Source organism: Mastigoproctus giganteus, chromosome 4, assembly GCF_048544385.1.
Source record: "Mastigoproctus giganteus isolate SK-2022 chromosome 4, ASM4854438v1, whole genome shotgun sequence".
NCBI lineage: Eukaryota > Metazoa > Arthropoda > Arachnida > Uropygi > Thelyphonidae > Mastigoproctus > Mastigoproctus giganteus.
Genome location: NC_143578.1, coordinates 243,458,539 through 243,706,020, shown reverse-complemented (window position 1 = coordinate 243,706,020; position 247,482 = coordinate 243,458,539). Strand labels below are relative to the sequence as shown.

Here is a 247,482-nt window from a genome sequence, read left to right as displayed (position 1 = left end):
ATCTGTTGACTACCCAACCACAATTACAACATCCCTGCAGGAAATGGAAATTCTCTAAAGCCAATTGGGCGAAATTTCAATCAGCAATCACTCTTGACAAAAAAACTATTCAACTACAGCCCATTGATGAAGTTACTGATTATATTACATCCCGCCTTTTAGTTGCAACTAAGTACTCAACTCCGTTATCAAATCCCCCGTCCCGACGGCATTTCAACTACTGGTGGAACGAAGAGTGCACAAGGGCAAAGAAGGAAAAAAATAAAGCATTTAATTTATTCCGTCGATCTCCAACCACAGCTAATCTAATTAGCTACAAGAAACTAAGGGCAAAAGCGCGTTACATTCAAAAGAAAGCAGGCCAAGAAAGATTCTTGGACTAGGTTCGCATCAACTATCAATAGGAACACTGACTCCAGACTAATATGGAAAAAAATTAGGCAGCTTTCTGGGAAGTTTCCAACTGTTCCTTCCCCAATTCTCTCCTGCAATGGGCAAGAACTCTCTGCTCCTATAGATATAGCCAATGCCTTGGGCAAAACGTTTGCTGAAATATCGGCTGCATCAAACTACACTCCAAAATTCCAGAAAATTAAGACTGCCAAAGAACAGAGACCTATCAACTTTCGAACCTCACTGTCACTTCCATATAATCAGCCTCTGCAATATTGTGAACTTTTACAGGCCATCAGAACAACGCGAAACAGTGCCTCTGGGCCAGATGGCATATATTATGTCATGCTGCAGCATCTCGATGAGAAAAACTTACAAATGATTCTAATCTTTTTTAACCGGATCTTCCTGGAAAATATTTATCCAACCTCTTGGCACCACGCTACAGTTTTGGCGTTTTTGAAACCTGGAAAAGATCCCGCCAGTTCTAATAGTTACAGACCAATATCTCTGTCAAGTTGCCTTGGTAAAATTCTTGAAAAAATGATCCATAGTCGACTCACTTGGATCATTGAAACTCAACATCTACTGAGTAATTGTCAACATGGCTTTCGTAAAAACAGGTCATCCCTAGATCTGATGATCAAGGCGGAATCTGAAATTCGCAATGCCTTTGTGAAAAACGAACACCTTGTCATGGTCTCCATTGATATAGAGAAGGCATTTGATACTACCTGGCGGTATGGCATTCTCAGTGACCTATATAATCTTGGTCTACGAGGCAACCTACCCATATTTATTAGGAACTTCCTCAAGAGCCGATCTTTCCAGGTGAGATATCAAAATTCCCTTTCTGCTACATTCTCGCAAGAAGAAGGAGTACCACAAGGATCAGTTTTGAGTGCAACCTTGTTTGCCCTTAAAATTGATTCCATTACAAAAGTACTCCCAAATACTGTAGAGGCTTACCTTTACGCTGACGATCTCGCTATTTCTTGCCATTCTCAGAACATGAGATCTGTCGAAAGGCAATTGCAGATGTCCCTCAATAAAGTTCAAAAGTGGGCTGAGCTCAATGGATATCGTCTTTCCCCAGAGAAAACAGTTGCGATCCACTTTTGCTGTCAACGCAAATTGCATGCAGATCCTGAACTTCGGATTTCAAATTCCACCATTCCGATTGCCAGCAATATGACATTCTTGGGACTAATCCTGGACAGTAAGCTCAACTTCTTAGATCATGTTAAATTAATACGTACTGCCTGTCTCAAAAAGATCAACATGCTAAGAGCTTTATCTGCCCTCTCTTGGGGAGCAGATCGTACAACATTGCTGCTCTTATATAGAGCACTGATTAGATCCCGTTTAGACTATGGTGCTCCAGTTTATGATTCTGCCCGAAGGAGTGTGCTACGCTGGCTGGATCCTATTCAACATAATGCATTGCGGATTGCAACTGGTGCATACAGGACATCTCCAACTTAGAGTCTATACATTGAAGCTAATGAGCCCCCTTTGCATCTTCGTAGAAAAATGTTACTACTTAAATATGCAGCCAAAATACAGACTTGCCCTTTGCATCCTATTCAGCCATACCTTTTTAATCAACCACTAGTTAATCTCTATAGAAATAAACAAAGTAAAATCCAACCGGCTGGCCTACGGCTCCTTGAAATATCGCAGAACTGGAATGTTCCTCTCCACAATATGCAATAGATAAAGAATTACTCTCATCCACCATGGACCACCTTTCCTCAACTGACCTCTGATACCTATTTTCTTCAATGGGGAAAGAATTGCCTGCCGGCAGTGACTGTGCAACAACTCCATGCTAGCCATATTCAAACTTATGCCGACTTCTTACCGATATATACGGATGGTTCCAAATCTCTGTCAACTGTTGGAGCAGCAGCAGTGTTTCCCTCTGCTATCATATCAGCTTCTCTTCCACCTGAGTATAGCAACTTTTCAGCAGAACTGTATGCAATACAGTTAGCTCTAGAAAATTTGAATTTACATCCATCTGCAAAATATATAGTTTATACTGACTCTCTCAGCTCAATCAAAGCAATGCAGAATACATCTCAAAAGAATCACCATATTGTAATGAAAATCAGGAGTTTGTTATTGCAGATTTATGATCGTCAACAACTAGTGAAGTTTTGCTGGATTCCAGCACATTCAGGCATAAAAGGGAATGAAGTGGCTGATACATCCGCCAAAAGTCCAAGTTCAGACCTAACTTCTGTCCCTATTCCAGCGCCCGATTATAATATCTTAATTCAAGCAGCATGCCATGCACAGTGGACAGAATTATGGCATAACCAAACGAATAACAAGCTTTTCCAGCTGAAACAAAACCCAAAGTTCTGGCATTCCAGCAATCAGACAGTGCGGCGGGAAGAAGTGGTACTCACACGAATGAGAATAGGACACACCCATCTGACTCACCTCCATCTACTAATGGGCGATGATCCTCCTCAGTGTCCATACTGCTTAGAACATCTAACAGTCAAACACATTCTGATTGACTGTCCGCAGTATCAACAACATCGAGCTGCAATACTTCAAAATCTGGCTAATCGTTCAGAAAGATTGACATTACATCATATCATTGGAGAGGACGCAAATGTTAACAAACTTTTCTGCTTTTTAAAACAAATTGGAGTGTATCATCTTTTATAAATAGGCTACAGAACTGAAACTAATTTAAACTGGATTATTTTTTTTAATATTCCTACGAATAGGCGCACTATAGCCATAGCAGCTAATGCGCCAATAAACACCCATACCACACACACACACACACACACACACACACACACACACACACACACACACACACACACACACACACACACACACACACAGTTCATGCATCCACAGATTATATATTTAAATATAAGTTATTTAAAATATTTTGGTAATTTAATTTTTTAAGAAGATTTGTTTTTAGGAAGATCTTCATAACACCTCACTCCCAAAAGAGAAGTGCTGTCCATATTTGCAAGAGTATTTAACATTGGAATTTTTCTTTTCCTGGCAACAATTCACTCTCTCTCTTATGTGAGAAAATCTTTTGGAACAATGGTATGAAATCATCAAAGATGAAAGACCATCCTGGAAAGGGTGCACCTGGTGCAAAAGACAAAGATTTTGAATATTTCAAACGACTTAAAGATAAATTTATAAAACATTCTACGGGTTTAAAATCGATTTTAAAACCTTCAATTCTAGAAATGCTGAAGGAGGATAGGAAGGAAGCTTTTTATAATATCACTCTTATTGCAAAAGCAGGTTATCTGCACACCACAGTTGGGGAACAATTAAGACTGTTGTTATATGAGAAATTATAATCTCTGTCATGAAAATGGATCAAAAAACAATCTGCTGAGTAACAATTCAATGAGTAACAATACACTTCAATGTCATATTGATAAAATGGCTAAATATATCCATAAACAGTATACTGAGTTATGCAAAGCCATTAGAAAGAGACTCAGAGAGGACGAAAGAAGATTTAACACAAGAAAAGTAGAACAAGCATTAAGGGAAAACAAAGGATTTAAATGAGCAGTAATATAGAAAGACAAATGATACTGAAACTGAAGAATAGCAATGGTGTGCTTATAAACAGAGAAGGCATAATTAAAATAGCAGAAGACTACTATAGAGAATTATACAAGGAGCAGGGGAATGATGCCAGTAGTGGGGAAGATGGATTGCAAAGTAGCAACACATACGACATACCCGATATTCTTCCTGATGAGGTAGAACATGCATTAAAGAAAATGAAGAATCAGAAAGCCCCGGGGGAAGATGAAGTTACTGTAGAGTTGTTAAAATTGGGAGGAAGAGACATAACACAAAAACTGACAAGGCTCTTCACAAAGTGAATTAGAAAAGGTATGATGCCTAAACAGTGGAATAATGCAATCATAGTTTTGCTGCATAAGAAAGGAGATAAATCAGAAATTGGAAATTACAGACCAACTAGCTTGTTATCCCACATCTGCAAGTTGTTCACAAGGGTCATTACTAACAGATTAGAAAGAATACTTGATGAGAATCAACTAAAAGAGCAAGCTGGCTTTAGGACAGGATTCTCAACTGTGGATCACCGTCATGTAATATTATTATTATTAGCCCTATTGTGCAAGGAAGCCTGAGGCTTACGCTGCACCAGCCAAAAAAAAAAAGTTCCCGAGTTACCCTGAGAAAGAGAGAGAGAGAGAGAGAGAGAAAGGAAGGAAGGAAGGAAGGAAGGAATCACCAAGAAAGAGAAGAATGAGATGATATCCAGCTCAGGACCCTGAGTTTGCCAAGCCCATACTCACTAGATGTGAGCATCACAGCTAATGGAGAAAGCAAATGAATATAAAACACCATTATGTCTGGCATTTGTGGATTATGAAAAGGCATTTGACTCTATACAGCATAAGGCAATGTTTCGGGCACTGGAAAGACAAGGCATAGATACCCCATATATTATTTTGAAGAAAATATATGAGAGTGCTACCTCCTTTATTAGACTAGAGAAAGACAGTAGGAAATTTAAAATTGAGAAAGGAGTTCGACAAGGAGACACATCTCCGAAGCTATGCCCTTGAGGAAGCTTTCAGAAGATTAGACTGGTCACAGAAAGGAGTCAATGTGAACGAATAGTACCTAAACCATTTGCGATTTGCAGATGACATTGTGGTCATAAGCCACGATCCCAAAGAATTAGAGGAAAATCTTAATCAGTTATGCACAGTTAGTAAGGATTTTGGACTAAAGATGAATATGGCTAAAACAAAAGTAATGATAAACAAGTATGCCACAGAAAGGGAAATAATGATTGAAGGAGCAGTAATTGAAAAGGTGGAGTCATATACTTATCTGGGACAAGTTATTAGCTGTAATAATGATAAATGGCTGGAAGTCAAGAGAAGAATAAATTTTGGATGGATAGCATTCAGGAAATATAGTCACATACTGAAGAGCAATATCCCAGTTTGTCTGAAACGTAAAATAATGAACCAATGTATACTCCCACCATGACTTATGGAAGTGAAACTTGGGCACTCACCGAAAGAATGGAAGAGAAGCTGAGAACTACACAGCGAAGAATGTAACAAATTATATTGGGAATCAGACTGTTAGATAAGAAGAGAAACACATGGATTAGGCAGCAAACTCAAGTAAAGGACATTCTTATCAAAACTAAACAACTAAAATGGTCTTGGGCAGGACATATAGCTCGGAGACATGATGACAGATGGACTAAGAAAATAACAGAATGGTACCCAAGAGGAGCTAGAAGAAAACCTGGAAGACAAAGGCGGAGATGGATAGATGAAATTCATGAGTTTGTGGGTAGTAAACGGATGGCCAGTGCTCAAAACAGAAGGAACTGGAAAGTTGCTGGAGAGGCTGTCATTCTGCAATGGACTGAAAATGGCTGATGACGATCCACAAAACTATGGTATGATTTTCAGGAAATTAAATTTGCTGTACAATTGGATGAGAGAACATTTAGAACTTTAAACATCCTTATGGATTATGTAAATTATTACAGCTCAAGAAGAAAAAAAAGGCAATAACAGAAGAATTTCTCCTTGCTGAACAATTAAAGATGTATACAACAGAAGCTATTTTTTTTTGTGCTTTGAAAACTACTTACAGGAGAGCAAAATTCTTACTAATACTGGAGCAGCTGCTTCTGATGGAGCACAGGCAATAGCGGGCAAATATAGAGGGTTTTTAGCATCTTTGAAGTAAAATATGCCTGATGTTAGAAGTATACATTTTGTTCTACACAGGCAGAATTTGGTTGCAAAAAAAAAAAAAAAAACGTAAGTGAAAAACTCCACAATGTTCTGCAAGTACATACCTGTCAATTATGAACAAAGATACAATTTCAGATAATGATTTGCTGTTGTATACATTTCACTTGAAGAAACTGAAAGAAAACTAGCATTAAATTTCAAGATCTTCATGATATTCTATCAGAATTGATTCTACAACCATTTGAACGTGACGTGTGTCAATTTGAATTTATTTTACAAGAAGAAGAGTTAATTGAAATGATGGAAAGATTTGGAGGCCAAATCTGTATTCCAGACTAAAGGGTGTGCTCGCTCCATGTTGGAATAATAAAGCTATGCAAAATAAATATCCTAAATTACAAACTATGGCAGAACCACTTTGTTAAATTTCCCCAGTTCTTATCTAGAAGCTGGATTCAGCCATATTAATAATTTACTGTGAAAAACACGAAAGAGGCTGAACATGGGGACCTAATGATCAAATTAAGTAATTTTAGCCTGGACACCACATGGTTTATTGCAAACAATCAGCCACAACTGTCCCATTAATAATTAAAGCTAATGATTAAAACTGAATTTTACAAAACTAAAATAGCAGTAATAAACCAAATAATTTTTAGTGTTTTTTTGTTACTTAACTAAAGTAATCACAACCTTATTGTTACTTACCTATGAATATCCATTATAATTTATATTTCTTAAATTATTAACAGATTTTTCTTATAATAATCCATTAAAATGTGTGTAGTTTTTGGATGGCGGGGTTGGAGGAACATTTATGAGTTGGTCTCAGCATCCTACGGGTGAGAATTATGTTAAAAGAGAGGGGAGGTTAGTGGTAGCTAGCTAGCTATGGAAAGCATTGCTTGAAGTATTGGCATAGCCTGTTTCCACTTTTGTGGGTCAGTAGCAAACAGTCGTAACTATGGTTATGTTTGTTGCAGAGTGAATCATATTTGTGCTTGAACAAATATGGTACTCATTTAAAATTCTGTTCAATTTTCCCTCTACAGCAATTTTGAAATTTGAGATAAATTCCTATAATAGCAGAATTGACAACAGAAATTAGTAAGCAGCTGAGTTATCTTTATTATCCCTTTTCACTATTCTTAAGCATTCCCTGCTCCAGGGATGAGGAAGAAACTGAGAGGTGCTGAATCAGTTTTGTGCAACACTTGCATACCACCAACTTTTAGAAATCTGACTCCAGAAATGCCATTAATCCATATTTCAGTGAAAATGTATAAGAGAATTCTGGAACTTTTCTTCCAAATTAATAACTACTTAACATGGCCTATAACAAAAAGGTGTCATTATGAAACACGGTAAATAGTTCATTATAATTTCCACTGGCTTGATTGGATGTTTGGGATTTGGATCTAAACTGGAGAAATATTCTGCCTACCAATGGAGGCATTGTTCCTTTTGTGGTCTGTGTGGGAGGAGGGGGGGGGGTCTCATCTCATTATGTATTTGAAGACTGCTCATTTTGATTCATGGTAGTTTGAAGAGATTTCCCCTTCCTAAGCCATGTTGGTTTAGGAAGACCTGATGTTTTTTTGCAGTGCTATGGAAAGCCATGTTGCTAACTGCAAGGTTAGTGACATGGGGTTCCACCTCCCCATCCACTGCCAAACCATATACAAGCTTCAGAAGAATTTTTTTATAGCAAAGTAGTTGTGTTCTGAAATAGGCCACACACGCATTGGGTGGGAAGGAAATTCCCAAAACACTATGCTCCAATTATGACAACCTGTCTTCAATAGGAATGCCAGACCTACTTGAAGCTCTTCTGGGCTGGCAGGAAAAAGTTTGCCTCTACATCCAAATCATAGGCCATTCTAATTTATAGAACAGTTTTATAGTCATCTGATCAGTGATGAAAGTAAGCTGATGCCCAGTGGTGCTGGTAAAAATATTTCAAATTATGTTTTTGGTAAAATGTCTGGCTTGACACAACTTTTTTGAATATATATATATTTTTATATTCAAAAATATCTATCACTATCATTATGGTACCTAAATTTTGCTTTTATTGATATTGCCATTAAAAAAAAAAGTCACTACAATTGCAATATTAATGGGAGGCTAAACTGGAAAAAAATTTGATAACATGCTAATAAAAATAAAAACCTATTTTTTATATGTAATCTCACTCAGCAGGTCTCACCACAGCATTAAAAAATGGACCAAAACATACAATCAGAAGAAGAATTATAAGAGAACTTAATATACATGTGCTCCACTTCAGCTTTGTAACTCAACCCTGGATGAATTACAAAGCTGAGTTACACCATTGATTACAAGTAGTCTACAAGCAATAATTAAGCATTTGACGTTTGATGTAATATGCATATATTTTTTGTTATCTTAGTCTTATTGTATAATAAGGTAATTATTATTATTGCTACTGAATCTGTCAGAAAAAATTTGAACTGAGGAGCAAATTGAGCAAGAACCCAGAAGTAGGGTATGATAATTTTTCATTTCTGGGTTTTTAGCCACATTAATATTATCTGAATTTTTTGGCCAAAAAAAAAAAAAAAAAAAAAAATCCTACCCATCTGTTTATTCAAACTACACAATACCAGATGGTAGTTTCTTCCAACAATCGATTGCTCTTTTTTCTTAAAGCAAATTTTCACATATCTGTCCTGCAAAACATTTCTCATCCGATGACAAAGTGTAAAAATGCCATCAGCATTTAATTTACTCAATCTACTTAAAGCCTTAAACATTTTAATCAGATCTCCTCACAGGTGCCCAGTTTACCAGGTGCTACAATTTGCAGAATTGAATTTTTATGGTAAGAATATCCTTTTATGTTGACTAATCTGGTTGCTCTTCTTTGCACCCATTCCAACAGATCCACATATTCTTAAAATGAGACTTCCAGACTTGTATTCAAGATGTGGCCTAACACAATGAGATAATCATATCGACAGAATCCCATGAGCTGTCCTAGAAGTCTGTCTGCAATGCTCAGACAACTTTGTCAAGCTGTACAATTCGAAGATGTGCAAAGACATTGAGCTTCCTTTTGTGGGATGCAATCAAGGTTACCAAAAAAGCTGGGGACATTATTATGGATAAATGGACAAATCTGGAGACTGGCCACTGCCTTATTGATTGAGAATGAGAAGTTGAAAGCTGTTAATGAGGAAATTGAAAAGTGTGCTGAACTGGTACAAAACGTTTTAATGTCTGTTCAGACTGCTGCAGTTAAACTAGTCTTCAAGCAGGATGTTGAATTGGAGTATCCTGACAGAAGACAGTCTTATGCAGAAGTGGCTAGAAGTAGGAAAACTCAATCAATCAAGTGGGCCAATCTGGTTCATCCCCTTCCTTCTAGAATTTACATAAATAAAGAACTCTTTGCTGTTTTTCTTTGTCAAAGATTTCTCGTAATCTGCCTTTGCCTGCCTAATCTCCTTTGTGACTTGGTTACAGACCAGCTTATATCTAACTTAGGCTTCCATGTCATCCATTAATTTATATGTATCCCATGCATTTTTCTTCTCTGCCACATGTCTTATTAGTTCATGTGACATCCATTTAGGCCTAAACCTTGAATAATATTTCTTAGTTGGTATGAAAAGTCTAGTAGCTTCCAAGATTAATTCTTTGAATACTTCTTTTGGCTAAGCCCCAGGTTAGCAAAAAAAAAAAAATAAATAAATAAATAATAATAATAAATAGTAATGATATAGTATCAAGCTGCAATTTACACTTGTGCTTCACTGACTCATGTCAGTTTTGGCTAAGCCACTGGCTAGCTAACAAGAAAGTGAACACATTAGAGTTACACACAAAAATCAGAGTGATAGAAGATACTGAAAGAGAATTACCTTGGAGAAAGCTGGCCGAAAAATACCACTGCTCTAAGACTCATCCAGGTCAATTTTTTAAAAAATAAGGAGGTGATAAAGAAAAAATAGCAACAAATCTTGAGAGGGACTCTCATCAAACCTTTAAGGAGATCAATGATTTTACTTGTTTGTGGTTTGATGGTGCTCGTGCAAGAAATTTGCCAATAAGTGGACCAATATTAAAAGAGAACAGAGTTTTGCAGACAAAAAAACTGCATCACCTTGAAAAGAGTAACATTTGTAGTGAAATGTATAAGATATTGTTTGATTACAGTCATTTTGTTTGTCGCAAAGCAAAGGTATTGCATTAGATAACGCTTCTGTTGCATCAGACAGTAATTGTAAGGTATTGCATCAGCTGTTTCTATAAATACAGCATTGGAAGGGTATACACGCTCATTAGCATCCTGTTTTGCATAAATGTAAGCATGGCTCCATATGTTCACTTGACACCAAGAAAAAAAAAGTGTAGCTGTTGCTCTGTCCCAGGAAGAGCTTTCTACTCATGCTATCGCTCATAAAATAGGCTGCCACCAGTCAACGTTATCCTGGGAGCTGAAATTAAAGAGCAAAACTGGTGATCTGAAGAGAAGACCTGGATCAGGCCATAAGAGAGTGACTATACCTTCCCAAGATCGATATTTGAAATGGCTGTGCCTTCATAATCGCCATGCTAGTGCTCCTGATCTGAAACTGGAATATTGAGATGGCCTCTGGTGTTGGAACAAGTACATGAACTATCTAAAGACTGCTTTCGGAATTTGGTTTGCATGCCTATCGGCCCAAGAAGACGTTGACCCAACAAATGAGGAAGAAGTGACTTGCTTAGGCTAAACCGCATGTTTCATGGACAAAAGAGCAATGGGACACCATCCTTTCTGACAAATCGAAATTCAACCTGCATGGCTCAAATGGGAAGCGATATGTCAGAAGACAAAAATCAGAGGCATACCACTGACTGTACAGGTGAGATGGTCTGAGGATACATAACAAGCAAAGGGTGGGGTGAATTAAGTTTATTAACAGAATGGTGAATGCAAAAACCTACACTGCTATCTTGGAGGAGTGCTTGAGACCCATCATTAGGGATTACACAGACATCCAAAACTGCATTTTTCAACAGGACTCAGCACCTTGCCACATAGCAAAATTTGTAAGTTTTATGCTATTTAGATTTAATGATGAGCTTGTCTTTTTGTTTCACAAGGCTTAAAACATACACCAATGTTTTCCCTTGTTTTTCTCCCTTAAGGTGCAGTCATACCTCAGAAATGCTGGCATTACAGTGTTGGACTGGCCCGGCAACAGTCAGATTTGAACCCTATTGAAAATTGCTGGTACACAATGTCGTCTAAAATTGCTCAGAAGCCAGCAAGTAAGATTCAGCTGCAAGAGAGCATTGTAAGGGTGTGGTACCACAAAATTGGGTAACCATATATCCAGAAGTTATTATTATTACTAGCCATATAGTGCAAGGAAGCCTGAGGCTTATGCTGCACCAGCCAAAAAAAATTTCCAAGTTACCCTGAGAGAGAGAGGCAGTCAGAAGTAGAAGGGAATCGCCAAGAAAGAGAAGAATGATGATATCCAGCTGAGGACCCTGGGTGTGCCAAACCCATACTCACCAGATGTGAGCCCCTGGGGTTGCTGATTAACTCTATGCCGGATCGTTGCAAGGCTGTAATTGCAGCTCGAGGAGGAACAACAAAATATTCAGGACTTATTTTGCTGATTTCCAGTACATAATACTATTACGTTAACTTGTCATTTCAGTTTGCACACGGAAATGCAATAAAATTTCCGTGTGCATTTGCATGATTTCTCATATTTCCATTAATTACGTATTTTAGTATTAGTATTAGTAACGGCCGCATGGTGCAAGAAAGCCTATGGCTTATGCTGCACCAGCCAAAAAAAAAAAAAAACCCGAACAAAACAATGATAAAAACAAAAAATAAATAAATAAATAAAATAAATAACTAAATAATAATAATTAATAAATAAAATATATATATATATATATATAAATAAAATAAAATATAAATAAAAAGGAAATTAAACCTATCATCCTATGCGCTTCCCTTACCCGAAAGTACAATCCAGATGACCTTTGAATTTCCCCAAACTGTCGGCCTCTACCACCCATGAAGGCAACTTATTCCAGTAATTTATAACTCGCTGGCTAAAATAAAACTTCCTGCAGTCCAATCTAAACATTTCCCCCCGTAACTTGAATTTATGTCCCCTAGTTCTAGCATCATTTATAATCTTGAAAATTTTGTCCTCATTCATTTTACTGATGCCTCTCAGAGCCTTAAACACCTCAATCAAATCTCCTCTAAGGTGTCTAGTTTCCAAACTCTGCAACCCACATATTCGATGTCTTTCTTCATGAGGACGCCCTTTTGCCGATCTCACCAGGCGAGTTACCCTTCTTTGCACCCTTTCAAGAAGCTCGATGTCTTTCTTTAGGTGCGGTCTCAACAGCTTGACAGTGATCATTAACTACTCTACCAATTTTAACGTCATCTGCAAATTTAGACATCACGCCCTCTATCCCTTCATCAATGTCGTTTATGAAAATTAAAAACAACAGTGGTCCTAATACTGATCCTTGAGGAATAGCCATTTATCACAACCCTCTGCCTCCTGCCCTGAAGCCATCCTTCTATCCAGCTAAGGATTTTCCCAGTGATTCCAACCTGTTCCAGCTTATAAAGCAACCGCTCATGTGGGACTGAGTCAAAAGCTTTGCTGAAATCTAAATAAACAATGTCGAAATTATTCCCTAAATCCAGCTCGTGAGTGACCCTTTCGAAATAGCGAACCAGATTTGTTAAACGTGATTTTCCCTTTACAAAACCATGCTGAGTATCCTTGAGAATTGCAATTCGATCCAAATGATCCTGAATTCCACCCTTGATCATTGCCACCATGATTTTCCCTATTACTGAAGTCAGACTGACAGGTCGATAATTTCCAACTTCACTTTTAGAGCCACCCTTATGTATGGGAGATACATTTGCACTTTTCCAATCCAAGGGAATCTCCCCAAATTCTAGTGATGCTCGCATAATTAGCCTCAATGGTTCAATGCACTCGCTTGCCGCCTCTCTTAAGATTATAGGGTATATTCCATCAACTCCAGGAGCCTTACTGGTCTGTAGGCTCGAAAGTTTTTTCATTAAATAATCTTGCGAAATTTCAATATCATTAATTACATATTTTTTAACTTCGCTCCCACAATTTCCCATTGCCACAAAAGGCTTTTCATTTGTAAATATCGATGCAAAATAAGAATTTTACCCTTTGAGAAGATATTTATGGCAATTGGGTATATCAGGTGGAGTCTTTTTATTGGATTTCATTCACAGAGATGTATATCCCATCTAACAAATGCATTTCGAACCTTTCTGCAACCCACAGTGCAGCACAAATCACATTATTTGCAAAATTCACAAGTGATGCAGTTTTTTTGTCCGCCACTGTACATTATAGAAAACAGATTTCGATATTAGTGGTGAAAATGGACTCTGCAGAAAATTTATAACTCAAAGCAAATTAATCTTTATAAAGTTAAATATATCAAATCAAAGAGGCAACTGGATAGTTATCTGTGTGAGGAGGGAAGCATGTAATTTGTATTTTGCTATCTACTTTTTTTCTTCTTTTTTTTTTTTTTGCCAGTGCAGCAAAAGCATGGGGCTTCCTTCCACTATGTGGCAATTGTTATTACTGTTAATTTATCCATGCTGGCAGAATTCTTGTATATCATTGGTATAACCTCATGAGCTATCCTAGAAGCCTGTCTTGTATTGCTCAGTGAACTTTATATCTGACTGCACAATTACTCCCATGTCTTTTTCATTTTATGCTATCCTGAGTGTAGTACCAAACAGTTAGCACATTAATCTGGAATTAATGATACCCATATGCAATACCTTGGATTTGTCAATGTTAATTTGAATTGCCATTTCTCAGCCCTTCCAGATCTTATTTTTGTAACATACTCTAATTACCACTCTGCCAACCTTTTATCATCTTCCAACTTAGACATGAAGTCTCATATGCATTTCATTTATACATTATTATTAATAAATGTTGAAAACAACAATGGGTCCAGCATTGAACCTTGGGAAAACTGTACCAATAACATTAGTATAACAGCAATGCCTACTTTTACTTATTTAGCTTAAACAATTTTGTTGTAATTTTATATTACAATAAAATACTGCTCATTGATAATCACTATCTCCTCTAACATTGCAGTAAATTGGCTCTAATGCCACGCTGCTCCAATTTGTAAAACGGTCTTTTGTGTGGATCAGTAACAAAAGGCTTTTCTTAATTCAACTATATGATGTAAAAAAAATTTTTTTGCATCCAGTTCCTTTTTTTTTTTTTTTTAACTGTGGCACACATCATGATGAGAACTAGTAAATGTGATACTGCCACAAACCTGATAACTGCAGGTTTGTGGCATGTAGTCTGTATGAAGTATTTGTTTCACATGGGCAAGGGACATGATCTCATAGACTTAAAAAAAAAAGGGGGGGGGGATGATTGTGGAAGTATGGGAACTGCAAATCTTGTGGGCTTTTTTTTTGCAGGGTGCTGTAGTTAAGGCATTCCAAGAGTGGATGGATAGTGGCCAGAGCAGCAGTCACCAGGCCAATGGCAGGATTGCACCTCACTTATGGTCATAGTGAATGGAGGCCATCCAATCTTGTGCTTATGACCACCCAATGCCATCTAAAGTTTGCATCCAAACTTCATTGGACCATTGATGATTAGAAAAAAAAAGTTGCTTTTTTTGTTACATTCCCTGCTATGCTGTGTGGATGGTATATTGTGGGTTCAAGTTTTGACATGCTATCTCCAATCATCTGGCTTATGTATATCAATTACATTTCTCACCCCATGCTCAGTACTAAATGCTATAGATTCTTAGACCTTCAGAGTTTTCATAAGAAAAAAAAATTAATAGTATGGCACCATGGACTAGACATCCTCAGTAGCTTATTAAAGGACCTCAACAACATCCATAAAACACAAATAATTGCCATTTATAAACCATCTAAAAACCTGTCTAGAAAATCCACACAGGCATGGTGAAATTTTGAATTTCAAATTATCTTGTGCTTTTTCAATGAGTGTTAGTAATCACAGGTTACATCCTAAAATGTGTGATACGAATTTGCTATTTCAAGAATTAAACTTCAAAGAAACAAGATATCCCAAAGACTCGATAGAGGAAACTATTAAAAATACCACGATATCTAATACATTTAAAAAATTTGTAAATTTCATATTATTCACATCACAAGTAACAGGTCTACCAATCATACAGCCATATACCATTCATTCCAGGAATCAACAACAGGCAGAGAACACAATGCCACATCCAGTCAGGCACCAGCTTGCTAAACCAGATAATTTTCCAATCAACAGTAATATCTCCAGAATACAAATTTTTCATATCCTATTGTATGTGAATTTTTCCTCATATCTGTGGAGAATTGTAGAGAAAATTGGGAACCAGAATGAAGATGCAAATCAATGACATGCAGAGCTAGGAAATCAGTCATATACTGATTGTAGAGGCCCTTATAATTTGGGATTTCAAAGGGGCTTGTAGATTCCGAATGGTCAGGCACGAGGGTGCATAAGTACACGTGCCTTGACTGGGGTTCTAGCCCAGGACTACAAAATACAGTGCTGTCTCTTGTATTCTCTGTCTTGTGAACTCATCTGATCATGTGATCGTCCTGGAGTATAAACAGAAAATTTATTTATTTTTATTTTTTAAGATATGGCAGTAGTAAGGGCCTCAAAATCTCATAGCACCTTGGCCCTGAAATGATATAATTTTGCTGCTGAAGAAAGTCTTAATCTTTGCAATTTTGATGAAATCCATGACATGAAGATGGTTTCAATAATAAATATTTTGCCATTATTTAGATTTGTTGGATTTCCATCTGCTTTTGGATTTCCACAGGGTTAAGGGTCTGAATTAATAATTCTGGTGCTTCCTTCACCCTCAGCATCCATTTTTGAAGGGGAAATTTATATATATATATATATATTTTTTTTTTTTTTTTTTTTTTAAATTATTTTTAGCATTTGGTTTTGCTAGAAGGGTTGGAGCAGAAGTAGATACTGATATGGGTGTGATGGTAGCTGACAGCAATTTTTATGCAGTTTTCAGAATTTAAATAATATGATAGCAAATTTCAGCTGTGTTTCAATAGAACATTCCCCCCGGGAACAGTGGGTTTGCTGCTATTTATTGGTTTTTGGTAGTTTTTCTTCTCTTCATAAAAAATATTCAGCTCTGTTTTGTCCAGAGCTGAATATATTGCCAAGGATTGCACTCCTTGGCAATTAACACAAATTTGGTTTTGGAGCTGAACATGCCTTACTCTCAAGATCTTAACCCCTTGCCGGGCAATATACAAATGCCCATATTTCTAGAACTTGAAACACTATAAAGCAGGAGTCGGCAACCTGCGGGCCGCATGCAGGGCTTCGAGCATGTAACTGTGGCTCTTTAACTTTTAGCCCACATTAAGCAAAATTTGAAATGTCATTAGAGGACTTTAAAATCAAGGACATGTGGAGTGCAAAACTAAAATGCCTTAAAACTGAAATTGAGGATTTGGAGAGGCAAAAGGCTGTCCTTGCAATTCTACATAAATTGATGCCGATAGATGAGTTGAAAAAGCAAAACTAAATTGTGTTCAATGCATAGTGTAGCTTTGAATCATAAATTTTCATAATATCCTATTTTTCTTCTAACTCTTGTATCCCTTTCATACCCAGTAAACTCCTTGCCTCCTTTGGGTTTCTGTTCAGAACGATGTTACACAAATTCTGAACAATCTAGGCACCAAGAAAGCTCCAGTCCTGATTACATCTTTTAAGGGCACAAAAGGTGATATAGTTGTACACGTTGGCACTAATAATAGTAAGAGTAGGAGACCGGCAGAATTACTTAACAAGTACAGGTCACTGTTGAAAAAAAGCCGTGAAATAGGGTTGAATTTGAAAGTATCTGCAATTCTGCCCAGACACGATAGGAGGGAGTATATGATGAGAGCCTTGTCGATCAATTCGGCCATGGAAAGATTGTGCAAGGCTCAAGGGGTAGAATTTTTTTCAGCCTGGACTGTACTTGTTAACAGGAGAGATTGCTTCTACAAGGATGGGATACACTTAAATAGAAAGGGTGCAAGAATATTTGCCGATGCTATTGAGGCAGTGTTAGGTGGGTCGGAAAACTGCTAGCTTGGGGGGAGACAAAGACCAATAGATTGACAGTAGCCACTGGCAGAGGTGAAAGAGATTCTTGCACTGCTTCTATTAGAATGAGCAGAAGCCTGAAAAACAAGATGCATGGTATTTCAGAGACTGCTGGGAGCCATTGTGGTACAAGAAAACACATGGGTTGTGTTAGGGTAGCTAAGAATAGAAACAGGTGCAGGTATACTTGCGTGTACACCAATGCTAGGAGTTTAGTAAATAAATTTGATGAATTTGAGGTATTGCTCAAAACATCGAAGGCAGATATTGTTGGGATATCAGAGACGTGGTGTCACACAGATATAAGGGATGCAGAACTGCAATTTGGGGAGTACAACGTCAACAGAAAGGATAGACAGGATAGGAAGGGGGGAGGGGTTATGCTATTAGTTAAGAAACACATAAAAACCAAGGAAGTGAAGCCAGTCGACATCGCTGGACAGTGCAGTGTTGAGTCAGTTTGGTGTGACATAAACATTGGGAGATCAAAATTGAGAGTAGGAGTGTGCTATAGGCCTAATGACTCTGATGAGTATAATAAGGAACTGTACAGGGAAATAGTGGGCCAGTAAATCAGAGAGTCTTATAATGGGAGATTTTAATTTCCCAGATATTGACTGGAATTTGGGGGCTCACACACTAGCAGGGCTTTTGTGGATTTATTGGATGATTGTTTTCTACATCAGCATGTTCGGGAGGCAACTAGAGGGAGTAATACTCTTGATTTGATTATCAGCAGTGATTCTTCATGCATTAAGAATCTGCAGATAAACGCACCAGCGAGGTGATCTGATAGAGGTGTATAAAGCCTTGAATGGTTTAAGCATGCTCAATGCTGATGGGATTCTTCCTCTAGCTCAGAAAAATCACCTGAGAGGGCATAAATTCAAATTGAGGAAAGACAGATGTAGGATAGACGTGCGGAAATTTGCCTTTAGCCAGCGGGTGGTTGGTTGGTGGAACAGACTTCCATCCCTTGTGGTGGAGGTTGATAGCCTAAATAAGTTTAAGGCTCAGCTGGACAGGTATTTGGAACGAACAGAGGGGTGAAGTGGAAGTGGGTTTTTTTTTTTTTTTTTTTTTTTTGGCTGATGCTGCATAAGCTTGCTTTCTTGCATCAAATGCCTCTACTAATGCTAATGATTCATCTGCTCATCTCAGATGCCCAAATTATTCGTTGTATGATTCCTTTCCCCTTAAAGGTGGTACTTGTGCATATGTCCGTTCTGATTTTCCCTGTCAGAAACTTGGCAATTTGGAATCTCTCTTTGATTTTCTCTGGCTTAAAATCTCTCTACCTCATTGTGTTAAATTCATTTGTTGTCTCTACCGTTATCCGAACTCCACTAATCACTTGGAGCTTTTCGACTTCCTCTCTTTGCAACTTGACTTTCTCCAGGCCAACTTTCCTAATAGTGAAGTAATTTTCCTTGGTGATTTTAATGTTCACAACTCCAGCTGGCTTCCGTTTTCTAGTTACACCGACCCAGCTGGTCGAGATACTGAGGTTTTTGCAATTACTAATGACCTTACACAGATTGTTCATTTACCTATAAGAATACCGGACAATCCTAATCATACAGCCAACGTGCTTGATCTTTTCTCACAAACGACCCTTCTAAGTACACGGTCAAAGTGAGAGGTCCTTTAGGCACTTCAGATCACAACTTGGTGATTGTCTCTTCTCCAATGGAGCCTTTATATCATGGCTATTCCCAACCTCACATTGTTTGTCATTACAAGAATGCAAAATGGGATGACCTGCAAGATGGCTTGCAGGTCATCTGATGTCCTGCAAGCCAAACTTCTGATGTCAACGTTAGCTCAGATCGTGTCAGTGAAATTATTCTTGCAGGAATGGAATCCTTTATCCCACACTCCACTTTAAAATCTCGTCCTTTATCTAAACCTTGGTTTTCCAATAAACGTGCTAAGGCTGTTCAAGAGAAGAATGTTGCATATCATAATTGTCTTGTTTCTAATTCTTCAGTTTCATTTTCTGCCTACAACAAAGCTCGCAACAATTGTAAAGCAGTTATTGATCAGTCCAAACTAGAGTTTGAACAGGCTAAGAGTAGAAAACTTGCATCTTGCCCTAATGGTAGCCGAACATTCTGGTCTCTTGCCAAAGCTATTGGCCGCAACTTTTGCCCATCTCTGCTCCCACCTCTGTCCAAACCAAGATGTCTAAACCAAGATCATTAACATATGAGTTAGAAGAAAAATGGGATGCTAGCAGGTCAGCTTTATCTTTGGTAAAACGCCTCCCACCATTCCCAACACACTCCATTCAATGCCTCCTGTGGTCTTCCGTCAAAAGGATGTCAGAAGGATTTTGACGAATCTTGATGCTAAGAAAGCTCCAGGTCCCGGTGGTATTTCTCCACTTGTTCTCAAAACCTGTGCTCCTGACCTTACTCCTATTCTTTGCCACCTTTTTTCACTTTCTTATTCCAAAAGTGTTTTTCCTTCTGCTTGGAAATTTGCTCATATTTAGCCAGTTCCTAAAAAGGGTGACAAATCCCTCCCATCCAATTATCGTCCCATTGCAATTAGTTCTCTTTCTTAAGTAATGGAGAAATCAATTAACTGCCAACTCTTAAACTACCTAGAAACCTTCCATCTGATCAACGATCGCCATCATGGATTCCGTCAGTGTCGATCCACTGGTGATATTCTGGCTTATGTTACCCATTTATGGACTAATTCAATGGAAAGGTTCGGTGAAACACAAGTAGTTGCTCTTGACATCTCAAAGGCTTTCGATCGTGTTTGGCATAAAAGTCTTCTAAACAAGCTTTCATCTTATGGTTTGCCAACTGTTTTTAGTAATTGGTTAACCAGTTTTCTCTGTGATCGCTCACTGAGGGTGATAGTAGATGTCTGTCTGTCTTCTAACTTCTCCACTAATGCCGGTGTTCCCCAAGGTTCAGTTCTTTCCCCCACTCTTTTCCTCTTGTATATCAATGACCTTCTTCCATTGACTGGAAATCCTATCCATAGTTTTGCCGATGATAGCACATTGCATTCCACTTTCCATTCTGAGAAACCTTGTCCCGTTCAATCAGCTTCAACTTTTCAAAAATCTGCTACCAATTCCTTAAATGCCGATATTCAGGTAATTCTCCTGTGGGGCAAAGACAACTTAGTTGATTTCAACCCTTCTAAAATTCAGTCTTGTCTTGTATCTCGCAAAAAGGATTCTTCTGCTGCTATGCTTATCTTTGGTGACACTCCAATTTCTAGGCAAAATGATATATCTCTTTTGGGGATTACCCTGACTTCTAATCTCTCTTGGCACAAGCACATTACAAATATTGCTTCTTCTGCATCTAAAAAACTTGGTTTTCTCTTTCGCTTTCGGCGTGACTTTTCTTCCAAAGAACTGCTCAATCTGTATAAATCGTAAATCCGCCCTTCCATGGAATATTGTTCCCACAACTGGGGTAGTTCCCCCACAACCTCTCTCAGGCTTCTTGACTCCATTCAGAAGAGGGCAGTTAGGTTAATTAATGATTCTTCTCTAACAGAGTCTCTGCACTCGCTGTTTCATAGACGTACTGTTTCTGCTGCATGCCTCTTCTACAGATACTTTGAGGGGCACTGTTCTTTTGAATTAGCTTCTATAATTCCTGCTCTCTCTCTTTCAAAACAGTCCAAACACGTGCCGCCACCAGCCAACATCCATTTACTGTCCAACTCCAAACTCCCAGGACCAACTTGTCATCTTCCTCGTTTATTCATTCAACTGCCGTTTTCTGGAACAACCTTCCTTCATTCGTATTTCCTGAAAATTACAATCTACAGAAGTTCAAGTCCAATATCAACAAATATCTTCTTTCGTCTTCTCAACCTCCAACCCAAGCACTGTACTAAGTACTATAGGTTCTAATACTTCTCGTGTTTGGGGTTTTCATAAAAAAATAAAATAAAATAAAATAAACAACAGATCTTGATCCCTACTTGTAAATTATGGCATGCATTTTTTTTTTTTTTTTTTTTTGTTTATATAACTGAAAGAAAGAGAAAAAATAAAAATAAATTGAAAGAAATTAAGAGTATAAATTTTTCCTACCCTTTAGTCAAATACAAACACAGACAGTCTCAAATTAAGACTTGAAAGGTAAGATGCATATAACAAATACAGCCTAAGTTTTTAATCCTTGTTGACATTTCTATTCATGTGGCAATTATTACAAGACCTCTTGTTGCTTACAGCACAATTTTCATATCCCCTAGTGGTCATCCAATACTTAGTAACAATAAGACTATCAATAGTAGCAGAAACAATAGTTAACAGCTACTCCACTCCACTCAATTTAAGGGATTGAAAAATCCCTTAAATCACATCTCTAAACCAATCTTTTCATCAACTTGGTTGTGAGAATAGTGGTTACAAAGAAAGGATGTTAGGTAGTCGATATTTGGCTTAGAGCAGTGGTGTCCAACCTATTGCCAGCTTGGAAAGTGAACTAAAAGAGCATTTTAAATTTTCTTAATTATTTCAAGAACCGTATACACTGATGCTAAAATAAGTGGAAATAAATAAATTTAAAATACTGTGGTGCTTATTGCAGCAAATATGTGAGAGTGCTGAAGTTACGAAGCCACATGATGGTGTCGTGAATTGTTTATCTATTTTTTGTATAAAATAGCCACATGCCCTACCAGAAGCATCTGTATATATGAGGTGCTATCAAAATGTTCCCGGACTCCAAGTATGGTGCATCTTCTGCTTGACTTAGGTGGCTCTGCAGTACACTTCATTGAAAACGTAACACACTAATTTTTCTCGAATCACTCAGTGCAGCCTGCAAAACAAATCTAACTCTGAATATGGCTCCTGTATGGGAAATACAGGAGCCATATTCAGAGGCTTTTTTATGATTGTTTTTGACCTTATGATTGTTTCCCAATGTTCAGCTAATTTTTGAATGCCATTTAACTGTCTGCTGAAGTTAAGCTGTCTGCACTCACTTCTAAAGGTAGAATCTTTGTCTATACAATGGTTTCTTGAGTTTGGGGAAGGGATCATAATTACAAGGATTCATATTAGGAATATAATGGGAGTGAGGTAGTGCTTCCCACTTGTAATTGGTGAAAACAATCTGTACAGACAGCTTGATATGAGGCCTTGTGATGGTATGAAGTACAAGCACATCAACTTCCAATGTATGTGTTAGCTTCTGGCAAATTTCTGATAAAGAAATGCTACATGGTTGTTGTTATTTGTTTTTTAGGAGCATTATCAACTAAGGCCATATTGTTCCGGGGATATGCAGTGGTCATTCGTCATTCCCTGACCTTTTCGCATCCTCCGTATTTGGTGGTCATGGGCTCGAACCCCGGACTAATCAAGAAACATGTGCTACGTACTGCTGCTCCTGCCCACCTGGCTACGGAGACGCCATGCTGCATGGTAGTAGCCTTTAGTTACTGAACTTGCACATGGTAGGCAACGATAATCGTAGGCTATGACCACCATGTTTCATCATTGATTTTTTTTTTGTTGCCAGTGATATTTAGATAGGAATCATGAAGGATGATTCTACTGAGCCAACTGTAATTCACTTTTGGTTAAAAGTCGCATGTCCATGTCTCATCAATGCTAACACCGTGGTTAAGAGCTCTTCACCTTCTTGTCAGGAACTTTGTGTAGAAATTTATGCTTTTCTCATTATTCATCTCACAGCAAATATGGGACCTTGGGCAGCAATCTCATTTTTAAAACACATTAAAATTTGGTAAACAGTTGATTCTAGTGTTCTAGACTAGTTGGTTATTTCTTCACAGGGCATATTCAAATTTTGCATTCCTGATGTCTGAATGACATCATGTCTCCTATATCCCTACTATGTCTCCATTTCTGAATGAGATCATTAATTAATTAAATAATCTTTATTGTACGTAAAGGTACGATATAATGTACCCATCATGGCATGCTGCTAGGGGGTTTCACATGGATAAATATAAGATATACAGTATTAAGAAAATAATAACAGATAATTATTAATAACAATGATTATATCAAAATTGAATCAATAAAGTCCAATCCAGGAACAGATACTATGTGAACCACTTCTCCATAAATCTGGATTACAGGAATTCGTGGTTCACAGTATAGAGTGACACAGATAAGTTTTTCCCAGTTCCGAGATAGATTTTAAAGTTCAAATTCATCTCCCTACTGAGTGGGGAGCAGATCACATACTTTTGTTAAGATCCTTCTCCTGTACTGCTTGTCGCAGGCCAACCAGTACAGATCAACATCCAGCAATTGTATAACCGTTTGTGTAGGAAGAAATCTTTCAGTCATGTAGTCTCACATGAGTCGAGCACAACTGAGCTCTCAGCACAGGAAGAACTCTCCAGCAGATGATGTTCCAGATGTTGGGGGGTGGGGGGGTGGAGATCCTTTCCATTAGCATTTTCACAGTGAAGGTTAGGCGTCTCTGTTCCATCTTCACTGGCAATCGTTCCAGGCCATCACTGTAGTTTACTGCTGTGAAGGTAACTGTGATTTCCATGTGGCCCATTTAGCATTAGCATTTGATGCAAGAAAGCAAGCTTATGCAGCATCAGCCAAAAAAAAAAAAAAAAACCACTTCCACTTCACCCCTCTGTTCATTCAAAAAATCTGTCCAGCTGAGCCTTAAACTTATTTAGGCTATCAACCTCCACAACAAGGGATGGAAGTCTGTTCCACCAACCAACCACCCGCTGGCTAAAGGCAAATTTCCGCACGTCTATCCTACATCTGTCTTTCCTCAATTTGAATTTATGCCCTCTCAGGTGATTTTTCTGAGCTAGAGGAAGAATCCCATCAGCATTGAGCATGCTTAAACCATTCAAGGCTTTATACACCTCTATCAGATCACCTCGCTGGTGCCTAGTCTCCAGACACTGTAATTTGCAAAACTTAAGCCTTTCTTCGTAAGAGCACCCCTTTGTTCCATTCACTAATCTTGTTGCCCTTCTCTGTACTCGTTCCAGCAGCTCTACATCCTTCTTGAAATGAGGCCTCCAGATCTGTATACAGTACTCTAGGTGTGGCCTGACCATTGCCTTATACAATGGAATAATCACCTCCTTATCCCTGCTGGAAAAATTCCTGTATATCATTGACAATACTCCATGAGCTACTCTTGCAGCCCGTCTGCACTGCTCAGAGAACTTCATATCTGCCTGCACAACCCCCCCCAAGTCCCTTTCATTCTCTACCACTGTCAGTGTAGTACCACAGAGTTGATACGTTGCTCTGGGGTTGCTGTTTCCCATGTGTAGTACTTTACATTTGTCAATGTTAAACTTCATTTGCCACCTCTCAGCCTATCTGCTCAACCTTTCCAGATCCTGTTGCAGCAGCATAGTGTCAGTAGTGTCCTTGACAACCCTGTCAACCTTTGTATCGTCTGCAAACTTGGACATTAAGCTTGATATACCATCATCAATATCATTTATAAATACAGAAAACAATAATGGATCCAACACTGAGCCCTGAGGGACTCCACTAATAACATTAGTCCACGATGAGCAGTGTCCATTGATTACCACTCTCTGTCTTCTCCCCCTCAACCACCCCTTTATCAATAGCAGCAATTTGCCTCCAATGTCACACTGCTCCAATTTGTGTAGCAGTCTTCCATGTGCAACAGTATCAAAAGCCTTTCTAAGATCCAAGTATATAATATCAAAGTTATTCCCTGCATCCAGTTCTTTTGTGACTGCATCATAGTATCCAATCAAGTTGGTCAGGCAAGACTTCCCCTTAAGCCGCCTCCGTAGCCAGGTGGGAAGGAGCAGCAGTGCGTAGCACACTCTTCTTGATTAGACCGGGGTTCGAGCCCGTCACCACCAAATACGGAGGATGCGGAAAGGTCAGGGAATGACCACTGCATATTCCTGGAGCAATATGGCCTTAGTTGTTAATGCTCCTAAAAAACCAAATAACAAACAACTTCCCCTTAACAAAACCATGCTGTGTCTGAGCTATAACTGAAGTCTTGTCTAAATGATCCTGCAGTGCTTCTTTAACCAGTGCCTCCATTAATTTTCCTGGAACAGAAGTTAAGTTCACAGGTCTATAATTACTTGTGTCAGCCTGTGATCCTCCTTTGTGAATTGGGGTCACATTTGCACATTTCCAGTCTATGGGTACCTCCACTGAGTCCAAGGAAGCTCTCATAATTATGGCTAAGGGTTTGCTTACTTCCTTTGCTGCCTCCTTTAATATAACTGGATAGATCCCATCCACCCCGGGTGCCTTTCTTGTGTTTATCTTCAACAGTTTCTCCTCCACTTTACTCCCAGTTATTTCAAGATTCTGTAGCTTACTGCTAGAGTTGAATACACCTCTGGCATTCCCCTCGCTGAATAACTCCTCATGTGTGAATGTCGATGCAAAATATTCATTTAGTTTGTTAGCTACCTGAGCAGGATCATCAACAGTTGACCCATCAATATCAAGTGGACCAATCTGATTCATCCCCTTCCTTCTAGAGTTTACATAAGTAAAGAACTCTTTGCTGTTTTTCTTTGCATCCCTTGCCAAGGATTTCTCGTAATCTGCCTTCGCCTGCCTAACCTCCTTTGTAACTTGGTTGCATATCAACTTGTATCTATCATAGGCTTCTGTGTCATGTGTTAATTTGTAAGTATCCCATGCATTTTTCTTCTCTGCCATATGCCTCATTAGTTCATCTGACATCCATTTTGGCCTAAACCTTGAACAATATTTCTTAGTTGGTATGTAAAGCCTAGTAGCTTCCAAGATAAGTTCTTTGAATGCTTCCCATTTTGAATTTGCTGTTGGTAACATCATCAGTTGGTCCCACCGTATAGAATTTAAATACTGTCTCAGTCCATCGTAGTCGCCTTTACGGAAGCAATAACCCTTCCCTTTACCCCTAATGGTAGTTACCTCTTTGAGTAAATCCCACTTCAGCACACTGTGATCACTGCCACCTAGTGGTTCATTTATCTGCAGATTCTTAATGCATGAAGAATCACTGCTGATAATCAAATCAAGAGTATTACTCCCTCTAGTTGCCTCCCGAACATGCTGATGTAGAAAACAATCATCCAATAAATCCACAAAAGCCCTGCTGGTGCGTGAGTAACCAGCCCCCAAATTCCAGTCAATATCTGGGAAATTAAAATCTCCCATTATAAGACTCTCTGATTTACTGGCCCACTCTATTTCCCTGTACAGTTCCTTATTATACTCATCAGAGTCATTAGGCCTATAGCACACTCCTACTCTCAATTTTGATCTCCCAATGCTTATGTCACACCAAACTGACTCAACACTGCACTGTCCAGCGATGTCGACTGGCTTCACTTCCTTGGTTTTTATGTGTTTCTTAACTAATAGCATAACCCCTCCCCCCTTCCTATCCTGTCTATCCTTTCTGTAGACGTTGTACTCCCCAAATTGCAGTTCTGCATCCCTTATATCTGTGTGACACCACGTCTCTGATATCCCAACAATATCTGCCTTTGATGTTTTGAGCAATACCTCAAATTCATCAAATTTATTTACTAAACTCCTAGCATTGGTGCACACACAAGTATACCTGCACCTGTTTCTATTCTTAGCTACCCTAACACAACCCATGTGTTTACTTGTACCGCAATGGCTCCCAGCAGTCTCTGAAATACCATGCATCTTGTTTTTCAGACTTCTGCTCATTCTAATAGAAGCAGTGCAAGAATCTCTTTCACCTCTGCCAGTGGCTACTGTCAATCTATTGGTCTTTGTCTCCCCCCAAGCTAGCAGTTTTCCGACCCACCTAACACTGCCTCGATAGCATCAGCAAATATTCTTGCACCCTTTCTATTTAAGTGTATCCCATCCCTGTAGAAGCAATCTCTCCTATTAACAAATTATCTCCTATTATTTAAGTAACGAAAACTCGGCTGTATATAGTGGCTTTAGCATAGTTTTGGTTGCAGAACCCCAAATTTCTGCTTCGTAGAATATGTGTTGGAAGGTGACGGTCTGGACGCACCTCTTGGTAGTGCCTGGGCTTGTGATGTACAGAAGGTGCTGTTTCGCCATCCAGCGATTGAAGCTCATTTACCCCAGGGACTCACATCTGGTGAGTATGGGCTTGGCACACGCAGCGTCCTGAGCTGGATATCACCATTCTTCTATTTCTTGGTGATTTCCTTCTACTTTTGATTCTCTCTCTCAGGGTAACTCGGGAATTTTTTTTTTTTTTGGCTGGTGCAGCTCAAGCTTCAGGCTTCCTTGCACCATGTAGCTAATAAAAATAATAAAAAAATAATGATGGCCCAGATGTTCAAGTTGGTGGTTGAAGCGTAACTTTGCGTCAGAGATCACACCAATGTCATGGTTTGCTACACTTTTGATGATTTCCCCTTCGTATGTAGGCTGAATGACTGTCGGATCGGGCTTCAATGAAGAGACCATGCAAGCAGACTTGGCTGGATTAATCATCAGACGAAAGAATTTAAGGTAGTTTCCTAATCGTGTAAGGCTGCATATTCTGTATATTGCACATTATACAAAGGCTTTATTGTAGTTAACATCTTTAAATCAACCGCATACGATATCATATTGGTACTATTGTTTATAGAGGGGCATTGATGGCAGTAAACAGGCCTGATAAAACACCCCTTGCAGTAACCCTGTATTGTTTATTTGATAGATCCGGCCACCCACAGTTAGCATAATGATCCCGTTGGTTAGTAGCAACGTCAGGAATTGAGCAGTTTGCCTTCAATATTAGGATTGGATATGTTTTAGGAGTGCCGAAATGCTGACACTGTCAAATGCCACTTCCAAATCCAGGTAAGTTATCATTACTTCAGATCTTTCTTTGAAAGCAGTGATGATAGAGTTGGTTGTCATTTGGAGTTTGCTGATCATTGATCTGTTAGGCAGTGTATAATGTATCTGAGGTAGAATGTGACTAGTCAGTGTTGTGAGCATTGTCTTCTCTAGAAATTTGAGAAGGCATGAGGACTCAGCAATTGGTCTTAAGTGCTTGACTGTGGTGGTGGTGGTATTGATTTTTGGTAGCGGCCTTATATTATAGACGTTCCACACTGAGGGAAAGAATTCTCCACGCAGTATGACATTGAATATTGAGAGTAGTGTATTGATAATGAACAGGCTCAAACACCTAATCATGAAGTGAAGAATTTTGTCCATCCCCATAGTGTTCGTTGCCGGCATGTTGATTGCAGTAATAAGTTGATGCTTTGTGATTGCTATCTTAAAGAGCATGTCCCTTTGCACTCCGTCATCAGGGATACGAAGCACTATATCAGGATCAAGGCCATATCTGTCAAACCTCGTGATAAAGTTCATCACACCTCAGGATCAATCTGGTCTGGAAACTCATTACAGTACTGAGAATGGGGCGACATTCCTTTTGCAAGTTTAATTGCCCTTAAGGAGATACAAGTGTACCCTAGCTCTAGAGTATGTTACTTTATCTAGGCCCGAATTTTTCCAACTCTTATGGATCATATCTCCTATATCCCTACTGTGTCTGCATTTGATGACTTAACCAGTACTTCAAATTTGTTTACTATACTCCCTAGCATTACAGTTCACACGTGAATATATGAACCTGTTTTTACTCTCAGTAACCCTAACACAGCCTACATTTTTGCTTGTTCTATTATAAAACCCTGTGAGTATTCTCAGCATGATTTTATAATAGAATTTGAATATGGGAAGTACAATGTGTACAGGAAGGGAGGGAAAAATCTAAGGCAGTGTCAGATTAGTGTGATATAAGTACTGGGAAAACAAATGAGAGCAGGAAGGTGGTATAGTCTGTGGTGATGGATATGACAAACCAATGACTGATTGGTAAGACAAACTGTACAGACAACTAAAGTGGGCCAATAAATCAGAATGTCTTACAATGGGGAATTTTAACACCTTTCTTTACAGGCTGCTGCCTGCACATTCCAACAGAAGCAGAGCAAGAACCATACTCTGCTTGCTGTAAATCTATCAGCCTGCATATCTCCCCACCCCCAAAGTTAGCAATTTTCCAACCCACATGGCACTGTTCAATATCAGCAAATATTCTTCTTGTACCCCCCCTCTTGTGCCTGAGGCACCTCCGTAGCCAGGAGCAGCAGTGCATAGCACACGCTTCTTGATTAGACCAGGGTTCGAGCCCGTGACCACCAAATACAGAGGATACGGAAAGGTCAGGGAATGACCACCGCATATCCCCGGAGCATTATGGCCTTAGTTGCTAATGCTCCTAAAAACCAAATAACAACATTGTGCCTGAGCACAATAGGAGGGAGTATTTTAAATTTTAAAATACTCCCTCCAGTAAATTTTAAATTTAATCTTAACTCAAATTTTTTTCTCAACATTATCCTGCACCTGCATCTTCTACTCTTAATATCATTAGCACCAACATGTAAAATAACATCACCTTTTGTGCCTTTAAATGAGAGCTGCTCTACAACTTTTTCCACAGGCAAACATACCAGGGTCTTCTTCCACTTATCCTTCTTACAAAGCACATTTTCCTGACAATAGAGCCACCGACAACAGAATCTGGGACCAGCACACTCTGCCATGGAGGATCTTGTTGCTTTTGTGTGAGTGTAGTCTTCAGAATTATGCTAGGTGACTGAATGCTTGACAAGCCCTCTTTTTAATTTCTTCAAGGGCATCAACCTGTTCTACAGGTTGATGCCCTAAGCCAGGGGTCGGCAACCTTTTTTGAATGAAGAGCCATTTTTGATCTTATTTTCAAAAAAAAGAGAATCCAAAGATCCGCACCTCAGCTCAAGCTGGGGGGGCGGGAAGCTTTTTAAGAAATGGAACAGTGGGAAGGTGTTTTATTAAAAATATATATTTTTTGAAATATTATTTAACTAAAAAATGAATAGCAAATGCTTAGAATACTATAATTTCACTATTGTCAAATATTATTTATTAATACTGAAAAAATGTAACATCCAATTAGGTACAAATTATTGACTTTTACTTCTGAACTTATTGAGCGAGTCTCTCAACATCAAGCGCATATGCCATAATTTTCATCTTTAGGCATGCTGAGACTCATATTGTACAGACGGTTTCTTGATTTATTTTTAATATAGTTCATGTTCGAAAATATTTGCTCACAGAAATACATCGAACGAAAAACTGAGAAATCTAAACGCAAATATTTTCAAATTTGTGTGTGTCTGGTAAGTTACTTCACATGTCGAACACAAATTGGTCTTGCCTTTTCAACTCATCTATCGCCGTCCATTTGTGCAGAATTGCAAGGGTAGCCTTTTGCATTTCCAAATCCTCAATTTCAGTTTTAAGGCATTTTAGTCTTGCAGTCCACATGTACTTGATTTTTAAGTCCTTTAACTCCATTTTAAATGGTGCTTCATGTGGGCTAAAAGTTAAAGAGCCACAGTTATACAAAGAGCCGCAGGTTGCCGAACCCTGCCCTAAGCCCTCAGAACACTAACTTGGTGCCTACAGTTCACTTTCTATGAATACAGTAAACAAAAACGTCACCTTTGACTGCATCATGTCCCATTAGAGATAACTTTGCAAAAAGACCACCATTAACATTGCTGTGATTCACAAGATGACCGCTGTCAATGGTTCTTGCCTGAGCCAAAGCAATCCTACTACTTTGAACTTTTTTTGCTCTACTACTCTTGTTTGAAGCATGATTCTAGTGTAAAATTAATTTAAAAATTAAAATTACCAGTAACTAAGAATATAACAACATAACTATTACCAGATTTTATGTACTGTGTGCATTGCTATTATAATTCTAAATAACTGCTTGATTTCTTAGAAAAAAAAAGCCAGCCTATATGATTAGAACCTTCAAGCTATTTATTTACTATGATTAAAATGCTAAAATTACTACACTACACTATTTATGAGATATATTATTCATACCAAAATCCTGATAACAAACTTGTCTGTTATGGAATATTTTAAGTTTTAATTTCATCATTGATCCCTCCACTGTTGTCGGTGTAATAACAATTACAAGATTTGACAGTGCAGGACAGCTGGTGTTACTCTTTTTTTACTCCAAATATAGATGATAACCAACTATTTTCCACAAAATATATGATTTTGTAATAACTGAGAGGAAAGTGGAGGAGAAATTGCTGAGGATAAACATAAAGAAGGCACCCGGGGTGGATGGGATCTATCCAGTTATATTAAGGGAGGCAGCAAAGGAAGTAAGCAAACCCTTATCCATAATTATGAGAGCTTCCTTGGACTCAGGGGAGGTACCCATGGACTGGAGATGTGCAAATGTGACCCCAATTCACAAAGGAGGATCAAAGGCTGACACAAGTAATTAGACCTGTGAGTTTAACTTTGTTCCAGGAAAATTAATGGAGACACTCGTTAAAGAAGCACTGCAGGATCATCTAGATAAGACTTCAGTTATAGCTCGGACATAGCATGGTTTTGTTAAGGGAAAGTCTTGCCTGACCAATTTGATTGGATACTATGATGCAGTCACAAAAGAATGGATGCAGGGAATAACTTTGATATTATATATTTGAATCTTAGAAAGGCTTCTGATACTGTTGCACAAATTGGAGCAGTGTGGCATTGGAGGCAAATTGCTGCTATGGATAAAGGGATGGTTGAGGGGGAGAAGACAGAGAGTGGTAATCAATGGACACTGCTCATTGTGGACTAATGTTATTAGTGGAGTCCCCCAGGGTTCAGTGTTTGGGTCCATTATTGTTTTCTGTATTTATAAATGATATTGATGATGGGATATCAAGTTTAATGTCCAAGTTTGCAGACGATACAAATGTTGGCAGGGTTGTTAAGGACATTACTGATGCTATGCTGCTGCAACAGGATCTGGAAAGGTTGAGCAGATGGGCTTCGAGGTGGCAAATGAAGTTTAACATTGACAAATGTAAAGTACTACATATGGGAAACAGTAATCCCAGAGCAACGTATCAACTCTGTGGTACTACACTGACAGTGGTAGAGAATGAAAAGGACCTGGGGGTAACTGTGCAGGCAGATATGAAGTTCTCTGAGCAGTGCAGATGGGCTGCAAGAGTAGCTCATGGTGTCTTGCCAATGATATTTAGGTATTTTTTCTAGCAGGGATAGGTAGGTGATTATCTCCTTGTATATCTCCTTTGGTCCTTGAGGTTGTCACAGACATTCTCTCAGATATGCCAGACAAGCTGTACTTGCTACCTGGTAGTCTAAAACGCTGATGGAACTGATATTCGGGTGACACTCAAGTCAAGTGGACCCAATTTCGGTGAAGTCCGGACGGTCTGTGACAGCCAAATCCTCTGCTTGCACCTTCACGATGGTGGGACTGTTAGTAATCCTGGGTATAACCTCCATGCACAAGTACATGGTGGGTGACCACCCAGGTGTGAACCAACGTAAGCAGGGGTCGAGGTGTGGCGCCCACACCACATGGAGGAACGCCGCCCCTCTATGTTACCAGGCAGTACTAGGTGGAAGATGACTCTCATCAACCGGGGAAATACCACCACTTTGCTTATTGGAGGCTTGAAGTGGTGGAACCCATGTTTAGTCTCTAGAGCTAAGTTCTGGTCAGCCCTTCCCTATCTCTTCCATCATGAAGTATGATTGATGACTTTTGAGGTTATGATGAACGTCGTGGCGAGATCCAATATTCCTTACATTTCGAGGGTACAGCTCTAAAACGGTTTTCGCAGGCCGGCCGCTAGTTAGTACACCGGACCGGACCTATTGGTAACTCTCTAGGAGGCTTCCGGATCAGCTAGTGTATAATCTTGCTACCTCTACTCTGCCAGATAGTGACTGGAGGGAGTCCGAGTAGTGCGTATGCGGGGAGCATTGTCGAGGCCACGTTATGTCAAGGATCTGGGTATATTCTTGCCACATGTACGCCATATTCAAAAATTTCATTACTTCATACAGCATGTCCCACCCACTTTTTCTTACCATTGAATACACCATGAATTGTCAAACTAATAGAGCAAGCTTATCTGCGAAAAGATCTAAACCTTCCAAGGACTTCCTAATTCATTTCACAAATATACGTGGTCTCAATTCTAATCTCAACGATGTCCATTTCCACTTGCAGTCTGCCAAACCTCATGTACTTTTTCTGACAGAATCTCAGTTATCGGTTGATTCAACTACTGTTCATCTCAGATGCCCAAATTATTCACTGTATGATTCCTTTCGCCTCAAAGGTGGTACTTGTGCATATGTCCGTTCTGATATTCCCTGTCAGAGACTTGGCAATTTGGAACCTCCTCTCTTTGATCTTCTCTGGCTTAAAATCTCTCTACCTCATTGTGTCAAATTCATCTGTTGTCTCTACCGTTCTCCCAACTCGACTAATCACTTGGAGCTCTTTGACTTCCTCTCGTTGAAACTTGACTTTCTCCAGTCCAACTCTCCTAACAGTGAGGTAATTTTCCTTGGTGATTTTAATGTTCACAACCCCAGCTGGTTTTCGTTTTCTAGTCACGCCGACCCAGCAGGTCGAGATGCTGAGGCTTTTGCAATTACTAATGACCTAGCACAGATTGTTCATTTACCTACAAGAATACCGGACAATCCTAATCATACAGCCAATACGCTTGATCTTTTTCTCACCAACAACCCTTCTAAGTACACGGTCGAAGTGAGAGGTCCTTTAGGCACTTCAGATCACAACTTGGTGATTGTCTCTTCTCCAATGGAACCTTTTTCTCATGGCTATTCCCAACCTCGTGTTGTTTGGCATTACAAGAATGCAAAATGGGATGACCTGAGAGACTTCTTTTCCTTGGTCGGTTTACTGTTTCAAAAGTTCTGATGTCAGCGTTTGCTCAGATCGTGTCAGTGAAATTATTCTTGCAGGAATGGAATCCTTTATCCCACACTCCACTTTAAAATCTCGTCCTTTATCTAAACCTTGGTTTTCCAATAAATGTGCTAAGGCTGTCCAAGAGAAGAATGTTGCATATCGTAATTGGCTTGTTTCTAATTCTTCAGTTTCATTTTCTGCCTACACCAAAGCTCGAAACAATTGTAAAGCAGTTATTAATCAGTCCAAACTAGAGTTTGAACAGGCTAAGTGTAGAAAACTTGCTTCTTGCCCTAATGGTAGCCGAGCATTCTGGTCTCTTGGCAAAGCTATTGGCCGCAACTTTTGCCCATCTCTGCTCCCACCTCTGTCCAAACCAGATGGTTCTGTTGTCACTTCAGCCAAGGATAAAGCTGACCTGCTAGCATCCCATTTTTCTTCCAGCTCATGTATTAATGATCTTGGTAAAACACCTCCCACCATTCCCAACACACTCCATTCAATGCCTCCTGTGGTCTTCCGTCAAAAGGATATCAGAAGGATTTTGATGAATCTCGATGCCAAGAAAGCTCCAGGTCCTGATGGTATTTCTCCACTTGTTCTCAAAACCTGTGCTCCTGAACTTACTCCTATTCTTTGCCGCCTTTTTTCACTTTCTTATTCTAAAGGTGTTTTTCCTTCTGCCTGGAAATTTGCTCATATCCAGCCAGTTCCTAAAAAGGGTGACAAATCCCTCCCATCCAATTATCGTCCCATTGCAATTACTTCTACTCTTTCTAAAGTAATGGAGAAATCAATTAACCGCCAACTCTTAAACTACCTAGAAACCTTCCGTCTGATCAACGATCGCCAGTATGGATTCCGTCAGTGTCGATCCACTGGTGATATTCTGGCTTACGTTACCCATTTATGGACTAATTCAATGGAAAGGTTCGGTGAAACACAAGTAGTTGCTCTTGACATCTCAAAGGCTTTTGATCGTGTTTGGCATAAAGGTCTTCTAAACAAGCTTCCATCTTATGGTTTTCCAACTGTTTTTAGTTATTGGTTATCCAGTTTTCTCTCTGATCGCTCACTGAGGGTGATGGTTGATGGCTCTCTGTCTTCTAACTTCTCCACTAATGCCGGTGTCCCCCAAGGTTCAGTTCTTTCCCCCACTCTTTTCCTCTTGTATATCAATGACCTTCTTCCATTGACTAGAAATCCTATCCATAGTTTTGCCGATGATAGCACATTGCATTCAACTTTCCATTTTGAGAAACCCTGTCCTGCTCAATCAGCTTCAACTACTCGAAAATCTGCTACCAATTCCTTAAATGCCGATCTTCAGGTAATTCTCCAGTGGGGCAAAGACAACTTAGTTGATTTCAACCCTTCTAAAACTCAGTCTTGTCTTATATCTCGCAAAAAGGATTCTTCTGCTCCTATGCTTATCTTTAGTGACACTCCAATTTCTAGGCAAAAGGATATATCTCTTTTGGGGATTACCCTGACTTCTAATCTCTCTTAGCACAAGCACATTACAAATATTGCTTCCTCTGCATCTAAAAAACTTGGTTTTCTCTTTCGCTCTCGGCGTTACTTTTCTTCCAAACAGCTGCTCACTCTGTATAAATCGCAAATCCGCCCTGCCATGGAATATTGTTCCCACATCTGGGGTCGTGCCCCCAAAACTTCTCTCAGGCTTCTTGATTCCATTCAGAAGAGGGCAGTTAGGTTAATTAATGATTCGTCTCTAACAGAGTCTCTCCACTCGCTGTCTCATAGACGCACTGTTTCTGCTGCATGCCTCTTCTACAGATACTTCCATGGGCACTGTTCTTCTGAATTAACTTCTATAATTCCCGCTCTCTCTTTCAAAACAGTCCGAACACGTGCCGCCACCAGCCAACATCCATTTACTGTCCAACTTCAAACCCACAGAACCAACTTTTCATCTTCCTCATTTATTCATTCAACTGCTGTTTTCTGGAACAACCTTCCTTCATACGTATTTCCTGAAAATTACAATCTACAGAAGTTCAAGTCCAATGTCAACAAATATCTTCTTTCGTCTTCTCAACCTCCAACCCAAGCACGGTACTAAGTACTATAGGTTCTAATACCTCTCGTGTTTTGGTTTCTCATAAAAAAAAAAAAAAAAATAAGGCAATGGTCAGGCCACACCTTGAGTACTGTATACAGGTCTGGAGGCCTCATTTCAAGAAGGATGTAGAGCTGCTGGAATAAGTACAGAGAATGGCAACAAGATTAGCGAATGGAACAAAGGGTTGCTCTTATGAAGAAAGGCTTAAGTTTTGCAAATTAGTGTCTGGAGACTAGGCACCAGCGAGGTGATCTGATAGAGGTGTATAAAGCCTTGAATGGTTTGAGCATGCTCAATGCTGATGGGATACTGCCTCTTGCTCAGAATAATCAGATTAATGAGAGGGCATAAATTCAAATTGAGGAAAGACAGATGTAGGATAGATGTGTGGGAATTTGCCTTTAGCCAGTGGGTAGTTGGTTGGTGGAACAGACTTCCATCCCTTGTTGTGGAAGTGGATAGCCTAAATAAATTTAAGGCTGAGCTGGACAGGTATTTCGAACGAACGGAGGGGTGAAATGGGAGTGGCTTTTTTTTTTTTTTGGCTGATGCTGCATAAGCTTGCTTTGTTGCATCATATGCTTCTACAAATGCTAATATATGTAAAAAATAAATTATGCAACATTTCTTCGCCAGCTATTCCCTTGGGAGCACCTTGGTAGCCTTCCTGTCAAGGTAACTGTGGTTTAGTTCAATATTGAGGTATTTAGCATTTATTGCTAAAACTTTCATGTCAAAAGTCTGCAGTTAATTCCACACCTTGGTGGCCACAAGCCTGACCACTGTTTTTAAAATAAAACAGCAATGGGGCTTGTGTGTTCAGACACAAGATTTTATCACTTAGAAAGACTGTGATGGAATGTTTTGTTGCAGTTAAAACCAGAAATTTTTCTCCCCCTGATCACAGACAGTGTGATCTTTGTTCATGGATAAACCATATATTGTTGCATTTTCAAAATTCATCTATTCTTCCTCCTCTTCACTTTCTGAACAATACCTATGTGCAATTTCCCAACCAGGTTATGAAATGAATGATTAAGAAATCAGTGTTTCCACACTTAAGAGTGGATGAAATTCTGAATTTGGGTTTGAAATCATTTTCTATATTTTAGATAATACCCGAGTTTATATAATAAAAGTTCAGACATCTGGGGTTTAGTTTAATCAGTTCGGAAAAGAAGAATCACTGATTACTATCCTATCTGTCTTCTCCTCAGTATTGAAGGTATTAGAAAGAATTCTGCTAAATCCTTTGTCTGCCAGATTTTTGGAAATAAGTTGAACATGGTACATTACGATTTGGAAAAGTAGTCAACAATTACTTGCCTGGGTCTCCAATCGCACTACCATAGTATTTTCTTTAATACAGTGTTGGCCTTTGATGCCATTCATATTAATTCCTCATTTCATGTTCTCCAACAGCATGTCAATTTTTCCAGACTTTTTGGTTGGCTGAACACTTACTATCGGAACACTTCTTGGATTTTTGACATTATCCAGATGAAGCTCTGTATCTGATTTTGACAGGTATTCCTAGGGAAATATTCCATCAGCTTTAGTTCCTTTTTTGAGAATGAATTTAAATGTGCTATCCTATGCAGATACGTTTCTGTCATTGCATCCTAGATGATACCTCAAAAAAATCACTGCAAATGCTATTTATCTGTCATGATATCTTAGCAGCAATCTGAAGAGTATGAGATTCATCGCCAATATTTCTTTGTTTTCCCTTTTCTGTTTATCATATACACATTTCAGTTTACACCTTGGCTTTACTCAGATGATTCTGGTGGTCCCAACCTCTCTGTTATTGTTATTTGGTTTTTTTTTAGGAGCATTAGCAACTAAGGCCATATTGCTCTGTAAATATGCGGTGGTCATTCCTGACCTTTCCGCATCCTCCGTATTTGGTGGTCACGGGCTCGAACCCCGGTCTAATCAAGAAGCGTGTGCTATGCACTGCTGCTTCTGCCCACCCGGCTACGGAGGTGCCTCCAACCTCTCTGTAGCTGGTAAAATTTGTATTTTAATTTTAGTCACAACGGGCAGTATTATTATTATTATTTTTTTTCCCTTCCATATTATTAATTAATTCAATTCAGTTTCTGCTTATTGGGATTCCCATAGCTTTTGGCATGTAGTTCTCCAGTGAATTTTATGCTATTTCACACTACTTTTTGCTAAGCTAGTCTCTTTGGTAGCTTTATAGTTTATCATTTGCTTATAATTCATTCTTGGCATTTGCCTATTCTTTTAGTTTCCTACATTTAACTGATTTCAGGGTCATCACACCCACCCCCTGTCCTCTTTATGTATCTTTACAGTTTTTATTTCTTTGGTACTCTATTTTTTTAAAATATATATTCCAATGAAATTAGTGTCTGCAGCTTAGCATGTGTCATTTCATTATAGTTTCCGCATTTTATCACTCAGCCCTATTCTTTCATAACGATATATATATATAATTCCACACATAACTAGCACTTTCTAATTTGTTCTAATCAAGGATAAGTAGAAAATTCTGAACTAAACTACCATCCCATTATTTTCAGACATTATAAAAATTTTAAAATAAATAAAAAATAAAATTGTAGTGCAGTTTTGGTATAGTATAATGCATGCATGCATTCTACTATACTAAAACTAAACGTGGAAAAATGCTGTGGTTATTATAAGGACACCTAGTTTATCAAGGATAGTTCTAAAATTTCTTAAATATGTCCTGGTGGCACATTGATTACAGATTCACATTAACTTTTGAAAGGACACAATGTGTGTATATTTGAAAATGCTTGGGCAAATGTATACTGTGATTTACTGCAACAAGGCAAATGGAAAATTTTATAGATTCATATAATACACTTCTGAAATATTCCAGAAAGCACCAAAATATAAAATAAGACAATGATTTATAACAATATACAAGCTTTATTAAGAACTGTTTTTTTTCCCTTAAACATTTTCAACAATGATATACATACCCAAAATAAGAAATAAACATATCAGAAGTATGTAAAAGCAACTAGGACTTCTTTCCTTTGTTTCTTTTTAAGTAAATTTTATGACAGCCAACTGGAACTTTTTAACATTACAAATATATACAACAGCCCAGGACTGTAATTTTAAATTTTACAACCTAAAATTAGAGGTTGTTTTGAAAACAAGTCGCTATTAATTAGTCGAGTTTTTATATATATTTTTTTAACACTAATGAATTCAATCTAAAACTTAAGAGTCTGTAAATATTCTGTGTGTGTGTGTGTGTGTGTGGGTGGTGAAAGTTACTTGCATACATAACAATCACAGTATCCTTCAGCAATATGTGGACAAGGAGTTTGGGATTACACCGATTCAGTAAGCCAGTCTAATGAGTAAAGTGAAAATTTTAATAAAAGTTCTGGCTGGATTATGAGCTCTATTTATTACAATTATAATTAAAAATTAAATACCCCACCAATATGTAAACATTTTACATTTAAGGCTTAAAATTAGCAGTGTACTTAGCTATCACACTGCACGAAGAAAACACTTCAGTTGCATCTATTTACAGTGATTTAACTGGTTAGAATGAGGCAACTTCTAGGCATAGAATTTACAATTATTTGCTCTCACGTCCTTATTCTCTCTCTCATTGTCAATGTGTACATTTGTGTAAAAGCATACATATGTGACATATATATGTATATCTTTATATGTGTGTGTGTGTGTGTGTGTATATATATATACACACACATATATACATACATACACATGTATAAAGAACTGTTACAGATAAATATAAAGAAATCTGTTGTACAGTGACAAATCAGATGTACACAATAGTGTCTATACAAAGGGTAGCATTTAACTTTACATTCCAAGATCTGAAAATAAAAAAATTTTCAGACTTTGCTCATTTCAAGAAATGACTCTTGTCTTGGAAAGGGAATGTAAAGCTTGGTAATTTACAGTTTCAAAAAAACCAGTGAGATCATTAAAAAAAAAAAAAAAAAAAAAAAAAAACACTCAAGGAAAATTCATGTTCCAAACAACCACCTGTAGAAAGTGCACTGCTAATTCCTATGAGGTAATCCTATTTTCCAGCATATGAAGTGCAAAAAGCATTAAACAAAACCTCATGCACTCCACAGAATCACCACACTATAAATCTTCAATCACAACTAAAGTGTCTTGGAATTTTACTTCATTTTCTCCATTATTCACCATGGCATCTGATAATACGGGTCTTGGAAGTTGCTTGGAGTTCAAATGGGGACTAGAACCACAGTGTTGTCAGACTGTGTCATCTGAAAATGACAAGATAACATATTACTTTAACTGTAGTGCATAAAACAGACTTCTTGACCACACAAGCTTAGAATAGTTTTAAGGTGCAGATAATTACAGTAAAAGCCCAGCTATCTGGCATCCACTTATTCGGAAAGCTCCTGCAGCCACACATTTTAAAAATCACATATTAAGATAAGGGAGACAGTTACACCACCACCTATCTCCCCAGTGGCAAAGGAACTGAATTAAACAGTTAAACATTATAAAAATGCATTAAATAAAAACAAAAATGTTTAATAAAGTAACAAATTAAATTAAAAAATTTAAGTTGCTACTTATATACCTAACAACTTATACGAAAAAATTAACTAAAAAACTTTTTCATCCAGTTGTTACCATTAAAGTACTGATTACTGAGCAAGTGCATTTATACTGTCATATCTGTAAGCCATCCACCTATTATAGTATCCCAAATATATGCATAATACATTCAAAAATTAGGATGCAAGATGATGCATCAGGTATTTGAAAGTTGGTGAAAAATGTGAAAATCAAAATGTATATTGAAGTTATTTTATCTAGTTAAAAAAAAAAAAAAAAAAAAAAAAAACCTTGTTTATACTCTGGCACAACCACCAGGTCAGTAAATTATCAATACAAACGTTAGTGATATTTAGCAGCCACAGGCTTGAACTCCGGTCCACTCAGCTACAGAAAAGGTAAAGTTTTTTGAAGATTATGCTTATTGAATTTTAAGTCTTTAGTTTGAGAGAAGAGTCCAGAGAAGCCAGTGCTTTGTTTAAATTGCTTTGCAGATTACAGTGAAATACAAAGTGGAAGTTGAGTACAAGGTACATTCAGAAAGTTCCCAGAATTTGCCATTTACTGAGTGAAGCTTACTAACCTAATAACCTTCAAAGTAAGTTGCTTCTGCGGGCGCGCACACACACACACACACACACACTTACTCCACTGATCGTCCCAGGCGCCTCCATAGCCAGGTGGGCAGGAGCAGCAGTGCATAGCACACACTTCTTGATTAGACCGGGATTCAAGCCCATGACCACCAAATACGGAGGATGCGGAAAGGTCAGGGAATGACCACCGCATATCCCCGGAGCAATATGGCCTTAGTTGCTAATGCTCCTAAAAAAAACCAAACAAACAAACCCAAGCTTTGAAACAGTCTTTAAAATTGTGGTTTTTTTTTTTTTTTTTGGCTCATGTGGGGTCACTTCAGCATTTTCTTTGATGTTATCCACTGTAGCAAAATAACCCCCGAAGCTCCATTTTCAGTTTAGGGATCAGCAGAAGTTCCCTAAACTGAAAATGGGAACTGCCTTCACCATGTGACTTGGTGCATTGTCATGACCAATGCACACACTTTGCACACATGACACACAGGAGGGATTATATGTTAAAAGCCTTCTGCATTAACTCAAGGCTTGAAGGACTCTGCAAGGCTTTAGGGAGGAAATTTCCATCAGCATGGCCCACACTTGTAGGTAGTTGTTTTTTTGGTTTTTAGGAGCATTAGCAACTAAGGCCATATTGCTCTGGAATATGCGGTGGTCATTTCCTGACCTTTCCACATCCTCCGTATTTGGTGGTGATGGGCTCGAACCCCGGTCTAATCAAGAAGCGTGTGGTACGCACTGCTGCTCCTTCCCATCTGGCTACGGAGGCGCCACTTGTAGGTAGAAGGAATTTGTTTTGTAGAGACGGGATACACTTAAAGGTGGTGCAAAGGTTTTTGCCAGTATTATTGAGGATACCTTAAAGGTTCAGGAAAACTGCTAGTTGGGGGGGGGGGCGGATGTAGGTAATACTGACATGCGTCTATCTGATAATATTGGTCAAAGTAACTCTTGCACATACCTCAAGAGTTGTTATCTGTTACCCCGACTGGACATATTATCTAGATGTTCTGGGGGCAGAAATGTTTCAAGTGAGTGGGTAGCTAATGGCAGGGAAGGAGCCTAAAAAACTTCAAAGGTTGTGTTAGTGTTGTTAAATCTACAAGAACAGTAAGTCTTAATTGTTTATATAGTAATGTTAGAAGTGTCGTCAATAAAATGAGCAAATTCAAACTGCTGGTTAAAACAAGTAACATGGTCATAATAGGGCTTACGGAGACGTGGTGCCACCCAGAAATTGGGGATGATGAGTTTCAGTATGGCTTGTATAATGTATTTAGGGAGGATAGGGTAGATAGAAGGGGTGGTGGGGTAATGCTACGATAGCTTTGCCAGATTCACACGTTTCACATGCTAGTATAGAATCTGCATGATGTGAGACAGTTGGAAACAAAGGTATAATGCGAGTAGGAGTAATCTACAGACCAGGTGATTGTGAAGATTATGACGAAAGCCTCTACATGCAAATGGAATGGGCAAGTAAGTGTCAATGTCTTATTGTGGGTGATTTCAATTTGCCTCTAATTGATTGGAGTAAATGGAAAGGAAACTCGACAAGAGGAACAAAATTTTTAAAATCAACTAGATGACTGTTATTTGTATCTACATGTCAGGGAAAGTACTAGAGAAAGGAATATCTTAAACATCATCATCACCCATGAATCAGATGACATAACAAGGCTGATAGTAGAGGAACCAGTAGCAGGAAGTGATCACTGAGTTCTACGGTGGATGATGAAAAGAGAGGCAGCAGTAGTAAAAGGCAAAGGAATGGGATATAATTTCAGAAAAGGAAATTACGATGCCTTAGGGTGCTATATGGCCTCTATTAACTGGGTAGATATCGCACAGAGAATGAATACAATTCAACTGTGGTGTGCTTTTAAATCATTAATCACAGATGCCTTGAATGCATATTTACCATTAAAAAAAAAAAAAAAAAAAAAAAAAAAAAAAAAAAAAATACTCCACGAGGAGGGTTCCAAGTTGGATGAATAGTGAAGTTGCCACATTACTTGAGCAGAAAAAGGTGGCATGGAAAGGTTACAGAGCAATAAAAAGTACTGAAGCCTATAACAGCTACAAGATGATCTGTAATAGAGCCACAGAAAAGGATCGACAGGCAAAGGCAGTTTATGAGAATTTAATTGGAAACAGAGCAAAGAAGGGGGATAAGGAATTCTTTTCATATATAAATGCCAAGAAGAGCATGACAAACTAGATCGGACCTTTACGTAAGGGAAAGGGGATAGATCAAGGGTGGAATTCAGGATCATTTAGATAGAATCTGGTTCGCTATTTTGAAAGGGTCACTCACGAGCTGGATTTAGGGAATAATTCTGACATTGTTTATTTAGATTTCAGCAAAGCTTTTGACTCAGTCCCACATGAGCGGTTGCTTTATAAGCTGGAACAGGTTGGAATCTCTGGGAAAATCCTTAGATGGATAGAAGGATGGCTTCAGGGCAGGAGGCAGAGGGTTGTGATAAATGGCTATTCCCCAAGGATCAGTATTAGGACCACTGTTGTTTTTAATTTTCATAAACAACATCGATGAAGGGATAGAGGGCGTGATGTCTAAATTTGCAAATGATGTTAAAATTGGTACAGTAGTTAATGATCACTGTCAAGCCGAGCTTCTTCAGAGAGACCTAGATAGATTTCAGGAATGGTCAGAAAATTGGCAGCTATGCTTTAATCCAACAAAGTGTAAGGAATTACACCTGGGAAACAGTAATCCGAAAATAACTTATTCACTTGGTGGAGTTCAACTAAACCCAGTACTGGAGGAAAGGGACTTGGGTGTTATGATACGGTCGGACATGAAATTCTCTGAGCATTGTAAACAGGTTGCAAGGAAGGCCCATGGTGTCCTATCGATGATCTATCGAACTTTTGCAAGTAGAGAGATAGGGACGTGATAATTCCATTATATAAGGCTTTTGTTAGACCACACTTGGAATACTGTGTTCAAGTATGGAGACTGCACCTAAAGAAAGACATCGAGCTTCTTGAAAGGGTGCAGAGATGGGTAACTCGTCTGGTGAGATCGGCAAAAGGGTGTCCTTATGAAGAAAGACTTGGAATATGCAGGTTGCAGAGTTTGGAAACTAGACACCTTAGAGGAGATTTGATTGAGGTGTTTAAGGCTCTGAGAGGCATCAGTAAAATGAATGAGGATGAAATTTTCAAGATTATAAATAATGTTAGAACTAGGGGACATAAATTCAAGTTACGGGGGAAATGTTTAGATTGGACTGCAGGAAGTTTTATTTTAGCCAGCCAGTTATAAATTACTGGAATAAGTTGCCTACATGGGTGGTAGAGGCTCACAGTTTGGGGAAATTGAAAGGTCATCTGATAATACCTTCGGGTGAGAGAAGCGCATAAGATGATAGGTTTAATTTTCTTTTCTTTTATTAATTATTATTATTTATTTTTTTTATCATTGTTTTATTCATTTTTTTTTGGCTGGTGCAGCATAAGCCATAGGCTTTCTTGCACCATGCGGCCATTACTAATACTAATACATCCCTAAATCTTGCAGCAGGATTGTGTGTACTGTCGAACCTTATAGACAGTCCAACTTCATCAGCAGTCTCAATAACAACCATTCACTTATCATTTCGCACGAATTCCTTCACTTTCGTGACATTTCCGTTGTTTCGCAATGTCAAAGGATATCCAACTGCAGGGTTTATCTTCCAGTATTTCCTGTCCTTTTTAAAAAAAATTAAACCATTCGTCAACTGCTGTTTTGTTCAAAGCATCATCTCCATAAACTTTCTCTAATACTTGCAGCATCCTTAGCACTTTTCCTAAATTTAAAGAAACTGAGTTAGTGAACTGTTCAAACTGCAACTTTCCGCAATCAATGAGCTGCAATACACAAGTGAAGTGGTTGAGCCAGTCCCCACTTGGAATGCATGCATACCAAGGTCAGTGTTGACGAGCCACGAAACTTTCTAGCCATAGCCGCAAACCATTTAAATACTGGCATGCAATTCTGGGAACTTTTTGAATATACTGCGTAATATAATTGATATAAAGTAGAAATCTTTTCTTGCAAAAACTTGTGATTTTCAAAATGTTTTGTGTGGTTGTTTTTTTTTTTCTAAATCAACTAATGCATCCATGTATTGCACCTGTAAATTTGTATATATTCTATGATCTCTTTGCCTATTTTGCCAAATGAAAAATCTGAGTTTCCGTAGGATAAAAACCATGCATATACATGCTGATGGCCAAGGGTTGCATGGTTTTTGCCCTGCATAATTCAGCCATGGTGTAAAAAAAAAAAAAAAAAATCCACAAAACAAACCATCCTGTTGGGATTTGAGTCCAGGCCTTTATCAAATGGAGTGGAAAACCAAAACTATAACTAATTGTTGACATTGCTGAATGCATGTTACTGAACATGCATTCAGAAAAGTTCATTCTCTGTGCTAGTGATGCAAATATGCAACACTTTTGTTTGGAAAAAGACACATGATTCCTAAAAATACTTACTGAAGAATGATATCAGATCAAAATATAAGTTATACTAAAGGTATATAGAAAGGACCCTTGAAAATATATGTAGCAGCAAACATGATAAAGTAAAGATCATTACATAGGCACAAGTTTCAAATGCAAAAGCCTCTAAAAAAAAGTTCGCAGGATAAGTTCACTAACTGGTGAATAGCAAAGTATCCATATGAAGAGATTACAAAGATGTCAGAACTTGGAAACAAGAAAACTGAATAACACTGGAATTTTCACACTGAGATAGGACACAAAAACCAGGTTACATAAATATAAACTATTTAAACTACTGAGAAAAACTAACATCAGGAAGTTGTTTTTCAGTGTACTGTTGATCTATGAAATAAATATCAAGGATGGTTAAGGTTGACAGTCTGGTAAAGTTTAAGGGTCAACTGGATAAGTACCTACCTTCTGAGAGTGGGAAGAGTATGATAAAAACAAAAAAAAGATATGGTTGTATAGAAGGTGGAGTTGGGTTTCCGGTCCAAGATTTTAAAAACAGCATTTTGGAATTCAAAAGTACATCACCAAGGGTGTCAAGACTAATATTCAAGATTTCTAAGAGGTACAAGCTAAAGATTATAATGATTTATGCACCAACATCGAGCCATGATGATGAAGAGGTTGAAGAAATGTACATTGAAATTGAGAGTCTTCTAGATGAGCAGAAAACCCACTACACTATTATTATGGGGGACTTCAATGCTAAGGTTGGAAACAGGCAAAACAGCGCAGAAAGAGGAATTATAGGAAATTTTGGAATTGGTGAAAGAAATAAAAGAGGTGAAAGACTTGTGGAATTTGCAGAATCTCAAGGACTATCAGTAATGAACAGTTTTTTTCAAGAAAAGGGTGAACAGAAAGTGTACATAGAAGAGTCCAAATGGATTAACAACTAATGAAATCGACTTCATCCTCACTAACAGAAGATATATTGTGAATGATGTTACCGTCCTGAATAAGGTAAATGTTGGAAGTGATCACAGAATGGTAAGATGTACACTTGATATAGATGTAGGAAAGGAAAGGAAAAAAACTGACTCGAGTAAATAATACAAAGGTCTTTGAGATAACAGAGGAGGAGAAAAAGCAGTAGGTACTGGAACTTAAGAACAAGTTTGAGCTTTCCAAAGCTCAAAATACAAAAATCCAAAGAAGAAAAAAATAATCAAGAAACACTTGTCATGATGAACCGAAGACGACAAATGAAGAGCAAGAAAAACACTGACAGGGAGAAAATTGAGTATACTGAGTTATGCAAAGCCATTAGAAAGAGACTCGGAGAGGACATAAGAAAATTTAACACAAGAAAAGTGGAACAAGCATTAAGGGAAAACAAAGGATTTAAATCAGCAGCCATGAGCAGTAATATAGAAAGACAAATGATACTGAAACTGAAGAATAGCGATGGTGTACTTATAAACAGCAGAGAAGGCATAATTCAAATAGCAGAAGACTACTATAGAGATTTATACAAGGAGCGAGGGAATGATACCAGCAGTGGGGAAGATGGATTGCAAAGTAGCAACACATACAACATACCCAATATTCTTCCTGATGAGGTAGAACATGCATTGAAGAAAATGAAGAATCGGAAAGCCCCGGGGAAGATGAAGTTACTGTAGAGTTGTTAAAATTGGGAGGACGAGATATAACACAAAAACTGGCAAGGCTCTTCACAAAGTGGATTAGAAAAGGTGTGACGCCTAAGCAGTGGAATAATGCAATCATAGTTTTGCTGCATAAGAAAGGAGATAAATCAGAAATTGGAAATTATAGACCAATTAGCTTGTTATCCCACATCTACAAGTTGTTCACAAGGGTCATTACTAACAGATTAGAAAGAATACTTGATGAGAATCAACCGAAAGAGCAAGCTGGCTTTAGGACAGGATTCTCAACTATGGATCACCTTCACGTAATATCACAGCTAATGGAGAAAGCAAATGAATATAAAACATCATTATGCCTGGCATTTGTGGATTATGAAAAGGCATTTGACTCCATACAGCATAAGGCAATGTTTCGGGCACAGGAAAGACAAGGCATAGATACCCCATATATTATGATTTTGAAGAAAATATATGAGAGTGCTACCTCCTTTATTAGACTAGACAAAAACAGTAGGAAATTTAAAATCGAGAAAGGAGTTCGACAAGGAGACACAATATCTCTGAAGCTGTTTACTGCTGCCCTTGAGGAAACTTTCAGAAGATTAGACTGGTCACAGAAAGGAGTCAATGTGAACGGAGAGTACCTAAACCATTTACGATTTGCAGATGACATTGTGGTTATAAGCCACGATCCCAAAGAATTAGAGGAAAATCTTAATCAGTTATGCACAGTTAATAAGGATTTTGGACTAAAGATGAATATGGCTAAAACAAAAGTAATGATGAACAAGTATGCCACAGAAAGGGAAATAATGATTGAAGGAGCAGTAATTGAAAAGGTGGAGTCATATACTTATCTGGGACAAGTTATTAGCTGTAATAATGATAAATGGCTAGAAGTCAAGAGAAGAATAAATTTTGGATGGATAGCATTCAGGAAATATAGTCACATACTGAAGAGCAATATCCCAGTTTGTCTGAAACGTAAAATAATGAATTAATGTATACTCCCCACCATGACTTATGGAAGTGAAACTTGGGCATTCACCAAAAGAATGGAAGAGAAGCTGAGAACCACACAGCAAAGAATGGAACGAATTATATTGGGAATCAGACTGTTAGATAAGAAGAGAGGCGCCTCCGTAGCCAGGTGGGAAGGAGCAGCAGTGCGTAGCACACGCTTCTTGATTAGACCGGGGTTCGAGCCCGTCACCACCAAATACGGAGGATGCGGAAAGGTCAAGGAATGACCACCGCATATCCCGGAGCAATATGGCCTTAGTTGCTAATGCTCCTAAAAACTAAATAAATAGCTGTTAAAAACAAATAACTAACTAACTAATAAGAAGAGAAACACATGGATTAAGCAGCAAACTCAAGTAAAGGACATTCTTATCAAAACTAAACAACTAAAATGATCTTGGGCAGGACACATAGCTCGAAGACATGATGACAGATGGACTACGAAAATAACGGAATGGTACCCAAGAGGAGCTAGAAGAAAACCTGGAAGACAAAGGCGGAGATGGATAGATGAAATTCATGAGTTTTTGGGTAGTAAATGGATGGCCAGTGGATTGAAAATGGCTGATAATGATGATGATCCTAATTTGCATCCTACAGTGTATACTAATATAGTAACTTCCTATTATAGCACTTTTGAAGAGACTTGCCCCAAAGAATACTATAAGCAGGATCCCCTTCCCCCTCCCTTTTTCATATTTATCAATAATGATCTTTTAACCATTTTTTTTTGTAGTGTTTATGAAGCAATGGTTTATGTGCAAGATGAAAACCTGTGCTTCCTGTTTTTTTTTTTTCTGGCACTTTCAATCAACCTTTCTTTGTAGGCTGTTAAAAACATTTTATTAAATTAGAATAAATATATCTTGAATTAAATTAAACATACAAGGACCAGTATGAAAGCAATGCCTCCTAATTATTTTTCTTTCAAATGTTGTTGTTATTTGGTTTTTAGAGCATTAGCAACTAAGGCCATATTGCTCCGAGGATATGCGGTGGTCATTCCCTGACCTTTCTGCATCCACCGTATTTGGTGGTCCTGGGCTTCGAACCCCGGTTTAATCAAGAAGAAGCATGTGCTACGGACTGCCGCTCCTGCCCACGGAGGCACCTCTTTCAAATGTAGTGCCATAGATCATTTTGCATGTCATTGAGTGGTCACTAGAGGTCTCTAGTTTCACCATACTGAGTGACACTGTGGTCGGTCTCGTGAGTGCATGTTACAGATATATATATATCAAGCAAAGATTAGTGAGTGAATTTGTTACCAAGGAAGTGATGGCTATCAAAATCCATATGCATCTCAAAAATATTTATGGTGTAGATGTGTAGTACAGTTAGATGTTGGGTAAGACACTTTAAGAGTGGGGATGGCGAGATTGTTGACAAGCCCCGAAGTGGCTGTCCAGTAATGTCAGTGATAACAGAGAAGAACCGGATCGAAGCACTGATCAGAGGACCACCACATTACAACACGTGAACTGTGAGATGCAGTAGTTATAGGGAAACCTGTGATAACCATCATAAAGGAACTAGCTACAACAAGGTTTGCACCTGGTGGGCTCTGAAAATGCTGACACAGGAGAACAAAGAAGCCCGGAAAGTCATCTGTATGGAACTTCTCCAGTGCTATGAGAGTGAAGGAGGGGTTTTTCTCTCATGCATAGTCACAGTTGGACAGACAACTTGACAGGTGACGAAACCTGGATCCACCATTATGACCCTGAAACGAAGAGACAGTCAATGGAGTAGCACTATCAAAATTCACCACGCAAGAAGAAGTTCAAAAGTCAGCCTTCTGTCGGTAAAGCCATGGCGACAGTGTTTTGGAACAAAGATGGGGTCTTGCTTGTGGACTTCTTGGAGCATGGCATCACAATCAACTCAGATCGATATGTGGAAATGTTGAAAAAGTTGAAAGTCTGCATCTATAGAGTTCGACTGGACAAAAAACCTTAATGTTCTTCTGCATGACAACACATGACCCCACACCAGTCTGTGCACAATGGGGTGCACTGTTCTTCCTCACCCTTCTCATAGCCCAGATCTTACATCTTCCGACTGTCACCTCTTTGGTCCACTGAAGGATGCACTCCACGGAACCCATTTTGCAGACGATGACTAGCTCAAGCATAATGTTTGCAAAGCCCTCCGGAGCAAGAGTAAGGACTTTTACATTACTGGAATACAGCATCTGACTGAGAGATGGTGGAAAAATAACAGTGTGCTTATTAACGATTGAGGATTAACTGATGTAAAAGGCATAGTTGTAGGAATTAAATTTTCTGAGAAAAAAAATAGTAGGCATTACTGTTGTGCTGCTCCTTGTATCTTTACCGTATAAATGTATATACATAAGTGGGAGTGTTATAACAAGAATTTACCATACAGTTTATGGTTGGTTGATTTGGGATTTATCTGGCACATCAACATCTATGGCCATAGTACACCATACAGTTTATACATATCTTTCCTATAATCCCTTTTAAATCTGTAGTTTCTTTCAAATAATGGATGGCCACTACTGCCTCTCTGTAAATTTTAAACAAAATATCCTTATTTAAGAGTTTACTGCTTCTCTAATTTTTTTTAGAAATTCAACTGTGAAGAGAAAAAAGCATTAATTCCCATGTTAAGTGGGCTGCAATTCTTTTCATTTGTCAATTTAGAATTGAATACACCTTCAGGTATTTGAAAGACTGCAATAATTCTGCAATTATTTTTTCAGTCCAAGCAGTGCTTATTTAAGAAATATCAAGTTTACCATTTCCTTGTCCTTTTGATAATTCTCATGTATCAATTTAAATAGCTCTTTGCAGGCTAAACTTAAAATTTTACAGTTTACCCACTTATCCCCATTATACTATGTTCCTTTCATAACTCTTTTTTTTCCCATCTTCTCCATTATTATTTTCGTGCATTTTCAATTCTTGTTAACTGAAACAGGATAACTAAAATTTCACCGTCAACTAAGTAGGATTGTGCTGTTAGCTTATTTTAGTTAATGGCAAGTATGCTGAAACCAAGTACCACAGAAACAGAAAAATTATATGGGATATAACAAATCTTAAGAACATTCGTCAACAATGATATACACAAAAATAAGTAGGTCAAGTATGTACACAACAAAATCACAACAGAGTTCTCTGATCATTTGCTTTCTGTGTTTAACAAATTTTGTTAGACACAGAAAAAGTTTATGTGTTCAGTGAGAATACTGATACAACAGTAAAGAAGGCTATTACAATCAAGACAAAACATAAAAATATCGGAGTTTTTACAATTACAAGGTTGGTAACAATCTGTTACCAATTTTTCTAGTATGATATACACAGAAAATCTTCCACAAGTGCTGAGAATACACAATACAAAATGGCATTACTGAAAATCTGTCTCTCAATCTCTCATCTAGGTCTTGGTTCCATCAGCAAGGAAGAGGATGAGCTAAGATATAGAGGAGATGAAAAGAAAAGGTGGAATGTAGACAGTGGCAGGATGATTCCAGTCTTTGAAATCAGATATATAGTATATCTAGTTTTACTAGACACATTTTAGCATTAGCAAAGGCACATGATGCAAGAAAGCAAGCTTATATAGCATCAGCCAAAAAAAAAAAAAAAAAAAACCCCTTCCCATTTCAACCAATCATTCACTCTAGAAGTGTCTAGTTCAGCCTTCAATTTATTTAAGCTGTCAACTTCCACGACAGACTGATGTTTGTTCCAGCAATCAACCACCCGCTGGCTAAAGGCAAATTTCCGCACATTTATTCTATAACTGCCTTTCTAAATTTGAATTTATGCCCCCTCAAGTGCAGAATCTGAGCAAGAGGAAAAATCCCATCACATTGAGCTTGCTCAAACAATTCAAGGCCTTATACACCTCAATCAGATCACCTCGCAGGTGCCTAGTCTTCAAACGCTGCAAATGCAGAACTTATGCCTATCTTGATAGCAGCAACCCTTTGTTCCACTCCCTAATCTCTTTGCCCTTCTCTGTACTCATTCTAGTAGCAACATCTTTCCTAAAATGAGCCTCCAGACCTGTATGCAGTACTCAAGGTGTGGCCCGACCATTGCCTTATACAGTAAACCCTCGCTATTCGCGGGGGTTACATTCCTGAGAAATGTCGCGAATACCGAAAACGCGAATACTGAGTTATGGCTCCCACAGTAATAAAGGGGTTCCGTTCCAAAGTATGAAATATATAAGAAAAACTAGTCTAAAATTTTGTCTATGTATATATTATATGTACCTTCATAATATGACTGTACATGACAGTACATAGTGAAATGCAAGCATATGGCATCGAAATGAAAATAAGAAACAATTTAATATTAAATGTAATATTTATTAGAAATTTCAAACAAATCTTTCAAATCAGCGCCTTTGCTAGCAAAAAAAAGAAACATCCCGCCAGTGCTATCACCAGTTTCGCTAAAGTGTTGATAAAGAAGTTTTGCCTTTTCACGAATGATGAGTGAACTTAACGGAATTTTATTTTGAATTCGGTCTTTTATCAACAGATTTAAAGCTTTTCCATTTTTTTAATTTAACATCACGAGTTACAGAGCAAATTTTTGAAGCAATTAGCGCGGTTTCACGGACACTACGGCAGATTTTTTCTTCCAATTTCTTGATTGATCGTACTGTTGACTCATTGATTTTATAATGTTTTGCCACTGAGGAGACACTTTCACCATTAGAAATTTCGTCTAATAACTCAATTTTATTCGCTAGTGTCATCACCTTCTTTGATATTTTCACATTTCTCTTTTTATTCGTAGCCATATTTTTGTAGGGGTTAGAAAGAACTTGACCACAATAAAGTCACTTTCTTCCGTTAACGCACTCGAAAAAGTCTGTTTTACACTGCAAAACGGTAGAGTTATCATTTTTGTAAGCATATCAATTTATAAATTGATAAATTTATTCAATTTATAAACATATAAATTAAAATCAAACGACGAAACCTTCCATGACTAACACATACTGAACAAGGATTAGCGAGAAACATCCACGCTCCAGATTTTTTCACCCTTCTCACCCACCCACTGAGCGCCGTTTTGACCGGGAAAGATAATTTTAGCCACGCCCATGTTTTTTATGGCGGAAAATATTCACGGCATTTTAAAATTCACATTTTTTTAGGTTTCATTTTATATTAAATCGGCGATCGCGAATACGCGAAACCGTGAATACAGATACCGCGAATAGCGGGGGTTTACTGTACAAGGGGATAATCACCTCCTTATCCCTGCTAGAAAAATTCCTGTATATCATTGCAAGACACCATGAGCTACTCTTGCAGACCGTCTGCGCTGTTCAGAAAACTTCATATCTGCCTGCACAATTACCCCAGATCCTTTGCATTTCTAGATCCTGTTGCAGTTGCATATTGTCCTTAACCCTACCAACCTTTGTATCTGGTGCAAACTTGACCATTAAGGATGATATACCTTCATCAATATCATTGATAAATACAGAAAACAACAATGGGCCAAACATGGACCCCTGGAGAACATGAAGAGCAGTGTCCATTGAATACCACTCTCTGTCTTCTCCCATTCAACCATCCTTTTATCCATTGTAGCAACTTGCCCTTAACACCATACTGCTCTAACTTGTATAGTAGTCTTCCATGTGCAACAGTATCAAAAGCTTTCCTGAAATCCAAGTATATGATATCAAAATTATTTTTTGCATCCAGTTCCTTTGTGACCACATCATAGTATCCAATCAAATTGGTTAGACAAGACTTTCCCTTAACAAACCCATGCTGTGTCTGAACTATAACTGCAGTCCTGTCTAGATGATCCTGCAGTGGTTCTTTAACCAGTGTCTCCATTATTTTCCCCAGAATAGAAGTTAAACTAACAGGTCTGTAATTACTCATGTCACTTTTTGATCACCCTTTGTGAACTGGGGATACATTTTCACATCTCCAGTCTGTGGGGACCTCCCCCGAGTCCATGGATGCCCTCATAATATTGGCTAAGGGCCTGCTTATATCCTTTGCTGCCTCCTGTAATATAACTGGATAGATCCCTTCCTTATGTTTAACTTCAGCAATTTCTTTTCCACCCTGCTCTCAGTTATTACAAAATCATTTAACTGCCTGTGAGAGTTTGACAAGCTTCTGGCCTCCACTTCCCTACAGAATTCTTCATGTGTGAATGTAGCTGCAAAATACTCATTCAGTTTGTCAGCTACCTGAGCAGAATCATCCGATATGTTTTCGGAGACTGGAAATCAAAGACAAATCTAGCATAACACATAAAAGAAACTACAAAACAAGCCCAAAAGACCCAAAAATTAATAAGCAGCAATGTTGGCTTTTAGTATTAGTTAGTTAGGTATTGGCACAGGATTACCCCAACCTATTTTATCTCTTCCCTTTTGCCAATGAAGGTGATACTGCATAACAATACAAAACATGGCTATTATTTCCTGCACTAACAATCCCCCCCCCCCGCCCCAGAACAAAAAAAAACTAAGATTCTGACATGTAGATGATATTCTAGTAGGCTAGCATTAACCAAGGAAAACTTAAATGCCTTCCACAATCATTTATATATGTAACAGAATGTATCAAATACACCTCTAAGAAAGGTGAATAACATATTATCATTAGCAAAAAGGCCTTGTGTGTCAGGAATAGGCATACTGAAACAAATCTTGTCACTACCAATCAGGGCCAGATTTTAACGTTTGTAGGCCCTAGGCACTTTTCATTCTGAAAAGTGGGAAAAAAGGAATAAAATATTTCTTATAGTAAATTATACTGTACTGACACACTGACTGTTAATTACATCTTTTGATGTAATGCAAGTATGGGCAGTCGATCAGCGCAGCAGCATATGCACATATGAATGTGTATAAACGTGTATGACTGTTGTCTTATGCTTATCTTGTTAAACTGACATGTTTCGTAGAGAGTTAAAAGTGCATTCTCCTGTTAAAAACAGTTGTATCCCCCCAAATATGTACGTGAGTTATATGTAAAGAGAGTGGTAGTTTTTTTTTTTTTTTTGATTTGGTAGTTGTTGGCGCATCGGCTTCTGTGGCCATATTGCACCTCCCAAGGTTTTTGCAGTACTTTGATCCAAGCCCGAGGCGGGAATCAAACCCGCGACCTTTGGGTTGCCGGGCAGGTACTTTACCCACTCGGCTAGCCCGGTCGGCCAGAGAGTGGTAGTAAATAGTGGAATAAGTTTGTGGTGTGACATTTTAAGAAAATAGTGGGAATTTTAAAAGAAGACTGGTGAGCTGTATTTTAAATTTTTCAGCTTCTAATCCCAGGATAATTTATTGTGTTAACTGTGTTTGACGTGATTTAAAATGTCTGATGGATATATGCGAAACAGGAATCTGGAAAAACGAAAGAAAAAGCTTTGGGTAAAAAAAATGAAAAATTCAATGCAGAAATATATAAATGTTCCAAACCACTCCTGCAATAAGCTTACTCTTTCTCAATCTGAAGATTTCAATGATGGCATTCATAGGCCTACCTCTAGACCTACCGATGAAGGAACAAATAATGGTCAAGTTAATATAGAATTAGAATCAGACCAGGTAGATTCTGTAGACAAGTGATGTAATTGCAAATAAGGATGAATCAGAGCCTGTGACTGACAAGTACTCAAAAAACATCTGTTACTGTTTCACTATCAGATTTCAGTACTGATCCAGCTAAATGGAAAATAAACGCTGACCTCATTAATCATGTTTTCCAAAATGTGCCGTCTCAGAATTTAAAGTGCAAATTGAAATCAAAGTCTAAAAATTTTGGCGAAAAAGATATGCAAGAAAAGAATTCTCAGAATCTACTGGAAAAGTGTATTGTTATCTGTGTATGTTATTTAAAGACTGACTTAGATGCGTAATCAATTTCAAACTGGATTCAACGACTGGAAAAATGAACATGCAAGAATCACAACACATGAAAAATCAAAAGAGCATTTCACTTCTATATCTAATATGTTGCAGTTCCAAAAGTTTGCCTGGATTGACACAAAATTGCAAATCGAGAAGGAATAAGCAATCAAATACTGGACTGAAGTTTTAAGAAGAGTAGGTGCAGTGGTAAAATTTTTGGCAGAAGGAGGTATAGCTTTTCATGGTGATAATGAGCAACATAATAATACTAACAATGGCAACTTCCTCAGCTGTATTAATCTTCTATCTGAGTTTGAACCTTTTATAAAAGAGCATATGGAAATCCAGGAAGTGGAAATGTTTTGTACCTGTCTTTGACTACATATGAAGAATTTGTCAATTTATTAGGGTCAAAAGTGTTGGCACGCATCACATCTGAAATTAAAGAAGCCAAATATTACGGCATCAGCATAGATTCAACGCCTAATACAAGTCACACAGATCAATTGTCGGTCATTATTCGTTATGTATCAAAAGATGGCGAAGTATATGAGCATTTCTTGACGTTTGTTTCCATTGAAAAGCATGATGCAAAATATCTTTCTGACACAGTAGTATCTGTTCTTGATAAACATGGAATAGATGTAGCAAATTACAGATCTCAGTCATATGACAACGCTGCTAATATGAGTGAGATGTATTCTGGAGTCCAAGCCAGATTCAAGGAAGTCAACAACTAGCAGTATAGGTTCCATGTACTTCACACAGTCTTAATTTGGTAGGACCACATCCACAGAAAGCTGTTTGGCTGCCTTTAATTTTTTTCAGCATTATACAGTCGTTCTACACACTTTTTGCAGCCTCACCACAAAGATGGTCTAAATTGAGTACGATGGAGAATACAATCTCAGTCAAAAATCTATTAGACACAAGATGGTCATTACGTTATGATGCTGCGAGATCATTGAAAAAAAAATTATGGTAAAATTCGTGCAGAACTCGTTAATATCTCAGAATGTGAAGAGCAAAAACTGGTGGTGGTTCATGAAGCAAAAGCTTTGATAAATAAACTGAACAGGTTAGAAATAGCATTAATGACTATCATTTGGGAAGCTCTTCTAAAAAACATAGTGCATAAAGCAATTGAAGAACCTGGAATTGAGTTATGTGTAATTGTGGAATTATACGATACTCTTCTGGATTATTTGATTGATCCAGAAAAGCATCATAATTTCATTATTCGAGACAAAGACAAATTTGATGATTTTGAAAAAAATGGCAAAAGAATTTGTTCCAAATTCTGATTACAGACAATATGAAGACCAAAAGGGGAAAAGGAAGGAACCGTTTGGTGAAACACCAGAGGAATTGGTACCAACAAAACTAAATGCAAAAGATACATTTCGAATTTTTAACGTACTGCAGATGTACTAGTCAGACAAATGATAAAATGACGTGCTGCATACAGTACACTAAATGCTACCTTCAGTTTTCAAATAAATAGATAAATCTATGTCAAAAGAAGAAATTCAATCCAAAGCCACAGCATTAGTCAACACCCTACTAGTCCGACTTAGAAATAGACTTCATTGATAAATTCCTATTGTTTTCGGCACTATACAAGGACAAAACATGTGTGTCCCAGTTTCATTCCCTGTAATCACGCGATCGAAGTTAAAAACTTTCACTACAATGGTGGAATGCGTAGGAGCATTGTCATGATGCAAAATCCACAATGAAGCAATTTCAATGTGGCAGAATTAATAAAGACACAAATAAATGATAAACTGATTACTAGTTTTCCAAACATACACATATAAGGTGTGACAATAAAGTTTCGAGAATAATTCATTTGAAAATTTTATTTTGAAAATTATACAGATGTGAGGCCATCGCCTTCAAAGTAGTCCTCTTCAGACTGCACACACGCATTCCAGTGTAAGATCCATTGGTAACATTTCTAGTACTCACTTTATGGTATCTGTTTTAATAACCATGTTACATTACTCTGAATTTCAGAAACTGACTGAAAATGCACTTCTTTGAAGACTCCTTTTAAATCGAGGAAATAAAAAGAAGTCACAAGGAGACAAATCAGGCAATATGGAGGGTGCTGCAACGTTACGATCGAAGTTAAAAACTTTCACTACAATGGTGGAATGCGTAGGAGCATTGTCATGATGCAAAATCCATAATGAAGCAATTTCAGGCCGAACCCGGTTGACTCGCTTGCAAAGCCTTTCCAAAACTTGAAGGTAAAATTGTCGATTGACAGTTTCGTTAGGTGGAACAAACTCTTTGTGGATGATTCCTTTTCGATCAAAAAAGCAAATTAACATGGTTTTCACTTTTGACTTTGACATTCACGCCTTTTTGGGTTTGGCGAGGAAGCTCCCTTCCATTGTTGACTTTGCCTTTTTGTTTCGGAGTCGTAAGCAAATTCCCAGTTTCATTCCCTGTAATCACGCGATCGAAGTTAAAAATTTTCACTACAATGGTGGAATGCGTAGGAGCATTGTCATGATGCAAAATCCACAATGAAGCAATTTCAGGTCGAACCCGGTTGACTCGCTTGCAAAGCCTTTCCAAAACTTGAAGGTAAAATTGTCGATTGACAGTTTCGTTAGGTGGAACAAACTCTTTGTGGATGATTCCTTTTTGATCAAAAAAGCAAATTAACATGGTTTTCACTTTTGACGTTGACACATTCACGCCTTTTTGGGTTTGGCGAGGAAGCTCCCTTCCATTGTTGACTTTGCCTTTTTGTTTCGGAGTCGTAAGCAAATTCCCAATTTCATTCCCTGTAATCACACGAGAAAGCAAATCTGGAACATCTGCAATGCTTTCCAACATCTCGTGAGAATGTCGCAACCAAATTTCTTTCTGCTCATGAGAGAGGTTTTTCAGTACCAGCTTTGCACACACTTTCCTCATCAACAAATTTTCGGTTAAACAAATTAATCTAACACTTTCCCAATTAATGTTTAGTTTTTCAGCAATCATTCTTGTGGTTAACCGCCTATCACTTCGAACAAGATCACACACACACACAATGTTTTCGTCATGTTGAGTCGTGGAAGGACGCCCCGAATGTTCAGTATCTTCAACGGATTCACGTCCTTCTCAAAACTGTTTTGCCCAATTGAAAAAGCGTGGTTTCGACATGGTATCATTTCCATAAACTCTGTTCAACTTTTCATTAATATCCGTTGACAATTCGCCACTTTTCACCAAAAATTTTATCACAACCCTTTGCTCTAAAAATTGCGTTGCATTTTTCACATAACACAAAACTGAAACAAGTCTTTACATGAACCAACTTGTACAATGACTGACGACGTTTACACTTTGCATGCAGGTGGGGGGTTCAGGCTACACAGCGGGAGGACATAACGGTTTACAGTGTGGCCAGTTTGACAGAAACAAAATTATTCTCGAAACTTTGTCACACCTCGTAGGTTCAAGAATTTATCCATCCATAATTGGATCAAATGCTGAAGGAGAGCGCTCATTTTCAAAACTTAAGCAGATCAAGAACTGTGTACGCTCATGAGACAAGATCGCTTATCGTCATTGGCACTTCTATGTAGTGAGAACGATATTACTTGTTATATGTACTTCGAGGACTTTAATAAAGATTTTGCTACAATGAGAAGCCGAAGAAAGAAAAACTTTTGTAATCTTAAGAAATGTTACAAGTAATCTAGATATTGACGATATTGTACATTTTGTTTCTTTTTAATTTCAAGTATAATGTTGAAGTTTTATAGTTGCATTATTTTTAAGTCTGAAAACCTTCCTCCCTATTTTTTTTACTTTTTTCCTTCCTTCACAGGCCCTAAAACTGTTGTAGGCCCTAGGCAAAGTGCCTAATGGGAAATCCGGCCCTGCTACCATTGAAGCATGAGTCAGCCTTCAGACTGTGCACAAGTAGGCCCACATAGATTTGCCACATTGTGGGCTTGCCATCTTTCATCATGCTGCAAAATAACCACCTCCATAATAGGGTGTATGTGGGTTCCACAATTGCGATTAATGTTGGAACTTGCTACAGCTATATGAAGTGCTTCCATTAAGGAGCGATGATGAAAATCATGTGTGCGGCCCAAAATTTCAACATTGGAACATGGGTTACAATTAACATGCTGCTCACCAATAATATTCAGCAATAGCAGAGCAGGTGAAGTTAGCCTGGCAAATAACTCCATGTTCTGAGATGTGAACACAGCCTCTATACACATAATTTGCCAATATAGCATACCCCACAATTCAGTCGTGTGACTTGATAAATGGAATCTGCACACTGTAGCAAGGAAATTTAACTCTGGAAACTATTGGCTGCAATTTCCTGCCAGGGAGTTGCAGCCAATATGGTAGCATCTCAACACCTTATTATTATTATTATTATTATTATTATTATTAATAGCCATATGGTGCAAGGAAGCCTATGCTGCACCAGGAAAAAAAAAAAAATTCCTGAGTCACCCTGAGTGAGTGAGTGAGTGAGAGAGAGAGAGAGAGAGAGAGAGAGAGAGAGAGAGAGAGAGAGAGAGAGAGAGAGAGAGAGAGAGAGAGAGAGAGAGAGAGAGAGAGAGAGAGAGAGTGTCAAAAGTAGAAGGGATTCACCAAGAAAGAGAAGAATGATGATATCCAGCTCGGGACCCTGGGTGTGCCAAGCCCATACTCACCAGATGTGAGCCCCCGGGGTTAAAAAGATGTGCAGATATGCCCGGATAGTGGGGAATATAAGCTGCAGCAAATGGGAAACAGAATTATTACTGTGTAATTGAAACCTATCTAAAACATCTGGGGGTGTTCCCACCTAAAATTAGGCTCTGCGAAGGCATACAGATGATGTGTTTGTGATCATTCCCATGGGTCAGAGGTGCTGCTCCTCCAATATCTAAATTTTTTGTCCTCTTATATCTCTTTTACCATGGAGTTAGAGGTAGATCATGCTCTTCCATTCCTAAATGTCTTAGTTCGGCATGTGGGTTCCCATTTGCCAACTTCATTATATAGAAAACTAATGTGCCAAGGACAGTTCGCCAATTAGAGGTAAGCACATGCCCCAGGACATCTTCTTGGCACAGCACAAGCATTATTTAAGTGAGCATGGTCCAACTGTGATCATGCCAACAGGGACCCCGAAATATCTAAGATTAGGGCAGATTTGTCCGGGTGCGAATACCGTCTATATTTTGGATCGGTTTCAATTACATTTTAATAGTTCTGTTTCCCATTTGGATTGAAATAGTGTTTACATCTACACATCTTGCTAGGGTGTTGTGACATTACCATATTGGTTATGCACAGCTCCCTGGCAGGAAGTTGCAGTCAGTGGTTTCCACAGTTAAATCTGTCATTCCCATGCTGCAATCTGTGGATTCAGTTTATTGAATCACATGCCTGTGGGGTATGTTATATTCACAAGTCAGATTAGAGGCTTTATGATCGCATCTCGGAACGTGAGGGGACTATTTGTCAGGCTAACTTTTCCTGCTCTGCTGTTGCTGGGCGTTACTGGTGTGAGCAGCATGTGAACTGTAACTTATGTTCCAATGTTGAAATTGTTGTGGGCTGCGCAAATGATTCATCGCTCCTGCTACAGCTATATGGAGGGCTTTGAATATTACTTGCAATCATAGAACCTGCATACACCCTATCATGGAAGAGGTTATTTGCAGCATGATAAAAGATGCAGAATACACAATGTGGAAAATAAGTCATGCACTAAAAATATATGCATACGCTAACAAACCAATGCATTTGATGATTTGCATTGGTTTGTTAGTGCATACATATATGTTGAGCCTCTATGGAATATACTGATATATGTCATACCACTTATCTTCTAAGTTGATAAAGAGGCACACCGCTCCGAAAGCTTCTTAATATATATTTTATTCTTATTGCCTTTAGTACTTATCACTTTTATCATTTATCTGTATATATATTTTTATTTTTAATAATCTTCCATATATCGTATTTTATTTTTACTGTACATTTTTAATAAAGTTCCATTTTATACCTTCACGTGTTGTTGGTAGTGTCAAGTTTTGTTTCAGTATTTACTATTATGTAATATTAATTTCACACAACTCATTAAACAACTTCATTAAGTTGGGATAATAAAAGGGATGTCTCTGAGGCCCATAAAATATGTATCTCCAAAAATCTCATATACGAGCTAAATGATTAAAAGTATCCTTGCCAGAAAGTAATACCCCTAACACTGATATTAACTAGCAATGTTCATTAGTGGAATTATTTCACACCAGCAGCATTAAATTTACTGTCAAATCATTGTACTGTAATACAAAAGGAGATTGTGTGTGTGTGTGTGTGTGTGTGTGTGTGTGTGTGTGTGTGTGTGTGTGTGTGTGTGTGTGTGTGTGTGTGTGTGTGTGTGTGTGTGATAGTTACTTCTAAGCCAATACATGCATAACTATTGTAAAGTTGCCTATGGTTTATATAACTAAAAATCGCTAAGAGAGGTTGTACAGTGGATGATTACGTACTTGATAAAAGCAACTGGCTGAGAAAAACTGCGAGCAATTCTTCATTTCTCCACATATCTAAGCTTCTAAATGGGTGCTATAAAGACCTTCTCAGCAAGCATCTTTTGCAACTGGGAAAGCCAGCTTTCTATGACCACACACCTGTGATAGTAAATGACTCTCTGTCTTCTGACTTCTTGCCTGCTGAAGTTCTCCAAGGTTCTGATTTTTTATCCTTTTTTTCTCTTGTATATTAAAAATTTTCGCCCACTTACTGGAAATCTGGTGTACAGCTTTGCTGAAGATGATATAATATATCCCTTTCATTTTCAACAAAATTTGCTCTATAAACAAACAATTTCTTAATCCACCCCCAGTTACTAAATGCTGAACTCCACAAAATCTGTTGTTGTAGGAAAAGAAGAAACTTCAATAAGCTTCATTAACTTCTAAAACCCAATTGTCTTATTTCTCAAAAAAGAATCTGATCACTCAGATTTCCAGACAAGAACATATCTTTCTAACCTCTCCTGGTGTAAATATAAATACTGCTTCCTCTGCATCAAAAAAACCAAGCTTTCTTTTGCTCTTGCATTACTTCTCTTCTAAACAGCTGCAAATCCATGCTAATGTTGAATATTGTTCCCATATCTGTGGTTTTGCCTCAGAACCTCTCTTTAAAACATACTCCATTCCCTATCATTCATACGATCAGATTTACTTCATATATTTTCTACAGATATTTCTATTGGCACTGTTCTTCTGAATTTGCATCAATAATTTCATCTCTTTCCTCCAAATCAGTAAGAACACATGTATCAGAATCAACGTCATTTTTACCATTCAGTTTCAAATTCAATTAACTTTCCATCTGTATTTATCCCTTCAAATCTTGTTATATGGATTTGCAGGGATAAATGTTACTATTATTATGTTATTTCCTGGAAATCAGAATCTAGAGTGATTCAAGTACTATCAACAAGTACCTTCTGTCACCTCAACTGATACTAGCTTACAGTAAGTTCCAATATTTCATGTTTGTGATTACCATTAAAAAAGATAAAAACACCACTACTGAGAACACACTTTTGGTAACAAGCTATATGTGCTAACGTGTATATAAAAGCAAACAGCAACTAAACATATTTTTGTTAAACTATCCAAATTCTACAATCAAAGCATACTTTGAACAAAAGTATACATACCATGATACCACCATTTAGTCTTTTTGGGATTTTTGCTACATGTTTTTACATATAGTGAATTGTCGGGTGGTCTTTTCTAAGGGAAGAAAATAAAATCTTATGTTCAGTAACTTTTCTAAAACAGAATATTTTATAAAATTTATATGTACTAAAAAAAAGTAGAGGAACACTAAAACTGATTTAAAATTTGAATATACCTTTAGCACCAATGGATCCTTTCTCCTCATTACAATTAAACAAAACTCATTCCAGCCACTGAATTTTATTTATAGTAGTTGCTAAGATAGGTTGGGGGGGGGGGGGGGGGGGGTAGAATCTCATTTTCTTTTTTGTATTGGTTCCATTTTACATTATCAAATAAAAGAAACTCAAAAATGAATCTAATGGCAAATGAATGAAGGCACCATCATGTAACTGTTATTTGAACTGCAATAATAATAGCAACCCTTAAGTTTGACCCCCCCACACACACACCAGCAGGAGTTTGACTACTCATTCTATTAGAATATTACTATTTAACTATATTTTGCAGTCACACAAATTCAAATCACTGCAAGTTAAATAAGTCAAATGTGCACACCACTGTACTTCAGCTGATGTAGCATTAACACAATGCTACATCAGGCCTAATTAATGTTCAAATAATTTTTACACCTATCTACCAAAATATTAGGGAAAGCCAATGATAGCAAGTTGATCCCTCACCCCTCTTTATCAACAAAAATATCCTGGTGAAGTTAGACCATTCAGTGTGCACTTAATTTTTTTTTTTTTTTTTTGCTGACAGCTAATACTTAAAAAAGAAGAAAGGAAGGGAAGAAAGGAAGAACAGCAGCATCCCTTATTGATAAATTGTTTTACCATTCAAAATTGCAACTAAAAAACAAACAAAAAAAAAGTTCTACAAGTATAAAACTATATTAAAAAAAAAGAAAAAAGTTCTATCCCAAACCTTAATCTTTTTAATTTGGAACACAAATATGATTTAATGCAGATTAAACTGCATTAGATTAATGGAGCGATTAAACGCCACTTCGGAAAACAAATGACAACTGAAACAAAATTACGACTGCACAACATCACTTCAAAATCAGCCCTCTTCTACAGCTGTGAGACTTGGGTCATAAATAAGAAAGATGCACACAAACTAGAAGCAGCACAAATGATATTTTTAAGACCATTATTAAGCTTTATAAGACTAGACCACCAAAGAAATTTAGATATTCGTGAGAAATTAAATGAAGATAACATAGTAAATGACATAAAACAGTATCAGAAAAAATGGATCAGCCACATAGAAAGAATGAACCCAGACTAGGGCTTGCAAACCGGTTTTATAAACCGGTTAAACCCGGTTTTCATATTGAGTTGTTAAAACCGAAACTGAGCTTCTAAAACCGGATTCAAATATTTTTTTAGTTAGCCCTCAAATATAGTTTTTTGTTAGCATATTTTCTTTTGTTTGTTTGTTTGTCTGGATCGTTCAACTGCTTTATGTTTTAAATATGTTTTTTTATTTTAAGGTAAGAATCTCATGGGCAAGTGGCCCAAATCTAGGAGGGGTACCTTTTATCTTCCCACCTGTACCATGGCACGATGCAGGTGTACTCATTTACGACTGAGTGAGTCGGAGCGATAGCGTAAAAGAAAATGCTCAACATTTCTCCGTTCCATCTATCTTGTTTGCCAGGCAAGTTATGGAACGCGCCTTATTGATGGTTACCCACTAGAAACAGATTCGCTAAATATTGCATCAAATTTCAATCGTAGAAAGTTTTTTGCTTCTTTATTCCTATTAAATTTGCAGACAAATGTTCTCCAAAAAGCAGCTTCACCAAATTTAGCTTTTATGTAATTTTGAAAATACAGTAGATTTAATTGGGGAAAAAAAATTGCAAGTAAATAAATAAAAAATTTCTTTCGTGAAAATTTTGAAACTTGCCTCGTTTAGACTCTTCATTCAGTGCTTGTGGGAGTGATGCATAGTATTGTGCCTTTGTTATCTTCAATATTTTTATTTAAAATTGTCGGTGATATAAATTCCTACTAATTAATATTTATTACTCTTAATATGTCTAAGATGAAATCAAATGTATGGAATTATTTTGCTCGAAAAAGCAAAGATGAAGCACAATGTTCGAAATGTCAGAAGATAACGAAGTCATCTGGAGGATCTACATCATCTTTGATGTTGCATTTGAAGAAATGTATCAGATTGACATTAAACAAGATAACAGTGAACCTCTGGTAAAAATGGTAAGAACATTAGAAAACTTTATCATTAAAAAATCTATGGAAGAAGAGATTTCAAAATTAGCTGCGTTAGATGGATTTTCTTTTAATTCAGTTGCCAAGAGTGAGTTTATACAATCAAGCCTTCACCTTCAGAGAAATAAATACGATAAATTACCACCAGCCTCAATGAATGGAATTAAAAATATGGTTCTGAATTATTATAAAACTAAGAAAGAACTCATTCAGCATTTCAAAAATTCATTGGTTTTGGGTGCACGGTATTCATTGACTCTAGACGAATATACAAAATAAAAAGGTATATGAATATAAATGTGCATTCAAAAGGCAATCATTGGTCATTAGGTCTTATTGAGAGTAATGGTTCACTTGATAACAGAAGAACTAAGCAAATTGTGAATGGACACTTGAAGGAATTTGGTTTGAACTTGGATGAGGATATTGTTGCCTGCACCACCTATGGAGCAGCAATGATGATTAAGTTTGGCAAGCAAATTACGCCTAATCATCGACAATGTATAGCCCATTGTATACATCTGTCTGTTATAGATGCACTTTATGAAAAAGCAATCAATTATGGTGCCACAGTCTCTGAGTCTCCCAAAGACAATGAAGAAAATGAAAATAATGAAGAAGTTAAAGAAAGACAGCAGGGCATGCTTTATCAAACCGACTTTACCAATGAGCTCATTTATTTCTTCAATCCAATGGCCAATATTGCACAAACTATTAACAAAGTCAGAAAAATTTGCAAGCTTTTTTGAAAATCGCCTACCACAAATGACATATTACAAAATTTTGTTAAAGCAAAAATTAATTTGAAAGAATATAAACTTATATTAGATTGCAAGACTAGATGGGATAGCACATTCTATATGATTGAGAGATTTTTGAAATTGAAAAATTGCATTCCAAATGTTCTATGTGCAGTACTGTCAACTGAAGCTGTGTCTGACGATGACTGGAAAACACTTGAATTGCTACGTGAAACTTTGCGACCAGTTGAAATGATTCTGAAGGCTATAACCTCAGAAGATACAGACTTACTTAAAGCAGAGTCTTCAATAGAATTTCTGTTTGCTAAGCTTGATACAGCAGAAAACCCATTTACTTTAAAGTTTCACCAAAGCCTTTTGCAGCGTTACAATGCAAGACGAAATTGCCAAACTGTGGCTTTGCTGAGCTATCTACACAACCTCAAAAAGTTTAGGAAAGAAGATTCAGGTTCAAGAACTTTTGATTTTCCAAGTAAGCAAGTTTTGAAAAAGCATGCTGAAGAGATTTATCAGAGATTATTTGCAAAACATTCCGAAGAAGTCTTAGCATTGAATGAAGAAACTGAAAATAAACGAATTGTTCTTTTAGAAGAAAACAAAGACTCGTCTAGTTCCGATGTTGGAGATACACTCATGCGAGAGTATGACAGTGTAATAAAGAGATTAACTGAAGAGCCTTCAAAATATCCGAGTGAACTGGAAATCAGCAAAGAATTTAAAATTTTGGAGGCAACTAGCAGTAGAAGTGAAAAGCTGGAGAAAGTTTATATAGAGCACTGCTGACCATTAAACCAAAAGTGTCCAATCTGAGAGAGTGTTTTCGATCACTGGTCTCTTTAACACAAAAATAAGGTCAAATCTATCAGGAAAAATGTACTGTGTTTTTTAAAGGATCATTTTCAGAAAAAAGCTGAGCAATAAATAGTAAAGTAATTTCTCCAAGTTGTTTTTTTCACATTATTTTTATTTATTTATTATTATTATAGGACTTATTATTTTTTTGTTTACTATACAAGAAGATAGTTTTTATTCAAAGGATTTGAATACAATTTGTAATTTTGTATAATCTCAAGCTGGTTACTTTTTTTGGAGCATTTTTATTTTTTTACTATAAGAAGTGATAGATTTTGTTTAAAAGATTTGATTACGATTTGTACAATCTACCCAAGATAAAATAAATACCTGTGTTAAAAAAAAAAAAAAAAAGAGTAAAGTGCAGCCATTATCAACCCACTGCAGGATGGAAGCCTCCTCAACAATTCATGCTGAGGGAAATGGACCATAATCTGCCACGCTGGTCCAGTGTGGGTTGGCAGATCGACTGTATTCAGCAGTCAGGGGCTTGAACCCCGGTCTACTCAAAGAGCGTGTGATACTGCACTCCCGCTCCTGCCCACTCGGCTACTTATAAGCTTTTAATTATTTTCCCTAAGTCTGAGAAAAATCGGTTTTAAAACCGGTTTTAAGAGTAAACTTCGGTTAAACTCGGTTTTGAAATTTCTCAGTTTTATGCAAGCCCTAACCCAGACTGAATCCCAAAATTAGCCTTTAACTACAAACCTACAGGCAAGAGAGATGTGGGTTGACCAAGACAACAATGGCGAGACCAAGACGACCTCCAAGAGCTACAACAGAACAGGTCTTAAAAGACCTAAGCTGGACCAAGTTCATGATAATGAAATTCTTTTCTGTTACAGTTGAAAGACCTTCAATATATGTTATGCACATATATTGAAGATGCTGCACATCTAATATATACCTTACAAGTTCCTGGCAGGTAAGCATTAATTCCTTCTACATCATCCATTTCACCCTCTTGATCATTTTGTGTTTGCATTTGAGAACCTATACCTACATCAGGTAAAACATAATACACTAATTTCAATATTGCAATTCCATTTACGTAATAGTCAAATTCAGGTATTTCATTTAGAACTAAAGCAGAAATGACAGAATTCCAGCTATAACCTGAATAATTTGCAATTGTGTTTTCAGTAAGAACATGCCATGCTTTGCTTCAGTAAACTGATTCCATAAGCTTTTCCCTCTTTATGAACTTTTGAACGACTTGCTTTCCATTTTTTTTTGTTAAAATTCTGAATAATTCCTTAGTCTGATAAAACAGTGACTTCTTGTGGATGAGATTATATATGTGCAAGCAGTGAATTTCCAGCTCCAAGAAATCATAAGTTTTATTGACTTAACTATCATATTATTTCATACTCTATAAGTAGCTTTGTCCTAGTCATGCTTGTTATTTTTAATTTAGCGAGAAATTTTGTAAGTTACTACTTAATATATGCAGAACCATTATTTCGTTTGAATCTTGCCACCACTGTTATAGTATAACGTGAATGATAGGGGAATTCAAATTTTTAATTGTGGTAAATAGGTAGGTAGATGTGGTAAATGGGTAGACTTTTTCTCAGCTCGACAAGAGACATTGCTTCTACAGAAATGGAACACACTTAAATAGAAAAGATGCAAGAATATTTACTGATGCTATTGAGGAAGTGTTAGGTGGATCAGAAAACTGCTAGCTTGGGGGGGATAGGGGGATTCACAGACAAAGATTTAACAGTAGCTGCGGGTAGAAGTGAAAGTGATTCTTGTGCTGCTTCTATTGGAATGAGCAGCAGCCTAGAAAGCAAGGTGCTGGGGATTTCAGGGATTGGTCGGAGTCATCATGGAACAAGTAAATACATGGGCTGTGTTAGGGCAACTAAGAGTAAGAACAAGTACATGTTTACTTGCATGTACACCAATGCTAGAAGTCTAGTAAATAAATTTGATGAATGTGAAGTGCTGGTCAAGATATCAAAGGAGGACATTGCTGGGATATCAGAGACATGGATACACAGATATAAGCAGTGCAGAATTGTATGCTGTTAGTTCTAGAACCAAAGTAACAGGTGCAATTTGGCCAAAGTAGCTGGCGCCTCCGTAGCAAGGTGAGCAGGAGCAGCAGTGTGTAGCACATGCTTCTTGATTAGACCGGGGTTCGAGCCCGTGACCACCAAATACGAAGGATGTAGAAAGGTCAGGGAATGACCTCCACATATTCCCGGAGCAATATGGCCTTAGTTGCTAATGCTCCTAAAAACCAAATAACAAGAACAAGAATCCACAGTAGCTCTTGCACCATTAAACCCCACTACAAAAACAACAACAGCAGAATTGGAATATGGGGAGTACAATGTGTACAGAAAGGATAGGAAAGGAGGTAGATTATACTGTTAATTAAGAAACACAAAATCTAAGAAAGTGCATCCAATTGACATAGATGGACAGTGCAATACTGAATCAGTTTGGTGTGACATAAGCACTGGGAAAGCAAAAATGACAGTAGGAGTGTGGTATAGGCTTAGTGACTGATGAGTAGAATGAACACCTGTACAGAGAAATAAGAGTGGAGCAGTAAATCAGATTGTCTTATATTGTGGGATTTTAACTTCCCAGATATAAGCTGAAACTTGTGGGTCGATCACTCACATACTAGCAAGACTTTTGTGAATTTATTGGATGATTGATTGTTTTCTACAGCAGCATGTTCGAGAGGCAACCAGAGGGAGTAATACTCTTGATCTGATTATTCACTTCTGTTCACTTCTGTTCATTCACTTGAACAGAAGTGAATATTGGTGCATTAAGAATTTGCAGATAAAGAAACCACTACGTGACAGTGATCATAGTGTACTGAAGTGGGATTTACTTAAAGATATAACTACCATCAGGGGTTGTTGTTGTTATTTGGTTTTTAGGAACATTAGCAACTAAGGCCATATTGCTCTGGGGACATGCAGTGGTCATTCCCTGACCTTTCCGCATCCTCCATATTTGGTGGTCACGGGCTTGAACCCCAGTCTAATCAAGAAGCGTGTGCTATGCACTGCTGCTCGTGCCCGCCTGCTACGGAGGCGCCCCACCATCAGGGGTAAAGGGAAGGGATTTTGCTTTCACAATGGTAACTACAGTAGTTAGTCTCAGCCTAACGATGTTACCAACAGCAAATTCTAAATGGGATTCAAGGAATTCATCTTGAAAGCTACTAGGCTTTCAACTAAGAAATACTATTCAAAGTTTAGGTCTAAATGGATGTCAGATGAACTAATGAGACTGGTGGAAGAGAAGAAAAATGCATGGGATGCATATAAATTATAGGAGGCACAGAAGCCTATGGTAGATATAAGCTGGTCTGTAATAAAGTCACAAAGGAGGTTAAGCAAGCGAAGGCAGATTACGAGAAATCTTTGGCAATGGATGCAAAGAAAATCAGCAGACTTTTTTTTTACTTTAGCATAGGCACATGATGCAAGAAAGCAAACTTATATAGCATCAGCCAAAAAAAAAAAAAAAAAAAAACCCTTATTTCACACATCCACCCACTCACTCTAAATGTTTGTCAAGTGCTGCCTTGAATCTATTTAAGCTATCAACTTCTACAATGACAGATGGAAGTTTGTTCCACCAATCAACCACCTGCTGGCTAAAGGCTAAAAAAGTTCAAGAAGGAAGTAGATGAATCAGGTTGGTCCATTTAATATCGATGATTTGAGCATTGATGATCCGGCTCAGATAGCTGACAAACTTAAGGAGCATTTTTCATCTACATTCACATGAGGAATTGTGTAGGAAAGTGGAGACCACATGTTTATTAAACTCTGACAGGGAGCTTAATGATTTTGTAATAACTGAGAGCAAAGTGGAGGAGAAATTGTTGAAGTTAAACATAAGAAAGGCACCTGGGGTGGATGGGATCTATCCAGTTATATTAAAGGAGGCGACAAAGAAGTAAGCATACCCTCATTCATAATTATGAGAGCATCCTTGGACTCGGGAGGCCCCATGGACTAGAGATATGGAAATAATAATAATAAGATTCTTTATTAACATAAATTTTATACACTAGTGATTCCTTACACAGAAAGCCAGAGGAATCTTACATTTAGTTGTTTATACAAGTGATTTTGATTTCTAAAAAAAAATAAATAATAATTAATAGATCAAAGCAAAGATAATAGTCAAAATGTAAAAATGAATGAAGTAGTAATTACAGCGAAAAAGGACTACAAGTTGAGCAGAACATGAAATGACATCGGCTAACTAAGATCGATAAAATGCATCCTCAATTCACAAAGGGTGACAAGTAATTACAGACCTGTTAGTTTAACTTCTGTTCCAGGGAAAATAATGGAGTCACTGGTTAAAGAAGCATTGCAGGATCATCTAGACAAGACTGCAGTTATAGTTCAGACATAGCATGGGTTTGTTAAGGGGAAGTCTTGATTGACCAATCTGATTGGATACTATGATATGGTCACAAAGGAACTGGATGCAGAAAATAATTTTGATATCATATACGAGTAACCCCCATATAACACAGTAATTAGGTTCCCATAAAATCTTGCGTAGTGTGAAACCGTGTTATACGGGATAAGAACCAGCATAAAAAGGGGTATTATGTTCCAAAAGCTAACAAAAAATACATTTTTTATAACGATTGAAAAATTAATTTTTTTTAAAAATAGTAATAACTGAACAAAGGTCTTGCAAAATGTGATACACACACCGATGAGTCAAAACTTTATGACCACCTACCTAATATGATGTTGGTCCACCACGTGCAACCAAAACAGCTCATACCCAGCGAGGCATGGATGCTACAAGATTTCTAAATGTGTCTTGTGGTATCTGGTACTAACACGTAACCAGCAGATCCTTCAACTCCTGTAAGGTCCGTGGTTGAGACGCTGCAGATCGGAGTTGCTGTTCCAACACAAACCACAGATGCTCGATGGGATTGATGTCTGGGGAATCTGGAGGCCAGGACAATACCTGGAAGTCTACCTCATGTTCTGCAAACCAGCCTTGAACAATTCGGGCAGTGTGGAATGGCGCATTATCCTGCTGAAAGATGGCACTGCCAGCGGGGTAGAACATTGCCATGAAAGGGTATACCTGGTCAGCAATAATGTTTAGGTAGGTGGTAGACGTCAGAGTGCCCAGCACATGGATGACTGAACTCAGGGTATCTCAGCAGAACATTGCCCAAAGCATGAAAGTGCCACCACCACCAGCTTGTTTTTGTCCCACAGTGCATCCAGGCGGCATCAATTCCCCAGGTAAACAATGCACACGTACTTGGCTGTCCACATGGTGCAAGAGGAAACGTGATTCATCAGACCAGACTACCTTCTTTCAATCGCTCAAAGTCTAGTTTCAATGCTCGCGTGCCCATTGTAGGCACTGTCACCAGTGAACCGTGGTTAGCATGGGCACTCTGAGCAGCCTGCGGCTACGCAACCCCACTTTCAGCAGGGTTCGATGTACTGTGTGTTGTGACACATTACTCCTGTCACCAGCATTTTAATTACCGGCGAGTTGCACCACAGTTGCCCTTCTGTTGCCACGTACCATGCGGGAGAGTCTTCGCTCACCTCGAGCATCGATGAGTCATGGTCGTCCAACACCTCAGTTCGTGGTGTTTTGCGGTTGAGTCATGGAGGGAAAACCCACGAAATGCCAGCTGTTCGTGGGTTCCCCCTCCTCAGACCACTCTTAGTAGGTACTAACCATGGCTGACCGTGAGCACCCCACCAGCCATGCCGTTTCAGATATGCTCTGACCCAGTTATCTGGCCATTACAATTTGGCCTTTGTCAAACTCGCTTAAGTCTGCTGCCTTTCCTATCCAAAGAATAAGAGTAATACTGATTAATGGAGCTCAGTATCAGGTGTTTTTTATACCGTGTCCCGATCCAGGCAGTGTGCTCACCTGCAGTTGCTTTGATTTGCATAATGACTCGCTGGTCATAATGTTTTGGCTCATTGATGTATATGTCAACTAATATATGTTTATTTAATTCTCTTTTCATCACTGAAAAGCACAATCAAACGAAAATGTTTTCTTTGTTGCAGAATATCTTCACCTTCTGCTGAACTATCTTCTGCAGCATCTAGATTTCGTGCGTCTTCTGCTCGCTTTAAAAAATTAGTAATCTGGGTTTGTTTGCCTTTGCTGGATGGATCTTGAAAATTTAGTGGTATGGAGCTAAGCACATTTGAAGATGCAGATCCTTCAGTCAAAGGATCTGCATTCAAAAAATAAGATTCTAATTGTTCGGCTAAGTTTATGTCTTCCCGTGCTTTTTAGTGTAAAATTTGAAACTTCAGAATTTTAATCTGCACTATCACCTCTGAACTGATTTGGTTTACCTCCGATGCCATTTACACCAAATCCGTTTCACCAGCCTCTTTTCTACCAGTAATTCTTGAATGTTTTCAGTAATCATATCATCAAACCTTCCCCCTCCTACCGACTTAGCAATATCTACTGTCCCACTGATTCCATTTTCTGCCAGTTCGACCATATTTTCTGCATATGGTCGAATTATTTCTTTGAGTGATAAAGTTATGATTCCGATAATCCACAATTGAGAAATGTTTCCATGCTTCCATCACTTCAATAGATTCAGAATTAATTTTTTCCAAAATCCATTGTAAATTTTCTGATGTAATGAGTTTTAATGGTAGATACAATGCCTTGATCTAATGACTAAATTAAACAAGGTGTATTAGGGAGGTAAGGAACAGTACTTCAACATTTTCGATGACTTAAATCTTTTGCATGGTCCGGAGGATTATCCAATAGTTATAAAACTTTTACTAGATTTTTCCCCTTTAAACAGATTTCAACAGCTGACGCAAAACAATTTAGAAACCATTCTTTTAATAAATTGGCAGATACCCAAAAAATAAGTTATGCCTAAATTATGCCCAAGTTGCTTAGGCATAATTTTGGGCTGGAATTTAATTCAAAAAGAAATTATTCCAATACCATTTTTAAGTACAAAGTTTAGTAATGCTTCGAAGTCAATTTTTTTTTTGGTAGTCTCAAATGAGCATGAGATTAATAGCAAAGACCCTAACATGGGGATTTCCAAACAAAATAAAATACAGAGATTTCCCAATCATTTTTTTTTTGCATAATAACTAGCGAGTCAACAGCAGGCATTCACAAAAAAAAAGAATGAAAATGTTAAAAAATTGCATTCAACATAATAATAGTAAGGTTTTCTGCACAAATGGTCAAAAGTACTGTGTTATGCAAGGTTTGTCGAAATTCTCTAACAGTCTTAGAGCAAAATTGTGTTGTAGAAGTACCGCGTTATACGGGAGTTCCCTGTACTTGAATTTCAGGAAAGCTTTTGATAATGTTGCACATGGAAGACTGCAGTACAAATTGCAGCAGTATGGCATTAAAGGCAAGTTGCTACAATGGATGAAAGAGTGGTTGAGCGGGAGAAGACAGAGAGTGGTAATCAATGGACACTGCTCTTCATGAACTAATGTTATTAGTGGAGTTAACAATGGACCCAACACCAGCATTTGGTGTTGGTCCATTGTTGCTTTGTATATTTATCAATGATATTGATGACGGTATATCAAGCTTAATATCAAAGTTTGTAGATGATACAAAGGTTGGCAGGGTTGTTAATAACAGTAAAGACAGGATGCTACTGCAACAGGATCTAGAAAAGTTAGGCAGAGGGGCTGACAAGTGGCAACAGAAGTTTAACACTGACAAATGCAAAGTACTCCATATGGGTAGCAGTAACCCCAGAGAAACATACCAACTGTGCGGTACTACACTTAGAGTGGTAGAGAATGAAAACGACCTAGGGGTAATTGTGCAGTCGGATATGAAGTTTTCTTAGCAGTGCAAATAGACAGGTCATGCGGTCTTGTCAACGATATACAAAGAATTTTGCTAGTAGAGATAAGGAGGTGATTATCCCTTTGAATAAAGCAATGGTCAGGCCATGCCTTGAGTACAGGTCCGGAGGTTTCATTTTAAGAAGGATGCAGAGTTGCTGGAACGAGTTCAGAGAAGGGTAACAAAACTGGTGAGAGGAACAAAGGGGTGCTCTTATACGTATTAGTATTAGTAATGGCCACTGGTGCAAGGAAGCCTATGGCTTATGCTGCACCAGCCAAAAAAAAAAAAAAAAAAACCCAAATAAAACAATGATAAAAATAAATAAATAATAATAATTAATAAAAGAAAAGAAAATTAAACCTATCATTCTATGTGCTTCCCTCACCCTATGGTACTATCCAGATGACCTTTGAATTTCCCCAAACTGTCAGCCTCTACCACCCATGTAGGCAACTTACTCCAGTAATTTATAACTCGCTGGCTAAAATAAATGAAACTTCCTGCAGTCCAATCTAAACATTTCCCCTCATAACTTGAATTTATGTCCCCTAGTTCTAGCATCATTTATAATCTTGAAAATTTCGACTCCATTCATTTTACTGATGCCTCTCAGAGCCTTAAACACGTCAATCAAATCTCCTCTAAGGTGTCTAGTTTCCAAACTCTGCAACCCACATATTCGAATTCTTTCTTCATGAGGACACCCTTTTACTGATCTCACCAGGCGAGTTACTCGTCTTTGCACCGTTTCAAGAAGCTCGATGTCTTTCTTTAGGTGCAATCTCCATACTTGAACACAGTATTCCAAGTGTGGTCTAACAAAAGCCTTATATAATAGGATTATCATGGCCCTATCTCTACTTGCAAAAGTTCGATAGATCATCGATAGGACACCATGGGCCCTCCTTGCAACCTGTTTACAACGATCAGAGAATTTCATGCCTCACCGTATCGTAACACCCAAGTCGCTTTCCTCCAGTACTGGGGTTTAGTTGAACTCCACCAAGTGAATAAGTTATTTTGGGATTACTGTTTCCCAGATGAATCTGATCATGGGGGACTTTGTTTAGGGAAGGGTTTGGGGGGGTAAGGTGGGTAATACCTTACACTTTGTTGGATTAAGCATAGCTGCCATTTTTCTGACCATTCCTGAAGTCTATCTAGGTCTCTCTGAAGATGCTCAGCTTGACAGTGATCATTAACCTACTCTATCAATTTTAACATCATCTGCAAATTTAGACATCACGCCTTCTATGCCTTCATCGATGTCGTTTATGAAAATTAAAAACAACAGTGGTCCTAATACTGATCCTTGGGGAACCCCACTTCTTACATCAACCCAATCTGAGGAATAGCCATTTATCACAACCCCCTCTGCCTCCTGCCCTGAAGCCATCCTGCTATCCATCTAAGGATTTTCCCAGTGATTCCAACCTGTTCCAGCTTATAAAGCAACTGCTCATGTGGGACTGAGCCAAAAGTTTTGCTGAAATCTAAATAAACAAAGTTCGAAATTATTCCGTAAATCCAGCTTGTGAGTGACCCTTTCAAAATAGCGAACCAGATTTGTTAAACATGATTTTCCCTTTACAAAACCATGCTGAGTATCCCTGAGAATTTCAGTTCGATCCAAATGATCCTGAATTCCACCCTTGGTCATTGCCTCCATGATTTTCTCTACCACTGAAGTCAGTGGTAGGGAAGGCTTAAGTTCTGCAAATTACAGCATTCGGAGACTAGGCATCTGCGAGGTGATCTGATTGAGATGCATAAGGTCATGAATGGTTTGACCAGGCTCAATGCTGATGGGATTCTTCCTCTTGCTCAGATTACAAACCTGAGGGGACATAAATTCAAATGAGGAAAGACAGTTCTAGAATAGATGTGTGGAAGTTGCTTTTAGCCATAGGGTAGTTGATTGCTGGAACAAACTTCCATCTGTTGTTGTGGAAGTTGATAACCTAAATAAATTCAAGGAAGATATGGATAAACATTTAGAGCAAATGGATGTGTGAAATGGGACTTTTTTTTTTTTTTTGGCTGATGCTGTATATGCTTACTTTCTTGTATCATATGCCTCTGTTAATGCTAATGCTATTGAAACAGTGAAGCTTTGGTGTAGTTTTTGTGGCAGCAATTTAACCAAAACAGAAAATTAATTTCAGAATAACACTGCAAGTTGTGCAATTATCAATAAACAAAATGTCTTTTTTTTTTTTTTATCTGCTATGATGCAATGCAACTTCAGCAGCCATTTATAAAAAAAATTCAGCTCTTTCCAAGCCTCATGATTTGCAACATACTGCAGGGCTGCATTAACGCAAGGCCTCAAAAGATTTTCCAATCACCAGCTACGATCTAGTTTTTCTGTCCCGTTCATATTTCTACCCAAAATGAGAGTTAAACATGGTTTACTATGTTTAGCAACATGGTAACAATTGCCTTTCGAAGTCACTGTTTTGCCAGACAATGCTTGCAAAACAAGTGTCTTGACTACATAAGGGCTGTAACCTTTTAGGATTTCAGATAAATTTTTGTGTCATTCATGAACCTTATCATTAGCATTTAACTTTTTAAAAAGATGTCTTTTTGGGAAACGTGAAACTTGTTAGAATTTATTAGTCATTGACTTAATCTTTCACGTATTTCACTTAAAGGAATGTTTTCTTCTGGGGGGTGGGGGGGCCTTGAATACACATAAGGACAAACTGCACTTTTCCACCCATTTCTCTGTGCTAAGGGAATTGCTTTGAAATTAAACCTTATTTCTTTATTTGTTAGATAATTTGTGTTACGTTTGGAGAAATTCCATATTCAGCATCAATTACAGACTTCTTACCACCCTTTTGTCTGAATGACTAATTTTACAACAGCATCTTTAGGCCACTTTTTGGTTCCATCCTAAACAGTGCTGAACTTGCATGAAGTCTGTGCACAACTAATCTGAAAATGAAATTGAAACCAAAATGGGCTAAACAGACAACAAGCACTGTGGCAAAGCTCACTGCCCCAATTCACATTACAAAATTGCAGAGACAAACTAAAAAAAAAAAAAATAGAAAATTCCATGTCTAATAAACTGTTAATCTGACTTCAAGTATGAGCAAAGCTTCTATTTTGAGACCTGGCAGATATGTAATGTAGCATAAATGCTCATATCAGTATATTAAAATGAAATTAATATAAAGCATCTAATATAAAAAAATAAATAAATAAATACAGAAAGGAAAAAATAAATTTAAAAATTCATTCCATTGCTACACACAAACTGAAACCTACTTAAAATAAAATAAAAAGAGAAAAGAATCATATACCTAAAACCTTCCCATTCTACAGATGCAAAAGATGAGTGAAATCAGAGTGACCTAATGGCAGCTTTGAAGCTCATGCAGAGAAATATCATGACTTATACATTTGGTAGGTCTGTATCAATACACCCAGTGTGTAATTGAAAAAAGTAACATGATTGTAACTGAAATTTTAATATGGACAACTAATACTATAATTACTCATCATTAAATTGTTGAAGGGAGGGAGGGAGGTGGGGAGAGTTCCTGGAGCTTTTTATTTTGTAGTCTTCATACCTGATGTATTACTGTCTCATTCTGGCAATGTTTTTGTGGATAGCAGTTTTGTTTCATTTAGTGGTCATATTTTCAACAGCACGTGTTGCTGAAGGTAAAACAAAATAAAACAAAACTGCTATCCAGAAAAACACTGCCAGAATATTTTATTTCTTATCAAAGTCAGCTTAATCAAAAAAAAAAAAAAAAACACTAGTGTCATTGAGAATAAAAACACCTAAAACAAAATTAGTCTTTTCAGCTCAATCTCAGCTTGAAAGCCAATAACCATAAGACTGCATATTCCAAAGATGTGCTAATAAAAACTCTCCCATAATTCACTGGTGCAGTGCAAGGATAAACCTAATAAACATGTCTTATTATTTTCTTTATAATATATGTTCTTTTAGCATGGTGTGCAGGTAAATCAAGAAATAGAAATTAGTGAGAAAATAAGCACTTCAGTCTGTTTAGAGTATAATGTTTTTAATTTCTGAAAGGGTTAGAGATTATTCTCAGACATTTTGCAGTACTATTTCCTGTAACACTTCAGTAAATGTCTGAAATACTTTTCTTATTACACTACACCATTGTCTTGATATGTGAGAATGTTGTAGTAATAAGGAGAGTATTTCAGGCATTCACCAAATAAATGGTGAATGCCTGAAACTTCTGAGAATTATCATAGACAATTTTAGAATTAGTATTAGCCTAAAAATAAGTAAATAAAATAAATAAAAATAATTAATTAATTAAAAATAAAAACAATGGATAAATAATAAAATAAACTACATACTGGACTCTCTCCTCACATACTTGCCCCTCTCCTCATCCAGCTGACCACTGAATTTCCCCAAGTTCTCAGCCTCTAAAAACAAGTGATTTTACTGAGCAATGCACATTTTGTTTTCAGCAAATTAGGAAAAAGTGAAAGAGAAACCCACAAAAGGTTAAAAACAGCTTTTGCAAAAATTATGTGTGTTGTTTGAAGACTTTTCAGTAAAGAGGACAGTTTATCCATCTAAGATGATGCTTGCTATGGCAGTACTACAACTTCAAAAACTTAGCATTAGTAGGGCATATGATGCAAAAAAGCAAGCTTATATAGCATAAATAAAAAAAAATAATAATAAATAAATACATCCTTCCCATTTCATCTATCCACTCACTCCAAATATTTGCCTTGAACTAATTTAAGTTACTAACCACTACAACAGATGGAAGTTTGTTCCAACTAGCAACCACCTGCTAGCTAAAGGCAAATTTCCACACATCTAATCTACAATTGTCTTTCCTCAATTTGATTTTATGCCTCCTCAGATGAGTAATCTGAGCAAGAAGAAGAAGAATATCATTAGCACTAAGCTTACTCAATCCATTCAAGGCCCTATAATGCTCAATTAGATCATCTTGCAGGTTTCTAGTCTCTGGAAGCTCCAATTTGCAGAACTTAAGCATTTGCTCCACTCACCAATCTCATTACCCTTTTCTGAACTCATTTAAGCAGCTCTACATCTTTCCTAAAATTAGGCCTCTAGATCTGTATATAGTACTTAATGTGTGGCCTGAACATTGCCTTATACAAGGGGACAATCACTTCCTTATCCTTGCTAGCAAAATTCCTGAATATCATTGACAAGACACCATAAGCTACACTTGCAGCCATTTTTCACTGCTCAGAAACCTTCATATCTGACTGCACAATTACACCAGGTCCTTTTCATTATCCACTACCCTGAGTGTAGTACCACCCAGTTGATACATTACTATGGGGTTACTGCTACCCATATACAATACTTTACATTTGTCAATGTTAATCTTCAGTTGCCACCTCTCAGCCCATCTGCTCAACTTTTCCAGATCCTTAAGCGGTAGGGTACTATAGTTACTGTCATTAACTACCCCGCCACCCTTCATATCGTCTGCAAACTTAGACATTAACCCTGATATACCTTCACCAATATCATTGATAAATACAGAAAACAACAATGGGCCCAACACCAAACCCTGGGGGACTCCACTAATAACATTAGTCCATGAAAAGCAGTGTCCATTGATAACCACTCTGTCTTCTCCCACTCAACCATCCATCCACTCAATGTCATACTGCTCCAATTTGTATAGTAGTCTTCCATGTGCCACAGTATCAAAAGCTCTTGGAATTTAGCTTTCCTAAAATCCAAGTATATGATATAAAAATTATTCTTTGCATCCTTTGTGACCACATCATAGTTTGTTTGTTTGTTTGTTATTTGGTTTTTAGGAGCATTAGCAACTAAGGACATATTGCTCCGGGATATGCGGTGGTCATTCCCTTGACCTTTCCGCATCCTCCGTATTTGGTGGTGATGGGCTCGAACCCCGGTCTAATCAAGAAGCGTGTGCTACGCACTGCTGCTCCTTCCCACCTGGCTACAGAGGCGCCTCCACATCATAGTATCCAATCAAATAGTCAGACAAGACTTCCCCTTAACAAACCCATGTTATGTCTGAACTATAACTGTAGCCTTGTCTAGATGATCCAGCATTGCTTCCTTAATCAGTGACTCCATTATTTTCCCTGGAACAAAAGTTAGTCTAACAGGTCTGTAATTAGAAGTGTCACCCGTTGATCCCCCTTTGTGAATTGGGGACACTTGCACCTCTTCAGTCCATGAGGACCTCCCCTGAGTCCAAGGATGCTCTCATAATTATGACTAAGGGTTTGCTTATTTCCTTTGTTGCCTTCTTTAATATAATGAGATAAAGCCCATTTACCTCAGGTGCCTTTCTTAAATTCAACAATTTCTCCTCCACTTTGCTCTCAGTTATTAAAAAATCATTAAGCTCCCTGTCAGAGTTTAATAATCTTCTGTCCTCCACTTCCCTACAGAATTCCTCATTTGTGAACGTAGATGCAAAATACTCATTCAGTTTATCAGCTACCTGAGCATGATCATCAATAGTCAAACCACCTATGTTAATAGGACCAATCTGATTCATCCCTTTCCTTCTAGAGTTAACATAAGTCAAGAACTGCTTGTTGTTTTTCTTTGCATCCTTTGCCAAAGATTTCTCGTAATCTGCCTTCACTGCCTAACCTCCTTTGTGACTTGATTACAGACAGCTTATAGCTGCCACTGGCTTCTGAGTCACCTGATAATTTATATGCATCCCATGCATTTTTCTTCTCTGCCACGAGCCACATTAATTCATCTGATATCCATTTAGGCCTAAATGTTAAACAATATTTCTTAGTTGGTATGAAAAGCCTAATACCCTCTAAGATTAAGTCCCTGAAGGCTTCCTATTTAGAATTCACCATTGGTAACATCATCAGTTGATCCCACCGGATAGAATTTAAAAACTGCCTGAGATCCCTGTAGTCACTTTACGAAAGCAAAAGCCCTTCCCTTTAGCCTTGATAGTAGTTACATCTTTAAGTAATTCCCATATCAGTACACTGTGATCACTATCACCCAGTGGTTCCTTTATCTGCAAATTCTTAATGCATGAATAACCACTGCTGATAATCAGATCAAGAGTATTACTTCCTCTGGTTGCCTCTCGAACATGCTGCTGTAGAAATTAGAGTGGGCCAGTAAATCAGATAAGACATTCTGATTTACTGGCCCACTCTATTTCGTTGCACAATTGCTCATTATACTCATCAGATTTACACACCTACTCTCACACACCTACTCTCATTTTTTCTTTCCCAATGCTTATGTCAAACCAAACAGACAACATTGCATTGTCCACCAACATCAATTTGATGCACTTCCTTAGATTTTATGTGTTTTTAACTAACAGCATAAACCCTCCTCCCTTCCTGTCCCGAGTATCCTTTCTATACACATTGTACTCTTCAAACTCCAATTCTGCACTGCTTATATCTGTGTGACACCATGTCTCTGATATCCCAACAATATCTGCCTTTGATGTCTTGACTAGCACTTCAAGCTCATCAAATTTATTAACTAGATTCCTAGCACTGGTGTACATGCAAGTATACCTGCACCTGTTTCTACTCTTAGTTACCCTAACACAGCCCATGTTTTTATTTGTTCCACTATAACTCCCAACAGTCCTGGAAATCTCCATTGCCTTGCTGCTGCCACCATTAACCTTTTAGTCTCTGTATCCTCCCAAGCGTGCAGTTTTCTGACCCACCTAACGCTGCCTCAAGAGCATCAGCAAATATTCTTGCACTATTTCTATTTATGTGTACCCTATCCCTGTAGAAGCAGTCTCTCCTGTCAACAAGCACAGACCAGGCTGAAAAAAAAATTCTACCCCTTGAGCCTTGCACAATCTCACCAGGGCCGAACTGATTGACAAGGCTCTCATCATATACTCCCTCCTATCGTGTCTGGGCAGAATTGTAGACACTATCACATTCAACCCTAACTTGCCACTATTTTTCAACATTGACCCGTACTTGTTAATTAAGTCCGCAGATCTCCTACTCTTAATGTCATTAGTGCCAACGTGCACAACAATATCACCCTTTGCGCCCTTAAAAGATATCTGCTCTACAACGTCATCAACTTCTGCCCCTGGTAGACATACCTTGGTTCTATTCCACTTATTATTTTTGCACAATATATTTCCCGCCTTCTTGACAATAACTAGCTCCTGTGGGACCTGCACATTCTGCACTGAAGGTTGCCGCTGTGTTGCCTGATAATCAAGTGCAAGCTCTGGCATTGATGTGGGCAGCTGAGAGCTTGATGGGTCCTCCAATTTAAGTCCTTCGAGACCATCTACCCTGTCCTTCAAGCTCTCATAAAGGCCCATAGCAATGCTCAGTTGGTGGCTAACTTCTTCACCCTGCTTACATCAAGCACACTTGTTTCTAATTCTTCAGTTTCATTTTCTGCCTACAACAAAGCTCGCAACAATTGTAAAGCAGTTATTAATCAGTCCGAACTACAGTTTGAACAGGCTAAGAGTAGAAAACTTGCTTCTTTCCCTAACGGTAGCCAAGCATTCTGGTCTCTTGCCAAAGCTATTGGCCGCAACTTTTGCCCATCTCTGCTCCCACCTCTGTCCAAACCAGATGTTTCTGTTGTCACTTCGGCCAAGGATAAAGCTGACTGCTAGCATCCCTTTTTTCTTCAAACTCACGTATTAATAATCTTGGTAAAACACCTCCCAGCATTTCCAACATGCTCCATTCAATGCCTCCTGTGGTCTTCCGTCAAAAGGATGTCAGAAGGATTTTGACGAATCTTGATGCTAAGAAAGCTCCAGGTGCTGATGGTATTTCTCCAATTGTTCTCAAAACCCGTGCTCCTGAGCTTACACCTGTTCTTTGGCACCTTTTTTCACTTTCTTATTCCAAAGGTGTTTTTCGTTCTGCTTGGAAATTTGCTCATATCCAGCCAGTTCCTAAAAAGGGTGACAAATCCCTCCCATCCAATTATCGTCCCATTGCAATTACTTCTACTCTTTCTAAAGTAATGGAGAAATCATTTAACCGCCAACTCTTAAACTACGTAGAAACCTTCCGCCTGATCAACGATCACCAGTATGGATTCCGTCAGTGTCGATCCACTGGTGATATTCTGGCTTATGTTACCCATTTATGGACTAATTCAATGGAAAGGTTCGGTGAAACACAAGTTGTTGCTCTTGACATCTCAAAGGCTTTCGATCGTGTTTGGCATAAAGGTCTTCTAAACAAGCTTCCATGTTATGGTTTGCCAACTATTTTTAGTAATTGGTTATCCAATTTTCTCTCTGATCGCTCACTGAGGGTGATGGTAGATGGCTCTCTGTTTTCTAACTTCTCCATTAATGCCGGTGTCCCCCAAAGGTTCAGTTCTTTCCCCCACTCTTTTCCTCTTGTATATTAATCACCTTCTTCCATTTACTGGAAATCCTATCCATAGTTTTGCTGATGATAGCACATTGCATTCCACTTTCCATTTTGAGAAACCTTGTCCTGCTCAATCAGCTTCAATTTTTCGAAAATTTGCTACCAATTCCTTAAATGCCGATCTTCAGGTAATTCTCCAGTGGGGCAAAGACAACTTAGTTGATTTCAATCCTTCTAAAACTCAGTCTTGTCTTATATCTTGCAAAAAGAATTCTTCTGCTCCTATGCTTATATTTAGAGACACTCCGATTTCTAGGCAAAATGATATATCTCTTTTGGGGATTACCCTTACTTCTAATCTCTCTTGGCACAAGCACATTACAAACATTGCTTCCTCTGCATCTAAAAAACTTGGTTTTCTCTTTCACTCGCGGCGTTAATTTTCTTCCAAACAGCTGCTCACTCTGTATAAATCGCAAATCTGCCCTGCCATGGAATACTGTTCCCATATCTGGGGTGGTGCCCCCAAAACCTCTCTCAGGCTTCTTGATTCAATTCAGAAGAGGGCAGTTAGGTTAATTAATGATTCATCTCTAACAAAGTCTCTCCACTAGCTGTCTCATAGATGTACTGTTTCTGCTGCATGCCTCTTTTACAGATACTTCCATGGGCACTGTTCTTCTGAATTGGCTTCTATAATTCCCGCTCTCTCTTTCGAAACAGTCTGACCATGTGCCGCTACCAGCCAACATCCATTTACTGTCCAACTTCAAACTCACAGAACCAACTTTTTATCTTCCTCATTTATTCATTCATTCAAACTGATGTTTTCTGGAACAACCTTCCTTCGTACGTATTTCCTGAAAATTACAGTCCATTGAAGTTCCAGTCTAATGTAAACAAATATCTCCTTTCGTGTTCTCAACCTCCAACTCAAGCACGGTACTAGGTACAATAGGTTCCAATACCGCTCGTGTTTGGGGTTTCCATGAAAAAAAAAAAAAAACACACACACACACAAATACATCCCCTTGGCAACATCATGTCCCATCTCAGAAAGGTCTGCAAACATTTCACAAGTTGCGCATTTCTTTAGGTTATAATGCATTGGAGAATTTCCCCCTTTGGTTCTCCCCTGAGCCACAGCACTCCCGCTACCTTGTGCATGTTGCTTTGCTGCTCTAGTCTGGGGCATGATTTCTGTTTAAATACAATTTAATTAATTAACAATGAAAATTAATAAGGTTAATAAATTTAATTGATTAATTTACTATACTATTCTTGACTATAGAATACTATACTAAGCTAATGCAATAATACGTATTCTGCTATATAGTTTTACGTTATACCTTAGCTATCAAATTCCCGATATATGTTATCAAGTTATGCTTTACTGTAATGATCACAATACTAAATTAGTTACATCCTTAGCGTAATAGAAAAGATATATGCCCAAAAAAGTGATTAAAACCTTAAAAATACTTATTTATTACAATTAAAACTCTACTATTCTGCATTCCAGTCAAAACACCACTACAATTGCAGTAAGAGTAGAGTTGTAACTTACAAAGTCGCTAATAAATTTTTAAAAAAATATGTTAACGAGCGCTATACAAAGGGTACTAGGAAAGTTTTGCAATACAGCTTTGTTTATTTAATTTTTTCAAAGTAATTTCCTCTACATTCAATACACCTCTCCATCCTCCGAAACCAATCTTTAAACCAGTTCTGCCAAGTTTCACTAGGGAGTAAAGCACACTCGTTGTCCCAAGCCCGTAGAAGGTCCTCATCACTGGAAAACCGCCTCCCTTTTAGCTTCATTTTCACATGTGGGAACAGTGCAAAGTCGCAGGGAGCAAGGTCTGGACTGTAGGGAGGGTGCTCGAGAAGTTTCAGTCCTGTCGTGGTCAAATATTCGGTGCAGGCTTTGGCGGTGAGCTGGAGCATTTTCGTGATGGAGGTACCAGGTGTCCATTCTTGACTTTGGCCGCAGGTTCTTCATAGATCCAATGACTTTAGGCAGGCATTGTTCAGTATACCACTTAGCTGTGACTGTCTTCTGCGTTTGTTGTTTTTGTTTATTATTTGGTTTTTAGGAGCATTAGCAACTAAGGCCGTATTGCTCCGGGAATATGCGGTGGTCATTCCCTGACCTTTCCCCATCCTCCGTAATTGGTGGTGACGGGCTCGAACCCCGGTCTAATCAAGAAGCGTGTGCTACACACTGCTGCTCCTTCCCACCTGGCTACGGAGGTGCCTGTCTTCTGCGTGTCCAAAACGACACGTTCCACAATTCCACTCGATTTGAAAAATACAGCTATCATTTTCTTCTTTACAGATCGGGATTTTCTGACAATTACGGGTGTGTCGTCGTCATCATCAAAGACCCAAACTTTGTTTTGAGCCTTGGTCGGCAGATCGTAATAGTACAGCCAAGTCTCATCACCTGTCACGATGTTGTTCACATACCGAGATTGTCCCTTATCAAACTTTTTTAACATCTCCCGGCACCAAGTCACACTTCGTATCATCTGCTCTTCAGTCAGTTGATGTGGCACCCAGAGAGAACAAAGTTTCTTCACGTGCAAATGATCTTGCAGAATCGAACGAATTGCTGGTGCATTTAGGCCCAAAGTATCCTCTATCTGTTGGTAGGTCACTCGCCTGTTTTCGTCAAGCATTTTCCTCACAGCAGTAACGTTTTCCTCTGTAACTGACGTTCGTGGCCTTCCCGGCCTCTCAGAATCCTCCAGAGTGAAATTTCCCCTTTGGAATTCTCTATACCACCTGAATATCGTTGTACGATGTGCACAATCATCATCTAGTGCAAGAGTCATTTCTTCTAAGCACTGGTCTATGGTTAAACCATGCACGAAATTATACCGCAAAACTGTCCTTATCTCATTTCGTGACCACGATGCCATCGCAAGCACTTTACACTCTCACTACTAATGAATAACTGAGCCCATCGACTTGGCGCGGCGGCTACTATGCACGTATGAACATGTCTCAACATGCAGCAACAAGCAGCTTCCTGTGATTCATTGTTGCGTCATATTGCAAAACTTTCCTAGTACCCTTTGTACTAAGCCTATTTAATCTATTCGTAAAACACAAATTAATCCTTTAACTAATCAAAAAATAAAACAGATATATGCCCAAAAGGTGATTAAACCATTCAAAATACTTATTTATTACAATTTAAACCTTATTATTCTTCTGAGCTACTAGTTACGCTACAATATTCCCGTCAAAAACACTGCTATGATAGTGGTAGGAGTAGCGAGTTGTAACTTACAAAATCACTAACTAAATTTAAAAAATAAGCTAACTAACACCATTAAGCCTATTTAATCTATTTGTAAAACACAAATTAATATGCTAAAAAATATGATAAAATTTCAATGAAAACTTATTGTCTTGCAGCAGCTACAGAAGTCAAGCAATCTGCTCATGTTCATAAGCAGGACTTAATTATTCACATTCGTGACACGATCAAGTGTGGCTGATGTTTAACTATTTGCGCAGTTGCGAGTGAAATTGGTCTTTCTTATGGAACATGTCAATCAATTTTAACACAAGATTTAGGAATGTGACAGATTTCAAGAGTTTGTGCATTACATTCTTCTGATAATCACAGAGGGAAGCAAGTTTTCACATGTCAGGATCTGCAACAATGAGCCACTAACCCACACTGTTTCTTTTATCATTAGTGGTGACAAACCTATCACCACTAATGATAGAAGAAACAGTGGTTCTATCATTAGTGGTGGACGCTCTTGGAACAGAGAAGTTTTTCCTGATTTATTTTCTGATTTATTAGCTTAAATTGTCATATTAACGTATTTCTAGAGTAGCTTTATATTCCTAGTTATGATACTTAGTTTAAAGTTTAACTTAGACAGAGATTTTGTAGGTATTACTTAGTATCGGTAACGGTATCAAATCCACGTGTTACAAATTGAACGAGAGGTCTTTTTTTTTTTTAACCAAATTTAGTCGATTTATTAACCAAATTGTTTATTAAATTAACTTCTATAAGTAGATTATAGACCTAGTCAGGATCCTTAGTTTATTCTAAATTGAGATAGCGAGATTTGGAAGCTAATCAATACTTATGAGTACGTAGAAGTACCGTTCGTGAATTCCCGCCATTTTTACACGATAGCATAACCTTAGTGTAGTATAGTGCATAATATAATATTGTCAATTAATCAGTAAATCTATTAATCTTGATAAACTTTATTGTCAATTAAATTGTACTTTTAACTCTATTATATATATATATATATATATATATATAACGACTTAATCGTAACAAATAATTAATACATAACTATAGTGGTACACGTGATACGGAAGTTATATAAAGGGAACTCGTAGAAAACACTAGATACCGAAAAAATAAATATAGCGTTATAACTGTTTGGATATAACTTAAGGATTTAATTTTGTTTTGAAATTTTATTGAATTAAATCGGAATCATGACTCAGACCAGAGCAGCAAAGCAAAAGGCTCAAGCTAATGGGAGTGCTGTGGTTCAGGGGAGAACTGAGGGGGGCAGTTGCCCTCTGAATCACAGTCTTTTAAAATGCACTGTTTGTTAGATGTTTGCGGAGCAGTCGGGTACGGGACATGATACTGCCAAGGAGGATGTCTTTGTGTGTGCATGATGTAAGGAGTGCAAGGAAATCAGGCGACAACTCAGCGTTGTTGTGGGCCTTTATGAGAGCTTGAAGGACAGGGTGGATGCCCTCGAAGGAAATAAATTGAGGGGCCCATCAAGCTCTCAGCCGCCCACATCAACGCCAGAGCTTGCACTTGGTCATCAGGCAACACAGAGGCAGCCCCCTAGACAGAATGCGCTGGTCACACAGGAACTAGTAGTTGTTGGTGACTCTATTGTCAGGGAAGCGGGGAACATGCTTTGCAAAAAGGATAGGTGGAATAGGACCGGGGTATGTCTGCCAGGGGCAAAGGTTGATGACGTTGTAGAGCGGATATCATCTTTTAAGGGCACAAAAGGTGATATAGTTGTACACGTTGGCACTAATGATATTAAGAGTAGGAGACCGGCGGAATTACTTAGCAAGTACAGGTCACTGTTGAAAAAAAGCCGTGAATTAGGGTTGAATTTGAAAGTGTCTGCAACTCTGCCCAGACACGATAGGAGGGAGTATATGATGAGAGCCTTGTCGATCAATTCGGCCCTGGAGGGATTGTGCAAGGCTCAAGGGGTAGAATTTTTTTCAGCCTGGACTGTACTTGTTAACAGGAGAGATTGCTTCTACAGGGATGGGATACACTTAAATAGAAAGGGTGCAAGAATTTTTGCTGATGCTGTCGAGGCAGTGTTAGGTGGGTCGGAAAACTGCTAGTTGGGGGGGATACAAGGACTAATAGATTAACAGTAGCCACTGGCAGAGGTGGAAGTGATTCTTGCACTGCTTCTATTCAAATGAGCAGAAGTCTGAAAAACAAGATGCAGGATATTTCAGAGACTGCTGGGAGTCATTGCGGTACCAGTAAACACATGGGTTGTGTTAGGGTAGCCAAGAATAGAAACAGGTGCATGTATACCTGCGAGTACACCAATGCTAGGAGTTTGGTAAATAAATTTGATGAATTTGAGGTATTGCTCAAAGCATCAAAGGCAGATATTGTTGGGATATCAGAGACGTGGTGTCACACAAATATAAGGAATGCGGAACTGGAATTTGGGGAATACAATGTGTATAGAAAGGATAGACAGGACAGGAGGAGAGGAGGGGTTATGCTATTAGTTAAGAAACACATAAAGTCCAAGGAAGTGAAGCCAGTCGACATCGATGGACAGGGCAGTGTCGAGTCAGTTTGGTGTGACATAAGCATAGGGAAATCAAAATTGAGAGTAGGAGTGTGCTATAGGCCTAATGACTCTGATGAGTATAATAAGATATTGTACAGGGAAATAGAGTGGGCCAGTAAATCAGAGAGTCTTATAATGGGGGATTTTAATTTCCCAGATATTGACTGGAATTTGTGGATTGGTCACTCGCACACTAGCAAGGCTGTTGTGGATTTATTGGATGATTGTTTTCTACATCAGCATGTTCGTCAGGCAACAAGAGGGAGCAATACTCTTGATCTGATTATCAGTAGTGATTCTTCATGCATTAAGAACCTGCAGATAAATGAACCACTAGGTAGCAGTGATCACAGTGTGTTGAAGTGGGATTTACTCAAGGAGGTAACTACCATCAGAGTTAAAGGGAATGGTTTTTGTTTTCGTAAAGGTGACTATGATGGTCTGAGACAGTATTTAAATTCTATACAGTGGGACCAACTGATGATGTTGCCAACAGCAAACTCAAAATGGGAAGCATTCAAGGAACTAATCTTGGAGGCTACCAGGCTTTACATACCAACTAAGAAATATTGTTCAAGGTTTAGGCCTAAATGGTTGTCAGATGAACTAATGAGACATGTGGCAGAGAAGAAAAATGCATGGGATACATACAAATTAATGGGTGACATGGAAGCCTATGATAGATATAAGTTGGTCTGTAACCAAGTCACAAAGGAGATTAGGAAGGCAAAGGCAGACTACGAAAAATCCTTGGCAAAGGATGCAAAGAAAAACAAGAAAAGAGTTCTTTACATATTTAAACTCAAGAAGGAAAGGGATGAATCAGATTGGTCCACTGGATATTGATGGTTCAACAGTTGAGGATCCTGCTCAGGTGGTTAACAATCAAAACGAGTATTTTGCATCTACATTCACGCATGAGGAGTTATTCAGGAAGGAGAATGATGTAGGTAAAGTAAACATTGGCAGTGAGCTGGAGGATTTTGTAATAACTGAGAGGAAAGTGGAGGAGAGATTGTTGAGGATAAACATAAAAAAGGCACCTGGGGTGGATGGGATCTATTAAGTTATATTAAAGGAGGCAGCAAAGGAAGTAAGCAAACCCTTAGCCATAATTATGAGAGCTTCTTTGGACTCAGGGGAGGTACCCATAGACTGGAGATGTGCAAATGTAACCCCAATTCACAAAGGAGGATCAAAGGCTGACACAAGTAATTATAGACCTGTTAGTTTAACTTCTGTTCCAGGTAAATTAATGGAGGAACTGGTTAAAAAGCACTGCAGGATCATCTAGACAAGAATTCAGTTATAGCTCAGACGCAGCATGGTTTTGTTAAAGGCAGGTCTTGCCTGACCAATTTGATTGGATACTATGATGTAGTCACAAAAGAACTGGATGCAGGGAATAACTTTGATATTATATGTTTGGATCTTAGAAAGGCTTTTGATACTGTTGTATATGGAAGACTGCTGCACAAACTGGAGCAGTGTGGCATTGGAGGCAAATTGCTGCTATGGATAAGGGGATGATTGTGTGGCAGAAGACAGAGAGTGGTAATCAATGGACACTGCTCAACGTGGACTAATGTTATTAGTGGAGTTCCTCAGGGTTCAGTGTTGGGTCCGTTGTTGTTTTCGGTGTTTATGAATGATATTGATGATGGGATATCAAGTTTAATGTCCAAGTTTGCAGATGATACAAAGGTTGGCAGGGTTGTTAAGGACACCACTGACGCTATGCTGCTGCAACAGGATCTGGAAGGGTTGAACAGATGGGCTGAGAGGTGGCAAATGAAGTTTAACATTGACAAATGTAAAGTACTACATATGGGAAACAGTAACCCCAGAGCAACGTATCAACTCTGCGGTACTACACTGACAGTGGTGGAGAATGAAAAGGACCTGGGGGTAATTGTGCAGGCAGATATGAAGTTCTCTGAGCAGTGCAGACAAGCTGCAAGAGTAGCTCATGGTGTCTTGTCAATGATATACAGGAATTTTTCTAGCAGGGATAAGGAGGTGATTATTCCCTTGTATAAGGCAATGGTTAGGCCATATCTTGAGTACTGTATACAGGTCTGGAGGCCTCATTTCAAGAAGGATGTAGAGCTGCTGGAACGGGTACAGAGAAGGGCAACAAGATTAGTGAATGGAACAAAGGGTTGCTCTTACGAAGAAAGGCTTAAGTTTTGCAAATTACAGAGTCTGGAGACTAGGCACCGGCGAGGTGATCTGATAGAGGTGTATAAGGCTTTGAATGGTTTGAGCATGCTCAATGCCAATGGGATTCTTCATCTTGCTCAGAATAATCAGCTCAGAGGGCATAAATTCAAATTGAGGAAGGACGGATGTCGGACAGATGTGCGGAAATTTGCCTTTGGCCAGCGGGTGGTTGGTTTGTGGAACCGACTTCCATCACTTGTTGTTGAAGTTGATAGCCTAAACAAATTTAAGGCTCAACTGGACAGGTATTTCGAGCGAATGGAGGAGTGAAATGGGAGTGGTGTTTTTTTTTTTTTTTTTTTTTGGCTGATGCTGAATAAGCTTGCTTTCTTGCATCATATGCCTCTACTAATGCTAATGCTAATCCATGGCTGCATTGATATGAACCAAAAAACAAAAGACTCAGTCTTCTCACAGACCCAAAAGAACAAGTCACCCTCAATCAAATGTGGTCATCTTTATCATTTTTTTGACCTGCAGATTCATTATGAAATATGGCCCCACATTGATCAATGTAAAAAGTTACATTGATCAAAGTGAACCAGGAATACAGTAAAATCCTGTTACAATATACGAAAATTTTGCTATATATTTTATCAAAAATTTTCCTATAAATGAAATATTTAAGTCCCAGCCTACTTCTCTTATTATTGATGTTTTTTTAACTGTCATTCGAAAAAAAAAAATTTTTTTGATAAAAAATTCAGTATAAGAAATTAATTTCAAAGTTGAACTATGCGTAATGTGTACTGGTTTACAGCAAAAGAAAAATTTCATTTGAAAAGACTCAGCAAAAGAATTATCGCACCTTGATGAATGATTATGCTTTCTTTTTTTTTCTTTTTTTTAACCTTTGGTATCTACGTTTTCAAATTGGGTAAAGTTGAGATAATTAAATGTGAATAAAAAAAAGTTACATTGAAAACAAAACTGACATATTAATATGCAAAAAGTTACAATAAGTTGTATCTGCTCTACCATACTTCTCAATGTATGTTATCACTTATAAATTATATTACTTATGGTATTCTCTGCTAAAAATATTTTTATAATATATATACTCATCTATTTTATTTATTGATTTTAAAGACCAATATTTAAGTAAAAAAAAAGCAGAAATGAATACTTATATATATATATATATTACAGGACTGTGGCAGAATTTATTTATAAAATAATGATTCTTTTGAAATAATTTTCAGCAAATATTCAATAGAACAAACTTTGGGTACAATAAAATGATTTGTTGACCCTTAAGTTTGCTGTAACAGGAAATGACATTATTACAAAATAGTTCTATTGCATGAAGCTTCTGAGAAAACTGCAGGAAAGATCTGTTTCAAGGAATTGGCACTTGAACCTCGACAATGTCCCTGGCACACTTGGCAGGTTCCACTGAAGGATTTCTTGTGAAATACTCCATCACTGTAGATCCTCATCAGCCACACTTGCTAGATTTAGCTCCTTATGATGTCTTTTGTTTCTAAGCTTAAAACCACTCCCACAGTTGAAAGATCACTGATTTGCAACAACTGAGAAAATTATTCAGAATGCAACATAGGAACTAGCAATTCCAAAAGAAGCCTCTCAGAATGTATGCTTCAAAAGCTGAAGAAGCTTTATAATCAGTGTATACAGTTTTATCATTTCACAAATATTAGTTCAAACTCCAAACTTTTTGTTCACCCCTTATACATGCTGAGCTTTCATAATCAATAAATATTTGCTTAATGTATCCTATCCCCTCTAGCAATAAGCTGTACTAGGAACAAAATTTGTATTTGTATATACATATTTAAGATAAATATGTTTATCTTAAATAAACATACTTATCTCATTAAAATAAAATAAAAAATACATATACATGCCTTTTCTTTACAGCTAGAGAGCATAGAAACAATACTTAGGCATACAGATTGGACAGACAAGGCAGGTGACCAGTCTTCTGTTAAAATGGATAGGCAGATATGACCATTACTATATACATGAGGATGAACAGGGATATTAGGCCCAATAAATGTAACCTAAAGAAAAATTCTCTCATAAGCAAAATAACAGGAAGAAATTTATTGAAACAGTTGTTTAAGTGATTGTTAAAAATATCTAATATTAACTCATCTTTAAAGTACTATGCACTAAAAATCATGTGCTGGCACCTAAATAAACAGCATCTGGAAGACTAAGAAATTATTATTATTATTATTTTTTTTTTTCCCCAGTACCATTGAACAATCAGCAGCAATGTGGCATTTAAAATACTAACTAAGGTTTAACTCCATTACCAGTGTTGAGCCACCACAATTTAACAGCCACTGACAGAAGGACCATGAGGGATCTCAGTTTATTGATGCAAAAAGATCACAATGCTCACTGATATAAAATTATCACCTTCCTTGTCATGAAAAATGACCCAAGCACTGGTTCTGTTTATTAAATTACAGCAGATTTAGAAAATTGAGTAAGGGTCAGTTTTCTAAATCTGTTTCATTATGATTATTCATTACTTAAATCCATTACTTGTAAAATATTACAATAGTTTTCCAGCATTTCAGAAATAACAACGAAGCAAAATAAACATGTCGTATCATTGTTAAGAATTTTAAAATCTCTATTGCAATTACCAATAAAAAAATAAAATAAAAAAAATAATGGACTGATAGATATGAATATTAAAATTAAACTTCCTGCTTTAAATGCAAGCGTTATATTATTTATAAACAAATATGACAACAAAGTGATAATATGAAGATGATTCTTAAAATACTTCAATTGTAAAAGAACCAGCTATCAAAATACTTGAAATAAATGCACTTCTTCTACTTAATACTAATTATCTACAAATCAGTTTGTCAGCTTGGTCATCTGTTATTTTTTGTAATGGCATAAAAGCAATATTATAATCACCTAAAAAAGGAAGAGATCCATGAAATGGTAGATTTTAGCCTCTATTAGTAATAGATAGATTCAAAACTTTATGCAGGTGAAGCACTTTCATTTCAAGCAGTTTGATAAAGATAACCAAACTACAAAATGCTGTTTGAACATTATATTAGAACCAATTCTATACAGAAAATCAATTTCCCCCCATTATTTATGTTTTATTTACTACATATGGCAGAATTAAGCTTCCCTTGTTCCGTTATCATAAACATAAACGACTCACTGCTACTTTAATTCCTCCGTAGCCAGGTGGGGAGGAGCAGCAGTGTGTAGCACACGCTTCTTGATTAGACCGGGGTTCGAGCCCGTGACCACCAAATACGGAGGATGCGAAAGGTCAGGGAATGACCGCCCATATCCCCGGAGCAATATGGCCTTAGTTGCTAATGCTCCTAAAAACCAAACAAACAACAACAAACAGCTACTTTAATCGCAACAGCAAGTCACACGATGAATATGTATTTATCAGAAAACATACATCATTGTTTAAAGATTCATGGTCTTTCTACAGAGAAGGATATAAAGTCCTTTATATTACAGAATGCCATGAAAGAATTTACTGAAAGGTGGCAAGTTTGCATAACACTTTGGATGGGGAGAGAAGGGAGGGAGAGAGAGAAAAATCAAATTTAAAAATAAAATATAAGAGCACAATGAAAATGGGCTTATCATAATCTGTTTACAATAAGATCTCATATCATGATTAAGTTATTTGTTTAAAGTAGTCAGCTTATCTCATAAAAAAAAAAAGTTTTAAAATTAGTAATCTTATTCAACTGTAATGTAATTTGAAATCAGATTACTAAAACTAAATTTTCATATTAATGAACATTTTGGATTATTAAAACTAAATTTTTGTATTAACGTACACATAATAAAGTTAAACATTAAAGGAAAAATCAGTATATCAATACATTAAAATTAACAATAAGTTATATCTACTGCACCTTATTTCTGAATGTGTGGTTACTAAAATTTTAAATGCTACTGAATTTGTTATAAAATATGCTTTCAAAACAATATCCAAGTTTTCAGAAGATACTAAGGTTGACAGGGTTGTTAATGACAGTAATGGCAGCGTGTTACTGCAAAAGGATCGAGAAAAGTTGGGCAGAGGGGCTGAGAAGTGGCAAATGAAGTTTAACATTGACAAATGCAAAGTATTGCATATAGGACCCCAGAGAAACGTACCAACTGTGTGGTACTACACTTAGAGTAGTAGAAAATAAAAAAGATATGGGAGTAATTCTGCAGTCAGATATGAAGTTTTCTGAGCAATGCAGACAGGCTGCCAGAGCAGGTTATGGAGTCTTGTCAATGATATACAGAATTTTGCTAGTAGGGAAAAGGAGGTGATTATCCCTTTGTATAAAAGGCAATGGTCAGGCCACACCTTGAGTACCAGGTGAGCCTGCAAGCTTTTCATTAGCTTCGATAAATTAGTGTTTTTTTTTGTTTTTTTTTTTAATTTTGAAATGCAAATATTATAATAAAAATAGTAGATAACAAGATAGAGTGGTGGAAATTTTTGGGTCATTATAGAGAATCTGTTTATCCTTCAAGGTCATTATAACAAAACTAAAATAGCATTAGGAAATTGACCAGAACCTACAACATGATTGTTGAATGTGCTGAGACATTAAAAAGAGGATTTTCAGCATGCTCAAGGGTTGAGCATGCTGAATTCTGATGGGATTTTTCCACTTGCTCAGATTACGAACCTAAGGGGACATAAATTCAAATTGAGGAAAGACATTTGTAGAATAGACATGTGGAAATTTGCCTTTAGCCAGCAGGTGGTGAATTGCTGGAACAAACTTCCATTTGTCGTTGTGGAAGTTGATAGCTTAAATAAATTCAAGAAGGAACTGGACAAACTTTTAGAGGGAATGGTTGTGTGACTTTTTTTTTTTTTTTTTTTTTTTTGGCTGATGCTACATAAGCTCATATGCTTGCTTTGTTGCCTCACATGCCTCTATTACTACTATAAGTTTTATATTTAAATATTGTTTAATACTCTTTATATATTTAAACAATATTGTTTAATATGACAGACCACAGACAGACAGACCAACAAACCAGACTAGACAGAGAGACAGACCAGAGAGAGAGAGAGAGATGTTACTAATGCAGAATTTAGCTCCACCATCCCACAAAGTGTGTAAGTTGCAATCTAAAACCTATCATCATCACCAGCCATTTTCAATCCACTGCAGGATGAAGGCCTCTCCAGCAACTTTCCAGTTCCTTCTGTTTTGTTCAATGGCGATCCATTTACTACCTACAAACTCGTGAATTTCATCTATCCATCTCTGCCATTGTCATCCAGGTTTTCTTCTAGCTATCTAAAACCTATATTGATTTCTAATGCATTGCTGCACAGGCAATGCCTATAAGATTTAAACTAGTATGTCTGCAGCTGATATGCATATGGGGAGAGGGGGGAACAGTCCTCTACAATATTTGTGAAGGAGTGTCAGAATACTTTTAGCCATGCAGTTTAGTCGCGGCTTTTAACATATGAGGTGTGGCTAAATAAATATAATGAAAATTTCCGACCTTACAAGTTATTCCCCTTTAAAATAATTGCCCTGGGCTTGCACACTTCCATATGTTTCTTTAAAAGCACAGAAACATTTCTGGTGGTCATCTTCTGTAAGCTCTTTTAATACTTCAGTCATTTTTTCTGAATGTCATCAATAGACTAAAAATGGGTTCCATTAAGTACACTTTTCAAGTTTAGGGAAGAGGGAAAAAAATATCACAAGGGGTTAGATCTAGCAAGTAGGGTGCACGTGCGCGCACGTGTGTGTGTGTGTGTGTGTGTGTGTGTGTGTGTGTGTGTGTGTGTGTGTGTGTGTGTGTGTCCAGAAACAGGCAAACAGAGAACACACTTTGTACTGGAGCATTGTCTTGATTGATACAAGCATCCAACCATCCTTCCACAATTCAGGTCTCTTCCTCCAAATTTTTCATGCAGCCTTGTCAGAACTTCAAGGCAATAATAAGTTTGATTGACAGTCTAATTGGTGGGACACATTCAGCCATAATAATTCCTTTAATAATATCAAAGAAAACAAGAAGCATGGTTTTCTTTTTGATTTTGACATTCTTGCTTTTTTTGGTCTGGAGGATTGTTTTGTCCTCTATTGCACTGGCTGCCTTTTAGTTTCTAGGCTGTACTGGAAAAGCCAACTTTCATCACAAGTAATTACAGTACCCGTAAAGTACTGTAATTACTTGTGATATAATTACAGTACTGGATCTCCTTCAATTTTTTTCAAAAACCTTTTGAATGGTAAAAACTACCTATCCATTGTGGCTGAAAACGAAAGTGACTTCCAGGTGCTTTCTTGGTTGCCAAATTTGTTCAATATGAATCCCATAGAACATCTCTGGAATTATGGGGATTGACAGATCTGCAATTTTAATTCTCCACCACAGACTATTGCAGATGTACAAACTTGGTATCTTCTCATTCTTTGATCTTCATACAAAAAAGTTTTGGCACTATCTTAGCACACACTTTTCTCATGCCTAAAGTTTCAGTTAAAATTTGTCCGTTTCTTTGTCCATATTTAATTCTGATGCAGCCATTCTAATACTTAAACAATGCTTACTTCTAATCAATCAATCACTCACCCAATCCACATTTTCATTAGTTTCCCTGGTCATTCATAGTCTTCCACATTCTCTCTTCCTTCTAAAAAATCTTTTATGCCATTCAAACATGTGAGCTCTTAACATAGTATCTTCCCCATAAACTTGACATAGCAACTCATTACTTTCAGTTAGTGTTTTCTTTAGTTTTGTTAAAAATTTGAGGTTGATATATTGTTTGATTCTCTTGTCTGTCATTTTTCCGGTACATTGCAAAAACAAAGGGTAACGAAAATCTGTCTCACTGCAAACCAAATGAACGTGCTGGAATGTGACTTGGCAGACAACTAGGGAACGGTTTCACAGGAGGCACTTGGTATGTAGTGACTGCACGGGCAGTCTCGCTATTTTATAGCCACACCTTGTATCAATTAAAACTGAATTTTTATTTTAAAATACATATGAAAGATTTGATTAATTTTCTGTGATTGTCTAGTTGTTGACAACGAGGCAATCATAGAAAATTAGTAAACAAAGTTCATCTGAGCATCATATTTGAGAAGCACTGCCAAGGCTATGTTATGTTAAGGGACAAAGATGTCTCCCATTCCCAATTCTACTTCAATAGATCATGAACAGTTAAATAACGGAACAAACTTTTCCACAAAAATAACTAACCTCCCAAAAGTTTCCTAATTAACTTCACAAATATGTGGTTATGATTCAAAATCTCTGAAATAGTCAAGAAGTCACATCTCCAGGTTCTTATGGCATTGCTAAACAAGTTTGCAAAACCTGTGCTCCAGAATTAACTCCTGCTTTGCATCACCTTTTTACACTTTTATTCCACTAAAGTAAATTATTTCCTTAGAAAGATGAAAAATCCCTTCCTTCCAGGTATTATCTTACAGCATTTACCTCAACCCTTCCCAAAGTAATAGAAAACCCATTAATCACAAACTACCTTGAATCTTTCTATCTCAATGAGCTCATCATCAATACTGTTTCAGTCAGTGGGACATCACTGGTAATATCTTGGAATCAAAGCTTAATCACAATTGCACTTTACATTACTAAGGCATTCAATCAGATCTGTCATAAAGTTCATCAAAGCAAACATATGGTTTTTGCCCCTAATTTTTGCATACTATAAAAGAACCTTTTAAAACAAATCCTAGAATGTCAATTCAGGTGCTATCACTTAGACTGAGATCAAGAGCAACCATTCACAAGATTTTAAAAGCACCAATAAAAAAAAAATTACTATTGCTACATGAAGAGGATTATCTAGCACAGAGTTTCTCAAATTGTGTTCCATGAAAAATCGTAATTAATAATTAAAAATAATAATAAAATAAATAAATTGTGCATATTTGTAGCGTACACCACTTTGGTATTATTATAATATTTAACTTTTTTTTTTTTTTTTCAGTTATTAATATACTGGCATAGACTAATAATCAAATAGACCACGGAACACTTTATTTTGGTAAGCTTTGCATAGAGAAGTATAGGCCTACAAAAAAGTAAATGTGGTGATCTAGTATGCCATTTGTATGCGATTTAGCCTGGAGTACATGGGCTGAAGGAGAGGAGGAAGCGAACTGATATCATAACTAAACTCACTTCCTTGTATAAATTTTTCTTAGATAATTATTAGTATTTCGAAATATTATTATTAAAATATGTAACCATGGAAAAAAGGAACTTTAAAAAGAGAAGCAAAGTACTTTTAGTAGTGCAACTGTGGTCGATGAAAACGAACACAATATTGTCACACTACAAAGTGAGAATGAACAATTGCAGCCTTTTGTTCCCCAAAAATCTGAAGTGAAAAAACAAGAACCAACTAATAAAAGACCAAAATGAAAGTATAATGACAGTGATTTGAATTTGGGCTTTAGATGTGTTGGAAATAAAGATGCTCCTGATGCACAGCGTGTCGTATGTAATGAAATATTAGCAAACAGTTCTTTGGCTCCCACTAAACTTATGTTTCATAAGTGTTCTGTGAATATGTTGTGAGATGAAGTGTTCTGTGACTAAAAAAGTTTGGGAAACGCTGACCTAGCTGTGCCACTAAATGCAGAATTCGATGGACAAATTAATAGTGAGAATTTAATGAATCAATCTTTTTAGGAACGACATATGTTTCCAAGTAAGTGGAAAAATTAACCAACCCAAGTCAGTTTACAAATGGGAAAAAAAAAAAAAAAAAAAAAGCTGTATGGCATGATGGATCATGTCTCAGTCAACCCAACTATATCAGCATTAGTTGACTTCATATGCTCAAATTCATTTGATTTTATTAATAGAAATGCTATATAGGAAAATTAACTTATCTATTTTATTGCTTTTTACAACCTTGATATCTCTCTCTCTCTCTTATAGCTACTTAAAAACTGGTTTCATTGAGGTAGTACTAGCATTGGCAAATAATGCAAGGAAGCATGCTTATATAGCATCAGCCAAAAAAACAAAAAAAAGACCTGCACATTTCAATTTCACCCATCCATACATCCAAAAATTTGTTTAGTTCTTTCTAAATTATTCGAACCATCCACTTCCACCCACAAACAGATAGAAGGATGCTCCAACAATCAACCACCCGCTGGCTGAAGGCAAACCACAATCTATCCAGCAACCATCCTTCCTCAACATGAATTTATGGCCCCTCAGGTGTGTAGTTTGAGCAAGTGGTAGAATACCATTAACATTCAGCTTACCCAACCCATTCAAGCCTTTAAACACCTCAATCAGGTCTCCCTACAGGAGTCCGGTCTCCAGAAGCTGCATTTTGAAGAACTGAAGCCTTTCTAGGTAAGAAAACTCTTTTGTTCGCTTCACCTATCTGGTTGCCCTTCTCTGCACCCATTCCAGCAGATCTACATGCTTCTTAAAGTGAGACCTCCAGACCTATAACAGTATTCAAGGTGCAGCCTAATTATGGTCTTGTACAAAGGGATAATCAGCTCCTCACACTAGCAAAGTTTTGGAATATCATTGGCAAAACCCCATGAGCTGTCCTGGCAGCATGTCTGCACTGCCCAGAGAATGTCATATCTGACTGCACAATTAGCCCCCAGATCTTTTTCTTTTCCAATACCTTGATAAGTTACACTGGGATTACAGCTACCCATATGCAGTACCTTGCATTTGTCAATGTGAAACTTCAATTGCCATTTCTCAGCACATTGCCCCAATTTTCCTAGATCTTGTTGCAGCAGTTTACCCTAATTACTGTCATTAACCACCCTGGCAAACTTTATATATCATCTGCAAACTTAAACATTAAGCCTGACATACCTTCATCAATATCATTCATAAATATTGAAAACAATAACGATTGCAGCACTGAACCCTGGGGGACTCAACTAATAACATTAGTCCACATGAGCAATGCACACTGATAACCACTTTCTGAATTCTTCCACATAACCATACCTTTATATAATGCAGTAAATTGCCATTAATGCCAAAATCCTCCAGTTTGTGTATCAAAAGCCTTCCTGAAATCAAAGTATATGATATTAAAATTATTTTTTGCATTTTGGTCACTGCTTGTTTGTTTGTTTTGTTATTTGGTTTTTATGAGCATTAGCAACTAAGGCCATATTGCTCCGGGAATATGCGCTGATCATTCCCTGACCTATCTGTATTTGGTGGTGACGGGCTTGAACCCCGGTCTAATCAAGAAGCGTGTGCTACGCACTGCTGCTCCTTCCCACCTGGCTACGGAGGCACCTTTGGTCACTGCATCATCAGATTCAACCATCAGATTGGTTAGACAAGACCACCCCTTAACAAATCCATGATGTGACTGCAGTATAATTGCATTATTTTCCCAGGAACACACATTAAGCTAACAGGTCTATAATCACTCATGTCACCCGTTTATGAATTGAGGATACATTCGCACATCTCCAGTCCATAGGGATCGCCCCAGAATCCAAGGATACTCTCATAATTATAGCCAAGTGTTTGCTTACCTACTCTGCTGCCTCCCTTAATATAATTGGATAAATTCCACCACCCCAGGCACTTTTTTATGTTCAGCTTCAACAATTTCTCTTCCACTTGCCTTCTGGTCATCACAAAGTCATTTTGCTCCCCATTACAGTTTGATAAACTTCTCACATCCCCTCTCCTAAAGAATTCCTCATGTGTGTGTGTGTGTGTGTGAATGTAGATGCAAAATATCCATTCCGTCTGTCAGCAACTAGAGCAGTCATCAACAGTTAACCTACTGACTTCAAGTGGCCCAATGATTCATCCCATTCCTTCAAGAGTTGATATAAATAAAAAAGACTGTACTGTTTTTCTTTGCTTGTTATTTGGTATTTTTAGGAGCATTAGCAACTAAGGCCATATTGCTCCAGGGATATGCGGTGGTCATTCCCTGACCATTCCGCATCCTCCGTATTTGGTGGTGACGGGCTCGAACCCCGGTTTAATCAAGAAGCGTGTGCTATGCACTGCTGCTCCTTTCCACCTGGCTACGGAGGCACCTGTTTTTCTTTGCATCCTTTGCCAACAATTTCTCATAATCTGCCTTAACTTGCCTAACCTCCTTTGTGACTTGGTTACAGACTAGTTTATATCTACCATAGGCTTCTGTATAACCTAATAATTTATATGCATCCGACATTTTTCTTCTCTGCCACAAGTCTCATTAGTTCATCTGGCATCTATTTAGGAATAAGCCTTAAGCAGTATTTCTCAGTTTGTATGAAAAGCCTAATAGTTTCTATGATTATTGCTTTGAATGCTTCCCATTTAGAACTTGCTGAGTGTAACACCATTAGCCAATTCTATGCACTGATTTAAAGATGCTGTATATAATTTAAAACCTCTCTGAGCTAAATTCTCTTCACCCTTGATGGTAGCTACACCTTTTAACTAAATCCCATATCAATAACTGATCATTGCCACCCAGTGGTTCTTTTATCTGCAGTCTTAATACATTAATAATCACTGCTGATAATCAAATCAAGAGTATTACTCTCTTCTTGATTCTGTAACATACTGCTGCAAAAATCAATCATCCAATAAATCCACAAGCCTTTCTAGTGTGTGTGTGACCAGCACACAAATTCAAATCAACATCTGGAAAGTTAAAATCCCCCATTATAAGACATTCTGATTTACTGGTCCACTATTTCTCTGTATAAATGTTTGGTATAATCATCATAGTCATTAGGACTTATAACACATCTCTACTCTCTATTTTTTTTTTTTTTTTTTCCAGTACTTTTATCACACCCAACTGAATCGACATTGCACTGGTCACCATGTAAAGTGGATGAATTACTTTATATTTAATGTGCTTCTTAACCAAGAGCATAACACCTACACCTCTCCTGTCCTTCCTGTATACATTGTACTCTCCATATTCAAATTCAACATTGCATACATCTGAGTGACACCATGTCTCCACTATTCCTACAATGTCTGCATTTGATGACTTAATCAGTACTTTAAATTCATCAAATTTATTTACACTGCTCCGAGCATTGTAAATATATTTATGAAAACATGTGCATGCAAATATATATGCACATGTTCTTAATCTTAGTTACCCTAACACATATATTACTTGTTTCACAGTAAGGCCTGAAATCCTCAACGCCTTGCTTTCCAGGCTGTTACACGTTCCAATAGAAGCCTTTGACTGTTGGTGGTTTGTCGGCACCTATTTTATTGTCTCTTTTCGTGCATAGCATTAGCATTAGTACAGGCATTTGATGCAAGAAAGCAAGCTTATGCAGCATCAGCCAAAAAAAAAATAAAAAATAAAAAAAAAAATAAATAAATAAATAAAAAATAACCACTTTCACTTCACCCCTCTGTTCGTTCGAAATACCTGTCCAGCTGAGCCTTAAACTTATTTAGGCTATCAACTTCCACGACAAGGGATGGAAGTCTATTCCACCAACCAACCACCCGCTGGCTAAAGGCAAATTTCCTCACGTCTATCCTACATCTGTCTTTCCTCAATTTGAATTTATGCCCTCTCAGGTGATTATTCTGAGCAAGAGGAAGAATCCCATCAGCATTGAGCATGCTCAAACCATTCAAGGCTTTATACACCTCTATCAGATCACCTCGGCGGTGCCTAGTCTCCAGAAACTGTAATTTCCAAAACTTAAGCCTTTCTTCGTAAGAGCACCCCTTTGTTCCATTCACTAATCTTGTTGCCCTTCTCTGTACTCATTCCAGCATCTCTACATCCTTCTTGAAATGAGGCCTCCAGACCTGTGTACAGTACTCTAGGTGTGGTCTGACCATTGCCTTATACAAGGGAATAATCACCTCCTTATCCCTACTAAAAAAATTCCTATATATCATCGACAACACACCATGAACTACTCTTGCAACCCATCTGCACTGCTCAGAAAACTTCATATCTGCCTGCACAACCACCCCCAGGTCCCTTTCATTCTCTACCACTGTCAGTGTAGTACCACAGAGTTGATACATTGCTCTGGGGTTGCTGTTTCCCATATGTAGTACTTTACATTTGTCAATGTTAAACTTCATTTGCCACCTCTCAGCCCATCTGCTCAACCTTTTCAGATCCTGTTTCAGTAGCATAGTGTCAGTAGTGTCCTTGACAACCCTGCCAACCTTCGTATCGTCTGCAAATTTGGACATTAAGCTTGATATACCATCATCAATATCATTTATAAATACAGAAAACAATAATGGACCCAATACTGAACCCTGAGGGACTCTACTAATAACATTAGTCCACGATGAACAGTGTCCATTGATTATCACTCTCTGTCTTCTCCCCCTCAACCACCCCTTTATCCATAGCAGCAATTTGCCTCCAATGCCACACTGCTCCAATTTTTGCAGCAGTCTTCCATATGCAACAGTATCAAAAGCCTTTCTAAGATCCAAGTATATAATATCAAAGTTATTCCCTGCATCCAGTTCTTTTGTGACTCCATCATAGTATTCAATCAAATTGGTCAGGCAAGACTTCCCCTTAACAAAACCATGCTGTGTCTGAGCTATAACTGAAGTCTTGTCTAGATGATCCTGCAGTGCTTCTTTAACCAGTGCCTCCATTAATGTTCCAGGAACAGAAGTTAAACTAACAGGTATATAATTACTTGTGTCAGCCTTTGATCCTCCTTTGTGAATTGGGGTCACATTTGCCCATCTCCAGTCCATGGGTACTTCCCCTGAGTCCAAGGAAGCTCCCATAATTATGGCTAAGGGTTTGCTTACTTCCTTTGCTGTCTCCTTTAATATAACTGGATAGATCCCATCCACCCCAGGTGCCCTTCTTGTATTTATCTTCAACAATTTCTCTTCCGCTTTACTCTCAGTTATTACAAGATTCTCTAGCTTACTGCCAGAGATGAATCCACCTCTGGCATTCCCCTCGCTGAATAACTCCTCATGTGTGAATGTTGATGCAAAATATTCATTCAGTTTGTTAGCTACCTGAGCAGGATCATCAACAGTTGACCCATCAATATCAAGTGGACCAATCTGATTCATCCCCTTCCTTCTAGAGTTTACATAAGTAAAGAACTCTTTGCTGTTTTTCTTTCCATCCCTTGCCAAAGATTTCTCGTAATCTGCCTTCGCCTGCTTAACCTCCTTTTTAACTTGGTTACAGATCAACTTGTATCTATCATAAGCTTTGTGTCACGTGTTAATCTGTACGTATCCCATGCATTTTTCTTCTCTGCCATATGTCTCATTAGTTCATCTGACATCCACTTAGGCCTAAACCTTGAACAATATTTCTTGGTATGTAAAGCCTAGTAGCTTCCAAGATAAGTTCTTTGAATGCTTCCCATTTTGAATTTGCTGTTGGTAACATCATCAGTTGGTCCCACTGTATAGAATTTAAATACTGTCTCAGTCCATCGTAGTCGCCTTTATGAAAGCATAACCCTTCCCTTTACCCCTAATGGTAGTTACCTCTGTAAATCCCACTTCAGCACACTGTGATCACTGCCACCTAGTGGTTCATTTACCTGCAGATTCTTAATGCATGAAGAATCACTACTGATAATCAAATCCAGAGTATTACTCCCTCTAGTTGCCTCCCGAACATGCTGATGTAGAAAACAATCATCCAATAAATCCACAAAAGCCTTGCTAGTGTGTGATTGACCAGCCCCCAAATTCCAGTCAATATCTGGGAAATTAAAATCCCCCATTATAAGACTCTCTGATTTACTGGCCCACTCTATTTCCCTGTACAATATCTTATTATACTCATCAGAGTCATTAGGCCTATAGCAAACTCCTACTCTCAATTTTGATTTCCCTATGCTTATGTCACACCAAACTGACTCGACACTGCCCTGTCCATCGATGTCGACTGGTTTCACTTCCTTGGATTTTATGTATTTCTTAACTAATAGCATAACCCCTTCTCCCTTCCTACCCTGTCTATCCTTTCTGTAGACATTGTACTCCCCAAATTCCAGTTCTGCATTCCTTATATCTGTGTGACACCACGTCTCTGAAATCCCAACAATATCTGCCTTTGATGTTTTGAGCAATACCTCAAATTCATCAAATTTATTTACTAAACTCCTAGCATTGGTGTACACGCAAGTATACATGCACCTATTTCTATTCTTAGCTACCCTAACACAACCCATGTGTTTACTTGTACCCCAATGATTCCCAGCAGTCTCTGAAATATCCTGCATGTTATTTTCCAGGCTGCGGCTCATTCCAATAGAAGCAGTGCAAGAATCACTTTCATCTCTGCCAGTGGCTACTGTTAATCTATTAGTCCTTGTATCCCCCCAATCTAGCAGTTTTCCGACCCATCTAACACTGCCTCGATAGCATCAGCAAACATTCTTGCACCCTTTCTATTGAAGTGTATCCCATCCCTGTAGAAGCAGTCTCTCCTGTTAACAAGTACAGACCAAGCTGAAAAAAAGTCTACCCCTTGAGCCTTGCACAATCCTTCCGGGGCCAAATTGCACAATCCTTCCAGAGCATAAGGTAATTAGAGATTGCACATGAGTATTCTCAAGGAGGGCACTTGTGTGCAACTCTTGCATTATCTTAGCGACACCCTTGTCCAAATGTATTCGCCTCTACAAAACAGATTCCTACAACTTACAAAGTTATGCTGATAAAAATTCCTATCCGCAAAAGCCTTGCAGTCCCTCAACTTTGGAGTTAATCCACATGGCCCTTTTGTAATCAAATATCCTGTAAATACTGAAGTCAGTTAGTGTGCAAGTAATATTTTTAGTTGCCACATAAATAATAATACTCTATATTCCCCCACTTTGAAATCTGACAACCTGTTAGTGATGCTGTCAACTTTAGATAATGCTCTGAAAATGACAACAATTAAAATAAAAATAAGATAAAATAAAAAAATAAGGAAAGAAATCGTGTTATAAAAGTAAATAAGAGCAAGATGGCAAGATGAAATAAAGTGGATTAAGCAATAAAAGATAATTGTTCCATAATGCTTCACGTCAATATTTTAATATATAATTTCGGAGTAATTTAAAGCTATATAAAAAAAAAAAGAAAGCTAAATCAATTAGTATATGTATTATCAATTAGCATAATGACCTGAAACCATTGAATGGCATAATGATCAGGAGGATATGAAATAAACTAGCATTCTGAAAAATCGAGATAACCAGACTCACTTAATAACTGAGATTGTGGATATGCAATTTAACTTTTTTATATGAATGTGATGAGAAAATCTTGATTGCAGTTCCACCGACATGAGGAAATTAATTAAAAAAAAAAAAAAAAAAATTAAATATTAAGGTATTTAATCTTTTTTAAGGCATTGCATATTAGGTATTTTTGCATGCATACCAAATGCAAAGTCAATTACCATAATATGATAATGGGAAAAAGAACACACTTGTGGGGGTATTAAAACATACTGAGCAGCAGAGTACAGGCAAAAACTAAAGCAAATGGCAGAAGAAATATCTTATATCTCTGCTAAAGCTTTATCATAATTTGTAAAGGGAAAACAGTTTTAAAAAATGGATAAAATTTTTCAAGAGTCCAAAAATAAAGCAAATAGTGTACTCAATTCTACTGATTTTGTGTATACTAAATCAGTTGTTTGTTGGTTTCCTTCCTTTCCTTTTAGCTCTTTATGGAAAACTACATTTCCATATAGCTCAATTACCAAAGCAACAAAATGATTTCAAAATTTAATAAGAATAATATACTTACTTCTGGAGAATCAAATGGATATTTTGGAGTAAATTTGAAGAGCAACTGAAATTTTTCTCCTTCATATAATGTTCCTGCTGCTCCTTCCATATCCACTACCCATCTAAAATCAATTTAAATAAATTAAACTGAAAGTCTTTTACAGATTAAAATTATTATTAATATTAAAATTATTATTCAAATAACACTTAAATTTCTAATGTTTAGAAACATTAAACCAGTTGTCACATAAATAACATGAGGGTCATCATTTTAAATGAGAACTCATAAAATTGCAAATAACTTCATGTAAAACAAGAATGTTAGAGACGAAAAACTACATGACCATTATTTATTCTGTGTATGGTGGAACTGTCTCAAAACATTGTTTAAAGCTTTTGTAGAAAGACTTTTGTAGGTATCTGATGTCATAATATGGAAGCTTGTTAATATGTTCAGGAGAACGTTTTAACTGGCTGCAGGGAGTCTCTTCAAAGATGCTTTGTCATGCCCAGTTATGCTGGAATCATGTGGTGATCACTTTCAATATTTTTTTTTAACAAATTAAATAATGCCATAGAATAAAGAACGTTAAATTTATATCTATAGCACCTTTCACTGAAAGTTATTTGCATTTACAGCAAATTATGCGGCATGGCTACATATAAAAGAGAGGACATATAGCAGCAGTAGTTTCATAAGATATATGCAAAAGAGAAAGCTGTTTTGCTGGTGGAAAGAATACATGCAGCTGCAGATACTCTGGGCTATGTTTATGAAGCAAAATCAGTGCTCTTGAATAAAACTGTATTGCATGGAGCAAAATGCAAAGTTTCCATAGTTTGCAAGAAGCAAATGGACACATGCAGCAGCATATTGTCAGGTGGGTAAAGTCATTTCAGCATAATGGGAAAAGAACCAAGGAATGTAAAATTACTGCAAATTAATGCATATTATTGGAACAGCATCATCCTGTGTTATTTGGAGAAGAATCTATACCCAGAAATATAACAAAAATGCATTGTCATATTTTTGACATCTCTTGGAAAGAGCAATACCAGCAAATCATTCTGCACAAAGCAAGGTGCCATGTGGCTCTGGAGTTAATGCAGTGGTAGCAACAGAAAATCACTAACCCCACACATTTTGCAGATATGTCTTTATAACTTGATTTGTTCCACAAGATGAAATGCCACTCTGAGATCAATGCTTTCAGCTACACAAACTATATGTGAACAGGACACTCCATTCTTCATGGCTGCTGATACCTGGAGGAATCTGCTTGATACTAGATTCCTCCTCGGGATTAAGTTGTATAGAAAGCCAGAGCTTATTTTGAAGGAGTCATCAGCCATTTTCAATCCACTGCAGGATGAAGGCTTCTCCAGCAACTTTGAGGAAATATAAACTGCAAATACCTGCAAGTAAAGCTGGGTTTTTTTGTAATAGCCAGGCTGGAACTACTTTTTGACATTTGCAATGAAAATGATCTCAGAGAACAAAGAATAAATTTACTGTGAGAAAATCTGTAATATTCAATCATCCAAATGGTGTTCATTTTCGAAGTACTCTCTGCATATTGCAACACACTTATCTTATCATTCCTGCCATTTCCTCAGATCAACTTTTGGTAAATTCTTCAATGCCACTTCTGAAACTTTGATCACACCCACTAACTCAATTTACTTTCCCACAGTCTCTCTTTCAGTAGCATGCCAGAAAGAAATCACATCATACAAGAAATGGATGAACTATGTGAGGACCCAAGATACAAAAAAAAAAAAAAAAGTAGCATGTGTACTCTGTATGCACAAAAAATGTTTCATTTTATGTGAAAACATCCTTGGCTTGGACAAGATTAAAGGGTTGTTATTTTTTTTGTTATTTGGTTTTTTAGGAGCATTAGCAACTAAGGCCATATTGCTCCGGTGCGGTGGTCATTCCCTGACCTTTCTGCATGTTCCGTATTTGGTGGTGACGGGCAAGATTAAAGGGTTGGGCTTTCATAGTAGTTACGTCTGCAGTTGGAAATTCTAAGAGAAGTAAAGGATAACTTTCTGGAGTGCATAATTTTACATTTTTTTCATACCATAATCGATTACAGATATCAACAAACAGCTCAATGTATTTTTCAGAAATTTTCGTTTAAATTCTTTATAGGAGTTATGGTCATATTCAATGTTCTTGAAAATGATTTTGTGCTCAACTACTGTTGAAACTTGTGGAGGATCTACAACAGGCAGCTGAGCTGAAATATGATTTTGTTTCTTTTTGGATGATGCAATCAAAGAAGACTGTTGCAGTTTACTCTGCCTAGCTGGTTCAGAAATCAACTAAAAATCTTCAGGTAATTCATTTGAACTCAAATTTTCTAGATCAAAATCTTCAGGAAGTTCTTGAATGTAATTTCATGATGCTGATGGTCCAGCTTCTTGATGAGAAGTCGGCATAGAAGGTTGATGTTTATTAAAATCTTAAGAAGCAGATTTTATTAAATTCTGCATTTTTTTTCGTCCTCTATGTTTTTGAACTCATTCTTTTGTTGACATGGGGAGACTTCTTCAGTGGCTTTGAAGCTTTTATTCTTGCATAATATTACTACCTGCTACTTACTCTATCGAATCAACATTAGTGACTGAGTTGGCATCATTTAGGAAGTGCATTTCCATCTCTTAGTATGAAAGATGTAGCATTTTATTCTCATGCCTGCTACTTACTCTACCGAATCAATGTTAGTGACTGACTCAGCATCGTTAGTGTCATTTAGGAAGTTACGTCATTTGCATTATTTCTGTCTGAAATTATCGTCACCAATTGGTTTGTTGAATTAACGTTATGGATGTTGAATCAATATCAGTGACTAAGTCAGCATTGTTAGCGCCATTTAGGAAGTGACATTGTCATTTCCGTCTGAAAATTTTGTTACCGATTGGTTTTGCTTCAGTCCAAAAATGTAACAGGTGCCACCAAAGATGTTTTCACATCAAAAATTGTTATTACAATGTCATAAAAATGGAATGACAACACAAGCAGTGTAACTTTGGCATTTTTTAATGCAAAACCCACATGTTTGAAACTATCTTCTGGACAAATCTTTCTGAAATGGAAAACCAATTTGGTATTATACAGGTGCATGCATAAGCACCTGTATAACACCAAAGTAGTTTTAGCAGTTCTTATGTCAGAAAGGAGGGAAGTCATAATCAGCAACCCTATTTCCACTGACACTGAAATAAAAAGCTTCTAGTGAAGGACACTCATAATTGATTTCTAGAACAAAGACAAGCCTTCACAACTAAAATCAACAAAACTATCAGCAAGGTGTTCCTCTATATTGGCCTTTTTTTTTTTGTTAGTTGTTGGTACATCGGCTTCTGTGGCCATAATGCGCCTCCCAAAGTTTTTTTTTGCATTTTCTACTCTGATCCAAGCCCGAGGTGGGATTCAAACGTGCGACCTTTGGGTTGCCAGGCAGGCACTTTACCCACCCGGCTAGTGGCCTTTTTGTGAAGAAGCTAGCTTGTTCCATGATAAAACATATCATCAGCATACTCTTTAGAACCAGGCACAGTATACAGCCCATGTCAGCAGAACAGTGTGTACTGAGCAGACTTACTATCCTCTATATTATTGACTTAAAGAACCTACATCATAGACTCCTGAGATGACATTTAACTTGGTAGAATTGACAAGATGGAGGCAGTTAAGCACCAATAACCAGCACTCTTTCAGGAATGATTTGGATAGGTTTCATGAATGGCTGGACAAATGGCAGCTATGATTTTAATACTGCAAAATGTAAGCTTTTACAAATAGGAAATAACAGCAGGAAAATAACTTATGCCTGGAGGAGTTGAATTAAAGAGTAGAGGAAGAAAAGAGATTTGAGAACAGCCCATCTCCAATGCAAAAACTTCACGTCCTTAAGGCACATGGTATCTTACTGATAATTTATCAAACATTTAACTGGAGAGAGAGAGAGAGAGAGAGAGAGAGAGAGAGAGAGAGAGAGAGAGAAGCGCATATAATTCCTCTAAATAAGGCAATTGTGGAGAAACAAGAAAAAAAAAAAAACCCCAGTGCTCTTGAAGTGATCAAAAGATTAACAATATGCTGGTAAGCTTGCCAAAATGGCGCTCAATATATGACAAGACACTGAATATATGGGCTACAGGGCTTGGTAACACTTTAGAGGGGGGGATTCTAATTAAGGTAGGATGCCATAAGTTCAAAGACTGAATTTTTATTTAAACAAATAATATTTATAGATAATAACGGGCTCAATTTTTCAAAATAATGTTGACTATTTACACATTTTCCTCTCCATTATACAAAGGGTACTAGGAAAGTTTTGCAATATGACGCAACAATGAATCACAGGGAGCTGCTTGTTGCTGCATGTTGAGACATGTTCATACGTGCATAGTATCCGCCGCGCCAAGTCGATGGGCTCAGTTATTCATTAGTAGTGAGAGTGTAAAGTGCTTGCGATGGCATCGTGGTCACGAAATGAGATAAGGACAGTTTTGCGGTATAATTTCGTGCGTGGTTTAACCATAGACCAGTGCTTAGAAGAAATGACTCTTGCACTAGATGATGATTGTCCACATCGTACAACGATATTCAGGTGGTATAGAGAATTCCCAAGGGGAATTCCACTCTGGAGGATTCTGAGAGCCCGGGAAGGCCACGAACGTCAGTTACTGAGGAAAACGTTACTGCTGTGAGGAAAATGCTTGACGAAAACAGGCGAGTGACCTACCAACAGATAGAGGATACTTTGGGCCTAAATGCACCAGCAATTCGTTCGATTCTGCAAGATCATTTGCACGTGAAGAAACTTTGTTCTCTCTGGGTGCCGCATCAACTGACTGAAGAGCAGATGACACGACGTGTGACTTGGTGCCGGGAGATGTTAAAAAAGTTTGATAAGGGACAATCTCGGTATGTGAACAACATCGTGACAGGTGACGAGACTTGGCTGTACTATTACGATCTGCCGACCAAGGCTCAAAACAAAGTTTGGGTCTTTGATGATGACGACACACCCGTAATTGTCAGAAAATCCCGATCTGTAAAGAAGAAAATGATAGCTGTATTTTTCAAATCGAGTGGAATTGTGGAACGTGTCATTTTGGACACGCAGAAGACAGTCACAGCTAAGTGGTATACTGAACAATGCCTGCCTAAAGTCATTGGATCTATGAAGAACCTGCGGCCAAAGTCAAGAATGGACACCTGGTACCTCCATCACGATAATGCTGCAGCTCACCGCGCCAAAGCCTGCACCGAATATTTGACCACGACAGGACTGAAACTTCTCGAGCACCCTCCCTACAGTCCAGACCTTGCTCCCTGCGACTTTGCACTGTTCCCTCATGTGAAAATGAAGCTAAAAGGGAGGTGGTTTTCCAGTGATGAGGACCTTCTACGGGCTTGGGACAACTAGTGTGCTTTACTCCCTAGTGAAACTTGGCAGAACTGGTTTAAAGATTGGTTTCGGAGGATGGAGAGGTGTATTGAATGTAGAGGAAATTACTTTGAAAAAATTAAATAAACAAAGCTGTATTGCAAAACTTTCCTAGTACCCTTTGTACATGATTAATTATACATAATTTATTCTTTGAAGACTTTTTTGTAAAGTTACAGGCATACCTCGAATAACGAATAGAATGCGTTCCACGAAATTACTTCGTTAAGCGAAACTTCGTTTTCAGAGGTAAAAATACTATGGCCAGAATAGGGATACGTTCCTACGTAAAGAACATGAAAAGCTTTTTTTTCGAACAAAGAAAGGTTTTATTAAATAAACAGTCAACTTACATACAAAGTGAAATCACATTTTAAAATACGAGTCTAAAGTTGATTGTTTATGCTTTTTTTCTCTTTCATTTAACAATTGCCTATACGGAGTTATTGCATTTAACACTGATCGCTTAACAATAACACTTCTTCTTAAATCAGGATCATTTTCACTAAAAAAATTTAAAACGTTTTCAATGTCATTAAAGCACCTTTTTAAATCTTTGGTTGTTAACACTTTTTCGGCAGGAACTTCTTTAACTTCATCTTCATTATCTTTGTCTTCGTTGCTAACAAGGTTTTCTAAATCTTCCACTGAAAAACCATCATCTTCTGCATTCAATAAATTTCTAACATCCTCTTCATCGACATTTTCGAAACCTATTGATTGAGCCATCTGGATAACTTCATTTCTAATTTCTTGGATGTTATTTTCTTCTTCTAGTACAACTTCTGGCGATATTTTGCGCCAAACTCCATTTAAGCATTTCTTAGTGACTTCTTTCCAAGAACTATCAATGTTTTCAATTGCGTTTTTAATGGTGTAGTTTTTCCAAAAAGTTTTAACTGTCATTTCCTCTTTATCCTCTAGTTCAGTTAAACTGATTAATGTTCGACGCAGATCCAACTGTTTTCTTTTTTTTTTGTCCTCGCCTTTTTCCAATTTTTATATATGAGGTCAGCGTTTGTAGTGTTTTGGCATGAAATTTTTTTACGGCCGGATGCCCTTCCTTACGCCAACCCTAACCCTTTTACTCGGGCTGGGGAAACTGGTTTCTTTTCTATTTAAGTATTCTTAAATAGAAAAGCTTTAAATGATGCTATTACTCCCTGATCCAATGGTTGAATCAGGGAAGTTGGGTTTGCTGGAAGAAACACAACTTTGACAGGAATGCATGTGTCCAACGTGTTAAGATCAGTAGGATGTCCCGGAGCATTGTCTAACAACAAAAGAGCTTTTTCTTCAAAGTTGTTTTTTTTTGACAATACCGTTTTACTTCAGGACAAAAGTGGTTAACAAACCAATCAGTAAATAACTCCTTGGTAACCCACGCTTTTCGATTTGCTTTCCATATTACAGGTAAATTCATTTTTATGTTACCTTTTAATGCCCTCGGATTTTCTGAATGGTAAACTAATAACAGTTTTAATTTATAATCGCCAGAGGCATTTGATCCAAAGAGTAACGTTAAATGGTCTTTGGCTGCTTGAACCCAGCAGCTGATTTTTCTTCAATAGAAATGAAGCTTTTTGTTGGTAGCCGTTTCTAGAACAAACCACTTTCGTCAACATTGAACACCAATGGAAAAATTTCACGTTCAATTATTTCCTTTAGTTTTTCTGGAAACTTTGCAGCTTCTCCTGTTAATTTTACACTATGAATCCTGGCCCGTTTTTTAAATTTCTCGAACCAACCACGAGAAGCCCCAAAGGTTTCCGTAATTTCTTCAGTTTGTTTAGATTTCAGGTGATTAAACTGGAATATTTTTTTTTAATGTTAAATGGGGCTTGAAATTGCCGACTTCGTTATATCGAAGCTTCGTTATCAGAGGTAACGTTAACCGAGGTATGCCTGTATTTATTTATTTTATTTTTCTTTTTATGGCATTTGTCACAGTCCAATTAATTATTTTAAAAATTAGTCTTATTAACAGCATGAACTGGATAAATTAATAACGCATAATGTTTTAATAGTCAAAAAAATACACTTTCATAACTTTGCCTTTAGACTTATCACTGAAGTTCTTTCTTCCTGAGAGGTGTGAAAGACTTCCATTTATAGGACTGATATGCAGGTTATAAAGAAAACACCACATTTCGTCTGGCATCATTACTGTTTTGGAAATGTTGGTTCACAATCACAACCACTTCAACCAGGTCTAAATTTACCATTCCAGGCCATAATTTTAGACAATCACAAGATGGAACTTTGTGTTAATTTCGCTCTCAACAGCAAATCATATGCTACACGTGTCACTCTACAGCTGCTAACAGGATTCATGTGGCATCCCTAGCAGCTACAAGCAAAAGACTGACACAATCCTGCGATGCTCAAAAAAGTAATGTATACTTTTTTAAATATAAAAAATAATGACCTTCAGTTATAATAACAATTTTCAATGCATTCTTTTGTCTATTATATAGTACAACTACATGTAAAATTAATATAACCTGAAATTTATAAATAATACTTTTATAGGCAGCAAATTATCTGTCACAAACTTTTGTGACAGATAATTGGGCAATAAAGATTATGACAGAGAAGTTAACATCTACATTCATTAATATCACAGAGTAATAATTAAAGAAGGGTAATAAAGAAAAGTGAAAAATATTCACAGTTCCAATTTCAAACTTACTGTGTCAAATTTGGACCAATGTTGGCTGGATTAACACTGACACCTGGTGGTGGCTCTTTCTGTATCGCCATCAGTTCCTTTTGTAGCCTCTTCTGAAAAATAATTTGAGTTAAAAATAAAACTGATTTCAAGATTAAAACAAAGAAACTCATTTAAAATTGATATACATGAGAGAAAAGGATGCAGGAGATCTGTATTTGAGGTCTTTAAGGTTTATAACACACACATTATAAAAGCAACTAGCCAGATAGATGTTTGGTGACTATTCCTATCAAATGAAGTCATTAAATGCAGACATCATAGGGATATTGGAAACATGGTGTCACTCAGACACCATATTTCTGATATTCCTATGTCTGAGGATACAGAATTTGAATACAGAGTAAATGTAAAAAAGAGATAGAAAGGATGAGTGAGGATTGTATTCTCTTAGTTAAGAAACACACAGAATTTAAGGCAGCACACCAGGTGACTTGGGTGGCAATTGAATGTTGTCATTTTGGTGCAACAAAAGCATTAGAAAAACAAAAATGAGAGTAAGAGCATGTCGTGTGTCATTATAATTCCAAAATATGTAGAATAACATTTTTCCTAAGTGATGTAATATCCTGACTGTTTAGTCAAAACAATTACAACTGCAACAAAATATATACTGACAAAATATATATGAAAATCACATTAGAAGCAGATACTAATTAACAGGACAGCATTAAAAAAAAAACCCAACCCAATGCAGAAGAAACACTTTACAGGTGTATCCAGCTAATTGAATTGCAGGCCTTTACTTGTCTAAACATGTTTATAAACATATTGCATATACATGGAATGTGCATCTAAGAAAACAGTTCTTGCTATTTGTACAGAAGGTGTATATGAAAAGTAAAAACAATTTGGATTTTTAGAATCAGCACAAAACATACTCCAGCAACAACATGAATTTTACAAATATCAAAATCTCTGTAGACTAGTATTATCAACAGCTACCCATTACGCATTAAGAATTTACAGATAAAAGAGCCACTAGGTGGCAATGAGCAATATATTGATATGAGATTTACTTAAAGCGGTAACTACTGTCATGAGCAAAAGGAAGAGCTTTAGCAACTGAGCTTTGGAGAGCCAAGGCTATGCAGAATGGGGACAAGGAACTTTTCATGTATGTTAATACAAGGAAGTAAAAACCGAATTGGACCCTTGTGCACTGGGTGTGGGAGAGTCTTAGACAACCCAGCTGATATTGCAGATAAATTGAACAGGTACTTTGCATCTGTCTTTACTGAAGAAAGACCCTTCATGACGAGTTTGTTGTTTGTTATTTGGTTTTTAGGAGCATTAGCAACTAAGGCTATATTGCTCCGGGAATATGCGGTGGTCATTCCCTGACCTTTCCGCATCCTCCGTATTTGGTTTCATGACGAGAAGAGGCTGTGCAAGTGAGGCCGAGTCATATTAAATTAGTGATTTTGAAATTACAGATAACTGTTCATTAGAAACACTTCCAGCATAAAGGCAAGTAAGGCTCCTGGAGTTGATAGCATCAATTTTGAGGGAAGCAGGAAGGGAGCGTACTGAACCACTGAAGTTAATGAGGGCATATTTCAACTCGGGAGAGTTTCCTTTGGATTGGAGAAGTGCCAACATATCACCAATACATAAAGGCAGTTCTAAGAGTGAAGTTGGTAACTATAGGCCAGTTAGACTGACTTCAGTGGTACGGAAAATCTTAGAAACAGTAATTAAGAGTGCAATCCAGCGACATTTAGATAGATGTGGTATTCTGAATAGCATTATTTTGTTATGGGGAAAATCGTGTTTAATAATTTATTTAGCTATTTTGACAGTTACTAATGAGCTGGATGTAGAGAACAATTTCAAAATAGTTTATTTGGATTTTAGCAAAATATTTGATTCGGTCCCTCATGAGGTTATTGCATAAGCTGGAACATGTTGGGATTACTAGAAAAATTCTAAGATGGATTGCTGGGCTGCTGCAAGGCAAAGGGGTTGTGATTAATGAGTATTCTTCAGCCTGGTGTAAAGTCAGAAGTGGGCCCCCAGGGATCGGTTCTTGGACCACTTTTGATTCTGATTTTCATAAACAACACTGACGATGGGATAGAAGGATTGATGTCAAAATTTGTAGATAACATAAAAATTGGTAGAGTAGTTAATTATCAGTACCAAGCAGCACTCCTTCAGGATGACTTGAACTGCAAGAATGGTCAGAAAGGTGGCAGTTATGTTTTAATGCAGCAAAATTAAAGGTCTTACACTTGGGGAATAGCAACCCCAAAATACATTATACACTTGATGGGGTTAAAAACAGTAGAGGAAGAAAGCGATCTGGGAATTATAATATGGGCAGATATAAAGTTTTCTGAGCAGTGTAAACAGGCAGCCAGGAAAGCCCAAGGTGTCCTATCAATGATTTATCGAACATTATCCTGTGGAAATATGAAGGCCGTAGTCCCATTGTATAAGGCAAATGTAAAACAACATTTGGAATAGCATGTTCAAGCATGGAAACTTCATCTGAAAAAAGATAACAAACTTCTTGAAAGGACCCAAAAATGGGCAACTCGCATGGTGAGATCGGCAAACAGGCTACGATATGAGGAAAGACTCTGAATATATGGGCTACAGTGCTTGGAAACCAGGCACTTCAGAAGTGACCTGATTGAGGTTTATAAGGCTCTGAGAAGGGTTAGTAAAATGAACAAAGGTGAAATTTTCCCTGTTATAGAGAATGTCACAACTCAGCATAAATTCAAATTACATGGGAGAAGGTTTAGACTAGTTTGTAGGAAGTTTTCTTAAAGCCAGTGAGTTGCTGATCGCTGGAATAGGTTGCCATCAGAGGTAGTTGAGGCTGACAGTTTGAATAAATTCAAAGGCCAACTGGATAGTTATGTGAAGACAGAAGCAAAGAATTTGTATTTCCTTATCTACTCGTGTTCCCCCCCCACGGACAGTGCAGCAAAAGCCTGCAGGATTCTTGCACCGTATGGCTAATACTATTACTAACTGTAAAGACGACTACAATGGTCTTAGGCAGTTTTTAAATGCAATTCAGTGGGCCCATCTGATGTTACTGTCGTAATAGTAGTACTGGCATATGATGTAAATAGGTATGCTAATAAAGCATCAGAAAAAAATAATATATTTCACACATCACCTGTCCCATTCCAATAACCTATCTAGTTCTTTCTTGAATTTATTCACACTACCAACTACGACAAGATATGGAAGTTTGTTCAAACAATCAATGCACTGGCTGAAGGAGATCCCCCACACAACTATACTACAACCATCTTTCTTCAATTTCAATTTATGACCCACCTCCCTTTGTTTGCAGTCTGAGCAAGAGTAAGAATGACATCAGCACTGAAGTTGCTCAATCCACTCAAAGTCTTAAATGCCTCAATTGCAGGTGCATAGTCTCCAGATGCAGCAATTTGCAGAACTGAAACCTTCATTCATAAGACCACACTTTTGTTCCCTACCCCAATCTCATTGCCCTTCTTAGCACCTGTTCCAGAAGACCTACATCCTTCCTAAAATGAGGCCTTCAGACCTGTATGCAGCACTCAAGATGTGGCCTAACCATAACCATTAGTCCATTCTTAACCACTGTCTTTTTTTTCACTTCATCACCTGTTTATCCAGAAGTAACTTGCCCTTAATGCCACGCTGCTCCAATCGGTCCAACAGTCTTTTTTGTGCAATAATATTAAAGGCTTTTGTGAAATCCAAATATATATTATTTCAAAATTATTTTTTGCATCGTTCTTTTGTTATTGCATTACAGTATCCAAACAGATTGGTCCGACAAGGTCACCCTTAACAAATCCATGCAGTGATTGCACTATAAGGCGCCTCCATAGCCAGGTGGGCAGGAGCAGCAGTGCATAGCACACACTTCTTTATTAGCCTGGGGTTCGAGCCTGTGCTCACCAAATACAGAGGATGCAGAAAGATCAGGGAATGACCACCGCATATCCTCTGAGCAATGTGGCCTTAGTTGCTAATGCTCCTAAAAAAAAACACACACCAAATAACAAATAAAATTGCACTATAACTGCATTCATGCCTAGATGATCCTGCATTACTTCTTTAACAAGTGACTCCATTATTTTCCCTAGAACAGACATTAAGCTAACAGATCTGTTCTTAATCATGTCACCTTTTGATCCCCCTTTATGAATTGGGGATTCACAGATCTCCGGTCCACAAGGACCTTCCCTGAATCTAAAGATGGCCTCATAATTATGGTATAATTATAATAATTACCTCATAATTACCTTTTCAATCGTTGAGAGATAGATCTCCAATATTCAAATTTTTATAAATTTTTTGCATTGCCGATAGCATTGAGCTTGAGCGGCTTAATATTGGAGATCTATCTCTCAACGATTGAGCATATACATTTGACGCCTTTTCTACCCCGTATCACATACTATGGGAGGTAATTAGATGATGTTCTAGTTATTACTGATAGCAGTACTATCCAAAACATTTTACATTCATTTAATAATATTCAATTAAATTTACATTGGAAAGGGAGGGTACGAATATAAAGTCATTAAATTTTCTAAATTTCACGCTTACTTGGGACTTGAATAAAATCCAATTTAACCTTTATCGAAAACCTACAAACATCGATATTCTTCTGCATTATAACAACTATCACCCATTCTCCTACAAGAGATCTATTATCTTTAATCAATTTTTAAATTGTCTATAAATATTTAACGATGGAATCTGCTTTGGGCTCAGAAATGCAAATATTAACCAGCGGATTTTTAAACAGGGATTATCCCCTTGCTACAATAAACCAAATTAGGGTACCAGCTAGGGATAGAATAAAAAATACTACATCAATTAACAATCGTAATATTAAAAAATACTTTATTTCTGTCCTTTTTGTTGAACAGTGGCACAAACAACAGATTTTTTTTTTAAAGATATCGAATTTAATATTGTAGCCAGGCCAATACTGAAACTACACACTATACTGAAAAATCGCTCGGTCCTTTCCTCATTCGCAACACAAATAAATGACCTGGTATACAACATTTCTTGTGGGGATTGCAACTCGTCGTACCAAGTTCTATGCATTTTCCTCCGAATTTTCGTTCAAATCAACATGCAGCCTCAGTTCGCGCTTCTCGTTCAGCAGCTTCAGAACTAGCCTTTTATGTCATTAACGAAAAACATACTTTTTTATTTAACGAGGCCAAAATACTTAGTGTCCAACATAATTATACCAGACTATTAATTGCAGAAACTGTCGAAATTAAATTGCATGAGAATTCTGTTAATTTTTGCTGGCCATTTCTAATCTCCAATTCATGTTCTTGGTCCTTGAGGTTGTCACAGACATTCTCTCAGATATGCCAGACAAGCTGTACTTGCTATCTGGGAGTCTAAAACGCTGATGGAACTGATATTTGGGTGACACTCAAGTCAAGTGGACCCAATTTCGGTGAAGTCCGGACGGTCTGTGACAGCCAAATGATCTGCTTGCACCTTCACGATGGTGGGACTGTTAGTAATCCTGGGTATAACCTCCATGCACAAGTACATGGTGGGTGACCACCCAGGTGTGAACCAACGTAAGCAGGGATCGAGGTGTGGCGCCCACACCACAGGGAGGAATGCCGCCCCTCTATGTTACCAGGCAGTACTAGGTGGTAGATGACTGTCATCAACTGATGAAATACCACCACTTTGCTTATTGGAGGCTTGAAGTGGTGGAACCCATGTTTAGTCTCTAGAGCTAAGTTCCGGTCAACCTTTCCCTATCTCTTCCATCATGCAGTATGATTGATGACTTTTGAGGTTATGATGAACGTCGTGGCAAGATCCAATATTCCTTACATTTCGAGGGTACAGCACTAAAACGGTGTTCGCAGGCCGGCCGCTAGTTAGTACACCGGACTGAACCTATTGGTAACTCTCTAGGAAGCTTCCGGATCAGCTAGTGTATAATCTTGCTGCCTCTACTCTGCCAGATAGTGACTGGAGGGAGTTCGAGTAGTGTGCATGCGGGGAGAATTGTCGAGGCCACGTTATGTCAAGGATCTGGGTATATTCTTACCACATGTACGCCATATCCAAAAATTTCATTACTTCATACAGCATGTCCCACCTACTTTTTCTTACTATTGAATACACCATGAATTGTCAAACTAATAGAGCAAGCTTATCTGCGAAAAGATCTAAACCTCCCAAGGACTTCCTAATTCATTTCACAAATATACGTGGTCTCAATTCTAATCTCAACGATGTCCATTTCCACTTGCAGTCTTCCAAACCCCATGTACTTTTTCTGACAGAATCTCAGTTATCGGTTGATTCATCTACTGCTCATCTCAGATGCCCAAATTATTCGCCTCAAAGGTGGTACTTGTGCATATGTCCGTTCTGATATTCCCTGTCAGAGACTTGGCAATTTGGAATCTCCTCTCTTTGATCTTCTCTGGCTTAAAATCTCTCTACCTCATTGGGTCAAATTCATCTGTTGTCTCTAACGTTCTCCCAACTCCACTAATCACTTGGAGCTCTTTGACTTCCTCTCTTTGCAACTTGACTTTCTCCGGTCCAACTTTCCTAACAGTGAAGTAATTTTCCTTGGTGATTTTAATGTTCACAACTCCAGCTGGCTTCCGTTTTCTAGTCACACCGACCCAGCAGGTCGAGATGTTGAGGCTTTTGTAATTACTAATGACCTAGCACAGATTGTTCATTTACCTACAAGAATACCAGACAATCCTAATCATACAGCCAATACGCTTGATCTTTTTCTCACAAACCCTTCTAAGTACACGGTCGAAGTGAGAGGTCCTTTAGGCACTTCAGATCACAACTTGGTGATTGTCTCTTCTCCAATGGAACCTTTATCTCATGGCTATTCCCAACCACGTGTTGTTTGGCATTACAAGAATGCAAAATGGGATGACCTGCGAGACTTCTTTTCTTCTTTTCCTTGGTCGGATTACTGTTTCAAAACTTCTGATGTCAACGTTTGCTCAGATCGTGTCAGTGAAATTATTCTTGCGGGAATGGAATCCTTTATCCCACACTCCACTTTAAAATTTCGTCCTTTATCTAAACCTTGGTTTTCCAATAAATGTGCTAAGGCTGTCCAAGAGAAGAATGTTGCATATCGTAATTGGCTTGTTTCTAATTCTTCAGTTTCATTTTCTGCCTACACCAAAGCTCGCAACAGTTGTAAAGCAGTTATTAACCAGTCCAAACTAGAGTTTGAACAGGCTAAGAGTAGAAAACTTGCTTCTTGCCCTAATGGTAGCCAAGCATTCTGGTCTCTTGCCAAAGCTATTGGCCGCAACTTTTGCCCATCTTTGCTCCCACCTCTGTCCAAACCAGATGGTTCTGTTGCCACTTCAGCCAAGGATAAAGCTGACCTGCTAGCATTCAATTTTTTTTGAGCTCATGTATTAATGATCTTGGTAAAACACCTCCCACCATTCCCAACACGCTCCATTCAATGCCTCCTGTGGTCTTCCGTCAAAAGGATATCAGAAGGATTTTGATGAATCTTGATGCTAAGAAAGCTCCAGGTCCTGATGGTATTTCTCCACTTGTTCTCAAAACCTGTGCTCCTGAACTTACTCCTATTCTTTGCCGCCTTTTTTCACTTTCTTATTCCAAAGGTGTTTTTCCTTCTGCTTGGAAATTTGCTCATATCCAGCCAGTTCCTAAAAAGGGTGACAAATCCCTCCCATCCAATTATCGTCCCATTGCAATTACTTCTACTCTTTCTAAAGTAATGGAGAAATCAATTAACCGCCAACTCTTAAACTACCTAGAAACCTTCCGTCTGATCAACAATCATCAGTACGGATTCCGTCAGTGTCGATCCACTGGAGATATTCTGGCTTATGTTACCCATTTATGGACTAATTCAATGGAAAGGTTCGGTGAAACACAAGTAGTTGCTCTTGACATCTCAAAGGCTTTTGATCGTGTTTGGCATAAAGATCTTCTAAACAAGCTTCCATCTTATGGTTTGCCAACTGTTTTTAGTAATTGGTTATCCAGTTTTCTCTCTGATCGCTCACTGAGGGTGATGGTAGATGGCTCTTTGTCTTCTAACTTCTCCACTAATGCAGTGTCCCCCAGGTTCAGTTCTTTCCCCCACTCTTTTCCTCTTGTATATCAATGACCTTCTTCCATTGACTGAAAATCCTATCCATAGTTTTGCCGATGATAGCACATTGCATTCAACTTTCCATTTTGAGAAACCTTGTCCTGCTCAATCAGCTTCAACTTCTCGAAAATCTGCTACCAATTCCTTAAATGCCGATCTTCAGGTAATTCTCCAGTGGGGCAAAGACAACTTAGTTGATTTCAACCCTTCTAAAACTCAGTCTTGTCTTATATCTAGCAAAAAGGATTCTTCTGCTCCTATACTTATCTTTAGTGACACTCCGATTTCTAGGCAAAATGATATATCTCTTTTGGGGATTACCCTGACTTCTAATCTCTCTTGGCACAAGCACATTACAAATATTGCTTCCTCTGCATCTAAAAAACTTGGTTTTCTCTTTCGCTCTCGGCGTTACTTTTCTTCTAAACAGCTGCTCACTCTGTATAAATCGCAAATTCGCCCTGCCATGGAATATTGTTCCCATATCTGGGGTGGTGCCTCCAAAACCTCTCTCCGGCTTCTTGATTCCATTCAGAAGAGGGCAGTTAGGTTAATTAATGATTCATCTCTAACAGAGTCTCTCCACTCGCTTTCTCATAGACGCACTGTTTCTGCTGCATGCCTCTTCTACAGATACTTCCATGGGCACTGTTCTTCTGAATTGGCTTCTATAATATCTGCTCTCTCTGTCAAAACAGTCCGAACACGTGCCGCCACCAGCCAACATCCATTTACTGTCCAACCCACAGAACCAACTTTTCATCTTCCTCATTTATTCATTCAACTGCCGTTTTCTGGAACAACCTTCCTTCATACGTATTTCCTGAAAATTACAATCTACAGAAGTTCAAGTCCAATGTCAACAAATATCTTCTTTCGGCTTCTTAACCTCAAACCCAAGCACGGTACTAAGTACTATAGGTTCTAATACCTCTCGTGTTTGGGGTTCACATAAAAAAAAAAAAAAAAAAAAAAGTGATTTTACGTGCATGCACGAAGACAAATAATCCCTATTTAAGTGTCATGCTCACACCCATTCGGTAATTTTCATTTCTGTGATCACGACATACGGTCAAAAAGCATTGTCAGCTTCAGGAAGGAAAATCGTTTTTTAAAATTTTTTTGTTAAATTTCTTTTAATTAATTTAATTTTTAATTGTGTTCAATTGTTTTTTTTTTTTAATTGTGTTCAACTGTTTTTTTAATTATTTATTTTTTACTGATGTAAGATTTGCGATTTTTTCGTTTTAATTGCTGAATAGTATCGTACAGAAGTGTTCTACGTATTATATTGAGGTAAATTTCTCTTATTTTACAAAAAAAGGAAATAATTATGAAGAGAGATTGTTCCAGAAATCAGAAGATGAAAGAATAAATGAGGAAATGCTGGTTCTGTGAGTTTTAAGTTGGACAGTAAAAGGATGTTGAGTGGTTGCAGCATGTGTTGGGACAAATTTGGAAGAGAAAGAGCACGAATTAAAGAGAACAAATCAGAAGAACAGTGCCAATGGAAGTATCTATAGAAAAGGCATACAGCAGAAACAGATTGTCTATGACTCAGAGAGTGGGGGACTTTGTTAGAGATGAGTCATTAATTAATGTAATTGCCAACTTTTGAATGGAATCTAGATGCCTGAGAGAAATTTATGAGGCACCGCCCAAGATGTAGGAACAATATTCCATGGTAGGGTGGCTTTCTGATTTGTATAAAATGAATAGCTGTTTGGAAGAAAACTAACATGAGAGTAAAAGAGAAAACCCAGTTTTTTAGATGCAGAGGAAGCAATATTTGTGATGTGCTTATGCCAAGACAGTTTTTAGAGGCAGAGCTAGCCCACCCAATGGCGCAAAGGTCCTAGTGGTGCAACAAAATGTAATCCATACAATAAATCATAATAATATACAAGCTAAATATTATAATATCTAAATATTATAGATGAATGGATAAGGTATCTTAGATAACTCCAATGTGAGGCCTTACTCGCACTGCCTCCGTCAGTGCCAGTAAGATGGCCACCGTGCAACAGAAAGCACAGTGTGTGTGTGCATTGTGGTAAGCTGAATTTAAATGTCATATCAGTGCAACGTCAATACCGACATTGGTATTGATGTGCGCATAGGAGTCATTCTGCGCACACTCATGGCACAGCCAAGGTCATTGTTGAGGTGTCAAATAAAACTTAGTGAGTTACCACACTGTTTGCTGCTATGATCACAGCAATCAATCAAATATTTCGGAAGATAATAATTAAAAGGGACACCACAGACACCTTTTTCGATGACAAAGACAGATATTATAAAGACAGACAAAGGCAAGTTCAAGAATTCAAAAAACCAAAACATTTTCCAGAAAGTAAAAATAAAATGGACACCTGTCAGCTATCCTGCCACCGAGTTTACCCCCCATTTGTAGTCACTCTATCATTCCTGCCAATTTAAAGATTTGAGCATACAAAGTTTGATTTTGACAGATGTTGCAACAAATTAGTTTTTTTTTTCAATGATAAATGTTTACATTGTTAATACTCTTCAATATTATTTCCTGCAACTGCATACTTGTTCCATCATGTCTACCACCAATCAAAACATTTTTGGAAGTCTTCTTTTGTGAATGTTTTCAGGCAGACTGTCACTTCTTATTGGATTTCTTGAATTGACATAATTGTTTTTCATGTCCTGTTTTAATTTTGGAAATAGCTATAATATGCATGGTACTAAATAAGGTGAATATGGTGGGTGCCAAACAATGGGAATGTTTTGTCAGTTATATTCACATTTAATCAATTTCAGCACATATGACAAATGAGAAAAATAAATGATCACCCAAAGCAGCTTTCCACTAAATTGCTGCATAACAACAAATTAAAACTTGCTTTGCATGCTCAAAATAAGTCTCACTCAATCTTTTTTGCTACTATTATATTTTAAAGAATTATTAGATCATTTGCCAAACTTTTCTGATCAAAAACCTTATAAATGTGCTGATATTTCTTATCAAAGACCTAATCTAGAGTCTTTTTAATCTCTTTTGGCTCCAAATTCCTTTATCACACCTCTTAGTATTAAAATAATACAAGAAAGCTAAGGTTATGTAGAATCTGTTGTCAAAAAAAAAAAAAAAAAAAACCCTTTGACTAAAGGCAAATTTATTTTTACATTTTACAAATTTCTTACATTTTCTTTCTACCTCCAGTGTGCAATTATCTTACCATAACTTAAGTATACATCCTCTTTGTCTGCATCATCCCAGGAGGAAATATCCTCCAATCATTAAGTTCTGCCCAATGCACTTAAGGCTTGAACAGTAAGAAATCCCAGATACCCTATTTCTGAACTCTGTAACTTGCAGAAGTCAAAGAATTTTGAGCTCCTGGGAACGGAGCTCAAAATTCCTATAACTTTACAAATACATACTGCCGCATATTCAGTAAAGCCACAGAGCAAACCGGAAAGAAAAGAAAATAATAGGTTGCAGGTAAAAATATGTTTAATGCTTACTATGAACAAAAACACAGATAAAAATATAGGGAAGTAATACATAGCTTTCGGATGGGGGGGGGTTCTTCATCAGTTGTGACCATTAACGCAAATATACAGTATGCCATGTGCAAAATACAAAACGTCATGTGCATGCCATGGCAGTCATGTATAGTGAACTGCGTGCTACAGGTAACAATTGCCTGTTAAAAGGGAAAGCTTGCAGTTGTAGCTGTAATGCCTGAGAACATTGTAAATGCCAACGTTTGTCAGCCAAGAAGATGGTCATCTCAGTAATGGGATGGACACGACATCCTCTGTTCTGGTTAAAAGAACTGCTACAGCACGAGATATGAAGCGATTCCAACCAGACGCAGTGGCGTGGATCGTGTTGTGCTGGGTTGACCAGAAGTGCTCAGTAATGGCTGAGTGCTCCACGTCCGCTAAACAGATAGCTTTTTTTTTGTGTTCAGAGGCACGACTACTGAATCTCCTGCCAGTTCCCCCAACATTCAGTGCAACATTGCAGGAAATACAGTAGACTAATCTACTCTCCAGAAGGGAGGGAACTGATGTATTAACCCTTGAGACAAGAGATCACAACTTCCTGCCTAGGAGTTGTAAGCACTTCATTCCATGAGCTTTTTAAGACTCTAGAAATTTGTTACGATAGGTTCAGGTAGAACGGGATAAAGGTGGTCGAGGTGGAGTCATTACTGCACATAGTCCTGTAGGCAACTACGTGGTTGCGGGCCTGTAGGTCACCTATCTAGGGCACTGGTGGGATAGCTGCACCTTGCCAGATCTGTCTTAACCATAGTAATCTCAGTGCACCTCTCATCTGCAGAACTAGAGTAGGTCCAGGTATGGGTTAGTAGGGCTTGCGCTGTGCTGAGAAGAAGGCTGCATGTGTGTGTGTGTGCTGACCAGTAGTTGGTGAATTGGCCAGCACATATCAGCTTGCAATAGACTGATGTCCCTTTATCCCGTTCTACCCAAACCTATCGCAACAAATTTCTAGAGTCTTAAAGGCTCATGGGATAAAGTGCTTACAACTTTCGGGCAGGAAGTTGCGATCCCTCGTCTCGAGGGTTAAGACATCAGTTTCCTCCCTGCTGCAGAGTGGATTAGTCTACCATATTTCCTGCCATGACTGCTACATTGGGGGAAACTCAGTAGTAGTGTCTCTAAGCACTAGAAAGCTATCCGTTTAGCAGACGTGAGCATTCACAGCCATTGCTGAGCACTTCTGGTCAACCCATCACCACACTGATCCACGCCACATCATGATTATTGATCAGTCCCACCATTACCATCACTGCATCTGGTTGGAATCACTGCACATCTTGTGCTACAGTGGTTCCTTTAACCGGAACAGAGGATGTAGTGTCCATCCCATTACTGAGACGACCATCCTCTTGGCTGACAAACGCCATTTACAATGTTCCCAGGCATTACAGCTACAACTGCAAGCACTCCCTTCTAACAGCTAATTGTTAACTGTAGCGTGCAGTTCACCATACATGACTACCAAGGAATGCACGACGTTCTGTATATTTGCATTAACGGTCACAACTGATGAAGGACTTCCCCCCCCCCCAACCCATCCAAAAGCTATGTATTACTTTCCTGTATTTTTACCTGTGTTTTAGTTCATAGCAAGCATTAAACATATTTTTATCGGCAACCTGTTATTTTCTTTCCATTTTGCTCTGTGGCACAATACTTTATTGAATATGAATCCAGAGCACACAGGCCTTTGTGCTTATACTGCTGCATAGTGCAATTATTCCACTATGCAGCAGCATGTTCGAGAAGCAACCAGAGAAAGTAATACTCTTGATCTGGTTATCAGCAGTGATCATTCGTGTATTAAGAATTTGCAGATAAAGGAATCACTAGGTGGCAGTGATCACAGTGTACTAATGTGGGATTTACTTAAAGATTTAATTACCATCAGGGGTAAAGGAAAGGGTTTTTGCTTCCGTAAAAGGTGAGTACAGTGGTCTCCGACAATTTTTAAATTCTGTACAGTGGGATCAACTGACGATGTTACCAACAGTAAATTCTAAGTGGGAAGCATTCAAGGAATTAATCGTGGAAGCTACTAAAAGTTTCATACCTATTAAGAAATATTGTTCAAGGTTTAGGCTTAAATGGTTATCTAATGAACTAATGAGACTCGTAACAGAAAAGAAAAGAAAAAAAGAAAAAGAAGAATGAGACTCGTAACAGAAAGAAATGCATGGGATGCATATAAATTATCAAGCGACTCAGAAGCCTATGGCGGATATAAGTTAGTCTGTAATCAGGTCACAAAGGAGGTTAGGCAGGCGAAGGCAGATTACGAGAAATCTTTGGCAAAAGATGCTAAGAAAAACAGCAAGGATTTCTTTATTAATATAAACTCTAAAAGGAAGGGGATGAATCTGATTGGTCCACTTGACATCGATGGTTCGAGTGTTGATGATCCTGCTCAGATAGCAAACAAACTGAATGAGTATTTTGCATCTACATTCACACATGAGGAATTATTAAGGTTTGAAAATGGCAGAAGGTTATCAAATTGTAGCAGGATACTTAATGATTTTGTAATAACTGAAAGCAAAGTGGAGGAGAAATTGTTGAAGTTAAACATAAGAAAAGCACCTGGGGTGGATGGGATCTATCCAGTTATATAAAAGGAGGCTGCAAAGCAACTAAGCAAACCCTTAGCCATAATTATGAGAGCATCCTTGGACTCAGGGGAGGTTCCCATGGCCTGGAGATGTGCAAATGTATCCCCAATTTACAAAGGGGGATCGAAGGGTAACATGAGTAATTACAGACCAGTTAGTTTAACTTCTGTTCCAGGTAAAATAATGGAGTCACTGGTTAAAGATGCATTGCAGGATCATCTTGACAAGGCTGCAGCAATAATTCAGACATAGCATGGGTTTGTTAAGGGAAAGTCTTGTTTGACAAATTTGATAAACGATATTATGATGTGGTTACAAAGGAACTGGATGAGAAAAATAATTTTGATATCATATATTTGGATTTCAGGAAAGCTTTTGACACTGTTGCGCATGGAAGACTATTGTACAAATTGGAGCAGAATTTAAGGATAAGTTGCTACAATGGATAAAAGGATGGTTGAGTGGGAGAAGACAGAGGGTGGTAATCAATGGCTGCTGCTCTTCGTGAACTAATGTTATTAGTGGAGTCCCACAGGGTTTGGTGTTAGGTCCACTGTTGTTTTGTATATTTATCAATGATATTGATGAAGGTATATCAGGCTTAATGTCGAAGTTTGCAGATGATACAAAAGGTTGGCACGGTTGTTAATGACAGTAATGGCAGTGTGCTACTGCAACAGGATCTAGATAATTTGGGCAGATGGGCTAAGAAGTGGCAACTGAAGTTTAACCTTTACAAATGCAAAGTACTGCATATGGGTAGAAGTAACCCCAGAGAAACGTACCAACTGTGTGGTACTATGCTTAAGGTGGTAGAAAATGAAAAAGACCTGGGAGTAATTGTGCAGTCAGATATGAAGTTTTCTGAGCAATGCAGACAGGCTGCCGGGGCAGGTCATGGGGTTTTGTCAATGATATATAGGAATTTTGCTAGCAGGGAGAAGGAGGTGATTGTCCCTCTGTATAAGGCAATGGTCAGGCCACGCCTTGAGTACTGTGTACAGGTCTGGAGGCCTCATTTTAGGAAGGATGTAGATTTACTTGAGCGTGTACAGAGAAGGGCAACAAGATTGGTGAGGGGAATGAAGGGATCCTCTTACCAAGAGAGGCTTAAGTTCTGCAAATTGCAGTGGCTGGAGTCGAGGCACCTGTGCGGTGATCTGATTGAGGTATATAAGGCCTTGAATGGGTTGAGCACGCTGAATTCTGATGGGATCCTTCCACTTGTTCAGATTACGAACCTAAGGGGGCATAAATTCATATTAAGAAAAGACAGAGGTAGAATAGATGTGCAGAAATTTGCCAGCGGGTTGTTAATTGTTGGAACAAACTTTCATCTGTCATTGTGGAAGTTGATAGGTTGAATAAATTTAAGGAAGAACTGGACAGGCATTTGGAGGGAATGGTGTGATTTTTTTTTTTTTTTCTGGCTGATGCTGCATAAAGCTCATACACTTGTTTTCTTGCATCACATGCCACCACTACTACGCAGCAATTTTTCCGTTTAAGAATACTACACTAAAGTAGTATTCTTAAACGGAAAAATTTTTGAAAAATTTTGCTGCTTTATTGACCTAATTAGCACATTAAATCATATTCAATAAATAGCTTTATAGTCCTAGTCAAATTTGTTAATTTATTTTTAAATTTAGCTAGATATTTTGTAAATTATGACTTAACACGCCTAGAACCTTTGTATCAGTGATTTGGCATGAATATCATATTTCATGACTTATAACTGTAGTGCTTGGTTAGGTGAATTCTAGTGTTTTAATTGTGGTAAATAAATAAAGGCATCCTCAAAAGTTCGAATCTAGTAGGTTGGCATTAATTAGAATTTTATTATCTATTATAATTAACTTATAACTTTACAAATGTAATAGTATGGTGTAAACTTGATAACGTAATACACATAAGGTAAACTCAATAATGTAAACTTCATAATGTAACAAGTATTATTGCTGCATAGTGCAATTATTGCATTTAAGTACAGTTGAGCTTGGTTATAACTAGCATCAAAGGACTGACAGAATTTTCTCATTATAATCATTACTCACTATATCATTGATAGCGGAGATGGGGAAACCCCTGGGGCTGTTAGACAATAAACACTTTATATCAGTGATGAGTCCTAGCTACCTCCTATTTTTTTAAATTCCAATAACTTAATAAAATGATAGATTCAAAAACGAAAGAAATATTAGAAAGAAAAAAATAAATAAATAAAAATAAATAAGTATATATACCTACGTATTATTTGTATTAATATGCTTGAATAAACTACAATACACTTAACATTAAACAATTTATTTCTCTGTAATTAAAAACAATACTATTTAATAATAAACACGATTTCAATTAGTTTTTATTGATGATTGTTTGAAAGATTTCACTTTGATATTTCTTAAGTTTCCACTTTAAACACTCAATGCATTAAAACTCTCATTACTTGCCTCAGTTTCTTTGAAAAAAAATTAACTGTGTCCATTGAACCTTGAGTTTGTGAGATTGCTGGCACTGACTTTGATTCACTTTCACTTATCATCATAACTCATATCATTTTACTCAACAAGTACAAGTGAATTTTAAAAAAAGTTGCCAGTCAGGGTTGAATGTGAAAGTGTCTGCAATTCTACGCAGATACAATAGAAGGGAGTATATGATGAGAGCCTTGTCAACAAATTCAGCCCTGGGGGGATTGTGCAAGGCTCAAGGGAGAGAATATTTTTTCAGCCTGGTCTGTGCTTGTTGACAGGAGAGAGTGCTTCTACAGGGATGGGATACACTCAAATAAAAAGGGTGCAAGAATATTTGCTGATGCTATCGTCAATACAGTGTTAGGTGGGTCGGAAAACTGCTAGCTTGGGGGATACACAGACTAAAAGATTGTGGCTGCAAGCAGAGGCAAAAGTGATTCTTGCACTGCTTCTATTGGAATGAGCAGTAGTATGGAAAGCAAGGCAATGGAGATTTCCAGGAGTCACAGTGGAACAAATAAATACATGGGCTGTGTTAAGTTAACTAAGAGTAGAAACAGGTGCAGGTATACTTGCATGTACACCAATGCTAGTAGTATAGTTAATAAATTTGCTGAGCTTGAAGTGTTGGTCAATATATCAAAGGCAGATATTTTTGGGATATCAGAGACAGACATGGTGTCATACACATATAAGCAGTGCAGAACTGGAATTTGGGGAGTACAATGTGTACAGAAAGGACAACAGGGTAGGAAGGGAGGAGGGGTTATGTTGTTAGTTAAGAAACACACAAAATCTAAGGAAGTGCATCCAATTGATATTGGTGGACAACTGATGTTGGTGCAATGTTGACAGTCTGTTTGGTGTGATGTAAGCACAGGGAAAGCAAAAATGAGAATAGGAGTGTGTTATAGGCCTAAAATATAAGTACAACAAACAATTGTGCAGAGAAATAGGGCCAGTAAATCAGAATGTCTTATAATGGGGGATTTTAACTTTCCAGATATTTACTGGAACTTGTGGGTTAGTCACGCACACACTAGCAAGATTTTTTTGGATTTATTGAATGTACAGTTTTTAAATTCTGTACAGTTGGATCAAATGATGATGTTAACGGTGAATTCTAAATGACACCTTCAGGAACTTAATCTTGGAGGCTACTAAGCTTTTCATTCCAACTAAGAAATACTGTTCGAGGTTCAAGCCTAAATGGATGTCAGATGAATTAATGAGGCTCATGGCAGAGAAAAAAAATGTATGCGATGCAAATAAATTATGGTGACACAGAGGCCTATGGCAGATATAAGCTTGTCTAAGATAATCAAGTCACAAAGGAGGTTAGGCAAGATAAGGCTGATTATGAGAAACCTTTGGCAAAGGATGCAAAGAAAAACAGCAAAGGGTTCTTTACTTATGTAAACTCAAGAAGGAAACGGATGAATCAGATTGAACCACTTAACATAGAGGGGTTGACTATTGATGATCATGCTCAGGTAGTTGATAAACTGAATGAGTATTTTTCATCTACATTCACACAAGGAGTTATTCAATAAGGGAAATTGCCAGAAGTTTATCAAACTCTAAGAGGGAGCTAAGTGATTTTGTAATAACTGAGGGGAAATTGGAGAAGAAATTGTTGAAGTTAAACATAAGCAAGGCACCTAGTGGATGGGATCTATCCAGTTATATTAAAGGAGGCAGCAAAGGAAGTAAGCAAATCCTTAGCCATAATTATGAGAGCTTCCTTGGACTCAGGGGAGGTCCACATGGACTGGAGGTGTGCAAATGTATCACCAATTCACAAAGGAGGTTCAAAAGGTGACAAATAACTATAGACCTGTTACACAAGTTAGTTTAACTTGTGTTCCGGGGAAAATAATGGAGTCACTGGTTAAAGAAGCATTGCAGAATCGTCTAGACAAGACTGCAGTAAAAGTTAAGACACAGCATGAATTTGTTAAAGGGAGGTCTTGTCTGACCAATATTTGATTGGATACTATGATGTGGTCACAAAGGAATTGAATGTCAAAAATAATTTTGATATCATCTACTTCGATTTCAGGAAAGCTTTTGATACTGATGCACATGGAAGATTGCTTTACAAATTGTAGAGGTATGGGATTAAAAGTAAGTTGCTGCTTGGATAAAGGGATAGTTGAGTGGGAGACAGCAGAGGGTGGTAATAAACTGACACTGCTCTACTTGGACAAATGTTATTAGTGGAGTTCCCCATGGTTTGGTGCTGGGCCCATTGTTGTTTTGTCTATTCATCAATGATATTGATAAAGGTATATCACTATTAATGTCCAAGTTTGCAGATGATACAAAGGTTGGCAGGGTTGTTAACGATAGTATGTTACTCCAATTGGGTCTAGACAAGTTGGGCAAATGGGCTGAGAAGTGGCAACTGAAGTTTAACATTGCATTTGTCAAAGTATTGCATATGGGTAGCAATAACCGAAGAGAAACGTACCAACTGTACACTCAGGGAAGTGGAAAGTGAAAAAGACCTGGGGGTAACTGTGCAGTCAAATATGAAGTTTGCTGAGCAGTGAAGACGGGCTGCCAGAGCAGGTTATGGAGTCTGTCAATGATATACATGAATTTTGCAAACAGGGATAAGGAGGTGTTATCCCCTTGTATAAGGCATGGTCAGGCTATACCTTGAGTACTGCGTCCAGGTCTGGAAGCCTCATTTTAGGAAGGATATAGAGTTGCTAGAACGAGTATAAAGAAGGGCAACAAAATTGGTGAGAGGGAACAAAGGGGTGCTCTTACCAAGAAAAACTTATGTTCTGAAAACTGCAGCACATGGAAAGTAGACACCTGAGAGGTGATCTGATTGAGGTGTATAAGGCCTTAAATGGGTTGAGCAAGCTGAATGCCGACCGTGCTAGCCGGATGGGTCAAGTGCCTGCCTGGAAACCCAAAGGTCACGGGTTTGATTCCAAACTTGGGCTTGGATCAAAGTACTGCAAAAACCTTGGGAGGTGCATTATGGCCACAGAAGCCTATGCGCCAACAACTACCTTGCTCAGATTAAGAACCTGAGGGGCCCTAGATTCAAATTGAAGAAAGACAGTTGCAGAATATATGTGCGGAAATTTGCCTTTAGCCAGCGGGTAGTTGATTGGTGGAACAGACTTCCATCTTTTGTTGTGGAAGTTGATAGCTTAAATAAATTTAAGGCTGAGCTGGACAGGCATTTGGAATGAATGGAGGGGCGAAATGAGGGGGGAGTTTGGCTGATGCTGCATAAGCTTGCTTCCTTGCATCGTAAGCCACTACTAATGCTAATGATCATCATTATCATCTTTGCTGAGAATAGCATCTACAATGTCACTCTCTGTAGGGAAACCACTAGTTAACAAGTTGTCACCGACACGTACAAATTCATCTATGTTATCTGTATTAAAATCTACAACACTGTTACGTAACAACTATTCGGATAATAGTAAGTTGTTTTCTTTGTTTCCACCATCTTCATCTACGATTGAAATTTCATTTGAATTTAATTTTGCTTTCCTGAAGCAATTCAATATGGTAGTCGAAGTAACGTTGTTCCACGCATCACTCAATAAATTTGTAAAATCCAATATCGATATAGACTAAGTTTCTGTTCTCTTTGACTTATCAGATGTAGAACTAGAAATATTTTATAAAATCCTTTCAAACTCTTGATTACACCTATGTCCACTGGTTGTAAAATTGATATCGTATTGAGAGGCAGAAACACCAGCTTAATGTTGAACAAATTTTGAATCTGGGGATGTGAAGGATAGTTATCAACTAACAATAAAATATTTTTCTTCTTTTTGAATAGCTCTTAATTCCAATCATTTATGTATTGCCAAAAAATATCTGAAGTCATCCAAGCTTTTTTGTTTGCAATGTAATCCACAGGAAGTTTTCCTTACATTTTTGAAACACCAAGGTTTTAATGAATTTCCAATAACAAACAGTTTTTTTTTTTTTTTTATCAGCTCCTGTCATATTTGCACATACGAGCACCATCAAGCAAGCCTTTGATTTTTTTCCGAAAACACATTATCTCTCTTTGAATTTAAATGTATTGTCAGGAGCCAAATTATAAAAAAAGTCCTGTTTCGTCATTGAAATCTTTCTTGATTTCTGCCCAAACACGGCCAATCCATTCATTTGCCATTATTGGATCTGCAGATAGAGATTCTCCACTAATTTTTGCATAAACAATGTTATGTCGGTTTTTAAATCGATCCAGCCAACTGTTTTTACATACAAAATCGCCGCATTCAAATAGTTTATAACAAATTTTTCCGCTTGAGACTTCAAGATCAGACCGTCTATTGAAAATAGACTGTCACTCCTTTGTGTAGCAAACCATTGAAACAATGCTTCATCAAAGTTTGTAACCTCGTACTTTCTAAATTTTTTCTTTTCCCGTTACATTCTTTTCTAGTGCCGATATGTAAACATTTTTATTCTTCCACGATGTCGATACACTTGAAGAGGACAAAGAAAACTTTTTACGCATTTCAACGTTTTTTGCACCATGTTCTAACTCACGAATAATTTCGACTTTTTTGCAAATTGAGAGACACTTTCTTTTGTTAGTAGACATGTTTCTGAAGGAAAGGTTCGTTTCTAAATGATTTTACTTTAAAATGTTAAAGTGATCTGCATACAAAGTTCTTAGAAGCCCGAAATAAATTTATGGTTCAGTGAATACAAGACAATTTGCATATAGGATAATGCGACAAGCGGAAACACTATTGCAGCGGTTCTAAAACTTTCTGAGCCCACGCCTCCCTTGACCTGCAAAATTTTCCCGCTGCCTGCCTTGAAGTAAAGCATCTATAATTGCACAATTTCTTATTTTTAATATGTTAATACAATAATTATTAATACTACATACTGTAGTTCTAAATTACAGTATGTAATTTAGAACAACTTCTAAATTACTATTACGATTATTATCAGTAAGTAATCACGCCAAAAACAATAAAAAAACACAATCGCACACCGCTGAAACCATATTTTCAACCATGCAGCTAATGCTATGCTATGCAATGCAATCTACCTATATATGTCATGCATAGTACACGCTAAATTATATATATATATATTACATCATATCAATCATAATTCATCAATCCATTTCAGCAAAATATATTTTTTTTCCAAATAAATGTTTATCTCATGTTTATATCGAAGTTAGAGTGAGATAGGTGGCGGTAAATGCTTTAAAAAATAGGTTATAAAATTTAATGTTATGTTATGAAAGTTTATTTATATGTATATATTTTTTTATTTATATATGTTATGTTATGAAAATTACATTTCTGTTAAACTTTTCATGCCTCCTTTTGCACTAGTCCATGCCTCCCAGTTTGGAAATCGCTGCACTATTGTATACACCCCCCCCCCATCCCTAGAAGGACAAGGTCATAAACTGGCCACTAATCCGATGCAGGTGGTCATAAAGCTAAGTCGCCCTTTTCATTTTCGTCTATTCCAAGAATTAGGTTTTTTCGACTATCCGAGCAATTAAGAATGCAAGAATGTTTGCAGTGACCAAAATTTGTTCAGTATATCCATGTAGTATGCTCGTTATAACAGTGAAAATACGCAAAAATTAAAATCATTATGGCTTTTTTTTTTTCTTGTTACAGCCGTGATCTCATTATTTCCATGCTTGTTATAAGCAAGTACAACTGTATATTACTTTGGTGTAGTATTCTTAATTAAATTGATTTTGAATGAAAATCATACAGAAAACCAAAGAAACAAAACAATGGGCTCAAAGTAGTGGGAGTGCTGTGGCTTGGGGAAGAACTGAAGGTGATTTTCTTATGAATCATGGCCTAACAAAATGTGCAATGTTTGCAATCTTTCTAGATGATGATATGGTACAAACAAGGGGGATATCTTTGTGTGTGTGTGTGTGTGTTCGTTCAGGGAGTGTGAAAAAATTAGGTGCCAACTCAGGGTTCTGATGGGCATTTATGAGAGCTACAAGAGTAGGGTGGATGCTCTCAAAGGAATTAAAATGGGGACCTATCAAGCTCTCAGCTGCCCAACTCAATGCCAGAGATCACACTTGTGCATCAGGGAAAACAGTACCGATCCCCCAAGGCAGAATATGCTAGTCCCACAGGAGGTAATTATTGGTGATGACACTACTGTCAGGAAAGAGGGAAATATAACGTGCAAGGACAAGTGGAATAGCACCAAGGTATGTCTGGCAAAAGTAGATGACATTGCAGAGCAGATACCATCTTTTAATTGCACAAAATGTGATGTTATACACACTGGCACTAATGACAGTAAGAGTAGGAGATCTGCAGAATTACTTAACAAGTATAAGGCAATATTAAGAAAAAGGCACAAGTTAGGGTTAAATTTAAAATTGTCTGCATAGACGTGATGGGAGGGAGTATAAGATGAGTCTTATCAAACAATTCGGACCTGTAGAGAACGTGCAAGGCTCACTGAGAATTTTTCTTGGCATGGTCTGTGCTTGTTAACAGGAGAGACTGATTTTACAGGGATGATATACACTTAAATAGAAAGCGTACAAGAATATTTTCTGATGCCAACGAGACAGTATTAGGTGGGTTGGGAAACTGAAAGCTTGGGGGTATACACAAATTAAAACTAATAGATTAACAATAGCCACAGGCAGAGGTGAAAGTGATTCTTGCAATGCTTCTACTGGAACGAGCAGCAGTCTGGAAAGCAAGATACTGGAGATTAAGGACTGCTGGGAGTCATCATGGAACAAGTAAATACATGGGCTGTGTTAGGATAATGAACAGTAAGAACAGATGCACGTATACTTCCATGGTCACCAATGTTAGGGGAATAATAAATAAATTTGATGTATTTGAAATTCTCACTAAGTCATCAAATGCAGACATTGCAGGGATATCAGATTTCTGATATCACTCAGATATAAAAAGGAAGCAAAATTTTAATATGGAGAGTACAGTGTGTACAGAAAGAACAGACACGATAGGAGGATGGGAGGGATTATGCTCTTAGAAGCACATAAAATTAAGGCAACGCACCAGTTTAAATGGGTGGGAAGTCCAATGTTGAATCAGTTCAGCTGATATAAGCACTGTGAAAGCAAAAATGAGAGTAGGAGTGTGTTATAGGTCTAATAACTCTGATGAGTTCAACAAACAAGTGTATAAAGAAATAGGAGCGGGTCAGTAAATCAGAATGTCTTATAATGGAGGATTTTTAACTTTCCAGCTATTGACTGGAAAGTTTAAATCTTATCTAGCAGTGTTATGGTGACAATGTAAACAGATGGAATTAAGCCTGGAAATTAAACTGAAAATTATACAAGAGGCTGATAGGATGGATTGAAGTAAAACAGACATTGCAAAGGAATGCAACATTCCTTTATCTACAATACTGAAAAATTGTAAAAAAAAATTTGAAGAAGTGTGCTGGTGGAGCAGTGATAAAAAAACAGGAAACGAATTTGTGGTGTAAAACACAAGGAGTTTGAAACAAAACTTCGAGTGGTACTAACAAATGGGTGCATCTAATTTGACAATATCAGGTCTTTTTTTTTTTTTTTTTATGAGAACCCCAAACACGAGAGGTATTATAACCTATAGTACTTAGTACCGTGCTTGGGTTGGAGGTTGAGAACACGAAAGAAGATATTTGTTGATATTGGACTTGAACTTCTGTAGATTGTAATTTTCAGGAAATACGTATGAAGGAAGGTTGTTCCAGAAAACGGCAGTTGAATGAATAAATGAGGAAGATGAAAAGTTGGTTCTGTGGGTTTGAAGTTGGACAGTAAATGGATGTTGGCTGGTGGAGGCACGTGTTCGGACTGTTTTGAAAGAGAGAGAGAGGGAATTATAGAAGCCAATTCAGAAGAACAGTGCCCATGGAAGTATCTGTAGAAGAGGCATGCAGCAGAAACAGTGCGTCTATGAGAAAGCGAGTGGAGAGACTCTGTTAGAGATGAATCATTAATTAACCTAACTGCCCTCTTCTGAATGGTATCAAGAAGCCTGAGAGAGGTTTTGGGGGCACCACCCCAGATGTGGGAACAATATTCCATGGCAGGGCGGATTTGCGATTTATACAGAGTGAGCAGCTGTTTGGGAGAAAAGTAACGCCGAGAGCGAAAGAGAAAACCAAGTTTTTTAGATGCAGAGGAAGCAATATTTGTAATGTGCTTGTGCCAAGAGAGATTAGAAGTCAGGGTAATCCCCAAAAGGGATATATCATTTTGCCTAGAAATCGGAGTGTCACTAAAGATAAGCATAGGAGCAGAAGAATCCTTTTTGCGAGATATAAGACAAGATTGAGTTTTAGAAGGGTTGAAATCAACTAAGTTGTCTTTATCGCACTGGAGAATTACCTGAAGATCGGCATTTAAGGAATTGGCAGCAGATTTTCGAGAACTTGAAGCTGATTGAGCTGGACAAGGTTTCTCAAAATGGAAAGTTAGCATTAGCATTAGTAGAGGCATTTGATGCAAGAGAGCAAGCTTATGCAGCATCAGCCAAAAAAAAAATAAAAAAAAAAACCACTCCCACTTCACCCCTCTGTTCGTTCAAAATACCTGTCCAGCTGAGCCTTAAACTTATTTAGGCTATCAACTTCCACGACAAGGGATGGAAGTCTGTTCCACCAACCAACCACTCGCTGGCTAAAGGCAAATTTCCGCACGTCTATCCTACATCTGTCTTTCCTCAATTTGAATTTATGCCCTCTCAGGTGATTATTCTGAGCGAGAGGAAGAATCCCATCAGCATTGAGCATGCTCAAACCATTCAATGCTTTATACACCTCTATCAGATCACCTCGCTGGTGCCTAGTCTCCAGACACTGTAATTTGCAAATCTTAAGCCTTCCTTCGTAAGAGCACCCCTTTGTTCCATTCACTAATCTTGTTGCGCTTCTCTGTACTCGTTCCAGCAGCTCTACATTCTTCTTGAAATGAGGCCTCCAGGCCTGTATACAGTACTCTAGGTGTGTCCTGACCATTGCCTTATACAAGGGAATAATCACCTTATCCCTGCTAGAAAAATTCCTATATATCATTGACATAACACCATGAGCTACTCTTGCAGCCCGTCTGCACTGCTCAGAGAACTTCATATCTGCCTGCACAACCACCCCCAGGTCCCTTTCATTCTCTACCACTGTCAGTGTAATACCACAGAGTTGATACGTTGCTCTGGGGTTGCTGTTTCCCATGTGTAGTACTTTACATTTGTCAATGTTAAACTTCATTTGCCACCTCTCAGCCCATCTGCTCAACCTTTCCAGATCCTGTTGCAGCAGCATAGTGTCAGTAGTGTCCTTGACAACCCTGCCTACCTTTGTATCGTCTGCAAACTTCGACATTAAGCTTGATATACCATCACCAATATCATTTATGAATACAGAAAACAATAATGGACCCAACACTGAGCCCTGAGGGACTCCACTAATAACATTAGTCCACGTTGAGCAGTGTCCATTGATTACCACTCTCTGTCTTCTCCCCCTCAGCCACCCCTTTACCCACAGCAACAATTTGCCTCCAATGTTACACTGCTCCAATTTGTGCAGCAGTCTTCCATGTGCAACAGTATCAAAAGCCTTTCTAAGATCCAAGTATATAATATCAAAGTTATTCCCTGCATCCAGTTCTTTTGTGACTGCATCATAGTATCCAATCAAATTGGTCAGGCAAGACTTCCCCTTAACAAAACCATGCTGTGTCCGAGCTATAACTGAAGTCTTGTCTAAATGATCCTGCAGTGCTTCTTTAACTAGTGCCTCCATTAATTTTCCTGGAACAGAAGTTAAACTCACAGGTCTATAATTGCTTGTGTCAGCTTTTGAACCTCCTTTGTGAATTGGGGTCACATTTGCACATCTCCAGTCTATGGGTACCTCCCCTGAGTCCAAGGAAGCTCTCATAATTATGGCTAAGGGTTTGCTTACTTCCTTTGCTGCCTCCTTTAATATAACTGGATAGATCCCATCCACCCCGGGTGCCTTTCTTATGTTTATCTTCAACAATTTCTCCTCCACTTTACTCTCAGTTATTACAAGATTCTCTAGTTTACTGCTAGAGTTGAATACACCTCTGGCTTTCCCCTCGCTAAATAACTCTTCATGTGTGAATGTCGATGCAAAATATTCATTTAGTTTTTTAGCTACCTGAGCAGGATCATCAACAGTTGACCCATCAATATCAAGTGGACCAATCTGATTCATCCCTTTCCTTCTAGAGTTTACATAAGTAAAGAACTCTTTGCTGTTTTTCTTTGCATCCCTTGCCAAAGATTTCTCGTAATCTGCCTTCGCCTGCCTAACCTCCTTGGTAACTTGGTTACAGATCAACTTGTATCTATCATAGGCTTCTGTGTCATGTGTTAATTTGTATGTATCCCTTGCATGTTTCTTCTCTGCCATATGCCTCATCAGTTCATCTGACATCCATTTAGGCCTAAACCTTGAACAATATTTCTTAGTTGGTATGTAAAGTCTAGTAGCTTCCAAGATAAGTTCTTTGAATGCTTCCCATTTTGCATTTACTGTTGGTAACATCATCAGTTGGTCCCACTGTATAGAATTTAAATACTGTCTCAGTCCATCGTAGTCGCCTTTACGAAAGCAATAACCCTTCCCTTTACCCCTCATGGTAGTTACCTCTTTGAGTAAATCCCACTTCAGCACACTGTGATCACTGCCACCTAGTGGTTCATTTATCTGCAGATTCTTAATGCATGATGAATCACTGCTGATAATCAAATCAAGAGTATTCCTCCCTCTAGTTGCCTCCTGAACATGCTGATGTAGAAAACAATCATCCAATAAATCCACAAAAGCCTTGCTAGTGTGTGAGTGACCAGCCCACAAATTCCAGTCAATATCTGGGAAATTAAAATCTCCCATTATAAGACTCTCTGATTTACTGGCCCACTATTTCCTTGTACAGTTTCTTATCATACTCATCAGAGTCATTAGGCCTATAACACACTCCTACTCTCAATTTTGATCTCCAATGCTTATGTCACACCAAACTGACTCGACACTGCACTGTCCAGCGATGTCCACTGGCTTCACTTCCTTGGATTTTATGCATTTCTTAACTAATAGCATAACCCCTCCTCCCTTCCTATCCAGTCTATCTTTTCTGTAGACGTTGTACTCCCCAAATTCCAGTTCTGCATTCCTTATATCTGTGTGACACCCTGATATCCCAACAATATCTGCCTTTGATGTTTTGAGCATTACCTCAAATTCATCAAATTTATTTACTAAACTCCTAACATTGGTGTACACGCAAGTACACATGCACCTATTTCTATTCTTAGCTACCCAACACAACCCATGTGTTTACTTGTACCGCAATGACTCCCAGCAGTCTCTGAAATATCCTGAATCTTGTTTTTCAGGCTTCTGCTCATTCCAATAGAAGCAGTGCAAGAATCTCTTTCACCTCTGCCAGTGGCTACTGTTAATCTATTTGTCTTTGTATCCCCCCAACCTAGCAGTTTTCCGACCCACCTAACACTGCCTCGATAGCATCAGCAAATATTCTTGCACCCTTTCTATTTAAGTGTATCCCATCCCTGTAGAAGCAATCCCTCCTGTTAACAAGTACAGTCCAGGCTGAAAAAAATTCTACCCCTTGAGCCTTGCACAATCTTTCCAGGGCCGAATTAATCGACAAGGCTCTCATCATATACTCCCTCCTATCGTGGCTGGGCAGAATTGCAGACACTTTCAAATTCAACCCTATTTCACGGCTTTTTTTCAACAGTGACCTGTACTTGTTAAGCAATTCTGCCAGTCTCCTACTCTTGATATCGTTAGTGCCCACGTGTACAACTATATCACCTTTTGTGCCCTTAAAAGATGATATCTGCTCTACAACGTCATCAACCTTTGCCCCTGGCAGACATACCCTGGTCCTGTTCCACCTATCCTTTTTACAAAGCATGTTCCCCGTTTCCCTGACAATAGAGTCACCAACAACTACTAGTTCCTTTGGGACCAGCGCATTCTGCCTTGGGGGTTGCCGCTGTGTTTCACGATGACCAAGTGCAAACTCTGGCGTTGATGCGGGCAGCTGAGAGCTTGATGGGCCCCTCAATTTAGTTCCTTCGAGGGCATCCACCCTGTCCTTCAAGCTCTCATATAGGCCCATAAGAACGCTGAATTGTTGCCTGATTTCGATACACTCCTTGCATCGTGCACACACACAAAGACATCCCCCATGGCAATATCATGTCCTGTACCTGAATGCTCCACAAACATCATGCAAGCTGTGCATTTTAGAAGGCTGTGACTCAGAAGGCAACTGCCCCCCTCAGTTCTCCTCTGAGCCACAGCACTTCCATTAGCTTGAGCCTTTTGTTTTGCTGCTCTGGTCTGAGTCTGTTTACTTTTAATTTAAATAAAATTTCAATTTCAGATTATAACTGTAACTTATCTCCCAACACAGCTATAACGGGATATATATTTTTAGCGTCAAGTATTAATCAATCAGTCAAGTATTAATTATCTCCAAGTTCCCTTTATATAACTTCCGTATCAGTTATGTATTAATTAATTATGTTACGTTTGTAATCTAAGTCGGTATATGTATTTAGTTAAAAGTGCAATTTAAATGCCAACGAAGTTGAACAAGTTTAATAGATTTTACCGATCGCTGAAAATATTATAACGTATGCTATACTAAAGCTATCTAGGTTCGATATATAATGATCGTATGACAAAGACAAAGGCGGAAGTTACGAACGGTAATCTATGGACACTTAAGTATTAATTAACTTTCAAATCTCGCTGTCCCAATTCAGAATAAACCAACGATCCTTACTAGGTCTATAAGCTACTTACAAAAAATAATTTGATGTAAAAGATATTCAATAAGCGGCTAAATTTGGCTAAAAAAACTTCTCGTTCAGCGGAGTTGTAATTTGTAACACGTGGATTTGATACCCTTACCGATACTTTTATGGAATTACAAGGCCGAGTAAAGAATAAATACACCAAATTAATCAGAAATATCACAAAATAATGCTATACTACTAAATTTAAATCAAAAGTTTTAGAAAAACAATAATTTCAAATCAATAAATAAGAAAAATCCACTTAGCGGCTTTGAACACGTCTGGCCCGTACTAGCCTCGTCAGCAGACACAAGTTGAATGCAATGTGCTATCATCGGCAAAACTATGGATAGGATTTCCAGTCAATGGAAGAAGGTCATTGATATACAAGAGGAAAAGAGTGGGGGAAAGAACTGAACCTTGGGGGACACCGGCATTAGTGGAGAAGTTAGAAGACAGAGAGCCATCTACCATCACCCTCAGTGAGCGATCAGAGAGAAAACTGGATAACCAATTACTAAAAACAGTTGGCAAACCATAAGATGGAAGCTTGTTTAGAAGACCTTTATGCCAAACACGATCAAAAGCCTTTGAGATGTCAAGAGCAACTACTTGTGTTTCACCGAACCTTTCCATTGAATTAGTCCATAAATGGGTAACATAAGCCAGAATATCACCAGTGGATCGACACTGACGGAATCCATACTGGCGATCGTTGATCAGACGGAAGGTTTCTAAGTAGTTTAAGAGTTGGTGGTTAATTGATTTCTCCATTACTTTAGAAAGAGTAGAAGTAATTGCAATGGGACGATAATTGGATGGGAGGGATTTGTCACCCTTTTTAGGAACTGGCTGGATATGAGCAAATTTCCAAGCAGAAGGAAAAACACCTTTGGAATAAGAAAGTGAAAGAAGGCGGCAAAGAATGGGAGTAAGTTCAGGAGCACAGGTTTTGAGAACAAGTGGAGAAATACCATCAGGACCTGGAGCTTTCTTAGCACCAAGATTCATCAAAATCCTTCTGATATCCTTTTGACGGAAGACCACAGGAGGCATTGAATGGAGCGTGTTAGGAATGGTGGGAGGTGTTTTACCAAGATCATTAATACATGAGCTGGAAGAAAAATGGGATGCTAGCAGGTCAGCTTTATCCTTGGCTGAAGTGACAACAGAACCAACTGGTTCTGACAGAGGTGGGAGCAGAGATGGGCAAAAATTGCTGCCAATAGCTTTGGCAAGAGACCAGAATGCTCGGCTACCATTAGGGCAAGAAGAAAGTTTTCTACTCTTAGCCTGTTCAAACTCTAGTTTGGACTGATTAATAACTGCTTTACAATTGTTGCGAGCTTTGGTGTAGGCAGAAAATGAAACTGAAGAATTAGAAACAAGCCAATTACAATATGCAACGTTCTTCTCTTGGACAGCCTTAGCACATTTATTGGAAAACCAAGGTTTAGATAAAGGACGAGATTTTAAAGTGGAGTGTGTAATAAAGGATTCCATTCCTGCAAGAATAATTTCACTGACACGATCTGAGCAAACGTTGACATCAGAAATTTTGAAACAGTAATCAGACCAAGGAAAAGAAGAAAACAAGTCTGGCAGGTCATCCCATTTTGCATTCTTGTAATGCCAAACAATACGAGGTTGGGAATAGCCATGAGATAAAGGTTCCATTGGAGAAGAGGCAATCACCAAGTTGTGATCTGGAGTGCCTAAAGGACCTCTCACTTCAACCTTGTACTTAGAAGGGTTGTTTGTGAGAAAAAGATCAAGCGTATTGGCTGTATGATTAGGATTGTCCGGTATTCTTGTAGGTAAATGAACAATCTGTGCTAGGTCATTAGTAATTGCAAAAGCCTCAGCATCTCGACCTGCTGGGTCGGTGTGACTAGAAAACGGAAGCCAGCTGGAGTTGTGAAAGTTAAAATCACCAAGGAAAATTACCTCACTGTTAGGAAAGTTGGACTGGAGAAAGTCAAGTTGCAAAGAGAGGAAGTCAAAGAGCTCCAAGTGATTAGTGGAGTTGGGAGAACGGTAGAGACAACAGATGAATTTTACACAATGAGGTAGAGAGATTTTAAGCCAGAGAAGATCAAAGAGAGGAGATTCCAAATTGCCAAGTCTCTGACAGGGAATATCAGAACGGACATATGCACAAGTACCACCTTTGAGGCGAAAGGAATCATACAGCAAATAATTTGGACATCTGAGATGAGCAGTAGTTGAATCAACTGATAACTGAGATTCAGTCAGAAAAAGTACATGGGGTTTGGAAGACTGCAAGTGGAAATGGACATCGTTGAGATTAGAATTGAGACCACGTATATTTGTGAAATGAATTAAGAAGTCCTTGGGAGGTTTAGATCTTTTCGCAGATAAGCTTGCTCTATTATTTTGACAATTCATGGTGTATTGAATAGTAAGAAAAAGTGGGTGGGACATGCTGTATGAAGTAATGAAATTTTTGGATGTGGCGTACATGTGGTAAGAATATACCCAGATCCTTGACATAACGTGGCCTCGACAATGCTCCCCCGCATACACACTACTCGGACTCCCTCCAGTCACTAGCTGGCAGAGTAGAGGTTGCAAGATTATACACTAGCTGATCCGGAAGCTTCCTAGAGAGTTACCAATAGGTTCAGTCCAGTGTACTAACTAGCGGCCGGCCTGCGAAAACCGTTTTAGAGCTGTACCCTCGAAATGTAAGGAATATTGGATCTCGCCATGATGTTCATCATAACCTCAAAAATCATCAATCATACTGCATGATGGAAGAGATAGGGAAGGGTTGGCCGGAACTTAGCTCTAGAGACTAAACATGGGTTCCACCACTTCAAGCCTCCAATAAGCAAAGTGGTGGTATTTCACCGGTTGATGAGAGTCATCTACCACCTAGTACTGCCTGGTAACATAGAGGGGCAGCATTCCTCCATGTGGTGTGGGCGCCACACCCCGACCCCTGCTTACGTTGGTTCACACCTGGGTGGTCATCCACTATGTACTTGTGCATGAAGGTTATACCCAGGATTACTAACAGTCCCACCATCGTGAAGGTGCAAGCAGAGGATTTGGCTGTCATAGACCGTCCGGACTTCGCCGAAATTGGGTCCACTTTGACTTGAGTGTCACCCGAATATCAGTTCCATCAGCGTTTTAGACTCCCAGGTAGCAAGAACATTTTGCAAGAAAAGGCAAATTATTTAGCTCAGTAACATGGAATTAGGGATTTAGTATTAGTATTGGCTGCATGGTGCAAGAAAGCCTATGGCTTATGCTGCACGAGCCAAAAAAAAAAAAAAAAAAAAACCCTGAATAAAACAATGATAAAAAAAAATAATAATAATAATAAATAAATAAATAATAATAATTAATAAAAGAAAAGGAAAAGAAACCTATCATCCTATGCGCTTCCCTGACCCGAAGGTACTATCCAGATGACCTTTGAATTTTCCCAAACTGTCAGCCTCTACCACCCATGTAGACAACTTATTCCAGTAATTTATAACTTGTTGGCTAAAATAAAACTTCCTGCAGTCCAATCTAAACGTTTCCCCCCGTAACTTGAATTTATGTCCCCTAGTTCTAGCATCATTTATAATCTTTGAAAATTTCGTCCTCATTCATTTTACTGATGCCTCTCAGAGCCTTAAACACCTCAATCAAATCTCCTCTAAGATGTCTAGTTTCCAAACTCTGCAACCTCCATATTCGAAGTCTTTCTTCATAAGGATACCCTTTAGCCGATCTGACCAGGCGAGTTACCCGTCTTTGCACCCTTTCAAGAAGCTCGATGTCATTCTTTTGGTGCGGTCTCCATACTTGAACAGAGTATTCCAAGTGTGGTCTAACAAAAGCCTTATATAATGGGATTATCACGTCCCTATCTCTACTTGCAAAAGTTCGACAGATCATTGATAGGACAGCATGGGCCTTCCTTGCAACCTGTTTACAATGCTCAGAGAATTTCCTGTCTCACCGTATCGTAACACCCAAGTCCCTTTCCTCCAGTACTGGGTTTAGTTGAACTCCACCAAGTGAATAAGTTATTTTGGGATTACTGTTTCCCAGGTGTAATACCTTACACTTTGTTGGATTAAAGCATAGCTGCCATTTTTCTGACCATTCCTGAAGTCTATCTAGGTCTCTCTGAAGAAGCTCAGCTTGACAGTGATCATTAACTACTGTGCCAATTTTAACATCATCTGCAAATTTATACATCACGCCCTCTATCCCTTCATCGATGTCGTTTATGAAAATTAAAAACAACAGTGGTCCTAATACTGATCCTTGGGGAATAGCCATTTATCACAACCCTCTGCCTCCTGCCCTGAAGCCATCCTGCTATCCATCTAAGGATTTTCCCAGTGATTCCAACCTGTTCCAGCTTATAAAGCAACTGCTCATGTGGGACTGAGTCAAAAGCTTTGCTGAAATCTAAATAAACAATGTTGAAATTATTCCCTAAATCCAGCTCGTGAGTGACCCTTTCAAAATAGCGAACCAGATTTGTTAAACATGATTTTCCCTTTACAAAACCATGCTGAGTATCCTTGAGAATTTCAATTCAATCCAAATGATCTTGAATTACACCCTTGATCATTGCCTCCATAATTTTCCCTACCACTGAAGGCAGACTGACAGGGCGATAATTTCCCACTTCACTCTTAGAATCACCCTTACGTATGGGAGATACATTGGCACTTTGCCAATCCAAGGGAATATCCCCAGACTCTAATGATGCTTGCATAATTAGCCTCAATGGTTCAATGCACTCACTTGCCGCCTCCCTTAAGATTATAGGGTATATTCCATCAACTCCAGGAGCCTTACTGGCCTGTAGGGTCGAAAGTTTTTTCATTAAATAATCTTGCGAAATTTCTATATCATTAATTACATATTTTTCAACTTCGCTCCCACAATTTCCCATTGCCACAAAAAGGTTTTTCATTTGTAAATATCGATGCAAAATAACTGTCGAGTTTATCTGCAGCTGGTGTATTTAATATTATCCCCTTTCCCTTATGTAAAGATCTGATCTGGTATGTCCTGCTCTTCTTGACTTCAAATGCAGCAGTGGCTGGCTCCAAAGATTTAAAGATAGGAATAATTTGACTGGAACTTGCGGGTTAGACACTGACAGATTAGCAAGATCTTTGTGGATTTATTGGATGATTTTTTTTTTTTTTTTTTTTTTTTTTTTTTTTAACAGCAGGCATGTTAGAAAGGCAACAAGAGGGTAATATTCTAGATCTGATTATTAATGCATTAAGAATCTGCAAATAAAAAAACCACTAAGTGGCAGTGACCACATTATACCGATATGGGATTCAGTTAAAAGATGCAACTACCATTAGGGGTAAAGGGAAAGTTTGCGGCGAGTCTGGTTTAATCAACAAAGAAAAGGCTACAGACTGGTTGTGTTCTGTGTGGTTCATTCTTGAAATATATGAGGCAAAGAATATTTTTAATCTTGACGAGACAGGTTTATTTTATAATCTGCTGCCAAACAAAACATTTGCTGTTCGAGTACAGTCTTGTCTGGTGGAAAATTAATTAAACAAAGACTCACTGTTCTGTCATGCTGCAATTAAGATGGCAGTACAAAACTACGCCCACTTGTGATTGGTAAGTTCTTCAAGCCAAGATGTTTTAAAGTTAATCAACTTCCCTGTGATTACGAGGCCAAAATTTTTCAGTCTTGCTTATCAAAATTGAACAGAAGAATGGCTTCAGAAAAAAGGAATATTTTGATGATTTTTGACCGTTGTCAGCACATTCTGCTGAGACACTTAAGTTGACAAATATACAGCTGTTGTTTTTACCCCCAATACCACCAGTTTAATGCAACCACGATCAAGGCATTATTTATAACCTCAAGAGAGCATATAGAGCCCGCCTGATAAGGTACTTGATCCACAACATAGGAGGGAACAATTTGCAGCCAAATTGGAATGCCTCGGATGCTATCCGTAATCTTGTTATTGCTTGAGAAAGTATTACTTCAAGTGTAATAATCAATTGCTTCAGAAAGAGTGGCTTTGGAGAGAACATCATCGAAAAACATGGTCCAGCAGACGACTGTGATAGCAACAGTGAGGAATGGAGGAATTTGAAGGAGCATATGGGTTTTGTTGGCGAATTTGAAGGTGGATGATGAAGTTGCTACCACTGCAATGCCAACACCAGAAGAGCTGCTGGGTACCAAACAAAACGATGTTTTTGTTACCAGTGACAGCAAAAGTGAAGAAGCGTGCACACTGCCATCTAAAAAAGATGCCCAAAATGCATTGAACATAATAGAGAATGTGTTGGCCTGCAGTAACGTTGATAAAGAAACAACTATTGCATTTGATAACGTCTGTGCTGTAGCTGGACAAAAACTGTGCAAACAACATTGGATTCTTTCTTTAAATTAGATTAATTTATTAAAAAGTTAATGGTTTGTATGTCTTGTTTTATATTAAGATCGTAATTCATTTTACTGTGACACTAAAATATTGTATATATCAAAATATATACTGTACAATATTTCCATTAATATTGCTTTTCTTAGTTTATCTACAAATAAAATAAAATGTTTAAAAAAATGTGTTATTCCTATTACTGAATCATTAGACAAGGCTTTTGTTTTTATTATATTTTAATAATTTAAATTAATTTATTTTTGATATTATTATTCTTAGATATATAATAGGTACCAAAAAAAAAAAAAAAAAAAAACGGTAAAATTGATGCTTTTGTGGGACCTCATTATTACAAAATGTGAAAATTTGGGTCCCTTGACCTTTGCATTAACCAGGTTCGACTGTATATCTACAACATGTTGAAAGAACATAACAGGTTTCCTTTTTTTAACAACCCTGCCCACCTTAATCGTCAAAAAAAAAATTGTGATATGAACGTTTCAATACCATCATAAATATCATTAATGAAAACCAGTACAACAACTGTCCTATATCAGGATCCAAAGGGATTCCACTCATAACACTATTTCACACAGAGCACTGCTTGTTAATAATCACACTTTGTCATCTGCTAGTTAACCATCCCTTTATCAAAAGGGTAGAAACGTATGCCCCAATGCATACACTTCGTTAATTTACACATAAAACATTCATGTGGACTGGTGAAAACTTTCTAAAATCTAAATTATATCAAACGTGTTCCAGGCATCTAGTTTGTAACTACCTCCTTACCAGACTGTCACACAGAATTAGCTCTTAAAAAAACTATGTTGTAAATCTATTAGTATTTAGGTGACCTTGCACTTCATTCTAAATCATTCGATACCATAAATTTTTCAAATCACTCATAACTTCCTCCGCACATGGCAGAGATAGTCATATTTCCAATATTCTGGTATTGAGAGTCAAAGTATTCATCCGTTCCCATACTAGTAGGTATCTTTTTTTTTTTTTTTTTTTTTATGTAAACCTCAAACACGAGAGGTATTAGAACCTACAGTACTTAGTACTGTGCTTGGGTTGAAGGTTGAGAAGACAAAAGAAGATATTTGTTGACATTGGACTTTAACTTCTGTAGACTGTAATTTTCAGGAAATACGCATGAAGGAAGGTTGTTCCAGAAAACGGCAGTTTGAATGAATGAATAAATGAGGAAGATAAAAAGTTGGTTCTGTGAGTTTGAAGTTGGACAGTAAATGGATGTTGGCGGCACATGCTTGGACTGTTTTGAAAGCGAGCAGGAATTACAGAAGCCAATTCAGAAGAACAGTGCCCATGAAAGTATCTGTAGAAGAGGCATGCAGCAGAAACAGTACGTCTATGAGACAGTGAGTGGAGAGACTGTCTGGTAAGGAGGTAGTTAGAGATGAATCATTAATTAACATAACTGCCCTCTTCTGAATGGAATCTAGAAGCCTGAGAGAGGTTTTGGGAGCACCACCCCAGATGTGGGAACAATATTCCATGGCAGGGCGGTTTTGCGATTTATACAGAGTGAGCAGCTGTTTGGAAGAAAAGTAACGCCAAGAGCGAAAGAGAAAACCAAAGATGCAGAGGAAGCAATATTTGTAATGTTCTTGTGCCAAGAGAGATTAGAAGTCAGGTAACCCCCCAAAAGAGGTATATCAACTTGCCTAGAAATCGGAGTGTCACCAAAGATAAGCATAGGAGCAGAAGAATCCTTTTTGTGAGATATAACACAAGACTGAGTTTTAGATGGATTGAAATCAACTAAGTTGTCTTTGCCCCACTGGAGAATTACATGAAGATCGGCATTTAAGGAATTGGTAGAAGATTTGAGAAGTTGAAGCTGATTCAGCAGGACAAGGTTTCTCAAAATGAAAAGTGGAATGCAATGTGCAATCATCGGCAAAACTATGGATAGGATTTCCAGTCAATGGAAGAGAGTCATTAATATACAAGAGGAAAAGAGTGGGGGAAAGAACTGAACCTTAGAGGACACCGGCATTAGTGGAGAAGTTAGAAGACAGAGAGCCATCTACCATCACCCTCAGCGAGCGATCAGAGAGAAAACCGGATAACCAATTACTAAAAACAGTTGGCAAACCATAAGATGGAAGTTTGTTTAGAAGACCATTATGCCAAACATGATCGAATGCCTTTGAGATGTGAAGAGCAAATACTTGTGTTTCACCAAACCTTTCCATTGAATTAGTCCATAAATGGGTAACATAAGCCAGAATATCACCAGTGGATCGACACTGACGGAATCAATAGTGGCGATTGTTGATCAGACGGAAGGTTTCTAGGTAGTTTAAGAGTTAGCGGTTAATTGATTTCTCCATTACTTTAGAAAGAGTAGAAGTAATTGCAATGGGACGATAATTGGATGGGAGGGATTTGCCACCCTTTATAGGAACTGGCTGGATATGAGCAAATTTCCAAGCAGAAGGAAAAACACCTTTGAATAAGAAAGTGAAAAAAGGCAGCAAAGAAGAGGAGTAAGTTCAGGAGCACAGGTTTTGAGAACAAGTGGAGAAATACCATCGGGACCTGGAGCTTTCTTGGCATCAAGATTCGCCAAAATCCTTCTGACATCCTTTTGATGGAAGACCACAGGAGGCATTGAATGGAGTGTGTTGGGAATGGTGGGAGGTGTTTTACCAAGATCATTAATATATGAGTTGGAAGAAAAATGGGATGCTAGCAGGTCAGCTTTATCCTTGGCTGAAGTGGCAACAGAACCATCTGGTTTGGACAGAGGTGGGAGCAGAGATGGGCAAAAGTTGCGGCCAATAGCTTTGGCAAGAGACCAGAATGCTCGGCTACCATTAGGGCAAGAAGCAAATTTTCTACTCTTAGCCTGTTCAAACTCTAGTTTGGACTGATTAATAACTGCTTTACAATTGTTGCGAGCTTTGGTGTAGGCAGAAAATGAAACAAGCCAATTACGATATGCAACATTCCTCTCTTGAACAGCCTTAGCACATTTATTGGAAAACCAAGGTTTAGATAAAGGACGAGATTTTACAGTGGAGTGTGGGATAAAAGATTCTATTCCTGCAAGAATAATTTCACTGACACGATCTGAGCAAATGTTGACATCAGAAGTTTTGAAACAGTAATCTGACAAAGGAAAAGAAATCTCGTAGATCATCCCATTTTGCATTCTTGTAATGCCAAACAACATGAGATTGGGAATAGCCATGAGATAAAGGTTCCATTGGAGAAGAAACAATCACCAAGTTTTGATCTGAAGTGCCTAAAGGACCTCTTCACTTCGACCGTGTACTTAGAAGGGTTGTTTGTGAGAAAAAGATCAAGCATATTGGCTGTATGATTAGGATTGTCCGGTATTCTTGTAGGTAAATGAACAATCTGTGCAAGGTCATTAGTAATTGCAAAAGCCTCAGCATCTCAACAAGCTGGGTTGGTGTGACTAGAAAATGGAAGCCAGCTGGAGTTGTGAATATTAAAATCACCAAGGAAAATTACCTCACTGTTAGGAAAGTTGGACTGGAGAAAGTCAAGGAGCTCCTAGTGATTAGTGGAGTTGGGAGAACGGTAGAGATAACAGACGAATTTGACAGAATGAAGTTGAGAGATTTTAAGCCAGAGAAGATCAAAAGAGAGGAGATTCCAAATTGCCAAGTCTCTGACAGTGAATATCAGAACGGACATATGCACAAGTACCACCTTTGAGGCGAAAGGAATCATACAGCAAATAATTTGGGCATCTGAGATGAGCAGTAGTTGAATCAACCAATAACTGAGATTCTGTCAGAAAAAGTACATGGGGTTTGGCAGACTGCAAGTGGAAATGGACATTGTTGTGATTAGAATTGAGACCACGTATATTTGTGAAATGAATTAGGAAGTGCTTGGAGGTTTAGATCTGCTCCTTTGCTACTCTTTCAATACAAGTAGATCTGATCTGTTCTCTTGCAGAACTTTTTGAATAAATATGCAACAAAACCATCATTATATTATAGATGTGGAGTACAACTGGAGAGTTGTGGCCAACAGCTTTGGCAAGAGAGTGAAGGCTTGAATATCATTAGGCCAGAAGAAAATTTCCTACTCTTAGCTTTTCCAAAATGAGTTTGGATTTATAACTTGTTTACAACCATTATGAGCCTTACTGAGAGCAGAAAATTTGTATAAAAGTCAGTTAAAAAATTTTATATTCTTGTCCCAAATATACTCAGCACATTTAAGAAACCATGATTTAGATCAGAGGTGGCTAAGAGAGTTCTTGAGGCTGTTGCCGACATTCTATCAGGTATGACAAGCAAGGGCTGTTGTTGTTGTTTGTTTATTTGGTTTTTAGGAGCATTAGCAACTAAGGCCATATTGCTTTGGGAATATGCGGTGGACATTCTCTGACCTTTCCGCATCCTCCGTATTTGGTGGTGACGGGCTCGAACCCTGGTCTAATCAAGAAACGTATGCTACGCCCCTGACAAGCAAGGGCTTGATCTCCCATAACTGGGAGTTTTTTTTATGCTGATGGAACTCATATACATATAACACTTAAGTCAAGTGGATTGAAATTCAGTGAATTCCGATCATTCTGTGCCAAGGATTGAGAGCACTAAGCCCTTATCTGTTCACTTTGGTGTTAGGTGAGAACACAAGTGTGGAGAGAGAGGCAATAGGAAGAAAAGTAAATGAATGGAAAAAAGCATGGGAAAAGAATAAGCTAAATGTAGCTAAGACACAGGACATGGAACGTTTCACAGAAGGTGAAGTGAAGCAGGATGAAAGAGACAATGAGCAGAGGAACAAAATGAATCAATCTGGGTATGCAGAGAAAAAAAAATCAAGAGAAAATGGTTTAAATACGTAGGATCAGTGACAGACAGACAGACAGAAAGGATCGAGTGAGAGAAAAATGACCTAGCCAGGATAGCAGCTTGGTTGGTGAAATAGAGAGAAGGAACAGAAGTTGTGACAACAAAATGCCTGTGAGACTGAAAGGCAAAGTGTATAAAGGTTAATGGCAACGATGCATGGGAATGAGGGCTGGCCAATGTTAAAACACTGTATATAGAAAATGCACACCACACAAAAGGAGAATGCTAAGATGGACATGTGGGATGACCAGAAAAAGTAAGAGTAGAATCTTGGGAACAACATAAATAAGTTAAGGGAAAATAGATTAAGGTGGTAAGGATACAAACAGGAAAGGCGAAGATGCAAAATGGACTGAATAAAACAAATAAGTGTGGGAAGAGAAAAAGACCAAAAAAATGAGCAAATGTGGGGAAAGAAGATATGAGATGATGCAGAGTGAATAAAGAACAGATAGAAGGTCAGAAATGGAGAATAAAGAAAAATAAAAGCTAACTTCAACGCAATATGGAATAAAAGCTAACAAAAAAAAAAAAAAATTCAACAAGATTCTTCCTTCTTAACATCCTTCAACTATTCATAGAACTAGAATATCATTGGTTCCAAGAATTTCTCATATTTTAGGGTCATAATTCAGAAAATAAAAAAAAAATTCACTGTGTGCAAACATCTATCTTTCTAATTTTTCAGCCAGAAAAATGTCAGTAATGTTTTAAAGAAGGCAATATAATCCTATTGGTCCAAAACAGGGTGGCTAACTTCTGACTAGATAAGAACCAAAAAATCAGATTGTATCTTAGGCATCATCCAAGATACCCATGTTCTAAAATCCTCCCTACAATTTCCTGTTATTTCAGAAGTAGCAGTTTGTTCGAAATTTCGTTCGGTTTTTTTTTTTTTTTATTATTTTTTTATCCGATACACAAACACAATACATTCATAACTATACTTTAATTACAGCCTGCATAGCTTTTAAACCTTTCAAAATACACAAAAACTGTCTTACTTTATTAGTTTAGTACCAAATGCCTATTTTATTTATTTAACTTTTACATACCTGGACGATTTCTACTGGTATTTGAAAACCAGTATTTTGTAACGATTGCCAATTTGTACCAGCTTCTAATCTGGAAGTTTATCAATTCGTGTGTGATTATACGTAAGATCTAAGCCGGCAAAAGGATGACAGATATAAGGAAGCTCAGTGTATATCCTTATACAATATATTTTAAGACAATTTTAGAATAAATAATGGCACAGAAAACTGTTACGTAATAAAATTTGGTAAATTTTAAATGAAATGCGGTCAGAAATGATATTAACATTCCCCTAACAATAACCATAAAAATGAAAGTAGTTGAATTAATTTCTTTCATCGCCGTTTTACGTTTTTCAACTACCAAAGACTTCTTTTGTTTTGACACTCAAAACTTTGCCCTATGCTAAAAATTACCATTAAATTTCATCCTATTTTTAACCTGCAAATTGGATTAAATTGTATAGCATAATCAGAATCCACTCACCTGCATTGACGCCATCTTTATTGTTGTTCTGGAAACATACTGGCCTGTGATTTAAAACCGATGTTCCCATTCTATATAATGATTGACCTTCTTTTATTAAAACTACTTGATCGGAAATAATTGATTTGATTTATTATGATTATCCTATTTCTCAGGCTCACAACAATATACTTTTATGAAACTGCGGTTATTAGTGTCTTTTTCCCAGAAATCGTCTAGCGTGGCAGTTGTCAAAGGAACAATAGGGGGTGTTTACATGTGCAGTATATTCTGAATGATATTGTTTTTTGCCCAAAAAGCAGTTTTATGTAATTGGAACAGTTAATCAGAATGCAAATTTTTATTTCTTTTGTAACTGTATACAAATCGATTAAATCATTTATATTTCTAAGATATTGCTACTGCCTATGTACATCACAGTTGTCATAGCAACCTTTCCAATCGTACTGCGCATCCAACATGCGCAATAACTACGTATTACATGATGACAGAGTTTCTGATGCGCGGTGATGCTCAGAAAAGTTCGTTTTCTACCTTCAAAAAGCAATATCAGATGTTTAACGATTGATTTGGATGCGAAATTTGGTTTTTATATGTAAACTAACGCCAAACTCTTATAACTTTGCTTCTTAATAATGAATATTAGTTTTGTGAGGTTGAATCCCTTAGGTTTAACCATATTAGTCCTTATTGCGATTTATCTAATATACACATATAACTCTTACCCCAAAGTGAGTAAAGTTGTAAGTTTGAAGCGGTTATTGGCTTTAAGCATCGATGTTGCCGAAAAAGGGGGTATTCAAGTCCGTGAAGTCAGGCTGAGTACAGATATACAAGAGGAAACTAAGGGTAAAACAAAAGAAGGTGTAAATGACCCTCTTACGAAAGGAGACATGCTCTCCCATAGGATTATGATTAGCGGATTAAAGAAAGTCCTTCCTGCATTGAAGGTACACAAATATGCGTTTGTTATTCTTTTTTTCGATTACTTTACAATTAAATAATTGGGGGTATTCATGTTTAGCTTTATTTATATTGACTCAATAGAAAATTTTAAAAAATGGAACGTCCAGGGTGCAGTTTATGTCTAGATTAGTAAGATTTGTCTAGGACCCGACCCATGTTTCATTGGTTATATTCTTTTTTTAGAATTATTCTCAAGTAAGTTTGTGCCGTTATATTACATTTCATTTTTAATATTATCCAAAAACTGACTTTAACCAACAAGTTTTCAATCTGAAATTTGTTGCTAGCCAAAGTCATCAGAACTAATAGTTCTGTTTCTTATATAGTGTGGAAATTAATTCTTCGAAATATTGTCACTACTGCCTTTAATTATGTATATTTTTATTACAATTAAATAATAGGCGATATTCGTGTTTAGCCTTGTCTATAGAAAATATAGACTATGTTTATAGACCTTGTTTGTAGACTCTGTATAAAAAAAAAGGGAACTAATTCCTTGAATGCATCTCATTTAGAATTTGCTGTTGGTAACATCATCAGTTGGTCCCACTGTATAGAAATTAAAAACTGTTTGAGACTGCTCTAGTTGCCTTTACAAAAGCAAAAACCCTTCCCTTTAACCTTGATGGGAGTTACATCTTAGTAAATCCTAAATCCCAAATCAGTACACTGTGACCACTGCCACCTAGTGGTTCTATTATCTGCAGATGCATGAATGTTTTGGAGGTTTGTTGCTCATTTGTATGGTTAACAACGAAAAATAAAGTATTAGACCTTAAAAATGCCATCCCTCTGACTTCTAATAAAATTTCATAAGTGAGCTACTGGAATGTGGCCTGTGGCAGTAAATTTTCCAAATGCAAGTGGAAAACTTGTAGTGATTTTCTATGACACAAAGAAATTAACCCTGGGCTCTGGGATTCGTTTCTTTGTACAGTTTTGTAGTTTTATAAAAATTAACACCATGTACATAACTTTTTAAGTATTATTTATTTATTTTTTAGAATCTTGAATGAGTGAAACTGTCAAATCAAATATTTAAAAAAGCATGAAAAATAAGTAGTGTTGGGGAATTTTTTTTTGATGCAGTAATATCCTCTACATCTATTTATGTCACATGATTCAGTTTCATCAACTTATAGATTAGGATTTTGAAGAATTTATTAAAATTTGTTGTTTGTATGCCCAAATCCGACAGGTACAAGTTTTTATGGTGCTTTCCAAAGCTATTTTTTACCACCTTTATAAACTGGATCTGCAATTATGTGAAACACATAAGATATTTGAAAATTTCTAGACAATTTGTACATAACTCAACCTGTTCTCACAAATGACCTTGAAACATGCCCATAGCCCACACATGTATGTGGATTCTTGTTAAAGGGTTAAAAAGTTTTAGTGAAGATGATCACAGAAATAAAAGTGATAATTTTTTAATCATAAAAAATAAAATGTGAACCACAGTTGGTGATTCTCCTCAAATGTAGTTAAAAAAACAATAACTATTATAATTCATTTTAAAAATATAACTACCATTGTTATTATCTAAAATTCTTTTTAAAAGTCTTGTAGGCTTTATATAAAATTTATTAATTTTTTCATAAAAAAATTGTTTAGGAAAATAAATAATTAAATAAGTCTTATTTCTCCACTAATTTAGGTGTTCTTTGGTGTTACACCAACATTAGTCTGGAATTTCTCCTTTTTCTCATTCTTTTCCTTTTTACATTAATCACCTTACTTTTACTGCAAATCCTATCCATAATTTTGCTGATGATAGCACATTGCACAATTTGAGAAACCTGTCCCTGCACAAACAGCTTTAACTTATCAAAAATTGACTGCCAATACATTAATGCTGATCTCCAGGTAATTCTCCAGTGGTGCAAATATAACTTAGTTAATTTCAGTCTTCCTAAAATTCAGTCCTGTCTTATATCTCACTAAAAGGATTCTTCTACTCCTGTGCTTATCTTAGACAATATTCAGATTTCTAGGCAAGGTCACATACCTTTATTAGGGATTACCCTGACATCACTTTCCTTACAAACAGCTGCTCACTCTGTAGATCTCAAATCCATCCAACTATTGAATATTGTCCCACATCTGGGGTGGTGCTCCCAAAACCTCTCTCAGGCTTCTGGACTTCATTCAAAAGAGGGCAGTCAGATTAATTAATGACTTATCTCTTAACAGTCTCTCCACTCTCTGTCTCATAAATCTTCTGTTTCTGTTGCCTGCCTTTTCTATAGATACTTCCATCCAAACCAATCCAAACATGTGCTGCAGCCACTCAGCATCCTTTTACTGTTCAACTTCATACTCACAGAATTAACTTTATTTCTTCTTCATTTATTCCTTCAACTTCCGTTTTCTGGAACAACCTCCCTTCATACATATCTCCTGAAAATTACAATCTACAGAGGCGCCTCCATATCCAGGTGGGCAGGAGCAGCAGTGTGTAGCACACGCTTCTTGATTAGATCGGGGTTCGAGTCCATGACCACCAAATACAGAGGATGCGGAAAAGTCAGGAAATGACCACCGCATATCCCCGGAGCAATATGGCCTTAGTTGCTAATGCTCCTAAAGTTATTTAAAGTTGTTACAAAAGGAACTGGATGTAAAGAACAATTTTGACATCATATACTTAGATTTCAGTAAACCACATGTACAATTTTTTAAATTGCAGCAATGCGGCATTAGGAACAACTTACTACTAAGAATAAAGGGATGGTTAAGTGGTAGGAGTGGTCATAAATGGCCACTGCTCTTCATAGACTACTGTGATGAGTAAAGTACCATAGGAGTCATTGTTTGGTCCCTTACTGTTTTCAGTATTTATTGATGTAGGTATATCAAGTTTGTGTATAAATTTGTAGTGATACAAAGGCGAGCAGTAATCAGTGCATGCCACATCAATAGAATCGAGATAAACACAGCAGATGGGCTGGAAAATGGCAGTTGAGGTTTCACAGTGATGAATCTATATTAATAAGTAGTGATATTTAATTTTTTTAATTGATTATTAATAATTAGACCAGGGTATATTTGTCAGGAGCTAAAGCTGATGACATTGTGGAGCAGTTATCTTTTAAGGGCACAAAAGGTATTTTTTCTGCATTGGTACTAATAGTATTAGGAATAGGAAACCTGAGGATTTACTTAGAGATTGCAGGACTCATGGGGAATAATTTTTCTCAGCATGGCCTAACAGGAGAGACTATTTTTACAGAGATATAATACACTTAAATAGAAGGGATGCAAGAACATTTGCTGATACAATCTAAATAGTGTTAAGTAGGTTGCAAACCATTTGAAGTGGGGGAGATTAGCATTAGTAGAGGCATTTGATGCAAGAAAGCAAGCTTATGCAGCGTCAGCCAAAAAAAAAAAAACCACTTCACCCCTCTGTTCGTTCGAGATACCTGTCCAGCTGAGCCTTAAACTTATTTAGGCTATCAACTTCCACGACACGGGATGGAAGTCTGTTCCACCAATGAACCACCTGCTGGCTAAAGGCAAATTTCCGCACGTCTATCCTACATCTGTCTTTCCTCAATTTGAATTTATGCCCTCTCAGGTGATTATTCTGAGCAAAAGGAAGAATCCCATCAGCATTGAGCATGCTCAAACCGTTCAAGGCTTTATACACCTCTATCAGATCACCTCGCTGGTGCCTAGTCTCCAAACACTAATTTCCAAAACTTAACCCTTTCTTTGTAAGAGCACCCCTTTGTTCCATTCACTAATCTTGTTGCCCTTCTCTGTACTCGTTCCAGCAGCTCTACATCCTTCTTGAAATGAGGCCTCTAGACCTGTATACACAGACTAATAGATTAACTACAGCTGCAGGTAGAAGTGTAGGTGATAATTGCACTGCTTCTATTAGGACATATAGTACAGTCGAAGCTCTATATAACAATCCCCCAAGGGAATGAGAAAAATGGTCATTATATTGATCATTCATAAAAGCTTGAACATATAATGTAATTCTGCTAGTACAATATAGTATCTTATTTATAATATGCACAACAGTATTAAACAAGAAAATTATGATTGCAAATTTTTTATTTAAAATAATCTGCTAAAACATGCTGCTTCAATGGTAGATCATGTTTTAAAAGAGAATTACGGTGTGCAGTAGCAGTTATTTCACTTTTGCAGGGCTGCGTTTGAAAAATCAATGTACAAGTTCTAATCCGTGATGAGCATTTTTCATTGAAACTTCTTGTTCAACCACAGTAGGGTCCTCATCTTCATTACAACAAATTTCAGAAGATTCTATTACATCTTCAATTAGTTCCCCTTCATTTATGCATATCCTAAAACATTCATTGTCCGCATCTACTTCTATATAATCTTTGAATCTTAAGTTTTCCTGTAAATTTAGGTGATGATGCACACGTTCAGATATTTCTTCCCTATTATCGGGCTGTTCTTCGCAATTAACAGAGGAAGAAACATGCAAAACTTCACATATTGCATCATTCAAGGTGGTAAATCCAGTATGTTTGGAGCAGTTGACAATCACTTTTTCATCAACTTCATCTCATGCTAAAACACATAAATACATTGCCTGCTGGATGTCGATTTCGCATTGAATTTGCTTTCAAGACATAGCACAGTTTTGCTTAATAGCATGCTTCAGAAGTTTTTCTGAAAACACTGATTACACCTTGATCAAGTGGCTGAAGAACTGATGTCATATTTGGTGGTAGGTACTTGACAGTAATTGCATGTAGGTTGTTTAATTGACAATGAGGGGTGCAGTTATCCACAAACAGCAAAATTTTTCTATTCTTCTCGCTCATCCTGCAACCTTAGTCTCTGATCCATTCTTCATAGATTTGTGATGTCATACATGCCTTTTGGTTTGCTCAATACATAGTCAGTATTGTCTTCAAAACTTTAAAGCATTTGGGCTTTCCCAATGACTAAAGAGTCCCGTTTCATCAGCATTGAAGATGTCATTGTGGTCATATGTCAACAAAACATTTTTTAAATGATTTTCCTTCCATTCCTTTGTAACGTCAATATCCACAGCTGCACTTTCGCCACACACTTTTTTGAAAGACAGGCCATGACAAGTCTTAAATTTCTGGAACCATCCATCTAAACTTTTAAATTCTTCAATATCCATTCAATGCACAAACAATTCAGCCTTAGCTTTTAAAAGATCACCATCTACAGGAACTTTTTCTGCATGCATCGTCATTAGCCATTCCAAGAGTACCTATTGATGTAGCAGAGTGGTCAGGAGTGCAAGTGCAATAGCACACGCTCTTTGAGTGGACCAGGGTTCAAGCCCGTGACTACTAAATATGATTAAAATTTGTATTGATTGATTGATTGTAAACTCCACTGACCTGGTGGTTGTGCCAGAGTGTAAACAAGAACTTTTTTTTTTTTTCCAAAGGTGTGTTTAGTTTGCCTTTTATGCTCGAATTCTACCTGGTGCAGCAGATGTCTCTAAACTTTCAATCTTTTCCAATCTTTCAGAATAGTGAACAGAGTACTCTTAGGAATGCCGAACTGTTTGGCAATGTTAGTCTTAGAATGCACACCATTATCTACAGCTTGCAAAATCCTAATTTTATCTGCGATTGGCAAAGCTATCCGCTTTTTTGGAGCCATACCAATAAACATACACTCTAACTAATGAAATTAACTTCTAGCCATGCTCATTTCATTACCGTACTGTGAGAAAAGAGCGTGGAAATCTTAACAAATGATTTCTCAATATATTTGAAGTGTTCTGTCATTTTTAAATGCAAATATTGTAATAAAAAAGTAAAAATTCGGATTAAGGGGTAGAAATTTATGGTCATTATATTTTATTTTCAATGTTGCTATACTGAATGTAAAATAACATTAGGTTAACGAGAAATTGGCTGGGATCAACCACACTGGACATTGTAACATGTTGGGACGTTAGAATAAATAAGATCTTTATTGTACAGAAGTATAGGAAGTATTTTTTTTCTGGAAGAAAAAAAATGAGAGTAGGAATGTGATTGACTGTGATGAATATAATGAACTATGCAAGAGAAATAAACTGGGACTTTAAATTTGCTTGTCTTATAATGGAAAATTTTTACTTACCAGATAGTGACTGGAATTTATGGGATGGTCACTCGTGTAATAACAAAACTTTTCTCTATTTTTTGGATGACTTTTATACACTGGCAATATTCTTGATCTGATTATTAGTAGCGACTCTTCATGCATTGGGAAAATGCAGATAAAAGAACCACTAGTTGTTAATGATCATAATATATTGATGTTCTACTTAATTATGTAACTACTGTCAAGAGTAAAGGGAAGTTATTTGCTTTCTTAAAAGTCATGACAGTGTTAGACAAGTGTTAACTCCTTTAACTGGAACTTTATGCTGTTACCAACTGCAAGTTCTAAATATAAAGCATTCAGGGAAAGAATCATAACTACTAAGCTTTTTATACTAAGTAACAGATCTTCATCTTCAAAGTTTAGACCTAAATAAAGGTCAGATAAACTGGTGGGACGAGTGAGTATCAGGGAATTAAAATGCAGGATGATTATAAATTATCATCCAGCATTTTATATCGTCCTGCATAATAATAAATTATTAGTAGGGGACATGGAAACCTACAATAAATATAAACTAGGCTTAATTCAAACCACTAGAGGGGGGGGTTGTTCAAGCTAAAGTAGATTGAGAAGTCTCTAAGAATTTGTTGCTTATGTTAATACTAGAAAGAAATGGTGAACCACATTGGCCCACTAGATATGAATGGCATAAATATTAATGATGCTGTTCAGTTTACTGACAAACTAAATATTTATTATATATATAAATATTGAAATAAATATGTTGACTTTACGTTCACCCCAAAAAAATTTTTAGGGATGGTAACTCCAGAAGTATAACAAGTTATAACTGGGAGCTAAATAATTTTGTCATAACTGAGAAGTGAAAAAGAGAAATTGCTGAAGCTAAAATCTGTTCCAGGGAAAATAATGGAGGCCCTGGTTGAAGAAGCACTGCAGGATCATCTAGACAAGACTTCAGTTATAGTTCAGACAAAGCATGGGTTTGTTAAGGGGAAGTCTTGCCTGACCAATTTGATTGGATACTATGATGTGGTCACAAAGGAACTTGATGCAAAGAATAATTTTGATATCATATACTTGTATCTTATGAAGGCTTTTGATACTGTTGCACATGGAAGACTGCTGCACAAATTGGAGCAGTGTGTGACATTGGAGGCAAATTGCTGCTATGGATAAAGGGAAGTTTGAGTGGGAGAAGGCAGAGTGGTAATCAATGAACACTGCTCTTTGTGGAATAATGTTATTAGTGGAGTCGCCCAGGGTTCAATGTTGTTTTCTGTATTTATTAATGATATTGATGATGGTAAAGCAGCTTAATGTCTGACCAATCTGATTAGATACTATGACACAATAACAAAAGAAATGGATGTAAAACATAATTTTGGCATCATATGCTTAGATTTCAGTACAGCTTTTTACACAGTTTCATGAATGACTGCTGTATAAATTGGAGTAGTCTCATTGGGAACAAAGGGTGTTTGACTGATATACAGAGGGTGGTAATAAAATGGGCACTGTTCTTCTTGGACTGATACTATTAAACCATAATAATTATAATAAAGTCACCCAGGGTTCATTATTTATTATTAGCCATATGGTGCAAGGAAGCCTGGAGGCTTGTTTCACCAGCCAAAAAAATTCCCAAGTTGCCCTGAGAGAGAGAGAGAGGAATCGCCAATAAAGAAGAATGATGATATCCAGCTCAGGATCCCGGGTGTGCCAAGCCCATACTCACCAGATATGAGCCCCTGATGAAGCCATATCAAGTTTATAGTCTAAGAGTGCAGATGGGAGATGATATAAAGGATGCTTAATGACAAGAATTAAGGCATACTACCACAACAAGACCTAAAAAAATTAGGCAGATGGACTGAAAATTAGCAGTTAAGGTTTAGCATTAATTAGCTGTTACCACACATGGTGAATGAAAGAGACCTAGACGTAATTATAGTCTGATATAAAGTTCTCTGAACAGTGGAGGGACTGCAAGGACTTCAGGTTTTCTATCAGTAGTGCTAAAATACAGTAGTGCTAAAAAAAACTGCACACCTCATTTTTTTAGGTTTTTTGTCTTTATACTGGCAGCTAATCTTTTAGAAATAGCTAAAAGAACATAAGTAATAACAATACAAATGTGAAACTATTAATTGCAGAAAAATTGACTTTTATACCTTATGTGTAAATGTACAATGAAATAAACACTTTTCTCTAAAATAACAGCATGGTTCATATAATTGCAAAAATTCTATGAAAGCAGTGGTTCTTTTTCATTACTTTGCTGATACTAAGCAACAGGAAGCTATATAACCAGAAAACAACAAAGTGCACTCTATCCCTTACCTTTGTTGGCCTACCCCTTGCTTTGATGACAACTGCACGTCATTGTTGCATTGACTGGATAAGATTCTGAATGTATTCCTGGTAAATCCCTTGTATAAGGCAATGGTTAGGCCACATCTTGAGTACTGTATACAGGTCTGGAGGCCTCATTTCAAGAAGGATGTAGAGCTGCTGGAACGGGTACAGAGAAGGGCAACAAGATTAGTAAATGGAACAAAGGGTTGCTCTTACGAAGAAAGGCTTAAGTTTTGCAAATTACAGAGTCTGGAGACTAGGCACCGGCGAGGTGAGCTGATAGAGGTGTATAAGGCCTTGAATGGTTTGAGCATGCTCAATGCCAATGGGATTCTTCATCTTTCTCAGAATAATCACCTCAGAGGGCATAAATTCAAATTGAGGAAGGACGGATGTCGGATAGATGTGCGGAAATTTGCCTTTGGCCAGCGGGTGGTTGGTTGGTGGAACCGACTTCCATCACTTGTTGTTGAAGTTGATAGCCTAAACAAATTTAAAGCTCAACTGGACAGGTATTTCGAACGAACGGAGAGGTGAAATGGGAGAGGGTTTTTTTTTTTTTTTTTTGGGCTGATGCTGAATAAGCTTGCTTTCTTGCATCGTATGCCTCTACTAATGCTAATGCTAATGCTAAATTTCATTATATCAAACATGGATTAATGTCTCCTGCAAGTTTCTTTTAAATTACTGAAATGCCCATTAATTTGTTCAATCCAATTAATTTATTAATTGGATTGAGCAAATTAATTAATTTCTATGAATTAATTTATCCTTCAGCCATTTTTTTGCATCTGTGGACAGTAGAGACAGCGAAATAAGTTACAATTATTTAAGCAAAGAGTATGATGTTTCATAAATTTAAAACTTTTTCTAATTTTATGAAGTAGTAATTACAGTTTTGGCTGCTCTATGACATGGAGCAGAACCATCCTGAAAAATGCAATTGGCAACATCCCCATAGTGATCTCAGATTGCAGGAATTTTGTCTCAAGAATGCCCTTGTACACCTCAGTGTTCACTGTACCCTTCAGAAATTCAGGATAACCAACCCCTCTATGAAATACAGCACCATATCATTTGAGATGGGGGCTTAGAGGGGAACAGGTATCCTGTGTGTTATCAGACACTCAGCCTAAAACACTGATGGATCCAATATCTCTCTATTACAGAAGATTTAGGAGAAGTCCGGTTGGCCTGCCTCCCTAAAATCCACTCATGCACACCTTCTCGATGGTAAGCCCTGTTACGTCACTTAGGTGGCAACGAACGTGTAGAGTGGTTCTCTTCAAGACGCCTGGTCAGCGTGAAGAGGAAAAGACCAAACCCTCCAGCAATGAGAGCACAACAATACAAATGGCCCTCAGTCCCCAGCAGCTTTCACACTCCCTCTTACGGTAGCGAGAGGATCAGAGTGGAAGCAGAGGGTGCTAAGAATCTCTGGGTACGACCAGGCTGCCATGCACGGAAATTGAACTTGGCCTGTTATAACGTACGATCACTCATCGGTGAAGACAGGATATTAGAGCTGGAAAAGGAATTAGAAAATGTGAATTGGAATATCATCGGTTTGGCTGAAACAAGAAGAAGAAATGAATCACTTATAAGTTTATCAAGTGGAAATCTGCTGTACACCAATGGAAACAGTGAAAGGAGTGAAGGTGGAGTTGGGTTTCTGGTCCATAAAGATTTTAAAAACAACATTTTGGAATTCAAAAGTACGTCACCAAGGGTGTCAAGACTAATACTCAATATTTCTAAGAGGTACAAGCTAAAGATTATAATGATTTATGCACCAACATCGAGCCATGATGATGAAGAGGTTGAAGAAATGTACACTGAAATTGAGTCTTCTAGATGAGCAGAAAACCCACTACACTATTATTATGGGGGACTTCAATGCTAAGGTTGGAAAAAGGCAAAACAGCGCAGAAAGAGGAACTATAGGAAATTTTGGAATTGGTGAAAGAAATAAAAGAGGTGAAAGACTTGTGGAATTTGCAGAATCTCAAGGAATGTCAGTAATGAACACTTTTTTCAAGAAAAGGGTGAACAGAAAGTGGACATGGAAGAGTCCAAATGGATTAACAACTAATGAAATCGACTTCATCCTCACTAACAGAAGATATATTGTGAATGATGTTACCGTCCTGAATAAGGTAAATGTTGGAAGTGATCACAGAATGGTAAGATGTACACTTGATATAGATGTAGGAAAGGAAAGGAAAAAACTGACTCGAGTAAATAATACAAAGGTCTTTGAAATAACAGAGGAGGAGAAAAAGCAGTATGTACTGGAACTGAAGAACAAGTTTGAGCTTCTGCAGACTGCTCAGGACCAAGATATCGACGAGGAATATTACAACTTTCTGAAAGTGATAAAGCCCAAGAAACTTATAGGGAAACAGAAATCCAAAGAAGAAAAAATTAGTCAAGAAACACTTGTCATGATGAACCAAAGATGACAAATGAAGAGCAAGAAAAACACTGACAGGGAGAAAATTGAGTATACTGAGTTATGCAAAGCCATTAGAAAGAGACTCAGAGAGGACATAAGAAGATTTAACACAAGAAAAGTAGAACAAGCATTAAGGGAAAACAAAGGATTTAAATCAGCAGCCATGAGCAGTAATACAGAAAGACAAATGATACTGAAACTGAAGAATAGCGATGGTGTACTTATAAACAGCAGAGAAGGCATAATTCAAATAGCAGAAGACTACTATAGAGAATTATACAAGGAGTGAGGGAATGATACCAGCAGTGGGGAAGATGGATTGCAAAGTAGCAACACATACGACATACCCGGTATTCTTCCTGATGAGGTAGAACATGCATTGAAGAAAATGAAGAATCGGAAAGCCCCGGGGGAAGATGAAGTTACTGTAGAGTTGTTAAAATTGGGAGGAAGAGACATAACACAAAAACTGGCAAGGCTCTTCACAAAGTGCATTAGAAAAGGTGTGATGCCTAAGCAGTGGAATAATGCAATCATAGTTTTGCTGCATAAGAAAGGAGATAAATCAGAAATTGGAAATTATAGACCAATTAGCTTGTTATCCCATATCTACAAGTTGTTCACAAGGGTCATTACTAACAGATTAGAAAGAATACTTGATGAGAATCAACCGAAAGAGCAAGCTGGCTTTAGGACAGGATTCTCAACTATGGATCACCTTCACGTAATATCACAGCTAATGGAGAAAGCAAATGAATATAAAACACCATTATGCCTGGCATTTGTGGATTATGAAAAGGCATTTGACTCCATACAGCATAAGGCAATGTTTCGGGCACTGGAAAGACAAGGCATAGATACTCCATATATTATGATTTTGAAGAAAATATATGAGAGTGCTACATCCTTTATTAGACTAGACAAAGACAGTAGGAAATTTAAAATCGAGAAAGGAGTCCGACAAGGAGACACAATATCTCCGAAGCTGTTTACTGCTGCCCTTGAGGAAGCTTTCAGAAGATTAGACTGGTCGCAGAAAGGAGTCAATGTGAACGGAGAGTACCTAAACCATTTACGATTTGCAGATGACATTGTGGTCATAAGCCACGATCCCAAAGAATTAGAGGAAAATCTTAATCAGTTATGCACAGTTAGTAAGGATTTTGGACTAAAGATGAATATGGCTAAAACAAAAGTAATGATGAACAAGTATGCCACGGAAAGGGAAATAATGATTGAAGGAGCAGTAATTGAAAAGGTGGAGTCATACTTATCTGGGACAAGTTATTAGCTGTAATAATGATAAATGGCTGGAAGTCAAGAGAAGAATAAATTTTGGATGGATAGCATTCAGGAAATATAGTCACATACTGAAGAGCAATATCCCAGTTTGTCTGAAACGTAAAATAATGAACCAATGTATACTCCCCACCATGACTTATGGAAGTGAAACTTGGGCACTCACCAAAAGAATGGAAGAGAAGCTAAGAACTACACAGCGAAGAATGGAACGAATTATATTGGGAATCAGACTGTTAGATAAGAAGAGAAACACATGGATTAGGCAGCAAACTCAAGTAAAGGACATTCTTATCAAAACTAAAGAACTAAAATGGTCTTGGGCAGGACACATAGCTAGAAGACATGATGACAGATGGACTAAGAAAATAACAGAATGGTACCCAAGAGGAGCTAGAAGAAAACCTGGAAGACAAAGGCGGAGATGGATAGATGAAATTCATGAGTTTTTGAGTAGTAAATGGATGGCCAGTGCTCAAAACAGAAGGAACTGGAAAGTTGCTGGAGAGGCCTTCATCCTGCAGTGGATTGAAAATGGCTGATGATGATGATCATTTGAGATGCAAAATGTTTCACTCTGTAGACAGTACAGTCAGGATGAAAGTCTTCTTTGCCTAACAGTCTGCTCGCCTTCTGAACCATGCAAGTTGAATTTTGATTCATGAGTAAAAATAACGCAGTTCCACTGATCCTCGGACCAACTTGGCATGCCCTTTTGCCCCACTTTAGATGCTGGGCTTTCATTTTTGTATCAAAAGTTGCTTTTTTTCTTGGGTGACATTGTACTAATCCTAACAAGAAAAGGCACCTATATACTGTAGCAGTACTTGCATTTACTCCTGTATCCTCCTCTCATTCTGTTTTGAGATCTGTCAATGAGGATCTTCTGTTTTGGACACACAGATGGACAAGAAATCTGTCCTGCACTGCAGAAGGTAATTTTCAGACGTCCACTTTTCTTTCTGTTTAGACTTCCAGTTTCTGATAATTTTTGTAATAAATAACTGCCACTGTTGACTGATTTCAGACTCCTTTTAGCTATTTCATGTGTAGAATGTCTCTCAGAGCAGAAATAATTTTCCTACATGGGGTTAATTGTGAAAACTTAGCCATTGCAATAGCATAGAATGTGGGCTCATGGCATATGCACTATATTTATATATCCGATAGGGTGAAGCAATCTAAGAAAGGTGATAACCGGGACTGCAAGAACTACCATGGCATCAGCCTCCTTTCCATCATCGGAAAGGTCTTTATGAAGATCATCCAGTCAAGACTGCAAAAACATCGCGAGCAAACCAGTCGAGAAGAACAGGCAGGATTTAGACCCGGGCGAGGATGCTGTGATCAAATCTTTGCCATTCGTCAGCTGATGGAGGAGAGGATCCGGTGTGGACAGCGAACCGTCATTGTTTTCATTGACTTTAAGTCTGCTTTCGACTGTGTCCACCGGCCTGCCTTATGGAAACTACTAGAGGTTGAACATGTACCTCGAAAAGTCATCACACTCCTCCAAACTGCATACAACGGTTTAACCAGCCAGGTGCGCATCCAGAACGATTTATCTGAGGAATTTACCATCCAAACTGGAGTCCGCCAAGGGGATGTAGCCACCCCATTGCTTTTCAACATCGTGGTCGACGCCATTATGAGGCAAGCATTCAGAAACAGACAGGGCATACAATATGATAAGGATCACTATGTGACTGACCTGATGTTTGCTGATGATAGTGCTATCCTTGCCGGTAACGACGCTGAAGCCACGGCATTGCCCGCATTGCCCGGCCATACGGTTTGAAGATCAATGCTGGTAAGACAAAGGCCCTGACAACAGATGGGTCGCAAACCACCATCTATCTCGAAGGCGTCCAGATCGAGCAAGTGCAGGACTTTAAATACCTTGGGTCGCTGGTCCAGGAGAAGAAAGTTGCATCCACCATGGAAATCCACAGCAGAATTGGACAGGCGGCCACTGCGTTCGCCTCGCTCAAATGGTGTCTATGGAAGAGGACCAACATTTCCACAAAGACTAAAATCCGACTCTTCCGGACTTTGATCCTGCCCATTCTTCTTTACGGATCGGAAACATGGATTTGTCTCAAGTTAGATTTGAACAAACTTGAGGTATTCCAAATGCGATGCCTGCGGCAGATCTTGGGCATCTCTCTTCGCGACCGCATCACTAATGATACCATCTGCGCCAGATGCCAACAGCAACCAACCATTGCCGACCAAATCCAGAAGCGAAGGCTCAGATGGTTTGGCCACGTATGTAGAATGGGCACGAACAGAATACCATCCACACTCCTTTGGAGACAACGACCCACCCAATGGAGCATCCAATGGACCGCGCCTAGGAAAACGTGGGCCAAGCAAGTGGAAGATGACTTGAAGAGCCGACGTCTCGACCTTAACCAGGCCAGGACTGAAGCCATGGATCGTAAGGTATGGAAGAACATCACAGAGCAAGTCCGAAACCCTGCGGCACCTACAGCAGCATACTGGTTGCGTGGCCAACCGCCTCCCCCAGCTGCCAGCTAAGGACCAAAGAAGAAGAAGAATCTAAGAGATTGCTTCACCCATATCGGATATATAAATATCTAACATATCTAAGAGAGCTTGCTAGAAATGGATGATGCAATAGAGAAAGCAAGCTTATATGTCATCAGCCAAAAAAAATAAAAAAAATCCCATTTCACTTATCAACCCCTCTAATAGTTTAGTTCTTCCTTGAATTTATTCAAGCAGTCCATTTCCAAAACAACAGATGGAAATTTGTTCCAGCAATCAGCCCCTGCTGACTAAAGACAGCACGTCTATTCTGCAATCTTTCCTGAATTTAAATTTTTCCCCCTCATAGTTTGAGCAAGAGGAAAAATCCCATCAGCATTGAGCTTCCTCAATCCATTCAAAGCCTTAATCAGATCACCTGCAGGAGCTTAACCTACAGATGCTGCAGTTTGTAGAACTGAAGCCCCCTTTGTTCCCCTCACCAATCTCATTGCCCTTCTCTGTACGTGTTCCAGCAGCTCTACATCCTTCCTAAAATGAGGCCTCCAGACTTGTATACAGTATTCAAGATATGGCCTGACCATTTCTTTATACAATGGAATTAGCACCGCCTTATCCCAGCTAGAAAAATTCCTGTATATCATTGACAAAACCTCATCAACTGCCCTGGCAGCCTGTCGGCACTGCTTCATATCTGACTGCATAATTACCCCCAGGTTTTTGTCATTTTCCACACCCAGAATGTTTTATCACCCAGTTGGTACATTACACTAGGATTACTGCTACCCATATGCAGCACTTTGAATTTGTCAGTGTTAAACTTCAATTGCCATTTCTCAGCCCATCTGCCTAATACTTACATGTACACCAATGCCAGAATTATAGTTAATAAATTTGATGAGTTTGAAGTGCTGGTCAAGACATAAAAGGTGGATATTGTTGTGATATCAGAGACGTGGTGTCACACAGATATAAGCAGTGCAGAATTGGAATTCGGGTAGTACAATGTGCATAGAAAGGATAGACTGGAAAGGAGGAGGGGTTATGCTGTTTGTTAAGAAATACAAAATCTAAGGAAGTGCATCCAGTTGACATTGGTGGACAATGCAATGTTGAGTCTGTGTGGTGTGGCATAAGCACAGGGAAAGCGAAAATGAGAGGAGTGTGTTATAGGCCTAATGACTCTGATGAGTATAATGAACAATTGTGCAGAGAAATAGTGGGCCAATAAATCAGAAGGTTTTATAATGGGGGATTTTAACTTTTCAGATATTGACTGGAATTTGTGGGTTTGTCACTCGCACACTAGCAAAACTTTTGTGGATTTATTGGATGACTGTTTTCTACAGCAAATGTTTGAGAGGCAACCAGAGGGAGTAATACTCTTAATCTGATTATAAGCAGTGATTATTCATGCATTTAAGAATTTGCAGAGAAAGGAACCACTGGATGACAGTGATCATAGTTTACCGATGTTGGATTTACTTAAAGATGTAACTACCATCAAGATTAAAGAGAAGGGTTTTTGCTTTTGTAAAGGTGATTACAGTTGTCTCAGACGGTTTTTAAATTCTATGCAGTCGGATCAACTGATGATGTTACCAATGGTGAATTCTAAATGGGAAGCCTTTGGGGACTTAATCTTGGAAGCTAATAGGCTTTTCATGCCAACTGAGAAATATTGTTCAAGATTTATGCCTAAATGGATATCAGATGAACTAATTAGACATGTGGCAGAGAAGAAAAATGCATGGGATACATATAAATTTATAGGTGACATGGAAGCCTATGATAAATATAAGCTGGCCTGTAATCAAGTAGAACTGGAATTTGGAAGGGGATGGATCAGATTGGTTCACTTGATACAGATGGTTCAACTGTTGATGCTCAGATAGCTAACAAAGTAAATGAATATTTTGTATCTACATTCACACATGAGGAGTTATTCAGGGAGGTAAATGCCAGAGGTGTATTAAACTCTGGCAGTAAGATAGATAATCTGGTAATAACTGAGAGTAAAGTGGAGGAGGAATTGTTGAAGATAAACATAAGAAAAGCACCTGGGGTGGATGGAATCTATCCAGTTATATTAAAGAAGGTAGCAAAGGAAGTAAGCAAACCCTAAGCCTTAATTATTAGAGCTTCTTTGGCCTCAGGGGAGGTACACAAGGACTGGAGATGTGTAAATGTGACAGAAATCCACAAAGGAGGATCCAAGGGCAATAGGTAATTACAGACCTCTTAGTTTAACTTCTGTTCCAGGGAAATTAATGGAAGCACTGGTTAAAGAAGCATTGCAGGATCATCTAGATAAGACTTCAGTTATAGCTCGGACACAGCATGGGTTTGTTAAGGGGAAGTCTTGTGTGACCAATTTGATTGGATACTATGATATGGTCACAAAGGAGATGCAAAGAATAATTTTGATATCATATTTATATCATACGAAGACTTTTGATACTGTTGCATATGGAAGACTGCTGCACAAATTGGAGCAGTGTGGCATCGGAGGCAAATTATTCACTGATTACCTTTGTTCCATTCACTAATCTTGTTGCCCTTCTCTGTACTCATTCCAGCAGCTCTACATCCTTCTTGAAATGAGGCCTCCAGACCTGTATACGGTACTCTAGGTGAGGCCTGACCATTGCCTTATACAAGGAAATAATCACCTCCTTATCCCTGCTAGAAAAATTCCTATATATCATTGACAATACACCATGAGCTACTCTTGCGGCCCGTCTGCACTGCTCAGAGAACTTCATATCTGCCTGCACAACCATCCCCAGGTCCCTTTCATTCTCTACCACTGTCAGTGTAGTACCACAGAGTTGATACGTTGCTCTGGGGTTGCTGTTTCCCATATGCAGTACTTTACATTTGTCAATGTTAAACTTCATTTGCCACCTCTCAGCCCATCTGCTCAACCTTTCCAGATCCTGTTGCAGCAGCATAGTGTCAGTAGTGTCCTTGACAACCCTGCCTACCTTTGTATCGTCTGCAAACTTCGACATTAAGCTTGATATACCATCATCACTATCATTTATAAATACAGAAAACAATAATGGACCCAACACTGAGCCCTGAGGGACTCCACTAATAACATTAGTCCACGACGAGCAGTGTCCCTTGATTACCACTCTCTGTTTCTCCCCCTCAGCCACCCCTTTATCCACAGCAGCAATTTGCCTCCAATGCCACACTGCTCCAATTTGTGCAGCAGTCTTCCATGTGCAACAGTATCAAAAGCCTTTCTAAGATCCAAGTATATAATATCAAAGTTATTCCCTGCATCCAGTTCCTTTGTGACTGCATCATAGTATCCAATCAGATTGGTCAGGCAAGACTTCCCCTTAACAAAACCATGCTGTGTCCAAGCTATAACTGAAGTCTTGTCTAAATGGTCCTGCAGTGCTTCTTTAACTAGTGCCTCCATTAATTTTCCAGGAACAAAAGTTAAACTAACAGGTCTATAATTACTTGTGTCAGCCTTTGATCCTCCTTTGTGAATTGGGGTCACATTTGCACATCTCCAGTCTGTGGGTACCTCCCCTGAGTCCAAGGAAGCTCTCATAATTATGGCTAAGGGTTTGCTTACTTCCTTTGCTGCCTCCTTTAATATAACTGGATAGATCCCATCCACCCCGGGTGCCTTTCTTGTGTTTATCTTCAACAATTTCTCCTCCACTTTACTCTCAGTTATTACAAGATTCTCTAGCTTACTGCTAGAGTTGAATACACCTCTGACTTTCCCCTCGCTAAATAACTCCTCATATGTGAATGTCGATGCAAAATATTCATTTAGTTTGTTAGCTATCTGAGCAGGATCATCAACAGTTGACCCATCGATATCAAGTGGACCAATCTGATTCATCCCCTTCCTTCTAGACTTTACATAAGTAAAGAACTCTTTGCTCTTTTTCTTTGCATCCCTTGCCAAAGAGTTCTCGTAATCTGCCTTCGCCTGCCTAACCTCCTTGGTAACTTGATTACAGATCAACTTGTATCTGTCATAGGCTTCTGTGTCATATGTTAATTTGTATGTATCTTATGCATGTTTATTCTCTGCCGTATGCATCATTAGTTCATCTGACATCCATTTAGGCCTAAACCTTGAACAATATTTCTTAGTTGGTATGTAAACCCTAGTAGCTTCCAAAATAAGTTCTTTGAATGCTTCCCATTTTGCATTTGCTGTTGGTAACATCATCAGTTGGTCCCACTGTATAGAATTTAAATACTGTTTCAGTTCATCGTAGTCGCCTTTACGAACGCAATAACCCTTCCCTTTATCCCTAATGGTAGTTACCTCTTTGAGTAAATCCCACTTCAGCACACTGTGATCACTGCTGATAATCAAATCAAGAGTATTCCTCCCTCTAGTTGCCTCCCAAACATGCTGATGTAGAAAACATTCATCCAATAAATCCACAAAAGCCTTGCTAGTGTGTGAGTGACTAGCCCCCAAATTCCAGTCAATATCTGGGAAATTAAAATCTCCCATTATAAGACTCTCTGATTTACTGGCCCACTCTATTTCCCTGTACAGTTTCTTATTATACTCATCAGAGTCATTAGGCCTATAGCACACTCCTACTCTCAATTTTGATCTGCCAATGCTTATGTCACACCAAACTGACTCAACACTGTCCAGCGATGTCCACTGGCTTCACTTCCTTGGATTTTATGTATTTCTTAACTAATAGCATAACCCCTCCTCCCTTCCTATCCAGTCTGTCCTTTCTGTAGACGTTGTACTCCCCAAATTCCAGTTCTGCGTTCCTTATATCTGTGTGACACCACGTCTCTGATATCCCAACAATATCTGCCTTTGATGTTTTGAGCAATACCTCAAATTCATCAAATTTATTTACTAAACTCCTAGCATTGGTGTTCACTCAACTATACATGCACCTATTTCTATTCTTAGCTACCCTAACACAACCCATGTGTTTACTTGTACCGCAATGACTCCCAGCAGTCTCTGAAATAACCTGCATCTTGTTTTTCAGGCTTCTGCTCATTCCAATAGAAGCAGTGCAAGAATTTCTTTCACCTCTGCCAGTGGCTACTGTTAATCTATTCGTCTTTGTCTCCCCCCAAGCTAGCAGTTTTCCGACCCACCTAACACTGCCTCAATAGCATCAGCAAATATTCTTGCACCCTTTCTATTTAAGTGTATCCCCTCCCTGTAGAAGCAATCTCTCCTGTTAACAAGTACAGTCCAGGCTGAAAAAAATTCTACCCCTTGAGCCTTGCACAATCTTTCCAGGGCCGAATTGATCAACAAGGCTCTCATCATATACTCCCTCCTATTGTGTCTGGGCAGAATTGCAGACACTTTCAAATTCAACCCTATTTCACAGCTTTTTTTCAACAGTGACCTGTACTTGTTAAGCAATTCTGCCGGTCTCCTACTCTTGATATCATTAGTGCCAACGTGTACAACTATATCACCTTTTGTGCCCTTAAAAGATGTAATCAGGACTGGAGCTTTCTTGTTGCCTAGATTGTTCAGAATTTGTGTAACATCGTTCTGAACAGAAAACCAAAGGAGGCAAGGAGTATACTGGGTATGAAAGGGATACAAGAGTTAGAAGAAAAATAGGATATTATGAAAATTTATGATTAAAATCTAAAAAATAAATATTTTTGATGCATATGTTTATAGGTACTTGTTTCTTATTTTTATCTCTTTTTGCTTTTGCATTTTTTCCATATATTCACATTTCAAGATTTTTTCATGCATACTGGCCCATGAACATACTTCACATTTCATTTGTTCGTTTGAAATATGTACATGGGCCAGTGTACATGAGACACTTATTCTTGTAATGGAGCAGATATTGCCTATGGCAATGAAATAAATGTTTATAAGTTTCTGCTTTGAGTATTGAAATAATTCTATTTTTATTATATTTAACAATTTTTTTTATAATTATTTTAAAGTTTTCCTATTAGCATTTAACTTAAATTTGGTACCATTTCTATTGTGACTGACATTAACTATTGCTCAGAATGTGAACACACTATTGAAGTATGAACACATAATTGAGTATAAATGCTCAAGTCTGTGAACAAATTTCCAGAGATGTGGAAATTTTTTTCTCAGCCAATGGCAGATGACTGTTGGAACGTACTATCTTGTGTTTTCAAAGTGGGTAGTTTGAATAAATTCAAGGGAGAACTAGACAAATCGTTAGTGGTGATCAACTGGATACGTTGGAAGTGTTTTTATTTTTTGCTTATGCTGTATAATCTTGTTTACTTGCATCATTTGCCACAGCTAATTGCACCACTAAACTCAAATCAAATCAAGCCACAGGTAATAAGGTTTTAATTTCATAAAACATTTTAATTTCAAGAACTTTTAAAAACTGGTTTAGTTGAGATGCAAGAATGACATAAATCCAACTCGTTGAACCCTCATCCTCCTTGATGTAAATACTTGGAAATGCTTCAAAAGTCTGTTCTTTCAAAAATAAGTACTTTTTAAGGCAGTTGGTGTTGGTAGCCTATGCAATGTTGAGTCAGTTTGGCATGATGTAGGCACTGTAAAACAAAAATAAGAGTAGGAGTGTTGTTATAGGCCAATGAGGTTAATGAACAGCTGTTCAGATAAATGAAGTGGGCAAGTAAATCAGATTGTCTTGTAATGGGAGATTTTAACTTTCCAGAGATTAACTGGAACTTGTGGGTTGTTCACTCACTCACACAGCAGCAAGAATTTTCTGTATTTTAATGGATGATTGTTTTCTACATCAACATGCTAGAGAGGCAACGAGAGATAGCAATACTCTTGAAATGATTATCAGTGATACCTCTTCATGAATTAAGAATATTCAGGTAAAAGGACCACCAAGTGGGAGTGATTAGCATAGTTGAGGCATATGATGCAAGAAAGCAAGCTTATACAGCATCAACAAAAACAAAAAAATTTCCCATTTCACTCATCCAATCACTCCAAATGTTTGTCTAGTTCAGCCTTAAATTTATTTAAGCAGTCAACTACCTGTTGGCTAAAGGAAAACTTCCGCACATCTATTCTACAACTGTCTCTCCTCAATTTGAATCTATGCCCCTCAAGTTCTTAGTCCGAGCAAGTGGACGTATCCTGTCAACATTCAGCCTGCTCAAATCATTCAAGGCCTTATAAACCTCAATCAGATCACCTCGCAGGTACCTAGTCTCCAGATGCTGCAATTTGCAGAACTTAAGCCTTTCTTCAAAAGTGCGCCCCTTTGTTCCTCTCACCATTCTTGTTGCCCTTCTCTGTACTTGTTCTAGCAACTCTACATCCTTCCGAAAATTAGGCCTGCAGACCTGTATATAGTACCCAAGGTGTGGCCTGACCATTGCCTTATACAAAGGGATAATCACCTCCTTATCTCTGCTAGCAAAATTTCTATATATCATTGATAAAATTCCATGATCTGCTTTGGAAGCCCATCTGCACTGCTCAGAGAACTTTATATCTGACTGCACAATTACCCCCAGGTCTTTTTCATTCTTCACTTCCCTGAGTGTAGTACCACAGAGTTGGTACGTTTCTCTTCGGTTACTGCTATCCATATGCAGTACTTTGCATTTGTCAATGTTAACCTTCTCAGCCCATCTGCCTAACTTTTCTAGATACTGTTGCAGTAGCATACTGTCATTAACAACCCTGCCAACCTTTGTATCATCTTCAAACTTGGACATTAAGCATGATATGACCTTCATCGATATCTTTGATAAAGACACAAAACAACAATGGGCCCAGCACCGAACCGTGGGGGACTCCACTAATAACATTAGTCCATGTAGAGCAGTGTCCATTTATTACCACTATATGCTGTCTCCCACTAAAACCGTCTCCACTTTTGGAACAGGACCAGGGTATGTCTGCCAGGGGCAAAGGTTGATGACGTTGTAGAGCGAATATCATCTTTTAAGGGCACAAAAGGTGATATAGTTGTACACGTTGGCACTAATAATAGTAAGAGTAGGAGACCGGCAGAATTACTTAACAAGTACAGGTCACTGTTGAACAAAAGCCGAGAATTAGGGCTGAATTTGAAAGTGTCTGCAATTCTGCCCAGACACGATAGGAGGGAGTATATGATGAGAGCCTTGTCGATCAATTCGGCCCTAGAAAGATTGTGCAAGGCTCAAGGGGTAGAATTTTTTTCAGCCTGGACTGTACTTGTTAACAGGAGAGATTGCTTCTACAAGGATGGGATACACTTAAATAGAAAGGGTGCAAGAATATTTGCTGATGCTATTGAGGCAGTGTTAGGTGGGTCGGAAAACTGCTAGCTTGGGGGGGGAGACAAAGACCAATAGATTGACAGTAGCCACTGGCAGAGGTGAAACTGATTCTTGCACTGCTTCTATTAGAATGAGCAGAAGCCTGAAAAACAAGATGCATGGTATTTCAGAGACGGCTGGGAGCCATTGCGGTACAAGTAAACACATGGGTTGTGTTATTTTAGCTAAGAATAGAAACAGGTGCAGGTATACTTGCGTGTACACCAATGCTAGGAGTTTAGTAAATAAATTTGATGAATTTGAGATATTGCTCAAAACATCGAAGGCAGATATTGTTGGGATATCAGAGACGTGGTGTCACACAGATATAAGGGATGCAGAACTGCAATTTGGGGAGTACAATGTCTACAGAAAGGATAGACAGGATAGGAAGGGGGGAGGGGTTATGCTATTAGTTAAGAAACACATAAAAACCAAGGAAGTGAAGCCAGTCGACATCGCTGGACAGTGCAGTGTTGAGTCAGTTTGGTGTGACATAAACATTGGGAGATCAAAATTGAGAGTAGGAGTGTGCTATAGGCCTAATGACTCTGATGAGTATAATTAGGAACTGTACAGGGAAATAGAGTGGGCCAGTAAATCAGAGAGTCTTATAATGGGAGATTTTAATTTCCCAGATATTGACTGGAATTTGGGGGCTGGTTACTCACACACTAGAAGGGCTTTTGTGGATTTATTGGATGATTGTTTTCTACATCAGCATGTTCGGGAGGCAACTAGAGGGAGTAATACTCTTGATTTGATTATCAGCAGTGATTCTTCATGCATTAAGAATCTGCAGATAAATGAACCACTAGGTGGCAGTGATCACAGTGTGCTGAAGTGGGATTTACTCAAAGAGGTAACTACCATTAGGGGTAAAGGGAAGGGTTATTGCTTCCGTAAAGGCGACTACGATGGACTGAGACAGTATTTAAATTCTATACAGTGGGACCAACGGATGATGTTACCAACAGCAAATTCAAAATGGGAAGCATTCAAAGAACTTATCTTGGAAGCTACTAGGCTTTACATACCAACTAAGAAATATTGTTCAAGGTTTAGGCCAAAATGGATGTCAGATGAACTAATGAGGCATATGGCAAAGAAGAAAAATGCATGGGATACTTACAAATTAACACATGACACAGAAGCCTGTGATAGATACAAGTTGATATGCAACCAAGTTACAAAGGAGGTTAGGCAGGCGAAGGCAGATTACGAGAAATCCTTGGCAAGGGATGCAAAGAAAAAGAGCAAAGAGTTCTTTACTTATGTAAACTCTAGAAGGAAGGGGATGAATCAGATTGGTCCACTTGATATTGATGGGTCAACTGTTGATGATCCTGCTCAGGTAGCTAACAAACTAAATGAATATTTTGCATCGACATTCACACATGAGGAGTTATTCAGCGAGGGGAATGCCAGAGGTGTATTCAACTCTAGCAGTAAGCTACAGAATCTTGAAATAACTGGGAGTAAAGTGGAGGAGAAACTGTTGAAGATAAACACAAGAAAGGCACCCGGGGTGGATGGGACCTATCCAGTTATATTAAAGGAGGCAGCAAAGGAAGTAAGCAAACCCTTAGCCATAATTATGAGAGCTGCTTTGGACTCAGGGGAGGTACCCATAGACTGGAAATGTGCAAATGTGAGAACCCAATTCACAAAGGAGGATCAAAGGCTGACACAAGTAATTATAGACCTGTGAGCTTAACGTCTGTTCCAGGAAAATTAATGGAGGCACTGGTTAAAGAAGCACTGCAGGATCATTTAGACAAGACTTCAGTTATAGTTCAGACACAGCATGGTTTTGTTAAGGGGAAGTCTTGCCTGACCAACTTGATTGGATACTATGATGCAGTCACAAAAGAACTGGATGCAGGGAATAACTTTGATATTATATACTTGGATCTTAGAAAGGCTTTTGATACTGTTGCACATGGAAGACTGCTACACAAATTGGAGCAGTGTGACATTGGAGGCAAATTGCTGCTATGGATAAAGGGGTGGTTGATGGGGAGAAGACAGAGAGTGGTATTCAATGGACACTGCTCATCGTGGACTAATGTTATTAGTGGAGTCCCTCAGGGCTCAGTGTTGGGTCCATTATTGTTTTCTGTATTTATAAATGATATTGATGATGGTATATCGGGCTTAATGTCCAAGTTTGCAGACGATACAAAGGTTGGCAGGGTTGTCAAGGACACTACTGACACTATGCTGCTCCAACAGGTTCTGGAAAAGTTGAGCAGATGGGCTGAGAGGTGGCAAATGAAGTTTAACATTGCCAAATGTAAAGTACTACACATGGGAAACAGCAACCCCAGAGCAACGTATCAACTCTGTGTACTACACTGACAGTGGTTGAGAATGAAAGGGACTTGGGGGTGGTTGTGCAGGCAGATATGAAGTTCTCTGAGCAGTGCAGACGGGCTGCAAGAGTAGCTCATGTAGTATTGTCAATGATATACAGGACTTTTTCCAGCAGGGATAAGGAGGTGATTATTCCATTGTATAAGGCAATGGTCAGGCCACACCTAGAGTACTGTATACAGGTCTGGAGGCCTCATTTCAAGAAGGATGTAGAGCTGCTGAACGAGTACAGAGAAGGGCAACAAGATTAGTGAATGGAACAAAGGGGGTGCTCTTACGAAGAAAGGCTTAAGTTTTGCAAATTACAGTGTCTGGAGACTAGGCACCAGCAAGGTGATCTGATAGAAGTGTATAAAGCCTTGAATGGTTTAAGCATGCTCAATGCTGATGGGATTCTTCCTCTAGCTCAGAAAAATCACCTGAGAGGGCATAAATTCAAATTGAGGAAAGACAGATGTAGGATAGACGTGCGGAAATTTGCCTTTAGCCAGCGGGTGGTTGGTTGGTGGAACAGACTTCCATCCCTTGTGGTGGAGGTTGATAGCCTAAATAAGTTTAAGGCTCAGCTGGACAGGTATTTTGAATGAACAGAGGGATGAAGTGGAAGTGGTTTTTTTTTTTTTTTTTTTTTTTGGCTGATGCTGCATAAGCTTGCTTTCTTGCATTGAATGCCTCTACTAATGCTAAAAACATCCCTTTATCTATTGCAGTAACTTGCCCTTAATGCCATGCCACTTCAATTTGTACTGCAGTCTTCCGTGTGCGATAGTATTAAAAGCTTTCCTGAAATCCAAGTATATGATATCAAAATTATTTTTAGCATCCAGTTCCTTTGTGACCACATCGTAGTATCCAGTCACATTGGTCAGACAAGACTTCCCCTTAACAAACCCATGCTGTGTCTGAACTATTGCTGCTGTATTGTCTAAGTGATCCTGTATCACCTCTAACCAGTGATTCCATTATTTTCTCCGAAACAGAAGTTAAACTAATAGGTCTATAATTATTTGTGTCACTTTTGAACCCTCTTTGTGAATTGGGGATACATTTGCACATCTCCAGTCCATGGGGACCTCCCCTGACTCTAAGAATGGTCTCATTATTATGGCTAAGGGTTTGCTTACTTCCCTTGCTGCCTCCTTCATTAAAACTGGATAGATCCCATCTGCCTCCAGTGCCTTTTTTATGTTTAACTTCAACAATTTCTCCTCCACTTTGCTCTCAGTTATCACAAAATCATTTTAGAGTTTGATAAACTTCTGGCATTCCCCTCCTCGAATTACTCCTCATGTGTGAACGTAGATGCAAAATACTCATTCGGTTTATCAGCTACTTGAGCAGGATCATTAGTCAAACCATCTATGTTAGCATTAGCATTAGCAGAGGCATATGATGGAAGAAAGCAAGCTTATGCAGCATCAGCCAAAAAAAAAAAAAAAAACCTCTCCCATTTCACCCCTCCGTTCGTTCGAAATACCTGTCCAGTTGAGCTTTAAATTTGTTTAGGCTATCAACTTCAACAACAAGTAATGGAAGTCGGTTCCACCAACCAACCACCCACCCGCTGGCCAAAGGCAAATTTCCGCACATCTATCCGACATCCGTCCTTCCTCAATTTGAATTTATGCCCTCTGAGGTGATTATTCTGAGAAAGATGAAGAATCCCATTGGCATTGAGCATGCTCAAACCATTCAAAGCCTTATACACCTCTATCAGATCACCTCGCCGGTGCCTAGTCTCCAGACTCTGTAATTTGCAAAACTTAAGCCTTTCTTCGTAAGAGCAACCCTTTGTTCCATTTACTAATCTTGTTGCCCTTCTCTGTACCCGTTCCAGCAGCTCTACATCCTTCTTGAAATGAGGCCTCCAGACCTGTATACAGTACTCAAGATGTGGCCTAACCATTGCCTTATACAAGGGAATAATCACCTCCTTATCCCTGCTAGAAAAATTCCTGTATATCATTGACAAGACACCATGAGCTACTCTTGCAGCTCGTCTGCACTGCTCAGAGAACTTCATATCTGCTTGCACAATTACCCCCAGGTCCTTTTCAATCTCCACCACTGTCAGTGTAGTACCGCAGAGTTGATACGTTGCTCTGGGGTTACTGTTTCCCATATGTAGTACTTTACATTTGTCGATGTTAAACTTCATTTGCCACCTCTCAGCCCATCTGTTCAACTTTTCCAGATCCTGTTGCAGCAGCATAGCGTCAGTATTGTCCTTAACGACCCTGCCAACCTTTGTATCATCTGCAAACTTGGACATTAAACTTGATATCCCATCATCAATATCATTCATAAACACCGAAAACAACAACGGACCCAACACTGAACCTTGAGGAACTCCACTAATAACATTAGTCCACGTTGAGCAGTGTCCATTGATTACCACTCTCTGTCTTCTGCCACTCAACCATCCCCTTATCCATAGCAGCAATTTGCCTCCAATGCCACACTGCTCCAATTTGTGCAGCAGTCTTCCATGTGCAACAGTATCAAAAGCCTTTCTAAGATCCAAATATATAATATCAAAGTTAATCCCTGCATCCAGTTCTTTTGTGACTACCTCATAGTATCCAATCAAATTGGTCAGGCAAGACCTGCCCTTAACAAAACCATGTTGCGTCTGAGCTATAACTGAATTCTTGTCTAGATGATCCTGCAGTGCTTCTTTAACCAGTGCCTCCATTAATTTACCTGGAACAGAAGTTAAACTAACAGGTCTATAATTACTTGTGTCAGCCTTTGATCCTCCTTTGTGAATTGGGGTTACATTTGCACATCTCCAGTCTATGGGTACCTCCCCTGAGTCCAAAGAAGCTCTCATAATTATGGCTAGGGGTTTGCATACTTCCTTTGCTGCCTCCTTTAATATAACTGGATAGATCCCATCCACCCCAGGTGCCTTTTTTATGTTTATCATCAACAATCTCTCCTCCACTTTCCTCTCAGTTATTACAAAATCATCCAGCTCACTGCCAATGTTTACTTTACCTACATCATTCTCCTTCCTGAATAACTCCTCATGCGTGAATGTAGATGCAAAATACTCGTTTAGATTGTTAGCCACCTGAGCAGGATCCTCAACTGTTGAACCATCAATATCCAGTGGACCAATCTGATTCATCCCTTTCCTTCTCGAGTTCAAGTATGTAAAGAACTCCTTTCTGTTTTTCTTTGCATCCTTTGCCAAGGATTTTTCGTAGTCTGCCTTTGCCTGCCTAATCTCCTTTGTGACTTGGTTACAGACCAACTTATATCTATCATAGGCTTCCATGTCACCCATTAATTTGTATGTATCCCATGCATTTTTCTTCTCTGCCACATGTCTCATTAGTCCATCTGACAACCATTTAGGCCTAAACCTTGAACAATATTTCTTAGTTGGTATGTAAAGCCTGGTAGCCACCAAGATTAGTTCCTTGAATGCTTCCCATTTTGAGTTTGCTGTTGGTAACATCATCAATTGGTCCCACTGTATAGAATTTAAATACTGTCTCAGACCATCATAGTCGCCTTTACGAAAACAAAAACCCTTCCCTTTACCTCTGATGGTAGTTACCTCCTTGAGTAAATCCCACTTCAACACACTGTGATCACTGCCACCTAGTGGTTCATTTATCTGCAGGTTCTTAATGCATGAAGAATCACTACTGATAATCAGATCAAGAGTATTGCTCCCTCTTGTTGCCTCACGAACATGCTGATGTAGAAAACAATCATCCAATAAATCCACAAAAGCCTTGCTACTGTGCGAGTGACCAACCCACAAATTCCAGTCAATATCTGGGAAATTAAAATCCCCCATTATAAGACTCTCTGATTTACTGGCCCACTCTATTTCCCTGTACAATATATTATTATACTCATCAGAGTCATTAGGCCTATAGCACACTCCTACTCTCAATTTTGATTTCCCTATGCTTATGTCACACCAAACTGACTCGACACTGCCCTGTCCATCGATGTCAACTGGCTTCACTTCCTTTGACTTTGTGTTTCTTAATTAATAGCATAACTCCTCCTCCCCTCCTGTCCTGTCTATCCTTTCTATATACATTGTATTCCCCAAATTCCAGTTCCGCATTACTTATATCTGTGTGACACCACGTCTCTGATATCCCAACAATATCTGCCTTTGATGTTTTGAGCAATACCTCAAATTCATCAAATTTATTTACCAAACTCCTAGCATTGGTGTACACGCAGGTATACATGCACCTGTTTCTATTCTTAGCTACCCTAACACAACCCATGTGTTTACTTGTAACGCAATGACTACCAGCAGTCCTGAAATATCCTGCATCTTGTTTTTCAGACTTCTGCTCATTTGAATAGAAGCAGTGCAAGAATCACTTCCACCTCTGCCAGTGGCTACTGTTAATCTATTAGTCCTTGTATCCCCCCCAACTAGCAGTTTTCCGACCCACCTAACACTGCCTCGACAGCATCAGCAAAAATTCTTGCACCCTTTCTATTTAAGTGTATCCCATCCCTGTAGAAGCAATCTCTCCTGTTAACAAGTACAGTCCAGGCTGAAAAAAATTCTACCCCTTGAGCCTTGCACAATCCCTCCAGGGCCGAATTGATCGACAAGGCTCTCATCATATACTCCCTCCTATCGTGTCTGGGCAGAATTGCAGACACTTTCAAGTTCAGCCCTAATTCACGGCTTTTTTTCAACAGTGACCTGTACTTGCTAAGTAATTCCGCCGGTCTCCTACTCTTAATATCATTAGTGCCAACGTGTACAACTATATCACCTTTTGTGCCCTTAAAAGATGATATCCGCTCTACAACGTCATCAACCTTTGCCCCTGGCAGACATACCCTGGTCCTATTCCACCTATCCTTTTTACAAAGCATGTTCCCCGTTTCCCTGACAATAGAGTCACCAACAACTACTAGTTCCTGTGGGACCAGCGCATTCTGCCTAGGGGGCTGCCCCTGTGTTGCCTGATGACCAAGTGCAAGCTCTGGCGTTGATGTGGGCAGCTGAGAGCTTGATGGGCCCCTCAATTTATTTCCTTCGAGGGCATCCACCCTGTCCTTCAAGGTCTCATAAAGGCCCATAACAACGCTGAGTTGTCGCCTGATTTCCTTGCACTCCTTACATCGTGCACACACAAAGACATCCCCCTTGGCAGTATCATGTCCCGTACCCGACTGCTCCGCAAACATCAAGCAAACAGTGCATTTTAATAGACTGTGATTCAGAGGGCAACTGCCCCCCTCAGTTCTCCCCTGAACCACAGCACTCCCATTAGCTTGAGCCTTTTGCTTTGCTGCTCTGGTCAGAGTCATGATTCCAATTTAATTCAATAAAATTTAAAACAAAAATTAAATCCTTAAGTTATATCCCAAAACAGTTATGTTATATATATATATAGATATATATATATTTTTTTTTTTTTTTTCGGTATCTAGTGTTCCCTTTATACAACTTCCGTATCACGTGTACCACTATAGTTATGTATTAATTATTTGTTACGATTAAGTCGTTATATATATTTATAGAGTTAAAAATACAATTTAATTGACAATAAAGTTTATCAAGATTAATAGATTTACTGATTAATTGACAATATTATATTATGCAGTATACTACACTAAGCTTATGCTATCGTGTAAAAATGGCAGGAATTCACGAACGGTATTTCTACGGACTCGTAAGTATTGATTAGCTTCGAAATCTCGCTATCTCAATTTAGAATAAACTAAGGATCCTGACTAGGTCTATAATCTACTTATAGAAGATGTGAAGATGTTAAGTCGACTAATCTGATTCATCCCCTTCCTTCTAGAGTTTACATAAGTAAAGAATTCCTTGCTGTTTTTCTTTTTGTGTCCTTTGTCAAAGAGTTCTTGTAATCTGCCTTTGCCTGCCTGATCATAATATATGGATGTGGAAGCATAACCCAGCACTAGTGGTGCTAAACATGAAATGTGGCAAAAATGGTGGAGGGACACATGACAGGTGCCCAGCTTTCCTTTTAATTTCTGGAAAATGTTTTTTTTTTTTTTTTTTTAAGTTCTTAAATAATGCAATATTTCATAATGAATTGCATTACTTGTTTATACTTCAAAGTTTTAATAAAAAAATTTAAAACCTGTTTTTATACCTTATGTCTTTTTAAAAAAAAAGATAAAAAATAAATATATTTTTTGCCTTTTGTTTTAAAAAATATTTTTGACAAAAAAAAAAATATATATATATATATATATATATTCTGTGAAAATTACAAAAAGACATTTCATACATAAAATAGAAACATCAGCCTGTTATTCTTTTCCATTTTTCAGTTTAAAAGACTTAAGTGTGCCAAAATTTCAAACGTGCTCATGCAGATATGTTTATAAAAATTACAAAAACATTTATATATTCCATACTATTAGTTGCTTCCATTTTGAGGTTTCTTTCAAATTTTATTTAAAATCTGGCATTTGAATCTACTTGCTTCCCAAAGTATAGTGATCTGGAGAGAATATTGGTTTCATTTCCTCATCTTTACTATGTGAAAACAATAATTAAATCTTTCAGAAATAACTAGAACTAGAATAAATGTATATTTATTGAACTGGGAAAGAAAAACAAGAATTAGTGTGTAAGCTTCATCATTTATAAAATATTAGTTCAGGCCCCAGACTTTTTGATCACACCTTGTACAACTGGATAATTACTTGTTTGTCCTAAATGGCAAAATTCCTATATATCATTGAGCCATTCTAGCAACCTGTCTGTACTGCTCAGAGAACTTTGTCAGGCCCTAGATCTTTTTCATTCTCCACTACCTTAAGTTTGATACCACTCAAATGGTATGTTCTTCTAGGATTATTGGCACCTCCGTAGCCAGGTGGGAAGAAGCAGCAGTGCGTAGCACACGCTTCTTGATTAGACCGGGGTTCGAGCCCGCCACCACCAAATATGGAGGATGCGGAAAGGTCAGGGAATGACCACCGCATATCCCGGAGCAGTATGGCCTTAGTTGCTAATGCTCCTAAAAACCAAATAACTAACTAATCTAGGATTATTGCTACCCAAATGTAGTTATTACCTTGCAGTTACTACAAGGTGATAACTTGGCAAATGGGCATATTTATATATATATCCATATAAACAATTTGTATATATATATGTCCATAAAAATATCAATAAGTATACTGTATATCTATTTGGGGGCATTCCACTATAATGGGGTTAGGGCTAAAAGTGACTTCATGACATGAGAAGCGCCATGGAACTACTTTCAAATTTATTTAATTTTATCTCGGCCTTGAAGCCCAAGGATAAAGCTTTTAATTTAACAAATGCATCATCTAATGCCTCTTTCAGCTCTTTTATTTTATCACTTTTCTATGACAGATCTTTTTAAATATATCACAAACTATTATCATATGCCAACAGGATAGGATACCACTCCAGATATATCAGCAAAGAAGGTGAAACCCAATAATAAAATGGTTTGAGGCCTAAGAAATCTGTAGTTTCTAGGACTTTTTATGATTTAACTCTTAAGAAATGCTGCATGTGAATGGTGATCTTGTCTTGTCTAACACTTCGAAATGAGTATGGCTTCTGTTCTTATCTTAGGACCAACACTGCAAGGCAGTAAAATGACAATTTTGCTTGAAAGTCATCTCATTTTGTTTGAGAAACCCATGCTTATTATTTTTCTTCATTGCCATATACTTTGAACTTGTAAGTACTAGTTGTGAATAGCTCTAGCTGAATGGAAAAGCCTAAGATTGATTTTTGTCAATGACAAAAAGTCAAGTATTTCTTGACTTGACTTAAGTTTCTTCTATCACTCTCTGTCAGAATTAGAGAAATTAAGTAATTTTTTTACTCTCTTAACTGGGTTAGTCTGTCTTGGGAAGGGATTTGCGTATTTTTCATTCACAAAGCAAACAGATAGACTATACAATATATTTAATTTAAAGGTGCAATATAACATTACCTTGTGACCTTAAGTTGCCTTTGTAAATTCTAGACAACCTAATCTGTGTTTATTGTTTGCCATTTTTCAAATATTCCTAAATCACAAAAGTAAAGTCAAAATGGAACATAACAGAAAATACAGAACAGAATAAGTAACACAACTTTTAATGCACTCCGTATATAATAAAACTTATCATTAGACTGAGGTTCAGTTTTTGAATATGTCAGATTTTTCATGACATTTATTGTGTAGCAGATTTGTCTTGGAATAAAATATGTCAATGAGACTTTAATTGGAGGGACTTGAGGGTTTTATCACTCCTGTCCTTTACAAATCATTAAACTAATCTTATAAATGCAGTGGAAATAAAAACAAAATATAAAAGGGAAAATGCCACATTTAGTCACAATTAGAAACTTAAATACTGAATTTATTTAATCACTATTAATTGAAAGTGGTGATAATGAAAAATTTGGTATGAATGAAAGAATAAATATATAGTTTGAGCTACCACAAAAATGAAATGAAATTAACACTTTCTTTTCTTTTTTACTTTAATTCTATCTCTTTCTCTGCTCTTTTCCTCCTGAAACATATTGATCGATCTATCTCTCTCTCACACACATAATATATTGATATTTATCTCCTCTAGGTTATATCTGAAGAACATGATAGTCAGGATATAAATATCAATAATATCAAGGCCTTAACCCCTCATTTGGATGCAGTGGAATCAGTAGTGACAGACGATGTTGAAGTTCCTATATCAGATGTTACTGTATGGATTGATCCTTTAGATGCAACAAAAGAATATACAGGTAATTCTTGGGAATCACAAAATATAGTGCAGCGGATGTGCACTTAAGCCCAAGGGGTGGCTACAAATACTATGGCAGCCTTTTTTAGCCACCCTTTTGGCATCTAAAAAAGGCCGCCGTACCCTAGTTGTCAGGTGCACGGGTGCATAAGTACACGTGCCTTGAGTGACCGAGGTTCAAGACTGTGACTACTGAATACAGTGCTGTTTCTTATATTCTGTCTGTCTTGTGAACTCCTCTGACCGTTTGGTCGTCCCGAAGTATAAACAGAAAATTTATTTATTTATTTAAATTCCACTATTATTGGGAGACAGATTCTGTCTTTCCGATAAATTCTTACCAAAAATAAATAAATATTTCGAACACTTTTTTCTTATTTTTTCATCACAGAACGCTCATGCATTTCTGTTCTGTAGTATGCTGTTATGGTGCATTTGTAACAATATTTCCATTTTGTGCATATCCACTGTCCATGTGTGTGTGTGTGTGTGTGTGTGTGTGTGTGTGTGTTTGATATGCTAAACAACAAAATTAAAAAAAAAAAAAAAAAAAAAAAAGGTGTAGGATTTGATCAAGATATGGGAATACATTCCAGAATGCTGGAAAGTGTAATAAAAATTTCAACCCGCTTACGTTAAATCTCATTGGCTCGAAGAGTCATTTCCAAAACTATTCAGCAGAGATTTCTTGAATTTTTAATAAAGAAACCAAGGAGAATAACCTTTTCTTTAAAAGGTCCAAGTTACAGCTGGGAGAAAAAGAATGATTTTAGAGTACAAAAGTGTGGGTATTAACAGGTTAAAACCAGTGTAAACTTAAATTAATATCAGTGTTAAGGAGAGCACTTAGCTTTTATTATTTTCTTGTATATTTAACTAAATTTGGATGATTATGATAATATTTTCTCTTTTTTTTTAAGTGAAAATATTTGGTGCAGTATGTTATTTGTAGCTTATAAAATGTTAACTATTCCATTATCCACTTTGTAATCCTACAAAGTTTGCCATATGAAAATTATTGATCAAAGAGTAAAGTTAAAAACAGAATTATTAAGGAAGTTTTCTGATTCAGTTAGGAATACTTTCTTTTATCAGTTCTTTTAGTGGATTTTTAATTAACGAAACTCATTTTTGAAAGCCTGTGCATTCTTTCATTTTTATTTGTGGTACTTTTAGTTTTTTTTTTTTTTTCTTTTTTTTTAATAGATAAACCAAAAACAAAATTTGGTCTAATTCCATTCCTAAAATATGTTAAAATGAGTTCTGTGGGTTATTCAAAAAAAAAAAATTTTTTTTATTTAAATTGCAAATACATAACACCACATTTTGAAAATTGTTTGGGATTCTTCTAAAGCTCTTTACTGTCAGAAATTTAAGGAAGATATTAAGTAAGATGCTATAGGTCAGCTTTATCTTTAGATAAGGATGTGATAAAACTATCATGATGTAACAGAAGTTGCAATCAATAGCTTTGACAAGAGAGCAGAAGGCTTGACCACCATTTGGGGAAGAATCAAGTTTGTAGCTCGTAGCCATTTCAGAGTTGATTGTGGATTTACTAGTAACTTAGAACTGATATTAGCATTAGAAGAGCCATATGATGCAAGAAAGTAAGCTAATACAGCATACTTATAATGCAAGTAAGCTAATACAGCATACTTATAATGCAAGTAAGCTAACACACTTCCAATTTCACCGATCCATTTGCTCCAAAGGTTTGTCCAGTTCTTTGAATTTATTTAAACTATCAACTTCCACAATGACAGATGGAAGTCTGGTCCAGTAATCAACTACCTGCTGACTAAAGGTAAACTTCTGCACGTCTATTCTACAACTGTCTTCAATTTGAGTTTATACCCACTGAGATGTGCTGAGCGATGGCAACTGAAGTTCAACATCTGCAAATGTAAAGTACTGCATGGGTAGCACTAACCCAGAGTTCCGTGTCAACTGGGTTTTACTACATTCATTTTAGTGGAGAATGAAAAGGACCTGGGGTAATTGTGCAGTCAGATATGAAGTTTTCTGAACAGTGCATAAAGGCTGCAAGAGTCGCTCATGGTGTCTTGTTAATGATATACAGGAATTTTGCTAGCAGGGATAAGGGGGTGATTGTTCCCTTGTATAAGGCAATGGTCAGGCTACACCTTGTCTGGTGGCCTCATTTTAGGAAAGATGTAGAGCTGCTGGAACGGGTACAGAGAAGGGCACCGTGATTGATGAGTGGAACAAAGGGTTGGTGTTACCAAGAAAAAGCTTCAGTTCTGCAAATTGCAGCTTTTGAAGATAGGCACCTACATGGTGATCTAATTGTTGTGTATAAGGCCTTGAGTGGATTAAGCAAGCTCAGTGCTAATGAGATTCTTCCTCTTGTTCAGATTACTCACCTGAGGAAGCATAAATTATAATTGAGGAAACAAAATTGTGGAATAGATGTAGTAGTGGCATGTGATGCATGAAAGCAAGTGTATGAGCTTATGCAGCATCAGCCAAAAAAAAAAAAAAAAAAAACCACCATTTCCTCCAAATGCCTGTCCAGTTCCTCCTTAAATTTATTTAACCTGTCAACTTCCACAATGACAGATGGAAGTTTGTTCCAGCAATTAACCACCCGCTGGCTAAAGGCAAGTTTCCGCACATCTATTCTACATCTGTCTTTTCTTAATTTGAATTTATGCCCCTTAGGTTTGTAATCTGAACAAGTGGAAGGATCCCATCAGAATTCAGCATGCTCAACCCAATCAAGGCCTTATACACCTCAGTCAGATCACCGTGCAGGTGCCCAGTCTGCAGCCACTGCAATTTGCAGAACTTAAGCCTCTTGGTAAGAAGGGATCCTCTTGGTAAGAGGATCCCTTCATTCCCCTCACCAATCTTGTTGCCCTTCTGTGTAAACGCCCAAGCAAATCTACATCCTTCTAAAATGAGGCCTCCAGACTTGTACGCAGTACTCAAGGCGTGGCCTGACCATTGCCTTATACAGAGGGACAATTGCCTCCCTTTCCCTGCTAGCAAAATTCCTATATATCATTGACAAAACCCCATGACCTGCCCTAGCAGCCTGTCTGCATTGCTCAGAAAACTTCATATCTGACTGCACAATTACTCCCTGGTCTTTTTCATTTTCCACCACCTTAAGTGTAGTACCACACAGTTGGTATGTTTCTCTGGGGTTACTTCTACCCATATGCAGTACTTTGCATTTGTCAAGGTTAAACTTCAGTTGCCACTACTTAGCCCATCTGCCCAAATTATCTAGATCCTGTTGCAGTAGCACACTGCCATTACTGTCATTAACAACCCTGCCAACCTTTGTATCATCTGCAAACTTTGACACTAAGCCTGATATACCTTCATCAATATCATTGATAAATATACAAAACAACAGTGGACCCAACACCGAACCCTGTGGGACTCCACTAATAACATTAGTCCACGAAGAGCAGCACCCATTGATTACCACCCTCTGTCTTTTACCACTCAACCATCCTTTTATCCATTGTAGCAACTTACCTTTAATACCATTTGCTCCAATTTGTACAATAGTTTTCCATGCGCAACAGTGTCAAAAGCTTTCTTGAAATCGAAATATATGATATCAAAATTATTTTTTGCATCCAGTTCCTTTGTAACCACATCATAATATCCTATCAGATTTGTCAGACAAGACTTTCCCTTAACAAACCCATGCTGTGTCTGAATTATTGCTGCAGTCTTTAGATGATCCTGCAATGCATCTTTAACCAGTGACTCCATTATTTTACCCGTAACAGAAGTTAAACTAACTAGTGGATGTGTTCTCCGTAATTACTCGTGTCACCCTTCGATCCCCCTTTGTGAATTGGGAATACATTTGAACATCTCCAGTCCGTGAGGACCTCCCCTGTGTTCAAGGATGCTCTCATAATTATGGCTAAGGGTTTGCTTAGTTGCTTTGCCGCCTCCTTTAATATAACTGGATAGATCCTATCCACCCCAGGTGCCTTTCTTATGTTTAACTTCAACAATTTCTCCTCCACTTTGCTCTCAGTTATTACAAAATCATTAAGCACCCTGCTACAATTTGATAACCTTCTGCCATTTTCAAACCTTAATAACTCCTCATGTGTGAATGTAGCTGCAAAATACACATTCAGTTTGTTTGCTATCTGAGCAGGATCATCAGCAGTCGAACCATCGATATCAAGTGGACCAATCAGATTCATCCCCTTCCTTTTAGAGTTTATATAAGTAAAGTAATCCTTGCTGTTTTTCTTAGCATCCTTTGCCAAAGATTTCTTGTAATCTGCCTTCGCCTGCCTAACCTCCTTTGTGACCTGATTACAGACTAGCTTATATCTGCCATAGGCTTCTGAGTCACTTGATAATTTATATGCATCCCGTGCATTTTTCTGTGATGTGCGGAAATTTTCCTTTAGCCAGCGGGTGGTTGATATTTGGATCAAACTTCCATCTGTGGAGGTCAACAACTTAAATAAGTTCAAGGTAGAACTAGACAAACATTTGGAGTGAATGGATGGGTGAAATGGGAAGGATATATATATTTTTTTTTGGCTCATGCTATGTAAGCTTGCTTTCTTGCATCATATGTTCTACTAATGCTAACTAACATTAACTGCTACTTTGAAGAATTGTTGGTGAGGAAAACATTGAGAGTTTTGTGTAGTCTGGCATTCTGTTAGGTAAATGAACAAGTTTGTGCAATCATTAGTAATAGAAAAGGCTATGTCAAAAGGTGATGGCATCATTTTAGACATTACCACCAATAGACAAAGTCCAAACCAGCTGTAAGAGCCCTGTACTATTAAGTGTACTTGATAGATGTATCATATCAAGCATACTCTGATGGATGTGTTCTCTGAACAGTTGTAACACCATAACACATCTTTCGGAACAAACATTACATGATTCATCACACCATAGCACCTGCCATTGTTCTAGATGCCATGAATGTTTGAAACAACACCATGTCAAATGCCATTTCACATTTGTGACTGTGATATTGGGCTTATGCACAGTTGCTCTTCCATTGAACCAAAGGCTGTTGTGTAGCACTATTCAGATGGTTGGCATCAGACAGATGTTCTTGTGGCATCTTTATTTTCTCCAGATGATGTGAGGCATGAACCGCCCCCTTATGATTTGGGCCTATATGAGAGCGTTCTTTTGGGCCTATATGAGAGCTTGAAGGACAGGGTGGATGCCCTCGAAGAAACTAAATTGAGGGGCCCATCAAGCTCTCAGCTGCCCACATCAACGCCAGAGCTTGCACTTGGGCATCGCGTGACACAGAGACAACCCCCAAGGCAGAATGCGCTGGTCCCGAAGGAACTAGTAGTTGTTGGTGACTCTATTGTCAGGGAAACGGGGAACATGCTTTGTAAAAAAGATAGGTGGAACAGGACCAGGGTATGTCTGCCAGGGGCAAAGGTTGATGACGTTGTAGAGCGAATATCATCTTTTAAGGGCACAAAAGGTGATATAGTTGTACACGTTGGCACTAATAATATTATGAGTAGGAGACCGGCAGAATTACTTAACAAGTACAGGTCACTGTTGAACAAAAGCCGAGAATTAGGGTTGAATTTGAAAGTGTCTGCAATTCTGCCCAGACACGATAGGAGGGAGTATATGATGAGAGCCTTGTCGATCAATTCGGCCCTGGAAAGATTGTGCAAGGCTCAAGGGGTAGAATTTTTTTCAGCCTGGACTGTACTTGTTAACAGGAGAGATTGCTTCTACAGGGATGGGATACACTTAAATAGAAAGGGTGCAAGAATATTTGCTGATGCTATCGAGGCAGTGTTAGGTGGGTCGGAAAACTGCTAGGTTGGGGGGAGACAAAGACCAATAGATTGACAGTAGCCACTGGCAGAGGTGAAAGAGATTCTTGCACTCTTCTATTAGAATGAGCAGAAGCCTGAAAAACAAGATGCATGGTATTTCAGACACTGCTGGGAGCCATTGTGGTACAAGTAAACACATGGGTTGTGTTAGGGTAGCTAAGAATAGAAACAGGTGCAGGTATACTTGCGTGTACACCAATGCTAGGAGTTTAGTAAATAAATTTGATGAATTTGAGGTATTGCTCAAAACATCGAAGGCAGATATTGTTGGGATATCAGAGACGTGGTGTCACACAGATATAAGTAATGCGGAACTGGAATTTGGGGAATACAATGTATATAGAAAGGATAGACAGGACAGGAGGGGAGGAGGAGTTATGCTATTAATTAAGAAACACAAAGTCAAAGGAAGTGAAGCCAGTCGACATCGCTGGACAGTGCAATGTGGAGTCAGTTTGGTGTGACATAAACATTGGGAGATCAAAATTGAGAGTAGGAGTGTGCTATAGGCCTAATGACTCTGATGAGTATAATAAGGAACTGTACAGGGAAATAGAGTGGGCCAGTAAATCAGAGTGTCTTATAATGGGAGATTTTAATTTCCCAGATATTGACTGGAATTTGGGGGCTGGATACTCACACACTAGCAGGGCTTTTGTGGATTTATTGGATGATTGTTTTCTACATCAGCATGTTCGGGAGGCAAATAGAGGGAGTAATACTCTTGATTTGATTATCAGCAGTGATTCTTCATGCATTAAGAATCTGCAGATAAATGAACCACTAGGTGGCAGTGATCACAGTGTGCTGAAGTGGGATTTACTCAAAGAGGTAATTACCATTAGGGGTAAAGGGAAGGGTTATTGCTTCCGTAAAGGCGACTACGATGGACTGAGACAGTATTTAAATTCTATACAGTGGGACCAACGGATGATGTTACCAACAGCAAATTCAAAATGGGAAGCATTCAAAGAACTTATCTTGGAAGCTACTAGGCTTTACATACCAACTAAGAAATATTGTTCAAGGTTTAGGCCAAAATGGATGTCAGATGAACTAATGAGACACATGGCAGAGAAGAAAAATGCATGGGATACTTACAAATTAACACATGACACAGAAGCCTATGATAGATACAAGTTGATATGCAACCAAGTTACAAAGGAGGTTAGGCAGGCGAAGGCAGATTACGAGAAATCCTTGGCAAGGGATGCAAAGAAAAACAGCAAAGAGTTCTTTACTTATGTAAACTCTAGAAGGAAAGGGATGAATCAGATTGGTCCACTTGATATTGATGGGTCAAGTGTTGATGATCCTGCTCAGGTGGCTAACAAACTAAATGAATATTTTGCATCGACATTCACACATGAGGAGTTATTCAGAGAGGGGAATGCCAGAGGTGTATTCAACTCTAGCAGTAAGTTACAGAATCTTGAAATAACTGGGAGTAAAGTGGAGGAGAAACTGTTGAAGATAAACACAAGAAAGGCACCCGGGGTGGATGGGATCTATCCAGTTATATTAAAGGAGGCAGCAAAGGAAGTAAGCAAACCCTTAGCCATAATTATGAGAGCTTCCTTGGACTCAGGGGAGGTACCCATAGACTGGAAATGTGCAAATGTGACCCCAATTCACAAAGGAGGATCAAAGGCTGACACAAGTAATTATAGACCTGTGAGCTTGACTTCTGTTCCAGGAAAATTAATGGAGGCACTGGTTAAAGACGCACTGCAGGATCATTTAGACAAGACTTCAGTTATAGCTCAGACACAGCATGGTTTTGTTAAGGGGAAGTCTTGCCTGACCAACTTGATTGGATACTATGATGCAGTCACAAAAGAACTGGATGCAGGGAATAACTTTGATATTATATACTTGGATCTTAGAAAGGCTTTTGATACTGTTGCACATGGAAGACTGCTACACAAATTGGAGCAGTGTGACATTGGAGGCAAATTGCTGCTATGGATAAAGGGGTGGTTGAGGGGGAGAAGACAGAGAGTGGTAATCAATGGACACTGCTCATCGTGGACTGATGTTATTAGTGGAGTCCCTCAGGGCTCAGTGTTGGGTCCATTATTGTTTTCTGTATTTATAAATGATATTGAAGATGGTATATCGGGATTAATGTCCAAGTTTGCAGACGATACAAAGGTTGGCAGGGTTGTCAAGGACACTACTGACACTATGCTTCTGCAACAGGATCTGGAAAGGTTGAGCAGATGGGCTGAGAGGTGGCAAATGAAGTTTAACATTGACAAATGTAAAGTACTACACATGGGAAACAGCAACCCCAGAGCAACGTATCAACTCTATGGTACAACACTGACAGTGGTAGAGAATGAAAGGGACTTGGGGGTGGTTGTGCAGGCAGATATGAAGTTCTCTGAGCAGTGCAGACGGGCTGCAAGAGTAGCTCATGGAGTATTGTCAATGATATACAGGAATTTTTCCAGCAGGGATAAGGAGGTGATTATTCCATTGTATAAGGCGATGGTCAGGCCACACCTAGAGTACTGTATACAGGTCTGGAGGCCTCATTTCAAGAAGGATGTAGAGCTGCTGGAACGAGTACAGAGAAGGGCAACAAGATTAGTGAATGGAACAAAGGGGTGCTCTTACGAAGAAAGGCTTAAGTTTTGCAAATTACAGTGTCTGGAGACTAGGCACCAGCGAGGTGATCTGATAGAGGTGTATAAAGCCTTGAATGGTTTAAGCATGCTCAATGCTGATGGGATTCTTCCTCTAGCTCAGAATAATCACCTGAGAGGGCATAAATTCAAATTGAGGAAAGACAGATGTAGGATAGACGTGCGGAAATTTGCCTTTAGCCAGCGGGTGGTTGGTTGGTGGAACAGACTTCCATCCCTTGTGGTGGAAGTTGATAGCCTAAATAAGTTTAAGGCTCAGCTGGACAGGTATTTTGAACGAACAGAGGGGTGAAGTGGAAGTGGTTTTTTTTTTTTTTTTTTGGCTGATGCTGCATAAGCTTGCTTTCTTGCATCAAATGCCTCTACTAATGCTAATGCTAATGATTCATTGAACAAGTGTGAGGCTGTCCATTCTTTTTTTGTGGCATCATTTTGGTGATGCCACAAAAAATAATACCAAAGGTAATACAAAATATCACTTTTGAATAATGTCTATGAAAGTAGTCTAGGACAAGTTGCAGTTTGATTGCACAGAAAGGTTACCAGTGTGCCATCTAACCATCATCCTACATTGAAAAGTTTTGCTCCAAGACCCCATAACAGCTTCTGATATACTATTGCTGTATTGGCAGGTCCACGAGATTTAATATTAACCTTAGTAGTGGCAAATGATGCAAGAAAGCAAGCATATAGAGCATCAGCCAAAAAAAAAAAAAAAAAAAGCTTTCACTTTCCATTTCACCTGCCCATCAGCTCTAATAGTTAAGTTTATCTAGTTCTTTCTTGAATTTATTCAAACTGCCCACTTCTACAATACCAGAAGGAAGTTTGTTCCAACAATCAATTACATGCTGAGTGAAGGCCAACTTCTGTACAATCCTACAATCATCCTTCTTCAAGTTGAATTTATATTAGTATTTCTGAGTTGATACTCATGTGTAAGAGGATTTCTGATTGAGAACACAATATTTGTGGAGGGGGGGGGGGGTCTTTGATTACAAAAGTGCAAATGCTTTGAGTGACCATTGTTTAAGCTATATCAGGTAATTTTTAGACAGTAATTGAGGATATAGTACTATTTTTCTCTATGAATTGAGAACTCTTGATAGGCCACTTGTATTTGGAGTTTATAGTAAGCTTAAGTAGTCATTATTTGAGCCTGAACACAATATGTTAATATGATAATGGTGAACACAAAAGCATCATGCTAAATATAAGCCATGATGTCTTATTTTACTTACACATTTTTGTTTGAAAATCCCATTACATTCAATTTGATAACAAGTGGGTTAATTTCTGATTTAACTATAGTTAATGTACCATTTTATTGCATCTACAAATAAAAATGATTTAAAACATCATAGGTGAGAAACATGTCATTTTAGTCTCTTGAAATTAAAACAGAGAAATAGCTTCAGTGAATGATGTAAGCAAACTTATTGTAAATGAGCAAAATAATGCATAGTTATTACTGTTTTTTATTTTATCAGCTAGTTTTTTTTTTTGAAAATGTCTGCCTTATTAATTTAGGAATCTGGGTTTAGTACAGAGTGAATGTGTTCCCTTGTTAGTTATATGAGTAAGCCATTATACAGTGTAGTCTTGCTTAACATAAAAATATATGAATACAAACAAAGAAATATGGTTCAAGATTTAGGCCAAAATGGATGTCAGATGAACTAATTAGACATGTGACAGAGAAGAAAAATGCATGGGATACATATAAATTAACACGTGACACCGAAGCCTATGATAGATATAAGCAGGTCTGTAACCAAGTTACAAAGGAGGTTAGGCAGGCGAAGGCAGATTACGAGAAATCTTTGGCAAAGGATGCAAAGAAAAACAGCAAAGAGTTCTTTACTTATGTAAACTCTAGAAGGAAGGGGATGAATCAGATTGGTCCACTTGATATCGATGATTCAACTGTTGATGATCCCGCTCAGGTAGCTAACAAACTAAATGAATATTTTGCATCGACATTCACACATGAGGAGTTATTCAGGAAGAGGAATGCCAGAGGTGTATTCAACTCTGACAGTATGCTAGATAATCTTGTAATAACTGAGAGTAAAGTGGAGGAGAAATTGTTGAAGATAAACACAAGAAAGGCACCTGAGGTGGATGGAATCTATCCAGTTATATTAAAGGAGGCAGCAAAGGAAGTAAGCAAACCCTTAGCCATAATTATTGAGAGCTTCCCTGGACTCAGAGGAGGTACCCGTGGACTGGAGATGTGCAAATGTGACCCCCAATCCACAAAGGAGGATCAAAGGGAGACACAGGTAATTACAGACATGTTAGTTTAACTTCTGTCCCAGGGAAATTAATGGAGGCACTGGTTAAAGAAGCATTGCAGGATCATCTAGACAAGACTTCAATTATAGCTCGGACACAGCATGGGTTTGTTAAGGGGAAGTCTTGTCAGTGTTGGTTCCATTGTTGTTTTCTGTATTTATAAATGATATTGATGATGGTATATCAAGCTTAATGTCCAAGTTTGCAGACGATACGAAGGTTGGCAGGGTTGTTAATGACACTAATGACAGTACATTGCTGCAACAGGATCTAGAAAAGTTGAGCAGATGGGCTGAGAGGTGGCAAATGAAGTTTAACATTGACAAATGTAAAGTATTACATATGGGAAGCAGTAATCTCAGAGTAACGTATCAACTCTGTGGTACCACACTGACAGTGATAGAGAATGAAAAGGACCTGAGGGTAATTGTGCAGGCAGATATGAAGTTTTCTGAGCAGTGCAGATGGTCTGCATGAGTAGCTCATGGTGTATTGTCAGTGATATACAGGAATTTTTCTAGCAGTGATAAGGAGGTGATTATCCCCTTGTATAAGGCAATGGTCAGGCCACACCTTGAGTACTGTATACAGATCTGGAGGCCTCATTTTAAGAAGGATGTAGAGCTATTGGAACAAGTACAGAGAAGGGCAACAAGGTTAGTGAATGGAACAAAGGGTTAGGTGATCTGATTGAGGTGTATAAAGCCTTGAATGGTTTGAGCATCCTCAATGCTGATGGAATTCTTCCTCTTGCTCAGAATAATCGCTTGAGAGGGCATAAATTCAAATTTAGGAAAGTCGGTTGTAGGATAGATTGTGGAAATTTGCCTTTAGCCAGCAGGTGGTTGATTGCTGGAACAAACTTCCATCTTTTGTTATAGAAGTTGATAGCTTAAATAGATTCAAGGCAGGACTTGACAAACATTTGGAGCAAGTGGATGGGTGAAATAAGGTTTTTTTTTTTTTTTTTTTGGCTGATGCTATATAAACTTGCTTCCTTGCATCATGTGCTTATGTTAATTCTAATACTTTGATGTATACATATTGATCTAAGTACAAGAGAGCATAATAATCAACTTTATTATGTGCTTCACAGTCAAAGGGAAGTATGCAAATAATAGGCACATCGATCTATGTTATTATTATAAACATATAAACATCGATCTATGTTTGTATTAACTCATCAAAGGTAAATATTGTATGGTGCGATTTACGCAAAAAGAATAAGTGGTAAAGCAGTGGAATTTATAATTAGCAAAGTGACACTTTCTTTGCATTGTTCCAAAGAGAAAGTGGTTCTCTCTTTGGAACAGTGCATTTCTCTACAGTTCTTATCAAATCAGTCTATGTGGCATTATTGATATTGAAGTTTGAATAGACTGCATATGTTATTTAAAAAATAAAATACTTGAAATAGGTGAAAACTATTGCTGAAATTAAATGAATTTTGCATTTCAGCAATTCAGCTTTAGTAATTTACCTTTAGGAAAATGCAGTGCAAGTAAGGTGTCCATATGTTTATAAATACCCCAGACACCTGTACTCAGAAAAACAACAAGTTTGATCCCAATTCTGTACCTGTTATAAATTCAGAACAGTTCAAGAGTTTTGTTGCTGTCTGACCTAGCAGCCCAAATTTCAAGCACCTCTCTATCATCCAGCTTGATTGTGACCAAGATTACATGGGCTAGATTATATTTTATGATCTGATGAAGTCCACTTTTATCTTCATACCGCTGTTAATATATATATATAGCTACGTTGTGTGTGTGGGCTTGAAGAAAATTCACACACAGTAATTGGCAAATCAGAAATGCATTTTTTTGAAAAAATTGTTAATTGGGCACATTAACAATTAATAAAAAAAAATACATTTCTGATTTGCCAGTTATTGTGTGTGGATTGTCTTCAAGCCCACACAACATAATTATACATATGTTGTTGTGGGCTTGATATTTTGCTGTCCTCAATGTCCTGTAATCTCTTTCTTTTGAGGACAGTTTTCATCCTGTTGCTAGATCGGTAGAATAGGGTGGATGGTTGATCTGTACAGTGCCATGTTTCATCAGAAATATCTTCACAAAAAGTGGAGGCATTGCCATGCAACAAGAACCAGCTAACTTTCTCTCAAAATTGTAGCCTCACCCACGAAATGTACTGTAGTAGTCTTTGAAGCAGTTGTATGTAGAATTCAGCATTGACTCTCTCTCCTCTTCAGGTACACATTCTTTGTGAATCACTCCCTGTTTGTTGAAAAACTTGATCAGCATCACCTTGAGCCTGGATTTCTGTAAACAGAATGTTTGGGCCTTGGTGATGATTTTGAAGTCCACTGCATTTTCTGATGCTTCATCTTTGGGTCATACTGAAAGAGCCAACACTCATCCCCAGTGACAGTAGTCAAGGAAATTAGGATTGTCTTGACAAGTCTGGATGAAGTCTTGCATTACGACACTCTTTGTTGTGTCTGTTCGTCTGTGAGACTGTGCAGTGCAAATTTTGCACGGCCCTTCCTTTTTCCTAAATCTTCATGAAGAATTGCACAAATGGTAACCTTATTTATGTCCAACTCATCAGCTGTCATTCTCACTGTCAGACAACGATCTTATGCCACAATTTCCTGAATTTTTCCAACCCTGCCCTCATTTCAAGAGGTTGACAGATGCCTACTTCTTGAGTCACATCCATCTTTGAACCGCTTATACCACTCACACTCACTGGTACCACTTAATGTTCTTTCACCATAAACAGTTTTTAGCATTTCATATATTTAACATTTCTGTTGCAGATTTTCCAAGTTTAAAGCAAAATTTGATATTCATTTGTTGTTACATTGCAGAATCGTCACACAGAATGTTAATGGACTAACTGGTTATTTACAATCTGTCAGCCTACTGGACAATCTCTGTACCACCATTTGTTGGAGGAAACTTGAACTGTAACATACCACTTCCATTTATTTTCCAATTCATTGAATGTGACCGTAACACCAGTCTGAAAACTATATTGTCACACCTCGTATTCCCCAAATGAAGAGAGGTATGCAAATATGTTGGAAAATATCATTCTGGACTTGAGTGAGACAGTGTTGGATGGACCAGATGATTTTCAACAGCATGGCCCCCTTCCTCACATATACCAGAGAGTTTTGTTATTAAGAGAAGATTTTATTGGAAGAAATGCCTGTGAAGCTTGTCCTATAGATATCCTGCTAAACTAGGATATCTACAGGACATAAACTGAAGGATGCTATGCAATGAAAGAGTGTGATCCAAATAGAAAAATGAATAATCAGACAAATAATGTGTTCTTAGATCAGCTTTCTTCTGCTGTTCATAATTTCATTACCCAAATTGGAGCTGTATTGCTTAACATGTCCACTTCTGTAATGCAAACGTGCATCAAAACGAACTGCAATTTTTGTGCCTTGATGTTCATTGAATTGCAGGCACTAAATGAGTACTGTAAAAGGAAAGGCATGGGAAATTGAACAACTGTTTGATATTAGCACACTGATTGAAGTATGGCCTATTTGCATTTGGCTGGGATTTTGTTTGGCGTCAGTTGCACTGTAAAAGCTCTGTACTTGGTTAAATTTTATACATTCTTTGCTTTGCTTATATTGAAGTTATTTTATGTAGTCTATTATTTTCCACAAGAAGAAAAGGTAGAATTTTTTTTGAAGATTATGCTTGCTGAATTTTTTAATTTTTTTAGTTTATGAAAAATAAAACATTATCCTTAGTGTGTGTATATACTGATAAAATTTTGTGTAAAAAGTGTTTTTCTATAAAATTTTACCGTAAAAGGTTGTTATAATGGATCCAGAGGCTGGGACATTAGGACTAAAAAGGAACAGGGATGGACAGTATGTTGAAGTTGATAACATTGAATTAGTTCATTATAATTTGTCATCTGATACTGAAATAGAATTGTATTCAAGTGATGCAGATTCTGAATCTCATTCAAATGCATCTTCTGTTGATGTTAGAATGCTACAAAACAACAGATGCCGATGAAGCGATGTTTCTTTGCAGATGAAATCCCTTCCATTTACAGAAAAGCAGTGCCTACTTATTCCAGTGTCCCAAGAGAAATGCCCAATAGAAGTGCCAAAAGGCACACAGAAATGACCTTCTCAAATATAAGCAACAGCGAACTTGTTAAAGGGAGTTGATAATTTTAGCAATATTTTTTTAGCCATGTAAATTGAGGTTTCACAATAAAATTTTTTGTTGTTTTAATTTATATAGATTAATATGCTTATATCAGAACACTTACATATTTTTATATCAAGGTGTTTCATCGCCACGTAACATCCAGAAATTGGCTTATTTTTAAGCCAATTTCTGAATGCATTAGTAAGTACAAGAGTAAGTACTAGTTGATGCTTTAAATGATTTGATTTTTATAATTCTTTTTTGTTGTTGTTTTCTTTTGCTGAATTTTGCTTTTGCAACTTTAACCACTTTTTTTTTTCTCTTTCTGATATTGCTTTTCTAGAAAACTTACTCCAGTATGTAACCACAATGGTGTGTGTGGCAGTGAGGGGACAGCCGGTGATTGGAGTTATTCATCAGCCCTTCTCTCACTTCACAGGTATAGTTGATGTTGAAAAGTATAACACATACTTTAGATCAGTTGGCTTTTATGTGATAAAAATATAGTTAATGCGAAAATTTCTTCATATCAGCTTACAGATAGTTGGGTGTTTTGTTTTTTTTAATAGTTTCCAGATATTTTTATTTTAGCTTATACTTTTTTTTTTTTGTTTCCATTTCATTAGCAAACTTATTTTTCTTGTCCAGTTCCTAATGTTCTAATCTTTAATTAGCTATTAAGCTTTTATATATCTTTAATATAATTTAATAACAATATCTGATTCTGAAAGGATTTTGAAGGATACTTTTTTGTTGGCAAAACCTGATTAACTTCATATTTCACAAAATTAATATAAATCGTTATATATTAGTATTAACTTAGAAATTATGGATCATTTATAGCATGGGCCTGGGTAGGCCATGGTGTATCCCCTAACCTGCATGTGGCTGATTCTCCACAAAGTTCCAAGCCACCAATCGTCATAGTGTCTCTATCTCATGCTGGTAAAGTAAAGGATGTGGCAACAGCTGCTTTTGGACCTGGAACAGCTGTTTTATCTGCAGGAGGAGCAGGTTAGTTTATTTTGAGCTACCCAATTTTGATTTTAATAGTATTTTATTTATTTTCCCTCCTTAAAATGTACATGTTTGTGAAATTGATATTAACAGTTATCCTTGTGTGCATATCTGAATAACATTTTACATACAATGCATTGGTCAGAATGAAAATAAACACCAAGTCAGAATGATATATAATTTGTATAGAGTAGACTGAGGAAAAGTAATTTGATATGGATTGCTACAAAACACTCCATATTAAATTAAAAACATGCTGCAAAAGTCAGAACTCTGTTTACTTGTAGTCAGATATGTGTAGGGTATTCATTTAACTGTGCAGTGTCAGTGCTACACCTCTGAGGTGTAACTTGAAAATAATGAGCCCACATTAATTATTGATTGAAGTATGACTTCCAATTTTTTATGGGTTAACCTTAAATTCCAGGAAAATATTGACAAAAAACGAAAGATTTAGAGTGCTACCCTATTTTTAACAGAAGCTACCTTCTTAACTGTTTGTGTTTGATTTGGAAGAAAATTAAATAAAAAGGATTGAGTATTAAAAAATATTTAAAATGAAATCCTGCAAAGGAAAGTGCACTTTTCTGCAGTGTTTGTTATAGTGACTTGACAGCCATCCGAACTCTTGGTTCTACAGTGCATATTTGGTATATATGTATTGTAGAACCAAGAGTTCGGATGACTGTCATCTTCAGTTAGTTTGTGAATGATAAGAGAGGGGAGAGAGTGTTAATATATTAAGTTTTTTAGTTCCCATGGTGCAAAAAGGTCCTTGAGGTTGTCGCAGACATTCTCTCAGATATGCCAGACAAGCTGTACTTGCTACCTGGGAGTCTAAAACTCTGATGGAACTGATATTCAGGTGACACTCAAGACAAGTGGACCCAATTTCGACAAAGTTCGGATGGTCCGTGACAGCCAAATCCTCTGCTTGCACCTTCACGATGGTGGGACTGTTAGTAATCGTGGGTATAACCTTCATGCACAAGTACATGGTGGGTGACCACCCAGATGTGAACCAATGTAAGCAGGGGTCGAGATGTGGTGCCTCGCGAAATTGCGAAAATGATGGGCAAATGCAAAATAGTTGTGCTTTCAGTTAAACAAAGACTTGAAATTATTCAAAAGTTAGAAAACAGTGCATCCGTTAAATCTCTAAGGAACCATTATAATGTTGGTGACCAAGCCATATGCAACATCGAAAAAAAATAAAGGGAAGCTATTCGATTTAAAATCGACATCGCAAATAATAAAGGGAAGCATCGAATTGGACACACAAGTAGTACATGGTAAGTTTTTTATCTATTGCCATATTTTTTATGTAGTTTGCTGAACATTTTTGATACAGTAAGTCCCTGATTTGCACAACTATGGATTTACGTAAATTTGTTTTCACTCTATTTTTATTATTTTTTTATTTATTTATTTATTTTTTAAGATTGTAAAATTTAAAACAACAAAAAAAAATAATAATAAGCAATCAATAATGACGATCACAGCATGCACAAATTGCACAAGTGAGATTGGAGTAACAAGCAAAAAAATAGGGGGGAAAAGAGAAGATTCTTACAATTATTTATGTTTTTTTTTTTATATGACTGAAGATTTTAGTGAAGGGGACACACACTTCACCATTATAACGTAAAAACCACAGAATTCCAGCTTTGGTATTATCGCAAATGCAATAAGATCAAGTTTACTACCCGTTTCCTGATCCAAATCGATAATAGATTGCGCTAGCAGAAAAGCCCAATAAAACGGAAAGTGCAAATTGTTTTTATTATTGTTTGTTGACCTCCAGAAATGTGCTTTAGTACAATGTGAGCTTGCATGGGGTAATAATTGACTTTTCACCTTAACCCTGTGAAGTTCTTTACAGGAAATTTAACTTTGACTGTTATCATGGTGCTGACTAAGAGAATAAGTGACAGCGGTACTAGTAAATCTACCAAGAAAAGGAAAGCGATCGATTTGGATCAGAAAATTAAACTAATAAGAATGTATGAAAATGGCCAAACATTAACAAGTATCGTGCGGAATTCAGATTTGTCAATAATAATATAGTAGCAATATGTTACTAGTCATTCCCGAGTTACGTAAAACTTGATGAAGTAAGAAGCCCTGGAACGTATCTCTTACGTATGTCGAGACTTCTGTATTTTTGGATTAACCGGGAAATCAGTTATCCAGGATTTGTTTTTTACCATCTATCCCGGAAAATCGAGAGTCTACTGTAATTGAAAAGTAAAAGTCTGGATTTCATAGCTAAAAGCAAACACTTTTGAGTTGAGCTGTAAATCAGAACAAAACTCAAAATTTTATCGGAAGTTTGTTCTATTTGCATAAACTAACCTCAACGCAACTAAAAAAAAAATAAATAAATAAAAACATGCGCCAAACTATAAACAAAAATGAATCATTGATGCTTATAGCCCAGAGTTCAGTTGTTTTCCAGCAGAATCAAGGCAGTTCATTTCATGTATATTTACTTTTACACAGCTTGTATATTGACTTCTTAAGAATGACTGCCTATATGTGTTATGGCATGTTGGGTGCTGTGTGTGTGTGTTATAGCACAGCACTTGGGGGATGGTATCATTGAATGCTTGCATATGTAGACATTTGATGCATGTATACTTGGAAAATGGAAGAGGCTAATAACTTCATCTTTATGTTTTTTGCCTATAATATTTTTTAATTTTCAGCAGTTATTTTTATTTTTTTTGAAAATAAAAGGTTTAAAATATGCAGCAAACATTTTTTTTATTAAAAACTAAAAAAATGCATACAATAAGTACAGGTAGTTCTCGACTTTACGAGTTAAATTTGTTCCTTGCACGCACACATAAAACAAAGTTAAAAATAGGGGTTACGTTCTCAACAATGAAATTAGTTAGCTAATTAGTTTGTTTAAACAATGATTGATTTATCGAAAGAAATGAAAACATATCCTGTAAAATCAAGCAAATTATAATAATAAAGAAATCATTTACGACTTACAAATGTTAAAGAATGTTTATTCTTCATCATCGACTAAATGCACACTCGTTGATCACTCATTATTGGCTCGGCACTCGCTGGTTTGTTGCACAAGGAGTCGTCGCCTTCAGAAATGTTTCAAGAGGCGTTTGTTTCCAAGATAGTCTTCTCTTTTAATTATAAATTTCACGATTGCATGCATAAGCATTTTTTAATGGCACACACAAATTGCAACTACAAGATTTACGTGGAGTAACAAGTTTACGAAGCTTTAAAAAAAAGGAGTGAAGAGAAGATTCTGAAAATTTATTTATGTTTTCTATACTGTTGAAGATTTCAGTAAAGAAGAAACACATTTCACCATAATAAAGTAAAAAAAACCACACAATTCCAGCTATCGGCATTTTTGCAAATGCAAGAATATCGAGTTTACTACCCGTTTATAATTGCTTGCAGTAACAGAAAAGCCAGAATAAATCAGAAAGTTCAAATTGTTTTTATTGTTTTATGGTTGTGACCTCCAGAAATGTGCTTTAGAAAAATATCACAAAGGCATAATTGATTCTTATAAAGGATCATATGATAACGATGAGAGGGTAGTGCATTTTAATGATTTGAATTGGTAACTAATACAGTTTACAAACCCCACTCACGACCTTTTATATGGCCTTAATGTCACGCTCGTCACCTAAAAATGATATTTTAGAGAGATAGTTATACGGCAAAATTTCAACTTTCTAGATCTTGAAACAAATTACCAAAAAAAATGTGTTATTGGGTTCACATTACGATATTTTAACGATATGATGGTATCTCTGGAACTGATTAATACGTAAAACGGGGTACACTGTATTGTATAGCTATGCACGTGGTTTGGAATGCGATATTTATGAATGTTTAACATTCATTTTTTGCAATTAATGTTCACATTTTCGATTTTGTTGATACTTGGGGGAAAAAAACTCGTAAACCCAGGAACTCGTAAAGCGAGAACTGACTGTATTGCAATCCATTAAGAAAAAATGAAATATTAGTACACTCCAAGTACAATTTGAGAAATCGATAAACTGCTTCTATAAATTAAGAAGAAAGTTTTACATCTGTCAGGTGTAGTGCCATCAGTCCCAAAACACTCGAAACAAACATATCAGCGTATTTCTGAGCGACTTGTATCACAAAAAAGTAAAAGAGTAAGTTAATGAAATGAAGCACACTTTTTTTTTTTTTTTTCACACGCATAATTTTTCTGGTAAATTAATTTTGGTGTATTGGAACATGGCATTATATAATGCCAGTATTTACAGATTTGTAACTACTGAAACTCACACACAAGCTCTAGTACCAAGAATTTTATTTGTTGTCTTAAACACTAAACAAAAAAAGAGGTTTCAGAACATCATCTAGCTGAAAATAGATGTATTGATTTTATATTTGGTATGGTGTCTTGTTGATAAGTGATATTGTTGTTGGTGCATGCACCTATCAGCACAAGATGTACCTATTCAAGTTTGCCTATGCTACAGGGGGCATCAAAAAGTAAAAATTAATTTGCCAAAAAAATTATGTAAAAAAGTGTTTCATTTCATTAATTTCCAATTTTATACCACATATCATTTATTTACACATTATTTAGAATGTTATCAAATGTTAAATCATATGAAAATTTTTATATTTGGCTAGGCACTAGTTTTTATTTCAAAAGAAAGAGAAAATAATTAACTGTATAATATTACATTTTTGATTTTTCCATTTCAGGATACAAAACATTGCAAGTAATCCAGGGTAATGCTACAGTATACATTCATGTAACTCTTATAAAGAAATGGGACATCTGTGCTGGTAATGCTCTACTTAGTGCCTTAGGTGGGAAAATGACCACGCTGAGTGGTCAAAGTTTGTTTTATGGAGCAGATGACAGTCCTTTAAATGAAGATGGTCTTCTGGCAACCATGTATCATCATGAAACTTATTTAAAGAAATTACAAAGTGTTAAAGTGAAACTTTAGAGGTAAAAAAAGAGAAAATGAAGTATTCATTTACTTCGATAAATGCGTGTGACAAGGTTTGTATAAAAATAACAGGTTACTTACTACATAGGCAAGCTATTGTTAGCAAAATATGTAGAAACTCTAAATGGAAGGCAGATTATTATTATAATTGCATTTGTTTTGTAAAATATAATCAAAAAATCAGGCAATCAAATTTTTCCTAACACTTTTGTTTCTTGAAGAAAAATAATTTAATAGTTTTTATCTTCCTTTTATAGTTATGATTTTGGCTCATATATCACTCTTTATGCTCATTCAGCTCTTAAAACAAGTGACAGTATTTATTTATAGAGGAAGAAGTGCATTACTGTGATAAAGATCCGCATGCTGTCACAGTTGTTTATATTTAAAATAAAACTGCAGAATAGCAGCTCTTTCACTTTTCTGATTGGGTCTTGACCTATCAAATTTTTTAGAGATTAATATCCATTTGTATACTTAATTTACAAATAGTGTAGTTTTTGATGAGAAATCATGTTTCTTTGATTATCATGGATCAAAAAAATTTTACTTTTTCGTTTTGAAATGTTTGTGTAGCTCACACAGTCATAATCATTAAAATGAATGTACATAACATTGCTTTGAAACAAAACTTACTAAGCAACCTACATCAAATACTGATATGGCATACACAACAAATTAAAGTAGTAAAGGCTGTGGAGTTGTATTTCAGCATAGGCATTGAAATTATTTGATAATTTAGTATTAATATTAGTAGTGGCAAATGATGCAAAGAAACAAACTTATACAGCACAACTAACAACAAAAAAAAAAAAAAAAAAAAACCTACTACCTAATCTGATATTTCAATTCCCTTCTAATTCTTCCTTAAATTTATTTAAACCATCCACTTACACTTTAAACCATCCACTTGGGGGGAAAAAAAAAATAGCAACCCATAAATAAATTATACACTTGGTGTGGTTGAATTAAAAACAGTGGAGGAGAAAAGGGATCTGGGAGTTACAATACAGGCAGTTTTGAAAAGTGTAAACAGGCAGCCAGGAAAGCCCACGGTGTCCTCTCGATTTATTGAATGTTATGTTGTGAAGATAGGGAGATCATAATCCCATTGTATAAGGCAATAGTAAGACCACATTTGGAATACTGTGTTCAAATATGGTGACCTCATCTGAAAAAAGACATTGTCAACTGGATAGTTACCTGTGTGAGGAGAGAAACAAATAATTTGTATTTTCTTATATACTTGTGGGTTTTTTTTTTTTTTTTGTTTTTTTTTTGCCAGTATAGAAAAAGCTTATGGCTTCCTTGCACTATATGGTAAATATTAGTATTACTATTACTTTCACAATGCCAAGTAGAAGTCTGTCCAATTTGTACTGCAATCTTTCATGCAAAACAGTGTCTATCCTGCAACCATATTTCCTCAAATTAAATTTCTGCCTGTTGTCTGTGAAAGAGTAAAAATGCCATCATTTAGTTTACTCAATCCTTTTGAAGCCGTGAATCAGGTCTCCCCTGCAAGTGCAAATTTTAGCAAGTGCTAAAATTTGCAAAACTGAAGTCGTTTATGGTAAGATAACCCTTTTGACTATTCTCAGAGAAGAGCAACAAGAGTAGTTAATGATTTAATCTTGTTGCTCTTCTCTGTACCTATTTCAAAAGATCCACACCTTTCTTAAAACTTGGCTTCCAGATATGTTTGCACTACTTAAGATTCAGACTAACCTTATATAATTGTGTAATCACCTCCTTATCCCCACTGGCAAAATTCCTATATATCAGTGACAAAACCCAGTGAGTTGTTCTAACAGCCCATCTGAACTGCTGGTAGAAACTTCATGTCAGACTGTACAGTTACCCCTAGGTCTCCTTCATTCTCCACCACCTTGAGTATGGTATGTTATTCTGGGATTATTGCTGCCCATATGAAGTACCTTGCACTTATCAATTTTAAATCTCAATTGCCACTTCTCAGCACATCAGTACAATTTTTCTAGGTCTCATTGCAGTAGTATGCCTTGATTGCTGTCATTCATCACCCTGCTGAACTTTGTATCATCTGCAAACTTAGACAATAAGCTTGACATGCCTTCTTCAATATCATTAATAAATATAGAAAACAACAATAGGCCCAGCACTGAACCCCTGAGCAATCCAAGAACAGTGCCTATAGATAATCAATCTTTGTCTTCTGCCACTCAATCATCCCTTTATCTGTAGCAGAAATTTGCCTCGGTTCCGTGCAGTCCAATTCATACAGCAGTATTTAATATATTTATCAAATTATATTAAATATTGGATAATATTATCCAATTATATTAAAAAATAAATTACATTAAGCCCTAGGTGCCTTCTCTTCCACATTCTTCTCAGGTATCACAAATTCATATAGCTCCCACTTATGACTTAGTTAACTTCAGATATTCCCATCTCTTAACCAAAGATTTCTCAGAACCTGCCTTAGCTTGCCTAGCACCCTTATTGATGAAATTGCAGATTAGTTTGTACTTACTGTTGGTTTCTGTGCTCCTTGATAATTAGTCTAAGATATCATGCTTAAAGTCTAAGTTTGCAGATGATACAGGGTTGGCAGGGTGGTTACTGACAGCAATAGGTGCCTTCGTAGCCGGGTGGGCAGGAGAAGTGCTGCGTAGCACACGCTTATTTATTAGACCGGGGTTCGAGCCCGTGACCACCAAATACGGAAGATGTGGAAAGGTCAGGGAATGACCACCGCATATCCCCGGAGCAATATGGCCTTAGTTCCTAATGCTCCTAAAAACCAAATAACAAACAAACAAACAAACTGACAGCAATCAAGGTAAGCTAATTCAAGATCTAGAAAAATTAGGCTGATGGGCTGAGAAATGGCAATTGAAGCTTAATATTGGAAAATGCTGCAAGGTTACTGCATATGGGTAGCAATAATCCCAGGTTAGCATACCAACTGTGTAGTGCTATAGTCAGTATAGTGGAGAATGAAAAGGACCTGGTGGTAATTGTGCAGTCAGATATGAAGTTCTCTGAGCAATGCAGACAGGCTGCCAGGACAGCCCATGGGGTTTTGTCAAGAATATAAAGGAACTTTTCTATCAAAGATAAGGAAGTTTAGGCCACATCTTGAATACTGTATGCAGGTCTGTGAAGGCCTTGTTTTAGGGACTCTCAAGTGTAGCACAGTTGGTAGAATCACTGTTCTCCACACACTGGGTGGGAAAGACCTGAGTTGAAGTCCTATCAATGAAGGGAGGAATTTTATGGGCCTTTTCACAACATGGCTGACTTTGTCAGTCTCAGGTGAGGGTAGCATGATTTTTCATCCAGCAGAGAAAATCAACCTCAGCATTCTTGCAATTTACAGACAATATACATGGGGTAATATGGCCTTAGTCACCGAAGCTCCTAGAACCGTACTACAATACGTCATTTTAGGAAGATTGTAGATCTGCTAGAATGGTTGCAGAGAAGGACAACGAGATTGGTGAAGGGTACAAAAGGGTACTCTTACCAAGAAAGGCTTCAGTTCTGCAAATTGCAGCATCTAGAAACTAGGCACCTACGAGTGATATGATTGAGGTGTTTAAGACCTCGAATGGATTAAGTAAGCTCACTGTTGATGGTATTCTTCCTCTGGCTGAGACTATACATGAGGGGGCATAAATTCAAATTGAGAAAGGGTGGTTGCAGGAGATGTGCGGAAGTTTGCCTTTCAGCCAGCAGGTGGTGGTGGTTAATTATTGCTGAAACAAACTTCCATCTGTTGTGGAAGTGGGTAGTTTAAATAAATTCAATTAAAAACTAGACATTCTTGGAGGAGATGGATGGATGAGGTGGTAGTTTTGTTTTTTTTTGCTGATGCTATATTATAAGTTTGATTTCTTGCATCATTTGTCAATACTAATACTAATTTATCATCATCCTATGTATTTTTACACTAATCTACTAAATTTATATGACATCCCATTTGTATAAAACCTTGAGCAAGTACCTCTTGGTATAAAAAGCTTAGTAGTTTCTACAATTACTTCCCATAATGCTTCCCATTTAAAGTTTGCATTTTGGCAATATCATCAGTTGATCCCACTGAAAAGAATTTAAAAACTCTTAAGGCTGTTATAACCACCTTTACAAAAGCAAAATCCCTCCTTTTTATCTTTGACATATCTTTTAGTAGATCCCACATCAAATACACTATGAGCACTGCCACATAGTAGTTCCTTTATGTGGAGATTCCTAATGCATTAAGAGCACTACTAGTGATCAAGAGAGTATTGCTTTTTCTCTCTAATGTGGTCATTATCCTATCTTTATATAATAGGATAGAGAAAGCAATAGCAAGAGTAGTAAGACTTTTTCTAGTGACCATATTAAAGGTCACCAGAAAAGTCTTGCTATTGTGAGAGTGACCAGTCCACATGTTCAAGTCAATAGCTGGAAATTTAAAATCCCCCCCCTTCAATCACAGTCATTTGGCCTGTAACATACTCCTAATCTCATTTTTGTTTCCCAGTGATTGTCACACTGACAAAATATTGCACTTGCTGCCTCAATCAACTAGGTTTACTGCTTCTTAAGAACATAATCCACTGTTCCATATTCAAATTTTGCTTTCCCTATATCTGATTGTCACCACTTTTCCTATATCCCTCAATGTCTACATTTGATGACTTAATTAGTACAGCCACTCCCCGACTTACGTAAGGGTTGCGTTTTGTGGAACTCTATGTAAGTCAGAATTTCCCTAAATGCTTATGCAGCACTCGCAAATTTGATTGAAGCAAAAAAGAAATGTTCAACGAACATGTAAATAGAATTATTTATTCAATTTTTTTATAAAATTACAATTTTTTTTTTTTTTACAAAAAATTACAAGTGTACAAAATTACAAAAAGAGAGAGGAGACAGGCATAACATCAGCAAGTTTTACCTTTCGAGCATTGTTGCCAGAATTAACTTTCCAGCTGATAAGCACGTCGCTGTGGAAGTTGAGGACTGTGGAAATTTAGAAGGGGTTTTTTCTAATGCATCACAAAATTTCTCTGCATCTGCAGAATCGGCACTAGCGACTTCCTCATACTTTAATGTTTTGGAAACCAGCGCGATGCTTGAACCTATTAAACCATACGTTGCTTGCCCACGAACTTGGCTTGGGGTTCACCATATTTATCCTTAATATCTTTATAAATACTTGTTGCTTTTGCTTGAATGGTCATTAGACTCAGGGCCGCTAACTTCTGAATCTGATTTTCCATCCATATTATTAATTTTCCATCTTCAATATACCACCTGAACGCAGTTTTCTGATCACTGTTGATCTTAAATGTGTTGATCCTTTAACATGTTCTTTTATACACACACTGTCCCATAAAATAGTATTCACTTTTGAAGCAGCAAGATCTAATTCCATGCAATAGATGACAAACCTTGTCCTGCTTCATACTTCATCTTCATTTCTAAATCAATTTTGTTTTGTTTCCTAGGACTACCAGCATTTGCACTTTCCGTTGGTCCCTTTCCCTTCACCATTGTAATAAGTAAATAGGAATGAAGAGAAGATTCTGAAAATTTATTTGTTTTTTATATGATTGAAGATTTCAGTGAAGGGGAACTCATTTCACCATAATACCGTAACATAAAAACCCACACAATTCCAGTTATCGGTATTATCGAAAATGCAATAAGATCGAGTTTACTACCCATTTATAATAGATTGCTCTAACAGAAAAGCCCAATAAACTGGAAAGTGCAAATTGTTTTTATTCTTTTATGATAGTGACCTCCACAAATGTGTTTTAGAAGAATATCACAAAGGCGTTCAAAATCGATTCTTATAACGGAACATAGGATAACGATGAAAGTGTAGCACAATTTCCATTATAAAAATGACCTTTTAGAGAGATAAATAGCTTAGTCATATAGCGAAAATTTCAACTTCCAAGGTCTTGAAACGAATTACCAAAAAAAAAACAAAAACAATGTGTTATTGGGTTCACATTACTATATTTTCACAATACCACCATTTATTCCTACGGGATGCAAAATATGTTTCCACGATTTTTTTAAGTTTGCACCGGCTGGCAAACGCTTACGTAAAGTCGAGTATTGCATTAACCGGAGAGTGGCTGTACTTGAAATTCATGGTGCAATGGTGCATTGTGCATGTATGTACACCTGTTTTTGCTCTTTGTCCCCCCCCAGGTACCTGTTTCTCCCATGAGGACCCTTGTAGGTATTGGAATCCCCAGAATTTTGTTTGGGAGGCTGCTGCATGTCCCAGTAGAAGCACAGAACAGACTTAACTTATTAATTTATCTTGCTCTGTAGGAGGATAGACCAATAAATTAGTCTATCCCTCCTAAGTGTTTGTAATATATTAGTCCATCCTTACTTCAAGCCAGCAGTTTCCCAACCCACCTAACATTTCAATAGCATCAACAAATATTATTGCATCTTTTATTTAAGTGTATCTCATCTCTGTAAAAACAGTCTCTCCTGGTAACAAGTACAGAGACCATGCTGAGAAAATTACTATCCCATGAGCCTTGCTTGCTCTCATGTACTCCCTCTTGTGTCTGGACAGAATTGCAGGCACTTTCAAAATTAATCCTAATGCAGCTTTTGCTCATTATTGTCCAGTACATGATGATTAAATCCTCAGATCTCTTCTTAATATCATTAGTATCAACTTGTATAACATATTACCTTTTGTGTCCTTAAAAGGTGATAGTTCTCTATGATGTTATTAACTTTTGCCCTCGTAGACGCACCTTGGTCATATTTCATCTATCCTTTTTATGCAATAAATTTCCTGTTTGTCTGACAGTAGCCTCACCTACAATAACTACTTCCTGTGTGGATTGGAGATTTCTGCTGATGTTGTCATGTTGAGGATTCATGTTTTCTGATTGAGCATGGGCTCTGGTGTTGAGCCGATTTTGAAAATAGAATGCAATGATGTATACTATTATCAAAAAAAATTTACAAAATTTATGTTTATATTTTCCAGAAGTATTCATTGGCAGTGTTGTTCAAGTATTGCATATGTGCGTTCATTTTAGTGAATGGTTAGAGAATATCTGCTGCTGTTTTTTATGGATTTGTGAACAAAACCTGTGGTTTAAATTTTATTATTGCAAAGTTAGAATTTCACACTCTAAAATTATAACTTTGCAGCAATATTCTTTCTCTCAAGGTAATGTTTTTTCTTTTAATGTTACATGATCAAGAAAAAATAAAACTGTTATGTACATTTAACTAATTTCCTGTAAAATATAGTTAAATAGCAGATAATAAATATCAATGGGTAAATAAATTTTACAAACTGTAAATTGACTATACAGAAGAACTTGTAAAACTGGTAACATTGGGGCTTAATCTTTATTGAATTTAGAAGCCTAATACTGTGCTGTAAAGTGCAAACAGCATTAATTCCATTGTGACTTTTTCTAAAGACCTACTGTGTTTCTAACAAAGCAGTGAAGCAAAGTTACCACTATAGCAGTTGTAGCATATTTTTAACTTCAGGAAACTTTCATAAGCCTTTTGCATTCTGAGTCTTAAGTTTAAAAAAAAAAAAAAAAAAAAAGCCATACTATGAATTTATGTTAATGAAATTAATTATTAATATAATTTTTTAAATATGATCACAGCTAATTTTCCTTTAGCTTTCCAAAGTAGTGCATTTCCTGATGTCACACTCATATGATTGGATAGTTTATTGTTAATCAGGCTCCTCTATAATGGTTTTTTTTTAAACTTACAAAGCTTGGAATATGATTCTATTATGGCTGTTGCTCTGGCAACCACAAGTGAGTGATAGGTTAAAGAACCAAGGATGCAATTGACAAATGAACACAGGAAAGTTAATAATGTGGTTTCTAGCATTATATTCTTAAAATAAAATAAAAATATGAAAGACATATCATGGAGTTTGATTCAGACTGGGAAACACTACTTCAGGAGGTTATAATGCTGTGGTCATAATTTACAATAGCTGAAGCAACAGCAGCACTTGGTGAATTATAAGACTTTTAGTGCCAGATTTTTGAATGCTGAATTTATGAGGCTCTACTGCAGTGGTTTTTGACCATTTTTTTAATAATAGCACCCCTAACTAATTTATTTTATTTTGTGGCACCCTACTCGATTTTCTGCCTGTTAGATCTGATTCTCTCTCTCTCTCTCTCTCTCTCTATATATATATATATATATATATATATATATATATAATATTAAAAAATCTGTTATATGATAGTTATTACACTAATATAACTATAAACAAAATTGCAATTTATAATACAAATTATATATATATAATAATTTTATTCTTTATATAGAGGTACTAAATAAACATCAATTATATATCACCGCAAAATTAAAAAGATAACTTACAGCTTTTTATAATGAAATAAACATTTTTTTAAAAAATAAGTTTAACTTAAACCCAAATTCATGGCATCTCTGGAATGTTGTTGTTGCACCCCGGTTGAAACCACTGCTCTACTGTACAAAGAAAAGCTTGTAAGCATTCATTAGTGGGGAACATGAAAAATAATTGCTACAATTGCAGAGAGAATCTTGCTACACATTTTATACACTCCCATTTCCAAAATAAATGGGGGGGGATGTAATTTATTCATGTAAATTTGATAACTTTCAGACTTCATTATTTTCTAATATTTTTTCTTTCAAGTCACTCTGTCATACAAGCAACAGTTAAATAAAACTGCATTACAGGACAGAAATCTTTAAAAAAAAAAAAAAAAAAAAAAGCTAATCTGTAGATAGTCAAATATTACTGAGAGGCTAGCCTTGTTTTTGTTATGAATATTAAATTGTATATATTGTTTTTTGGTGGTTGTTCTTGTACATAACCTGAATAATCAGCTTGCTGAAATTAAAGATTTTAGAGAAATAGCTAATGTTATTTTAGAAACTTAAGAAATAGTTAATGAAATTGCATCATTAATATGTAGTTGAATTTTTAAGATAAACTAAAGTTTGTACATTAGGCATCATTATTATAACATCTAATATTGTGAAACCCTTCACAGCAAGTTGTTGCCTTATACTTTAAATAAGTAACACTTCCCCCCCTCCCCAAAGTCTGCTGTTACTTATTCTCAGTTGAATACTACCACCACCCAGATAGCACTATTTTGAAGATATTTGGCCTCTCATCTAAATTTTTAGTCTGACAAATGCCTTTTGGCATCTCTCACATTGTGTAAAGAGCTGACAACCCAGTCCCAGTTGTGATTTCTTTACACAATGTGAGAGATCCCAAAATGTGCTTGTCAGACTAAAAATTTTAGGGCAAAAGCCTCAAACTATGACATTGTTCAATTGCTTCATTACTACATAGTTGAATTTTTAAGACAAACCTAAGTTTGTACATTAGGCACCAGTATTATCATAACATATCATATTGTGAAATCCTTCATGAGTTGCCTTCCTTTTAGACTTTGAATAAGTAACACTTTCTCATTAGAGAAATGTACAGTCTGCCAATGAGAGGTCAAGTAACTTTTGAAATGGTGCCATATAGGTGGTGGTACATCCTCAGCAGAATAAGTAACAGCAGACTTCTCTAATGGGGAAGCGTTACTTATTTGAAGTATAATAGCAAGGCAACTCACTGAAGGATTTCACAATATGATGTTATAACAATTATGCCTAATGTACTTAGTCTTAAAAATTCAACTATGTAGTAATGATGCAATTGCACTAACAACATCATAGTTTGAACTTTTCATAATTTGAGGTTTTCTGCCCTAAAATTTTATTAGAAATTTATATAGTTCAAGTACTTGCATTTAGATGTCTAAGTATACAAGGATCAGTATGAAAATAATGCCTTCTAGTTTTTCTTTTTTCCTTTCTCAAGAAATATACAATGTTTTTTTATAAAGATGTACATATCCTTGTCAAGTGCAATAACCTTCATTATGCAGTTGTCATCCTCAAAATGTTTCCCATGTAATCCTCTGCTTAGTCTACTAAAGGACATATTTCTTAACCAAAAATAGGAGGCAGTGCTTTTATACTAGCCCTTTTTATGGCAAGCAGAAATGAGCCAGTGAGAAAGGATGATGCAGTTCACATTTTGTCAAGTTGGAGGCCATAGTAGCAATACCACATATAACCCATTTTTGTTTTACTGCAAGAATATCTCATACCTTAAAATACTTCCACATTTATTAGTTTGTCTTCCACATTTATTAGAATGCTATATGCATGTTATTTCAATCAAAAATGAAAAATGTCTTCCTCTTAAAACTGAAAGATTAATTATTCAGAATATATGGTGGCATCATATTGTATCATTATAGGATGAATAATTGCAGATGGATTTCATGGTATGTATATTGCTATAACAGATGAGCATAATTATGTAAAGAAAAGAACAAAATCAAAAAGGTTTGTCCCGCTTTCACTCAGGTTGTCCAATGATGTAGTGCAGTGTAGTAGAAAACAAACTCTGAAATGTAAAAATATTCATATAGTTAATAAAAACACTTTTATAATATTGAGTTCAGTAGATTTTTTTCCCCTCATATAATATTCGGTTTGGTAAAAGAAGTGTGTACGAAATTCAGACAATTTATATGGAGCCATTTTTAAGTAAAGAACTGTATTATGTTTAATAATGCAAATATCTGTGTGGCTGCACTTGATTTTTTTATAACAGTTTTGTAATATTTTAACTGCTGTTTTCTAATTCAGTTCTTAAAAAAAGAAATTATGAACAAATTGTATTTTTCCCAAAATGGTGTAAGTGTGAACCTTGATTTTCATGATTTCATGCAACTCTGGCAGCAGAGTTTTGTGAAATGAGACATTTTAAATTATTAATATAAGAGTATTCGTTGTCTGCATTTTATTTTTCTTTGGAATTTGAAATACAGTGGACCCACGTTTTATGATTGGTTCACTTTACAATGGACTCTCCATAATAAAATCGTCATCAGCCATTTTCAATCCACTACAGGATGAAGGCATTGCCAGCAAATTTCCAGTCCCTTCTGTTTTGTGCAATGGCCATCCATTTACTACCCACGAACTTGTGAATTTCATCTATCCATCTCTGTTGTCTTCTGGGTTTTCTTTTAGTTCCCCTTGGGTACCATTCTGTTTTTTTCATAGTCCACCTGTCGTCATGTCTTCGAGCTGTGTCCTGCCAAGACCATTTCGGTTCTTTAGTTTTGATAAGAATGTTCTTTATTTGAGTTGGCTGCGTAATGTGTTTCTCTTCTTATCTGACAATCTGATTCCTAATATAATTCGTTCCATTCTTCATTGTGTGGTTTTCAGCTTCTCTTCCATTCTTTTGTTGAGTGCCCAAGTTTCACTTGCATGGCATGGTGGGAGTATATATTGGTTCATTATTTTACGTTTCAGACAAATTGGGATATTGCTCCTCAGTATGTGACTATATTTCCTGAATGCTATCCATCCAAAAATTTATTCTTCTCTTGACTTGCAGCTATTTATCATTATTACAGCTAATGACTTGTCCCAGATAAGTATGACTCCACCTTTTCAATTACTGCTCCTTCAATCATTATATCCCTTTCTGTGGCATACTTATTCATCATTATTTTTGTTTTAGCCATATTCAGTCTTTAGTCCGAAATCCTTACTAACTGCAAAACTGATTAAGATTTTCCTCTAATTTTTTGGGATCATGGCTTATGATAATAATGTCATCTGCAAATTGTAAATGGTTTAGGTACTCTCCATTCACTCCTTTCTGCAACCAGTTTAATCTCCTGAATGCTTCCTCAAAGGCAGCAGTAAACAGCTTTGGAGATATCGTCTCTTGTCGAACTCCTTTCTCAATTTTAAATTTGCTATTCTCTCTGTCTAGTCTAATAAAGAAGGTAGCGTTCTCGCATACAATAAAACATTGGTTATCTGGAATAATTTGAAAGGCTGATTTTACTACTTTTTTTTTTTTATTAATGGTAGTATTTGCGACAAATGGTTATTGTTACAAGAATATTTCTATTGATTTTTTTACTTCTTATATCTGGTTAAATGTTGGATTAGGAAACCATGAGTGATAGAGTTTAGTCATTCGCTTCTGTGAACCCAATTTTCCATAGCATTTTTTTTTTTTTTTTTTTTTTTTTTTTCATTTCATGTTATGTTTAGTTTAGCTCCAGATTCAGTAAGAATAATGTTAGCCCGAAACTGTGCAATTTATTATTTTTCTCAGTTTTTTTACAGTAAAATGTCAATGAAAAGAAAGAAACAGCACTAGAATGGGCAGAAAAACTGGAAGAATGTGATATAATCAAAGTGGTATTGTTAAGGAACTTGATTTAGTAGCAAAAAAAAAAGTCACAACAAACGAAACAAAAACAATCGAACATGATATTTAAAGATTTTAAAAAAAAATTTTACGACATTTAAAGTCTTTTTCTTTTACCGTAATACATTATAACAAAATTTATTTAATCTTACCTTATGTTCGATTATCCGGAAAATTTGGCTATCCAGAAGAGGTCTGACATTAACCCAAACGTTTATCAAACTCTAACAGGGAGATAAGTGATTTTGTAATGACAGAGAGCAAAGTGGAAGAGAAATTGTTGAAGATAAACATAAAAGAGGCACCTGGGGCAGATGGAAGCTATCTAGTTATATTGAAGGAGGCAGCAAGGGAAGTAAAACTCTTAGCCATAATTATGAGAGCATCCTTAGAGTCAGGAGGTCCCCATGGACTGGATATGCAAATATCCCCAATTCACAAAGGAGATTCAAAGGGTGACAAATAATTATAGACCTGTTAATTTAACTTCTATTCTGGGGAAAATAATGGAGTCACTGGTTAAAGAAATCACACAGGATCACCTACACATGACAGCAGTAATAGTTCAGACACGGCATGGGTTTGTTAAGGGGAAGTCTTGTTGGACCAATATGATTGGATACTACAATATGGTCACAATGGAACTGGATGCAAAAAATAATTTTGATATCATATACTTGGATTTCGGGAAAGCTTTTGATACTGTTGCACATGGAAGCCTGCTGTACAAATTGGAGCAGTATAACATTAAGGGCAAGTTACTGCAATGGATAAAGGGATGGTTGAGTGGGAGCTGCCAGAGAATGGTAATAAATGGACACTGCTCTATGTGGACTAATGTTGTTAGGGGAGTCCCCCAGGGTTCGGTGCTGGGCCCATTGTTGTTTTGTGTATTTATCAATGATATTGATGAAGGTAAATCAGATTTAATGTCCAAGTTTGCAGATGATACAAAGTTTGGTAGGGTTGTTAATGACAGTAAAGACAGTATGCTACTGCAACAGGATATAGAAAAGTTAGGCAGATGGGCTGAGAAGTGGCAACTGAAGTTAAACATTGACAAAGTACTCCATATGGGTAGCAGTAACCCAAGAGAAACGTACCAACTGTGTGGGACTACACTCAGGGAGGTGGAGAATGAAAAAGACCTTGTGCAGTTAGATATGAAGTTCTCAGAGCAGATGGGCTGCCAAAGGAGGTCATGGAGTTTTGTCAGTGATAAAAAAAATATAACTTTGCTAGCAGAGACAAGGTGATTATCCCTTTATATAGGCAATGGTCAGGCAACACCTTGAGTACTGTATACAGGTCTGGAGGTCTCATTTTAGGAAGGATGTAGAGTTGCTAGAATGAGTAGAGAAGGGCAACAAGATTGTTGAGAGGAACAAAGGGGTGCGCTTATGAAGAAAGGCTTAAGTTCTGCAAGTTGCAGCATCTGGAGCCTAGGCATCTGCGAGATGATCTGATAAAAGTGTATAAGGCCTTGAATGGTTTGAGCAGGTTCAGTGCTGATGGGATACTTCCGCATGCTCAGAACCTGAGGGAGCACAGATTCAAATCGAGGAAAGATTGTTGTAGAATAGATGTGCGGAAGTTTGCCTTTAGCCAAGCGAGTGATTGAAATGTGCGGAAGTTTGCCTTTAGCCAGTGGGTGATTGATTGTTGGAACAGACTTCCATCTGTTGCCGTGGAAGTTGATAGCTTAAATAAATTTAAGGCTGAACTAGACAAACATTTGGAATGACCGGATGGGTGAATTTGGAAGGGTTTTTTTATTTGACTGATGCTGTTATAAGCTTGCTTTCTTGCAACATATGCCTCAACTAATGCTAATATATTTTAATGCTAATATAATGTGTTTTATATTCATTTGCTTTCTCCATTAACTGCGATATTACATGAAGATGATCCATAGTTGAGAATCATATCCTGAAGCCAGCTTGCTCTTTCGGTTGATTCTCATCAAGTATTCTTTCTAATCTGTGAGTAACGACCCTTGAGAACAACTTGTAGAAGATGTGGGACAACAAATTGTTCACAAGATATGGGGCAAGCTAATTAGTCTGTAATTTCCAATTTCTGATTTATCTCCTTTCTTATGCAGCAAAATTATGATTACATTATTCCACTCCTTAGCATCATGCCTTCCTTAATGTATTTTGTGAAGAGTCTTGCTAGTTTCTGTATCGTGTCTCTTCCTCCTGATTTTAACAACTCTATGGTAACTTCATTTTCACCCAGCGCTTTCTGATTCTTCGTTTCCTTCAATGCGTGTTTTACCTTATCGGGGAGGATAACGGGTATATTGTATGTGTTGTATTTCACCCCTCCGTTCCATCTTTTGTTGTGGAAGTTGATAGCCTAAATAAATTTAAGGCTGAACTGAACAGGTATTTGGAATGAACGGAGGGGCGAAATGAGAGGTTTTTTTTTTTTTTTTTTTTTTTTGGCTGATGCTGCATAAGCTTGCTTTCTTGCATCTTATGCCTCTACTAATGCTAATGGGGTAAGTTCACATTTGTAAATTGAGTTTTAATTCTATTAAATGGCGATTCTAATAAGCGAAAATAAGAGGAATATTACCCATAGGCTATAAAAGTAAAAATTTGCATTTATTACATGACCAATTAACAAAATTAAATGATACATCAAAATTGGAAGAATATTTTGCACAGATTAGCAAGATAAATTTACACGATCCATCTTCCCCAGTGCTTGCATCATTTCCTCGCTCCTTATATATAACTTTATAGTAGTTTTCTGCTATTTGAATTATGCTTTCTCTGCTATTTATAAGTACACCATTGCTATTCTTCAGTTTCAGTATCATTTGTCTTTCTCTATTAGTGCGCATTTAAGTTCTTTGTTTTCTCTTAATGCTTGTTATACTTTTCTTCCGTTAAATCTTATATCTTCTCTAAGTCTCTCTAATGGCTTTGCTAACTCAGTATATTCAATTTTGCCCTTGTCAATGTTTATCTTTCTTTTCATTTGTCATCTTTGGTTCATGATAAGTGTTTCTTGACTAAATTTTTCTTCTTTTGGATTTCTTTTTACCTATAGGTTTTTCAGGCTTTATCACTTTTAGAAAATTGTTGATATCTTCGTCCTGAAAGGTCTTCAGAAGCTCAAACTTGTTAAGTTCCAGTGCATACTGTTTTTTCTCCTCTTCTGTTATCTCAGAATGCCTTTGTATTTATTCGAGTCAGTTTTTTCATTTCTTTTATCTATATCGTGTGCATCTTACTATTTTGTGATCACTTCCAACATTTACCTTGTTCAGGATGGTAACATCGTTCACAATATATCTTCTGTTAGCGAGGATGAAGTCGATTTCATTAGTTGTTAATCCATTTGGGCTCTCTCTCTCGTGTCCACTTTCTGTTCACCCTTTTCTTGAAAAACGTGTTCATTACTGTTTTGTCTCTTTTCCAACCTTAGCATTGAAGTCACCCATAATAATGGCGTGAGTTTTCTGTTCATCTACAAGTTTCTCAATTTCAGTGTACATTTCTTCAACCTCTCATCATGGATTGATGTTGGTGCATATATCATTATAACCTTTAGTTAGAAATTCTGAGTAGTAGTCTTGAAACTCTTGTTGATGTACTTTTGAATTCCAAAATGTTGTTTTTTATATCTTTATGGACCAGAAGGCCAACTCCACCTTTGCTCCTTTTCACTGTTTCCATTGGTGTACAGCAGATTTCCACTTGATAAACTTATAAGTGATTAATTTCTTCTTGTATCAGCCAAGCAGATGATATTCCAATTCGCATTTTCTAATTCCTTCTTCAGTTCTAATATCCTATCTTCACTGATGAGCAATCTTACGTTGTAACAGGCCAAGTTCAGTTTCTGTGCATGGCAGCCTGGTCGTACCCAGAGATTCTTAGCACCCTCTGCTTCCACGCTGAAGAGAACCCCTCTGTTTCATTGCCACCAAAGTGACATAACAGGGCTTACCATCAAGATGTGCATGAGTGGATTTTAGGGATACAGGCCAACCACCCTCCTAAATCTTCTAAAATAGAAATATATTGGATTCATCAGTGTTTTAGAATGAGTGTTTCATAAAACACTGAATGCCTGTTCCATTCTAAGTTCCATAATGAAATACCATTCACAATACGATATGTTGCTATCGAGACAGTGTTAGGTGGGTCGGAAAACTGCTAGCTTGGGGGGGTACAAGGACTAATAGATTAACAGTAGCCGCTGACAGAGGTAAAAGTGATTCTTGCGCTGCTTCTATTTGAATGATCAACAGCCTGGAAAACAAGATGCGAAGTATTTCAGAGACTGCTGGGAGTCATTCTGGTACAGGTAAACACATGGGTTATGTTAGGGTAGCTAAGAATAGGAACAGGTGCATGTATACTTGCATATACACCAATGCTAAGAGTTTGGTAAACAAATTTGATGTGTTGATCAAAACATCATCAAATTGATATCAGAGATGTGGTGTCACGCAGATATAAGGAATGCAGAACTGGAATTTGGCGATTACAATGTGTACAGGATAGGATAGGGAGGGAGAAGGGGTTATGCTATTAGTTAAGAAACACAAAATCCAAGGAAGTGCAACCAGTCGACATCCCTGGACAGTGCAGTGTCGAGTCAGTTTGGTGTAACATAAGCACTGGGATATCAGAATTGAGAGTAGGAGTGTGCTATAGGCCTAATGACTCTGATGAGTATAATAAAAAACTGTATAGGGAAATAGTGGGCCAGTAAATCAGAGAGTCTTATAATGGGGATTTTAATTTCCCGGATATTGAGTGCAATTTGTGGGTTTGTCACTCACACACTAGCAAGGCTTTTATGGATTTATTGGATGATTGTTTTCTACATAAGCATGTTTGAGAGGCAACTAGAGGGAATAATACTTTTGATCTGATAAGCAGTAGTGATTCTTCATGCATTAAGAACCTGCAGATAAAGGAACCACTAGGTGGCATTGATCACATTGTGCTGAAGAAGGATTTACTCAGAGGTAACTACCATCAGGTATAAAGGGTTTCCGCTTTCATAAAGGCGATACAGTGGTCTGAGACAGTATTTAAATTCTGTATGGTGGGACAAACTGATGATATTACTAACAGCAAATTCAAAATGGGAGGTACTCAAAGAATTAATCTTCGAAGCTACTAGGCTTTACATACCAACTAAAAAATATTGTTCAAGGTTTAGGCCTAAATGGATGTCAGATGAACTAATGAGACATATGGCGGAGAAGAAAAATGCATGGGATACATATAAATTAATGGGTGACATGGAAGCCTATGACAGATATAAGCTGGTCTGTAACCAAGTCACAAAGGAGATTAGGCGAGCAAAGGCAGATTATGAGAAATCTTTGGGAAAGGATACAAAGAAAAACAGCAAAGAGTTCTCTACCTATGTAAACTCTAGAAGGAAGGGGATGAATCAGATTGGTCCACTGGATATTGATGGTTTAACCGTTGATGATTCTGCTCAGGTGGCTAACAAACTAAATGAGTATTTTGCATCAACATTCACACATGAGGAGTTATTCGGGGAGGGGAATACCAGAGGTAAATTAAACTCTGGCAGTGAGCTAGATGATTTTGTAATAACTGACAGGAAAGTGGAGGAGAAATTGTTGAAGATAAACATAAAAAAGGCACCTGGGGTGGATGATCTATCCAGTTATATTAAAGGAGGCAGCAAAGGAAATAATCAAATCCTTAGCCATAATTATGGGAAGTACCCACGAACTGGAGATTTGCAAATGTGACCCCAATTCACAAAGGAGGATTAAAGGGCAACACAAGTAATTATAGACCTGTTAGTTTAACTTCTGTTCCAAGGAAATTAATGGAGGCACTGGTTAAAGAAGCACAGCAAGATCATCTAGAAAAAATTTCAGTTATATCTCAGACACAGCATGGTTTTGTTAAGGGGAAGTCTTGTCTGACCAATCTGATTGATGTGGTCACAAAGGAACTGGATGCAGGGAATAACTTTGATATATATTTGGATCTTAGAAAGGCTTTTGATACTTTAATACTATTGCACATGGAAGACTGCTGCACAAATTGGAGCAGTGTGGCATTGTAGGCAAATTGCTGCTATGTATAAAGGGATGGTTGAGTGGGAGAAGACATAGTGATAATCAATGGACACTGCTCTTCGTGGACTAATGTTATTAGTGGATCCCTCAGAGTTCAGTGTTAGGTCCATTGTTGTTTTCTGCATTTATAAATGATATCGATGATGGTAGTCAGTTTGCAGACGATACGAAGTTTGACAGGGTTATTAAGGATAGTAATGACAGTGCGCTGCTGCAACAGGATCTAGAAAAGTTGAGCAGATGGGCTGAGAGGTGCCAAATGAAGTTTTTAACATTGACAAATTGACAATTGGGAAACGGCAACCCCAGAGCAACGTATCAACTCTGTGGTACTACACTGACAGTGGTAGAGAATGAAAAGGACCTGGGGGTAATTGTGCAGCGGAAATGAAGTTCTCTGAGCAGTGCAGGCGGGCTGCAAGAGTAGCTCATGGTGTCTTGTCAATGATATACAGGAATTTTTCTAGCAGGAATAAGGAGGTGATTATCCCCTTGTATAAGGCAATGGTCAGGCCACACCTTGAGTACTGTATACAGGTCTGGGGCCTCATTTTAAGATGGATGTAGAGCTGTTGGAATGAGTACAGAGAAGGACAACAAGATTAGTGAATGGAATGAAGGGTTGCTCTTATGAAGAAATGCTTAAGTTTTGAAAATTAGAGTGTCTGGAGACTAGGCACCTGCGAGGTGATATGATTGAGATGTATAAAGCCTTGAATAGTTTGAACATGCTCATTGTTGATGGGATTCTTTCTCAGAATAATCACCTGAGAGGGCATAAATTCAAATTGAGGAAAGACAGTTGTAGGATAGATGTGCGCAAGTTTGCCTTTAGTTAGCGGGTAGTTGATTGGTGGAACAGACTTCCATCTTTTGTTGTGGAAGTTGATAGCCTAAATAAATTTAAGGCTGAGCTGGACAGGACAGGTATTTGGAACGAATGGAGGGGTGAAACGAGAGGTTTTTTTTTTTTTTTTGGCTGATGCTGCATAAGTTTGCTTTCTTGCATTGTATGCCTCTATTAATGCTAATGTGGTCATTAGCGCCAGTCATAGTGATCACGTTTGCGAATTGAATTTTAATTCTAATAAGCAGAAATAGGAGGAATATTACCCATAGGCTATAAACGTAAAAATTTGCACTTTATTACATTACCAATTAACAAAATTAAATGATACGTCAAAATTGGAAGAATATTTTGCACAGGTTAGTAAAATAAATTTGTGTACATTCATAGCTTAATTTATGTAATGTTATATTCACTAACTAGTTGATATCACTGGTTTACAGTGTATCTGGGGTTTGAGTAAAAGTATGTGGCAATTATTTATGCATATTTACTGATTACTAAACCGAAGTCCGTTTGTTTCTATCACGTAAAGATTTTTTACAATTCATTAACAAAATATTAATTTGGTATTATACGCAAATGTGTACATAACTATAGTTTCTGCAATGGTTTACAAGTTTTATACCCTATATTCGTAATCAGTATGAAATACTTGCCTCAAATACAACAGATTGTGCATGTTTAACCCGTAACTACATGTACTGCAAGGTAGCCGACCTCGACCCAGGAAGGTAGACGGCTGCTCTTCCAGCCCATCTGTGATTCCCAGAATTTTATTGTCTGGGTGGAGTCTGGGAGACTCCTATGTGTAGTTACAGGTTAAACTTGTCTGAGCATGCACTCACTTGTTTGTACAGTCCACTCAACCACAGAGCCTATATAAATGGCACATCCCTTATGTGGTCACAGTACTCCTGTAAAAACTGTCGTGGGCTCTCATTGTGTTAGTTTTCTTTTAGTATGGCATCCAGTAAGTGTATAAAGTTTCGACATATTTTGTTACATATGTGGTTGTTTTGTTCTGTATAGCAGAGGTAAAATATTACTGATTTTGTAAAAAAATCTTATTTCTTGCCATTTGCTATTCCTATGGTATGGCGCGAGCCAGTAAGCCATTCCAAGTGTTACTTTTGTGTACGTGACGTTAAAGGTTACAATTCAAAAAATAAAAAGGACATCAAATATCCATATCTACCATCAGCAATAAGACCGGTTCCGCATGGACCTGATCTGCCTATAAAACCTCCACCAGAAACTTTGGAGTCCACATCTTCCACCGAAGCAGAAGCTAAAAGAGGTTAGTGAAGAGGAATGTTATTAGCCAGAAAATATTTTAACGCTACAGCAATTCATGCAAGTCAAACTGAATGATTTAGTTCTTCAAGTGAAGAACTTACTTGCTCCAGGTACATCATTTTCCTGGTACAGAAATTGTGAAAGGGAGTTTATACAGTATTTTTTCACAAGAAGGTCCTTTCGTATATTGCAGCGATATCGCTGGTTTAATAAGTGCCTTAGGAGCTCCATAGTATTAGTAATGGCTGCATGGTGCAAGAAAGCGTATGGCTTATGCTGCACCAGCCAAAAAAAAAAAAAAAAAACCCCGAATAAAATAATGAAAAGGAAATTAAACCTATCATCTTATGCGCTTCCCTGACCCGAAGGTACTATCTCCAGATGACCTTTGAATTTCCCCAAACTGTCAGCCTCTAACACCCATGTAGGCAACTTATTCCAGTAATTTATAACTCGCTGGCCAAAATAAAACTTCCTGCAGTCTAATCTAAACATTCCTCTCTTCCCCCCCCCCATAACTTGAATTTATATCCCCTAGTTCTAGCATCATTTATAATAATCTTGAAAATTTCGTCCTCATTCATTTTACTGATGCCTCTCAGAGCTTTAAACACCTCAATCAAATCTCCTCTAAGGTGTCTATAGTTTCCAGACTCTGCAACCCACATATTTGAAGTCTTTTCATATGGACGCCCTTTTACCGATCTCACCAGGCGAGTTACCCGTCTTTGCACCCTTTCAAGAAGCTCTATGTCCATCATATGTTCCTGGTGAATGGAGACTATTTATAGACTCTTCTAAGACTAGTTTAAAAGGTGTTCTCTTGTATAATGTACACATTATTCTACTTAATTCAGTCTACTTAAAAGAAACTTATGACAATCGAAAGTTGCTTTTGGAGAAAATTAAATATCAAGATCACAATTGGCAACTATGTGGAGACTTAAAAGTGTTATGTATGTTGTTGGGGCCATGGTGGGTACACTAAAATGCCATGCTTTATTTGTGAATGGGATAGCAGAGCTAAAGCGCTGCATTGGACAAAGAAGCAATGGCCTCAGAGGCACAATCTTACACCGGGGTCAAAAAATATTGTGCACGAAAGTTTGGTGAAGCCAGATAAAATACTTTTACTTCCGCTGCATATCAAGTGAAGCATAATGAAGCAAGTTGTTAAAGCACTGAATGAGGATGGCAACTGCTTTAAGTACCTTTGCAGTAAATTTCCCGGTTTATCGGATGCAAAACTTAAGGAGGATATCTTCATTGGTCCCCAAATTAGAAAAGGTTTTAGATGGTCAGTTTGAAACTACTGTGACTGATGTTGAAAGGGAAGCTTGGATTGCTTTTAAAAGAGTAATGGAAAACTTTTTAGGAAATCATAAATCACAGGATTATGAGAAAATTGTTCAAAATATGCTCGAAAAGCTTCGCAATTTAGGTTGCAATATGAACATCAAAATTCACTTTTTGCATGCCCATCTTGATATTGATTTGCTCATCTATGCAAAAATCTTGCATAGATGAGCAAAGAACAAGGGGAGAGATTCCATCAGAACATGAAGGAAATGGAGCAGAGGTACCAGGGAAGGTGGAATACAAGCATGATGACTGACTCCTGCTGGTGTTTAAAGAGAGAAACCTGGCACTGTACATAAAAGAAAAACGATAAAACATTCTTTTCAAAACAAAGACGAAGGTCTGATTAATGAAAGTTTCAGAATTTTGATTAATACTTGTATTTACATATTTTTTGATATATGAAAACTAATCCTATCAATTTGTCATTACTAAATACAATAAAGTTATATACTTTCGTAAAAAACAATACTTTTTATTTTTTAAATTGATGTATCTGGATGTGATAGAAAAAAATCTAAGTCATATTTGAAATCGCAAACATATTGCGGCAGTAGGATCTATTGAAATTCAAACCCCAGTGAACAAACTTAAATTTGTAAACTAGTGTATTTCTGTTCAAGTGGTTGGGGGGGGGGGGTTCAAGTGGTCAAGTGGTAAAAAAAAAATAAGCAATCAATAATAAAGAACACAGCATGGCATGCACAATACACACAAGTGAGATACGAAGTAACGAGTTTACAAAGCTTAAGAAATAGGAATGAAGATATCTAAAAATTTGTTTTTTAAATTATTAAAGTTTACATGGAAGGGGAAACACATTTCCCCATAATGTAAAAAACCACAGAATTCCAGCTATCAATATCACAAATGCAATAAGATCGAGTTTACCACCTGTTTGCACTAACAGAAAAGTCCAATAAACCAGAAACTGCAAATTGTTTTTGTTTTATGGTAGTGACCTCCAGAAATGTCCTTTAGAGAAATATCACAAAGGCATTCAAAATTGATTCTTATAACCTAACATATAACTATGAAAGTGTAGTGCATTTTAATGATTTGAATTGATTGTTTGAAATTAAAGCAGCTGATTCCACTAACTAGTGATCATGTTAACTGGTGCCTATTTATTTAACTTTACGGTGGGTTTACAATTGTCTCTGACCTGACCATGTGGTCCTTCCTCTCAGCTAGTAGTGTTTGTAAACATGTTGGTTGCATGTTTTGTTTTTGCACCCTCAGTTGGAGTGATTTTTTTCTATTATGCTTTATTAATCAATATGTACAGTTTCCATTATAAAAATGATCTTTTAGAGAGATAAATAGCTGTTATATAGCGAAAATTTCAACTTTCGAGGTCTTGAAGCGAATTACCAAAAAACAATGTGTTATTGGGTTCACATTATATTTTCACAATATGATGGTGTCTCTGGAATGGATTAATATTGTAAAGCGGGGGTTCACTGTATTTCCTAAAAGGACAAGTCATTTGAAGTTCTTTTTTTTTTTTTAATACACAAATAAAAAGAATGGTATTGAGCTGGGCTTGGTACCAAAAGTTCATTAATTCAGTGCTAACCCTCAAAATGTAACAAAATCCCACATGAACAATTGTATGAATTAGAGCAATGGTATTAAGGGAAAGTTACCACTACGGCCACTGCTCTTCATGGATTTAATGTTGAGTGGGATTCTGCAAGGTTCTGTTCTTGGCCCCCTTACTATATCTAATATTCATTAATAATATTGATGTCTAAATTTGTAGATCATACAAAGGTAGGCAGGGTAGTTGACAGTAATTAGGGTATACTACTTCAGCCTTAGATAGATTATTTGGATGGGTACTGTAGAGTACTGTATACAGGCCTGGAGGCCTCATTTCAGGAAGGATGTAGAGCTGCTGGAACGAGTACAGAGAAGGGCAACTAGATTGGTGAATGGGACAAAGGGGTTCTCTTACGAAGAAAGGCTTAAGTTTTGCAAATTACAGTGTCTGGAAACTAGGCACCAGCGGGGTGATCTGATAGAGGTGTACAAAGCCTTGAATGGTTTGAGCATGCTCAATGCTGATGGGATTCTTCCTCTAGCTCAGAAAAATCACCTGAGAGGGCATAAATTCAAATTGAGGAAAGACAGATGTAGGATAGATGTGCGGAAATTTGCCTTTAGCCAGCGGGTGGTTGGTGGGTGGAACAGACTTCCATCCCTTGTCGTGGAAGTTGATAGCCTAAATAAGTTTAAGGCTCAGCTGGACAGGTATTTCGAACGAACAGAGGGGTGAAGTGGAAGTGGTTATTTTTATTTATTTATGTTACTTTTTTTTTTTTTTTTTTTTGGCTGATGCTGCATAAGCTTGCTTTCTTGCATCAAATGCCTCTACTAATGCTAATGCTAATGCTAATGGGCTGAAAAATGGAGCTGGGGTTTCATACTGGAAAATGTATCTGGGTAGCAGTAATTGTAATGTTCCGCTTGGATACCACAAACTCAAAATTGTATATAATAAAAAGAACTTTGGTATAACCATACAATCTGATATAAAGCTTTCTTGTTCTTAGGACAGCTCATGGGTTTTTTTTCAATGATATATAGTAACTTTGCCTGTAAAAATAGAGGTGATTATTCCATTACAAAAAGCAATGGTCAGGCAGCATCTTGAATATTGTTAAAGGCTTGCAGATACCATTTTACGAAAAACATAGACCCATTGGATGGGGTACAGAAAAGAACAATGAGATTGGTTAAAAGCGTTCAGTTTTGTAAGTTTATGTTCGGAAACCAGACATCTGCAGGATGTCGTATCAAAGTGTTTTAAGGCCTTGAAAGGTTTAAGTAAACTAAATGCTGTAGGAATTTTTTTTTCACTTAGTCATGACATATACTATGAATTTAAATTGAGAGGCATTGATTGCAGACCAGAAAAGAAAATTTTCCTTTTGTCAAAGAGTGATTGACTTTTGGAATAAATTCCCATTTACTTTTATTGAATTTGGAAGGAGACAAGCCCTTGAACAAGAAAGGCTGTCTGTACAAAGATGAAACTATAAATTCTGATTCCCCCCCTCTCCCAGATTTTTGAACAGCCCCACATTAAGAACCATACTATGTAAGCTAGAACATGTTGGGATAACAGGTAAGTTTCCGAGATGGATTGCAAGGAGGTTTGTGATTAATCTTCAGCGTGATCTACTGTTAGAAGTGGGATCACTGTTTATGATTTTCTTAAATGCCATCAGTGAAGGGATAAAGAGCATAATGTCAGGAACGTAGTCAATGATCAGAGCTAAGGTTGGCTTCGAGGATGGTAAGGAATGACAGCTGTCTTTGTTTTAATGCAAGGTCTTATAATTGGAGAACAGTATTCCAAGTGTAGTCATAATTCCACCGTATAAGGCAATGACACTACACTTGAAATACTGTGTCCAAGTATGGAGATTGCACTTAAAAAAATAGCTTTTTGAAAGGATCTGGAGACAGGCAATTTGCAAAAGGTCTCCCTCTATGGGGGAAAGACTTGAAATATGTGGGCCACAAGAGTTTGACAACAAGACACCTTGGAGGGGACCTGATTGAGGTCTGATTAATGCTTGTGCTTCCAAGAGAGGACAGTAAAACAAAGGCTGCAAAATTTTCACTTGTGATTCTAGAACTAGGAGCCATAAATTTAAATTGTGGGTTAAGAATTTAGACTGAATTGTTGGTACTTAGTTTTCTTTTAGCCAGCGAGCTGTTGATTACTGGAATAAATTACTGGAGTGGATAATTGAGGCCAACGGCTTGGGGAAATTCAAAGGTCAACTGGACAGTTGTGCAAGTAGAACAAAGTTTTTCTTTTTTATATATATATTTTAGTTTTGGGGGAACTAGGAAAGCAAAAGCCTATCTTCCTTGCATTATATGGCTAATAGTAGTGCATACCAAAAAACTGGCTGTTTGTCCCCTTAATCCCCCCATGGTGTACCTGGTAGTTTGCAATTGCATCTCTCTTGCGTTTAATAGTAGGTTTAGATAGATAACATAGAGAAAATCTTGATAATCATTTCTTGAGTGGAGAAGAGGTAAAACAAGCTAAAATTTATAATATGTCAGTTTAATATGGTGAACTGTGCTAAAGTCAATGGCAAATATCAAGATTTGTTATTGTGGTGTGTGACAGTATGCTGAAATGACATAGGAGAATTTATGTAGGGGATATTAATTTAGTTTTAGATCTATTTACACTAGTAATTACTAAACTGTGACCAATCCATAGTTGACTATGTAGCATAGCTCACAGTATAAAAAGTCAAACAGCAGTGGTAATATGCATCCAGTCATGCAAGTAAAAGTGAAGAAGTAGCCCAGTTATGGGATGTAGTAAAGATATCATGGAGTTTCAAAAGGGCATGATTGTGGCAGCTCATACATTGGATGCTTGTGCTTCCATATTGGAAACAGCACATTCTGTTGGTTGCTCATGGTCCATTGTGGTTAAGGTGTCATACCAATCAGAACTGTCAAGGGTGCAGTGTGTTGTACAGGCTCAACAGCAGGTCACTGCAACAGTTGACATTGCAATACAGTACGGGGAATGCAAGAACAATATCCCAAATGATGTACTGCACTCAGACATTTTCTCACTGCTAATCATCATAGACGGCAAATGCTGTGCTGTCAACATGCTGGTTGGATGAGTCCAAATACCTGGTGCAACAAGTGTGTGAACCCATCATGCAGTGTGCACTATCCAGGCAGGTGGAAGTGTTTGCTTAATATGGGACATGTTTTGCTAGCAAGAACTAGGATTCCTGGTGCATATGGAACCGGTGAGGTCTACTGGCTGCACCCTGCCATGTTGCATGTTTTCCCAGACAGAAACAGGATTTTGCAAGATGATGTGCCATGTCATCTGGCTGCACTGTGCATGAATGGTTTGAGAAATACAGTGAAGATATCACCAATCTTGATCTGCCTCCAAATTTGCATGACCTCAATCAAACTGAACACCTGTGGGATGTATGGACACACAACCATCTATTCTAACACTGTGGAAAGAAAGCCTTCCAGGCATTGTGGCTGTAGATCCTTATGGACATCTACAGGCATCTAGTGCAGTCAATACTTAGGTGAATAGTGGTTGTTATCCATGCAAATAGTGGCTCAACACTATATTACGTAGGGGGTCATAATTCAGTGGTTGCTGAGTGCAACTTTATAGTATGATTTGTCCATTTTTATATGTAATTCTTAAGGGCAGTTTAAACATCCTGTCATCTTTCGCTGTTTATTCTACTATTCATCATATATTTCAGTGATCGCGCAAGAGTGCTCCAAACTTTCAATGTCATGTGCACTTGACAACCTTAAAGTCTAGTGTTATCAATTCAATCTCCAGTGCTGATATTTTAGTCTTGCCTCATATTCATCTCATATTAGCTCGGTGAAACCAATGTCTTAAAATACAAGTTAAGTGCAAGCTACATCAGTTTTTTTCTAGAACTTGAATTATCACAATTAGGAAGAGGTCAGAGTTGTTGATCTTACCATATGTCATGATCTTAATCTATATAAGAAGCTTTTCAGTTTCTTGGTCTCATTAAATGCACTACCTCAAATAATTCAATAGTGAGGCTGCTATTATAATCTTTTTCCAGCAACTAATTTTACTTGTTGACCTGTGTCTTTTCTTCGGATCTACTCAAAACATATTCAAATAAAATTTGTTTCAAGAAACACATTGAGTTCTATTGCAGATATTACAATGCTCTATGTAACAGGTTTCATTTAATTCCTTTTAATTTACAATGCAACCTCAGTCTTGCTGTTTCATTTATAATTTTATTGATTCTCCTGCTCTAACTCTTATTCTTTGGCACATTCCTTGAGCAAATTCTCATCAATATATGTTCTCCTTATCTCTCCTTAATTTTATGGAATGTTATTAAACTAATAAATCTTCACAGTATTGATATTTTTGTTTCCAAAAATTTGTTCAGAAAGCTGACTCTGTGTGCTAAAGTAACTTTTTTTTTAATTATACTATAAATCTATTATGTTCAGGTAAAAGTGACCAGGTGCTAAAGTTAACTTTTTTTTTTTTTTTTTTAATTCTACTATAAATCTGTTATGTTCAGTTAAGAGTAACCAAGGGTATTTAGCCTCTTAAGTTATTATTCATATGTCATATGTTGTTCAAGCCCTAAATAGTTGCTATTATTGCAACTATTTAGAGAACAGATTATTTTGCACTTTTTGCATACAGATGAAGCAGTGTTTAAGCATGGTAATGTATGTATTATTTCAAATAAACAATGAGATAGATCTGTTTAAAAAGTAGGGTAACCTGTTTTGAAAGTGAAACGTAACCTTTCCCAATAGCAAAATGTTGCATGAATCATAAGTATTATTTTAGGGAAATTTCCTAAGGCAAGCCAGCTGAATATACAGACTGCCTATAAATATCCTCCTGTACAAAACAAACATTATGTGAATAGGGGTACATGCTACATACCTGGGTGATAGAGGACATCAAATTTTAATTACAAGTATTCAGTGTGGGAGTAATCCAATCCCCCCCCCCCAATATTCATGCAACATTAGCATTAGCATTAGCATTAGTAGAGGCATTTGATGCAAGAAAGCAAGCTTATGCAGCATCAGCCAAAAAAAAAAAAAAAAAAAAAAGTAACATAAATAAATAAAAATAACCACTTCCACTTCACCCCTCTGTTCGTTCGAAATACCTGTCCAGCTGAGCCTTAAACTTATTTAGGCTATCAACTTCCACGACAAGGGATGGAAGTCTGTTCCACCCACCAACCACCCGCTGGCTAAAGGCAAATTTCCGCACATCTATCCTACATCTGTCTTTCCTCAATTTGAATTTATGCCCTCTCAGGTGATTTTTCTGAGCTAGAGGAAGAATCCCATCAGCATTGAGCATGCTCAAACCATTCAAGGCTTTGTACACCTCTATCAGATCACCCCGCTGGTGCCTAGTTTCCAGACACTGTAATTTGCAAAACTTAAGCCTTTCTTCGTAAGAGAACCCCTTTGTCCCATTCACCAATCTAGTTGCCCTTCTCTGTACTCGTTCCAGCAGCTCTACATCCTTCCTGAAATGAGGCCTCCAGGCCTGTATACAGTACTCTAGGTGTGGCCTGACCATTGCCTTATACAAGGGAATAATCACCTCCTTATCCCTGCTAGAAAAATTCCTATATATCATTGACAATACACCATGAGCTACTCTTGCAGCTCGTCTGCACTGCTCAGAGAACTTCATATCTGCCTGCACCACCACCCCCAGGTCCCTTTCATTCTCTACCACTGTCAGTGTAGTACCACAGAGTTGATACGTTGCTCTGGGGTTGCTGTTTCCCATATGTAGTACTTTACATTTGTCAATGTTAAACTTCATTTGCCACCTCGAAGCCCATCTGCTCAACCTTTCCAAATCCTGTTGCAGCAGCATAGTGTCAGTAGTGTCCTTGACAACCCTGCCAACCTTCGTATCGTCTGCAAACTTGGACATTAAGCCTGATATACCATCATCAATATCATTTATAAATACAGAAAACAATAAAGGCCCCAATACTGAACCCTGAGGGACTCCACTAATAACATTAGTCCACGATGAGCAGTGTCCATTGATTACCACTCTCTGTCTTCTCCCCCTCAACCACCCCTTTATCCATAGCAGCAACTTGCCTCCAATGCCACACTGCTCCAATTTGTGCAGCAGTCTTCCATGTGCAACAGTATCAAAAGCCTTTCTAAGATCCAAGTATATAATATCAAAGTTATTCCCTGCATCCAGTTCTTTTGTGACTGCATCATAGTATCCAATCAAATTGGTCAGGCAAGACTTCCCCTTAACAAAACCATGCTGTGTCCTAGCTATAACTGAAGTCTTGTCTAAATGATCCTGCAGTGCTTCTTTCACCAGTGCCTCCATTAATTTTCCGGGAACAGAAGTTAAACTCACAGGTCTATAATTACTTGTGTCAGCCTTTGATCCCCCTTTGTGAATTGGGGTCACATTTGCACATCTCCAGTCAATGGGTACCTCCCCTGAGTCCAAGGAAGCTCTCATAATTATGGCTAAGGGTTTGCTTACCTCCTTTGCTGCCTCCTTTAATATAACTGGATAGATCCCATCCACCCCACCATCCACCCCAGGTGCCTTTCTTGTGTTTATCTTCAACAATTTCTCCTCCACTTTGCTCTCAGTTATTACAAGATTCTCTAGCTTACTGCTAGAGTTGAATACACCTCTGGCATTCCCCTCGCTGAATAACTCCTCATGTGTGAATGTCGATGCAAAATATTCATTTAGTTTGTTAGCTACCCGAGCAGGGTCATCAACAGTTGACCCATCGATCTCAAGTGGACCAATCTGATTCATCCCCTTCCTTCTAGAGTTTACATAAGTAAAGAACTCTTTGCTGTTTTTCTTCGCATCCCTTGCCAAGGATCTCTCGTAATCTGCCTTCGCCTGCCTAACCTCCTTTGTAACTTGGTTACAGATCAACTTGTATCTATCATAGGCGTCCGTGTCACGTGTTAATTTGTATGTATCCCATGCATTTTTCTTCTCTGCCATATGCCTCATTAGTTCATCTGACAACCATTTAGGCCTAAACCTTGAACAATATTTCTTAGTTGGTATGTAAAGCCTAGTAGCTTCCACGATAAGTTCTTTGAATGCTTCCCATTTTGAATTTGCTGTTGGCAATATCATCAGTTGATCCCACTGTATAGAATT

General features: G+C 37.6%; 2 protein-coding genes across 2 annotated transcripts; one reads left to right on the top strand and one right to left on the bottom strand.

Moving 5' to 3' along the window:
* Positions 1 to 40,302: 40,302 nt before the first annotated feature.
* On the bottom strand, positions 40,303 to 160,753 carry LOC150087580 (ubiquitin-conjugating enzyme E2 W). The gene is made up of 6 exons (XM_090372145.1): positions 160,743 to 160,753; positions 118,279 to 118,370; positions 110,138 to 110,240; positions 95,257 to 95,412; positions 64,204 to 64,279; positions 40,303 to 40,557 (listed from the first exon to the last, which is right to left on the bottom strand). Exons 1-6 carry the CDS (start codon positions 160,746 to 160,748, stop codon positions 40,544 to 40,546), a joined length of 447 nt encoding a protein of 148 aa, XP_090228271.1. The 5' UTR covers positions 160,749 to 160,753; the 3' UTR covers positions 40,303 to 40,543.
* A 573-nt stretch (positions 160,754 to 161,326) lies between these two features.
* On the top strand, positions 161,327 to 216,953 carry LOC150087579 (putative inositol monophosphatase 3). Its single transcript, XM_090372143.1, has 5 exons — positions 161,327 to 161,692; positions 195,688 to 195,853; positions 211,151 to 211,246; positions 211,651 to 211,821; positions 216,562 to 216,953. The coding sequence occupies exons 1-5, from the start codon at positions 161,378 to 161,380 to the stop codon at positions 216,810 to 216,812; spliced, it is 999 nt and encodes a 332-aa protein (XP_090228269.1). The 5' UTR covers positions 161,327 to 161,377; the 3' UTR covers positions 216,813 to 216,953.
* The last annotated feature ends 30,529 nt before the right edge of the window (positions 216,954 to 247,482 follow it).

What these genes read in the sequence shown, in the direction of transcription:
- LOC150087579 (XM_090372143.1), top strand. Translation starts at nt 161,378, where the DNA reads ATGAATATTAGTTTTGTGAGGTTGAATCCCTTAGGTTTAACCATATTA. An exon ending in TGCAACAAAAGAATATACAG is followed by an intron (nt 195,854 to 211,150) that starts GTAATTCTTGGG and finishes TTGCTTTTCTAG; the next exon opens with AAAACTTACTCCAGTATGTA. An exon ending in TTTATCTGCAGGAGGAGCAG is followed by an intron (nt 211,822 to 216,561) that starts GTTAGTTTATTT and finishes TTTCCATTTCAG; the next exon opens with GATACAAAACATTGCAAGTA.
- LOC150087580 (XM_090372145.1), bottom strand. An exon ending in ATTGGTCCAAATTTGACACA is followed by an intron (nt 110,241 to 118,278) that starts GTAAGTTTGAAA and finishes AATTGATTTTAG; the next exon opens with ATGGGTAGTGGATATGGAAG. An exon ending in TCTCTAGCTGTAAAGAAAAG is followed by an intron (nt 64,280 to 95,256) that starts GCATGTATATGT and finishes TTCTTCCCTTAG; the next exon opens with AAAAGACCACCCGACAATTC.